General features: G+C 37.3%; 1 protein-coding gene and 2 long non-coding RNA genes across 8 annotated transcripts; all 3 read right to left on the bottom strand.

Annotated features, from left to right (window-relative positions):
* Positions 1-12,333: 12,333 nt before the first annotated feature.
* Positions 12,334-65,052, bottom strand: LOC137849249 (uncharacterized). Of its 2 annotated transcripts, none has more exons than XR_011091824.1 (7): positions 64,958-65,052; positions 35,770-35,973; positions 33,259-33,443; positions 19,589-19,686; positions 18,972-19,051; positions 16,007-16,166; positions 12,334-15,914 (listed from the first exon to the last, which is right to left on the bottom strand). It is a non-coding gene; the product is annotated as an uncharacterized lncRNA (long non-coding RNA). The 2 variants fall into 2 exon arrangements; XR_011091827.1 differs by having other exon boundaries at positions 33,259-33,427.
* A 57,908-nt stretch (positions 65,053-122,960) lies between these two features.
* On the bottom strand, positions 122,961-255,537 carry LOC137850280 (uncharacterized). Of its 2 annotated transcripts, none has more exons than XR_011092433.1 (4): positions 255,444-255,537; positions 183,326-183,413; positions 182,140-182,191; positions 122,961-123,887 (listed from the first exon to the last, which is right to left on the bottom strand). It is a non-coding gene; the product is annotated as an uncharacterized lncRNA (long non-coding RNA). The 2 variants fall into 2 exon arrangements; XR_011092432.1 differs by lacking the exon at positions 255,444-255,537 and adding an exon at positions 227,460-227,626.
* A 6,003-nt stretch (positions 255,538-261,540) lies between these two features.
* On the bottom strand, positions 261,541-287,847 carry NEDD1 (NEDD1 gamma-tubulin ring complex targeting factor). 4 transcript variants are annotated; one of them, XM_068668767.1, is made up of 15 exons: positions 287,525-287,847; positions 286,840-286,983; positions 284,972-285,066; positions 283,353-283,469; positions 282,015-282,155; positions 276,655-276,884; positions 275,481-275,682; positions 274,359-274,545; positions 271,369-271,500; positions 271,150-271,197; positions 270,447-270,670; positions 268,129-268,285; positions 267,689-267,845; positions 265,534-265,600; positions 261,541-264,830 (listed from the first exon to the last, which is right to left on the bottom strand). In XM_068668767.1, the coding sequence occupies exons 2-15, from the start codon at positions 286,973-286,975 to the stop codon at positions 264,726-264,728; spliced, it is 1,998 nt and encodes a 665-aa protein (XP_068524868.1). In that variant the 5' UTR covers positions 286,976-286,983; positions 287,525-287,847; the 3' UTR covers positions 261,541-264,725. The 4 variants fall into 4 exon arrangements, with proteins under 4 accessions (XP_068524868.1, XP_068524867.1, XP_068524870.1 ...); XM_068668766.1 differs by having other exon boundaries at positions 287,611-287,847; XM_068668769.1 differs by having other exon boundaries at positions 287,705-287,841.
* Between the last annotated feature and the right edge of the window lie 511 nt (positions 287,848-288,358).

Below are 288,358 nucleotides of genomic sequence, written 5' to 3'. Positions count from 1 at the left end.
AATCCTTATTTCAACACTCTATATACAGCTCCCTCCATCAGGTGCATCCTCATGAACTCTCAACAGCAGCAGAGGAAAAACAGCAAATTAGCCATAGGGACTCAATCAGGAAAGAAAGAGACTGGAAGCACGCTGTCCTCTGGACAACCCCTGTTGCTCATTACCATGTTGGCATATTCCCACAAGTAAGATTTCATGTCAAGAGAAACATGTTAGAAATGGTATTTTATTTCTTTCTTCATTCAGTTTTGGGCAGAACATTTCTCAATCTAAATAAAAGTAGATGGATGTTAATACAAGAATTAACTCTTCCAATTAACATCATGTGATCCATTTCTACCTTATTTTATCTGCTGTAGCCAATAGACCTGGGGAATCCCTTTAAACAGCAATTTGGAAAACTGTCACAGCTCCCATCTCTTTGGGGATTTCCTGATTTTTTTTCCTAGTTGTTCCCACCTAGCATCATTTTGAGAGATCAACATTGTTATTGCAAAGGTTATAACATCTCAAATTTTATGCTGGGCTAGAGAGGCTCCCTTGATTTATTACCTTAAAGATAATGTATCAGCTATTAAAACTGTTGTAGCTTAATCAGATATACTATCTCTTTAGTTTATTGGACACAGATGCAGGAATATCATGATAAATATCCACATGCCTGGAATAATCCCGAATGAACCATTACACACAAACGTACTAAGGTTATCTAATGGTGTAAGTACAGTATTCATTCTCAGTTTAGCACATTTTGAATGCCACTAGTGATCTATATATTTACTAAATGAATTACATATAATAGTCCTCATGCTGATGCTTCATGGGATGCCATTTTTCTTGCTGAATGTTTTGAAACTTTTCCTAATGTCACTATCAGCTCTGCATTATCTGGAATCTCCTCATTTTTGCCACAGTATTATAAATAGTTTTTCTAATTGCCTATAGAGAAAAATACATGTTGGACATTTTAGAAGTTATAAAATGCACATCACTTTTCAGACCTGCACATTTTTATCCAGAGAAGATGGAATTTCCACCAAAGTGAAACCTGAGACCAGAGGAGTCAATGCTATGATAAAATGACAAGGCAGAAAGCATATTTTCTCCAGTGGGATGAACACTTCTGGATGTCAGTGTCTTCTGGCCAGCTACATGATAAAGTCTAAATATTGTGAATGCAAAGAATTTGAAGGTAAAAGAAAGAAGATACCTACTTAAATTTATCTATCCTACTATCAAATTTAAGGTCAGGTGGGGACACAGGGTAGTCTAAACTATTAAAACAACTTGGTCTAAAGAGACTTCAGAAGGCTGTGCATATATGACAGGACTGATGTGGAAAACTCATCATTTGAAATTCTGGAGTGCATGTGTTGCTACTAATCATTGCACCTTTCCCTCACTCTGTTTCCATTCAGAATTATTTACACAATTCACATGTGGAATATGACGTGTCAGGACATAGCACTGTTGACAATAATTCCTCATGAGAACTGTCTGAAATGCAGGTTGTCCAGATGATGAGTCTGGGGTATTGGATTTCAGATTGACATGGAATAGAACCACAATGGAGTGTATTAGTACTTCACAACATACCTCCCTCTGTCCAAAACCTCTAGCAAGCCTCAAGCAGGCTCACAGAGGTGTCTACAACAGCAGTGCTTAAGGCAGCCCCAACTACCAACCACACAGAAAAGATCTGAGAGTCCTGAGTTGCAGTGGTGGCACTGGGCTCCCCACTGGTTGACATGGTACTGGTGCTCAATGACCACATCCAAACCACCAAAGTCCCAGTATACCCAAACTCCCCAAAGATGACACACCTACCACTAAATGTGGTGTCTCCACCAAGCCATCATGAGTGAGTGAGGTTTTCAGAATATTCTGCCTTTCATTAATCATGATTTATCAAAACAAACAAACAAACAAAAAGCCTCTTCGGTCCAACAGTTCAATTTTTTTATTTTTTATTTTTTGTCAGAAAAACTGTTAGACACCATTAGTCCCAGCGTCACAGGGGCTTTTGAACTTTGGTGTCAAATAGTGAACAGGTGATAATGTCCTCACACCAAACCCAGGATCAGATGCACATTGCTTGCAGTGAACAAGTGCTTGCAAGACTGATATATTCTGCACTTTCAGAAGACATCACTGGAGGTATCAATGGAAAAGATACTATCAGAGACTAAAGCAGCAGTGCATATTAACATTATTGACCTGCAAAATTGAGAGATCTGTTATCATTTGTAAGTAGCTATAGCCAGGAGGACCTGAAGAATAGCAGCTTATTGGAACTGTCACAGGGGAAGATAGGATCAAATGACATGGTGTACTTTCATACCAGGATTACTATGCCCTGACAAGTGCTCTAGGAAGACATTTAGCATCTACCTTGATTCAGGTACAGTCTCATTATCAAGAGAGATGAAGTGGCCTCAACACTTGAAGGGCAAACAAACAAACAAGCCCACAACTGTGAAATATATATTTTTTAACAAATATCTTAAAATGCCAATGTTGCATATTGTCTTGAATCTTTCATAATTTGAATCTTTCTGCAGGTGCTGTTTCAAAAAAAGTCCCTGGAGAATTAATAACATATAATCACTAAAATAACTTTTTGCAAGTCCCTTGAGTGTCTGTAATTAACATGTTAATCTGCACTTAAAGTGAATAAAGTATCATTATAAACATAATAAATCATTTCATGTTACTGAATTATTTGTCTGTAAAATTACCCAGGTAATTATCTAAACTTTACTAATAAAAGGTTTCATTAACTACCACTTATGCAGGGTAGAACCAATGCATTGAGCTTTCATGTTCAAATACAGCCATAATGCAAAACACATTACAAATGCTATTGTCATCTTAAAATAAAAACTGAAGTACATATGCTGAGCTTAGTTAATTCTGAGGCTGTATTTTTGTTACATAGGGGTGTTGTTGCTTAACCCAGCAGGAAGCTAAGAACCACACAGCCATTTGCTCACTGCCATCCCACTTGCAGTGGGATGGGGGAAAGAAACGGGGAAAAAAAAAAAAAGAGAGAGAGAGAAAAAACTTCTGGGTAAAATGTCTGATAGTTTAACAGGACAGAAAAAGAAAGTAGAATGAAATAAAATAAAAATAATGAAAAATTGACATAAGCGATGCACAATTTCTCACCACCCATTGACCAATGCCTAGACAAACCCTGAGCAATGGTAGTCCCCCACCTGTACACGCCTGTCCAACTGCCTCCAGTTTTACTGTTCAGCATGGCACCACACAGTATGGGACACCTCTCTGGTCAGCCTCGGCCAGCTGTCCTGGCTGTGTCCCCTTCCAGACCCTCACTGGCAGGGCAGCGCAAGGAGCAGGAATGGCCTTGGCTCTGTGCGAGCACTGCTCTGCAACGACTGAAACAATCCCTGTGTTATCACCACTATTCTCATCAAAAATCCCAAACACGGCACTGTGTGAGCCTCTATGAAGAAAGCTAACTCTATCCCAAGTGAAACCAGGACAAGGTTGCATTTCTATACTGACCTAACTAGAGGCAGGCACTACACTGTAAAATATAAGAAAGGAACTGAAATTTTCACAGAATTGTAACCAACCAAGGTGAATCTTAGGCCTAAGATAGAGTTGGAATAGAAGAAAAATGATCTGTGGCACATTCAGTCAAGATGTTCATACTGATGTGGCTGTATTGGTTTAAAATCACAACCTTTCTTCAGCATCTTTACAGCCTACTGCAAGCCATTTGCAGGGTAGTAGAAATTTTTATGCTAATACAAATGACAAAATAAAGTGGGAACTAAAACTGACAACAAGGTGGCATTGCCCAAAGGGCTAGGACCAATGCTTAAGCAAGGGCTTTCTAAGTAGCACAGGTGGCCAATCATATATATGTCACTGCTCTGACGGTAATGAAAGCTGAGGGTCTTGCTCGTTCTAGAGCTGAGTCAGATACGTGACCCAGAGGGGATGACTTTAGCTCCAGAGCTATGGATTAAATAGTCTTACACTAAATAAAACTGCTGTATGATCTCATTATAGGTAAGATGTAAAACCTTTGGGGGTTTGGGTTTCTTTCCTTTTAAATCACGCCAGTAATGACTTTGTCACAGCTAGATCCTGTTGCATATGCAGGATTCAGACATGCACTTGATACTGTGGCCCCAGGTTCAGCCTCGAAATCAAGTGTGCCACACATCAGCAGAACCACAGAAACTGCTGCTAGCCCACAGCAAATGCAAACTGTACTGATTGAGGTAGGTTGATGTGTTTCACTCTAAGTGCCAATTCACATTTTCTCCCATTTGCAGCAGACTAAAAGCATGCACATGGACAGCTAGGATGCTACAAACATCCCCTCTACGGCTACCTCAGACATAATTCAAGCACACCTCTAAAACCTGAATCATTAAAGCACATCAAGAGAGAGGCTATGTTTTATTCTCAGCTTGTCATTTACAAGCTGCAGAATCACATTGTTTTCCACAAATCTCACTTCCATTTAGATGACTCACTAGGAATTAAGCACTGAAATACCTTTGATTTTCTGGCTCTGGGAGCCTACCTATTCCTAAATTTCATGAACAGGCTGTTGACCTCTGAGATGTTCCAATCTTAGTTGCACAACTCATAAATGCACTGTCTCGCTCCCTTCTGACTCTTCAAGCTTTGACTTCTCAAAATACCACATCCCAAAGGCAATACTGGTGGCGTTGATATTTTCCTGTCCAGCTGATGAGTTATTAGGATGCTTAAGACTTTGCCTAAGACTTCTTGTACTCATTTCCCTCACAACAGATATTCGAGGTGGGATATCTGAAGTGGGAATTACTCAGTCTTTCTTTCTGAAGGTGTTCCATTTCAGGCAAAGCATTACCTGTCTTTATAGCAGGGGAGAAAGCTAGGATCTGAGTGCCAGCCTCCATTGGGTTTATTATGTAGACTAGGACACAAAACTAATGTCTAACAAAAGACTTAGACTAAGCACATTTAAAAGAATGCATCTCCCTGCTTATGAGATTCAGAGGCTTTTACATTATTTAAACACAGAATTGGGAATTTTTACTTTCTTTAATTTTGCATCTTCTGTGTTCTAAGTTTTTTAAGCAGCAGATTCCATCACATGAACCATGCTTAGTTCATTAACAGGATTAGAGAGTGCATAGATCCTTACCTCAAACTACCATTGTGATAGTAAAACTTTATTTTTTTCTCTTTAAGTGGATTACAGTTCTTTATTATTATTTTTTTTAATCAGCCTGAAGAGCACATAGGAAAATTCAGCCTGAACAAGGTATAAACAATTGAAAGCAACATCTTGTAACATAAAGCACTGCACAACCTTGATTTCAAGAATCACTACTTCAGATGATTAAAATTATAATTATATATAGATTTACACTTTTTTTGTTTGTTTGTTTGTTTGTTTTTCATCCTTTGGGTTTAAACCACTTTATAATAGGGGACTATCAGGAACATTGGCTTTACCTCAGCTAGAAAAATAGTTAAACTCAGGACAGGCTTAGTTACCTTACAACTTCCAATCGAGCTATAACCTCAGAAAATGCTAATTAGCAGTGATCCTGCTCCCACCCTCAGGAAGGGAAGTGTGACAGATAGGAGCATCATTTCTGAAACAGTGCTGAAAACTGGAAACAAACTGGGGTTCTTAGGCACATGAGCATAATTTAATTCCTTGGAGAAAAACTGTAAGTGCTTGGAGAGACTGAATAGGACCCTACTCCTTCTTCTTCCCTTGGAATACGGAACTGAAAGGAATCACAGCTTCACCTTTGTAAGGTTTGGACACCCAGTTTTCCCCACTCAAAGGTATTTTTCTGTCTTGAAAAGCGAGAGATGGAGGTGGAGCATAATAAGCGGTGGTTTGCAAGGAAGGTTACATTTTAAGAATAGCAAGTAGTTTGTATAGTCCCAGCTGCTTGCAAGTTCACCACGTCTCAGAAACCCTATCTGAGATCAGAGAAACCTATGCAAATATTTCACTGTATGCCAGAAGCATCCTGGAGAGCTGCGCTCCGTTACTGATGCAGACACATGGAAGGGATTTTTTTTTTGGAAGAGAAATCTTGCCATGGTGACAGGATTGTTGAAGCCATGTCCTTGTGCTTGTGTAGCCCCCAGACTGCTGTCCACATCTGTGAGAGAGGGGAAACAGCTCTCTCTGAGGGCAACTGCCAAAGCAATTTGCCTCAATTGTATTCATAGTATTAGAAAAGACACAGGCTTGAAATCAGACTCTCCTATCCAGCACTGCCAAGGATTTCTGTCATTAAAATGCATGAGTACAAGACACTGAAGGTCTCGCTCCCATCTATGTGCTTGCTACCTAGCTCCACCAAATTTGTGTTTGAGAAGTAGCATAGAGCAGAACAGCCACTAACACTCCAGGTACCCTCATGAGCTGTTTTTCAATAGAGAGGATTATGCAGTTACTTCAAAAGTGGGATTGTTTTATCCAGCTGCTGCTCATTAATGACATTCGGTGCAGTTAGGTAATGCATTTACTCACTGGTGTCAAGCTGATAAATGCCTCCAAACTACCTGTCTGTCTCTGAGCTGTGACCCAAAACTGGTGCATTATGTTGACTGCTTCCACCTGAGGCAGCAGAAAAATGAGCACTGGCACACACTGAACAAAGACGCCCGCCATTTAGTGCAGCTCCCTGCACTCCATGGCCTAGAAAATGCCAGGGGCATGAGGGTTAAGAGCCTCTCTGATAACAAACTGGCCGTACTGAATTCTTCAGTTGCACCGTTGTGAGCTATATAAAAGTGTTTTCTAGATTACAAATCTCCATAGGTTATGCTTTCATTATAAGGAACTGCATTTACACAGTAGGGGAATTTGAGTTGGAAATGTGACACTGCTAGTAAAAATGTGAACTGGAACAAAAATTACCCAGGAAAGAAGCACCTTAAACCTTTCATTTCAAAGAATCTGCACTAAGCCTGAAGAGAGCAAATAATGAGCAATGAAAGGAGTCTTTGTTATGCTGTGATTTCAAAGCTCTGCCAAAATGTCAAATAATCCATTTAATCAATCAGAAAATTAAAGAATGTGGTAAATTCCCAAGGTAGTTTGAGGTTTTAGCTGTGCCAAGTAATTCAGCTACTGCATAAAGCTTATGTCACAATAGCAATTACTTAATAAGTCATTTTTGTCTAACCATGTTGATGTAAAAATACAATTTAGTTTTCAAATTATTTGCAGCTGTGCTCTTATTTGGATACAGCATGCAATACCTCAGGAGATGTTTACATTTGTCACTTCAAGCACAGCCTTAATTTAATTTTTATCACACTATATCCTTCAAAAAGTTCCTATTATCTCAACACACTAAGAAATTGATTTCTTAAAATGGATCTTCATGAGATAATAAAAGGAAAGGAAGACACTATCTGTTGATTCATATACAAGTTTCATTACAAACTTGTAATACCAATACCAAGACTATCATTTGAAATTCAGATTTGTTATGAAGTTTGCATTTCAAATTTGATGATTTATTTCAGGACAGAGTTTATTGCTCTTGTGAATCCTAGATTATCACCAGTTAAATTCTAGAAATATGAAACAGGCTACACCGAACATTTCTTTATTTACATTATAAACTATGTATTTTTCTATTCTCCTCAAAGGACAAATTTGACAGAATGGTTACAAATGTAGACTTTTGCTTCTAACAACCCTAATATTAGAGATTCACTTTGTCAATGTGAAACTAAACACAAGTATTTTATTAAAGAAAAAGTTTCAGTGAGAAATTAGATTCAATGTATTAGTTTAGAAACTTGAGAATATTTTTACTGTCAGCAAAATAATTCATTATTACTGCATAAAAATTAGAAAGTTCAGCCTAAGGTTAATAAACCTTAATTTTAAATCAGACTGGTTTAGATTTAATTCTCTTATCTACAAATTTCCATACAGATTTCTAGGAATTTCTTTCTGAACACTACCTTGTTTTAGTGGCAAAAGATGTATTTTACGCTTACCTGTAACAATAAAGACAAAATCTGTTTTTCATCCTCATCTTTTAAAAATTGAAATGCTGACACAAAAGAGTCACAAACTCCATCAAATATATACCTACACTTCAGTTTTTAAAGAGAAAAAAAAAAAAAAAAAGCATTCAGCACAGCAGACAAAGCCTGACCTGCGTTCATGACAGCAGGTGGTGAGTGCTTTGTGATCCTGCAGCCTATTAGCATGATCTCCTTCAGTGGCCGAATGAATAGGGACCTTCCTTTCAGAAGCCACAGTGAGTTTCACAAAAGCGTCTGTACAGAGGACGGCTGGAATGAATCCAGAGTCATGCAGCTTTCACTAACCCACTGATCCTTTCTTTGGCACTCTATCTCCCTTGCTTATCTACCTCTCCCTGTCCCCCTGCCTCATGTTTCCCAGGACAAAGACTGGACAAAGATTAGCATGAGGATAGCAGAAATATCCCACAGAAATGTAGTGGGTCCTAAGATAATAAGTTCTTGGGGTATATAGGACTTCCACTCACAGCTTCTTCAAAATTTCAAGAACTTTGACCAAAGAGAAAGCACTAAATTTGTATTTGTACTCTGACTACTGTTAGTCTCCAGATTTTATCAAGCCAGGGCATCTCCTCATACCTCCCCTTCCAATGCCCTGGAGCATAAGTGCTTCCAGAGCCAAAGAACCAAGAAAACACCCTCCTCATAGGACTTCCTTGTTGGGGCAGGAAAAAATAGCATACAGAGTAGGAAACATACATGAAATAAGAACAAAAATCCTTTTTGTCCAAATTGTTTTGAGAGATAACTGTTTTTTTTCTATGATTCTTCTAGTTTCCCTACTTGTTAAAGTTCCAAAGGTATCCCAGTTAATTCCCTCAAAATGCCATTCCTAGCTGAGCAAATCAACCAAAAACTCAGATCAAACCAAATAATTTTTATTTTGAATCTGGAAAAAAAAAATATCTCAAAGCATTCAGCTGTCCAAGCAAGTAATGTAAAGACGTGCAACATCTTTTAGCAATGGCTGTTGCAAACCAGAAACAAATACCACCTATGTTGACAAGGGAGAGAGAAATATGACAACTCATGTAATGTTGGCCAGATGGTGAAGTTACAGACAATAGTTTGTAATTAAAAAGACTGTGTGAGAGAGAGATTTAAAGTAATTCACTGTGTACAATATTTCTTAAGAAATCAAGAAAAAATAAGATAATTAAAATAAATATTAAACTTGGTAAAAAACACTTGGGTAGTAAAACACCAGGTTGACAAGGTGCCTTTCAATCTAATTAAAATGATACTGAAAAAGTTGACCAGGAAAACTTACTTTCCTCTATGTACATAGGTCCTTTCACCCCCGCAAACCTGCCTACTTTTCCAAAGTCCAGCACAAGGTTGTGGATAAAGTCAACTGATGCTGACACCAGCAAGACAAAGGTAGTGCTAGGAGAATAGGTAAGCTCCACTATCCAGAAATACTACCTCCAATTTTTAGGCAGCTATTGTAAACCTCTCTTCTTTCCCCAGTGGCATGGTCTTCCCAACAGTTAACAAAGTCTTTTGTACATCCAGATTGAATTGCTGTAATTTATTCTCCATGTTGCTACACTTGAAGACTGCTTTAAAGCACTAGCTCCAACGGAAGAAAACTGCCCTTCATTTTATATTTCTGGCCTTAGAAAACATGTTACACTTGTTTTCAAAGGCTTACATCCTTTCACAGGTGACACTCAAGCTGTGTTCATTGTCCTAGAAAGACCTAAAATCCTGCTTGGGATTTGAGATTGCCAGAGGTTGCCTCTCCTGAAAGCTGGTATGTTACCTAAGACAGTATTTTGAGTAGTGCCAGGTGTAAGTATCATGTTGTCTTGCTCTTGACGCAGGCTGTTAATAAATAAAGAAGTTACACAATATGGACATTTACAAAATATTAAACAAAGTAGTAACTTTAACATTTCATCTCTGTGACAAGACCTTGCTTTTCTTCTGACAAGTGACTACATTTTAAACATATATACACACACTTTTTACTCAAATTGACACTGACAAGAAAAATACTCTCTTTGCCATCAAGGCAAGGTGTCACTTAAGGCTTGATTGTCAAGCTCTTATAAAGATAACACATAATTCAAAGAGAGATTTCTGGTATCACGTTGCAGGATTTGAAAAAAAAAAAAGGGGGGGGAGAGGAGAGGAGAGGAGAGGGAAGGGGAGAGGGAGAGGGGGAAGGGAAAGACGGAGGGGAAGAGGGAAGAGAAATCAGCTCCACCCTGGTAGAAGGGGGAAGGGAAAAACAATTAGGGTATAAATAATGAAATTTTATGGAAATAGTGTAAAGGTATCTACAGTTTATCTGGATGAAACACTACAAAGAAAAGAAATTCCAAACCAACTCCTTCACCCCTGATAACAAAAGAAAAACACATCAGAAACCCAAAAACATAAGTTGTGACTGCTCCAGGACAGGCCATTGCTCACTAATTCATGGATCAATAAATGGTTGTAAAAATGGTTATAAAATGAGGTCAGTGGAGTTGCATCAGGAGACACATCAAGAAAAGGTACCAAACTGAAATAGCTCTGTTAGGCCATTCTGGTGCCTAGTTTACAGGGATATAATAACCTTAGCATTATTTCAGGGAATTGCAACCTTCCTGTCATTCTCTCCATATATTTCAGTCCACTACTCTGTGACTTTTATTTGCAAAACCAGGGCACCGACTTATTAAGGCAGTTTCAAAAAGCCATGCTTAAATTTTTAAATTTATCCTATGTTTCATTAAGCAAACAGGACAAAAACTGTTGGCAAGATGAAACCTCCTACAGCTTTGCTGACTGGCCTTGTTACTGCAGGCATGAACTAGTCTCGCTAATGCTTCAATGAAGGTTTGCTCTCAGCAGACAGAAAGTGCTATAGTTACATTAGCGCAATACAAAGCCAAGTCTTGCATTTTAACCACTTCACCCCAGAAACACCAGCACAAGCAGAGTAAACCCTCTTCAGTGACCAGAAGGTCAGGTGGGCACCCTGCATAGTTACCAGAGGTGTGAGAAAATAAGTACATTTTTCTTTACTGTACAAACCTTCAGACCATGAAAACTGTGTACGTTTTTAACATATCTCGTTACTTTGCACTATCAAATGTCCTCCACAAAAAGTATGGGTATGACAGTGGCCCTGGTGATAAAACCTGCCTTTTGAAATTCAGTTTTGTGTTTCCTCATTGCATTTTCAGATTAATTTCTGATAGAATGCACAATACTTGATAGCTTCTGCAGGCCACTGCAGAACCAAAATTACTATGGGAGAATGAGCTGGTTTCTCTTCAACAGTTAACAATTAATAAATTATTTACCAAGTAAAACCAGTATAAATTCACTAAAAGAAATGGCATTGCAAAGAAAGCAATTTAGAAAGATTAATGGCACTGATGAAACTAAGGACTTTATTTTTGGTCAGTAGAGCCCTTCCAATCTAGTGCTGGCATGCAGGAAAAGAACTCAGCTTTCCTTTATGATCCCACCTTCAACCATTTGGCTCGACATTTAACAGAAGTACTTCAATTTAGAGAGCATTTGACTCTGGAAATAATTTGGAAACAATATACAGTACTGAAAAAATGCTCTTCAGGTGGAACTGTAGAGTACTTTTCAAAGCATAGTCTGCAGTAAAGATGAATTTCATATTATTTTGGAGTGATAGATTGCAGTTAATCTGTATTGTTATCATTAAACTGGGATAAATGGAGAAAAAGAGTAAAGTAAAACATTTGAAACTGTCTTAAAGAATTTTCTTCCAGGTTTCTGGAAAGTAATTGCCATATCCAAAGCAAATATTGAAAACATTTGGGGGCAAACGATGAAGACAATTTTTATCTTAACCAAATACAAAGTTGAAAGACAAGACCAGTTTATTCTCTTGGCAGTACATCCTGGATAGTCTTGGAAGCAATTCTGCTAAAACATAAGAAGGCAAATACTTTGCCTTTTCATAGAAGTTTGAAGTTATCTTATTTTACAAGGTTTTAGACATTTTAGTTCCATTGCATCAGCACAAGCAGGTATTTACCATTTGTGGAAGCCAAAGTAAAACTGAAATAATCGCCACACTATGTCTGTGAATTTGATCAAGGTTAAACTATTCTGTGTACTATTTGATTTAAACTACAAATTTAAACTTATAAAAAATGGCAAATATAATTCTTGCCTAATTATTGTGGGGGTTTTCAATAGATGATGTCCTGAGCTACACTAATGAGAAAGCACATTTTAACAGACAAAAAAAAATCACACAGGAGAGAAATAATAAAGGAGTCCAAGTACCAAAAAATCAATGAAGCTTTATTAGTATACATTTCAGAAAAAAATACAGAATGAAAATTGTAAATAGTTGTATCAGAACAAATAAACTTCCCAAAAATATTCCCAAAGGAAAAGAGCCAAACAGCTGCAGCAGTAAGGCAATATATGGAATGGCAGCACTGCAAGGACATTGTTAGAGATTGTTTTCTGCCCTCAACACTGTCAGCCTTTATCTCAGTTACAGAGAGAGAAAAGATTGTGCACTTTCACCAATAAAAGTAAGCAGGGAAAAGATCCCCAAAGATCTGTCAATCCCCAGACCATCTCTCAGATTTGCTCTTGAACATGGAAATAAACAACCTGGCCCGTGTGCTAACAGTTTAGACCTTGTGTTTTTTTTTTTTTTCATTCTTAATTTTCAAACAAGTACAAATTCATTGGTTTTTACTTGTATTCGTTGTGGCCTTTTTTATTAGCTGTATTAAATTCTTAGCTTAGTGTTTCATATACAGTGTTATCTTTAGCAGAAAATGAAAGATGTATGAACAGTTTAAACACTGAACACTGATGTAAAGATGGTTCAGCTCATTAGAAGCTGATTTCTTCTCATCAAACTACATGGGTGATGGATGAAGAAACAAAATGCAAAACATGGTAGTCAACATGGTGACATACTAAATCATCTTCCAATCATTCTCAAGAACTCTACAACTACAGCATGCTATCCTGATGGCCCCATCTGAGTTGATGATTTTTCACAATGTATTTCATGGCTTCCATCCCTACATGAGACTTTATTACTATCACATAGGAATAAAAAGCCATAAAACACTAGAGTGAATTTATCTTGATCAGATGCAATACTTATTTTCTTCACATGATTTCACCACCATTCCAAAACTAACCAATAATTTCATGCTACATTACTGAACATTTTAAACTACATTTCAATGACAAGAAACACACTGAAATGGTTACATCACAAATTAACAGAGCTGTAGCCTTTAAACACATTCCTACCTACGAGAATCAGGAAACGATCACAACACACAGCCATTTAATCCACTGATAAAAGACAGGACACCACAGAAAAATATCACTTCCACATACATCTTTCAACACATAGGAAAGACGAGACAAAAAAGAAACTGGTATAGGTTAAAGCTTTGAAAGCACCACTACCAGCATCTTATTAAAACTCCTTGCCATAGTAGCTTCCTGGCATGCATTATAAAAAATGCAGAGACCATCACTAAGAAATCTTTAAGACATCTGATCTTAAACAAAGCAAAATTCCCTACCAATGGCACTGAAACAGCTACTACCACAGAGCTGCTAGCTAATATGGCTCACTAGTCCCTAGGACTGCTACATTCTTGGCTGTAAGAGATTTACTATAGTTCCAAAGTCCTTTTTCTCCTGATCAAAGACCAAATGAAACAAGTTATAAAATGCCCTTATTTTCTTAGCCAGACTATGATACTGAATCCTGGTCTAAAAACAGTTATTTATTAATGTAATTACTATTCATCTTCTTATTACTACTAATTGGCCAAGTTGAAACACAAGTCTCTACGGTCATTGAAAAGTCAATACAATAATTTAACTGCCATTTGAAAATAATTTTGCTTATACACTTGCAAGCAATCTAAACTGCATCAGAAATGTCTCCTTAATCTAAAAGCCTCTATTTTACCAAAAATATTTTAAATTTTCCTGGCCACGTACCCCACTGGCATGATACCAATATTAATTCTGATATACTGTTGACACTAGAACTAAGAATTAAATCGGGTTTGATTTATATACTGCTATCCTTTCTTGCCTACCATAATCCTGTGTCTTGCATAATATAATGTTGATAGCATAGAAAAGAGCAAGAAATCACTAAATGAAAGGAAGTGCATAAATAAATTCAATTATCATGCATAAAACATGCAAATGATTTAAAGACTGCATATGAAACTCTAGTTTATATTCATTAATCTCAGGTTGCACTTTTGAGAGAGAAAGAGACACTAATTGGGTCCAGATTAATGCACTCCCAAACCTTCCAATTTGTTTTTAGGTGAAGGTTAAATGAGATGTGTTAAAATAAACACAGCTGCTCAACTCTCCAAACATCTTTCATTTGTGGGAGAAGGTAAAAACTAAAAAGCATATTGCAGGCTTAGTGTAATAGAATTTAGGCTTTTCCTGGGCTCCTCAGAACTGCCAGTTACCCATTGTAGTTTCCCCCCCCCTACTCTCCAAGGAAGAAAATTTTGTGCTGAAAACTAGTCCAAAAAAATCAAGCTAGTTATTTGACACAGAGAACAGGGTAGGGAGCATTTGTGTTTGTCTAAATCCTTACATGCTTTCCTCCCTACCTCACCCCACAGAATGCTGTTGCGGGACCACCTCAAATGCGATGTAGTTGCTGTAAAAAAAAAAAGGGGGGGGGGGGGCTTGGCCCAACCTAGCATGTTGTTGTGACTCTCAACACAGTGGGCAACAGAGACACACGAGAGGGCTTGTGGGCTCAGCTTTGCTCACCCAGTCAGCAAAAGTGTGACACACAATGGGGCCAAACCCCTCCAACCCACTACCCACATGGGGCTTTGCTGCCACCTCTGCACACAGGGTGTCAGCCAAATTATCTGGGAATAGAAATAACACTCCCCTGGCTGCTCTGTCCTGCTGGCTGGCAGCCCCCATGTACCCAGGGTTGATCCTGCCCCATAAGAAAGCAAACACGGGGGAAGGGGAAGTTTTTTTTGGTCCAGAAATGAAAAACAAGAAAAGGGCCAGTTCCTATCCTCTGGCAGAGGAAGGTTAAATAAAGTGAACAACAACAACAACAAAAAAGGTCACCAAACTAATTTCTTGCTAAAACCAATGAATTTGGATTAGTGGCCTGAAGGGGAAAGGTTAGGATGTTATCAGTTCTCTTCCCTTTTGTTAAAATGTATTGGAAATTAAACCCCTCCAACACAATGGGATACATTTCTACAGGATGGAAGCATTTGAAATCTTACATTTCTGCGATTGTTTAAAAAATGTTTTCATCAGCTACAGACATTACACCATGAAAGCACAAAAACACATACATGTAGACTCGGACATATATTCACATACATGGTTTCAGACACAGACCCACTTCTGCTGACAGCCTGACTCTGAGAGCTTTTCATTAAAATTAATTTTTGCACATTTGCAGTTGCTAAATTAGCTGCAATAAATAACAACAATAAGGCTGAAATCTGTCAACATCTTGACAAATATTCAGAGAGCTGTTTAGTTAGGAAATATGCTTATGATATTCATTGCTCCTAAAAGAGAAAATGATTATACAGTAACTAAACCCTAAGTAAGAGCTAAAGATATTCACCTCATGAAGCCATTGCTCAACTAGCCCCTTGGCACTTGCTGGAATTATTCGCAGCACGAGCTCTACTTTTTCATTTTCTGCTGACTCCATGTGGGTAATTTCTTTCTCATGATTAAAAGTGAGCTTGGCAATTCCTTCAAAGCATTTCTTTAGGTGTGGTTGGATATGGAGTGGATCCTTTGTCTCAAAAAGGATTCCTAAGAGATCATTGCTGCATTGAGAGAAAAACCTGAAAAATGATAAAAAATGAACTTTATAGGTATTTATACAAACATATTTTACACCTCCGACAACAACAGACAGATGCAATGGACTGTTTACCTTGAAAAGAATAGTCTTTTCTTCACCAAATAATCATTCAAGGCCTTCCTGAATGTCATCCAAAAGCGATTCTGCCTCCTCCAACTTATCCAGCATCTGGGGCTGCGAGATAACCCTTGTGGCATTGGTCTCCTTCACTGACTCCTTCGTTATTAGCCTCCTGGTGGGTGAGATAGAATACAGCGAATGTAATAACCATACTTCACACAACAGGCTCTCTCTCTCTTTTAAATTGAAAATCCCCTTATTACAAAACAAGGGGTGTTCTTTTTCTTCTACCTTTAAGTAGGACTGCCACATTCATTGCTTTTTACAAAAACGCAGCTGCTTTTTAAGCTACAGATAAATAGAATCTGCTAGGCGGTAATTCTGCTCAGTCTGAATGCATTATTTTCTAAGTCACTTTGGCAAGGGACTTCTTATTATAAACTGGAATGAACAAGGAAAGTCCTTTTCTCGACTAATTATGACCATGCTTTGTTCTATACTGTTAACCTACAATGCCAGATTGATCAGCTATTTTTTGCTTCAGCCAGTTCAATAAATTAACATGCTCTTTCTGAAAAATTAGAGAGCTAATTATTAAGACTTTATAGACTAACGATGAAAATATAAATAACACAGAACAATGAAGAATGGTGTATCAATAACATTCACACAATTCCTTTGATGCGCACAATGCAAACTTCCATTTCAACACTACTGATATATGTATGGGAGTTACTTTGACTTGATCTACAGAATTTTCTTCTCATAAAGCTTTGTTATATTGATATATAATAGTATTTGATTTTTTTCTAAGAACTGAGGAAAAGAAGGCAAAGCTGAAACACAATTTTTCATATACCTATCCCTGGTGCCCATTTTGTTTTCCTATTGTTTGACTTCCAATTTATAAAAAATCAGGAAGCACAGAATAGAAAGCAAAGCTACAAAGACGTTTAAACAGACAAAAATCAGGACTTGAATTACTACTGTTTCCGCTATATGACAATCTAGTGTGTTTGATTTGAAAGTAGTTTAGTTTGTAGAGAAGAGTTTGATATTCCCTAGTAATAACATAAAGTAGAACGTTGCTTTGAGGTTATGGATCACTGAGGACCTTCAGTGATCCAGAATGCTTGGCTCTGACAAAGAAAAAGATATTCAACTACATTCTGAATACACAAGACATTTTGTTCAATATGTATTTTGTCAATAGCTCATAGCTACTGATACAAAACCACTCCAACAAATGAAATGTAAATATTTAGATATCGCACATGGTTTCCTTTATGCAACATAAACTGTGAACTCCAATAAGAAAGAAAAGAAGAGGGGGAGAGAGAGAAGAAGATAACAAGAGAATGAGAATATATTCAATACTTATGAGTTGAAACCCATCAGAGTGGTAGATAGACATGAAGAATAAACTGAAAAGATTCAGTCCAGTATGCAGAATTTTAAATAAGAAGCAATTTTGGAAAGAAGAACACGTCCAGTGATAGAAAGCTCACACTGCTGCCATCTTAATATCCTACTTGCACTCAAAATAATCCCATCCCTATGTATTTTACATATTTCTGGTAGAAATATGAGACGGGTTATTTATTATACTTTCTTCAAAACAGCTACTGTAAGATGTACATACAGCCAACATCAGCGACTTTGCTTTGAGATGCTACAGCTTGCTACATGAGGCATTTTGTGGTCCTTTGATAGTCTTGGCAAACTATGAATAGTCTGAGGTTGCTGGCCTCCATTGTCTGGAGTCCAGACTGGATTTTGGAATGCCAGGAGAAGCCTAATTCATGTAGGATTAAGAAAAGCAAAATTATTTTATTAAGAAATAACTCTACATGTATCAGTGGAGCTTCCAAGATGTGAGAGTAAATTAGCATTCAGACAAAGATTAATTTAACAGACTATACTCTACAGACACCATTTTAAAGGAGAGAGACCTCACCAGCTACTGTACTGTTTAGGACAGGGTTATATGTGTACAGTTGTATGTTTTTATACAGTCAAAATATGTCCTTTAATATTAGTTTTGAAACAAGGGCACTATCTAGCATACTGACAATTATCTTTTGTAAAGGAGTTTTGAACTGTTTATTCCTGCTTGCTTAAAAATATACCTGGGTCCATCCATTTAGAAACTCTTCTTTTCATGACGTGACCATAAGGACAGTCAAAAAAAAATAATAGCGGACAGAAGGCTTGGCAATGTGTGGAACTGTTTTCCCTAAAGTAATTTCAGAATAAAAGATATTCTCAAACATTTAAGTGGTTGATTTCTAGGCGTATTACTGGCCTTCAGATTAGTAAGTACTCTATCTTTAACATTGCTACAAACAATCGTACACAATGCACTTTTGATTAAAAATGAACCTATTTTATTTCAGCTGCACCAGTTGAAGACAAGGAAATAGTCATGTGACACCAGCACTCATCCTATGCCAAGTACTGACTGACAGCTCTTCACAAAAGCAATGGTTTTGATGAAAAATGATTAAGTGACTCAACAAATATAGTATTTTTAAAGACCTAGTTACATACAGGGACAAGATCTAAAAGCTCCCTGTTCTGTACTTCGACCAGCTATGTTTTCCTTCGCATCAGAAAGGAGAATCAAAATATGATTAAAATTACTTCACGAAAAACATCACCACATATCTTTACCAAGCCTCCTTATAGCTACTGCTTTGCCTTGAATCTAAAGCAAGTTGCGTATGTCTTCCAAATATTTCTCATATGATTAAAAGCAAATGTTTTATAGGTGCTTTTTGATATGCATGCACTTGGAATATTTTGTAGCCCTTTCAATAGCACATCAGATATAACTAAGCACAGACTTAATACTCCCGGGAAGCTACAGCAGTAAAGCCCAATTTTTATGATTTTCCTTTGCCTGAAGTAAAAGGAAACTCTAAGTCCTAACCATGTGGAGGATAAAATTTTACACAGTTAACATCCAAGAGCTTACCATTTCTCATCGACAGCTCTCCTTATACTGACATGGATTTACTTGTGAACCAGAACTTGAAGTCACTACTCCGTAACACCCTGCATAAATCACAAAAAAGAAACTTCAGACATCTAAAACTGTAAGTCCCTTTACCCTATTATAATATTTTTATACTGAGTTGAAAAGAAAACTTTTTTTTTTCCTAGATATGAAAGCATTTGACATCAAAATACTCTCTAATAAATATTCTGCAAAAGATTTTCGTTACCTGCTTCCAGTTCTACTTCATGAAGTGCAATGAGGAACAAGCCATGCACAAATGCTTGTTTGCTTTTCTCACTTGATTGATTCACTAACTTACTGGAAGGCTATGTCTCTATTGTTTCTGAGTTCACATCATAAAAACAACAGAAATCAATTTAAGACAATGAACTTTAAGTTTTTTTTCCCTGCCTCCTCCCCCCCTCCTTTTAGTATTCTATAGGGCGTAAGTGGCAAAGCTAAGTCAGAAAAGTTTTAAATAATGAAAATCACTGAAGCCTAAATCACATACAATAGTGAAAGCTGAGATGTGAGATGGAGATGAAATCTAAAAGCTAATTAAATTCAACAAGAGCCTCTCAAAGGCAACATACCAGCTTAGCCTCCCATGCTAATATTTCGTTTTGAAGGGTGCAATAAATGGAGGGCCTTTCATGGCTGCAGATTTTACAACGTGATCCACCAGCTAAACCTGAGAGGGGAGAAAAAAAAAAAGATTAGATGCATGGATTACTGTACTGAATAGATGCCAAGGCCAAGATAAAAAGAATAGATAAGTTAGGGCTTCTGAGGAGCTAAATTTGAAGCCAACCAGCAAAACGGATTGAACCTTATTACCTCTAGTCACTGAGAAATTCCCTAGACAGTTGGATGTAATTTGAAAAGGTCAGAAAAAAATTTCCTTCACAGTATTATTGCTTCATGGTTTAAGGGTGTACATTTGTGAGATGCCAGCTCTAATCATTTTTATTGACTTGCTCTAGAGAGACAGACAGATGCACAGGGAGGCAAGACAGATGGATAAGACATATCATACCTTTGTTTCCAGTTCTAAAACATATCACCAGTATTATGTATGTTTTAATGTTAATCATTTCAGTTTGTCCTTTGTCATCACTGAGAGGAACGTGCCTTGTTTCTCTAAGTCAGCCACAAAAGGGGGAAAAATTGTGCATATTATTGAAAATTTGCTACAATTTTTCATATTTGACCTGAGAGTTCACTGAATTCCATGTAAATCTGAAACATATAATTGAAATTTAGTAAATGTAATAGGATTTTTTTTTTTCTGACAATTTTAGGTATGCTCAGTTGATTTTTCTTTTCATTTAAAGGGGAGCAGTTCTCACTGAACAGGTTATAAGAGTGACCTTCAACATACTGACAGTACAAGCTTTGTTATCAATATGGATATCCTATGGAAAGAAAAAAAAATAATAATAAAAACACAAACAAAAAACACACACACACATACAAAACCACCCCAATTAAAAGCATTTAATTCTTTGACTTAGCATACACAGGGGCTTGTAATCAATATGAGCATTTGCCCACATTACATTTGCAGTCAATTCTTTTTGTCATGCAATTAAAATCAAAGGAGATTTAACAACACAAAAGCAGAATTATCCATCCCAACCCCTAGAAAAAGTTTAATTAACATTAGATTTTCTTTCACTCACAAGACATTTGTCTTCCATTCATAATACAAACATGGGTATTCACCGTATCCTGGCACTGAATGCACTGCAGATGCAATTTTAATGGCCATTAAAGTATGGCTCTGCGAGCTCCTCCACTGCATTATGTTTATGGAGCCTGCCTGAAAGATGACTAAAACTGTTTCCACTTGGATAAGAAAGCCATTTCCATATAGTCATGTTCCCTCCCCTCAAGCCTCATACATTCAGAGTAACAAGAAATTGCAGCAGAATAGTTGCGTATCTATTCACTCCTGCAGAACTTTATAGCCCTAAAAGCAGATCAGGAAGGGTTAGCCATAGTGAGGAAAAAGAAGCACACAGAATTGTTCCCCTAAAAGAAGCTGATGCTTTCACAGAATCATAGAACATCCCGAGTTGGAAGAGACCCATAAGGATCATCAAGTCCAACTCCTGGCACTGCACAGGTCTGCCCAGAAGTTTAGACCATGCGATTAAGTGCACAGTCCAATCACTTTTCAAATTCAGACAGCCTTGGTGCAGTGATTACATCCCTGGGGAGCCTGTTCCAGTGTGCAACCACCCTCTTGGTGAAGAACCTCTTCATGATGCCCAGCCTAAACTTCCCCTGCCTCAGCTTAACACCATTCCCGCGGGTCCTATCACTGGTGTTTACAGAGAATAGGTCACCTGCCTCTCCACTCCCTCTTGCAAGGAAGTTGTAGACCGCGATGAGGTCCCCCCTCAGCCTCCTCGTCTCCAGGCTGAACAGGCCCATTGCCCTCAGCTGCTCCTCATATGACTTCCCCTCTAGGCCCTTCACCATCTTCACCGCCCTCTTCTGGACACTCTCTAGCAGTTTAATGTCCTTCTTGTACTGTGGTGCCCAGAACTGCACACTGTATTCGAGGTGAGACCGCACCAGCGCAGAGTGGAGCGGGATAATCACCTCCCTCGTTCGACTAGCGATGCTTGATGCGCCCCAGGATACGGGTGGCCCTCCTGGCTGCCAGGGCACACTGCCGGCTCATATTCAACTTGCTGTCAACCACAACCCCCAGATCCCTCTCTGCGGGGCTGCTCTCCAGCTTCTCGTCACCCAGTCTGTATGTATAGCCAGGATTGCACCGTCCCAGGTGCAAGCCCCAGCACTTGCCTTTGTTAAACTTCATGTGGTTGGTGATCACCCAGCTCTCCAATCTGTCCAGATCTCCTTGCAAGGCCTTTCCACCATCATCAGAGTCCACAACTCCCAAGTTTGGTGTCATTGGCAATGTGCTCAAAACACCTTCTAGTTGTACATCCAAATCATTTATGTAGACATTGAAGAGGACTGGCCCTCAAATGGAGCCTTGAGGGACCCTATTAGTGACCATCTGCCAGCCAGATGTGGCCCCATTAACCACAACACTTTGAGCCCTGCCTGTCAGCCAATTGCTCACCCATCGTATGATGTTTTTGTTAAGTTGTATGCTGGACATTTTGTCCAGTAGGATCCTATGGGAAACCATGTCAAAAGCCTTGCTGAAGTCTAAAAATATCACATCAGCTGGTTTCCCTTGGCCACGTAGATTGGTGATCTTAGGAAAGGAAATCAAATTTGTTAGGCAGGACCTCATGAACCCATGTTGGTCGGGACCAATGACTGCATTGTCCCCCAGGTGCACCTCAATAACTTCAAGAATCATCTTCTCCATAATTTTACCAGGCACTGATGTGAGACTGACAGTCCTGTAATTGCTAGGGTCTTCTTTCTCACCCTTCTTGAAAATTGGCACAACATTTGCCAGCTTCCAGTCTACTGGGACCTCTCCAGATTCCCAAGATCATTGAAAAATAATTGAGAAAGGTCTCGTGATAACATTAGCCAGCTATTTAAGCACCCTGGGATAGATCCCATCTGGACCCATGGACTTGTATGGATCCAGGTGGAGCAGAAAATCCCGCACACATTCAGGGTTGGTTGGGAGTTTGTCATTCCCACCGTCATGGTCCTCCCACTCAGGGCGCCCAGGGTCCTGAAGCCCATCATCAGCATTGAAGACAGAGGTGAAGAAGGCATTAAACATCTCTGCATTGCCTATGTCATTGTCTGTGAGGAGACCTTCCCTGTCAAGTAGCGGACCTATGTTTTCTTTGGTTCTCCTTTTTCTGTTAACGTATCTAAAAAAATCTTTTTTATTGTCTCTCATAGACATGGCCAGCTTCAACTCTAGTTGGGCTTTGGCTTCACAAATTTTCTCCCTACAAACACGAACAGCATCCTTATATTCCTTCCTCATCGCGTGACCCTCCTTCCAGCAGCCGTACACTTTCCGTCTAAGCTCCAGTAGAAGATCCCTGGTCAGCCAGGCTGGCCTTCTGCCCTGCCTGCCTGCCTTCTGATGTTTTGGAATCACCTGATCTTGTGCTTTTAGGAGGCAGGAAACAGCAGTTGGAAATGAAAGAGTTTTGAATGAGTTTCGGGCAATGACTTGCCCCAAAACTTCTTTTTATCCCTCCATCCACACAGTTCTGTAAAAGAGGTGGACATGAACTTGCAGAGAAATGGGATGGTGTAAGTAAGGAATCAAATTTTGCATTATAACAATGAAATGGGGAAAGAAGATAGGGCCCAATATTCTACAACACACTGATGTTGTGTAAGGGAAACTCAAGTTGTGTAGATCTAAAATTCAAAGTACAATCATGGCAAAAGGATTTTAAAATAATTATAAAATATAACTGAAAGAAAAGGCAGGTAATGACAATATCAATATTTTATTTTACACATCTGAGAGCTCATGTACCTGGAAGGAAATATTTTCTTCTACTGGGAATCTGGCTAAGCCTTCTTTCCAAGAAAAAGTCTTTACCCAGAGAGAAAATTAACATAAAAATATTCTTTGATTTAAATATGGTCTGATATTACTCCAGAGACTAATAAGCATACAGAAAATTTGCATCTAAGAGAAAAAGAACTTTTGCAAGATATTTGCAAAAAGACACTAATTCTGTCTTTTTGTGTTGAATGATGCTCCCAGTTTAACAATGGTCACCCAAAGTAGAATTGGAAAGAAAAATAAAAGAGAGACAATGAGGGTTTATATAAATTTCCTAGGTAATCTTTAGTCATTTTGGTGGGCTATGCATTTGTGTATGCATACGCATATGAGTATTCTAAATGGAAATGGAAGCACACTTTTTATACTATGCAAAACACAACTTTTCAGACAGTTTCACTAATTTAAATGCACTTAAGCATATTTTTATCTAGTCATGAAATTTTCATTTTGAGTTTGTAGGCTTGGAAAAGCACTATCCAAAACTATGTATCTTTTAGTAGATGCTCACACAAATGGAATGCCCTAAGTTTATCAACATAAAAATGCCACACACAGATTGCTTCAGTTAGCACATATATACACACATTGGAAAGAATCCAAACTAAATGCAAATATGTATACTGCTTATTCTACTTCTCACAGCTGATAATTGACACACAAAATAGTTCATTAATACTATAACATAACAAGACTCAACATACATGAAAAGTTGAATAGCTGTAATCTGATGGAAAATATGGTACTATTTTATTTCTGGTTTATATAGTTGTAAATAATTTTAGATTAAAGGTGCATTTTATTGTACTTCATGTAGAGAATCATAACAGGAATGATGTAGCCTGGATTAAAGAAAAGAGAAAATTTTAGGAAATGTATTTTCTCAGTGGATATAACTAAGATCAGTGACAACAACAACAACAAAAAAAAAAAAAAAAAAAAAAAAACATTTTTCATAACCAGTCTTGATTTGATGGAATTTTGCAGATAACATGCAGTTATTGTACTTTCCTTTTTTGTCATGCATACTGTTGCAGTGGCTTGTAATTTAGACAAGTACCAAATTAATGCATGAAAAACACCAGATTGAAGCTAAATCTGAGCAGAATAGAGATGACTGTCTATCAGAGAAAAGCATTTGGAAAACTTCACATACAAAGCGAGTGAAAACATTACTCAGAAATAGTTCATTAAGTGGTAGCTTGCAAGTCTTTGAAATCCGTGCTGACACAAGACTCTTAGAAAACATCATTCATCACTGAGTATAGTACTTCTAGATTACTACAGTAGCCTACTAGATTAACACAAAGGTTAAAGATCTTTTTTTCAGGTGCAGAGCATCATTCACATATTATTACAAATGAACGGCAACAGTAATAAAGCAAGAGCAGCCAAAGCTCATAGCCAGTAAAAAGACCCTAAAGTAGAAGGGAAATATGATAATGGGAGAAATCAAAATTACCCAGAGTATGTAACAAGAATAAGGAGAAAGAGATGGAGAGGAATGACGTTCAGGATGAGGTAATATATCAGGTAAGATATAGTGATGGTAAAGAAACAGAAATCAGTGTGAAAGTAAAAATAGCAACAGGACAAATAAGTGAAAAGGAGCCTGGACAAGGGGGATGCAAGGGTCATGGAAGTGACTGGAGGACTTCTGCTCTGACAGAGTCTTGAAGGAAGATTTTTTTTTTTTTTTTTAAATGAAGACCCTACACAGCAATGGACACTTAGGGATCAAACATGAACATAAAGAGAAAGAACATTTTTTAAATGATCTTCCTATTTTTTAGTGTTAATTTTACAACGTTACGCAATTAACTTTGAAAATAGGAAACAATTGATTTAAGTTGTGTAGACTTCTTGGGGAATAAACATATTCACTTAGTTTAGGAACAAGAAAGTGTGCAATTGACCTAAACTAATACTGACTTAAAATACAGTTCAAGCAAGTAACTGAACTTTGCTTTCCTGTAAGTGAATTGAGAGCTATTCCTCTAAACTTACAAACTATTTCAGAATAAAAGCAGACTGTATCCAGAAAATACAACATTTTAAATTTAGAAAGCTGTGAAAATGCCAAATACTATTTATAAAAGCAAAAATAAGATGTTTTTGACTTGCAGTCTATGAAGAGATTTCCCAATACAGAAATAACATCCTACTTGTTTTGAGAATCACACTGGAAAGTCAGAGGTAGCCAACAGAGCCAATGCTGACACATGAATTGCTTTGAAGATGAGAAACACATCACTGAGTTGGCAACAGCAGAAACTTTGAATACAACGGAAATATCACAACAGAGTGGAGTGAATATGTATGGTGTCCCAGCATTTTCATAGGGCAGTATCCAACACCATACAGCGCATCAACTTTCCTTATAGGTCATCTCTGTATTACAAGATTCACAATAACACAGACTGCATGTGGTGAAACAGAAGATCATAAACATTTAAGGAGGACAGGAAGAGACACTTTCTACATTAGCTGCAGATTGGTCTGCTGCTGTAGAAAAGTAAAACGGAATTCAATATAAACTGTTGAGTAGGGAGCAAGACAGATGTTCAAGACCAGGTTGGATGAGGCCCTGGGCAACTTGATCTAGTGGGTGGCATCCCTGCCAATGGCAGAGGGGTTGGAACCAAATGATCTTTAAGGTCCCTTCCAAACCAAACCATTCTATGATTCTGTGAACTAAGGAGTGGAGCTAGAAATCATTTATATTCTTCTAAATGCTTCTCCCTAACCACTGCTCTAATGTCACTACATGATGTGGCAATGTAAACCTTGTGAAGATGGTGCTGAGTGAGGAGGAGCTAGAATCTTGTTTTATTCCTTTCTCCCTTTAGTTCATTTGTGCAGTTTGTTAGGTATATTTCATCAGAACCAAATATGTATACTTGAAGATGTTTTTATTATGGTATTGTACTGGTTTTGTTCATGTTCATCATGGTAGCTCATTCAGTGCCATATTTCAGACTTGTGATGAAAAGAGTGTTGAAAACACACAGATGTTTTAGTTGTCATTCAGTATTGCTTGACGAGGGTCAGAGACTTTGCTTCTCACACAGCCAAATATTACGATCAGAGGAACTTCTTTCTCAACAGTTTTGTTCATAAATTATGGCTGAATATAGGTCAAAGTATAGCCATCAAGTGCTGGCTTTCTCAATACCTTTATGTGGAAGTTGCTCCATTATTTTATTTGGGGAGTTAAAAAAAAAATAAAGATGTGTTTTTAGCTACTTTTAAACAATTAATTAATTTGTTCTTCCTTTCATCTACCAGTCTACCTGAAGACTATCACCAGCCCCAAAGAGCTAATCTCTGGGTCATTTATTCCATTCTGGACCATTTACTTCACTAGTGAAAGCAAACACTGGATGCAGTTTTTCATGATATTTTCAAGCTCCATCTTAAAACTAGTTTGGATTTTGGTGTCTGCCTCTTTTCCTCTTCTGTTCTCCAGAAGATGATGCTTCTGTTTCTCATTTACTCTTTCAGCTACACCTTGCATAAGGAAGTCAAGCCCTATTGAGGGTGGTGGAGTACGTGTCGTAACATGGTCTACTATAACATTTTCTGACTCAGAACTCCTGTTAAGTATGATTTATTTTGGATAAAAGCTCTTTACCAGGTCAGATGTCTGGACTGAAGAGATGGTTCATTGTACTGGATCACTCTTTATTTTGCAACTGTAATGGGAATGAAGTGATTCTTTTACCAAAGTGGTCAAAACCTAATGTGCATCACTACTGTTCTCCTCTCTAGCCTGAGTTAATTGCCAGCTGAACAATGCAGGTATATGTGGCTGATTTATTTAGGAATACGCTCTATAAAAGCCTACATAATTGAAGCATAAGAGGACATGACTAAAAGATTCAGGTATAAAGCTTAGGAGCTTAGATAATTACTTGTAGAAAATATGATCAGCTCTACATGTCAACTGACTAAAAAACAGAACTACTGAACCTTTAGAAAAGGAGCATTGTGCTACCAAAACTAAGTAACCAGGCTGAATTCTATTCACTATATTCTCTATAATTCTGGAATAATAGATTCAAAAGAATTCTCCCATTGCAAACATACATACACATGAAAATAGATTTTGACCAATGTAGTTGAAAAGATTAAACATTTTTTATAAATATAACCATAGTAACCTATATGGAAATAGGACCTTCACAGACGTCTGGAGAACATTTATCCAAGAACTGTCCAAATATGAAAACTGAAACATTATAACTATTATTTTGGTACATATAGTAATGCACAGCACTTATAATCCTCACTTTACATTTTGACAAGATATTGTTGGAAAAGATTTTGATGAATTACTGACTTTCACATGGGAGCTGACCTCAGAATATTTAAGCTCTATAGCAAAAGTAAGAATAAATGGACTGAAGAATAGGCATATGCAGTATGACAGCTGATCTTCATTGAGAACACTTAAGTCAATGTATCTGCTCTAAATATTCTTTTATACTACTCTGCAATGCATTTAGTTTTGCAACCAACAATACTATTGAGTGATTAAATGCATTATCTGAATACCTGAAATCCATACTGTTCTAAACAAAATTGAGAAAACCGTTGCATTTTGCAGCACAGCTTAATGTAATTAAAGCTTTTCTGCAATATTTTGAAATACACAATCCAATCATCCTCTTATATCAAAAACAGACACATTTGTTATTGTTGTAGAAGGAAATAATCTCTATTGTTGCCAAAGATCTCTCTATTATTGAGATCTGTTTAAACTTTCTGTTATTTGGTTTTATTGCACTTACTATCTGGCTTTATTAAATTTGCAAAACAGTTTGTTTATCGTCACTCAGGGAAAATAGGTGGCTATAATTTGCAAATATATCAGTCAAAAATAGACTAGTTAGCTGTTCTTGGCTGGCACATTGTCAGTGCACACAATGAGTTCCTCCCTCCTCTCTCACACTTCTTTCTCTCTCACAAACATACGCACATACACACTCAAAAATGTCTCCAGTGGAGTAAAATATTCACATTAATACTGGAAGCGATGGAGAAGAACCCCGGCCGACATCCCATCTGTTCCCATGAATTAAATTTAGAAATCATATGTAATATAGACATTTCTGTCTGAATATCATAAAACCTTGACACATTCAGGCTTTCATTAAAAAGCTCTGAGATGTGACTTGAATAACAATCTGTCTTAGCTAATTAGTATTTTCAGTTTAGCATATTCACTTTCAGACGTATTGCTGTTTGCACATGGTAATTTAGGTAAACAGAGCCCATCCACAGCTGCATCAATTAACACTGCTAATCAAAACTGAATTCAGGTAATTAGGCACATTTATGCAAAAAGTGTGTAATTTGTGGGGAAAGCTAGATTCTTCAGTAATATTTCAATAAGTAGGAGTCTCCTTTTGCAAATAAGACAAGGAAATAATGGTAAATCAGCTCTAACATATAGATGATGTATACTCAGCGACAAATATCTAAATTAATCTCAGTAATTGGTCTGTATTTTCAGCAATTGGACTATATTTTTTCATATAAATGTTTGCCTCAACATTTCTGCATGGAAAAGTGGATTCAATTCCGACTAAAGGTTTAGTGATTGTTAAGAGAGGACTTTAAAAGTTAATGGTTCCTCAAGTAATTTTTGAACTGTTGAACATAAGGGTCCAGCTTGCTCTCATATCCAGTTAGGCAACTTTTAATAAAAATGCCCTCACTTCATTTTCAATTTAATTTCTTCAAAGAAGAAATATTTAGTTTATTTTAAAGAAAAGTTTCTAGAAATTTCTCTTGCCACAGATTTTAAGATTGTAAAATAGTAAATACTTCAAAAACATTCTGCTTTGACCTACAAAGTTTTATCACAATATAACTACAATTTCATATCTCTTCAATTTCCTTCCTTTTCCCTTCCTCTCACCACAAAATAAAATAATTAAAAACCTCTAAAACCTCCAAAAATGTCAAAGCTATATAAAAAGCTGTATATTTATAATCAGAATTTTAATTTGTATAGAAATTCAAAGAAGGAACGTTCATTGTAACATTGTGCTTCAAAAGTTTTCGTATGGAGCTATTCAAGTTATTCAAAATCAGTTCTCTGTTATGCACACTTCAAGAAAGTTACACAAGTTCGATGGACAAAAATTCCATTATCAGCTTATAGCTAATATTCCATAAACCGTATAACCGACAAAAATACTGCCTATGTAATTAAACAGAAGCAGGAATTTAACATGAATTTACCATTTTTGCCTACTTCCAGCTAATTTATTCTTTCCATTACAAATAAGACAAAGTAATTTTACTTCCAAAGTAGTATGATAAATTTAGTCAGATTAGTCAGCTTGCATCTTCTGTCCTGGTTTCATGGTGACTTTTGAGGTGAGGTATATAATACATTTTCATCATGTGTAAACATACAACATGGATTACATTTTTTTTAATAAAAACTTCAGTGCTAATTCTTTACAACATTAAAGTTTAACAGCATATAACTACTGAAATTGCACAGCATATTTTGTGGTCACACTACAGTGCATATATCACAATTTATAAAGTTTCCTCTATGTAGAAAAGTATAATTTGTTCTGTTATGAAAAATGCTTAGTATATACTGTAGATAAAACTCCCATTTAAATTAGCTATTGGCAGAGCAGGATGTTGACAGAATATTAACAGAGTTCAGAAGAAAAACAAAACTCGTGGAAGAAATATGATTTTGAAGTATTTTCTATTCAAATAGAAAATGACTGATGTAGTTACATGTTAGAATGCTGAAAAATGTGATTTCTAAAAAAAACCATCAGGTCATCCTAAAACTATATGCAATTCCCTATGTCATTCTGTCTGGGGCAATGGGAAATGATGTTATAACTTCACCTTTTTTTCCATTTCTCTATTTCAAGACAGATTCATGTGCACTTATGTGTCATAGCACAGTCTAAACAGCTGTTCAATCTCCCATATAGCTTATTTACATTGACATATAGTGAATATTGCCAAGCAAATATCACAGTGAATGTGACCTGTTTCTGAAAGAACTTCCTCTGCTTGATAAATGGGCTTTTGAAAGAGCAAAACAGAAGGTGTAATGACTAACAGTGTTTATTTAGATATTATACTCTGTAGGAAGTGAGTACTGTGACAACACACTAGCCCCACCCCCCATTCCATTAATATATTTTTTAACATAAAGTAATCAGATTTAGTAAATATTCTAATATTTTTTCTAGAAATATTTTATTATGTTGTCCTGTTTCTTCTGCCTAACAATATCAGTTAACATAAACATCTCTTCACTTATCACATATATAGTCTACATTATTACTTTATCATGAATTGTCCTGATGTACCACCATTTGAAAACTCTGTGTTATTATAGTATCATTGTTCCTTGTAATTTTTCTTTCGTGTTGATATTTCGTAAACATGTGGCAGTATTAGCTAATAATGTTGCATAAGGAGTATCTCAAAAAACACAGCATCATATGAAATTTGCCTGGTACAACAGTAATTTCTCAGACATGCAGCCCCACTCTTTATCCTCTCCTGTGCTGCTCAACTATAAAATATGGAAAGGAATGGAGATATATAACCACCCCAATTAAAAAATAAATAAATAGTTGGTTGCTAAATATCGTTAACTGAAATATGATGGATATATATGATTAGAAAGATCCCGTGAAATACTGGTTTCCTCGATTTCTAGAAAAAGTATACTCGAAGCACTCAAAAGTATTCCAGGATTATAAACAAAACTATATATATATATATGTATGTATGTATATGTATAGTATATGTATATAAAGTTCATGTTTATTTTGTATATAGAGAATGCATCTTGTTATTCATAATAAAAACTATTGAAATGTTTCATATCCATAGAATTTATAGCATTAATCACGAATGTACAAAAATTGTGCTTTAAAGAAAGCAGAAGAGCCAGAAGTGAACAGTTAGTACTCTACACCTTACCAGAGGAAAAAAAAAAAAAAAAAAAAAAAAGCTCAATAAATTACAAATGTTGAAGTGCTGAAGTTCCATAATTAAAAATCAGGCAGAGATCCTTTTGGCAAATGGATCTCTTTGTTAAACATCCTACTAATCCAAGCCTGAAGGTATAATTCAGTACCCTGGAGGATCCCCTCTATAATTCTGCCAGCTGTTCCATTTAGGTCACTCCACCACAAGTTTAACTTTTATCTATTCCTCACTTTCTTCACTGGGTCCCAGAAGCAGCAGTCCATCTCTCTGAAGGCTGTTTAAAGTGTAAATGAAAAGACTAGATAGAAGTGAGCCACTACCTCAGGGTCCTTATTTCTGAACTACAATTCCTTGGACTTCCCTACCTTGACAGATGCAATATGAAGTCTTCCTTGATGAAAATTGAGGAGGAAGACTGAATATGGAACGCAAATAGCACATTCGTTATAATTTTAACACTTTGCAGCTGTTTTAAAGAATAGGAAATTTTACTAGACAGACTTGACTTTACCAGTCAAGGCCAAACAGTTGCAGCATTCCTTCTGCAAATCCCACCATTACTATTCTCAGAATTCCAGAAAAAGGCTTCAAAGAGCCATTTTATCTTTTCTCAGATGATCAGAGAGAAGTGGACTTGGGGCAGGGAGGGGAGGGGGGTTGTAGTCTGATCCAGTACACTTTGTGACAAGGACCACAAAACCCCCTGGGTGCAGATCTGATCCACTTGCCTCCCTCCCTATACTGGCAGGCAAAGGAAGGAGGCAGCTATGCTTCAAGGCTTCTTTATGCAACTCAACCTCAGGTAATTAATCTGCTTCAAATTTACTGCTATTTTGGTGCAAGGCTTTTAACCAGATGCATCATTGCTCACCAAAAGCAACAGAAAGATGTGAATTTAAAACAGATCCAATTATAAGGGTTCTAGTTAGTGTAAATTTAAGTACTCCGAGTTACCACAATCCTCGAGAACTGCTTTTAGACAGTATGCTGTTTTATAATAACACACTGATATCTTACTCTGGGAAAATAAATGGGATTCATTACAAAACAAACCACGGTCCTAATATTATTTTTTTTGTCAAAAACAAACAAACAAAAAAAGTAGATATTCTGGGAGGAATTTTGAAAACTCAACTTTTACGAAAGACCCATTAGAAGAATACAGTGAATGTATCACTCAGGTCTTTAAAATATATCGTTATTTAATAAAGTGCGCACTTTCAGTTACCAAATGTACTGTGAAACAAAGTTACACAATCTATTAGAAATTAACTCAAAGACATTTTCAAGGACTGCTTAGCAGTGTAGCCACAGCGACTCTCATGATCATCTGCATGAATTGACACCTAGAAGTAACCCCCAGAGGCTTTAGTCATCTACTAAGATCATGGCCTAATCCTACCTGCACTGGCTCTGACCTAAGAAAGTGTGCACATGTGGTCTGAAGGATTGGGACCAACGTGTTCAAGTGGTGCAACCATTCCTATAACTGCACTTGAGCTGCTCTCTAGTAACTGCTATTAGTCAAAAAGTGTGCTTCCATAAGCTTCTAAAGCTGACTTTTAAGGGCCAGGGGGAAAAAAATAAAAATAAAAAAAATCAACACGTGCATCTCTGCATCTAATTCCAGCATGGCTCTCACAGGTAAGCACCCAACTCCTGCAAGCTGCCTTGTGAGTCGCAGCAGGACCCCTCACCTGTGTTACACTGTCCGCTCATGTGTGCTACAGCCAGCTCAAGTTCAAAACCAGAAGATAAAGCATCCTGGTATTGCTTTCTACCACTTACCTTGCTGATGCAGTTCCATGTGCTTCTGCTGACATGCCTGCATGCGAGGGCTTGTCTCAGGCAGCTGCTCCCAGGTTTGGCATTCCCGCAGCATGGCTGCTCCAACAGTGATGAGAAGAGCGGAGGCAGTATGTCACTGGCCAGCTCCAGCAGAGCCCAGTCACGCCGTCTGCAAGCACAGCTCACTGAGTGCAAAAGGAAAATTAAAACATTTTTTTCCCCTTACACTTGAATGACACAGCATACTGTTCTGTGTTTGCATTTAAATTGGACAGAATAATTTACCACCAGCTTTTAATTTCAAAAGGGTTAATCACCTCAGCAAAGGTCAATCAAACTTTAATCTCCAATAAAATTGCAGCAGCTTCAGTCACCTGCAGGACATTTATTATATTCTTATTTCCATGCAAAAGAATGCACCGCTAATCTTCTAACTCTTTACATTAGCACATTTGCCATTAACATTTTACTAAAATTATTAATTCCTCTGAAACTATTACAAGAGCTCATTTCTACACATCTTAGAAGATAATCCTGTTAAAAAGCAGCCACATCTACTGTGACATTGCTTTAGTTGTCTGCTCTAATCCTCACAACCATTTGATACTCCAACTGAGTTCCAACAATGCACAAAGTCTCAATTACACAAAATATTACAGGGTTTACTTTAGAACAACAATACACTGTTTTAGTAACTTAATCTTCCCTATTGTCTGCAATTACAATACTAATCTATTTTGCCACTGTTCACAGCATTTTCCATTCAAAATAAAATATTGATTTTTAATTTTGTTTAGTAGATCTTGAAAAGCAGTAGATTTACAAGGCTAAGATAGAACCTGGATTCTATTACTGACAATAGGAATAATCGCAATGATAGAAATATTTTCATGGCCTGCAAAAACAGTATTTTTCTCTCAAAACAGAAGTATCTTTTGAGATACAGCCCATTATGAAAGAAAGAAAGAAAGAAAGAAAGAAAGAAAGAAAGAAAGAAAGAAAGAAAGAAAGAAAGAAAGAAAGAAAGAAAGAAAGAAAGAAAGATAGATTTCTGGTCTACTAGTTGAAAATAATTTATCTGAAATTAAATTAAATGAGAATTGAAAAACCTTTCTCAAAAATAAAAGCCAGGATTAGTTTGAAATTACTGTGGCATTAACTGTGGCTCAAAGGTATATAATTGTTTAACTCTAAACAGAAAATTGTGAAATAGAAAAGAGTACATCCCCCAAATAAGTTGTTTTTAAATACAGCTACGTTAGCTATACAGCAAAGCATTCCTTCAAGCGTCTACCGTAACAATTTCATCTGAATTCTCAAAACTATTTTACCTGTAAAGACACAAAGAACAAGAGAAAACTCAGGGAGATCTCATTACAGAACTGAACCATAATACAAAGAATTCATCTCCCAAATTTTAGAATCTAGTACCAAAAAGTCATCGTTAGTAAGGGAAAACAAAAAAACAAACAAAAACGAACAACCTGATAATACCAAAAAAAAATGGTTCTTGCTTATTTCCTCACTATGGCCATATTAATTCCTTTGAGAAAGAGAACGAACCGTCATATGTTATCTCATTTCTATTTAAAATGGATTTTTTAGCCATAATAACATTTTGACATACCGTAATGTAAATAAACTGTTCTTTCCCATCCCAATATTTCCTTCTCTGTCTCTCTGTCTCTCTCAGTCTCCGTCTCTCTCCTCTTTTTGTTTTAATATATGGCACACAGACAGACACACGCCCCCGTCACTGTCAATATGCACACTCATTAGCAATATGTCAGGCTGGCATTTTCAACACATACTCCAGAGCATAACTGAACTACCACGCAGAGCACACACACACATACACGTAAAAATACAACCGCAGAGAAGAGCTCATTTTTAACTTGGAAAACTACATAAACGTGCAAAAGGAATAAGAGGCATTCTCAGGCAATATTTTATGAAAGTGCTGTGAAGTGGCCCTCCAGCTGACGGAACTGATGCTGTTCTCATTTCAAACACACAGAAATATGTATATACAAATGCACGTTTTAACAGGACATTTTAACACCGAATTACAAATGCAAGAATACATAGTTTTTCTGGTTTTCTTCTCTTTGAAAATGCATTCTAACTTAAAAAAATTAATAAAATGAAATATTACGAAATATAAACCTGAACTGAACTAAGAGTTCCTAGAATATAGACTGTCAACAGCATTTTTTATTCCTATAACGAAGAAAATTAACTACGAAAACAATCACATCGATATTTTTTGCAATAAGCATCTGGCAATATAGTGAAGAACACCTAGAAATGGTGAGTAGTATTTAACTACAGTTTTGATTATGTACCTTTTGATTCACTGATAAAACATTCTAAATTGCCATTGCCACTGCTTTAAAATACAACTGAATAGCTTCACGTGGCACCCTGAAATGAAAGGTATCATCAAAGGACCATTTACTTCATTTTTCAAAAGACTAGACACAGGAGAAATGTATGGGGAAAGGAACATACCTTTAGTTATCCCAGCGAACGACTTCTCTGCACATCTACATAGTCCTGCGGCTCCACCAGTACAAAAGTCAACACTGCAGTGCTTGTGATCTCTGTGACAATGGCATCATACTGCCGGCAATTTTTTCGATTAAACTTCTCAGACATGGTAGCAACTTTGTTAATTATGATATTAGCCAGCTGGCGGGTACAATCAATCATCCACTGTAAGAAAGCCAGACAAAGAGACATCTAATCATTGCAACCAGAGCAGATAAATTTTGTTCCTTTCTTATACGTGTCACAGATTCTATCCCTCCTGACCCTCTACACAGCCATCGACTGTCAAATTTAGATTCAGCAAGCTCCCAGCTTTTCTTTATCCCTGCCTTAGATCTGAAACTCCTGGTTATCAGGAAGACAAGCGTCACCAGCTGTCTCAGAGCAGGAAGGCAATCAGGTGAATAGTACTTATTATCTCTCATTGCCTTCTGAGGAGCGACAAGATTGATTTTGGACCAACAACACATCCAGATCTCAGGCGCAGCTACTGCAGCTACCAGTCCAGAATGTGGTGCATATGTAAAGCTGACCCCAATCTTTATTAATACTGCATACTAAAAGTTTGAGGGTTGGTTGCTTTTTTGTTTCTTTGAGATTTGATTTTTATCCCTACTCTTTTTTTTTTTTTTTAAAGCTGCACTATTCCCTTATTCCAGGCCTCCTTTCCCTCCAACTCCAAAAAATAAAAATTAAAATTAAAAAAAATATTTAAAAAGGCAAGCTGACTATACCAGTACTCAGGGGACTGTGTTTCACAGTTGGATAGTCTTAATTGGGCCCACAGAAGCAGTTAGCTACCATTAAAGGCTTCTCTGTATACATCTTCCTCTCAACTAGTCTGATAGTCTATAAATCGCAACTAGCAAAGCCTATGCTTTGAGAAGTTTAAAAATGCAAATGCATTATAAGCCCCAAATATAAAAGAATTCTAACAAAATATGAACTGATAGCAACGTTTCAGCAGTGCTCTAGAAAACAATGCTTGGCTTTTTCCTTTACTGCAGCATTGGACAATCTGGCGTTCCTGCTGTAAGAATTTTTTTTCATAAACCAAATGCGCTGCAAAGTACTGGAAGGTAATTCGTATGAAGCAGAAACAAAGGTTGCAGTAGGATAAATGCCATCACAATAACAAATTCCAGTACAAAACAAAACCACCAATTTGGTACATTTTGAAATGCCTGCTAACAATTGCATTTAACTAATTAGAGCTAAGTGCATTAGTCAACTAATACTAATTTATAAGGACTTACAAACAGTTTTATGCCAGCTTCTGGATTCATGGTACACTGGCTGCTGTGGTACTTGGACCAAAGATCATTTTCCCAAAACTATATATATTTTCATACAATGTGATCTTATGTTTACTTCACTTTAATTTAAGGCTGGTTTTATATTAACAGTGGTACCTAGTAATACTGTGCATACTCGTATGTACTGTCTTAATGTCAAACAAGACGACACTCTGGATTTTGCAGCATAAAAATATCACTGTCCTTAACAAATCATTTGAAAACAATACTTTTTTTTTTTTTTTGAAAGTTGTCCCATGCTATTCAGATACATTTTTCACACTTTCTTGGAAACCAAACAGAAAATAGCAACAGTTAGAAAACAGCAGCTTGTGGGAGTATCAATTATTCCCTGACTGCACTCCTTGAAATTACAGTGTTGCCAGAATCTGCTTTACCTTTCAGAAGTCAGATTTTTCTTTTATAACTGCTGTCTCATTTAGAAAGCATATGACATCAGATATGGGAATCATAAAGATATTCTTCATTGGTCAAAACACAACTAATTGCTTTCTGCTATGTGTTGAAAATGATGAGGACAGGAAAATAAATTATATCTTCAAATGTAATGTCATCACTCCGGTCATTTTGGGTGACTGATTCACCAGTATCTCAGGCAAATATTGAAGACTGCACCAGTTCTGTGCCACTACCTATACCTGAATTGTTAACAAGTTGGGATCTGGCTAAGTATATCCCCACCATAGTGTTACCAATGCAATGGTAGACAGGTTGTTAGAAAGCTCAGCCCTAGCCCAAATAAAATGACTCATTCACTTTGTTAAAATATTTACAACTGAGAGGGTTTTACTCAGAAGTTAAGGAAGCCCTTTGTACATTATTCCTTCTCATTTCTATTGCTATACTCAATATCTTGCTTTTATAGACAGCTTTTAAATATGAAATAGTTGTCTTGATCCTGACATAGAGCATTAGGCAAGAGGAAATAATTGGATGTAGCAAAAGGAGGAGCGACTTGCCAAAGACACAAGAATGGAAGGCTGCAGTAACTGATTCATTTTTCCAAAAGGTGAACCAAATCATCAGACACATAAGCCTCAGACACAGTAGTATCTCCAGTCAGCCACCCGCACAGACATGACCAGGTTTCTAAGCTGCCAGAGCAGATCTGAGCTGGTGGAACTGGGAAACGAATAGGATGGTCTCTGACAGGTCCAAATTGAAAGTTATTTAAGAGCATCATGAAAGAATGATAAAGTCTGGTGCCCTAGCAGCACTTACGTTTGTCCATTTTCAATAAATATGTCAGGCTTTTCTCATACTTTTTTTTTTTTCCCCCTTCCTTACTGAAAAGTTCACTGTGAAAAAATACAGAATAAGTCTATTAGTCTCACCTACTCCCAGTCTGTTAGAAACAAGGCAACTAGGCTGGACATCTGTGCTCTTCTCTGTTACCACTAGGATCAGGGAGAGCCTGACAGCGATCTGTTGAGTATGAGACACAATACAATCTCCATACCTACGCTTCAGTGGAATGCATCATCACTGGATTTACCACTCACTCTGTTGGCTACAATGGAGGCTACAAAACTGGTCTGAACCCCATTCATATTAGCCCTACTTTGAGCAGGAGCTTGGACTAGCTGACTTCCTAAGGTCTATTCCAACCTGAATTATTCTATTCGCCTATGAACTGGCTAAGACAAAAGCAACTTAGTTGACAAAAGTTACGAGAGATGCACCCAGTTACATGAATTACATGTCTAATTCTTTCACGAGGTCAGGCTTTTTTTTTTCATTCTCTCAATTGAAACAGATAAAAATTACCACATCATCCAACAACGAGAGGTTCAGAGAAAACAAAACATCTAAAAGGGAAAACACAAAGAAGAAAGTACAGAAAGACCTTAGTGGAGGTAACTGGACAACATAGTTGATATAGGAGGAGAAAAGGAAGGCAAGAAGTAAAGCAAAAGTAAACTTAGCTTCAAGTAAAAGAAAATTTTCCTTAGCAGAGAGGGAGATACAGGAAAGGATAGGTCTGTTAGCCTTAAATGTGTACGAGTTAAAAAATAAATAAATAAAAATATCAAACCTATTCCCACAATAATGTTGGTCCAGGTTCAGAGAAGTTTATTTTGGTAAATACAAAATTATCCCTGGGTTCCCACACCATTTGCTGCACTCACATAACAGAGAAGATTTCCACAGATAATAATAATAAAAAAATAATAAAATAAATAAAAACATAGATAAGGATATATGATCAAAAGAAAAAAAAAAAAAGAATATTCTAAAAAGAATATTCCAAAATATTTTGATCAATAGTCATAATTGAAGTGCACAATCCCAGATGGACATAAATCCATTTACTGTTATGTTTACCTTAAAAATGCCAGCCTAATAAACTTTTCATTTGTACTCTAAATCCTCTAAATACTGAATCTTCTATTCAGCACTTCATTATATAAATAAATAAATAAATAAAAATAAGCAATAATACATGTAAATTATAGCTTTAAAAATGGGGACAGTGTAATGAAGGGGATACACTTTGTAATCAAGTAGGCTTTTAAATTAACTTTTAATGTTCAGTGGCTACCAATTAGTGAGGAACCTACCCCTATGCCTACTACAACACACAAACTAGGATCAAGCACAAGGACACAAAGCCAATACAGGTCAATGCACAGAATGCTGATCAACAGGTTTAGGGGAACACATGGCAGAGCAAGGGTCTGAGAAGCAATGTCCCCTTGCAATGAACCTCTTCCTTAAATCAGGAGCTCTAGATGCTCGATGATGCACCAGCCCACTAACACACTGAATGATTCCTCCTTATTCTAGGAAAGAACATACGTAGCTACAGACAGAGAGCTTATGGTATAGTTTCTCATTTTGGCATGTCATAAGCGTCAAAAATAGTCACGGATTTATTTTACTTTATTTTTAGCAGTACAAATCAAGAGTCACCCTGCATCATAAACTGCACATATATTTCATTGAACGGAATGAAACCATGAAGTTTCACAGTGCTGAACAATGTCTGCAAAGGTCATATATAGCTTCTCCTGGGGGAAGCTCCATGAGGCAGATGCAAAGAGGCCACATGTTGTGTCAATTCTGAGAACAGAATGAATAGAAGTGAAATATTAACATGTTGTAAGAAAAATGACCTTGCTTACATTTTAGGAACGAACCAAGGAAGAAGAATTTTTCCACCTCCGTCGTTAGATCAACAGGTTCAGCCTTCTCCTGTTATAACATTGTCAGTACATGTGAACTAACTTTTGTTCTATTCCTCTATGACTAGCTCCTAGGAAGCCTGAAACTATGATCCTTTTTATTGCTGGACACTCCCTTTTTCTTGCACCAATATTCTGTTACACAAGCTTGTAATCACATGTACATATATTTAAAATGCCTGGTAAGAATATTTATATATATACACTGGCTCAGATATCAGCATCCTGCCTTTGACAACATTCAGTAGTAAGGGTCCAGGAAAAAAATATAAGGGAAAACACAGGGCAATTTTTCCCCAAAACCTCTGGCCATCTGTGGTGAGGAAGTTTACTTTGTACTCAGAACGTCAGGATGTCTTAATGCAGCACATTAGGCAAAATTTCAGTAAAGTTCTCCTGTCACATAGAACGACAAAAAAGTCAGCATGAGGAATGCAGTTAAATAACTGTCAACATAGGTGTAAAACAGAAAAGCTCGTTGTGAATAAGAAACCAAGAGTGAAAGGAAGTCTACAAAAACAATTCTAACTTAGTGAACAACAACAAAATAAAAAGAGAGCAAGTCACTCATTCACATGCAGAATGCCAATGCTGCACAATTCTGAGTGAGAGCTTTCTTCGTATCACTCCGTAAAATGAGACAATAAAATCTTGCATTGTCTTAGTGGAAAGATTTTTTCATATATAAAGCGTCTTCTCAAAGAGCCCCTCACTTGGTCAAGTGAGACATCTTAGCTCCAGGGCTTCAGATTCTGGCAATAGCTTATCCCTGAAGGCAGGGTTTGCACCATTATGCAAGAAACTAGTGTGCAGAAATTCAACCTCAATTTTGTTGTTAAAAAGTCTTTTCTAAAGCCTGGAGGCTTCTAAGCAAAAGTTCCTATCTGCAGTAAACTGGAACAAATTACTTTATAATTATGTGATGGCAGACAGACAAACACACAAACATACAAAAATAGTGAAATGACAACTGAATTAAACAAATGCTTATTCTGGAGTCAATGAAAACAAAGTACATTGGTGAAAACATACAGCCATGTTACAGCAACACAATCTTTTTAGATAACACGGTATTTATTTTGTAACATGTTGTTTTATATTTTTACAGGAAAAAAAAAAAACACTTAAAACTGAACTGTCCTCCCAAAACAATCCATTTTGTCTGTACAAAAATGAATATAGAACACTAATAATTGCATATAAAACACTAATAATGTGGCTGAAACAAACTGCCATGTGACTCCTCAGAAAAGGTGTATCTGCAGTGTTCCAACCAAAGCAACATAACCTAAAACACACAACAGTCACATAAATAAACAAATTAATTAATTGTCCAATGATAATTCATTCTTTAAATAAAAATTAATGGAGTTCATTCTTTAAATAAAAAGTAATGGAGTTAATATATATACACTTTGGGTCTGGATTCTCCAAGGGTAGGTCTCAGATCGTGAAAGTGCCCACCATGGACATTCAAGATTTTAGTAATTTTCCAGATTGACTTAATAAGCTCCTTTCAATACAATTAGTTAATTTCCTGACAGAAAATGCTTTTCACCTGATTAATTGCATAGCAGTTAAAAGGCAATAGCTCCAGAGGCAATTAAAAAAAAAAAAAAAAAAAAGACAAAGTGGTCAAACTCAGTTTTTTCTTCAAAATCTCCATTTCAATCTCCATTTCTTTGTTATAGACCCTAAACACCAGACTCTACATCAATGGCCATAGCTCTTATTTTCAGTGTCAGAGGACAGTAATCTCTTATGAAGACTTACATCAAGCAGCACCTAAAAGATGATGGTACAACAGCAAAAGAAATGTAGTTGGGAGGAAAAGAGATATTTATTATAGCACGAAAAAAATACCCTTTATTGCAGCAGATGTAGTTGGATTGTATCATATCAAGATCCTTTTATGCTTTCATTACAGAAATCATTGTTATGAACATTGTTATGAACAGTACCTGTGCCACAGTGGAACCAAGCCTAACATTTATAAATTTTTGAGGCAAATTTCAAAAACAGACATGTTGCAAAGACTTGTGATAAAGAATACATGTCACTGAAGCTTTCAAATCTGTCAGAACAGCAGATACCCAAGTCTTCTGGATGTTTAAGTTCAGTTTGCACCATGCTGTTATTTTTAAATGAATCCTAGCAAGTTCAAAAGGAACAATGGTCCTGTTTCTCAAAAACTGCTGGTTCCTGCTTTTATTTTCTCCTTATGAAGGATGAAACACCCTTACGCTCTTTGAAGAAAGATATTTTAATACTGCTGTGGAATGTGACCAAATAGGTCATATATACTTGTCCACAGAAGCATCATTCAAGGATCCCTTTCCAGTTGCACATAGAAGTTTCTCCATTATGCAACAATCAACTGCCCTAGATTTCACCACATAGGGGCATGGAAGCTGAGCTCTCTCCTGAGGAAGAGGAAGGGGGGAAAACAAACAAACAAGCCAGGTATTGCCTATTCCCAAAGCATTTCTAGGTCAAAACGTGACCTGTATGTGGAGCAAAATAGGAAACAGCCCTGTACAATGCCATATATTTAAGATGCTGCACTGCAGTGAAATATATCAAATCTCTTATGAGCAAGGACTCCTTAAGATCTTAGCTGTTGGAGTCCAAAAGCTCCTTGCTCCCCTGAAAACGCTCTTGCTACTCTAGCATCACTAGAAAAAATAACTTGCTACTGTCACTCAAAAAGTAAACACCAATTTAAATATTTTTGAAAAGGGAATTTAAACTCCATTGTGTAAGTGCAGGAATCAAATATACCACTACAAAATGCTTTGTTGATAGGGCTACTTTCAGCTAAAAAAATATTACCTAAATTGTTCCTTCGTGGGTTTCATTTGAAAGAGAATTCTTTGCTAGTTGCCATACTAAAACTTAGGGAAAAACAAGCAAACAAACAAAGAAACAGAAAGCCTAAAACCAAACAGTAACTTACCATTTAACAGAGTTAGAACATGGACCTTTGAATATTTTAATCAAAACTGCTTGGAGCAAAATAAACCCACAGCTGAGAATACGTATCCCTGCTTAACAGTACCTAAGGAGCCATTTAATTTTGAACAGAAATTTAGGCATTCCCTCTAGCACGAATGAACTTAAATATGTGCTCTATCAAGATGCTAAATTTCAAGAAACCACTGCATTATTATGGTTCTGCAGAACACTGCCCAGTGTTGCTGCAGTTCAGGTTTCCATACCCACTAGCAGGCTACTCCAACGAGTGTCTTGCTACATTCTCTGATTCTTTGGTACTTCCCCAATTTAGCAGATATACCAGGTGCAATACTCTGCAAGTTTGTAAAGAAATGCATGAATCTCATTTAAGAATTCTGATCGAGTGTCTAAGATGTTAAGTGACAATCCCAAATAAGCATGGCTGGCCTGTGTTTTTAAACACCCATACCAACTTAATTATCATTGTGTTAAAGTTTGGCAATTGAGTTCATAGCACATAAAAAGGCATGCCAAAAAGAACAAAGTAAAATTAATGGATTCAAGTGAAATAAATAAGTAAATAAATAAATAAATAAAATGCTAGCAAGGAGTTAGGAAGATCATGCATTAAGATGAAAGATGAAACAGATGCAATACACAGCAAAGATCAAAGAGCTCCATCAATTCATTCTGAGAGTCAAAATCCAGCTGAGCATGGAAGCCCTGTCCGCATAATAAAAAAGGTTGACTAAAACATAAGGATTAAACAGATGAGCTGTCTCCAGTGAATGTACGGCACAGGAAGCCCTGCTGAGCCACTTGTAAAGACACTTTGGAATTGTACACCTGCTACTCCACAGTGGAACCTACAGGAAGCCAGCCTGGAAGGGCAAAGAAATCCACTAATGGACTAAATAGCTATCTTTTAAGAGAAAAAAAAAAAAAAAAAAAGAGTCGATACAAGAAAATGACAGGTAACAGATTTGCTCTTCCTCCTCCAGTTAGTTTACCAAACATTTCTGTCAAAACTGAATATGAAGAAATTGTTACCACTATCCTCTCATCCCCTTGAAATAAAAGAAAAAAAGCTTACCACATACCTAACATATGAACACTACCATGCCTATATAACAGGGTTGGCCTAGAATTCTCAATGAAAATACCTATCAAAAAATAACTGGCTTGGAATCTCTTTCACTCATATTAAATAGCCAAAGCTCTAATAACTTCAGTGCTGCAGGATTAAATATGTCTAAAGGTCACTAAATATGATATTATTCTTAGTACTAATATAGTTAAATAGAGTTATATGGAAATCTTCATTTTTATTGTCCTACTCACTAAATAGATTGAAATGGAGATATTTCAACAACTGAAAACAATTTGTAACTAGTTTCTTTTCTTTTGTTATCTTTGTTATCAAGAAAGAAAAATTGAAAAAAAAAAAGTTCATAACAAGTAAGAAACACTATTTACCTGAACTAATTTGATTAATTCTGGTATTAAATTAAAATCCATGTAGTGTGTGTTTAGCCATAAACACAACCTTTATGTAATAAAAATAAATAAATAAATAAATAAAAATAAAAGATAGTACTACCAGTGAATTCAGTTGTTTTATTACTCAAAGGAGTAGAACTGCAGTTTTCTACCACCTGTAAAAGGAAGAGTGCTGTATGCTATACCTCACTGCAATGAACATATGAAAGATACTCTTTTGCATCAGAAGTCAGCAAACCAAAACTTAAAACGATCGGGAACAAAAACGATTGAACATAGACAGGCTTGGAAATTTCTTCAGGCTCTGCTTTCTGCTGGATGTTCAATTAATGTCAGCTGCTTGCTACAGGTGGCTCTTTATTTATTTTTTAAATGAATGTTACTAACCTGTTTGTCCCACAAATGTTATTTACAATCACATCTTTTATTCTTGTTTTAGTTGACAGGACAATCTCTTCAAGGATCTGGGCAGAGCTGATATATTTGATTTGCAGGTTATCTACTGCCTGCAGATACAAGCACTTTGATTGTTTACAATGCAGGAGTAATTGGTAACAGTTAAATAACTCCAGAGACTGATTTAAGAGTCCTTCACCTATTGAATGAAAGTAGAGCTTCATCCCACCATTCCTCATCTGACTAAATTCTTAACTTCATTACAAAAATAGAATATTTAAAAGTATTAAATGCAAAATTAAAATCATCAATCACACACCAGCATTATATATAAGATTAATGATTTAAAATTAATTTATGTTTCACGTAGAATTCAAAATGAGGGAAAAAAAAAAAAGAGGTCAAATCTCACTATGTTTCCAAAATTATTTACAAAAATGAATTTGCATATCACAATTTTAAGCCAAATTTCTACAGTGTTGCTTTCAGCACACTAACCCAAAATGAGAACATTAAAACCAAATTCAGCAAGTATTCCTGTGAGAAATTTTATGTGTTGTTTCATCAGTAATATATTACTTCCTGATTGCATATGTTCAAGCTGTGGATAATATTTAAAATAACTTTTCAACACATTTGCCTAGCCCTGAGCAGTCAAAGAGAATTGCTTTTCTATAAACAAATCAAGCTAATTTTCTGTTTTGTAAAAAAAAAAAGTCACTGAGCACATTTTATCTGCTGATGCCATTTTATGGCCGCTGAACTTTACTGCTTCACAAAATGGTGTAGGAGCACAACACTGTTAAGAACACACTGATTGCTAATGCAACAACTCTGAAGTTATGTTGCAGAATTTTGTACTGTACTAACCAGAAGCAGTAATGAAATATATAAAGTAAAAATATTAAACATTTCCTGATACTTCCATAAGGGGCACAGCCTAACTCATATGCCAAGGCACACTGTGGAAAGCCACTCAGTATTGCATGGAGTTCACCACAGTTTAAGGAGCAATGTTGAGGTATGCAGGAGGACAATGAGGTATGGCCACCACTGCAGCTCCTTTGGGGAGTGCGGCATCAAGACTTCACAGCTGCTTCTGTACAAAACTAATCTGGGTCCTAGCAGGCCAAATGGCCAAAGCATCATGGGAATATGGTTCCACCTGCACATGGACCAAAGTTGATGCTAGTGGCAGAGCAGATAAGCTCATGCAGTACTATGGCTGCTCTAAGGTCTCACTGGATTCTCTTCAGCTCCACGCAAGGTTGACTGCAGCTTTTCTCAATGCAGCTTTTCTCTACCTTGGGCAGAGCTCTCTTTTCAAGAAGAGGAAAACATAGGGAAAACTAAGACAGTGCCTAAATCTTTAACAATACCAACTGCCTGACTTCTCAGTGCACAAACTTGCTTGCTAGCACACCGTAAATCGGGAAAGAGGAAGCCCATCATTTTACAGTTTACAACCAACAGTGAATGACACCAGGACTCCTGCAGATCCCAGGTGAACATCCTGCAAAAATCACTTAAGATAAGCAAGCAGAGATGCAGACAACTTTCTCTTCCAAATAACTTGGTAGAAATACCATTACTAAAATTTTACCACATTTGTGAAAATCACATTATCTTAAGACCAAATTGCAACCATTCCCATAGAGACATTCCAAAGCCATTTCTCCCAAGAGAGGGCTGCCACCTCGAAAAATTTTGAACTGTTTCTTCAGCTGTTTTGGTACTACAGCTGTCATTTAAAAGGCCGCAGCCATCCCTTTTTATAATGAAGGCATTATTTTGCTTTCTCTACCTTTACATATTGCTGGACAGCTCTAGATATACTCATGAAGTAACTTTGCACCGGAAGTATGCAGTAGATGATTTTACAGCAGTAAAAGTTTGAAAGATGCTGATAAATGAAATAGGCTCTATTGGTATTTTACTCATTAAGCTCTATGCAAGAGCACAGAGCTTAATGATTAAAATATTTGTTGAGCTTATTTGTTTCATTTTTAATTTGAGTACTAATCTGTCAGCTCTTGTTATCTATTGTTCTAAAATAACCAGATTTTCCGACAAGAATGTGTATAGATTTGGCAGAAGGGAAACAATGTATTATCTGATTCTTTCGAGTGAAAGAAGCAACAAAAATTCCTTTTAAGCTGCATAGTTAAAAATAGAATTTTAAGGAGAAAAAAAAAAAAAAAAAAAAAAAACAACAAAAAAAGCTCATTTGAACTTACTTTTATGCACGCCTAACCAAAATAAATAAATAAATAAATAAAGCCTGAATTGCACGTAACTCCAAAACTTTCCTTCTTTGCCAAGTCGTGTATGTGTGCAAGACATATGCAACTGATCAGTTTTGCATATCCCTCAGGCTTGTCTTTGTAAACTTATTTCACTGGATTCAATTTCCTAGACTTAAAATATTGTTCTTCATATTTCTTGAAGCAGCAGATCAGAAAATAAACTATATGCAGACTCTAGTGCCATTTCAGAAACTATAGCTATCAGTGTAATCTTTTTTCTTCCATCCTACCTTCCAGTTTGTCTGAAAGTCTCACATCCATCGTACTCTAACCATAGTTTTTCAATTTTATATCAATCAGGCAAGTATATTTTCTGAAGTTAAAAAAAAAATGTATTAAAATTGATACAAAGCAGTCACATTGAATAAGAGAGGTGAGTTTTACAATCGCATCACATACTCAAAACCCTGTCTATGTGGAAAAATCTTCATACACAGGTTTTGTTTTAAGATAAGATAACATATAAGAACACATACAAATTGTAAATGCTATTATACTCAGCATGAATTCTGCTTTTACAACTTGCTTTGATGCAATGTCATGAATAATCTAACTCTGTGTCAAATTCAAATACTCAGTCTCATCATGAAACCTTACTTTGTCTATCTGTTCAGCTTCATTTAAATAGCGGATAAGGTGGTACACAAAGAGAATAAGCTTTGCCCTTGTTCTTCTGAACAAGGTTTGTTCAAACTTGACCTACAGTTTGTACCTTTAGCATAGGAGATAACGACATGAGATGCAAATGCAAATGAACAAAAAAGCCCTAAAGAAATGTATTATCTTTTAGGTTTAAAATAAATACCACAAAACCTGACAATATTTCCTCAGCTTTTCATATTCAGCATCCACTAATCAAGATAGCACTGCAGTATTCAATAGTACATAATCATGTATACTTAAATCCATAGGAAAATAGATCTGAAAGTTCTTTTTAGTCTGTACTCTTCAAAATGGATTTCTCCAAACCCACAAGCATTTCTCCAAATTATTTCAGACACCAGATGCTATAAATACATTTAAGCTTGCCTCACTTCAGCAATGATCATGCATTTACTGTAGTTTTTGTTATATCAAAAATGCTTCAGCTTCATCAGCAACAGATGAATTCATTAATTTCTTTATTAATTCAAACGATTTTTTTTCAAATTTTTTATAAGCCCTATGGTTCTCTAAGCAATATCGGCTCCTTCTCTGTTCCATAAAATTGTAATCAATCTCTATTATTGTCATGAAAATGGTATTTGTCACTTCGCTGAGAAAAAAATAATCAATACGTCTTGCAGGGCAGAACAGGCATTTAATGCACTGAATTGATGCCTGTTAGAGAAATTTAGCTTGCCAGCAGTTTGGGACAAGCTAATAGAAAACCAGAAAATTCACTGAAGGTTGACAGATGAATATACAGACATGCCACCAAAATTAATATTTGGGCATTTTGTATAGCCTGTCATTTCATATGCTAGAAAGAAAATAGATTTAGACAAGCAAATCCCTAAGGAAATCCTTTTGTTTTTTTAAAGGCAAAAGCCAAAAGCATGTACAAAGAGAAATTCTTCACTGTATTCTTTCTGTATTTATATATGTTTCTGAAAAAATAAGTTTTCTGAAATAATCTTCCATTTAAATATATTGCTCCAGAGATGATGCTATATGATGATGATAATATGAAAATACTTCTGAGTGCTAAGTGACAAAATAGTGCAAAGTCTCTGAGGTAATACTGAACTCCAGATCATTCTGGAGAACACATCATTATAAAAACAAATCAGAGATTTGCTTCAAAAATTAGTACATAATCCGCACAGTGGCATTGTTAAGAATGTGTTCTGGATAATGAAAAAAATGGTTAAACTGTCATAACCAATATCTACAAAAAATAAACAAATCCAGTCATACTTTTCATGACAAATACAATATCCTCGAAAGAACTGGTAGTATTATTTGAACCTTGTTAATAAAAAGTTACATGTTAGGAATGCCATCCTCCCTTCTGTCTACTGCCATCTGCAGAAGCTGTCAAAACACTCCTCCTTCCAATTACGTGATTTCTGTCTTTCACTTGCTCTACAATAAACCTATAATCTGTTTAATTCCCTAGTTTGGTTGGTTTAATAAACAATGCTTTAAAGTTGCAGGGCTCAACAACCCAGCACCCAACATGCGAATTGCAGTTATCCATCCTCCAGGAGAACATGGGCACCACTGACCCCAGACACATTTCACTGACCACAGCAGCAAGAAATGCAGTGTAACAGTTGTGGACTTTTGCTGCAAGGCTACCAGTTTGCTAGGCACACCTGAAAATGTCTTGGCAATAAGTCACCAAAGTCAGGTAATCCACTCCTTGTAACTTGTGTTTTAGGATGGACTACTTTTGGATTTCCTCACTGTGGAGAGACCCTCAGTTCTACTTCATGAAATTCTTTCAGAGATCTAAAGAGAACAACAGTTAATCCCAGCCCTACCATTATCACCATTGCTCTTCCATCATGCAAGGGTTAATGAGGCTTGAAGAAAAGGCTGTCTGCCTCCTTTCTTAACTCCATTATTCCTAAGAAAGTCCCCTGATTCTGGGTTGGACGTAAATGGGGCACCCTCTTCGGTGACCTGCCCGAGGCTCCTAGCAAGCTGAAACAGCATGAATTTTAAAACCTAAGGTATCCACCAGATCACAGAGCACCAAAGAAAACACATCTCTAAATGCCTCAAAAGGCAACCAGTCAATTGCTCATGGTGAAACACATTCATGCTCTAATTCCACAGACTGAGTAAATGAGCCTGGCATATAGGTGTTAGGAAAAGAGGAACGTTTTTTTCATCATGTGCAAAAGAACATTATCAGGAAAAATTTAGGACTGCTAAAGATGCCAATAATTTTATATAGCTTCTAAATAGTCCAACACCCATGTTCAGACACAGGAGAACAGAAGAGACACAATTTGACACCTCCTTGTCTCTAGCCACTTACAAAACAAATAAGACTAAGCAACAGAAGTCTATAACAAGGTGGACATTGAAGAAAATCTGCATCTCCTACTGCCTTCATCATTCTATCATGGATTTAAAAATATCTGTGTAAACTAGAACTCTATACTGCCACTACTGTGTTCATTCATGATGGCAATGGTGCTAACACTGAACCACTTGACCATCAGAAATTCCTTGTAAAGAGTAGAGGATTTCTGACATTACTGAGGTTCTTCAGAAACAGGGAATTTAATCTAATTTTGTCCTTGTTTGTAAGAGAATTTGAACTCCAGCCTGAAAAAATTCGGCTGAGTTTCTTACACTAAGTAAAAGGAAAATAAACTTCTATCAAAACATCATCACTGACAATTTAATTTTGCAAGCTTAGTAGGAGGGAAACAGCAATACTATGCAAAAGTTTTGCATTCTCAAAAGAAAAAATAAAAGGAAATAGAGAAAAAAAAAAAAAGGATGTCAAACTCTATAGGAATTTGGCAACACTAACAGAGGGGTCCCCACAAAGATGACTATATTTCTTTTTTTTCCCACCACCAAGTTCCAGCTGCTATTGTACGCTATAGGAACATGCAGCTGTTGGGAATGACACTGTCACCATCTATATTTATGCCTTGTATGAGTGAAAACATTTGTAATTAACCCTAAGAAAGTTAAAGAGTTACTAGAAAAGATGACAGAATGTTAGCAGGGCTAGTTCAAAACAGAAAAGTCTGATCTACACGGTCCGGTCTGATGTGTCAAATTTGCACATGTGGTGCAAATATACACATGCTACATCTTGGAAATTGCACGTGTATTTAGGCCAAAAGTGCAAAGCACAATTTGGTGGAAATGTGACTCTGCAAATTTATCAGCACTGGAAATACTTGCAAACACTGTCTCCATATGAATGTACACACTGGATCTGTTTCATGATCAGTTAGGAAGATATAAGAATAAACTCAGTATTAAGTATGGATATTTTTGTAATCAGTATGGTGGACCCTAAGGGAAATATTCCATTGATTTTTCCTTGGGCTTTCAGAGATAATTTGTAGAAGACTGATGAGGAAATTGAATAGGTTTGAAAGCACAGTCCCACTGAGGGTAGGGGTAAAAGGTATTTCCCAATTAAACTCTTTTGTATTAGCTTACTGACAAAGGGAAATAAATTTAAACCCTCAGCATATATTAAAATGAGATGAGCTTTTACTGAATGCCGTAAATTTTCAGATGATTGTTCTCAATTTCATAGATACTCATTTCCATATGACCAGCCAGAAATACTGTTATACTCACAGAACAGACCAATGAGTAACAGCAGTGGCAAAGGAAAGCATTCTTTCTTTACTCTTCTCCCCAGTCATCAAGTGACAACTAAAGCACGGAAATGTTTCCAGCAAATACTGAAAATGTTTCTATGCAAATACCATCTGTAGAAATTTTGATCTAGTTTAAAGTTTTCTTCCTCAGTTTCTAAACACAACCCTAACACAGTCTGTTTTTTTGGAAATATTAAAGACTTTAAGGGTCTACATGAACATTTTTTTCCAATAAGACTCAATGAAATTATGACGCAAGGGCATGATTCTACACCCATTTAAGTTAATAAGAAGTGTACATTGGCATAAACAGTACAGAAAGAAAGGTTAAAGAACTAAAATACAGCCATAATAGAGGATTTTCCATTAAATATCTGGCCTCATTTACCATAAATGACCATTAAATAAAGGATGACCACCAGCTTCATTCTCTTTTCAACTACAACAACCTTAAGCATCACTAATATGTTTTGCTTGACTTCAGATGAAAAATAGTTATTCAAAATATGAAGTAGATACCATCGCGATTTATTATTTTGCTATTGACCAGATATTAACTGTTTATCAAGCAACTACTAGATAAGTTTGGATTTTGATATCTGTAATTTGATGAAAGGCTTTATACCATATAGATTTTACCCTGAAATATCTCTATTAAATAAATTTTAAACTATTAAATAAAATCCATAACCAATACAAGCTATCTTCTAATTCCTTCTTAAAAATCTCATCTTCAATTCCAAAAGTAACTATGACAGATAATTTGCATAACATGCCCTTTAAATACTTAGATACTCACATTTTGAGAAAAATCTTTAAATTCTTTACCTCAGTGCCCATTTCTACCCCCATTTTTTGCAAGGGGCATTACCTTGAAGCTGAATGCAGAGTAACAGCAAAGGTGGTCACACATACCCACAGCTATGAACAATAGCTGTGAAAGTGACAAACTCTAGTGAAGAATAAATTGTCCTAGGTCTGCTTTGCTTCCACTCACAAAGTGTGCTAACACCTCTTCTCATTTCAAGTTAAGCCTACTCAGTTATGGGATTTGAAGTCAAGGGGTCCTGAAAGTTGTCTCTGCTGCACGTTGCACACCAGATTTGACTCAGTTAGATTCTTGAGGAAAACACCCTCACTGAAAATGCAGAAAGTTAAAATAGGCTGTGCAACACTCCCATCTCCTCCCTAAGCTTCTCTTCTTGTTTTTAGCTGTAGACTTAAAAACATGTTTTCTGTGAACTCAGACCTCCTTTTTTTCTCCTAATCTGTGCCTCTGCTCAAAGGAAATGAATTTCCATGTCAAGGAAAGGGCCAACCTCTATGGACCAGCAGAAAGAGACCACCACCACCACCATCACCACCACCACTAAGCAGAAGGGACAAATTTCAGTAAGTCCATCTGCTACCTCCCCTTTTGCCTACCCACAGGGATCTGCTGGTATCAGTTCCTCTCAGAGCACAGACTGTGAAAGGGTAAAAGAGATGGCCACTGGTCCTCTTGGAGCTCCCCACTTTGTCTCCAGTTCCCATAGGTAGCTGCCACAATTTCCAGTGTGATGGGTAGCACATAAATTCTTCATTCTTAATAGAGAAAGAAGGAATGGGGCAGCCTTTTTATATCCAACATTATAGCCTGATCTGTACAGCTACAAGACTAAGGCTTGATCCACCTGTTTCAAATGTCACAGCAGAGGTACCAAGCTTGAAAATAAGAGCCAAAGAAAAAATTGCTAAATCTAAAAAAATATATATAATTTAATGTCTTTGTAGAGAATGCAACATAACAAATACTGACATGATGTATGGTGCAGCAGAAAAAAATGATGTTGAATGCATCAAGAAGTAGCAAACTAGCAGTCATGAAAGTATAACATGAACAGTTTACTCATTTCCAGCTGGGACAACAATGAGGTTATCAATTTCTTGATGCCTGGCCTGGAAACACCAAATGGTGATTTGTTCCTTACTGTAGCAGTGACAAAGTGAACACACAGATCTTATTTTTGCAGTTTCCTTTGCATTTCTAAGAATGTTTTGCCTCTCCTAGGTCTCCTCTAAGCCTCTAGCATTCCTTACTAATAACATTTCTAATAGTAATTACTAATAACATAACAGAACCTATCTTTAGCTTCAAAAGTAAACAAAACAATACGAGAAGAAAACAGCGTCACATTGTTATCTGGATAGTTATGGATGGTGAGCAAGCACAAGCACTGCATAGGCCATAAAAGATAGTCTCTTGCACTTTGTCACATTGTTTCTTAGGAAAAGCATTTCAGATCTTAACTCTCTTCTAATACATCAGGATACCAGATAATGCCACAACTTAGTGAACTTCTTTGAAAAAATTTTGCTTTATGTATTTGCAAATGTTGAAGTTAGTTTTGGTGCTGTACTTCAATACAAGTTACTATAAGCTATTTAGTCTACTGAGAAGTATGAAAAATATACTGTATCCTTGAATTTCAGATTTGTGTTCTTTACACAACTAGTTTTATACAGGTGTAGACTAGTATATATATATATGTATTTAATGGTTAACGAATTTAACACTTCGTATTTTTAATCCTGACTGATCATAAGTAAAACTCAATTGTTTAAACTTTTCATATTGTTTATCCTAAATCTCCTGCAAATTTACATTTGAAAATATTAAGTTGCAATTCAACCATGTTATCAAAGAACTTTATATCCCTTGGCAGTACAAGTTATATACATACATATAAATATGTGCGTATATACACATGCACACACCCCTAAAGTAAGGTCAAAAAAAAAAGTAAATGAAACAATTATTACACTATCTCTACTGATGACTTCCACGGAAGCAATTATGTTGATTTTCATGAGTACATAGGATAAAGAAGAATGAACTTGAGAGTCAAAAATTACAGCTAGATTTGTACTTAGCTTGAAGGCCAATGACTTTGGTAGTCATCTGCCATGGTAACTGGTGGTGTTTGACACATTGTGCAGCTGCATTGATTTGACTACATACTGCGGACACTGAAGAAGTTGATGTACAAGGGAAATCCTTAACATCCAGAAACATCAATACTGATTTTACAAAGCAAATCCTCCAAGAAATCAACTGCAGAATATCTTGTAGCAGCCCACAGATAGTTTGAACAATAGTTGGACGACCATGCTACTCTAACAGCACAAAGCAACATCAAATCCAGCTTAATTCAAAGTTGCTCTAGATGTGAATGTTACACTTGTGTAACTCTGCGTTAACATAAGATTGAAAGCTATAGCTCATTAAGAATTAACGTTAGTACATTATCAACAGAATCATCCTGAATATTGCAAAGATCATCAGCAATACAGTAGAACAACCTAATTTTAAGCCCACTCACTGTTAAAATACTTTGAAGTGGAATCAAGGCTAAGAATTTATATCAGAAATATGAATACATACACATTTTAAATAGACCAGCAGTTACTCAAGAGCCATTGCCTTAGTGACGTTTAGAATAAAAGCAGGGCAAATGAAGAACCTCAAGCAGGATAATCAAGGAAATACATATAAGATGCCCCAAAAGCTTTAACTTTGGACAACATGTCTGTCATAAGAAAAAAAAAGAAAACACAGGAAGAGTCAAATTGGTATTTGTTTCTTTATAATCAGGAATGTCAAAACATTTTAAACACAATCATATTATTCTTACAGGACCTTTCTAAGTGGCAGCATCAAGACAGCTTAGCTGCTCTGTAAATTCCTGCTTTTTGCTCAGTGTTCCTTTTAAAAGTGAAAATTTAAGTCTGGAGGCATCAAATCTGTGCCTCTGCATCTGTTGAAAATTCCTGACTTGAATTACACATTAAAAAGTTGGTTCTTTTGCTCTACGATGCCATACAATTCACTTTTTAAAATAATGTCACAAAACACCATGAATAGAAAGTTTCTCTATAATTTTCAAACTGAATTAAAATTCTAGTGAAGCAAGTAAATACAGGATTAACTCGTGGCATTAATTTCCTTCTGTTTCCTAAACTTCAGTAATACTATCCATTTTTGTATGGGCTCATTTTGAGGACTAGAAGGATGCTAAAAGTTACATATTGTGTGTGAGAATGCAGTATTGTAATTATATTATACCTACCTTGAGAGTCATTTCTTAACAGTATTACCCTACTAAATGTGAAATTAAACTGTTCTACAATATATTTTTTTTATTTTTAAAGAAACCTAAATGTAACATCCACAATTGAATAGTCCCCTCTTTTTTCTTAGAAACCACCTCGGAAACATCACTCAGATGTTTCTTTCTCAGCTGCGATGTAGGCAAGAGACATTTACTTCACAGTTTGGGTCCTCACTACCTGCAAGAAGCCCACATAAGGACTTTTTGCTATTTTGTTAATAATAGAACTGAGCAAGAGATGAAGTGGTCGTTGGAAGCTCAAGGAGAGCACCTTCCTGTGTGCTGTTGTCAGTAAGGCTTTGCTCAAAATTGGAAAGAATAGAAGGAGATAAAGATCAAGAAAATGGCAGAGATCAATTAGTCAAGGCGGCCTGTCAGAGCAACCCAGCATCAGGAACCAAGGAGCTATCTCTCCAAACACCGAGCCACAGAAACAGCAGGTGTAAAAATGTCTATTTGGGCAAAGCAAATCCTGAACAGATTTCTTACATAAAGAAAATAAAGGGAAGGATACCTTTTGTATAACTTTGTTGAAAAAAATCTTACCAAAAGAGAGGCTCTCGTCATCAAATTGGGATCTGATTAAGAGCCTGAAACTGTGATACTGGACTGCAAGGACTATAAGAAAGAGAACCAAGAAAACAGGGTATTTGGAAAAAGACAAATGTTGATGCCAAGAAGAGCACTGATGTATTTGTCCAACTTTCTTATACAGTGATCCTATCACTTCACACAATCTGCAAAAATAAGATGGAAAAGCAGTACTCAGTTAATGTGAAAAGTGTCTATAGCACAAACCCCTTCTCACAGAAAACTTGCTCTAAGTAGGGGAGAAAGTTAGAGAATGAAAAATACAACTAGGGAAATTAAGGCAAGAAATGGTGGTCAGGAAACAATTGAAACAAATTTTGTTTGTTTGTTTGTTAAATAATCACGTAACTGTCTACAAAAGCAGAGTATGGAAAAGGAAGTAAAAACAAACAAAAAAAATCTGAACCTATGCTCCAGGGAGAGCATCCCAGAGAAGGTAAGCTAAAGACATACTCAGACATATAAGATGTCTCACAGAGGAGACCACGTCTGTGTGTAGCATTTGCTGGGCAGATAAGATAATTAAACCAGTACAGCTAATTATTTTTTTTCTATTTAGCTTAGAGAAAGCAGAAAAGACAAAGCAGTTTTGAGTTCACCAACAGTAAATACTTTCACTTAAATTATATGAAAAAATATATGAAAAATATATGAAAAATTATATGTAAAAATTATATGAAAAATTATATGAAACAGTTCTGCAATATCATGTAAGAGAAAGCAATTAATAGTCAGTTTTAAAGAGAACAATAATACAAGAACAAGAACTTTATAAAATTGACAGAAAAAAAAATGGAGTCAAGAACTGCTAGAACAGTTCACAGTTGGTGATTTCTCCTTGTGATCGTATCTTGAAGATACTCCTTCTTTCTCTATGCCAAGTCAGATCAAAAATTGCCTTTTTTCAAAAGTTACTAAAATGTACTGGGCTTTGACCGGCCTTCCTTGATCTCTTTGCAAACCACTTTTAATCTTGCTTTAACTGCATGCAGTAACAGCTTACTGCTGTTACAGTGCATGTATCTGCAGCACACAACTGAGAAGGCACAACACTGTTTTGCCCCTGTTTGCCTAGTGCTGGTCTGCAAAGCAACAAATAAAGTGATCCTGAAGCTGGAGGACAAACACTGAAACTAAGCTGATTTTATGAAGTTACTGAAATAGAATTTAAATGTAGAACACACAAACATCTATTTTAAATAAAACTACTTAAAATGCTCCCTCTGTGCATTCCCTTAGATATATATTCCCTATTCCCCACAGGGGCATTCTCCATTTTTAAATTCAACTCAAGGGAGATCATTCCAGTAGGGACTTACTTTGAGGTCTTTCAGATTTAGCATAAGATAGGAAAATATATTCTGAGTGTTTTGACTCATTCAAGTGCCAGAAACAGTTGCAGGTGGTGGTGGAGGGGAAATTATGTCTAAGCTGGAAGAAAATCAATTTCAAAAGCTGTTGTTCAATTCATGGATTCTAAATACATCAGATGATAGTAACCATTTTTATACAGTTTCAAAGGCTTGGCTTTATTTGGCACTTTAGTAATTTAAAAAGTTGGCCTGTTATGGCCCCAAAATGACTTGAAAAACATGCTATACTTCTTCACAGGAGTATGGACTGAGGCAGTTAAAAGAGAAAGAGCATCTTACATCCCTTACATCCATGTCTGTGTCTAAAATTAATTTAAACATCAAATAGATGCAAAAAAAATACATATACATATTTAAACCACTCTTTCAAAAATATCGGGACATCTGTCCTGTAGGAGTTATTGCTCTTGGTGAAAATGCTCGCAGAAGAACAGGGACTTTTGATATTTAATTGAGTCAAAATAGGAGTACGTATTACAAACAGAACAGAAAATAAACCCTTTCATACTTCTGCCTTCCACATTTTGGGTTTTTGTTGTCAAACAACAAAGCATTCCCATGGTGTTACCCAGTAAAGCTGAAATCTCTCCTGTGAGTTTCAATCCTATTATCACAAGCATGATAAAAATATTATTTCTGACTCAAAAATTTACCTAAATTGTCTACAGAAATGTAAGAATAGCATCTCTCATGATTAATATAAAACTAAAACACACAAGCAGGTTACAAGCATGCAACGGAAGTGCTACTGCCCATGATTAACGGAGTAGAAATTAGTATTCTCACGTGGTGTTTCATTGCACACTTGCAAGAAATAATACCAAATAATTCAATAAAGCAGTAATTAAAAACCTGCCTCAAATCTCCTGGTACTGTGGCAATTGTGCTCCCACAACCTCACAGCTGAGCACAGAGAACTCAGCTGCCTGCACTGCACTGCACATACACAATCCACCCACCACTGACTCCTGCTGCTTCATAGGGGATCCAATTACTGATATCATTCTGACACTGGAGATTAGCTGATTGCCAGTTCAGTGTGCTTACAAAATCTTATGTGTCACAGGAGGCCCTTTACTTGTTTCTGTAAGACAAACAGTGTTTTTTCTAAATCTATTAAAAACCCACTAGAATATATTCTCTCTCATGTGTAGCACTTCAGCCCCATCCTGTTGGACTCAGAGCAAATTCCCCCTCCAAAATTGCCATAGAACAAATGTGTTTTAACAGCAGCAGCAAAAATATACTTTTAATTGTGCTTTTTAAATAAGAAACTTAAGAGAAGCAGGAGCCACATATGCCACTGTTTTAATACTCAGAAAGACCACTGCTCTATTTGAAGTCCAAGTTCACAATTAAAATTTTTCCCAATTAGAAGACTAGATAGATTAGATAGACTTTGCATTGATCTTTCCAAATCTAAGAGCATGCTGGAATAAGCATTTGTGAAAGACAATGGTTTGATTTCTACTTTTTTTTTTTTTTTAAAAAAAAAAAAGGCTTTTCTCTTCTCCAGTGTTGTCAATAAAATGAATTAAGATTGAAAAATATCAGCCAGTTTAATTCTGCTAGCAGTCAATGAAAAAACATCAATATGACTCCAATACTATTTTTCTGTTTCAGCTGTTGGATCAAAATAGAAAGAAGAAATGGAAAAACAAACTATAAGTAGGACAAATTAAAATCTAAACAAGAAAAGTCAGATGCAAAAAATATTTCTGTTTTCTCATACCAATACTAGTATTCTTACAGGCAGACATTCTAATGGCTCTGCTGATTATTCAAGTGTCTAGACTGTAGATACAAGATAACAAGAATACCCTCCTTAATGCTCTGATGAACTTTGCTATCTGTTCTAGAAAACGTCTTAATCAACTGTGACCGGGCACTTTATATTACTTTGAATACCATAGGATTTTACTGTAAATAACACCTTCCCTAAAGAACAAATTTTTAATTGATGTGGGACATGATGTAATGCCACAAAGACTCAGAATAAAAAGGACTGACTTTATGTTCCTACATCCAGAAAAACAGAAGGGCATTTGCAACCCCCATTTTAATTAATCTCATCAAATCCTGTTTAAATAAAACTGGAACTGAAGCCATGAATTTCTGAGGCTCCATGACAGTATCCCCAATGACAATATGCAAATTTTGTTTCAAATGATAAGAAAAAGATTTCATATGCACATAGAATACTGCCCAATGATAAAAATACTGGGGTTTAAATAGGATTACATACATAGGCTGCATTTTCACAAGTGAAACCCAAATTTTGTTTGACTGTCCTCTTAACACCCTTTTTGCGGAAGAAGTCTTATGGAAACTTACTGGTGAAAAGTATATTAAAGCTTTATTATCTTATGCCCTAAGCAGAGTAAATTTAGATGTACTGTCATAAAAAGTTTAGGGTAAAGAAGCTGTTTCAGGTCAGTTTCTAACCTCACTGCGTTCCAACACAGCATGAAAACAGACCTGGGCAAGGTAGGGTGGGAAGTGATGTCAGTAGGCCATCTCATCCATCCTTCTCCTCCCAGCGAGGAGCACCAACCCACCTCTGATGGATGTTTCCTCATTCACAAACCCTCCAGCAGAGAATCCACAGCATCTCCAATCAATCAGCTGCCATCCTTCACTAACCTTACCTACAGAATGTTTCCCTAATGTCTAACTAAATATCCCTCATTACAATTTAAGTGCATTATTATTATTGTTCTATTCCCCACAAAGAGGAAAGCTTATTCTTCTCCTCTTTGCAGCAACCTTTCATGTATTTGAATTATTTGAACCTAAATCTTTTTTTATTGTTATTCAGTAGATGGAAAAAAAACTAATTCTTTCAAAATAATTGTTTGGGTTTTTTTTTGTGTGTGTGTGCGCGCAAGTTTTTTAGTCTGCTGGTCCTCCTGACTGATTTCCTTTGGCCTTTCATGAAAGTCATGGACCACCTAAAGGAGTATGATATGCAACTGTAAACACACTGTTAACTTCCACAGCACTACTATCTTTACTGCCAACATACAGACATTGTGCTTGCCTACTGCACTTAACACTTACTGAGTGGTGCTGTTTTTAAACTAAAACTGTCCTTTGGCAGTTTTTAATAATAAAATCACTGACTGGGCAATAAAAACTATTAGCCACCTAACCTAAAGAAAAAACTAACTTGAAAAAAAAACAAACAAAAAACTCATTAATTTATAATCTGCACTCTGTTTTGTGGTGTGAACACTGCATCATTACATTACCTATTGAATGCATATTGGTTTTGAAGTGTATTGTATTGTTTCTTTAGCTAAGTACTTACTGGGTTAATAGACGTTTCACATAGTCTGAGTTGCTATTCAAAAATAAGGTCACAAAAATAAACCTGCTGTGTTCATATACCTGAACAAAGTTACTTCCATTAAGCAAGAATCATAGTGTACTATATTATGAAAATAAGAAGTCACTTTTGAAAGAGCAACAGTGAATTGTAAGTTTTAAGGCTGTACTAGACCAGAGGGATTCCCTCGCTCCTCGTACTTTACATGGGTTAGGTGTCATCAGTCTCATTATACATTACCAGCCTGGCTCTCATTATACATTACCAGCCAAATTTGATAGTCATTGTTCCCAGGGCAGAGCTACTAGAGCACAGATTCCAAATTGTCAAAATACAAATGGTGATACTACACATTAAACATAGATGATTCCAAATTGTTCATTTTTAATGATGTCACTAAATGATACCATCCGTTGTTAAAGAAATAATCAGCCTCTGACATATATCTCCTTCATAAATTCAAAGTTCATTGTTACTGATCAGCAACAGTGATTTTTTTCACCAAAGCAGTATTATATTCTTTAGATGCTCACCCTAAGTACTGTATTTACCATACCGTATTGCCAGCGCTGTGACATTAGCAGAGTATGAGCATCACTGCACATTGTTCCTTACTTGTCAAAGCTACCCAGGAAGTCTAAGCAGATGTATTACAAAGTAGAAATATATGTACGAGATACATTCCAAGCAGGTTTGCCATTCTGTGGCACTGAACATTTCCAACCACTTATCAACTGTAGAGTTGCTATTTGCATTTTGTACTCCATACTTGAAAGCATTACAGCTGCCTCTGGCAACAAAGGAAATGCAAAACCTGTTGGAAGAAAATAAATAAAATAAAGCTGTTTCCTATGGGACAATTCAAAGTCTCACCTCATCATCCTGAGACATCAGGGATTCTGTGTTACCTCTGTTTTTATTAATAATGCAGCAACAGTCTTTCAACCACTTTTTCTGAAGAGGTGCTTTTTCTTTGGAGGTGATATGAGTCATGTGATTAGCTCACTCATCTCAAGTCAAAGGCTAAAATCTGATAGAGGTTCTCACTATCAACTAGTCTATAATTTGGCACCTAGAGAAGCAGTAATAAATGGGTATTTATCTACTCAATGGGGAATTTCATTTTACTCTCCACCTCCAAAGTCATTACCTGCACAATAGGAACAAGCAACAGAAATTCACAACATAATAAACTATTGCAGGCTTACTGCCTAAACCGTACCTTAAAATAATTTTCTGTACTGGAAACTGTAAGCAAACTATAATCCACAACGTGAAAAAAGGACTTCGCTGACACACTGTAACAAATGGTACTTGCATCTCCTATGAACAGAGAAGCTTTTTATGCACCAAATAAACAGTTTCTGCTATTCTCACTATTGTTTTCCTTGTTGGGAAAAAAAAAATAAATATTTCTCATATTTTTCTTAGAAATATCTTGAATAAGAGAATGTGTTAAAATAAAAATTGGGTGAGAGTCTTTCTATGTAACTGAAACTTGACATATATTTTCTAGCTTGTTGAAAAATACCTTATGTGCTTGACGACATAAGTAATATAAAAATATTGTTCAATTAGATTGCTATAACATTTACATTTATGCCTGGAAAACATCTTGCCAGTAAGGAAAGAAATAATAATCTTAGTATAATACCCTGTTAAAAACATATGCGGTAACTTACTCTGAATTTAAAATAAAAATTTTTCTAGACTTGGCAGATTACTAGTGAAGAAATAAAAGTATTTGTGAATTAAAGAACACTGAAAATGGTATACAGTCAAAAGTAATTTTAATTCCTTTTTTTTTTTAATTGTGTCATAGTACCGTTTTCCAATATAGTACAATATGAAAAGCTAGCACAGTTTCAAGCAATAGCTCTCTCCAATCTTAATCTTAATAACCTAGTTTCTAATCAGTGTTATATTTCTTCAAGGGTGAAAGAATAATTCTTCCCCGCCCCCCTTTTTTTTTCACACTGTGGAGACATTCCAGTAATTCCAGTATAAAAATCTAACATTTCTAGTCCAGTACTGATATCACTTAAGTGGCTGGCTAGTGAACCCATGATCCTATGCAAGAAAACAAAGCAAGAAAAGCAGGTAATCATTAAACTAGCAGCAGCAGTCACATAAATCATTGTACAGTAACTGAAAAGAATTTAATGAGAAGAGAGATTTCACAAGCTTTGATGTTAAGCCTGGAATGTATTACCTGTCCAAAACTTGGGAAAGACACCAGGAAGTAATTCTTATTTAAGTTTAAGCAAACAAGTCACTCTTTCTGTAATGTCTCGGAAGAGTTTATCTATTTTAAGCAGCTACTTTGGTACCTCTAATGTTTCTTAGTTACTTTAGACCAACTGGACTAAGTAATGTTTAATGTTAAAACAGGTAACACACCATCGTAGCCATACATTTTTATGTTTCCTTAACTCACAGAGAAAGCTGAAAGTGAGAAGTACATAATCATTTGTCCAGCCAAAGGTATTTCTTCTAAAAATGTTTGTTTTTATGAAAATAATGCGGTACCTTTCCTAAAACCTGGATCATTTATATTAGTTTTTTGTTTTGTTTTGTTGTTTGTTTTTATCTGTAAGATAAGTTTGCTTTTCATCTATAAGAAGTTAAAGGCCACTGACAGCTCCAGAGAAGTTCCAGTGAGAATTAAGCTCTGATCTCTGAAGGTGCCAGCTATGAGCACAGAGCGCACAGCTCCCATAATTCTGGGTGATCTCAGTCACCGTGGAAAGCTCATGCCCTGGACTCTTCCAGTCCAGTCTTAAGGTTCAGAATAGCAACAATCAAATAATTTCACATTATCAAATTATTTCTCTGGCATTAAAATATATTAATAAGATGTTTCTCTCCACATATCAGTGGACAGTGTTCTCCACAGCGAAGCAGTTGTTATTCTCAGCAGCAGGCTAAAACAAAACAAACATAGCTTTTCTCTGCATATCTCAGAGTGCTCCCACAGCAGTGAACTTTATACTCTGACATAGTACGGTGGGCATGTCTTTTTTTTTTTTTTTTCCCTTTATTGTGCATCGGTATTTGACTAAAAGAATAGCAGATTTCAGTTGTAGTTATGAGGCACGCACTTTTCACTAGCAATAAAATTACAAATAAAAGCTTCATCTTGCACCTGAGTGCTCTTCTAATAGCTTAGAAACCAAAACTCAAGAAAAATATTAGAATTTTTATATATGTGTGTGTACATCATCAAACAGGAAACCTGACGCATATTTTTTCAGAACTTGACTGATTTCCATCAATCGCTGTCTCATAGTTTATCAGAACTGGTTAATGTATACTAAACATTAGTGTTCTCTCTCCTGTAATTACTATCTGGCCTTCATGAAAAAAGTCAACAGAGAGGCTGAGGGAGTTAAAGAAGGTGCTGCACAGTGGAGAGACCAGGCAAACATTCACCCTTGCTGGTTAACATGACCATTTATTCTTGCCCTAAGACTTTAAAGAACAGCAACAAGGAGCATAAAAATAACCTTTACATTATGTTTTTAATAATTATTTTAGGACATACAGCCAGGAGAGAAGTGGAGATGGCTTAAAATTTCATAATCTTCAACTGTGTGCATCAGCAGAGTGCCGGCTCTACAGAGGGTAAGCACTGACATTTATTTCACACAATGGTGCATGTCTTGAGGGTAATTGCCACCAGAATATGACCCCCACTCTAAGTGTCAAACATTAATGTAAAATCAATAGGGAGTCGCATTCCCTGTGCTTCTCACGCACCTGCGTCACACCCGGAGGTCTGTGGCTCTCAGTGCGGGGCTCCCTGGGGGCATCGGCTCAGGCCACAGGGAGGATCTCCGGCAACTTCACGGCTCGTCAGCAAATCCTGAGGAAGAGAAAGTATAAAAGTTGTTTTCCACACTGTGGGTGACATCCTAGTTTGAAATGACACCGTTGGAGCTGCTTTGTGACAAGCCCGGTGTTAAGATGACAGAAATAAACCCACAAGAACAGCCACGCTGCCAAATACACTTAGACTCAACTCAAAGCTTTCACTTGATAGTCCACTGATTATTTTTCTTTTTCCAGAGAGAATGTACTTTCCTCTCAAGCTTATTATTAATTAAGCTTTTCTTCATGTTATAGCCAAATTATTTCTTTAATGAGCTCCACATTTCAGAATGCAAATAGTTTACCTTATCATGAGACACCGCAGAAAACTTCAGAGTTAATCAAATGTCACGATTATTGGGGAAAGGGGAGAGGAGGGAGGGGGGGGAACCCAAGCACTAAATGAACCACTATTGTTCTATGAAAACAATCTGCAGGAGATCTCTTTGCCTTGTGTCTGTTCTCCTGAAACACTGCTTGGGCAGCAGTTTCTCAGCTCAGCATTGCAAAATTGCCATTCTCAGAGGTGCTCTGTTTTTCCAAATGATGTGCATCCCTGTTAGCACCTTCCAAAATGTGACATATCTCCCATAAACATTTTATTTGAGCATAAAAGGGTGCAGTTCTAATACATTTCTTCTAGATCAGGCAGTTTTGTATGGACCTATTGTAATATGCTCTAGTAATTTGCTGACTAGATACATTATCTTCAATTGAAATTAGCATAGCTAAGGCCACTGAAACTATGGGTTTCTGATGTGCCAAATCATCAATCCTAAATATACTGATTGTAGTGTTCAGAAATACATTTGAGTTCCTGTCTAGATCTTGTTGGATATTTTGATTTATGGAATGAGGCTCAATTATTTCTCTCCTTTTCTTCCACCCAGGGCTTTCCTCCACCCAAAACCCAAAGCCAACAATTTACAGAGGAGAAAAAAAAAAAGGTCATAACTGCAGTTGCTCATGTTCATTGACTGCAGAAGATACTATGCTCAGTTATCACTGCCAGGATATTAAACATAGTTCAGTCAGCTAAAATCAGTGAGGGCACTTTTCAGGGAAGTTGCTCCTGCATGCCTCCTAACTGAAGATGTTGACGCACTCATGACCCCAGTATCATATGAAACCATATCTGCGGCAACTTCAACTGCTTCCTCAAGCTACCCTCTCCACTATCCTGCTAAAACTTGAGGCTGAGAAAACACATTTTCCCAAGCTAACACACTTCTCTATCAAAAAGAAAAAAAAAAGTCAGAAGGATTGCTATAGAGAGATGACAGCATGCCTCATCTTTAAGTACATACTGGCAGCAGATCCCAAATGGGGACAGCTATATGAACTCACAAACTTGCAGGTGCCCACATCGTTTGCTTCGTCCACATTTGTAAAACAACAGCTTTTGCCACAACGGACCTCACAGACTGGAACTGCGCAAACCCAAGGGAAGTTTTGAACCTACTGAATTTGTGGTGTTGGGTTTTAGCAAGTGATGTGAAATCATCTAATGTGATGATACGCATCCATTTCTTTGCCTTATGTTAATCGATGCTTGCAATGTTTCTGAAATGAGATTGCAACTTTTCAGGGATTTGAGAGGGCTTTAAGAATACCTGCACAGACAAGTCCTTTCACTAGCCACTGAAATGCAACTTTGTTACATGGCTAACACAAGAAGGTAGGTGTAAGTTTTGTGCCTAAGACTAAACCTGAGTTTGGCCAAAAGTCACCATTACAACAAAGAAACAGCCAAAAATAAAAAACAAACAAACAAAAAAACAGTGATGTGTTTTCACAGCAGAAAGAATCCCGGATTATCATGTGTTTATGAGAATGACCTCCACAGAAAAACACCAACAGAGTTCATGCTATTCTGTACGATGGTGGCTTTATAAAGAACCAATTATCCTTTCTTGGAATCAAACCTATAGTTGCAGACAATTTAAGTATTTCAAAAATCAATGTTTAGAGAATACAGTTCTGCCTCAAAAGGTTAACCAGTGAATGTAGGGCACCCTGGTGAAATGCAAGCTTCCCCCCTATGCGTTTAAAAATCACGGTCAGATAAATGGAATATCTCGAGTGAAAAGTACTATACAGTGAAAACAGGGAATATATATACAATATTCAGGCAGGATAAAACAATCAGGACATCTTTATATTAACCTATAGCTTCAAAATGCTAACCCAAATCTCCCCACCTCATCCCCACAGGACCATGAGTGGAGGACTTAGCCCCTATCTTCCCATAACTATGAGGCATGGGAATTCCTCTGCAGTGTACATGTATTATTGCAAATGTCATTGCTCTATGTAATGGTACTTACACTGTATAAAAGAGAGCTACCAAGAGAAACAATTCTGTTAGTGTTAACTGGCTACTGCATTAAATATTTCTGGCATACATGAACAACAAATTATTCCTATAGCAGAATATAGCAGTAATACAAACTGCAGGAAATAATTTCTCTAGTCCTCATGGGATATGCATTAAAAGGTTCAACAAAAGATATTATGTCAGATTGTACATTTACTCTTAAATTATTGATGAGCTATTTCTATTGTCATTTGTGCTTGGAATACCAGAAACTAAAGCAAATACTAAACACAGTGTGCCTGGAAAAACATATGTTCATAGGCTCCAGGATTCCCCATGATCTCAAAGGGATTCTCATAACCTCACAGGTATCTTCAAGCCCTAGAATTTGCATTCTGCTTCCCAGCTCAGCTTGCAGATGTTTAAAAATACATGCAACAAGACAGCTCGCTTTTGGCTACACATCTAAGAGGTTCAAACATCTGAATTATTCTGTCTGAGGTCAACTACAATATGTGTGCCAAATTAGGTAGAAACCCAGCTGGGAAGAGCTGTGAAATACTAAGATCTTTGCTGCTTGGGAACTTCTGCCTGTTTCTGACCAATGCACATCCTTTCAGATCTTCTTCCAAGGAGAGGACGTATTTTCAGGAACCAAATCTGTAATCTGACCAATCACATAATGCATCTGTAGACTTCAGTCACTTGAATTTTGCCATACAGATAAAAAATGCAGATTTTGATAGCAAAATTTCATAACTGCATTCATTGGCTGCTGGAATTTTAGACAAAGGATACACATCATATGCACCCATGTGCCAAAAAGATTTGGAGAAAAAAAAAAAAAAAAAAAAAAAGAAAGCAGCTTTCCTAGGCTTTTTAATATAAGCAGAAAATATTTTCCAGTAGTTTCAGATCAAGTCATATATCTTGCTAAGGCAGGATACACCCATGGTAATTCCACAAAAAATATATTATTTTGTATAGATATAACTTCAATGATATATGTATTTCAGCATAATTCAGCTAGTTCACTAGAGAACTAATGTTCATCCAACAATTCATGAAAATTTTTTTGCATGACTCTAAATTGTGAACTAGTAATTCAAGGAACTCTTATGACTGATATTCTAAGATAATTTCACATACCTTTTTAAGTGACAGATGATATTTCAAATAATAACTATCTGCTGAAACATTTCAATACAATTAAGGTAGAGCTAAACAGAACAAGTGGTTCTACTCTTCAGGGATTCATGTGTAAGTAAAGTCCCAACCCCCAGTCTAAAAGCAATCTTTGCTTTCTCTTCTGGAATAACTAGCACCAATTTTAAAACTACTCTTGGGAAAGGACAACTTAAAAGAGAATTATCCATAAATGAAAATGCTAATGACATTAGCATTTTTTTTTCTCTTTTACTAAATACATTAGATCTCAAAACCCAAATATTTTAGGAATTTCAAACCTCTGAAGAAAAGCCAAATAGCTATTTGTCTTCAGCACTGTTAATCTCTCTCCCACACACCTCCCCACCCCCACGCCTATCTCCTCAGTCTTATCTTACTTCTTCTTCCAGGAAAGGAGAATAAAAGAATCTAAAAACAGTGGAGAATGGACTGAAGTGCACTTGCAAATATTCATTTCAATTCTGAAGACCTTAATGGTAAAAATCACTAGCTGCAGGCCACATTTTTTTTTTTTTCAGAAATAATCGGTACACTACCATAACCCTGAAATGTAAGCCAAAAATGTGCTATTATGGACTGATTCCTAAAAGTGTCTGAGATTGTCACCTACCAAGAAGCTGAAGAAAAAACATTTGTGTAACAAGTAGCGAATTCTGGTATTAATTTCTTCCCTAATTTTCTGAAATCAAAATCGACGTAGGCAATTCAACCAAAGTATCTATACCAATAAGGAAACAACTATCATCCTTATCAAGGGCAGAAAGAGAGACAGAGTCTATTAAATCTATGTTTCTTGACAAAATATTGTATAAAAAAATTCCATGCTGAAGCTGGTTAGAATATAATTTTAAAGGACATAAACCATCACTAAAGAAGTACAGAACACTGCAGCACATTTTTCTAAACATATGAAGTGAAATTTGGATCTGTTCTGAGTGTGTAAGGACAAATACATGATTCAATTTCTATCCAAGACCTGCAAAGCTTGTCAAAGAGTAGAAGACTCTGTAAGACCTGACCTCCCTGATCACTACAGAGTCTTACTGAACATCTCTGCATTACCTCCTTACACATGTCAGAGCAGAGTGAAAACCACTTGAAAATCTTTTTTTCAGGGCATCCTTTAAAAACAAACAAACAAAAAGAAATATCCACTGAAGTGAGTATCTCCTATATCTGCAGAAAGAAATCCAAGGCCCCTAACTCGCAACAGTCGTAGTAGTACCTTGAATGTTGTCCTTGACCACGGCACAGAACAAGCAGTCTGTGAAGAATATAAAAACAGGACATATTCTTCCTACTTTTTGTTAAATTGATGATTTAAAGAGAATAAGCAGACAACATCTAGACAGTTGCGTTTTACAGCTCCATGAACCCCCCTAATTCCATTTTTAGCTCATTTAAACTTTCGTCCTCCTTAACGTCCTCTGGCACTGAGTTCTGCAACTCAGGCTCATGCTGCCAGGAAGGGTTTCAAAACTTCCTTTTATTGGGCTGCCAGAAGAAACATTTACTAACTATTCTCTTGTCACCTTCTCCTCGCGTGTCCTGATGGAAGGAGAGCCAACTCTGAACTAATTGTGCCATAAGAGACACACCTTTCTCTCGCTCTCTCTCTCACTCTCTCCTCTCCTCTCTCTAAATTCTTATTTAAATTTTTTCCCCACTTCTGCTGCTGTTCACAAAACAGTGATTTCCTTTAAAGAGAAACTTCTCCTCTCCCAAAGCACTCCTGCCAGGAGATTCACAACTGCTCCAGCACTTAACTTCGATGTATCATTTCTAGTCCATGAGGCTTTCAGTGCCCTTCTTCCTAAGCTGACAGTTACATATAGTTATGGCTGTATCTAAATTAGCCTTAATATTTGTGCTCATTAAAACAACCATTTGGGAAAGCTTTCTGACCTTCTAACTGATTCTTATTTTAATGTAAGTGTAACCTGCCAAAAACTTCCATGTAGTTCAAAGAAAGCTGGTGGCTTAGGGTCTTAGTCAGAAGTATTATAACAAAAAAATAAAATTAAATTAAAAAAAAAATAACACATGCGCGAACAAACCAAAAACCTCCTCAGACATGAAGTACATTTACTCTGAGCCCTACCAAAATGAATAAAATAAAAAGGAAACTGTAACTGTTGAGGGAGGATAAAAGAGAGATGATGCTAACCAAGCAGTTATTGCCTGAACCAGTGACCAAAGGAACACAATTGTCTGAATTTAGAAACAGTTCTCTTCATCATGGCAACAAGTTCAGTTTCGAAGAACATCTAACACTAAAAACAAACAAAGAAACAAACAAACAAAACAGAAAAATAAGTTAAAGATATAATTTCACACGGGGAAGAAAACAAACAAACAAACAAACAAAATAAGAGACCTTCTGTCAGGTGGTTCTCCACCTCCAGCATCAGTGATTCTTTAATAAAAGCTGTCTAAATCTGACCTCAGCCTGAAACAACCTCCACAGAGCTGCAAATGCTGATGAATGGATATCATATACTCACAGATAGAAGGCCCCTGCAGAACAGGGATAATTTGAGGGCTGAATGGGATTAGCTCAAGGTACTAAAAGCCCCTCCCCTTTTCTCTCTCTCCATGGGCACTATCTCATGTGACAGCAACATGCCAGAAGAACAATGAAATTGGTGAAGCAATAGAAGGAACCTCGTAAGCATAGACTTAAAAAAAATAAATAAAATAAAATAAAATAAAATAAAATAAAATAAAATAAAATAAAATAAAATAAAATAAAATAAAATAAAATAAAATAAAATAAAATAAAATAAAATAATAACTTGCATGGAAACAGAGCCGAGGCTGTAGAATCATTTCCTAACTCTTCCTTCCAAAAGAAGCATTCAGAGAAAATGCTAATATTTGCTCCACCCACCCTGAAAGCGCCCTGAAATAGTGCTATCATAAGTCAGCACTGTTCCATTTCTACAGACGTGTTAGGACCTATCTCACTACTATTTAAGCAAATTATATCAAAACTGTTAATTTTTTTTCTTAGTGTGACTCATGCCAGCTGGACTAGTCTAAATATTATTAAACATCCTTAAATATATTCTAGTCAACCTTACCTTGTGCCAGAAAGGCTAGTTAAGAAGAAAAAAATATATATTCCAATAAATCCTGCTCAGATGCTGTGGTGAGTAGTGTTACAGTAAGAAAACCAAGACTTCAAGAAATTCTAAGGTTTTCTCAATAAATTTATTAGTATGTTTACCAATCCTTCAGGAAGTATTTCCACTGCTGTCACTTGATAGAAGATTTAAAAAGACAATCCAGGAAAGACTACAATTTTCTATTAAAAATAAGAAGTGCTTAAGTGTCTTGATCACATTTGAGGGAGATGTTTCACACTTACAAGACTAGATTTTGAGTGTGCCTGGAAAAGGACCTACTTTCTGAACTGCCAGCAGGATAATAATACTTTTATCCTGGCATCTCTAGGAGATACTTGAAACAAATCTTTGGGAGCACAATGCTAAAAAAGGCAGTTATTATGAACATAGTGATTATTTTACATCAAAACCTAATGAAATGTGCTTTTTCATATTATGGTATCTACACCATCACAGAACTCAATATTTTTATGAATATTCTGAACTCATACCTGCATATATGTACAAACACAGCATGCTATATAAATTGATATTATTATTATTATTATTTTTTTTAATAAAATAATGATGTTTATAGTCTTAGGAGCTTTTCAACAGCGACAAACACAGTATTTCAAAAATTGCATGTCAAGTCTACCATGCCTCTGGGAAGACAAATCAGCATGTGTTACATCTGTAAGTCTGCAAGCACAACTGTTAAGTGTATTATAATCAACAGGAGGAATGCAGAGTACCTCAAAGGGAAAAATAAAAGTTATAGTAGATAGTAACCACTTTCTTATTTTCTGGAAAAAATACTAAGATGCTGAAAATTGCTCATACTTAAATTGCTATTAATTAAAATAAGCCATAGCTACTTTCTCTCCTCCCTACTCCCTTTTTGTCCTCCTCCCCCTGCACTCCACAAAGAATCACAAAATATCTGTATAATGGAAACTTAAAATTCACTGAGTTTTTCATTTAGAGGTAAATTAAAGTTCCTTTGGTTAACATTACTGTGAATAAATTGGAGCTTCAGTTTTGGTAACTTTTTTCTAAAGGTAATTGCATTTTCCATACGAAAGTTTAGAAAAAAATGTTTACTAAATGGACAGAGAAAATAGTTTAAAAGCCCTTTTAAACATGGCTTTTTCCAGCAAATTTACTCTTTCTTCTCTACTTAAGTGGCCACTGTGTCCTCTGCCCCCACTTATGCATAGAACCAGTTGTTATTTATTTATTTATTTTTGAAAGTGCTTATCTGTGGCACAAAGTGCAGGAGTGTTTTCCCTTTCCTCAGAACTGAATTTTATCTACATCCCTTGACAGACCTCCCAGTTTCCCCAAACTGCTGATTTCTGATCTTTCCCACTGCTTGCTTTCTCGAGTGCATTCTCAGCACCAATATCCATATCACACAGCCATGCAGTTGCAGCCATGCCTTTTGGAAGGAAGACTGGCCCTGGGGAATAAATCGGACTCCCTGGGGAGGAAATCCTGTGCACATGAGACAGGACAGAGAAAGCAGCATCCCACTACCTCCATTCAAGAATTCCCAGAATCCCCAAGGCATTAGCCACAGGGACAGGACAGGTTGGGACAGGACAGGACAATATTGCTGAGCCTCAGGAGAGTTACGCAGATGCACAAGGACATCATCTAGCTGATTTCCTCATTCTGGCTCACCATCTGCAGGGATGGGAACTGCCATGTAACACGGACTGTGGAGCTCCCGTCTCTCTTGGGCATTGCTATTTCTTTTGTTTAAAATTCTCAGGTTTTAAAAAATTGATTAAGAAGCTGAGTCACAATCTGATCTAGTTCCTGTATTAAAAAGGTTAACGCAAGCAGCCAAGAGTCACATTAACATAACAACAGCAAAATCAGTCCAGCATGAGATTGAATGCACTAAATTCAGCCTTAACCCCAACTATGACCTGTTGTATCAGTCTTCAATTTTATCTAAGAAATTCCCACTTCCTAAATCATTTGAGAAAAGAAAAAATAAATCTAAGCAATTTAAATAGAGCATAGGACTAATAAATAATTCATCTTTTCACCAATACATAATAATCCACTTCTAAGATACTTCTTGGTAAAAATCTTCACAAAATATTTCTTAAAACATTGTGTGTCTACAAATCAGAACTTCCCTGAGTAGGGACAATGCTGGAAAGAATGAAGAGGAGTGAGACAGATTAAAACGAGTAACAGACCTAGATTCTGTTTGCAATATGGGTAAAATATACAAAACAGTATTTTGCATGCAGTAAGATACACACACGTTCTGACAGAGTAGGCATCTAGAGTAACTTTAGAAAGTGCCTTTGTGCTATCCTTGAAGTCATTGCATTCAAAAGGATGAAAACAGGAGTGGAAGAACACCTTTAAAATGCCTTTCATGTTTTCTTCCAGTCCAAAATTACAATTACCACACACTTTATAAGCCTGCAGCCAGCTTTAGTAAACTGCTACTTACAGCTCTTGCATGACAGCCAACAGATGAAAGCGATGAGTGAGAGCTCTCATTCATTGCTGCTAGCAACCCACTGCCTTTCTGATCCCTTTCTTCAGAAACAAAGATTAGGTGGGGGGAAATAAGGTATTTATTACCTTATAATATAAATAAAGGGTTATTTTTAAAAGTCCGTATTTTTAAATCACCATCCAGGAGCTGGCTGAGTTGAGCTCTTATTAGTTGCCTCTCATCTCCCACTTGTTTCCATAGAAACCATCACAGCATCATTGCCTGCTTCACTATTCCAAAGTCTTCAAATTCAGTCGATTCCAAACCTGGCTGGGCACACAGGTGGAAGATAATGGCAGCAGTGCTTACGTGCTAAGGTCTGTGTGGCTAACCTCCCACCATATGGAGACCATATACATAAAAGAGAGAAGTCACTTCTACCATATTGTATGGACTGGGGCAGTAGCCTGGTCCAAATCCCAGCTGGTTCTGCAGAAGCTCTTCACCTTTTCTCCATCACTCCTACATGAATGCATAGGTGGACAGGGATGAAGGACATGTCTCAGTCCTCAAATTAAAACCCACAAAAGTTGGAAAAACAGTTAAATGGGGGGACATTGATGTACATAATCTGCACAGCAAAAAGGCAGTTGGTACGAAGTAGCAGATTTCTCCATTCGGCCCCTTTCCCCTGCTTCTAGGAAAGTATGGTGGATAGTCTCAGGAAATAAATTTGGGGACAGGGGAAGGTGGTAAGAAAAAAAAATCTGAATATTTAAAGGTACACAGGTGCCATGGACACTTCAAAAGCCTTTTGTCCATCGTATTTGTCTACTTCAATGAGTTCATCTAGGAAGAAGAAAGCTCCTTCCAGTGCCATTCACTCATTTTATAAAGAGAAGACACTTAATATTCATTATTTTTACTTAAATGGTCTGAAAATGAATAATCGGGTGGATTTTTTTAATTTTTTTTTTTTTTTTTTTTTTTTTTTTTACCTTCTGCATCACCTTTATCCCTATCAGAATATACCCAAAAAGTGACATTTTGAGATGACAGTTTGAGTCACCAGGTAACCAAAACTGACTAGTCGAATGCAAAAGAAAGTATTACTCACTACAGACTGCCCAAGGGGATTACTAAAAAACCCAAGATGGTGAATTCCTCTTAACAAAAGGAGCAGAGATGTTCAGTGAGACAGTCACTCAGTATGGCTTACCCTGTCAACCACAGTTAATTTTATTTCAGTTTGAGCAAATTGTTCTTAAAATAAATCTCATCTTCTCTCAGGCACACCCTGATAGGGAGAAGTTGGTTATGGATATAGAAAACACAATAAAGGCTGCTACCAACTTGCTTACAACAAGGAAGCCCACAGAAACACTCACTCAATACTGAATAAGTAGCAGCAAAATCTAACCTGTGGAAATCCAAAGAAAACAGGAAGTATCCTTACATGTCTGGGAACTACTGCAATAATATCTGAACATGATTCCTCCTCTTTGTACCTACTAGGCCCTGCAGACAGTTTCTGTTTGAGAGATGTTTCCAAAGCATGCCAGATCACCTGACAATCTAGAAGAAATAGAATTCTTTTTTTTTTTATTTTTCCAATGTATGAACGCCTCAAGCTCTATATGAAACTTGTACGTATAAAATATCAAACCATACATTCCAGAACAGTTTGTGAGCTTGGTGAGTGTGAGTAGGTCTAGGCACCGCATAATAAACATGATTAACATGTAAGTGAATACACATGTACACCCACAATACATAAATTATAGATGCTCCATATCTATAGTTTTTAATGGAATGCTAGAACAAACCGACAATCAAAATGTGTATCATGCTGCAAGAATGAATTATGCATAACAGGCTTTTGTTATATCTAGAGTTGTGAAGAGCGTGAAGAATCTGGCCCTTGTGTAGTTTTGTAAATTTTGATCCAAATTTTCCTTATATTCCCCAGTCCAGGTTTCTTACCATTACCTTGATCTTAGAGTAGGGCTCATTTTGGCTGAAACAACTGGCATGCTCTTAATTATACCCAGTACAAGACAGATGGAGCTAGTGGAGGGTCCTCAGCAACGAGGGGCCATGAAGATGATTAAGGGACTGAAGCACTTCTCATATGAGGAAAGGATGTAACAGTTTATTCTGGAGAAGAGAAAGCTCAGAATATCTTATCAATATCAATGCATATAAGTACCTGAAGGAAGGGTATGAAGAGGAGGGATCCAGGTTCTTTACAGTGGTGTCCAGTGGCAGGAAAAGAGGCAATGGGCATAAACTGAACGGGAGGTTTTTCCCTTTGTTTTAAATACAGTTAGGGTGCCCCAAGCACTGGATTAGTTTGCCCAGAGAGGTTGTGGAGGCGTATTTCTTGGAGATACCCAAAAGCCATCATGGTCCTGAGCAACCTGTTCTGGGTGGCTCTGCTTGAGCAGGGGGCATTGGACAAGACAACCTCTAGAGGTCCCTTCCAATCTCAGCCATTCTGTGATTCTGTAAATATTTTATAGTTACAAAAAACACGTAAAAAGAAATAACTAAGTGAATTTCACGGATATGGAAGGTGATGAACTGAAAGAAAAAATGTCATCTTTGTTTAGTAACAGTTTTGAATCAATAGGCTGAGTGCAGATAGCAGTGATCTCAAGTTACTTCTCAGGAAGACTGTTATTTTCAACAATATCAGTATACACATATTTATGTTGGCAAAATTTTGTGTCCAAAGCACTTAACCATTCCTTCTTTCAGAGAGCAATTTTCTAAAACTGTGTTTTTCAGCCTAGCAGTAAATAATTTATTTTCCAATAAAACATTTCAAAGGTATAATTTATGGAGCAATAATACCCAGTATCATGGATTTTTATTTTTTAATGTCTATTACTATCTCATTGAATGGTAAGTGTAAATTTGGGTTCTCATCATAGAAGAACAAATTCCATTTGTATCAGTGTTGCTGGTATAGGATAGTGCAGCTACTGTCTGTGACAATGCAACAACCCTACTAAGATATGCTGAGCTAGGAATTGGTTTCTTTGCTGGAGAAACTTACAGCGCCCCAACCATACTCACCCTGTGTCAATCTGCCATATTTCCTCAGTTATGGAAAGACAGGTTAGTGCAGTAGTTAAAATGCAAACTGAAGGCTAGTTCAGTTTCCAACAAGGCGTTCAGTTTCCAAATCAACATCTTCCAGTTGATGGCCAAGTCAAGGCCTTGGGGACCTCAGCTCTCTGCTCTCAGGGCCCTGGCAGAGTAACAGGAATTTAGATTTTAAGATGATCAAATTAAGCAGTAATGAAAATAAGATTGCTATACAAGTTATTGGTACAGATCACATTGCTGCTTAGATAGCATGGTTTATGCAGCAAAATTTAAAAATGTAATGCCAGAAGCTGAGAATAACACTGCAAAAATGAATCAAGTCCATGCCATCAGCAATGAATACACTGCCACCATTTTCTCATGCCGCAGGCCCAGACTAAGATGACAGCTGCTATTGAAGATAAAGATGATTTTGTGGAAGTGCTTGAGGAATTACCAGCTAGACATGAAAGTACAAACTTCTCTTGCCTCTCTAAAGGAGAGGGCTGGCACCCATGTAATCAATAACAGCAGACTGAATAAAAGAAAAAGGAGCTAAAGGAAATACCTTAATAATCTAGCAAAAAGCCCACAAAGGTAAGAGACACCTCTGGAAGACATAACCTACCTATTTTAGTAGTGTGCTTGCAATTTACTCACAGAACGGCACAGAGAGCATCAAGAACTGAATTTGGAATCAAGAGGCCTTAGTGCTCATTCAGATTCAAGGGGTATAACACCTTCGTCTAGGAGACAGATCTAGGGACTAATCTAAGTGTTTCAGCAAGAAATCACGTTACCAGACTCAAGCAAGAAAGACTGTATCCGATCCCTTTCAAGATGCAAGCACGGGGCGGGGGGGGGGGGAGGAAGCAGGGGGGAAGGAAATTGAAAAGAAAAGAAAAAGCACCCTAATCACACGAGTACTTGACACTGGAAACCACTGAGGCAGGCAGCTTTTCCCCCAGGAGGTACAGAAGCGAGGCGGGCGGTGCAGCGAGCCAGACCCACGTTTCCACCAACGCCAGCCCAGCTCATGCTGATGCCTTGTGCCTGCACCTGCCAAAGGGGCCGGCCAGCCCTCCCCAAATTTGTGCTTTGACACAGCTGCCTCTCTCACACTGACACCGGGGCTTGAGCAGCCATGCAGCCAGCTGGATCAGGCGATTGATCTGCCTGAAACTAACCCTACCAGGGAAAGAAAAGACAGATTAGTTTTCAGTTGGTCAGAGAGCTTCAGAAGTCATTTCTGCAACAAAGAGGAGGGAGGACCGGAGCTTTTAGTGGTATTGCTGGCCTGGGTCAGCTGAGCTGATTCAAAAACTTTTGCTCCTCCAGGCACACAGCCACCAGGCAGCCGAGCAAGCAGCCCAACGCCAGGTGATCCCAGCAGCCATCTGCATGTGCATCCTTCAGAAAGGCACTGGGCTTAGTGGAGGGTGGCTCAGCCTGCAATTCAAGTGGAGTTAAATTATCCAGCAGCTGCCCCAGGAGGTCTCCAGCAGAAAAGATCACAACAGCTTCGTCCTTGGGTATTGCAGAGAGACCTACGTGTCACACAGTGTTTGGGGCTTGCAAACATTTGACATCATTGGTCAGTAGCATCATCAGGATGATTGAAGATGATGAAATTGATGCACAGAGACAAAGAACACTGCTCTCACTCAGCTGGGCTCAGGCAGAATCTATTGATTTAATGCAAACAAAACAATACGGGTAAAAATATTCAAGACAACCTTGAGAGCTTATTCTGACTGCCACATTAGTTCAACAAAATGGATGTTATACAAAACTGTAATTCTCACAAAATGTACACTGACCACACACTTTACACACATATATAAATACAGATACTAATCTTGAAGATTATGATAGAGGGTGCAAAGTTAAATAACAAACGGGAAAGGTACCAAAATTAAGGCTGATCATGAATTCAGAAACAGACCTTATGATAATGGTAAATTATAAATGTATAAATTATAAGGTATAAATGGTAATTATAAAAAATATTTTTTATTTTGGGGGGGCAGATCTTATGATAATGGGTTTAGTTACAAACTATTTTTTTTTTGGGGGGGGGAATGGGGGGAATATCTTATTAAGTGTAAAGGAAGACTGTAACTGAGTAATGGATTATTTCATCCAAATGACTCTGTTCTCAGGCATCTTCTGCCTGTGAAGTTATATGCAGACAAAATCAAAGACAAGGAAGTTGTCCAGTGGGGAGGAGGGATGGCATGCTGATGATACCAGGGCCAAGAACCATCAGATGTTAAAACGATTCAAGCTTTTGCCATTCAGCATCCAACTCAAAAGCCCTCTTCTGCAGGTGAAATAAAAAACACGCAAGTCACCCAGACCATGTTTCCAGCTTCCATGAGACTTTAGTCAATGAAACGTCTCAAGAGAGACAAGGACACGAACACCAGTGGACAGTCAGACACTGAGGTATGGAAAATCCCATCAGGAAATTAATAAATTATTAGCCTTATACCAGCTATGTAAAAGCAAAGTCATATCTGATCAAAACAGTTACAGTGATAGAGACAAACATAAGGTCTTCATGAGGGAGAGAGGACTGTCCACAGCCTATGCAGATGGGTGACTCAGTTGTCCCAGGAAAAGAAAATAGGAGCAGAGGACTTGCTCCCCTTGAGTCACTGTCTCTCTGGCCACTTGTGGCCAGGGGCAACAGCAGGCTGGGTAAACCAGACCTCACCTGGGAGCTCACTCAGTTGGTTTCCCAATGCACGCACTGTACCAAAGCTGCCAGAAAATTCAAAGGTGGGGGAAAAAAAAATTAAAAAATCCTTAATTTATAATTCCTCTGCACTGTTTGAGCTACATATGACCTACTGTAATCATCTATGGTGTAAAAACAAACAAAAATTATTAAAAACTATATATCTTCTTCAAGAAATTATTTCATACACAGTTTTGGCTACATCCAAAATTCAAACAGAGGGGAACAGTGTTACATGTCAAGGTGTTTTACTCCAGGAACATGCATATATTTCATGAAAAACATCAAGGAGAGAAAAACAACAACAAAATTACAGTTTATGAGTATGCATCAATTTATAGTTATATTATGATTTATTCTTCTGTATTCTATTCTTCCGAAGTATAAGAATTATTACTTAATATTGTTAAAGGATACCACACAGAATATATCCAAACTATCTACATGTTATCTGCAAAATTACATGCAAAATCATGCATTTTAAAGGCAAAAATGCAAGTTTCTCCAATGTTATACCTTTATTTCAAAAGCTGGACTATCTGATAGCTGTTGACAAGAAAGAATAATTATTAACTTTATTAGGAGAGGATAACTGAGTAGAAGAAGCCTAAAATTGTTTCCGCTTTCCTGCAGCAATTTGCAATTTGATGCATCTTTCTTACATAATGTTTCATAAATGGGAAGTCTGCTACAAAAAATTAAATTGTAATACCAGTAAAGGAAACTTGTTTCATAATCTGAAGGATATCCCAAAAAATGCAGTGATGAACTTCTCTCTCATTTTTGTACTCCAGTGAGTACAGTGATATTTTTGCTGGCTAATCAACACTGTTTATTATGTGTGACTGAAATAAGAAGATATAATTTCTATATTCTCCTTTCTTAAGTTGAATTCTGGAGCTCTGAAGCAACTATTTCAGTTATCATACTTGTATTTAGACAACCAAAATATAAGAAAAACAGGGACACAGACTGTGTCCTGATTGTACAATCCCTTATTCCAAAAGCAATTTCTGCTTGTGTATGCTGAAACCAGTTAACTTAAATATAGGTGTGAAAAAGACAAAAGATATACATCACTCAGCACAACTTCTGTAACTATTGTGCTATCAAATTAAGAATTTTCATAAGATTAAAGAATTAACTTTTTTTTGTACTTTGAAAAAACAAGTACTGCGCATTGAAGTATTGTCATGGACAAAATAAGTAATGCCAGATCAGTGATTTTAAGTGTTTTTCTAAGACATTTCTCTTTCAAAAACCTTTTTAAAAACATCCAGTAGTCTTTAGGTCTTTTTGTGTGGTAACATCTCCTTCAAAGTGAGAAGTACTGGCTTAACAGATTTTTATTATACAAAACAATCAGTATATGAACATCAGACGATTCTAAAGAACATCTTCAAGAGGAACATGCAGGCTAGTTTTGTCACCTGTATCCTAAAACCTTTTTAGTAATAGCTACTAATAACTGCTACTCCTTGAGGACCTGAAGCAACAGAGCTACAGTGAACATACACCAAGGAAATGCCTCTGCAAACTCAGTTATCAATCTAAATCTGAAAGGCATCTCAGTAGTCCCAAATTCCATTTGCAAATTCCATTTCTTGGAGAATTTATTCCAGTAGCAATTATTATCTACAGATAAATCTGTCACCACTGTAGATTCAAATTTTCAAAATCACCTCAGGAAGACTAAAAATTGGCACAGTGGGCTCAATTAAAATCCTAAGACTCACTCTAGCCTATTATTGAAAATGAGCTATGAAAAAAATAGGTTTCAGAAATAATACTTTTACTTCAACTACACTAGTTTAAATGTGAGCACAATTGAATTATTTTAGCTCCACATCTGCCTACCTGTACTTAACAGCAAGCTATTCTTCACATTTTTAAGGAGCAAAGAGGTTTTTTTTCTTTTTTTACTCACTTTTCTTTTTTCAAGGCAATACATTTATAACACTGTGCTAAGATAAACAATTGATATGACTTTCCCCTCTACAAAGTAGTGATAGCCAATTTAGTAGAAACTATATTAACATACAGCTTAATGTAACCTTATTTATTTATTAATACTCCACCTAAAAAAGATTTTGCTTCTGTTACTGGGCATTCATTATCACAAGTGTTTGGTGTATCTACACCCTGAATGGTTATGAGAAATTTTGATGCAACAAAATTATTACTGCTCAGAGCATCAAAAAAGCACTCTACATTCTTAATGATCTGTTAGAACAGCTCATACAGAAAGAAATTCTAATGTATGTGAAAGATTAAGTGCCATTAAGAACCACACAAGTAGCACATATCTGATAGTAGCAAATATCTGATACTACTTGAATACAAGGAACGTGTCTAAGAAACTGGGAATTTCCTACAGCCAAGCCACAGTTTATTTGACTGCAAATACTTTTACAGTTAGTAATAATGAAGCAGCAGACAAACAGCATGAGAAATCATATTCCTGACTTTTTAATATCTGTACAGAATAAATAAATTCCTAATTGATCAATTATATATTCAAGCGGGGAAACAGAATGCTGGCCTTTCATTGTCAATTGACATCCAGTCTCATCACCAGAGAGCACAAATGAAATGCTAATGGAAGAGAAGATGAATGCCAATTTCCTTCACTTTGCTCCAAGTTTCAGAGGCTCTCTACAATAAAAGATAGCTGTTTGTGGAGACTGGCTTGTTCCATACCATTAACTCAGAACAAAACATATTTTTAGTGGGACAGCAGTGTTTACTTGTAAGAACTGATGAATTGTACACCGCCATTTATCACTTGTAGACAAAGACATTCAGGCACAATTTTGGACATAAATCAAGGTACATGCTCCTAAATAAAAAAGGGATTGCTTAAGTCCCTAAAACTGCATAGATTGAGGTCAGATTGGCCATAGCAACCAAGAATGGTACTTAGGCCTCCAGTAAGACTTAGCAACCAATAAATGAGCTCAGATCTCTTTTCATCTCCACTGGTGTGAAAGCCAAAATTAAAAAGATTAGATCACGCTGCACCCACCACAATAGACTTCACAGTGAAAAAGTCATTTCTAGCCTTTGATTCACATCAAATAAATAACATTCATCCCTTCCATAATGAACAACTTTCAAAGTAAATTGAATCTCCATAGTGCTGCTTTCCCTTGCTGCACCGTATTTACATAACAATATATCACAGGAAGCTCAGAGTGGGTCTTACAAATGGAAGACCGAGTGCAAGGCAGCTTTAGTGCTGATTACAGTATATTCAGCTTTAAAATGCTTCTCTTTTAAACATAATGCAATGTAGATTATGATAAACATAAACAATGCTTTAAATCTTGCAGGATGAAACTTTGTCATTATTTCAATATGGAAATCACATAGTAAACAGCTCCCTCCCCCTTTCCTTTCCAGTCCTTCCATTTGAGGATATTCAGCAAATTCTACTTTCTAGGAGCGCCGATGATACTATCTGTCTAGCGTTTCCAGGAAAAGGCATGGTACATTATTTCGTTTTGACTGCCTCTTTTCACACTATTGCTTTTCACGTTTATTTATATTTTGAAGTACTCCAACAACACGTTTGGACATAGCAAACACATAGGTAATCTACTATGTCCTTCTCAGACAAAGCAGCAGGTATTATTGTTCTACCTCTCCCTAGAGCGGTAGCTACTTTTGAATAGGTAAAAGCTGAGCACAGCTGCAGGAATCTAACACGGGTTTGACATGAGATCAGAAAACATATTGCAAATGTTTGCGTTGTATTTTCACTGTATGCTCTGTTTTCCCCTGCACAAAATTTATCATTACTAAAACTGGATCATCATTCCCCTCTTATTGCAGGTTGCATAAACTAACATTTAAAGGAAAGCATTCAGAAGCAATACATTAAAATAAGAATTCTAAATCTACAATAAAAATATGCAGAAATAATTTCAGTCCTCTGCAGCAACAACTAATGTAGATCATACTATTTGAACTCAGCAGGGAACCTCATTAATTTTTAAAACTCTCTGACCCCAGTGCAGTTAAGGGTGTAAAAATAATTACAAATTAGGGTTGAGGGAGCACTGTTTTAATATTGCATGTGTACTATCAGCTACACGGCATTTTACTGTGGATGTATATGAATTATAGCTAAGCATAATTTTAACTCAGTCACAATGCAGCTTCACAGTTAATTTTAAAAATGCAAATGTTAGAAATGTTATATTTTTAAGAACGTAACTATAGTAGCCACCACTTCTATGCAAAAGCCCTGCCTGCTTTCTGCAAACAGTCTCGTAACACAAAGCACTGCAACCACAGTTTTAAAAGCTAGTAACAGCCTGGATACCACAGTAAACAGAAAAATTTCTATAACAAGACACGTTTGAAAGCTAACAATTTCTAACTTATTTAGAAGGCTATAAAATACTTGGCTGCGGGTATAAATAGTCTCTCTTACCTAAAACTTGTCAGCAGAAAGATCCTTCTCCATTGTTGTCACCTCCAGTGCCCCCTCTTGCCACCATGGAGATTGGTTCTGCTATGTTTATTGCTCTGTGCCTCAGTTACAGCCGTGACACGAATCTGCCGGCAAAGGGGTGTGTGCGAGTGTGTGCGTGTGTGTGCGAGGAGAGAGCCCACTGACTTCGGGACTGGGAACCTAAACCTCAGGCCAAGCCAAGGCTGGATGAAAATGATCAAAGCTCTGTCCCTCATCAGCAGAGCAGACAAGGTTTTGTCCCCCCCCCAGCCCCCCAGAGCGAAGCAGGGCTGTCAGTAGGGATTCCCACTAGCAAGCCTCTAGCAGAGGCAGACTGTCTCCTGATTGCTAGTGCCTGCCCAGCAGCCTGTGCAGAATACAGGTAGCTATTGTTCCTCAGACAGATATGTAGCCAGCCACTCAGACTCTGACAGATCTCAACAAACCAGTGAGCCTGCCTTCATTTTAACTCTTTATTTACTAGTGCTTTACTTTTTACTAAGGTCTCCTTTTGCTCTGGAGAAGGAGGGGCAGAAAAAGCAAAAAATACGTAAGACCATCGGTACATTGTTCTGGTTTTGTTATGGAAAGTGTTTCTGAATTTCATGTACATGGGAAGAAATCCTACGTAAATTTAGAAGCATCGATTTTAATTTTGAAATCTGATCTAGCCTACTGTTGGGCAACACAGCAATAGTACACTTCAGCAGTCAAACAGGATTCCAGCTCTGTAAGGTAAATAACTCCTGCTCTGCCGCCTTTTGAATTCTCACAATTCATGAGGAAATAAAACAGTTTGAATAGACACTGTGCATCTCTGCACAAATATTCTAGTTATTAAAAAATAGTGTAATTTAATGCAAGTGCTTCGTCATGGGCAGGGTGTTTTTCCACCAGAAATCAGTTTGCAGCACTGAATGGAAATGAAGTTAGGGTCCCCAACACAAAACTGTTACAGCAAGGACGTAGCTAGCCAATTAGTTGCAATAAGAGGAAGCAGATACTCATGTCAGTCTTGCAGTGATCTTATTTTTTTGTAAGCAGATTTTACTTAATAGAAAGGATTTTTATTTTGTATGACATGAAGCTTAAGAATGTCTTCACAATGACATGATCAATGAATCTGTTAGATAAGTAATTTATATTCTGTGCTTGACTATTAGCAAACAATTTGTTGTCATATGAAAAACTAAAGATCCTGCATTCTGTTTAAATATTGTATAAGTTCAGCCCAGGTATACACTCCAGTTTTAAACATAATTTTTTTCCCTTCTTCAGTTTAAGCCAGTCTTAACTTTATTTCAAGCAGGTTGCAGTAGGATATACATACTTTCTTTTGAGTGGGTTGGTTGAATTGTTTAAGGCAATTTTAAGGTGTGAAGGTTGAAGATTACAATACTTTCCCCACAACAATAAAATCTGATTTATAAAATACAGTTTTATGGTTTTGTTTTGGTTTGAATATTAAGACTGCTAACACAAGTGCAAATTAGTGACACGATGTCAAAAACAATATTTAGACCTGGCAGAACCTATCAATTCAGACAAGACTCAACACAAATTACACAAATAATCATTTTATCTGCAACTTCATAAAAATCTGGATGCAATTTATTTGAAAAGTTGCCATTGGTCATTTTATTGTGTTTCAAAGTAATCTTTTCTTAATGTTTGAGAATTTTCTTACACTTCTACAAAAATGCCAAGTGTCCAGTGACTTTCAGGATTCTTGCAGTACAGCAAAGAAACAAGCAGAGAAGCAAGAAAGCAAATCAGTGTTACACAGGGCACTGCACCCTGTGTGGCAGAATACCCCTAGAATACCAGATGTGTTTTGAAGCAGGATTCAGCATTCACAAACCCTACTTCTATTTTATCAGTCAGTATCTGACTTAAGGGGAGTATCAGTCCTTAAGGACAGAGACATCTATTGAACTGTACTTATTTTTTTCTCAGCAACTTATAGAAGTGCCCAGCAACATGTAGAAAGCTTTCACTTAAAAATATATTTACAAATTAATAGTGTTCTTCGATAAAATGTGATTTTATTACAAATTCTGAAGCATTCTGCACCCGTTTCCCTTCGCTTTTGAGCAAACCAGTAACACTGGCCACTAAAACCTTAAAGCGTAACTAAAAATTGTTGGGGGAGTATTTGCCAGGCAGCCTCTGTGCTCCTAGGTGCTGGTGTAACTCCCCAGAAGCTCAAGGAGCTGTGCCAGCTGACAAGCTGGCCACAAAGCTGCAACACTGGTGGATAGTAGAGAACAACCCGGTCCTTTATACCCTACACAGCACTGCAAAATGGGGGCCACCAATACCACCCTGTGAAAAGAGCAGTCTTAAGCACAGGTATTGATCATGTGAGAAGTTTCTGAGCATGGCCGTATCTGATGGCTAGCCAAAGACAACACATGTCTTTGCCTAGGCCTTGCTCAGTATATGCTGGTCATATCTGCTGCCTAGTCTTTGGCTAGGCCTTGCTCCTGGGGTATTTCACATTGAATGGAGTCTCTCACAGATCTTCCAGCGCTGTTGTGATTGACTCCTGGCTGGGTAGCTATACAAATGCACATGCTGTTCAAAAACAACATAGTATTAAAAAGCATAAGGTTGTGGGAGAAAGAAAAGGAAAACTTTCCACAGTGAGATAATGACAGAGCTGGGCACCTCACAGGAGGATGGAGAAATCTGCGCTTACTGTGAACACATGACTTCCTCCCCAGAAACCTTTTGCTGTTTTTACTGGAACAATCTCCGGGCTGTGTTCGTGAGGAAAACAGCTTTCTTTGGGTTTTCAGACAATACTGAAGAAAAAATACTTTCCAAAAGACCTTCTGCACCTCTGATGGTTGCCTTTGAGCAGGAAGATGGCCCTTCTAGTCAACTCTACCACAAGAAACTGACAGCAACCACCTTGCTATAAAGTACAAATGGTGTGATTTCTGTAAAGGACAATATTTGTTTATACTGATAAGTGCTTAAAAAAATAATCTTTTAACAACAAAAACAAGCACAGACTGCTGCTTGAGAAACAGGCATTGTGTGCACAATGTTGATATTTCATCTCATGTAAAATAGAATATTTTAACAGTTTGAAATGATTTCCCAGAAGGAGAGCATAAAGAAAACCATGTCTGCCCTGCATAATAACCTTCTGCCTGAGAATGTTGCTTGTGACCACACGGCTGTGGTGATTTCTTTCAGCTAACCCACAGTCATACTTGCATGAACAAAGCCACATGCCAGCACCACGTATCCATCTTCCTTTAGAGATCCCATTTTAATGATTCTTTAGTAAATAGTTTTGTATTAAGAGATTATTCATACCAGATATAAAAAAGCCCAGTGTTTCAGTAACTGTTATAGAGGTGAAATAAACATCACATATCCCAGCACGTAACCTCAATTAACCTTTTGCCTCAGTTTGTAGGCAAATTATCTATAAAAAGTGAGCTCTCCCTCTGATCAAAAATCAGGTTTAATACTTCATGTGGTTTGTGGCTAGTTCTCTATACAAAAGAATATAACTCAAGGAGATCTTTATGAGCTGCAATTTAAATTTAACTGACTTTGTCAGTTCTTCTTTTACTTAACATAAAAGGTATTGTAAAACATGATATGAGAAAGCACTGATACTTAAAAACAAATTACTTAAAATGTGGTAACTAAACTTTATTTATTACAGAAAATACTTTAAAAGATAAGATTGGAAATAGCAAGATATAGAAATGTTTAGACTGGAGCAAGTGCCCTGTTTGCTTAGGATGTAGGCAAGTGCAGCACATAGTTTAGAAAAGAACTTATGGTTAATATATGCTCAACTATAGTTGTACACTGTGATATAAAACAACCAGGTATTACAGTTGATAGTGTTCTTAGGTTTCCCAAAATTTTATGTATATATAACTAATGAAATAGCTTTTCTTTAAAATGCAGTGCTGAAGAGCACAACTTTTTTTCCCCTCCATTCTTTCTCAGAAATATAATTAGGGTATTGCATTCTCTACTAGATGCTTTGTGAAAGCAAATGTCAGGGATTAGGACTCAGCAAGATAATTACGAACATTCTACATAATAACATAGGAAACCAGCATCAGAGAATCATTTCACCAGTTCATGTGCCTCTTAGAGATTACACTTTTGATACATGATCTGTTGGGAAAAATGGGTAGAAGTTGACAGTACATGTATCTTCCCCCTCTCCTGCCGACCCCACTCTCCCCTCAGCATTCTATTACTTTAGAGTTAGTTTCAGGATATTGAACCACGGTTCAAAATAAAGCTTTTCATTTGTAAAGCTTCAGATTCCAAATCCCAAATGCATACTTCACAAAACCTCCCTCCATTCAACACTAAGCCCCAACCAAAAGGGCAGGTTTGTATATTACAGGGTACATTTTCTATTTATAAAAAGTTTATTTTTAAAATCAATGCTGGACCCTGTTCCATATTGACACAAGAAATAAACAGAATGAGATGTTTCCTAAAAACAAAGCACAACAAAACACAATATAAATGTGATGAACATGAAGAGAGTTCCTCTGGTTTAAGTAGCCAGAGTACATTACAGATGCTCCAGTTTGACAATTCACTTGTTATCAGGAATTTGTATTTAGCAATTGTTCTCATCAACTCAGAACCAATGTGGACCTACCGCTTTAAGTGCTGATCCATGGGAATTGCTGGTTTCAAAGGGCCTGAAGTAAAGTAGCTGGTTGGAGGAAAAACAGGCAGGACTGCCCCTGTAGCTTCAAACTGCCGTGTATAGTTTTCTTCCTTGGAATCTTTTGATAAAAGTCAGAATACAACATGATTTATTGATGTAGCAAAGTCATTACAATTCAGAGCAAAAAATGTTATTGGACTTCCCTCCAGCTAGTGCTGTTTAAGGAAGCCTTTAAAAAGCAATTTAATTCCATTCCACAAAGTCAAATTTTCTCCACAGATAATTGGTTTTCATTATATGTATAAAAAGCTACAATGAAGCCAATGTGTCAAACTATATCTTTTTTAAGATTTATATTTATTACTGAAAGACAGGCCTGTTTTTGCAAGAATCGTATTGTCTCTGTTTTTCTACTGTTAACCTGAAAAGTCTTACTGTTAACATAAGCACACATTATAGTAGCATCCACCATAAAGTCTGAATGTAATCAAGAATTCCTTTGCCTCTCACATTTATAGCCAAATAATTCCATGCTGTCATCTGTCATAGATTAAATCTTCATATATAAACTTTCTCAATATGAGTTAAAACATTCACACAGTTTTCAGAGCTTGAGACACTTAGTTGGAAAGTACCTGGCTTTGGTCATTATAAATATATTTCAAAACTGCTATACTAAAACAATATTAATGCCTGTTATTCTGTTTATATATGTAACATACAATAGTGCCTATTGCCACTGGAAATGTTTATATTCAAAAAGACTAGGAACAGCCGTGCTGTTTCGAGCATCTTGAAACATCATACTTCCAAAGCTAATACACTAATTACAGCAGAACAACAAAACAAAGAAATTCAAAAGCTATCAAAGTCTGAAAAACAAAAACGGGCATTACATTTTTCCATAATTACAAAACTTTATCAAAAAATAAACTCATTCAAAGCCCTAATCCTACTTATGAGTTACATATGACTAAAAATAATCTCCAAGCTAAAGCAACCAAATGCAATAAAAATACTCACCGAGTCCCTCATGCTCCTTATATTTCATCTTTTTTCTTTTCCTTTTCTTTCTTTCTCTTCTTTTTTTCTTTCTTTCTTTCTTCCTTTCTTATTTCTTTTTTTTTTTTTTTTTAATTATTATTTTTTTTCCTAATAAGACCAGGAGATTGAAATTTAAAAGCTTTAGTTACTGTCCTTCTGTTCCTGCAGCTCTTCAGTTGTACAGAGGAAACTTGGCTGGTATTGTTTAGAGAGAAAGACAGTGGCCTGTGTAAGCCAAGAGACTCTGCACTGTCTGAGGATCTCTGCAGTGCTCTTAAACTCCTCCACTGAGACAGGTATTTGTGCTGTCTGTTGTCCAAACAGGCTCACCAGAGCTCTCACAGTCACCTTCATTTTTCAGTCTTGCAGGCCCTATCTGCTGAGAGGAGAGAGGTTTCTTCCTTTCAGTATTTATTTGCTTTTGGATTGGAGGAAGAGGCTCAGAGATTTTCAATTTGAGATCAAAGACACGCACGTAATGGGACGCAACAGAGTTTTCTGAATTGTGCTCAGAATAGTAGTCCCTGAGTTCCCACATTCAGTGCTCCCAACTCCAGAAGCTTCATGAGTAAAGAAAGAAAGATAGATAGACAGATAGATAGATAGATGCACACAGACACACACACACATTTTAAATATATTAGTTTTCCCCCCTGCAGCACTGCAGTCTCTCTATTGTCAAATAATAACTGTATCTGAAAAGAAAGCACTTAATAAGGCTAAGGTCAGACTGCTTAGACTTGGCATTTGCTGCGATAACAAATCAGAAATGATAGCATCGTACAGATTTATGAATTTTTTGCCCCCGCAGTCACAAACATCAGACGTTTACTTTATAAAGAAAGCTTTTAGATTCTTCCTGCAGTTTCCATAGTGATTTCATTTTTCCCCTTTTATCACAGATTGGCTGAAGTACTGCTACCCTTTGTGCTTTAAAAGGCTTGTGCTACCAACTGTCGATAGAAAGGCACTGTAGCAAAAGCACACATGCAACACATACTGTCAAAAATAATTGAAATAGATAAATGCTAGCTAAAAAAGGTTTCCGTATTTTCTCTGCTTGGTCTGAACACTACCAGAGAATAGTATTTCATCTAAGTAAATGTAATTAACTTGAGCCAACCATACTCCTGTTCTGTTTCCCTTAACCTATGAAACTTCTATTAGAGCACTTGTCTCACACAAAATAATCTCTTCACAAAAAGCTTTAATAGAGCTTACATGGTATAAAATGTCTGCTTGTTAGATATAAATTAAAGTAATTTCATTTATTCTTTTTGAATCTTTCAAAGACAATGTTTATGCCAATGATATTTTTCCTCTTTCTCATAAGTTTACTCTTTTAGAGAATTGGTTTAAGAAACAATTACACTGTTTCTGGCAAAGCAAACAATGCTCTCTGTTGCTGGAAAGATAACCACCTTTCAAAGTAAGCCTAGAGGATTAGTTTCTATTTAACCCCTTGCTAAACAAATGAGACAGTCATCTCCTCAACAAAACAGAACTCAGCTATATAAACATTATTTTTTAATTCAGTTATCATGCCTTTAAAAATGGAGTCTTTAGATTACAGAATGCATCCACAGTATTTCCCTACCACTTTTTCAACCAGCTTAATAGAAAATGGGTATACTGCTAATCCTAGCCAGTTGCTTCAGCCTCATGAGAGTTTCTATTCTTATAAGTCAGAAACGGCCTATTAAAAATACTGAAATCATATCATGTAGTGATAAACATATTACAAAAACTCTTTGAACTGGAAATTTTCCAGGTGACTATAAAAATACTGAGAATGAAATATTTGTCCCTGTGAATTTTGCATTAACTTCCTTGTTTTTTTACAAAACTGGAAAAAAAAATCCACAGGATACAGTACAGTTAAACAGATATAGTAATTTAGGATAAAAAAGAAAATACCAGGCAATGTTCTTTTGGATATACTTATGAAAGTGATTTATTTCCAAATAGATTATCTATGCCAAACCATCAAATTCCCTATTTTCATGTCATCTTTTTATGAGGGGAGTTATGCAACTGACTTTTGTTGTTGGGAAATTAAAATCTAACGTTAGGCATTCACATCCATTAAATAAGCAGTAACTGCAAACATGAAGTATGTTAATACTTACTGTCGATAAAGTTTACTGGACGAAAGAGTTTGCAGCATGATGTAAGTGAAGAACTAAATGTAAATCGATTATCAATAGAGATTTGAAATAAAAAACAGACAGTTATTAAGACTGTGTTGATTACTGACATGCTCCACAAGTGGTCCTGGCAAAAATCAATACAGACAGATGTAGCAGTTTTGGGATCTGATCTGAGCTGATCTGCCCTGGGATATGAGGGTGGGCTAGTGGAGCTCCTGTAGTTTCTCTTGCCCCTCTGTAAGCAACCAGTGAACAGTCACTTTTAGCAAACTTGACAGAATCTAAACCTGTTCTTCATACCTATTTTTCCACCATCTCAAGGGTAATTTAATGAGCCAATTAAACAATGTATTCAAGTAATAACTCAATCTGGCTTACAATAATTAATATAGTCTTTTTGAAGATTTTTTGTTCACAAAACAAAAACATAAAGCAAACAAAAAAACATGCTAAACAGTAATTTCTGTCCAAAATTTCTGAGAGGATGATAATTTTTCACAATCCCTTGTTTGTTAGTTTGTTTGTTTGTTTTAACATTATGTGTAACACAAAGCTGAATCATTCTAGGAGAATTTCTGTTCAAGGAGGAAAAATTGCTGTAGTTTAAAAATAACTCATCAATAAATAAATAAAAAATATGTAAAGGTTTTGTCCCAGAAGAGCAAGGATGAGAAATCTGAATTATACAATATAAGAAACATTGAAATCAGTTTCATTGTACCTTGAAACACTAAATTATGTTCTTGCAGAACCTTCTTTCCAGACTTTACATAAGTCAGATATTCAAACAGTTCCTGCACCTTTCACAAGACAACTGACTTCCTGGGACTTGTATAAGATTTCTGAGTTTATCCACTGATTTTCTCTAAGCCAGGGAACCCTCAGGAAATTATTTTCACAGAAGGAAAATACAGACCAAGTATTTTTTAAGCATCAGGGACTAAACAAGGCATTTGCAGTGAAGAGTCAACAGTTTAAGTGTTGAAAAAACAAACAAACAAACAAAAAAACCTTATGTTCCTTCACACATGTACACATGGATCTGCATTTTTTCCGTGGAGAAAACTTTATATACAGCTGAAATAACTAAAGGAAGTAAGGATTTATTTTTATATACTTTTAGTAAGATCTCTTTTAGCATAAATAATTCTTCAGCTGTGCAGCTGATGGGTGTCCAGAACATTCATTCATTTTCTTCATCAAATAAGAAAAATAGGTAAAGTTCAGAGTATGATATCCTTCCCCCCTCCACATGTAGACCTCACAAAGATGCTATTTACCTTGTAGCTTAGGCAGAAGAAGCAAATAGTTTTAGATCAAGGACATTCATTAAAATATTCGGCAATAAATTTAAATAAAATTAAGAGAATTCTCCTTCTTCACCAGTTCCCTAGTGATGAAGAACCTTCTTCACATCCTCCAAATTGGAAGAGTGATGGGAGGAGGGGGAGAGGACAGACTACATAACCAAAGAAACAGATTACATAATGATTGGTTTCCCCTTATCAACCAGCAAGCCACCCCACAACTTGTGCTATCATTCCTGGACATGTAGTGAGGGACAATAATTTCCTTAAAAAGAGAAAAACATCCTTTTTTTCACTCATCTAGTACCTCCCTAATTTTTCAGTTTTGGAACGAAAAAAAATGCTCCTACGGAGCAGATTTCTTAAAATCCTCTTTCCCTCGTGAAAAAGGAATATGTGGAATTCTAAACTTCAAATAGTGACTGCATTTATTCAAAGACAAAAAATCCGCAACCTACCATAAGACATGAAATACAAGACAAAATATTTTAATATTTACAGCCTCGGTACAATCAACCCCAAAGTGTAGTGTTAAATGAAATACTGCCTAATTTACCCACCAATGCTTAAGTAAAGTGCTATCCAAAAAGAAAATGGACTACCAAGTGGTAGTCCATTTTCTACCAGCTAGCATCAAAGCCAGTGACTTACGTAGCACCAAGAATTCCCTACCTAGCACTGTCAGTCTTTTCCTGAGATAGAACAACCAAAGCTCTCCACTGAGATCTTGAAAAATATGTTTGGGAAAAAAAAAAAAAAAAGACAAATTTTTGCAATGATGTTTCTCTTGTGCAGTAAGTGGAATCTAAGAAATCATTTGCTTCCTAACAAGAAAATAAATTACTGAAGTACAGAAAAAGCAGCCTGAAGTGTCAGACTAGTCTTTGTGAGCTAACCAAAGCTCTTAAAGGGTGGTTAAACATGCACTTTATTTGGGCCAGTGTTAAAGCATACAAAAGTTCTTTGCTGCTTTGTTTTCAGTGACTTCTCAACTTGCTAAAATATGTAGATATAAAACTGTTGATGTTTGCTGGAAATCTTCCTTAATGAGCAAAAGCATCAGATGCATCTAGAAGAGTGCCAGCTCTGAATCAAGGACATAACTTACAGCCTATGCCAGTTCAATTTGAAAATCTGCACACATTTTTTCCTTTCAAATAGATGGAGACCCATAACTGTGCTATACAGAAAATCATCATACATTTTTTATCTATTCGTTGTAAAACAAATGCTCTCAGACATTGCAAATTTTTGCTAGAAGAGAACTAACCTGAATTCCATTACTGGAGCACCTAACAACCACACCAGAAAGTGCAGAAAGGCATCCTCTCCTCTTTGGAAATCAACAGCTCAACACCAAGAGAAATCCTTTTTAAGCTATGTCTCTTTGCACATTACATGGGGGTGTTCTTGTGCATGACTCCTTTTGCACATGCATCTAGCACACCTGTGAATGCAACTATCTATAGTTTCCACAGTGCACAGATTAAAAATGAGAACTACTGATTCTGGCACATTGGCAAGTACACACACATTAAAACCTTAACTTAATATCTGAGCATCTTCTAAAAGGGCATCCAGCAACATGATTCATACCAACCATGTTACCTGCACAGGTAAGGTCAGCAATGTTCCTACCAATGAAAGTACAGATTAAAATGAAATTTATGATGATTCTTAGCTCCTGGGGGAATTGCAAAGTCTTGAAGTGATCCCCAATAATATTCTGTGTCATGCAGAGACTATGTTTTAACTCAACCAAAGAAACATAGCAGGATAATGACACTTTCAGCCAAATTTTCATCTTGGAGCTTTAGACGACGTTTAGATTGGAAGAATCCATAAGAGGAATTCTCTGGGAATCTCTGATTAACATAAGGTTAATTTTCATCACATAGCAAAATAGCATGAAATAGCCTCAAGAAGGAAACAGAATATAAAGGAAAAGGAAAAATCACATTCAACACACAGAAGGAGATGTGGCTAACTTTACAACAGGCACAATAGTTTTACAATAAGGCACTTGCAATTTCTGGTGCCAAGAAAGCTCCTCCTAAAATTACCTAAACTCTTAAACTCCATGGACCACACATTTTTTCTTGTTTTTATGCTCCATGTTTTAATTCTACTGATTTCTACTGATGGAACTTTCCAGTAATAACTTTGATTTAAAAAAATAAAATAAAATAAAATAAAATAAAATAAAATAAAATAAAATAAAATAAAATAAAATAAAATAAAATAAAATAAAATAAAATAAAATAAAATAAAATAAAATAAAATAAAATAAAATAAAAATCTGTCTTTATAGAGCAAGCCTAAAACAAGAGAAAACAAACAACAGTACTGGTCTTCCAAGGATTGGTGAGAGAGGGATCTCAGACCTACAGCCATGCATTATTGATACGAATCTGATTAAACATGATGAGGTATAAAAACGAAATCAAACACCCCTCCCCCCAAACAAACAAACAAACAAACAACACTTTCCTCTTTGTCTTCCGACCCCAGTACAATGGAATCCAGTCTTATTCTATAATTTGGTTTTACTTATGATATGTTGAAAGAAGTCCAAACGAGTACGATTTTAAATTATGCTATTCCTTTACACTGGAGCATGAAGAAAACCAGTTAAGAAAATATCATAAGAAAAACATGTTAATACAATAATAAGCATATGTTCTTCAGAAAGGGAAGACCTGTGCAACATTTACATTTCAAAGCCTATGTCATTCAAGAAAACTCAGAATATGAACAGAGCTCCACTAGTTTAATGCAAGTACAAATTAGCTCTCTATTAACAAGAATCACATGTGTTTTCAAGAGTTATTTTTGTTAAATCCCTTATTAAATTCAGTTCAGGCTTTGTAAAAACCCAAGGTAATCAATAGTGAACCATATCCCATAAAGCTGTGAATTAAGATCCAACCCTGATCATTTTGGAATGCAATAGATATTAAAAAAAAAAAAAAAAAAAAGAAAAAAAAAAACACAAAAGCTTAGCATTTATTACCTACACTAATTAAGCTTCAACATGCCTGTAAGGCAGGCAAGTAAAACCTCATTTTACAGACAGGAACATTTAGAGTAGACAGAGAGGTTATATACATTGTCACCGATTAGGAAGAAAAATCTCTGACCCATAGTTGGAATTCTTAGAGCAAATTGTCAGCACACATTCACACTGTCAAGTTCTTCCTTCAGCAATTTACAGTTTGCATTAAATATAGAACAAAGAAAAGTTAGGCAAATATGTAAATGTGAACATATTCTCAAGCCAAAACACATTCCAGGCAAATAATAGATGAAGTGGTCAGCAGCATGCCCTGGCTCACTTCCACTTTCTCAGATTTCAAGGAAATACAAAGGTGGCAGGAAAATGAGGAGAGAGACACAGATAAGTCTAGATAATCATGAAAATGCTGAATCCTGCCTAGCTCTATCATAGGACAACTTTCTTATTAGAGATCTGTTACCCGTCGGTCAGGCACTACAGAGAAGTGCCTGTAGAGGTGATGCTGAATTCTACTGAGTAGAAAAATATCCCTCAGCTAGCTTGTTCTTTTCTGAAGCAAAGCTGAAAGCACTTGGTGTTCTCTTGGATAGAAAGCGAAATCTATTTGTGGTGTTTGCTCCTCTCTGAAGGAGTGACTTGATCGCTAAGCCTTTCCAAACCAAGCTGCTCCGGTTGCTAACTTCACCTGGATGTGCCCTGTCCAGAACACACAGTGCTACAGAAATGAGCAGGAGAATGTGCCACTTTCAATGACAGATGGCCTCTGAGCTAAAGAATCTGATATACATGTACATGCCATTGTAGCAATTTATGTAACACACCCACAGTGACACTGTTGGAAAGAAAAGATTTAAATGTTAGTATGACAACTCTGTTTAGGTTCTTTTACATATAACCTGATCTCCACTTGCGTGCAAAGATGAAAATATTAATCCTGTCTTGAAGGCATCAGTACTAAAAAAATTGCAAGAACTGGTGTGTAAGAAAATATGAACAATCATCTCTGACCAACTTCAGCCACTCCCATCTCCTCAATGAAGACTTTTGTCAGAGCTTTGATAAAAGCAATGACTTACTGTAACAATCAATTACACACTCTTCTGTGGCATACACATTATTCCCCCAAGACCTGAAGTAGTCTTATGCTCAGCTGGGCAAAACAGGGCTACAAGAATTGAAAACACACCAACCAACCTACAAACCCCTAAGTATCTCAGGTCTTACATATCCAGGTTATGCAGTGTGTATTTAAGTATCTCAAAACAATACTTGGAAATTTTAGATTACATAACCTGAGAAGTGCAATGACCAGACAAAGTGTTGGGGTCTTCTTGAAATGAAAGACCTGCAAAGAATCTATAGACTTTATATTGGTCTTCTGAGCTATATAAGGTGAAATTTCTTCTAATTTACTCACATGCATTTAGGATTTGAATAAAGTATTAGCAGTGTAGGGTGTTTTTAGTTTTGTTTTCCTTGACAAAACTGAACCTTTTGGTAATCTACTCTTGTTGCATCTAAAGATATGCAACTACTCGTTAATTATGCCTTCTCCATTGAACTCCTATTACATTTATTAAATACATCAGAGGGAGTAAAAAATTAAATTGCAAAATTTTGCATAGGCTAATCAAATTCAAAGCAGAAACATAAGAACTTCCATACTGATTTTGACTACGCCAAATCACCAAAAGCGATCATCATTCTAAAATTTTCTTTGCCACCTCCTTAAGGCTGCTGTCACTGTCTCTTTTACCTCTCTCTTGTAGTTGTCAAGAGAGCAAAATAACCACAGATGATCTTGTTTATAGGCCATGCTGAACTAGAGAACTTGAAAGTTTACAATTCTGCTACGCTAAAAGGCAAATTAACATAATTTAAAACAAAGATAAATCTACTTTTCCAATATACTTTCTTTTTTTTTTTTTTTTGGGGGGGGGGTGGGGGAGTAGGGGGATGACACCTGCTCTGTTTCCTCATTTGGTGAAGACCTATCAAAGATGAAAGAAGTGTACAGAGAAAATAATCAAAACCTTGAAAGCTTCCTTGAGGAAATCTGGAGTAAATGGCCTGCTCAGGGAAAGCCCATGAACTTTGTAAAATAAATGAGTGATTTCTTGATATCAGGAGGTAGAGAGTTCCACAAATTTCAATTCCTAATTTCAATCAAAGCTAGTACAGAATAAGAAAGCAAAACTGATGCTCTAGAAGGTGTGAAGGAATAGCATGATGCAGGGTCCAGTATCTGTCTGGGTCACGCTAAGACAATATTGCCTTGAAACAAGGAAGATTCCCATAGATTCCCTTTTATCTAGACCTTACAGTATTTCCAGGTTGGGAGTTGAAATGTGGTTGAAGGGTAGTTTGGATCTGATAGAACCTAACTCTTCAAACTGTTGCACATACTTCTAAACCAGTAATGATTCAAAATCTCTCAGCATTATTCAAAGAAAGCCTAAATGAGGTTACTGCATTTCTATGTTGATACTTGTGTATTCTGAAGAAGATTAATGCTTCAGCTTTATATTACATTTGCATTCTATGTATTCATTCCATTGAAATATACATTAAATAGCATATCATTTGGGTGCATATCACCAAAGCGTGCATCCTACCCTCAACATCAGCTTCCCACATTAACATTGTTGCTAGACACTGAAAAGATTAACTACGTAAGTGAAATATACTCATTAGCCTTAAAATGATCATAACAGACCTATACTGTATCTTCAAATTGCTTTTCAAAGCCTGGTTTCTATTTTTATAATCAATTTCCTAACTAAACTACATTTGTCATTATGAAAACAAATCATGTAAGTCATATGCACATTTTTGTCTCCTTGTGACAGACATTGATTGAGAAAGGAACAACTAGTTTCAACCACCAGTAAACAGCTGGTATCCTTAGATAAGAAAATCTCTGCACATGGCCAAGCTTCCAATATTGTGAAAAAATGATGCAGTAGGAAGAAAAAGAAAACAGAAGCCCCAAGTGCTTACATGAGACAACATAATTTATAGCCAATATTCATAACATAACTTAATTATCACATTCTTCTTTGTATTCTGTCATTAAAGTGCAACAACAGCTTCCTTTGGCATCATTGGATTTGTTCCTGGCAAAATAAACCACATCACAACAGGAAATATTTTAGTTTTGGTATGAGATGATCAGAGGAGAATGGCTGAAAGATAAATCTATGTAATAATTAAGCTTTGATATATGACGGTCCACCTTCATGACTCATTCATAAGATCTGTATGTTCTGAAAAGTCAGAGCCACAACCATATTAGAAAGTATCTCAGGGTACAACTGGAGTGTCTGAGTGTCATTTTAGCATGAATACTATAAAAGCAGTTCAAATACATTTTGCCTCTTAGAAATATTATTATTGTATTTAACAACTTTAAAGATATTCCTTTTATAAAACAGTAACTGACTCAGATGTCAAATTGGGCAAACACGTTAGACAAGGGCAAACACAGACTAGAATTTGAATGGAGGTATTTATTGTCTAAAGTCATTCTGACTGATTCATAAGGACAGCATGTAACCAGCTTGCAGTGACTATACATACGTCTCTACTAAAATAAATTAATGAAAAAAATGTTAATTAGTGATGAAAAGGTAAGCATGGGGAGGGGCAGGGGCCAGTGAACAAAAACACTTTTGTTTTTTATAAGGAAAAGAGACACAGGGGATGTTAAATGCCCAGTTTAAAAAAAAAAAAAAAAAAACTTTCCATAGCTTTTGCCGATGTAAAAGCAAAACTGAAAATTGTTCCACATATACTAAATTAACTTTGTGCCATCATAGCCCTTCTAAACCAGGGAAAAAGTATTATAATCTCCTTATTGGCTTCCTTGGATGCCTTATTGGCATCCCTTGCTCCAGGATACCAATTAAAATGAAATCACCACAAAAGCTGTTGTCCTGCCTATGCAGAGCACCATACTCTTGGCAAGCTAGACAGGAACAAAAAAGCAAGCATGGTTCTCCTTCAATTAAGCACTCGGCTCAAACTACATGGCCTTCAACTTCCATAATTAAAAAAAAAAAAAAAAAAAAAAGACAGTTGGTTTTCAGGCCATAAACTCTTGCTGAAAGAGCAGCTAAGATATAAAACAAATGGGAAGAACTAAAGATCCAGGTAACAAAGCTTCTAAACAGAAAGAACAAAATAAATAAATAAATAAATAAATAAAAAGAGGAACAAAGGAAAATCATGCATGCAGAGATAACCATCAGGAAGGGCATTTTTAAACTCTTCTTTTGTTTTTCTTTACCTTCTTGTTCCTTTCCATCAAATGCAATTTTTTATTTTTAAAGTAGGCAAAATCAGTTTTCAGAGTCCGTAGACTATTTGTTGCTTTAAAACAAAAAATTAAGATATTGACTACGCACATCTGGAATAATAAATCACACCTCTAATATTTTCAATCAACAACACTCATCCCTCATTCCAGACATGTTTTTGGTTATATCGTGGAAGCTCTTGGAAGTCTGTTTACTGGTATTATTGGTATTACTGAAGCAAGATAGGTGCCAGGTTCAGAACATCTGGTTGAAAGGTATGTTTTCCATAATCGTCAGGAAAAAATCATTTGAGTCAGGTTCTGCTTGTGGGATTGGAACAGGGATCTCAGCCTTTAATGAGTTAGCTATTGATGAACAGCTACTAGAACTGGACAGGAACACCCACACATATAAGGCAGCAAGTGGAAAAAGTAAGTTATTATTTCTTCTTGTACTGAAGAAAAAATATAAATGCAACTTTACTTTGGTTTACTTATTTAATAAGGTGTTGATTTCACATACTGTACATCCAAAAGAAACAGGTGTTGTATTGTCTGGGTGAAAAAAAAAAAAAAGGCAAGAATTTTCTAAACTTTTTTTTTATGCAGTGAAGAGAAGATGGAAAGAAGGAAAAAGATTAAATTCATATGGAGTCGTAACTGTTCTTTACATGCGCAGTAGACAGAGATCTTTAAACAGATGCTGCCTTTACAGATTCCCTGGGGTGATCCACCAGTAGACTCATGTGGTCCAATACCTCATCTGGAAAACACCTAAAGTTTGCTGCTGCTGTTGTCCTGCACAAAGATTCAAAGGATGATTTCAGACTGAAAAGCCAGCACAAAGAACTTTACCCTTCATTTTCTATCACTGATCCAACTAGAAGCATCTGCTCATACTGTCTGCCAGTCTGTTCTGCAGACCTAGTAAAAATGTACAGCTGAAGAGACAGACTTAATTTCAAATACCTTAAATCATAGCCAGACTGCTAGCTGGCATAGTACAAAAGAGTTTGCCCACTCCCTTGTTGTTTACATATAAAAAAGCAATTGTATTGCCTGTCATTAATTGGATAGACCGACCTTGAGTGTTTGTGATTTTGTTTCTGTTCCCTTTTAATGTGTGTACTGGATAAAACAATGGTGCACATTATGGTGCAGGGTAAGCCTTAGCCGGGATGAGTTTTCTAGATTGTTAAAATACTGCATCACAGTTGCATAGTCCATGATAGGCTGAATCACTCTTTTACCCTGAACCTTTCCAGCATGTGTAAAAAGAACTGTTTAACTGCTATCAGCAAATGGAATTTATGCCATTCCTACAGGCATTTTAACACATCTTCCAGTCCTTGGAATTATTGTATGAGTGCTGTAGCACTGCAGCTGGAAGGCTGAGCAAGGCTCCTTCCAGAATATTAGCTTTCTGAGGAATAGCAGCACATCACTAGAGAAGGTCAGGTACCTATCTAATAACCTGACACCAGCCACTGGAACAGAGTCCTTTTCCAGATATGAACACAAGTATGAAACCACAGTGCTCTTAAATGCCTATAAGGACATTGGCCTCTGTGTCCCTTAACTTTTAATGAACTTTATGAATGACCATGGTTTCAGAATTCTCTTGTGTGGGAGAAAATTGCATCTTATGAACTAAGAAGGTCCCCGCAAAGATAATGATTGTATGTGTAAGCCATAAACAGTACTATACGCATATATCTACATTATACTGAAATATCGATATACATACACATACACATACAGCCCTAGTGTTACAGCTTCTCAGAGAGCATTCACAACTAACAAAATAGTTATGCAGAGTCTATTTAAGATGTCTTCTCTGTGCTTTCACTGAGACCTTCTCTTCTCGAATGGAAACGCACTTCACAAATTCTAAAACACACCAGCCAAACCAAAGGAAAGTTGCAGCTGAAGTGTTTACCACAAAACCAAACCTGCTATGAGCAACTTGATGTGAGAGAGAGATGGAAAAAGTTGCCAAAGATGTGCCAGTTGATGTAAGGTGGAAAAGAAGGATTAATGCAAGGCATTACAAGAAACTAACTTTTTGTCTGGAGTACTGAGATGTCTGCTTTCTCCTTCTCCTCCCTCCCTCTTCCCCCCCTGCACTCCTTCCCTCTTTTTCCTCTTCCCCTTCCCGCTTCCTTCTCCCCATACATGAGTGTGTGTGTGTGTGTGTGTGTGTGCATTTGTGCACAAATGTGTGTAAGAGAGATTGGGCAAGGTTAACTGTGAATTTCCGAATTATATTGTAGAATTTGTTGGGTAAAAAGGAGAAGAATTTGAGTTTATAATCTCTGAAGACATGCGTTTAAATTCAAGTCAAAGGTTATTTCTTGGCTTTAAAATTTTCCATTGCTGCATCTGAAAGGAGAAAGTTTTGACAACTGATATTTAGAGCTTTGAGCAAAGAATAAAAAGACAGTGAATAAATGTCTCTGAATATAACACTGCAGGGGTTCTCCTCACAGACAGAAAGATACCCAAATAACAGCTCTAGGCCACAAGTTCTTTTCTAATATTTTGTCTGTTTTGTTGGTGTTTATTATTATTATTATTATTATTATTATTATTATTATTATTATTATTATTATTATTATTATTATTATTATTATTTTCTGAAATGTGTTCTCTCTAAAAAAGAAAGTTCACCATCTTCAACGTAGTTTTAGGAAATACAATGAAACACATTAATAATATGGAAAAGCACCAAAAGCAACCATCCCATTTGATGAATCTGAAAGACCAAAAGAAATCCTGAGGGCAAAGTTTGGAACTGTTTGACCTTCAATTAGCCAATCTTTAATCTTCTGAATCAAAAAAATAAATAAATCTTCTGGAATTATTTTGTTGAAATACTTCTTCCATGAAGAATATTAGTAATGTCACATCAAAATCTACTTTTTTTTGTAGTGTAGCTCTCCTCATTGATCAGCTACTGTTGACATTCACACTGATGAGGGAAGGAAGCAAGGTCTCTCAATTCAGTCATCATGTTAAACAACATAACTTCCCACTCCTACATAAAACAGATGACAAATGAAAGGCAAACTAGTTAGGCTGTTTATTCCAGTTCATGAAAATTAAGACAGGAAGAGAAAATGTGCTATTTTGGGTAACAGCAAAAGTGTCAAATACTGGATGGGAGGTTTTCTTCTGAGATCCCAACAGAAGTTTTAGAGTTATTATAAGTCTATTACAAGACTTCTCAATTTTAAGGCATTCTCAGAAGCTGATTTTTTTTTCAGCTTCTGCATTCGCTTCTAGTTGCAAGTATGCTACATAAGACATCAGCTCTTCCCTTTCCTCTGGCAGTGTTAGTCACTAAGACCAGAATTGCCATCAGATCTGCAATGTTCAGATCCAAGCTTGCTTTGCTGATGATAGGATTTTCCATTGTACTGTTTTCAAAGGTGCCTGGGTAGTGCCAAATACTACTGGGGAGAATTTCCCACTTGTGCCAATTCCACATACCCTGTTCCCACTCTCATACCATTTCACAGCAGGGAAGGCAGAGGGAGCCATTAACTCTATCTATAAAATCTAATTCTATAGAGACAGAGTACGTAAGAGACCTGAGTGGCACCCCACAGCCTTTTCCCCCACCCCTCCCAGGATTTAACTGCCTGTGCTCAAGGCTAGCCTTGGCAATGGTACTACGGTGCAACCATGGATCTGCTGCTGGAAAAAGAGCTGTGAGAAAGGGCTGAGAAAAACCTGTCTCTGCCCATCACCTTGGGAGCTATACTTAAGTCCCAGCCTATGGTCCTTGCCTGAACCGGGCTATGTGTATGCCTGTGCCGTGCTGATTCTCACCCACCTGTCCTGGTGTGACCTCACTGACACCAGCCCAGGTTTTGCAAAGTCCCTCACCCGAGTGAGGGACGTTCACTGTGAGCAGTGGCTAGAAGAAGATGGAGCAGCAGAGGGCAGCACACTCAATGTTGAGGATACCTCTTCAGTCCTCAAAAACGCGGAAAAAGACAGGGAAGCACTTTTAAAAACCCTGCTGCAAGACTTTGCTGTCTCGCTTGCTCTAACCAGCATGAGCAGAAATATGCAGAACGTACTCGAAGTATGTGACAGTTTTAATTTAGAAACTTCAGGTCTATAATTTCTATCAAGTATGTTGTTGAATCATAATTGTGGATGATAAAGACTGTTGCACAAGGGGCTAAGCATAGGTCAGCTGTGTGTGGTGGAAGGGAGGAATAATGGCTGAGATGCAGACCCGAGTGAAGCACAGGGTAACAAATGGCTTACCTGCTGATTTCCTTGCTTTTTGTGCTTTGCGTTGGTGGGATATACAGTCCAGTGCATTTTAATCACAGTTGATGACATTTTTGGATGAGCTGTTTTATATTTACATTTCCAAGCTTATAGACAGTTAAAATTAAGGTTGTATCAATACCATCAACAGTCAAGACTCAGGAAATGAAAACCTACTTCTACTAATTGAACTTAGCCAAGCTATACATCCCATCCTTTAATCATTGTTATTAGTATTATTTAACTATTGACAGTGTACAGAAGACAATGTACCTTACAAGAAAGTCAATTTCTTCCAAGCAGAGCAAAACAAGTGGTAATACAATAAGTGTTAGCATCATACAAGGAAAAAAAAAAAATGTGTTTGTGTGAAGTAGCTTAGCAAGTGTTTCCATGAGAACCTTCACTTTTTCATTTCCTGACTTTAGCATCAAAAAAATTACTTTTATTAGGTAAACTAATCCAAAAGTTATGAGCTCTCCCAATTTTATTTGTTACACTTCCATGATGCAGACAAACATCACCACAGGCAAGACTGCTAACCCCCAGCTTTTGGCTCAAACATTGTACAAACCCACAACTTCCCCCAGTTCCTTCAAATAATGAAGAGGGGGCTTGGAACCACACAAAAACATCTACCACATCATACCTTCATAAAAGGAGCGTCAAATCTTGTATTCTTTCCAAACGAACTTGAAGGAGAAAGGGAGGAGGCTTCTACACTTACTTTAGTTCCTGCTTGTAGTGCATCTCTAAAAGAGGAGTGATTTAACAAGTTATAATGTCCAATTTTAAGTACCACCAGAATTTTGCTGATTCAATACAATAAATCATCTGTGAATGATTACAGCACAGGCAACCTAGGTCTGTATTTAGTCATAGGGAGCTGTGAAAGCCAGCCTACCTAACAATATTTATATCACCCTTATTATAATGGTATATGGTTGCCTTAGAACTATAACTTACTATGAGCAATTCCCACTTCTTATACCGCATGATAAGGTAACATTAAAAGTTACTTTTTTTTTATTATTTAAAAAAGGTATTTTAACCCAATTTCCCAGCTGAACAGATTTATGCAGTCAATACTATCTGCTCTGTCATCCTGCTTGCTGCTCTCATTAATCACTTCCAAATTGTTGGTTTTGGTGAAAATTAACTTAGAGGTTAAGGGGTTAAACGCAATATTCCCACAGGTATTGTCAAAAGAGATTTCTGGCAAAGGGGAGAGCCTTCCAATAAACTAACTTGGAGAGAGACATGCTATAGCATGAACATAAAACCAGAGAAGCCGACATGGGAAACAGCTCAGGCACAAAACCTATCGCTGTTTCAATCAGAGTTTGCATCTTTCTAAGGCTCCAAAGTAAAATTAAGCCCAAGATCAAATCAGCAGAAGAGATTTCATTAGTACAAGTGCTGAAGGAACTACTTGCTTTTATTATTTCTGTGGGATGTATGAAGAGGAGAAATAGTCTTCTTATGTGTAAAATATTGTGTTTATCAAGTAGTTTAAAAAGGATTTAAGTAGTAAAAATGGTGGTGTTCTAAACAATTCGGTATTTCTTTTATATGTGCTGAAAGGATATAAATTTTGCCATACCGTTGACTTTGTAATGGCATTTCATTAAACAGCAAGGAAGGATATTGCTAGTCTGTTTCCTCTTTCTTGCCAGTTCCTGTGTGCCAAAAAAAAAAAAAAAGCAGAATGAAATATGTGAAGGCACTATTCATATTCATACAAATTAATATGCACTGAATATAGACTGATGTTTGCATTAGTAAAGACCATTAAGGAAAATCCAAATCTTAATAAATAAATAAATAAATAAATAAAATAAAGTATACAGCTGAAACTACTTAAAAAGCATAAGAACCACATGTTCTACAAAATATTTTCTTTTTTGTTATTTTAGTCACTTATCTTTCTTAACAGTTTTGTTAATTGTTATGCAAAATGATATTGCCCTGGCCTCCATGTGGTAGCATAAGGATCACAGCTTTTTAAGGTTATCACAGAGGTAATTAAACATTCAAAGACATTAACATTTCTATATCTGAATTTTGCAGACATTGAAAAATGGTACATTGCAAGGAAGATTTTAATGAACCCATCTAATTTGAAGCTTCTTTCTTACTTTTTTTCACCAAAATGCTAGTGAAAAGCTAGAAAAAAACAGTATATATAGGAATATTCTCATGATTTATAGTATCTTCACTTACATCTACTTGGAGGGTGGGATTTTTTAAGCTTAAGTTATAGCTGCAGTTGTAGTATATATCAAGAAAACTCATAGGAAGCAAATCAAACTTCCAAATGAAGAACAATATTGCCTGTCAACAAAACCAGACTTGACAGATTTTATAGATGCACAGAAATTTGCAGAAAACAGAGGATAGATCTGAACTAGAAAACAACTTTCATAAAAATAATATATATATTGTTAATTCCATTTAGTTAAACAGTTTTAAATGGTGCTATGAAAAACTATTTTTCTCTCTTTAGCAATTAACATTATTTCATTTTCAGTTATTGAAAGAAATTAGCTTAACATATTATCATAACAGAATATATACACAGCATTGTTTTATCTTCAGAAAGGAAGAGCATAAATGAAATAGGCAGGCTGCAGTGCAGACACTATGCCTCCTTCAGGCTTATTAAACTTCCACAGTGAAGAACAACCCTAAAGCACAGAGCAGACTAATTGTACCAAGCATAATTTCCAAGGCTGTGATGTTTTTTACAAGGCTGTGGCGTTTCTTTACAAGGCTGTGGCCGTGCTCAAGTAAGCTCCACACCAGGCTGCTTCTGCTCACGTCTGACTCTTGTGCATGTTTCACATCAGCAGCTCCTCAATTAGGGTCCATGTGCTGTAAGACAGGATGCATTTAGAAACAGGGTCACAAACCCACTGGATATTTGACAAGCACAGGTGAATCACAACCCGGATGTGTGTCATGAGCCCCTGAGAGGGAAACTTTGGATATTGTTGTTCTGGTCTTAAAAAAAGAGTAGTAGTCAGTGGGCCTAATGGAACAGCAGCAGGTGGTACACAATTCCTTCATTACAAAAGGCAAAAAAGATGTAGGGAAAAAACAACTGTAGAATTTGGTTCATTTTCTCAGAAACTTCCCTTTTTTTTTGTTTAACTGAGTGCCCAAAAGTACAATATTTCTTTTTGTAGCATTCCTACTGTAACACACCATAAGACATTAAATTCAGTTTCTTCTGTCTGCTTTTCCTTCATTGGCTTGATTTGGACAGACTGAACTGCCTTACTCAGATGGCACTACCGTGGTACAAACTTTGTCTTCCCTGTGAAGGGAGAACCAAATCCATCAACAGTGATACATTTCAAAAGATGATTCAAGGTACTAAGTAAAACCACCTCTAGCCCCTAGAAGTCCCAGATCATCATTTAGACATCAAAGCATTTCAGCTTTTAATTACAGAAGGAACCAACAAGGCATGTATATCTGGAGGGGGTGCAGTGGTCTCCAGGTTGCTGCCCATTATCAACAAAGAGGCTGCACGATCTGTCCCTCTCAGTACCAAGCACAATCCATGTCATGAATGATGGAGGACATTGGCAGAACAGCCATAACTTTACCACAAAGGCTGCTGTCATCCAAGGAAAAGCGGTTTAGAAGAGAGTGGAAGGGACTGAGATTTACCTATCTGACTTTGGAAACAAAACTAAAAGAGACTTCAGAGTGTTTTGAGACTGACTCACCCAAAACAGAAGGATGTGGTAGGAGTAAAATATGCTAATGGAACATCCCTTTTATTTGTATGTAGATGCACAAAATTAAAGGCATAAAGGCATTGGAAAGCACCTGAAATATTTATCCCTATAAAATATTTATGACTAATCTAATCTTACATTAAATGTTTCTTAATAATGGCAAACATTTGAGGCATTACACTCTGAATTGCTAGGGAGTGCTATGAAACTAAATGCTTAAAATGTAGAAATTACCTTTAAGTCATCTCATTTGAAGAAATAATGAAATAGAAGATGTTCTATTCATTATTTTATGTAGGTTTTATTATATTAAACAATGTGGTTTGGTTTATATAACAAAAGCATCCTAATTAGACTCCTTCTTAAATAGATACAAGTTTATTAGTTAATGTATCCTGGGTAAACCATTCCAGCTAATGCAGCTATCACAGATAATGCCATGTTTTAATTCTTGCTAGTTGCTAGAGGAGTTATTTATACGCACAGCATGGAAGCTTATACTCACGCTTCTTTGACTGCACATGAAAATAAAGGACATTCAAGTAAAGGGAGAGAGGAGAAAATTAACAATTTTAAATCTCAAACCAACCTACATTTTCAATGAGAGAGAAGACAAATAGATGGACATGGCATGATAAATAAAAGATGTACTTTAGCATTTCCCAGTTTTAGTTGACAATTTTATTTCTCTCTCTCAAGGAGATAACAAGGAATGCTTTGTTTTCAAGACTGGCACAATACTTAGAAGCCAGAATTTATTATTTAATTGTGATAATTGGCTATTAATATTCTAATGCATGCTAAAACATTAGAAGCTCTTCCCTGCCTTTTCTCATTCCCAAGTGTGACTTTCTTTATGACAGAGATAAATTGTCCAAACAGAGATAAATTTGTCCAAACTCCCTTCCTTCAAACTCCTTTGTGTCAACACAGTTTAAGTTAAACAAAATCAGTGAGAAAAAGAAGAGAAGAATCATTTTGTTTCCAACTGTCATTGCCTATACTGCAAACTCACAGGTATCAAAATAAAAGATGAAGACTAAGGAAGTATATAAGAGATCAGTCAGTAAACAGTCTCCACTCTTATCCCAGGGAAAAGTCTTAGTTCTCTGTGGGAAAAAAAAAAATAGAAAAAAAAAAATCTAAATTCTCAACATATTTCTACATTTCCTCATACAAGCATTCTGATTTTTGTGATCTTTTAACACTGCTTTGGCCTGATTTCTGAAGAAATTATGCTTAATGAGATTGTGCTTTTTCTATGTACAGTGATTTTTCAATTTGTTGGCCAAATTCCACCAAATCTGAGAGTGGGAGAATGATCTCATGATCAAACAACATATATTGCAAGTACCTAATGTTTTTGGTAGCTTACCAAAAACCTCAGTATTCTGAGGTATGCTTACTAGTAAGCACAGTAAGCATACCTCAGAATACAAGCCAACCTCTGAAAAGCAATATCTGCTGAAATTCAACAGTAAGCCTGCCAAAACACTCCAAAGAGTGTTTTGTGTTGAGTTACTTTCATTTCCCTTTTTTCTTCCTTTTAATGAAAAATAACATTAGTGAAATTGCAACAATTAAGAAAATAGTAAGATGCTATCTTTTCAGCTAGAAGTTTAAAGACAAAAACTTTCCTGGGCATTCTGAAATAACTGTTCAAGTTTCAGCATGTATGTGTTATTACTTATTCATTAAATATGTATTACATAACATATTAATGTTTTTATATGTTGCAATACATATTATATTATAATAATATTTAGATGATATTTTATATATTAGATTATATAATAATATGATATATTATATTATACATAATCAAATATGTACCTTTTAATATGTATATGTCTATAGATGGATAGCTACACACACACACACACAAATAAATATATATGCCAGTTGAAACATTTAATCCTTTCTTGACCAAAGGACATATCTTCTCCCAAGCACTCCCCAGTGATAAGAGAAGAGGAAATGGCCTGAAGTTGCACCAGGGGAGGTTTAGGTTGGATATTAGAAAAAAAAATCATCACTGAAAGGGTTGTGAAGTATTGTAACAGGCTCCCCAGAGAAGCAGTTGAGTCACTATCCCTGGAGGTCTTCAAAAAAATGTGTAGATGTAGAGCTTAGGGACATGGTTTAATGGCAGACTTGTCAGTGCCAGGTTATAGGTTGGAACAGATGATCTTAGAGGTCTTTTCCAACCTAAATGACTCTTTTTTGTACTATATGTACTGTATGTTTGTACTATAATGTATAAATGTTCAGCATTTGTAGAAACAATCACATTTTTGAAAACACTGCAAAAGGAAGCTTAAATTCAACAACAGCAAAATAGAGAACTGTCATGGGTTCCTGACAAAAATAAAAATAAAAACCCATACCCCTCAGCAATGAATTCTCCTCATGAAATTAAACACGCATAGCTCTGATACATACAAAAATCCAGGAATTTGAATAGTTTACAATGTAAAATGTTCTCAGGGAAATGTAATACACAAGTGCATACAAGCCACAGAACCAAGTGAATAAGGAAAGCAAAATCAGTCCTATTCCACACCAACAGGATGCCTTTGAATCTCACCAGTTTCAGAAGCAAGCATTTTATTGTCAGTTCAAGGATCAATTACTTTTCTACATTGCCCTTAGATATAACATAATACTGGCCAGCTCTCTGAAGCTATTCAGTGGCCTCAGGTAGGCAACTCCCTTCTTTGCCCTCTTGACATACTGTAATCACACTCTGTGTCCTCTCTATTTAATTGTAGTCTATATAAAAGATAGACTTCCCTAGTTATTACAGCACAGGAAGATGTTCTTACATTTTACACCAGTTTGAAGGAAAAAAAATAATAATGTGCACATATTTTATTTAGATATAAAATATTGGTGAATACAATGATATAAAGACTTCAAAAATCCAGGCTACAATATCTGAAGCAGGTATACAACGACAGTTACCTAACAAAATTTCTCTACTCCCCCAACCCCATCTTTTTTAAAAAAAAATATTGTCCCCCAAAGGCTTTAAATTCCTACTCAAGGAAGTTGCAACTTCATATGTGCAGAATATATAGATTTAATTCGTTAAAATTTAGTATACACCTAATATATCTCTTTATCACAAAAAGACATATTTTACAAAATTTCTTGAGAATATTTAATGACTTCTTGAAAGACTTGATGTAGGCATGCATAAGAAGATTTTGTTTGTTTGTTAGAGTTTATTCAAATATTCCAGCTCTGAATTTTACTGACAGGCTAGGACAAAAATATGTTTCAGGTGAGGAAAAGAAAGAAATAAAAATGAAATCTGCCCTGTTTAAGTTTGGTTTATGGAGCTCTGAAAACATAAAGTAAAATATGTTTTTAAATAGTAAAACATCTCTGCGTATAACCTGTTTTTAAAATAAATAAATAAATACATAAATAAGAAAGAAACAACAATAATAACAACAAAAATACCATAAAAGTACCGCAACCAACCAAAATACTGTGGAATAGATCTCCCAATCTATTCCTCCTTAGCATTACAACCACTTTTCCAGCTCTAACCTGAAAGGTTATTAGAATCTTTTAATGAAGTAGCTCTTGAAGCAGGATTCCTTGACAATATGACATACAAGGGCTTCAAAAGTTAAATTTTGAGACTGCCTATGGTAACAACTAAAGATAAGACAAATGGTATAGAACAAATAAGCTAACTTTAGTCCAGTTCCTGAACCATACCTGCATGCTCATCATTGTTTAAAACTGCTGAATCGCTGCTTTCCACCTGTTTGCATTCCCATTTTTTCATGCTAAGTAATGTCTTTTCACACTTTCATACTTGGTAGCTTCTGACTGGACCTAGATAAAAGCTCCTCTAAAAGCTATTACATTTTTGGCATATATGAAACCATAAAAAATTAATGGCCTCACAATCAGAACCAAATGTTGTTATTCCAGCTTAATTTCTAGAGTAGGGACATCCATCAGAATGTGTATGAGAGAGTTTACTGAAGAAAACACTATGGGGGAGAATTGTCCCTATTTATTTTCCTGACAGATCACTGCAAGCTATGTCAAACCATAGTGTTTATGTCCACCAGTTCATACTTTTTAAAAAATATTTCAGAATATTTCCATTGCAAATTGTAATTCAAATCTATGGAAAAAGTATATCCTAGTTAGTATATCCTTTCTGCCACTTAGTTCGTATGATAACTTGCTAAACACCAAGATTTTGTTATTCCAAGCAGCGTGTTAATTTTAAAGACTGAGATCATGAAAACTTTACATGAGTAATATAAAACATGTGCATTTCTTTAGAATTAGACAAACAACATGACTAACTCTTTCGATTCAAAGCCCACTTATAAGGAAATATGGTTTGCTGTAAAACGGGTAAGTAATAATAAAGAACAAAAAATGCTAAAACTGAAACATTTGCTCAGTGTATCATCTCCTCTTCAGTTTCCTCCTCCTCCTTATAATTGCATAGTACAACAGACTTAAATAATGATAAGAGGTATTATCACTTTTAGTATACGAGGTTATAATTTAGCAACCATACCACTCTGTTGAAATTCGAGATATTTAGTCAATAAATAAATTCAGCTAAATGAAACATCTTCTCTTATGAAAATAATATTAGCAGGCATATTAGCCAATTATGAATCATGGGTTACCAGTTTTAAATAGATTTCCAAGGGTAGCAATGTTGGTAGAGAAAGAGTGTCACCATGATCTTTTATCCATCGCTAAAAAAAATAAAATCAGGAACGTATAATAAAAAGTTTCTAATAAAGGAAAATAAATATACATTATGAGCACCCTTACCCTTCCTTGGCCAATGCATTTCTTCTTGTTTTACTTGTATGGACAAGTCTAAAGCAATGCTCTCCCTTGATCCCTCTGTCTCTTTTGATCACTTTTTCCTAGACAGAAAAATAGAAAAAGTAATGAACCAAAAATGAAATAAAAAGCATAAATTAAACATCAAAGACTTATTTAAAATAAATCTATTCATTTATCACTACAAGTTTGGCATTACTGTTTCAATATGGACTAGAATTTTAAACCTTGAAATTTTAGAATTTTAAACCTAAATCACAAAATAGGTTGTCAGAAATACTGCCTGAAATATGAATTCACTAAAAAAAAAAAAAAAAAAAAAAAAAACTGCTTGAAAATACCTGACATAATTTAAGACAATCAAGATTGGCTGGATATACCTCTGAAAAGTCTCTGCTTCTCTTTCTCAATTCATAACTGGCTTTCTCCTATATGACCATTTCATAGAAATAGCTTCATACTTCTACATTTGAAAATACTGTACATTTTCAGGTAAGCCAAATGACTTATATATGTAAATGTTTTACCCTGTAATATGAACTAATTATAAAACAGTAAGCTTTCCCTCACAGTGAAGCCATCTCTACTGAAAATTCAGGATGCCCATTGGCATGAAGTCCATGATGTGGTAAACATGATGCTATATGAAGGAAGACATTACTGTTGAAGACACAATTTCTTGCCATGAAGACCCACGCTAAAATTATTTTTTTTGTGGTTGCAGTTCAAAATAGAACCAATAAAGGACTTAAAAATCAAATTCTGCATGCACTCCAGTTGAAAATAATCATTTCTAGACACACACCTGAACTTTGATCAACATGAATTCTTTTGTTCCACAGATATGCTCATTAAAGCTAAAGCTGGATACATCAATTTGCAATGATTCTCCTACCAGCTTGGCTGACTTCTCTAGACCATTTCCTTAGACCTACTTCTAGGACTGGACAATGACAGGTTAATAGAGTGCTGTGTATCCCTCTTTGATGGCATTTTTGACCAATGTCGTTTTTGCTCTGCCAACACTGGTCCATGGCTGGGCTGTTCTTTTATTTACATCTTCTTTTTGTTATGAAATGATGATGTTACAGAACCAAAAATAATCTAACCCCAAAATCAGAGCATTTACATCAAGACTTAAAAGGGTAAAAACTATCCATCTAGCATATATTTCCTACCAACAATGATTAAAACCAGAATATTTAGCAACTTTTGAGTTCCTTCTTATTCTTATAGTTCATTAAAATTTATCACAGGCTAACTTGCTTGTTATATCTAATATACTAAATGAGAAAAAAAAATAATCTGTGTAGATTGTTTTCCCCTCTAAGAATAAGAAAAATAGATCAAAACATGTCCAGAATTCTTTTTTATTAGGCCAAAATTCAGAAAGAATGAAACAGCAGCTACAGTTATATTGAAAAATAACAGAGTCCAGACTCAAAGCATCCAACTGTGGCTTCTTAAAAAAAAAAAAAAAAAAAAAAAGACAGTCTCCAACACAGAATTCATGAGTTTCATAAACAATCTCTCACCTCTATTTCAGCCAGTGAAGAAGAGAAGCTTCTAAGGGGAGAGTATGAACTGACTGCAAAATAAAATAAAAATAAAAATAAAAATAAAAATAAAAATAAAGTAAAGTAAAGTAAAGTAAAGTAAAGTAAAGTAAAGTAAAGTAAAGTAAAATAAAATAAAATAAAATGCAGTCACTGTACCAGAAAGATGGCAATACTCCAGGATTGAACCAACTTTGACTCTAGATGCCAACACGTGGAGGGATGTGTTACTTGCAACTTGAAATGGGTGATGTGCGAGTACTGTCAGAAAAAGAACTGATGGCAAGGTAGAAAGAAAGGGAAATAAACAATTGCACAGCTTGTACAAGGGACACCAAGCTTCAAGCTTGCTTTACCACATTTCTTCCTTTCTCTCCCACTCTATTCAGACACTGTATTCATATAAAAACCCAGCATACAGTGGTCCAAAACATTTGCCAGACAGGGAATCAGGAAAGGTTGGGATGGGCTTTGTTTCCTCAGTGAACCCAACAGGCAGTGATCTGGTAGCTTTTTGCATTATTTCCAGTAATTCAGACATAGGGTTGAAGGAAATAAGATTAATGTTGATTTGAAAGTCTGAGAGGCAAGCTAGGAATGAGTATCCCACTGCAGCTTTCAGCCCATTTTCAGAGGTAAAGACATCCAATAAGTCTCTACAGTGAGCCCTGGGACTGTAAATATCACAGCAATTTGAAATCGTCATGGGTTTCCATTTAGTATTCCTACACTATAAGTAGAACATGATATTTACTAGTGATTGATATCTGAGGAACGTAATCTGTCTTAGACCAGATTATTTATTTATACATGAGGAGTCCTGCAGCTCTGCCTGGAGACAGTGAGTATGCCCTGTGAAATGGAACGGATGCATATGCCCTGTACTCAGTGTCAAACTGTGACCTCATATCTAAAATTCATTAGACAGTTAATCTTCACTCAAACTTACAGCCAAAACAATGGCTTACTGATGTTAGGAAAAGAATGTTGCCAGGAACTCCCATCTCCTTCTCCTAGTAGTGCAGGTTCCTTCATGGCTCAGATTCTTCCAATTCCTTCTTCAGCTGTCTTGCTCATAAAAAGAACTGGAAGTATTTTTAACAAATCTTCTCAATGCCCACTGCCATATTTGCAAACAAACCAGATGGTGAAGCCAGAAAAAACAGAAATGTATAAGTATGCTGAAAATCAATCCTTACTCTTTTGCTTGAACAAAAGACTAAAGCGTATTTGCAGCTTAGTGTGACATTCATTATTTAGAAGGGAAAGTGAGAAAATGGAATTTTTTGGTATCTACAGCCAATAGTATTTCAAAATTATTAGCTGTTTAGAGGGCATCTGTATCCATTCTGAATATTAAAAGTTTTTTCTTCAAAATACTATGACTTTCAGATTAAGGGACGATTCCTCAGTATTAAGGAAAAAGTAAATTGTACTAGTAAAAAGGATTCGCCCTCAATTTTCCATTCCTATAGTGAAAGTCTCTAACAAGGAATTCCTATACATCCCTTCTCAGCATATAAAAGAGCAATATCCACACAGATTTTGTCAAAGATTATGTTCTTTATGTTTATAGAAATTCTTCAACAATTAAAATTATTTTATACATTAATATTCATATATCCCACATTATTCTTCCATTCAGAGTTCAGCAGCTTGCAGATCCGAAAGGCAGGCAAGTATTTTGTTTTTGCATCATAGTTACTGTGATACACTAGGGGAATCTCACTGGAATAAATAAATAAGTTAACTAATTAATAAAAGTTTTTATCTTAAATACCTCAGACTTCAGAAACACAACAGTCTACCTGAGCTCACATTAATATATTTAGCACCTATGAAATTACCATCAAGCTCCTTCAGGGCATGCTGCTGTATGGGGTATCTTTATATGCACATCTTCAGGCAAGGACATGATCTCCCTGTGATTGATAGAGGCACTTACCACAACGGAATCATAATCAAGACCAGGGTCCTCTGGAGAAATAAGAACAAATAATAAAGACAGTAATGCTTTAATATCCTACTAAGAAAGAATTATCTCTGCTTTCTTGTAACTTAACGTTTTTTCCCCTGTTATTTATATCCATAAGATGCTAAGGCTAACTAGTATCTAGACCACACTGGTTTGCTGCAGAACACCAGCCATAATTAAACAGCAGCGTAATGGAACAGCATTCAACAAGTTTGGGTTTTGTGTGGTATTTGTTGTGGGTGTTTCATTTTTCGTCTTTCTTTTTTTTTGGTTGTTTGGTTGATTGATTTTTGTTTTGGTTTTGTTTTTCAAATATATGAATCTTTTTGAAGTTGAAGAGCTTACCAATGAAACAGAAAGCAGAAGCTTGAAAGAGCAAAGGAAGATTTTGTCATTCCAAGAAAGCAACAATCCCAGCATTTCAGGCCACTGCTTCCTGAAAATTGATGCATTTGTGAATTCTGGGGGCAAAGAAAGACTATAAAAACCTGCAGAAGATTTTTGTGTTTGGAGGCGTATGAAATGTCTTGTTGTGGGTCAGTGGGGAATGTCAGATGAAAAGACAGTGGGGAAAGGCTGGGCAAGAGAGATGGATTTAGAACAACAGGAGGTGAATTGCTGGGGGAGGGGGAGAAGCAGTTAATACTGATGCAAAGGGATTTGCACTTCTCTCAGCCCTGTGTTCATTCTGCAGTTTATGGACATGAGAGGCTGGAAAAAATGAAGCTTATTACACCTTCTGGTGCTAAACACGCAGAACAGAAGGGAAAAGGGGAGGAAAAAAAAAAAAAAAAGGCAATATAAATGGACAGTGTAGTCTCTTACATGCATTAGTAAATAGACGGAATGCAAGAACAGTGTATCCTACCAGATACATAATAAGACATTATTTGCTGCCCTCTCCTATTCTGAGGAACATAAGACACACACCATTCCCCTAACCCCTGCAAAATGCAAATAGGATATAATGTTGCAAGAAGATGAGCTCTCCTGATCTTCCAAAATAAAAGCATACCAACAAAACAGATAAATATTATATTTCAAGGAATATAACTATGGTAAACAATTATGTTGATGTAATGCAATTTGTAATCTTATTTGTTGCTTTCCAAACATGTTTGTTCAGAACCTGTAATAAACAACCTAATGTTCTTTCATCAGAAAGTGCAAATCAACCAAGTTAGTTAAGAACTATTCTAAGAACGCTTAATAGCATCCGGGTTCAGTAACTGATTTTCTATTTTAGGCAGGAAGAGAGGTACAGCACAGTCTGCATGATAAAAGCCTGACAGCAAAAACTCCACGCACACCAAAGAAAACAACGTGTCTATGACAGCTACAACAGGAGCAATTTTCAGCTTCTTACACTACTCATGCAAAGCACTTTGCAGTCATCCCTCTTGCATAAATCTGTAAGTTGTAATTTTGCGTTCCAATGGATCAGTTTGTATGCTCTGTATCTGCAAATGAGCCAGATAATACAGAATGTGAGAAGTGATTTGTGCTATCAGTGACATCAGGAGTTTTGCAGCTGTAGTTATTAACAGATATTTTTTCATCCAGCAGCATCGACTAAAATCAATCATTCTGATAACTAGGCATGGCATGAGCTGTCCGCCCTGTCATTTCAATCTGATTAATCACACATACACAGACCTTTACCTTAAAGGAGCAATTGTTCACATTTAATCACAAAGATACATTCAAGCATACCATCACAGATTACTAAATTTAAGTGCAATTTATGTCTTATATTTTGGCAAATGCAGTTATGATAATATGGCTTTGGCATATAGATATATTGTTTCATTCATTTTACAAACATTAAAATCCAAGCTAATGTATTGTACTTTGAATCATTTATCACATGAGATTTGCAGCTTTTGAAGCTTCCATTATACACATATCTTTATCTGCAGATTTATCCTAATAATCCAGGTACAGATAAATTATTAGTTATTATGTCTTCTTCAGACTGCTTGCCAGGCAGTATCATCTTCATCATAGTTGAAACTCGACTTCATTTTACCTGAACATTCTACATTCTATTCTATTATGCTATTAACTGGTCCTTCTTTTGTTTCAATTTTCCTTTTTAACCTTGGAACAAAGTACAGCTCTTCCCTTTAGATTTATGACAGAGTTTTTCTCTTTTAAGAAAAAATAAAAAATCATACAACCAAGCCCTTATAAAAGCATAAAACTCTGCAAGTCAAAGCAGACTGCTCTAGTGAAAACAGTGCTGTGTGAAAAACCAGTTGAATCTGAGAACTATCAAATTGGTAACAATTTAACTCTGCTACATCCTACAGATACTTCTTGATCAGACCTGAGTGCACAAAAGCATTCAAGTGTCCTAAAGTCCATCACTGTTCAGCAAACCACACATGCATATGCTTCACTTTCCCTGCAGAAGCCAATGAATATAAGACTGTGCTAAAAATTGAGTATAACCTAAACGTTTTTCAGATACGAGTGGACAAAACCATAACCTTTTGCTCTGCTGCTAAAGTGAAGTATTAAGTAGTAGATAACTGCATTTGTGTTTTGTGTAAACAGCAGGTGACTCCTTACGCTTTTAGATTGTTTAAAGGTATAAATTCAGCAATATTTTCCAGTTGGATCTGTTTAGATAAAGGTCACACCCATATGCTAGAAATTCTTTATTTGGTGTTTCTGTGCTATATAATACTTATGCTTTATAATATGTAGTTTATCAAAGACTGTTGTACCCGAACCTACATATGAATTGCCTCATTGACAGGTTTGTAGATTGAAATAAATACATTTTAAAATGCTTTTAAATATTCCATTCAAATAAAACAGATAATTTTAAGTTAAAAATAAAATGAAATGGATTTAAACTGGATCTTTTTTTCAAGTGTAGACCAATGAGCATGAAGAGCTCAGAAGACAGGCTTCAGTTCTGACTGCTGCCCAACTGGGATCTCAGAAAATGGTGGGTTGTGTAGGCTGATGAGCAACTAAACACTTGCAGGAGAGGAGAAAACATTCTTCTGCCAAAGAATTCAGAAAAGAAAAGGCAAAGTGTTGGAGGCAACCAGAGTTGTTTATGTATAAACAAATTGCAGAGACAGATTCCTGAACAGAGTGCAAGTAATTACTCAGAACTGCACAGTGCATTTATTTCCTGGGTCCTAAAGTGGGATATTGAAAGATATCGCTTTCTTCCACACACAACTACATTATAATACTTCCAAATGATTCAATCACCACTCAGTAATGTAAGTGTTCCTCAAAATACTGACTTTCCAAAACAAAGCTGACTTTCCAAAACATGCCTCTTTGGCACACCCTGAAGTATTTTTTAGAGCAAGAAGAACTGTTAATATTATGGACCCACCCAATTTAACAGCAGAACATCATCACCTTTGGTCATGATGTTGCAAAGCATCTTTAGTGAGTAGAAAACAGCTATAGTAAACTACACAGCAGACTATGTTTTATATAGAGTATCTTACGGTGATACACTACAGCAAAGATTGAAGTGAGGATTTTTGTACATACAACCATATATGAATTAGGAATCTAGAAAATACAACCACAGATCAGAATATTAGTCTATCTAGTACATAGCTGATCTCTGTAGCTGCTAACATCTGGGGAAAGTGCACAGTACCTGTCATTAAGTGAATGAGGATAATACCTTCCAAATCACAGGTTTCATCCACACCATTGTCTTCAATAGCTATACATTAGCCAGTTCTCTGTTGATTTTCAGAGCACTTTTTAAATCATATTGTATTTTTGACCTTTTCCAAGCAGTAGAGATGAGTTTCACAGTTTAAATTCTGTAGTTTGGAAAAGCCAAACCAAAAACAATGTCTTTTTTATTTTTTTTTTCTCTTCTCTAAGCCTACTAGCTAAAGATAACATTGGATTCGTCTGGATCTTACAGAGGATGATGAACAAGTAGTCCCTACTTATAACCCCTGAGGCAACCATCTTTGTATTCATCTCAGCCACAATACTTCCCAGGTACATACTTCTTCTACAATTAAAAATTCTAATCTGACTAGCATGCCCTCATCTAGAAAGTCATCTAGGTATACTTTGTATTTGTGTGTTTTTTTCCCTTCAAGAGAATTTGATAAATAAATTGTTTTTTTAAAAAGAAGTCTGAAAGTCCAAATAAATTAGAATTATGTTTCTCTCTTAAAAAGTTGTGTTAACTATTCTGCAATGTATCATATTTATTTGTTAGCTTATTTTCAGTACTATACCACAACAGATCTCTGAAAGAATGACTAACCACAAGCTCGCTGTCAAAATCACCTTTTTGAAAACAAGAAATTTCACCCCTCGTAATTTATCCTTTTAAATATGAGAGCTTTTGAGCTCTGACTTTTTCTGTACTCCAACATTTTTGTGTGAAATAGGCTGATACAATATTTCAGTGAGCATTTCAAATGTGATCCCTATCTCTGATTTAGAAAGGCTTGCTAACAGGCCTTCTTTATTCTCATCCCTTGTGTCTTATGTATCTATGACTTTTCACCCTGTAACTAGAAAACTGCCCTGCCCTGAGTGATGGCTAAATGCAAACAGTACAGAATACAGACTATGTCACCTTTACCTTTCCCTACTTGAGACCACACTGCTGTCCAGGAGCCTCCTGAATTAGTTTTTCCTCATATAAAAATTTATAAACAGTGAAATGGCTAATTCTTCTCAACACATGAGAGGGTGAGGGACACGAACGACACAGGACACCAAAGACAGAGCAGTGGCTTGATGGATTATGAAATATGTTACTTAAACTGCAAAGGCTCAAGGGGGATTGAGGCAATTTAGATGGTAATGATTACTTTGCTGATTAATTGAATTATACTATGAGAGGTATTGTTCATTTGTTTTAATATGCTTTAACTGGCCACTATATGCACAAGATCAGTTTCTATTTTGTTTGTCTGTTTAAAACTTAATAATAAAAACAAACACTGCATTACATCTTCTCAGCTGTGCTAACCCTTGTGCAACTTCTAACATATGAGTAGTACTTTCCTGTAGAAAGTACTTTTTTTTTTCTCCTCAGAGAAAATAAATTTACCAATGAGGCAACAATATTTTCATCAACTACAATTTGATATGATTCAGTTTGTGTAAGGAAGATATAAATTTGGAAAGGATTTCTGTGTATGGGAAACGTATCAAAAGAATTTTTCAGAATCTCCTAAAGTTCTTTAAAGTTCTCTCTGAGAAACTGTGAATGTTACCAACATTGTGTTCAAAATATTCAAAATGTTAAAAATTTATGAGACCTTGCGAGACTATAATGTGTGTTTGTTTTTTTTTCCAACATACTTTTCTGAATGTGTTCTATGTCAGAATTTGCCATATCCTTGTAAAAATTATATTTATTTTTAACTTATTTCAGAAATGGTAGTACATTCAGGAAACCAGAACTGAATCTGATACACTATATTCTAAATAATTAACTGCAGAACATTAGCTGTAATCTATTGCTACTGTCCTACTCCAATCTAGTGCAGATCACATAGATACTGTGCAGTTCTTAGAACTTACACATTTTTTTCCTATTTAGTGTATTTCAGGAAGTCAACACAGTAATCATTTTGGAAAAAGAAAGGGGAAGGGGAAGGGGAAAAACCTTCAGGAGAAAAAAATAGTCTCTTCTACTCTTCTCCCTCCACAATATTCTGAATTTGTCTAGATTTGGTGTAAGATTTGCCACAAGAAAAGCAACAACAAAAGATGAACTCTGAATTCTGTCATCACGGTCTCTTATGCCAAGCCCCTACATGCAAAGATTTCAGAAGGAAAGAAGGTACTCTCATTACTCTAACTATCATTTAATTTAACTACTAGGTAGAGACCATATTAAAAACAGAACAGAGAAATATTCACAGACTCTATAATTAATATTGTCAAATAAAGGAGCAAATCCAAAACTACATTTTAAAATAAGGTAATTAATTTTGTGCTTATTGTATCATTACCTGTATGTATATACACAAAGAAACCCTACTAAGAATGGAGTATTAAAAAAAAAACTCTTAAAAATGTGTGGCATGTTCTAACTGACTTCCACCATTAAATGAGATGTGCATAGCCTGATAGGTCTGAAAGCATATAGAAACTTTATTTTTCTTTCTTCCTTTCTAATACGTTTGCAATTATGACATTGCCTAAATTCAGCCTGGAGAACTCAAAGGATTCAAAATACTCGAAATCAAAATACTATATTTGAAATCAAAATACTATACATGCAATATATTGCAATATATCAAGAAACATCAATCTGAGTAGGCCTTTCCTTTTAGGTAAGTAGCAGTGATATGGTCATAATTGACATTGTTGTCACGTTGCTGCATAAGTCCCAGTTTGTACTGCATAAATGCACATAAATTCAGCTGCATTACACTGCTCTCTTCCTCCATCTGACATTTTATTTCTGCTGTTTTTCTCTCTCTTTCTTCCTTCTGCTGTTTCATCACATGTGAGAATCCAATGTCTCTTTTCTTCTGCTTGTTGACAGGAAAAAGAGGTTATGGTGTTTGCAGACTACATGGTCCTAAACAAATATATAAATAAACACATAAATAATCAACAAAACTGCAATCAACATCCATATAAGGTCCTTTAATTTTATTCTGAATATAAAGTATAACTTAAAATACATCATTGCTAATGTTGAAGTTAAAGAAAGAAAAAAAGAAAAATCACAACACGTTATGAATCAACAGAATCAGATATGATTTATGCTGTACCTGTGGTTTTAATTTTTATAGAGAAGGTGTAACATAGGCCCCATCGACCATATTAAAATTCAAGTCTATCCCTTTAAACATCACACAGTCACTAATCACAGCTGAAGGGGACTGAGTTTTTTCTCACAGTATTCATTCTCAATTTAAAATGACTTAATTTTAAACTATTTTATATTCAAAACATTTTACTGTATCTGTCACGTAACCCATACAGTTCAAGTAGTTAAACAAACAACATCTAATCTAATATTCTCTAAAATTAATTTCAGTAGAGTGGCTGATGAAAAATGGAAAAAATTCAGTATTTTATAGGTATATCTAAACTTTTTCCTTCTAGAATTAAATCTGCACAACAGCCACTTTGTTTACAAGATTTGTTTAATGAGGTGTTACTTATGTATGCAGTAGAACACATTTCAAAATATACCTGGTTGTGCTGTTAATATATCAGCACATCTTAAAAAAAAAAAAAAAAAAAAAAAAAAGGCAAAGATTTCATCAAAGAATTAGAGAAATCTCGGTACCCTTAACCAAATGGTGCTCCTGGCACCACAGCACTCAAATACAGCCACAAGTTCTGTTTAACAGCAACACTTCCTTCACAGAATTATCATCTCTCACCCATCTGAAACTCTCAGCTAAGCTTTTCCTTTTATAACAGATTCACTGAAGCTGTATCAACTGGATTTTCACCATTTACTGAATCCCTTGTATTTTAGTGTGTTGTTTTTTTTTTTTTTCTTTTCTTTTCCATTTTTTTTTTCATCTCCTGGTAATAAGATTCAGCTCATCTTGTCACAGTTGAATTGCCCAAGATAATCCGTGCTTTCCCAGGCCTACTGTGGTTACAAAATGGAATTATCCAAATGCCAGGAGAGATTTTTTCAAAGCCTTATTCAAACATCTGGACTAATGAGATATTTCATTTTGAACGTCATATAGAAATTTAAAGTATCTAAGAAGAGAGACAAAACTTATTAGGGCAACATGGAAAAAGACAATACAAATATTTTAGCTATTTTTAGCATTCCAAAAGCAATCATTTCATCATTCATGTATACAGGGCCAAGCCTGAAGAGTCATTTTCCCATCGACTTCAGGAGGCTTTGCACAGAGCCCATAGAAATGTTATGAGGCCTTTCTTCTGCTTGAACCACAGTAGCACTCTGAAAACATGGCTGCACATGACATGCAGAAGAGAGCTTATTCACCAGTGTTTGTTCTGTTTCTGTTTCATTCTGGTTAATTAGAATGGCCATTTGTTCAGCAATGTTACGTTGTATTTAAAATGGTACCAGGGCACAGAACAAGAGACTCAGCTGATGCTACCAGAGAACAGAACTTCTGAGGACAGAGACAGCCATGAAAAGAGTTAGGTCCAAACCTCATCCTGCTCCATGAACCCCTAAGCAAAATCCATCTGTTCATAAAAAGGAGAAGAAACTCACAATGCTGAGCTAGAAGGAAACTAAAGGGACACGTTTACAGGCAATGAATGCATACACCACTTACACTAAGAGCACTAATGCACGTTCAGAGCAGGTACCAATGCACACAGTAGAAGAGCCAGCTTGTCTCTGAATTACCCTTTCAGATGCATTAAAATCTAATTGAATACATCACTCTTCCACTTTTCCCCATATTTATTTCTGGTTCCACTTATACAAAAAGCCAAGGTCCTGAGACAGAGTCTCTCTCTCCTTACTTTTCAACATTACTTATCAAATAATGCACCTATGACAGGAAGGGAACGGACAGTAAGATCCTTCTCATTCTGAACTGGGGGCTTCTATGACTTTCTAATTTCTCACTGTATCCTATAGCATTACCATTTTTGACATGAGTCTCTGAAGTCTTTTCTCTTGAAATTCACATATTTTATCCACCTTCCTTCCTTTATGCTAAGTCTGCTTGGCCACAAAGTACAGTGCTTCCTGAAGCCTGCTACACTGTAGGAGGACAGCAGCAACCACAGAACATATTGCATAAGTTAAATGAAACTTGAAGAAAATAAATCTTTTTTTCTATGAGCTTTTAAGGGGAAAAAAAGTAAGAATTCAAAAGGAGGGAAAACAGTGACGTGAATAACAGCACTTGTTTCTTTTTGAACATGCCTTTTTTCATGTTTCCACCTTTGAGCAATCCAGTCATTATGCTTCTACTGTTCACTGCAGCTACAAAAGCCTCACATTCCTATTGCCCAGCCAAAGGCACAGGCTTGCACGTACACATTGGCTATACTCACTTTGTCCCATGAATTTGGACACTGGCAATTCTCCCTTCAAAAGCCTACAATCAGTGCTATGCAGAGCCTTTCTCACACCAATGGAAATAAATGATCTTAGAGGGTACAAAGCATTTGCAGGAAAGAGTCTTTCATAACAGCCCACGCTGCTGCCATCTTATGTATGTTCCTTTAATTCCACCCACAAAAACAGTATGTAGAGGCCAAGTTTTCAGCAACATCACATTTCTTCCATACTGAAGGCACTTTGTTGAGGAAACCTTGCTTTGTTGAGAAACAGCTTCTTTAACCTTCAGTTTCTCACACCTTTGCTACACTGACATTGTCTCTTAACAAGTGAGAAATATCTCACTTTGCGTCACTCTTCCCTTGTTATTTTGTCTTATAGGATGTCTATTAAATTACCAGCTCAGTCATGGAAAAGCAACTTTGTGAACAGTTGTAATAACAAAAATAGCTTGCATGCTAGTGTTCCCTCAATATGCATACCAGTGGGGTTTATGTTAGGCTCATAAAAATTGTTGGACTTTTCTCATATATTTTCCACAGAACCTGGGAAAAGATACACATCATCTAGTCCAACAAGAGGAGAAAAAAACAACACACAAACCTCCACAAGCTGCCTGTTAACCAATCACACTGTTGATGGCCTTGTTATTTATGCTGCTTTATACTTATCATCAAGGTAGTCTAACCCTGCCGGTGCCATGGGTCTGGTGCCAAATACCTCTACCAGCCACACAGGGAGGCACATCAAAGCAACCTCCCCTAAACTGCATGCGGCACTGATTAACAGAGACCTGAGCCCAAACATGCAGAAGAGTATCAAGAGGCATCTGACAGCTGTTAGATTTCATGACATTTAGGTAACAACGCTTCTCATTCACCGTCCTTACCTGTGCAAGACCACAGCAGAGAAGTGATGCAGGCTTGTTAAGCCACATTGACAAGATATATGCATGCCCTTGAAAAAAGCCACAGTGCTATTGACGTCAAAAAGCAATGGATTGGGTCCCCTGTCAGAGACAGAAAGCAGACATCTGCTTCACTGCAAATGTGAAGAGGAATTCATTATGTCAAGAATAGTCTTATTTCAAAACAAATAACATTTGAAGTGCTTTAAATTTTAACTAATGTATATTTTCTTCAATGTCTCTTGCTTTCTGTGTTAAATAACAACGAATGTTCAAATAATGAATTTTATGATTTCTTATTATTTTATTGTTTGATTTTATTAAGGTTGCTTGATACTTTCCCTGTGCTTCTCTCCCCTTCTATGCATTTCTCTCCCCTGCTGTGTGCATCTGTTGTGTCTCTCTCTCACTTGCTCTCTCCCTGCTGTGTACATCCACTATTTCTCCCCGCTACTCCTATATACGTTTGCCATCTATCTCTCTCCCCCTCCTGCTGTGTGTATTCACTGCTGCTCCCCTCCCCCAGTACAGGCATCCATCGTGCATCTTTCTCTGCTTCTGCTGTGCACGAGTCTTTTCTCAGCAACTCCTACACACATTCATGAACACCATCCTCTGTCTGCCTCTTTCCGCATGCCCTCTTCTCCTTTTACAGTTCCCCTTTGTGCATCCCTTAGCCTTGCTTATCTTTATCCTTTTCTTCTTTCCATCTTTTGATATTCTAGTTTCTTCTCTCTCCTTATCTGCACCACCCTTCTCTCAGTCTCCTTTGTACTGTTTCTCCTCCAATTCTCTCTGATCTGTTCTCATAAATTGATTCTGCAGGAAAAATGTTCTGCTCTCATTTGCAGAGGTGTGCAAGTCCGTGTTGCAAACCATTCAGCACTGTGTCAAAGCTAATGGCAGTCAGTTTAATTTGCAGAAGAATCCTTGGTCCTACAACAGACACACAAGCTAAAGTCTCCCAAACACTTTCCCTGTCCTTTTTTTTTTTTTTTTTTCCTCCTCGTATTACTGCATTATTAGGCTCATTTCCATGTAAAGTACAGTAGTTAAGGTATCCCTGTGTATCCCCTCTGTCGGTTTCTTATCTGCAAAAGAAAAAGATCTGTTGCAATTCTGAGCTTGATTACTGTTGTGGTTTGGGTCAGGACAAACTTAACATATGCATTAATTACTATAAAATAACTGGATACATATTTTTGGTTGTTTATTGCCTCTGTGAAGGAGTGTTCACTAATGCATAGGACAATACAAAACCATAGAAACATGGTTCTCTCTGTTTCCCTCGTCCTTGCTGGGAGGAAGAAACCTTGTCACAAGTCAGGAGGAACACAATATTGTTAGCATTGCCTTTAGCCAAGCAAACTTAATCCCAGGCACCCCTGGAGACCCTGAGTGGTCAGATGTCCCCAGGACGGCCAGTCTGAGGTAGGTGAGTTTGATGAGGCGGTAAGCATTTCCCAGGTTGGTTGTCCTACTCTGGCTGGTGACTACCCTGTACTGCTGCTCATGGTTCATGGTTGGTGAAGTGAGTCACCAGACATTCTTGGGTAATTTTAGTTCTGCTATTTCTGCTAGTAACAGGGTTGTTTGGTTTTGGTTGATTTTTTTTTTTTTTCATAACTGTCTAATTGTGCTTCATCTAACAGAAGTTACACCCCTAACAACTGCATAGCAACAAACAGAAAGCCAAATTGTAGGCCTCTAACATCAGTCCCACTACTCTAGTTACATCAGCTCAGGAGGCCAAAGCTACAGCTGCAGAGATTTACATTTTCAGCTCTCAGTATAACCAGGGTCAACATGGGTGTCAGTTGTTGTATGTACGTGAGTTATTGGCCATTTAACAGACCACCTCTTCCAGATAATTCCCAAATTAGTTACCACAACTGCCCTGACCAAAAAAAAGGATGAAAGTAGTCTTCCCTTTCTTTTCCTCCTCCCTTTCAAATAACCCTGGTAGAATAGGGAAGCAGAAACTACCAGCTTTCCTGAAAGACAAGAGTTCAACTCATGTAACCACATACATGCAACCATTCTTAAACAGGATGATGAACACCGGTGGCGCAGCACCTCTCAGGCTTACCTGGTCCAGTTCTCTACTACCTTATAACATCTTGCATTTTTTTTCTATAAAGTTTTCTTGCAACGCTGTCTTCAAACTATTTCACTTTTTTCTATTCATATTCATGAGCCTGATCAAAACTTCCTTGCTCTGTTTTTAGAAAGCTTCTAACTTCTGGCTTTATTACAAATTTGTCATGTCCACTTTATAACAACTTGTTTGTATGCTAGTCTTGTCTTTTAAAATAAATGAGTCATCATTTCCCCTTGAATGAAATGAGCATTCCATCTCAGAGTTTGCTAAAACAGTTATAACTTCTCTTTCCTGACAAGTAAACAAAATTGTCAATTAGCACTTCCAAAAGACACCTCTCCATTGTGTTGAAAAAAGACAAATACTTACTTCTCTCCACACAGAATTAACTTCAAATTCATCCTATCATTTGCTTTCCACCTGACGTACATAGTAGTGTCTTAATTATTTAATGATCAACTAATTGACCTAATTTCTTCTTCCTCCATGCTCGTATAGCAGAAATTATTTTCATTGGCCCATAAACACAGAGTCTTTCATTTTATACTATGGAATTTCCCCTCATTACATTATTCCCACCTTCAGGACTATCCAGACCTTTCTATATGCAATTCTAATTGCTCTTATATTTATGTTGTTAATTCATTTTGTGTCACCAGAAAATTTCAACAGCTTGCTCTCACTCTTGGTGCCAAAGTCACCTGGGAAAAAAATTGAGATCAATCATAAGACTCATCCTTCAGCAATTTCACTGGTGACACCTGTACAACCCAGTCCTTTGTCATTCAACTGATAGTTATCCCCACTTTCCTAGTTTTGGCTATTAACATTCAGATATTAATTTCCAGATTCCTGGTACAGATAGATTACATCAACCACAATTCCTTGGTCTACAAATTCATTAATTTCAGCAAAGACAGATATCAAAAATGCCTGACATAATCCATCTTTAGTAAAGCCCTGCAGTATTTATCCCACTTCCCATTATATATTCAAGCCTTAAGTAAGTATTTCATGTAAAGTTTGTTCTTTTGTCTTGTTGATGTTTTGTTTAGATTTTCCATTTTAGAACACATATAGATTTGCTCTATGCCTACATCTACTGGACAAGGCTCCCCAGGGGTGTAGTAATGGCACCAAGCCTGTCGGAGTTCAAGAAGTGTTTGGACTGTGCACTTAGTCATATAGTCTGAATTTTTGGGTAGATCTGTGTGGTGCCAGGAGTTGGACTTGATGATCCTTATGGGTCTTTCCTGGGGGAAAAAAAATAAAATAAAAATTCACTGCGGCTTTTCTGACTTCCACTTATTTGCCTAATCCAAACACATCTCCTTTGTGACTTTTACTGACCATGGTCACCTCCACAGTTACCCATTTTGCATGGGATTAAGAAGCCCTGAGCAGCTTCCTAGCTCTGCTAGACCTTCTCTAGTCCATCTTTCTATTCCATTTCCTTGCAGATGGATACATCTGGCTGGGAATCTGAGTTGCACCATGGCAAAAGCAGGACTAGTGAAGCTCCTGAATGTTCTGCTCTTCCAAACCCCTGGAATAGGAAAGATTATTTCACAGGCAAGGCAGGTGTTTTTGGTTGCTACTCCTACGTGCGCAGTATGTCAAATCTAGAAGCACTAATAAAACACTATCAGAGACTGCAATTTAAGAAGACATATATTCAATGACAGACATACAGATGCGTACCCTCATCTGAGCCTTGCTCAGTTTCTCTAGATCATCATCTCCTTAAAAATGGATCAGAGCTACAAGGCTCCCATCTGTTAATTCTGACTCTAAACTTGGCTAAATAGTTCCTTCTCTGAAGCCTATAGCTAGATCTATATTTTTTTTAATCAGTCTCCCATTATTGTAGTGCTTTACTGGACAGATTGGAAATACTTTTGCAGCTCCTGAGAAATTTTATTGAACCATATGTGAGTTGGTAATACAGTCAGTAAAATATTCACTGACATTAAATTCAATTTACTTTTTCTCCAACACAGAGAGTGCTAATTTTGGTTTTTAATGAGGCAGAAATTTATATTAAAATGCATAATCACACCTGCTTTACATTTTGTATTAAATAAGTAAATTTTGTTTTAAGAGTGCATGATCAATGTCATTGAAACAGGAGGAAAATTTGTCAGCTGCACAGAAAAGAGGGATGAAGGATTTAGTGCTTCAAAAAATGACCTAAGATTGAGAAACAGGCTCAGTCCCTGAATACCTCTGTGAAAGTGATCAACACAAAAATGGATAACATTGCCACTGACATTTCTATCACACAGTTTGAGTGTTGACACTCCAAAGAGATAATAAGAATAGTTCAAAAGATCAAAGTTCCTGTCTCAGGCTTTCTGCACTCTCAAGGAGATGTTGGTACATCAATTTATACTTGGTTCAATATTTGGAAATGTTCTTTTCTTTCTTTATTCAAAGAACTCTAAGACTCATCTACATGACTTTGTGCTAATGAATGGATTCTACAAAGAATCACAAAACAGACAGGTCCATATCTATATGTAAACTCTTAAAAAGTGAATTGGGAGATTTCTAATGAAAACCACTTTATAAACATGAGAGAACAGTGTGAAATTAAGAGAGATATTCTTTTCATTAAAAAAGCAATATTTTTGTTACTTTCCCAAAGTTTAAAACTCCATTTGCATTTCAAATAAGTCACCACAATTTCCCAACAAGACTAAAAGTAATTTTATCTTGGTCATCTAGAAACAGGTCAAAACAGTTCTGAATTTCCTGTCTCCTTCGCCAAACAAACGTTCTTCATCTGAGAATAAATTTCTATGCCCTGATGGAATAGGCTGCTCACAGGAGGGTGATCTAACAAAAATGACGGAGACTCAGGAAATGAATGTAAAACTGATTGCTTGACCTGCTCTGTAACACAGCTCATATCATGCATATGCACCTGAGAAGCTATTACGATTTGCACATCTTCTGTCTGAATGACTGCCATCCTATCTATAATAACTTTACCAGTTAAATCACCATCTGTTTCACAGGCTTTCTAATGTTTATATCTCCCTTTTCTGTCCTAGGAAAAGAACAAAATTGTTTTCCTGTATTGTATGAGAAGTAGTATCCCTGCACTCAGCTGGAGAGCTAAGCTAAAGTACCTTAACTGCCTCTATCAAACCAAACTACATAGGCACAGCTTTTAGCATATGGATGTAAAATGAAATCCATGATACTGCTTCCCCTATATAAACCAAGATAGACCAAGAAACACATTATATATTTCCCTTCCTCCTTCCACCCTATTTGGAAAAGTTTCTTAAATACTAATGTAACAGGTGATGATGACTGCATGAGAAATTGATCCCTGGCATGTGCCAGTGGAAATGACACCACATTTACAAGGCCCATGTAGGTCCTAGTTCAATATCAGCAAAGGAATCCTGGCTAAATTATACAATTCAGAAACTATAGGCTCTGTCATCCATAAAGTCATCAAGACAGATGACTTAATTGGAGATTAAGTAGCTTCCATAGTGCAATTCAATTACTCATTATTAAATAATAAATAAATACAATGATAATTAATATAAAGCCACATTGACCTAACCTTGTCTACAAAACTCAAGGATACAGGACACATTTCCTCCACCATCACGGGGGAGGTCCATAATCTCACTCCTTACTTTTGAGTTTACAATTATAAACACAGACAATGGAGATATTGCAAGGGTCAGAGGTTTACAGAGGTCTGGCAGGAGGGGACTCAAAGGGAACCTTTTCAAAAGATGTCTCAATCTGGATTTGCAGAAGCATTCTGGCACAGTCAGGGTTGCTATTCAACTCCCAGGACCCTGGATTAAAAAGTCAGAGCAGAGATCATAGTGACTATATATAAAAACTTTCACACTGCACAAGATTAAGATTAATCAGTTTGTCTCTCTTTATGGCTTTCCTGGACTTAGTTAGAATTCTGTTTTTGTTTAATGCTGAAAAATGCCTTACTCAATTAAAATGACAAATACGCATTAGAAACTGACCGCTTACAAAAGGAGCTTCTGCTATGCTTCTGTATGCTGCTCTATTATTCAATTTTACTGACATGAAGAAAAATTACTTTCCACTAGTTGTTTGTCATAGTCTGCTCTCCTCCCTCTCCATGACAAGCAGTTCACAGAGTTGGCAATTTGGTGCCATCTATCAGAAAGCACAGAGGCAAAACAGTTGTGAAATCATTTTCCTAATGTGCAAACAGCCACAATGTGCATGTCTCTCTTTCTCTCATGTACACACCCCTCTTTTGTCAGAGAGATTCAAAATCTGCTGGGAACTGGGCACACACCTGGGCTGGATGCAACTGTTGAACAAAACAACATTAACGCTGAGCGACAAGCCCTTCCTGGCCACACCACAGTTCAACTCTCTGCAAATTGATAAGAAGTCTTCAGAGCGTGCAGTTGAGGCAATTGAAAGAAGGGGTCCCAGGAGCACAGCCAGTCCTTCCCTTGCCTCATTGCAGCGTTATTCATAATGCTCCAACTCCCAGCCGAAGGCTGTCTAGCCTTTTACTAACGGACCCCCGGTAGCAACATCTACACCGCTTCTTTTTTGCACAGGCATCTAGGAATAGTAACCTCTAATTTGAGTCAACTATGCTCTAGCCATTAATCAAAAATGTTTTCTGTGCAGCCAAGCAGGAGTTAAAGCTTTCAAAAGAACTCTTATTGACAGCAGTTGCAAAAGTTACTGGCACAGAAGGGAGATAATAAGATGAGCAGTAGTTTAGGTCTAATATTGGGCAAAACCTGTTCAATAAATTTAAGAGGAAAAAAAGGAAAAGAAAAATTATGTAAGAAAAAAATAAAATTCCTACGGCACTGAAGTTCCTTAATCTGTTGCTAGACAAAAATGAAAGCTGTTATGCTACTTAAAGAAGTTGCAAAGCATTCCCGATGGAGCCTTCCATGGGAATTTGAAACCAAAGCAACGCTCCCACACTGGCATCTTGGGATGAAAAGCAGGGTCCTGCAAGCCTTGAGATGTTAACCTCTTTTTTTTATTATTATTATTTTCTAATTCTTTTTTAATTACAAGACTACTAGCAGGGAGAATACCTCAGGCTTACTGGCTTTTATCAGCTCCTAATAAAAGTAGCTCCAAATGTTCAAGAGGAAACTAGAGGCTGACAATGCTACACTGTCTTCTCACCTGCAAAACGAAAGAATTCATGTACACAGTGTCTTCTTGCTATTAAAGCAAGCAACAGCTGAAAAACTCGGCTGCATAAAGCATCTCTGCTCATCTTCCTTGTAGTCACCTTCAAAAGTCACCCAGGATTTTGAAGTACAGGGCACTGAAACAAATGTTCAGTGTCTTTTAAAGTGTCCAGAAATGAATGAGCTGCCAGACTCATCAATTTCTAGAAACCAAGGTGACAGAACTATCAAAGACCCAGAGAAGTAACCACTGCGTTGTCTTGCCTGACCTTCTGTGATGATGTGCAGAGGAATGCAGGAGCCACAGGCCTTATTACAGAGAAAGAGAGCTTTGTTCTTGTAGCTTTCGAAACGAAGTAGAATGATCTTTTCCAATGCAGCTGAAGCAATACCATCACTGGTGTCATTTTTTTCTGATGTTGAACTGCCTCCTTCAGAACCAGTTCTCTCTCTAAACACAAAGAGCTGCAGAAAAGACACAACATGGGTAGCTGGGCTTTCATCCACAAACCCAGTAGCACTCCTTGTTAAAGGAAAGATGTACACTAAAAATAATAGTGATGGTCTGCATATGGTCATTACTGTGTATTTGCTGCCAGATCAAAGTCCGGATAGGGAGACAGCTAAGCCCAGAGTCCCGGTCTCCTGCAGGGATAAGAAGCATTGTGAATGGAAGGGAACACCATGATGAACAGACACTTGGAAAACCAGACTCCCTGAAATCTGGATAACACCTTTCTTTTGGCAGTCAAATCCCTCTCACGGATTATTATCCCTCATCTTCATACGTGTATGGGACAAACTCTGTCAGAAACCCACTCTGCCATTTCCACTGCCATTCCATGGGCTCCCTCACTTTTTACTTCCCTTTTGTTCATTCCCCCCACACAAACACACACCCAACACCTTTCTTTTGTGTCTCAGACAGAAAAAGAGGAAGAAAGATGATAGGTGGCTTGAGGACAGGATCAATCTAGACACAGATAAAAGAGGCCTGACACAGCCATCACAAGCAGGATGATCTATTGCTCTAAATGCCCCAGCCACCTGTTCCCTGACAAAAGAACAAGTCAAAAAAAATAAAATAGAAATTATTCTTAGAGGCAGAAACCCCAAAAAAACTTCTACTTTATATGACATTTTTAATAATCTGGTAAATTCTTGCATCATTCATGTCCAGTTCTGTTATCAAAATAATCTAATGCTTAATCTCTAATCAAAGTGTCTGGTAATAGACTTTTGCTTTAAACCTATGCTAATTTAAGCTAGTTTAAATTTCAAACAAGAAACAGGTAGTCAGGGAATTAGTGTTGCCATATTTTTCTTCTGGAGATCAGTAAACTAAATATAACCTCCAGAAGGAAGTGTTTAAAAGAAATATTTTTAATGGGAAAAAAATAGCTTCCTAAAATAGATACCTAATATAAAGATATGAATACATAAATAGTTAAGACAGAAACCTAACCTAATAAAAAATCTGATAAAGCAAGTATAACTGGAGCTAAGATTTCAGCTATCTTCTTTAATTAAAAGTATTTTACCTCAAAAAATTTCAGTGCTACAGAAGAAATAAAACCGTATTCCTTTCTCAACTGCCTGACATAACTTGCCAATTCACAGTGAGATAAGATTAAACGGTATATGTAACACTAAAACCCTGGACCATTTCTAAATCAGTCAGCTTTCAGAACTGAAATCCCTATTTATGTTATGAAATCTAGATTTGTTTTACATAGAGAAGCATATATAAAGTCTATAACAAATACACTGTAATTATAAAAGCACTAACAGTGTTTTTGCTAACAGTCTAAACTACGGTAGAAATTAAATCAGCAGATGTACAAAGTAAGAGCAGTGAAACAGCCTAACACACTAAGAATTCTAAGGGGAAAAAAAATAAATAAATTTCTAGATACACAAGACCCCAAATACCAAACACAAATCTTATCCCTTTTATATACCTGAACATCATTGACCCTTTAACAAAAATCATAACTTCCCATATACTTCACTGACCCTGTGCTCACTTCTTTGCCTCCACCCAGATTTGATTGACAATTATAGCTGATAATTCATTTTTCTACTCTTTTTGCATGCTTATATGAATTCCACAAAAATGGTTCATTTTACTTTATTTACAAAGGCTCAAAAACTTTAAAGAAGCATTGAAAGTGCAATCACTATTGTGCTGAATAAAATGGCACTTCACCATGCGCATGCTGTCCCCGTCTCCTATTTCTGACCCCACTTTCTTCTCCCTTACAAGGCAATTTCTTCAAGAGGCAATTCCGATTCTGTGTACAACACCTGGTAAAATGCAAAACAATCCATTTTACATGCTTCCTTGCTTAGTTTCTTAAAGATCAGTAGCCTTTTAAGGGTGTTGGGCTATTTTTTGCTTTCCAAATGAGAAGCTAAGCATGACAGTAGACAATGCTGAAGCCAAGGATCTTACTGAATTTAGAGCTAGCCTGGAGCCTCCACAAATCTCTTTCCTGAAATATCTTGGCTCCCAGGTCTTGGCTCTGAACTGACCCTACTGTCAAAACTTCCCCATATGCCACCTTTAACCAGAGTGCTGCAGGCTGTTTCTTCCAGCCCAAAGCACCGTACTTGTAAGGTATCCAGGCAGCCACTTCAATTAATTTTAATTTCAGCAGAAAAGACCTCTCAAGGGTAACAGAGGAGATATTACAATACCTACACTTAATCCTTTTTACCAGACTGCCCTACATCACTTTGTGCCTATGACTTGGAGCAAAAAGTAACTGCATGCTGTTTACAGAGGATGCAAAATGACTGACAACAGCACATAAAACATTAAGTGAAAAGTGATGGACACAGTCCACCATCACACTGAGACAAACAGCAATACTCTTTCTTTAAAAGGAAAGGAATCCCTTTGCTAAACAACCTTCTCTCTTCACTATGCCCCCACCCCAGTGAGGATCTTTATTCCCCCCCTTTCCCTCTGGGACAACATATTCCTCAAGAGCAAGCACCTCCTCCTACCGCCTTCCCACCAAACACAGGGAGATGGGGGCTTTTTTCAGATGATCCGCAGCAGATGGCACCCTGAGAGCTGAGATGCCCCAGGATCCTCTCTTCTTGGTTGCCATGGCTCATTAAAACAGACAACAGCAATGCCAGTGTGCGAGGACTGCATGCCTCCCCGTCTTTCTTCCTGCAGCAGCAGCAGCAGCAGCAGAGGCATTTCAAAGGAACAGACAATAATCACGGGTTTCTTGATTTACCCTGACTGGCTATTAGGAGCTCTGAAGAACTGATACCACAGCCATGGAGACAGATCCACTGAGCATCACATGTCTCCAGCAACTGACAGTCCAGGACTTTGCCAGAGATGTCAGTGTTCACAAAATCTGAGAAGCAGGAAAGAAAATGTAGAAGAAAGGGAAGGATATTTTCTTTCCTCTCTTTACACTAGACAAATACCTAAGCTTATAACATGGGGATCAGGTAGAAAATTACATAGTTATACTATACATAGCAAACTTACTTGATGCTTTAAATAAATAAATAAGGAAACAAACCATATATATTTTTTTTTAATATAGGAATAAATACTCAAATTCAAGCGTATGTATATATCTATAAAAAAAAAAAAAAAAAAAAAAAAAAAACAGAAACAAAATATAAAACGTTCAAAAAGTGCTTTTCTTCATATTCTCAAAAATATAAATAACCCTTGCCATAGTACTGCTCTTAGGCTTGGATGGTCAATACTGATTCAGAGTTTTATATTCTCTCATTGTATCACAGATAAACATGCAATCTCCCACTCCTTCCTCTGTACTTCCTATAATTAGATCTAACAGATCACAAAATCACAGACTTTAAACCCCTCAACACCACATAATTTTGCTCTGCCTCTTAAGACAGCCTTTGGTTATGTGGCTTTTTTCACATTTTTTTTTTTTTTTAATCAAGGGACAAGAAACCAAAATAATTGTGTTGACCTCAGAGATCAATTTGGGGATTAGATGCATTTCGGGATTCTGGATGAAGGCTGGGGTGAGGGAGAGAGGGGCTACAAGGAGATCCCCAGGTCTCCACACTGCAATATCACATTAGAAAGCATTGTAAGCAGGAATTTACTTTTATTTATTTATTTATTTATTTATTTATTGCACATGTACAAGGAATGTGCTTTAAATAAAAGAAAAGCTGAATGGCAAAAATGCCTACAGGGTCAGACAGACTCTTTGTGAGCATCCAGACAGAACCAAGACATGGGAAAAACAGTCCAGTGCCACTGTGGATCTTGCTGTCAGTTTTTGGGCAAAGAAATAATGCGACCTGTACAGCAGAAAAGGCCTTGCTTCAAAATGGATATAGTAACGCTGAGTATATATTGGTAGCCTTAGACAAACCATCTCTCAGCTTGTTAACGGAGGGTTATATGTCCTGGCAGGTCTCTGGAGACCGTGTTGCACAGACCGAAAACATCTTTGTAGCAGTTTCAGCTGATAGGCCTTTCTGCTTTCTAATGGCTCTAAATATATCTTTCGTGATACAAGCCTCTTGCATTGAGCTCGCTGAAGTTTGGTGAGAGACTTATCCCCAAAACATCAGCATATGTTATTTGTACGTGCTCAGTTCAGGAATGCAGTCAATATGGAATTTCTTAAATCAGAATAGATCTGGGAAGAAGTTACATCAAACTACAGAAGGTCAATAACAAGCTTCAGAACAGATCCAGCAATTCTTTTCAATGCCCCAGCTCCCAGTGGCATTTACAGAGGCTGTTGCAGAGTACTTAACATACTTCATATCCCTTCCACAAATGACGAAAGAAGTTAGCATTACTCTAAGCAACATTATTTCACAGACTTTCTGTGAGCAAAAGGAGAAGGCTCAATTTAGCCATAATTTATAAATTAAATAAATAAATAAGCAAGCTGCTTACTTTTATATATGTACATATACATACATACATACATATATACATATGGTAAAGGACTGAAAATAATCAGCATTTTAACTAACTTATTTTGTAATAAATAATGTAAGCATAGGTATGTGTCTTTGTCCCCAGTTAAAAAGCCCCAAGAAATTCATCTCTGCTGGCATTTTGGATAAAATTTTAGCAGAGTCTCCAGTCTGTCTAATTGCTATGATACTGTTCACAGCCTGCCTCAAAGCACAGAACATATGGCATCCTCAAAGGATTTGATATCATTTTTTCTTTAAAACATGCAAGTCAGTTGGTCATTGTTACCTCTCTGTGGAATTACTCAAACAGCTGCTACCTCCCAACTAAGGGGTAAGAAAATCTTTGTCTTTTTTGTTGCTGTTAATTTCACTGACACACTTCTGTCACATAATGAGAGTCAGTAATATGCCTATAATGCATTTTAAATGTTGTACATTTGATCCGTGGTGTAAACAACACTTTGTTGAAGACTGACATGTACAAAGGAATGCTTTTCATGTTGTTTGCAAAGTCGGCTGCATCATGAGGCACATGTGTTAAATTGCAAAAAGTTCATTTAATATCTAAGCCTATATGAATAACGATATATTGTTGGTGTTCACTTCTACAGAATTGCAAATGTGACCTTTTAGCCCATTCATAGCACATAAAATGTATCATATTTAGAAATATTTTAAATTCTTTATCAACAAATAGATTATTTCTTTTTAAATTGTCTTTTACTTCCCAAATAATAATTTACCAAAATATATTTTTAGTATTTGGCTGGGAAGTAGATGTGTCTAACGATACTTTATTCATTGTACATACAGCAAGGTTATGAATCTCATAGTTTTCTGAGTTCTTATTTTCCACGGTTCACAGACCCCATCTCTCCTTGATCATCTGGGTATCTACCCAAATTGAACCTTTTTTCCCCCTTTTCTATTCTTTCAAACTGACAAATTTTTCATTCTCTACCAGAAGATTAATGAAATAATAACTAAAGTGAGAAAAGAATTCACCACCAAAAATACAATGATGAATGGCTGAAAAAAATAAACAAATAAATAAATAAAAATCTAACAAAGTAGGAAAATGAGAAAGAGGGATTATCAAATCACTTTTTAAATGAACTGGTAGGGACATTATTATAGGGATCATCCTAGAACTGGCAAGACAGTTGCCCAAACTGTTTTCCCTATTTTTTCTTTCCTTTTAGTTGTAGTTCACATTGTTCATGATATATACAATCTTCTCTCACTGTGGAAGAAAACTAGCAAGAATAGTTAACATTTAAAGTTTCCAGAACTAACAGATGACAAAGATTATTTTTATAGCCTACAGACCACGATTTTATTGCAGCTTACTAATATATAATTTATATTATTATAGAAAAATTGCAGTAAGTCCCTCCTGATAATTCAAAGGTTCATATTAAACCAGATTTTCAAAATCTTTATCAAATCCAAAACACCTATTGAAGAACAACCTGTTCTGGAAGGGAAAGAAAAAAACAAAAACAAAACAAAAAAAAAAAAAAAACAAAAAAAAACAACAACACCAACAAAAAAAACTATAATTTTGCTACATGCTAAGTGTCAACAGCACATCCTTGGCCCTATAACAGATGTCAGTAAGCAGGTAATAAATTACTGAAGAATACTAAATATGTAAAAGATACAGAATGACAAAATAAAGGAAAAATTCACAAAGTATATTATCCACAGTACACTATAGCCAGTAGGAATCTTTCCATTAGCTTCAAAATCTTTTAGATACCTCTTAACAGGCATAGATCAGCAAAGGTTTTGGTTTAATACAAATCCACCCCCACATATACCCCACTTCAGTTGTAATGGAAGAGGCAGAGAATACACAAGCTAAATGTGAAACATATTAGAATCCCAGCAAGCATAGCTTTCAACAATTTCAGAAGTACCAATGATTCAAAGAATTTATTAGAATTTATAATACCCTGAGATATGCCCTTTCATCTTTAGGTCCTGCCCAAAACTCAAAAATATGAAACAACCCAAAAAAAAAAAAAAAATCATTGTGCTGTATTGTGCCATTCTTCCTAGATTTTTCAGTTTCTCCCATTCCCATGCTCTCACAGAAAGACATCCATCATCTTTTTTTCATCAAAACTATCTTCTTTGTGTCATGGCTCACTCCCACAAAAATATTTCTATTAAGTTTTTCTTTTACATCTATGAAACTAGGTGATTGTTAAGAATATCAAAATCTTTTCATTGGAATCTGAGACAGACAAGCATTTTGCCAAGACATGAAGCAGACATTTCTCAATTATTTCAAATTTCAGGAGTTATAAAAGATAGTTGGATACGCGCACATGCACATTTACATTAAATGCATTGGATGGTAAGGATATACTCTTGTCTATAAAGACCATCATCAGCTTGAAAATAAAATTACTAGTGAGGTGACACTATCATTCTCTTATGGTACAGCCAAAAAGTTCCAGATAATTATAATCATTTTACAATTTTCACTGATGGAAGTTAAGAGTTTCCATGGTGCAGAGAGAGAGATTTCCTTGTCAAATTTGTAAGATCTATTTGAAAGAAGCTTTACTACACACTTTTTCAAGCATTATTTGCACTGAAGACTGGTAGCGCAGGGAAACCAAAGACATTTAAACAGTAATACAAGAGACAGTTTGCCTGCTTATTAGATTGTGCATGTTTAGCGAACATCTTTAAAAAAAAAAAAAAAAAAAAAAAGAAAGAAAGAAAGAAAGAAAAAGTAACCACAATGAGTGCATCTATGCAGCACCTGGAGTTAAGAGCAGTATAACAAACAAAGATTATCAATCATTGACTTTAATGCCTTGGCAAGTTGTGAGAGCTCTAAAGGAAGAAACGTCTGATGTACATTTTGTTATACCTCAAAGCTGCTTGTAGGAAAAAAAAAAAAAAAAAAAGAAAGAAAGAAATTAGAAAAAGAAAGAAAGAAATCTCATTAAGATAATGTCTTATTTTTTATTTTTATTTATTTATATATACATATATTCTAAAATCTGAAGTATTTTCTCCAATAGTCAACTAAAATGTCAAAAACAAAAAGCCTCAGTCTCATCCAAGTGTGGCATCAGGCTGGGATGGGGCGAAAACAATTTCAAGACTTCAAAAGCCAGCCAAATCTCTGTTCCCACAGTAAGTGATAGCTTTTCATTGCCGGTGACACTGCAATGGCCCTTTCACACCTTTGTGAACTTTGTTCATTAAGTGCCAGCAACCTGCTAAGCAAATGGATGATCTGCTCCAGTGATTCTTAGAGCAGGGGACACAGGAGACAGACAGTTCTTTCAGCCATTCCAGATGAAGTGGCTTCATCCCCTCCACCATCCTTCTCCCACTCCAGTCCCCAGAACTCACTGTCTCTTCTGCACTGCTGTCCCAGTTACATATAAATGTCCTATATGACCCAAGAGGATATTTTATAAGAAAGGGAACACTGAAGGATGTCACTTTCGAACCGCTACAGATTGATTTCTCAATATCATGCAGTTAACATAAGACTGTAGTTAAAACTCAGTCCATTTAATGAAATTTAAAAATAATAATAATAAAAATCCTGAATGTGACTGATTTTAAAATACAACATTCAGCAAGGAAGAATATGGCAGGATAGGAATCTGATACAGTCTGAACTGGCCATCTATACATCTACGAGACTGCAACACAGAACTTCAGCCTGCTGTGATCACACATGAATTACAGTCAGTACTCCTTACGCATATGTAAGGCATAACCCACAGCTTCCCGGGTTACACAGAGAGAAGGGAAAAGCTAACACCTCCCTTTCTCACATATGGTGCTAGCATATGCTGAACAGACACCAGAATTGTAGATCTGCAGGCAGGGAAGTAAAACCTCTGCTTCAGTCTGTGGAGTAAAGAGGGTCAATTCCAGCAGCTTAATACTAGCAGTACATTAAAATACAGTAGACTGAGCTCCTACGATAAAATGACATACAGATTTAAGTGATGATCATGTGATAAGCTAGCAGCTCACACTGTTAGAGCTGGTTAGAACTGGTAGGATTATAGAGGTGACAAAATAACTGGGTTTTGGCCTCTTTCTTGAGCAGAAAAAAAATAAAATAAATTGATAGGGGAATGATGATGCCGATAAGATAGAATGCTTATGTGCTTATGCCCAGATCATTACCTTGTAATATTAGAAAATAAAGTGTTTCTAATCTGTATTTCTGAGATGCTAGATAACAAAGCAGAGAGTTTTCTAGACTAGACCATGGCATGGGTATTGCCTAAAGATTTCAAAATTTGGCTTTTTTTTTTTTTTTTTTTTTTTTTTTCCAGTAGGAAAAAGTATTTGCACTGCTCTTCTCTGGCAAGGTTTTGATAGCAGGGGTTGTCCTGTGCCAGCAGATGCCCCATGTCAGACCAGAAACAGCTCCAAAAGGGATCTGCTGCAGCCCATGGAGCAGATCTCTATGCTGCAGACCGTGGAGGAGCCCCCGGTGGAGCAGGTAGATGTGGCCTGGAGGAGGCTGCGGCCCATTGAGCGCCCCCACAGGAGAAGGCCCCATGCCAGAGCTGCAGCCTGTGGAGAGGAGCCCACGCAGGAGTAGGAGTCTGGGGGGGAGCTGCCTCATGTGGGAGACCTGTGCTGGAGCAGTTTGCTCCTGGGGGACGGACCCTGTGGTACGGAGCCATGTGGAAGCAGTTCTTGAAGAGCTGCTGCCTGTGGGCAGCCCCCACAGGATCAGTCAGGAAGGACGGCATCCCGTGGGAGGGATCCCACATGGAGCAGGGACAGAGAGTGACTGTTAAGGAGCAGCGGAGATGCCCCCATTCCCCTTTCCCCTGCACTGCTGTGTTGGTCGGAGATGCCCCCATTCCCCTTCACTGCTGTGTTGGTTTTACAGCTCTTCAGGAACTGCTCCAAATACGGGTCCATACCATGGGGTCCATCATGGGCTGCAGCATGGAGATCTGCTCCATGTGGGACCCATGGGCTGTAGGGAGACAGCCTGCTCCACCAGGGGCCTCTTCACAAGCCACAGGGGAGCTGCTGCTCCATGCCTGGAGCAGCACCTCCTGCCCTCCTGCACTGATTGTGGTATCTGCAAGGCTGTTCCTCACTCCTCTCTTTTCCAGCTGCTCTTCTGCAGCAGTTTTTTTTTTGTTGTTTGTTTTGTTTTTGTTTGTTTGTTTTTGTTTGTCTGTTTGTTTTTGTTTTTCATTTCTTAAATATGCTTTCATATAGGCACAAACAACATCACTTATTGGCTCAGCTCTGGCCGGCAGCAGGCCACTTTTCTAACATGGGGCAGCTTCTCACAGAAGCCACCCTTATGGTCCCCCTACCAAAACCTTGCCACATAAACCCACTACAGCTGCTCAGGGACAGGAGGTAGAAGAGGGTGGAAGGGAGGAAGGTGTTTTCAGTTTGCCTGACAATAAATTACATTAAACTCCTGGATGCTGAGTTTTGCACATGACAGGGCAAAGGAAGTAACAGGGAGTGATCTATCTCCCTGTCCTTGCCTCACAACCTTTTTTTCCAGTGTATTTTCTCCCGCATCATGTTGAGCACAGTGTTGTGGTGCCAAGCAGCTCATCGTTGTTAAACCACCCAAGTATCCCACAATTCATTTAGTGAAATGGCAAAAGATATTTTCCTGTTGTTACTGAACTCCAGATTTTTACTGTGGGGGGGTGAAAACTACTGAAAAGTTCCCTGATGGAGTTTAGACTACAGCCTGTTCTTATTGGTTATTCAAAAGAGATAGCATGCTTGCACCCAAAAATATATAGTCTCATTGTATAGGCATAATACTGAGTTCTGGGCTCCGACCCACTGTGTTAGGAGATACTGATTTTATGTGCCAAAATCACGTTTGTAATTACAGAAAATCAGGCAGGAAGAAAAGCTACTATAAATGCTGTGGCAAACCTAAGTACCTGATAAATGTAGTTAGCATCACTTCAGCCCATCTTGATGTATCAGCCACATTCAGCATCTGCTGAGTAAGAGTGAAGCTTTATTAATGTTGATCAAATAGCTTATAGTCAGCTTCACAGAAGCATCACAGGGGTGATGCTTCCTTGGTGTTCTCATGTCCCAGAAATGCAAGTAGAATCAACCCTTATCCCAGCCTTCTAAAGTAAGTGATTCTAGACTGTTAAATCAAGAAAAAGCAATTCACTGTTTTTAATTGTTTCCATAGGTTAATTTTCTAAGAGTGCAGTGAACTGAATTGATTCATCAAGGAACAGATGAGAACCAGTGCCAGCAAGGACAAAATTCCTGGTAAGAAACCCAGGATGCCTGATAGCTACTTTCTGCAGCAGCGAACCATTAGATCACTCCAGTCACTTGGTGTAATCTCAGCCCATGTTGCTAGCTATGGCCAGAGAAGAGAAGAAACGGCAAGGAAGACAAGTAATAGAATCTTTTTATCCAGCCTTTCACAGCAATTGGTGAACTATTAATTCAGCCCATCTTTTGCATAGGCAGGCACAGAAGTGCTTTTTTATAGCTACAGACTAACACTTAAATTTAAAAGCACTACAGAGACACTTTAGAACAGAGCACTAATTTGACAACTTTAGAAGCAGCAAGTGAGTTCAGATATGGAAAATTTTTCTGGCTATATTATTAACTTGGCTGGAAAGCTTAAAAAAAATGAAAGCAAAAGCAGCCTGCAATATGCCAGGAAAGCAATTGATCTAAGCTAAGCTTGGAAGCCCATTCTAGTTGAACAGAAATCTAAGAACAGCTTTATCCCAATCTACTGACAGCCTGCTCACTCAGAAGAAAATTTTGAAGCCCTATGTCAGGGAAACCAGGCATCCAACCACAAAGCAGCTTAAAAAAAAAAAAAAAAAAATAAACAAATTGGCTGTACACTTTGCTCCAAAAATATTTCACAGAGTTTAATAATTCTGCCAAATATTAACTTTTTGTTTTCAAACAATAGTTCAGGGAACATATGCCTCTACAGATCTCTACAGCATACACAGTTGTTGGTGATATCATGTCTTGATGTCTTGAAGTGAACTTCCCATAGGACTTCAAAAAAGAAAAAGAAAAAAAGGTATCAAGGAGAGGACTTGGCAATTAAATTATTGCCTCCATAGGATCCATCATTTTATATGTGTTTGTTAAAAATTAAGTACCAAACATTATAACTTATTTCAGAATCTTAGGCAGAATGTCAGTCCCCTCCTTAGCATTAGCAACAAAAGGAAACATCTCCAAAGCTGGTTCACTGGTGCCGCTGTCTAGTACATTCATCGTCTTCAAATTGTATTCTCTTTTTCACCAGCACAGTGAAAGAGCCTGAAAAGATTTTGTAAAGGGATACATTGCAATTATGCATATAATGTCAATAAATGATGTACCAAAAATTAACAACACCCAGCTTGCTTTCTTTCAGTTACTCATCTTAGCTTTAAACATCCAAAGATGGGACTAATCTTGTTTTGTTAGAATATTTTTGAGGTATTTTGAGGTATTTGTTGTTGTTCTTTGTATGTTTTAACTAAAACATATGGACACCATCATGATTTCGCAAAATTAACAGGTTTAGTGAAGAATAAAGTACTTTCGTGGATCACATATTAGAGTAGAATTGCTTTTTAGATTAGACTTATGTAATGATCATTCTCTGTAGCTATATGTGACCATGGGGATGCCATGCTTCTATTCAGTAGAAATGCAAAGCAACTCTCTTTGCTGTACTCAAGTGATGCCAGACAGTAGAGATTTAATTTATTATTATTATTATTATTATTTTAATTGCTTAAATGAAATACTGGGAACACTCTGGCAGAAAAGGTAGAGACAGCTAATGGGGTCAGGGAGAAAAGGAAAATGTACCAACTTAATTTTCCCCTTCAAGCCAAAATCTATAGTAGTTATAATAATTGAAAACAGACACAACTGTGTCAGATACCTTAAATAATAACACACTACCACTAAAATGATTAAACAAATTTCTGATGTCAGAGAGATTCTGCCTGCATTTCTGGGAGATGAGAAACACCAAGGAGGCATCATCCCTGTTGATGACTATAAGCTATTTGGTCAGCATAAATAAAGCCATATACTGAACTGGAACTGTGATAAACTGGAATTGGAAAAGTGATAAATTCAGCATAAGCAGTTCACAGGAAAGCATGTTGTATACATTGTGCATACACCCCTTCTCTAAACAAATTCTTGCCCAGTTATAGGTAGCAACTAGTCCCAATTGCTGCTGAAAATCCACACATCGTCAATCAAGCTCAACCAGCCACATAGAATGTATCATTGGAAGATCAGTTTAATACTGGACATCCAAGGTGATGTTGATGAGAGTAAGATTATCGAGTTTGACATTTTTACACTAACTCAGTTGTGAGTTATGTCGGGATTAAAAAAATATCCACACCATTTTTTCCCAAGTGATAAACTATTGCAGCTTCAGTCTTTCAACAAAACAGCTGCCTCAGCTGTCCTCAGACTTTCCACAAAGAATCTGGAGCCTTCCACAGGCTGTAGCCAATTTTACACAGAAAGGAATGTCCCAGACCCCAAAGTGGAACAACCTCATGTTTAAACTGATAACAATTACATCTATTAAGCATTCATCACCACGTCAATTACAGTCATTACTACCATCTCATAGCACAAAAAAAAAAAAAAAAAAAAAAAAAAAAAAAAAAAAAAACAGTAAAAAGATTATTTTTAAATATAAAGCCACTAAAATCTACATAAATATTAGCTATTTATTAGTCAAACTAAAAAGCTACAAAAAACACACGAAAATCTCTCTGTAGAACTACACAGATAGGTACTTTACCTCAGCCTTCTTCATGGCAAGCTGCTATTGCAATATGATGTTCACACTTGACCTGCTATTGTGTACTATAGGTCCATATCACCTCTCAGCCAGAAAGCCAGGAAACAGCTGAGAAATGATAAAAAGCAGTTCTTTGAACCATCTCCTAGCACAAACGAACTACCATTTTCAGACTGCTTCTTTACATTGACAAATATTCTAACAGCTTGACTTCACTTTCTTGTGGACAGACCACATAAAATTTGCAATCGGATGCTACGTCACAGCTAGGATGCCACAGCTAACTAACGAGCACTGGGCATTATGGCTCCATGATGTTCAGCCATGACATCAGGGCACTGGTCCATTACCTCCATCCTATTATTCAGATCCAGAATAAGCATGTTCTGGGTGACCTCCAGTTCACTACATGGCATGACAAGGTCTGAGATTTCCATATATGCACAGCCAAAGATTATTCATTCATATCCTTCTTTCTACATGTGGTTTCCAAGATCAATATGAATATGCACTAAAATAGAGAGAGAAGGATGGAAGGAAGGATGGAAGGAAGGAATCATGTTGAGCTAACACACTTTTTTAATGTACCATATGCAAAAGATTTTCTCTGTCAAAATGCAGTCTGTCAAATCTGGTTGCAGTTATTTATTTACAATTTTTTGAGCCTACTAACATATCCATAAATGAAACAATCCCCAGATAAAATATGTTAGCTAGAGGAATATTATAGAAACCTATAACTGATCTTCCAAGAGGAAAAAATAATAATCTACAAAGAGTATATAGTGTATTGAGACATGTCAATATATTTTTAAGAAAAGGAAGGATTCCAGCGATGCCTGAAAGGACTATAATTTACAGGAAGAAGAAAGCAGATTTCTCAGATATACTCTTAAAGAACTGATCTTCATATGACATCATCAAGAAAGAGTGCTAAAACCAACCAAACATACAACACGTCTAAACCAGATAGACGCCTCAAACAAAAACATTAAAAAAGAGGAGATCTAAACATAGTTTCTGTTACCAAAAGTCAAATATTTTGGAAAACAAGTGCCCTCTATAGTGAATTGAATTCTTTAAACCTCCAATTTAAGGATACATTTACCCTGACTGCCAGTAGAACTATACTGTCTCAACTCCCACGGATATAACTAGTTCTCCCTAATGGAAATGTGGAATGGCACTGAATTTCTGAAAGAATCTTGGTAAAACTGGGATTCCCAGAGTTCTCCAGCTGCTTGCTACATGGCAGGCAGATGCAAAAGTTTAGAAAAACTGTATTTAAGACCAAATGCTGATGACTTTCGGGGCACTGGGAAAAATCAAGGAAGACCACAGTCTTCATGCAGCCCACCAGACACTGCAGCAAAGCATACACTCTGGGCAGCAGTCTGTTAAAACATTTGCATTTCTCTGAGCTAGCATCTTCCAATGAAAAAATTATTTATTCCAAATTTCAACAGATTTTCAAAAGAATTACAAACAGCAAGAAAATGATAAATTCAAAGTCACTCAAGCATTCAGTGGAAGACTGGGAATAAAACTCTGCAGACCCTCCATCTGTAGTTGTGGTCTGTTACCACAAAATTGTCCTCCTAAATTCTCCACCTGCTGCAACATCCTGACTCATAATTTCTCAATTTCCTGTGAGGACACACAAGATTGGGGATCTGGTCATGTTGAGTGTGAGAAATGGTAAAAGATGAGGAACATTTTGATTTCACTGGGTTATTTTTCAGCTCAATCAGCCCATTAATTCAGTCACTGTACATGACCACAAAAGCACTTGCACCAATAAAACTGAACGTGTGACAGTGGAAATGTGCATCAGGGAGCAGCAACATCAATCTGAAACTGCCAGAACATTTTACAATATCAAACCACAGTCTTTTCATTAAATTAATTAACATTCATTTAATTAACAAGTGAATTAAATAACTCTGCTTTTAGAGATGTAAATCCATGATGTCAGTACAATCCTAGACTCAAAACAAGCTCAGATCCTAATGTGCTACATCTGCTCTTGAGCAGATACTGCATGCAAACGCTAGAAATACTTAACAAGGTCAGAATCTCTCAGTGTCACGTGGGCTTAAAAACACGTTACATCCCTTCATCAGAAGCCTTCAGAAAGTCTGATCTGGAAAAATAAGTCACGTGCTACATCTTCCTGCTGTAGTGTAGCAACACTGCTTTTCAGGTCCGGAGCTAAGTGGTTACCATTACCTCCAGAGTGATCCACATTGTGTTCTCTTGTGCAGCATAAACATGCAACTGCAGTCCCAAACAGCTTCAAGTCTGCTTTCCATTGTTAGCCAAGAGGTGGAAATATGTTTTTGAAATTTAGGATAATAATGGATATAAGCGCTTCTGGGAATACAAATGATACAGTTTCTTGGTGTTACATTTCGTAGATTGCCTCAGGTGTAATGTATATCCATGCATCAATTCTGTGGATTATCTTTACCATCTTTTAGATTTATCTTTTACGTTATGATTCTCTTTTACTTCCTAGTAATGCTTTGCTTGGGGAACATTATAACACGTCAAGTATCTTTTACCCTCATGCAAGTATTTGTATCATCAGTCTTAATTTTTCTTTAACTAAAACTGTCTGCTGGTGTTAGAATTTTTAATCCAGGAAAAAAAAAAAAAAAGATGCATCAAGATTATGTCACGTTTAGTGTGGGTAATCAGTTCAGTATTCTGCATTCAAACCTACACAAAATCAATAGTTAGAAATTTCACTAGACAAAAGGATACAATGCTGATAGATTATATGTTGATTTACATGAACTTCAACATATTGAGAAGCATTACAAACCATTTAATCTACCATCAGAGTAGAAAACATTTAGGAATGAAAAAAAGACCAATAGCGCTTCATACACAATTTGGCTTTAGGGACCAGATGTATTATAGCTTCCATATGTCTCAGACTACTAAATGCATTTTTAATGGCAAGCTCTTGCAGAGAAGAATCTGCACAATAGCTTTAGTACTTTGTCAAAAGGCAAAAATCATTTCTTCAAGATTTGCCCTGAACTTTATCTCAATGATGTTTCTGCATATTCTGGAAACCCCACAGGAGTCGTAGCAGGGACTGAAGTGTCAAAGTGCTCTTGTGGACTTTTCTGTTTCCTTACAAATCATAATAAGCCTTTCTGAATATTTTACCAATGTCAGGGGCATTGAGTATAAATCACTGTTCTTAATACTCAGCATCTCAGGCCATACTGACTGATAAGGCCCTGTATATTATTGAGTCTTTCCACAGATACTGATAGATCATTAGCACTGGAACACTACCAGATCAATTACCCATTTGCATATCAGAACAAAACTGTTCCAACAAAAACAATTGCTCATCAAACAATGTTCTGGGTGCTGCAGTTCCTCAGCCTTTCAAATTAAGTATATTTTTTTCTTGTTCAGTATTGACACTAACAGTCTCAGAGATCCTTAGTGGAATCAAAACCAGCAGAGTCCTAAATTTCATTGTGCAAGCACAAACTCCAAGTAAAAAATGAACAGAATATTCATACCTGAAAATTATTTTTGTCAAGAGGAACGGAGGGCTAAGGAACTGTTCAACCCAACTTGCCATATAGTACTCTTGCATTGTACATCGCTTGTTTTAATTTTTTTTTTTATTATTATTATTATTCCTTCCTTTTCTGACCTATTAAACTGTCTTTATCTCAAACCATGAATTTTACTTTTTTTTTTTTTTCCTGATTCTCTTCCCCATCCCACTGTGGTGGGGGGTGTGAATTAACAGCTGTGTGGTGCTCAGCTGTCTGCTAAGTTAAACTACAACATGTAGGATTAATAGCATTCGTTTAATAAAAAATTCAATTCTCCCATGATTTAACAGAAAAAAAAATCTATTTTTTTATAAAAGTGACTTAGATACATAGGATCTCCACTCTTATTGAGTGTTTCTTAACTCAGCTTCCTAATTAGTAGATTACCTGAATGGGTTATCACTGGAGCCAGTACAAGCTTCTACATGCACTTAGCCATGTTTCTAATGCAAAAGAAACATACTCAGACAAATTACCCCAGATTTGCTGCATGGTAGCAGTACATGCACAGACTGTTCACTGCAGTGATTTTGAAGCAACTATAACCTGATAGCATACTTGATACCATAGAGTAAGTATTTACACATCTAAAAGCATGGGCTCAAGATACAAGTTAATGCTAAGTAATAAAAGAGTATTTTATAAAATAAGACAAGTGTCAGTGAGTTACTTTTGTTAGCAGAAAAAAAAAAAAAAGAAATTAGCATACAGGAAGGGGAATTTCTGTTACAACCCATGAGAACAAAGAGATCCTTAAACTTTTATACTCATAGCTCCTAATGGTTTAATTGCATGAAGTTCCAGAATTTCTGAGGCAAGCTGGAGATTCCCAAAGTGAAGATCTGGAAATGTAGCTTCAGGAAGGGAACAGATTTTCACCTTAATTGTCATGGCTTATCAAAAAAGATCAAATTCAACTGCAAGCCAAAGAGATATTTCCTTACTTTTTGAATACCAAATATGTTTTATTTCTACCTTCCATCTGCAATAAAACTCCATCTGAACTACCTTAAAAAACATTCTGCCTCTAATCATTATTTTTCTGTTCTTAGAATCCTGTAGAGAGCAATCATTGTATTATTGTCAGCAATGGTAGGAGTTAACAAACAAATATCCTCTTAAAAAATCTGTATGCATATTTTATACTTAGGAAAAACAAGCTTCTTCAAACTCATTAACAGAAAAAATATGATGTTTAAATCAACTACTAGATTTACAAGACAATTCACAGAGATTTGCACTGTTAACTATCAGATTTATTGCAAATGATTTAGTGTTAATAGGATGGCTGTTGATTCTGTAATTTGCTCTTTGCTAAAGAAGATTCCACCTTTTTGGACATGCAAAGTTTTGTGTTCGTGCAAGTATGTGCTTGCATGGATTGGACTGAGTCATGAGAATGTCAGTTAACTAACAATAGGTGTGTGTATATATATATATATACACATACACACATATATATATACATACACACACATATATATACACGTATATATGTATATATACATATATACGTATATATATATGTATATATGTGTGTATATATATATGTGTATGTGTATATATATACACATGTATATATATACATACATACTTTATATATATATATATATATACACACTTTAGTTACCAGTCAGTTATTCTGAAATCAAAATGCAATATCCAAACACTCTTAATATGAGCAAAGGAACAAGGAAAGAGAGATGGGGGTTTATTCATTTATTTTAGTTGTGCTTGTTTTCTTAAGTATGATCAACTTAGCTATGATCCTCTTTTTGTATTAGCTTGAAAATATAAAACCATTTGATACTTGAGAAAAAGAATATGAAAAACTCCCATCACACTTGATTCAGAACAAATAGGTGAAGGTGATTTCTAAACCAAATAACACAAGCTCAGAATTTTATGGTAAAGTCTAGTTGTTCTTCATGGCTTCAAATGGCAAATAGGGGAGGTATAGTTTATGAGGAAATTCTTCACTCAGAGCATGAAGAAGCACTGGAATAGGTTGCCAAGAGAAGTTGTGAATGCCCCATCCCTGGAGCAGGCTGGACAAGGCCCTGGGCAACCTGATCTAGTGGGTGGCATCCCTGCCCACAGCAGGGGGGTTGGAATTAGATGATCTTTAAGGTCCCTTCCAACCTGAGCCATTCTATGATTATTTCTCCTCACAGTAAACCTGACTTTCTTTTTCCTCTGATTCATAGAATATCCCAAATTGGAAGGGACCTACAAGGATTATCAAGCCCAACTCCTGAGTCTGCACAGGACCACACAAAAATCAGACCAGATATATCTGAGAGCACTGCCCAAATGCTTCTTGAACTCTGGTAGGCTCAGTGCTGTGACAACTTCCCTGCGGTGCCTGTCCCAGGGCCCAACCACCCTCTTGGTGAAGAACCTTTTCTTAATATCCAGCCTGAACCTCCTCTGTCCCCCTCCATACCATTCCCTTGGGTTCCGTCACTGTCACCAGAGAGCAGAGTTCAGCACCTGCCCCTACACTCCCCTTATGAGTAAACTGCAGGCCACCATGAGGCCTCCCCTCAGTCTCCTCTTCCTTAAACTGAAAAATCCAAGTGACTTCAGCCACTCTCATACATCTTGCCCTCTAGACTCTTCACCATCCTTGTAGCCCTCCTTTAGATGCTATCTGCTTTATATCCTCCGTATATTGTGGTGTCTAAAACTGCTCACACTACTCAGGGTAAGGCAGCACCAGAGCAGAGCAGGACAGTCACTTCCCTTGACCAGCTAGCGACGTTATGCTTGATGCACCCCAGGGTACGGTTGGTCCTCTTGGCTTCCAGGGCACACTGTTGACTTGTATTCAACTTGCTGTCAACCAAAACCACCAGATCCCTTTCTGTGGGGTCTGCTCTCTAGACTCTCATCCCCCCAGTCTGTACATATATCCAGGGCTGCCCCTTCCCAGGTGCATAATCCAGCACTTGCTCGTTAAACTTCATACTGTTGGTGGTTGCCCAGCTCTCTAATTTGCCTGGATCTCTCTTCAAGGCCTCTCCACCCTCAACAGAGTCAACAGGTCCTTCCATAGTATCATCTGCAAACACTCAAAACACCTTCTAGTCCAAGTTATTTATGAAAACATTGAAGAGATATATACCCTATATCCACCTATATCCAAGTTACTTATGAGAACATTGAAGAGAACAGGCCCTAAAATGGAGCCCTGGGGAACCCCACTTGTGACTGGTTGCCAGCCTTATGTAACCCCATTTACTATAACCCTTTGAGTCTAACCCATTAGCCAATTATTCACCCATCACATTATGTTTTTATCTAGCTGTATGCTGGACATTTTGTCCAGAAAGATACTGAGAAACAACATTGAAATCTTTACTGAAATCCAGAAAGATGACATCACCTGGCTTCCCTTGGTCAATTATATAGGTGGCCTTGTCACAAAAGGAAATAAAGTTTGTTAAGCAGAACCTTCCCCTCACGAACTCATGCTGCCTATGACTGATGAATACATTAGTCTTCAGGTGTTTTTCAATAACTCCTGGAATAATTTTATCCATAATTTTACCAGGGTCTGAGTGAGACTGACAGGTCTGTAATTACCCGGGTCTTCTTTGAAAACTGGAATGATGTTTGCCAGCTTCCAGTCAACCAGGATCTCTCCAGATTCCTATGACCATTGAAAAATAATTGAAAGAGGTCTCGTGATGACATCAGTCAGCTCTCTGAGTAACCTGGGATGAATCCCATTGGGCCCTATATACATCTAGCTGGAGCACCAAATCCAGCACAAGTTCAGGGTAGGCTGGAAATTTGTCAATACCGTAGTCACAATCCTCCAACTCAGTGTGCCTGGAATCACAAAGCCCATCATTTCTGTTGAAGACAGAGGTGAAGAAGGCATTAAATGTCTCTGCTTTGCCTATGCCCCTGTTTGTGAGGTGACCATCTTCATCAAGGAACAGACCAACATTTTCTCTGGTCCTCCTTTTCCTATTAACATATTAAAAAAAAAAAAAATAGATAAAACAACCAAACAGTTTTTGTTCTCCCCCCACAGGACTGGTTAGCTTCAATTCTGAGCTTTGGCCACATTAATTTTCTCCTTTCAGGTGTACCTGTAGTCCTTCCATGTCACCCAAACTTGCTTCCAGTGACCATACACTTTCTTTTTTCACCTAAGCTCTAGAAAATTGTCCCTGCTCAACCAAGCCAACCTTCTGCCCCACCTACTTGATGTCCAACATTTTGGAATTGCCTGTTCCTGTGCTCTTAGGAGGTGGTACTTAAAAATTGACAAACACTGATCCCAATGTTTTCAAAAGCAGTATCCCAATGGACCTTATTAACTTGTTCCCTATGCAGTCTCAATTCTGCTCTCCTCATGTCCAGGGTTGAAGTTTTGGTGGCAGTTTTCCTGGTATCACCAAAGTTTTTAAATTCAGCTACTTACTTCATGGTCACTATGGCCAAGACAGCCACCAGTTGCCAAGTCACAGATCTGGGAGGACACCTTTGCTAGCTAGCTCCCTCAGTACCTGTACCAAGAAGTTATCATCAAGGTGTATCAGGTATGTGATATTCACCAGTTAATGTCTGTGAAATTGAAGTCCCCCATACTGACAAGGGCAGCTGATCTAGAGGTCTCTCTTAGTTCCTTAAAAAATAATTCATCCTGGCCCACTGGTCCATGGTAGACTCTCACAATGATATCGCCTTTACTTGATTGTCCCAGATGCTCTCAGCCATGTCACTGCCAACTGCAAGCTCCATACAGTCCAGCCCCTCCATCACCACCACCCCGCCTACCCATTTTGAAGAGCCTATAACTGTCCATTGGAACACAACAGTCACAGGATTCTTTCCACCAGGTTTTGCTTATGCCAATTATGTCATAGCTCTGGGACTGGGTCAAGGCTTCTAGCTCCTCTTGCTCCCTCGTCATGCTGTGTGCATTGGCGTAGAAACATTTCAAATATGCTTCATTGTACCCATCACCTTGTAGAGCAGACTGAAGGACCTCACTAGCATACAGTCCCTCAGATTTTGTCATTCAGTTTCAGAGCATATCACCCTTGGGAATTGCTTATTGGAAATTATAAAAAGTAAAACTCTTATGAAAGAAAGAATTTGCTCATGGTGCACCCTCTTAAAGCATCTCAGCTGTCAGAAACAGTTTACTTATAATAGCATTACATCAAAGCTCTTATCTGAATAACTGTTTATTACCTTTCTCCCTTCCTCTGTCAACCCTAGCAGATCAGTTCATTCATTATTAAAACCTTCACAAACATAAGATCTTAAACATTTAAATACGTCAAAGACTACTCTTCAGAATGCCTTTGTTCCTTAAGGAAACTACAAACTGAATAATTTTGCAGTAGCTTGGGCTTGCTACAAGCATGGAAACAGATCTTAGTTGCTCTTGTGTAATCACAAAGCAAAGATTCTGTAACAGTCCTTTTAATACTGGATGTAAGAGATTATTTTCATTTAAGTAGCATGACAGCCACAGCACCTTAAAGGCCAAGGTCATATGCAAATACATGGCATCTGTATAATACTTTACTCTTTGAAACCAAGTATATGAGTTTGTACCATTTACAGAAAAACTTCTAGAATTAGATAAGGCTTCTATATAAATAATTAATACTCTCAATTGGCAAGATTTCTGTAGAGATATTGAACATTTTTTGTGTAGTTGCAAATTACTGAATTTCCAGTGAAATAGGTACATTCAACATCATGTATCAAATAGCTCAAGTCACCTTAGAAGACAAGAGGCAAAATACAAGAGAAAGATTAAGATAATCAGAAGTTTTCTACCCTTATGCGGGTTTACATAAAATGTTTTGCATTCAGAGTCCTACAGTGCTAAAATCATCATTTGGTGTTTCCAGGCTTCTTGACCATGCAGAAGCAAGAAAGCTGAAAGGACTACATGTAGTCCGGGTTTGGAGAAATTTAGAACTTTAGAATTCCCTCCTTTGCAACTCGTAACAAGGAAAGATTCAGGAATTTGGTGTTCCTCCACCATGGCAGCAAAGGCACAGTCAGAATGTGTTAAGTCATAAACTAAATAGAACCTAGTATTTCTAGTATTTTAAAGCTGCAGTTGTAATGTTATCACTGTATCATAATAATATTCCAATAATCTTTTTGGAAGAACTTTAACTTTCCAGACTTTGATACATCCAAGGAACATTACACAGAATCACAGAATTTCTAGGTTGGAAGAGACCTCAAGATCATCAAGTCCAACCACTGACCTAACACTAACAGTCCCCACTAAACCATATCCCTAAGCTCTACATCTAAACGTCTTTTGAAGACTTCCAGGGATGGTGACTCCACCACTTCCCTGGGCAGCCTGTTCTAATGTCTAACAACCCTTTTGGTAAAGAAGTTCTTCCTAAGATCCAACCTAAAACTCCCCTGGCGCAACTTTAGCCCATTCCCCCTTGTCCTGTCACCAGGCACGTGGGAGAAGAGACCAACCCCCACCTCGCTACAGCCTCCTTTGAGGTACCTGTAGAGAGCAATAAGGTCGCCCCTGAGCCTCCTTTTCTCCAGGCTGAACAAGCCCAGCTCCCTCATTATTTAGTAGTTTAAGATATATATAATATATGTGTGTGTGTGTGTGTGTGTATTCAATTTTCCTTTGTAAGCCAGCAACAGAAGCAGCATTTAAAACTACATAATATATATATATATATATATATATCTTTATTTCAACTAGCTTGTTAACTGAATCCTCATCTTAAAAATTCATACCACGTATATCTTGTATCCTAACCAAACTATATTACTAATAGAATACTATCATAGAATCACAGGGTGGCTTGGGCTGGAAGGGACCTCATAGATCATCTAATTTCAAACACCCTGCCATAGATCAGGTTGATGTTTGGAAAATGTCTTTTACTTTAACAAGGTTTCTGCTAGTGAACTGCTGTTACCAGGTTAGAATGGAAAACAAACAAACAAACACTGCCGCAACCACCAACAACAGAAATAGAAAAAATACCTAACTTCTATTTCAGAGTTCAAAGGGCTTAGGCACAATTAGTTATTGATGGCCCACGACGCTCTGACATAAGGTCAATCAATTTTAAAACCAAGGTAACTCTACATCATGTCATTTAGTGGATATTTGATGAAGTAGGAGTAATGTTCATATTTCATCAGTGTAACAACATACAGTGTACTACATATGAGGAAAATATATACCATGCAGAACACTCAGCCTATTAGACTGCCAATAGGAAAAAGATAGTAGGCAATGGGACACTGACTTTTACCTCAGTTCAATAATTTCCAAAAGTATTACACAAGATTCTCAAGGACAACCAAATTAGATCTCCTTCATCCTAAATAAAATGTTCATAACACAGTTACTTCCCATTTAGAATTTGTACAATGTATCAACTCCCCTGACTTTATAGCAAAAGAATATGTTTTTTTCTATATTCTATATTTTTTCTATATTCAGAATGGAAATCTTTATATATACTAAAGGATTCCAACTCAAACATCAGGCAAGTTATTATACCTAAGAGAGTTTCTTTCATCCCTCCCACCCAGTAACAGAAGAATATTTGAGGTTAAAAAACAAGATGCAGGAGAATAAAGGGCAGCTAATAAGTGGACTATTTACAACATCAGATAGATAGACTATTTCTCTATTTACTTAAGTTAATCTATAATAATCAAAGCAGAACACCTTTTGTATAGGAAAATCCTATCATTGTTCCTATCCTTCATGGTTCCTGAAAAGTTCACCAAAACACCAGAGAAAGAAAAATTAGATTGATTTTAATCCGAGTTTCCAAACAATCTGTGACAAAGTTCCCCGTAGAAGAGTTAAAGAAACTAAATCACTGCTCAGTGTAAAAATAAGATCACACTCTATCAGAGAAAAGAAACTAGACAAGAACTGAAACCCTTAAGCTGTTAATTTTCTTTTTACTTCTTTTTCTTCTTTAAGATATCATTGAAAACCAGCACCTGAGATAAAACTTATGAAACAAAAATACTGACAGTGACATATTCATGAAAATTGTTTTAAAGCATTTTGCATAAAGAGTTTTAAAGAAATAACAACTTAAAGACACTTTGATATTAAAAACTGAACAAAATATATTTTGTCATAAAAAGAGAAGACTTTGCCTATAACCTATGTTTATCAGAAAGCAGAAAAAACAAGTATATATTACAATGTATAAATAGCAATACAGAAAAAAATTGCTCCTAATTTTCAAAGCAACTTTTTGCAAAGTGGCAACTTTTCAGGTCTGGACAGCTCAGGACAACATCTGTATAAGCTATTTGTTAAATTTTCAAGTGGATGCTTCATGCTCTCTCTTCCACTGCCCTCAAAGGTGCAAGGACTTCCCAAAATATCTACAGAACCAGGTAGATATCTCCCTCTTTTACGTTCTCTCTCAAAACTCACCCATGTCTTGTTCCCTATGGTAGAACCTTGCAACCCAAGATCTGCATGTGCCAACAGCACAAATCCTTGTGCTACAGGATTACTCAACAATACAAATTTGATCTAGATTAAGTATCAACACACAATCTCATTTTTCTCCATGTTAGCCAGATCACACAATACCAAGTTTCTGCTGGCTATATATTTGCTCTGGCAGGAAAGATGAAACCTAATCTGGTACAAGGCTTGAAAATATAAAGCTAATCTATTAATTATTTTTGTAAGTCATTTCATCATCACTGCCTATGACCATCAGCAGTATCATATCATTGCCTCCATAATTTCTACTGTTTTATGAAATGATCATTTAACCCTTTAAGAGGAAGGTCTTTCTTTTTCCTCTAGCATTGTAAGAGGCTACCCAAATAAAGTCTTAGTCTAAAAGTTGGGATATTAGTGTTTTATTAATAAAAGAATCCCAAGGCAAAGCAGTGTGTATGTGTATATATACATACATATCTACATAAATAATGTACATATATACATAAATAAAAATAACAAAAAAAAAACTTATATTGAAAAAGTAAACAACATATAATTTAAAAAGAAAACATTTTGTCCTTCTTAGAATAATACTAAGTAATGTATTAAGTAGTCTAATCATATTGACCATCTTTGTACCATAAATCATAGATCTGAAAATTGATCACCAAAAACAATCAGGAAATTATCCCCTAGGTTCTAACCACACAGCCTCCATGAAAAGAAACTTCCTTTTCAAAGCCTTTCAAAGCTTTGAAACTTCCTTGGTTAAAGGTCAAGACAATCTGCACTATTCATCTTCCACTGCCGTAAGGTGTATAAGTTTTGACTTCCATAAAGCCACATCTGATAATCAGGCAGTTTTCTTTTTCCTCACTGCCCATAGAGTCTTTGGAAGAAGAGAGAAACTTCCTTACTGAATTTAAAGTATATGACATGTCTTCATATCTGAGGATAAATATCCAGCGTCCATTTTTTTTCTCTTGAATTTTTTCCCCTTCCCTCATCAAAGTAAGTGGGAAATTTTCAAAACAATTGAATGCAATACACAGGAGCGTAGAAGTAAGTAGTAACAATGTGACAAAATCTCTTGATAGTTATCTATGTCAGCAAAAGTAGAAGATGCAGAAGTAGGAGAGCTGAGAAACTCTGCAAGGCATTTAAGAAAAAAATGCTAGTTGACAACAGCTGCAGAAAAGAACATCTCAATCATTGCTGCATGTTGATGGGCTCTTAAACTGCAACACTGTTAAAGGAAAAAAATGTGACTATGAGTGAAAAATGGGTTTGACAGCAATATTCAATAAAAATATTGCCCAGCTTCATTACGACTATGTTGTAAAATTAAGGTATATCATTAGGACTATATTCACAGCACAGTACATGTGCTGTATGGGTCCTCATTTCAACTTTTTCTGAGAAGTGTAATTGTTATTAAATATTAAAACCACAAAAGTCCAAAAAAAAATAATCTGAAGACATTAAAAAAAAAAGACTTATAAGTGGAAAAGCAATGTAATACAAATAAACTAATACAAATGAGAATATTGTCAATGTTGTTAGGCTTTATAAACATTTACAGGGTGCAAAGACCCCCAGAGCCCCAGTACATTGCAACAGAAGCAAATAGAAGGATATGGTCCTCTATGGTGTATCATTAGTACTCTTCTGTTATGAAAGTCTTATACTTCCCTCTGAAGATAAAAAACAAGACACAGAATGAAGACTACTGGTCTAATCCACTCAAGAAATTTCCATTTCAGTTAATTTTTCACCAAATTTATCATAAGACATGTTATGACATAATACACTACACCATCTTACAATGTCAATATGTTCAGTTTAGTGTGCTGAAAATATGGAGAGTGAAGATACAAATGAACTGATGACAGGGAAGAATTTGGTAACAAATTGAATAGATATTATACAGATAGTAGGTGATATTTGTAACCATGCTGTGAAAACATATAGATGTATATAAAAGCCTGTATTCTTCTACCAAGAATTCTACCTGCTTCTACCAAGGTTTCGTAACCTAACATTTCTTTGATATCAAACAAAAAGCAAAGAAAAACTAGTTCATAAAAGTTGACACAACCTAAATTGTAGAAGAAAATGAATTAAAATAACCGCTCATATTTCTACTGATGTGCATCATGCAAAATAGAAGAATGTGTTGGGTCTTGCTCTGGAGTAGGCATTTCTTGTTTATCAAAGAATGCGCAAACAACCTCATTTAAAATAAAGATTTATTTAAAGAATAAAGATTCATATGGGTCAGAGTCAATTCAAATATGTCCTCTTATTCAAGAGGCTCTGCAAATTTAAGAGATTGCCAGCAGTTAGTCTGAAGATTTTGAAAACTGTCTATGCATTCCATCTTTTCTATTTCAGTCTGGGTAAGGGACACAAGACTTAGCGACCCAGCTTGTCAAATCCCTTACTGATTGAAGATGATATATGTGATGTTAGCTTCGGAACTCCAGATTCCTACAAGAATCAGTGTTTTTTTTTCCTCTCTCTAAATGGAAGTGATAAGATTTACTTGCTTACTCAGAAGGTAAGTTCCCTATGAAGAAATTTACTGGAGTGCAGGAGAATTGCTTTCCTGTTGACTTCCACAGGGAACTCTTACAAATTTTATTGAATATAACACTTTCTGGATTTATATAAATAATTCCATTAAATTGCTTTTCTATAATTTATTTTATAGAGCAGTTTGCACAATTTTACTTACACAAACTGTAAGTGGACTAGTCTTGCCCTCAGCATTTACCTACAAACCATTTCTGTGAATCTAAAAAGGAAATGCACAGAGAGAAGAAACAATATAAAATAGCTTTTTTCATGACAGGAAATCCTACTTTCTTCTACCATTTTAAAAATTCTATCTATAAAGGTAAGTTCTTCAAAGTGTGCATCAAAACAGGGACATTTAGCAGAACTTCCCCAATAAACTCATAATGTCTCTGCTGTTAAAGCAGCCAAATGGGTTTATAGTTTCTGAAAATGCTTAAGCAAGAGGGATTAATTACTACTCAAGTGACTCCCAAACCATTAAATTTTATCAAATGCAATTTCTTAGATCAGATCAGTTCTTGACAGCTGACAAAATGTTAAGCTTTAAAAATATCACCAAGCCTAGAAGTACCTCCAGAGGATTTTGAGTTTCTTACTAACATCCCTGTAAGAGGCCTCTCCATACCGATCATTTTCTCATTTTCAGAAAAAAAAATAAAAAATTAGTGAATAAAGGCACAGGTTATAATGTTATAATGAAATAAAACTTGAATTACAGTTTCAGAGTTAGCAAAATGATCTGGCAAACATTAAAATGCAATTTATCAGATTATCACAACTCTCACACAGTCCCCACAGTTTGCTCCTGCTGAGTAATGACAACTGTCTGAAAGGTAACAGGAGTACAACAGCTTGATAATATTACAGAATGATCGCTGTGACAATGCTCCTACAATTGCATTTTGCTTAGCTATTCATTCATTCAGGTAGGGTGCTTATGTAGACTGCTGACATGTAAAAACACTGCTTCTTTGAATATTTTAAGTGAAGCATTCATCTTGCAAATGTTGTTGTTATTTTGATCGTAGTGTTCATAAAAATGGTGAAGGGCTAATGGAAGCTCCAGCTGAACACTGTGCAATCCAAAACAAACAAAAATAAAGTCTCTGAAAGATTATCAGCCTTCTCCTGCACTATATTACAGAGCTACAGCACAGTACAATATCCTGTGCCTTACCCAAAGCATCACTTATTGAATGAATACCACTGCTAAAATAACAAATTATTCTTTATTTCAGTTTTACTCAGCACACAATATATTTTCCCTAATATACAGAACACTGCTTCCTTACAGAATATTTATTTATTTTTAAATATTTATTATTTATATATATATTCATATATATTTATTTATTTAAAATATTTATTTATTTTTAAACCAAGAGTCTGCTCCCATTCAAAGGCAAAATCAGTTTTAAAGCACATTCCACAAGGGAGAAATTTAGAAGTAACATTTACCATGAAAACTGTTACAGACTTATGTCTAACACTTTAAGGTTTTATTCTGCATAACAGTATTTTTTGCTGATGAATATACACAGTGGTAAAGATGGTTCATCCTTAACTGACTCATCCGAAACTTCATTTTCTACTTCATTGTTTTGAGGGCTTACAGTGAAGATTCTCCTGCCCTAAAGCCTGCCAAAGACAGATTTATTTGTATTACCTAATCTTTACAAAATCTCTATGGCCTGAGATGCTGGACAAGTAGTAGGTAGATTTAATATACCAAAGCCACTATGTAATAGAAAGGAAAGCTACATACCACTGGAAAAACAATTATTCGTCACTAAAAAGGTAGGAGTTAAAGCCCACTGCTGAACTTGCTGACTGCAGCACAAAGAATATTTGAAAATTATGTTCTTCAACTATGAATAAAATGTGATTTTTTTATTATTATTTACAATGAGAACTATGAATGTCTCACTGGGCCCCAGTAGTAAAATCAGTATATCAAGCTGAAAGAGGGATCATTTTTAGAAAGACATTCTCAGGGACTAGGCAAAAATTCAGAATTACTCAGCTGAAAACTAAGACATTGCAACAATCACTTGCAAGAACTGTACTATGCTTGTCTTGTGATCACATGCTGCAGGATGCTAACCCAGGATCAATGTGTGCCCCACAGAGATACCAGGCAGACCACATTGCCCCATACCCACACAGCCCTGCAGGCACAGGTTGGTCAGATCCCCAAGCACTGCCTTCCCCAGGGACCCATTTCACAACAAGCAGTTTATTGTTCCCCTTACTTGTTGGGAGAGAGCAAAACCACACACAGGAAGGGTTGAAAACAACAAATCATCAGCCAGTGTTCCTCACTAATCTAGGAGGCTCAAACCTCCGGTGATGGAGATTTCACTGATGGCTGACTATCTACTAAAATAAAACACAACTTAATTCAGTGAAGTGACAAAAATAAGTGTTACAGATCTTTTTACTTGGTTTGCCTGAAAGACTTCTATGGAATGTCTGTACAAAGTTATTTGTCAGGCAGCACCCGTGCCCTTCACTGCCCTGAAGCTGCCCCGCAAGAGATGGTTACTGACAGAAACCACCACTTAAAGGGACTGGATTACTAGAACTTGCCATAAATGCCCATTAGGTAACTGATTCTGAATAAGGAGGATAATACTCTTTACAACAAAATCTGACTCAATTTCCAATTTCTTTGATAGTGCAATATATAAATATATAGGGCAAAATATAAAGCATTCATTTTAATGCCTTTTTTTTTTTTTTTCCAAAATCTGGCTTGAGTTGAATTCCCAAAATCCATAACCAAACAAATAACTCAAGTGATTAACCCCTCTCTGATTTAAGTGGACTGGAAGTAGTCCTTGGATATTTACCACCAGAAGCCCTGCATGACATACCAACATACTTGTTTCCCTCTGGAAAAGACATCTTTCTGTCCTCTGAAGAGTTAATAAAGCTTTCTTTTTTTTTTTTTTCTTTTTTTTTTCAGGGGGGGGTGAGGTGTGGGGAGAGAGGGAAGGGATAAAAATACAGTGCCAAGACAAAATTGGTGTTTGGGAATCAGAAATCTGTTGCAGTCCTGAGTGGAGTAAAAAAGAAAAAAAAATGCATAGTACACTTCAGCCAGAGATTCAAAAAGAATGAAATGACCAGTTATGAATTCTGGTTGTAAAATAGGAGAAGTGTGTCAGTAAAAGCAGGGCAGTGGAGACTAAAACACAGATTAAGACACTACTGGATATGAAAGTAAGCAGAAGTGAAAGTAGAAGGAGCAATATAGGAACTGATTATAAAAAGGCAATTAGTATCCTAAAGATAGGAAGCCAAGTAGTGCAGCAACAGAGTGATAATTATAAACCATTAAGAAAAACATTAGGATAGAAAGAACATAATGTTGGATAATGAAAAAGAAAACTATTAAAAAAAAATGGAAATTTAACAACAAAAGATAGAGAAAAACAACAAAATACCTGCAACATATGACAGATTTCTGCCTCTAAATGATTTAACATTCCAAGCTGTCTTCATTCTTTTATAGTTTTGCTCTTTTGCAAGTTCATAGTATCACACATATATAATCCTTTGCTCTAAGATGATTTCACCTTGTATAATAACCTTTACAGATTAACGTTGCAGGGCAGGGCAGGGCAAGGAAGGGAAGGTGAAAAGAACAAGGAAAGGGAAGGGAAGGGGGAAAGGAAAGAAAGGGGAAAAAGGGGGAAGGGGAAAGGGGGAAAGGGGAAAGGAAAAAGCCAACCACATACCTAACTGCCTTCTCTGGCAAAAAAAAAAAAAAAAAAAAAAAAAGTAGCTATGCATGAATTTTTACTATTGAGCTAAGCTGGTCTAATGACTGCATGCTGCCGTTGCTAACTGCATTAAGCACTGACATCCATCTATTCATGGTATGGTGAATTAAGAAGGTTAAAAAAAAATCTAAAAAACTAACTCTACTATCATTGCTGCAGTCTCTCAGAAGATTTGTTCCATCTAACCGTAAATGACAAGGAAAAATGTTCACCTAGATTGAGAGACCAGGTAACAGGATAGGAACAGGACTAGCATTCTGCCTCAGCAGTAGATGAGGTAGCTGTTGGATAAACTTAGCAGTGTCATGAAAAAATATTTGAAAAGCCTGAGAATTTTCCTTGACAGCCGAAGAGCTGTCAATGAAACAGTCACAAATGGGAAAACAATTAGTAGTAAAGCATCTTCCTTATTGAAGTTAACATGTTATTTGATATTAACAGTTGAGTAGGTCTCTGTATGCAAGAAATCTTTGTCAAAATACTCTTCTGGCAGACTCTGAAACAGAATCGATTTATATGTAATGAAATGAAAGCCACTGGACTAAGCCCTACCTGTACTCCTGATCAGTTTGTCACAAATGAAGTTAAAATGGGCTTTGTCTCATCTTCAACACTAACCACTCTTCCCACACCAAACCTGACCGTTGCCCTGCTCACCATGCCCAAGGCCACCAACACTCACCTGGAGCTCTCAGCGGCTGTCAGCTCTGGAAGCATTGGACCCTCAAAGGTGCTGAAGTCAGTAGGTCTGCTTTTTAAACAGTCATCCAAGAAGTTTATATCAGTATACAGGAGGTCACACTTGAAATCTGGCCAACCTTGCAGCCTCCACAGGAAGAGGACGAAGCAATTACATTTAAAGTGGCCAACAGACTTCCCCTTAGTTGCTTTCTCCCCCAGCCAGGGAGCCACTCTCAACAAATTCTCTTCCAAGCTTTGAAAGCAAGTTGATCCTCAGGCTTCTTTAACATTATCACATACAGTCATTGAGGTACTGAGTTTTTGACGGACTCTTGCAACAAGCGGTCACTGTTTGCTTCCTTCACAGCTGCGAGCTTTGGGATTTAAATATTCACTGAGAACCCAAATAATTCCATGAGTGTTGCCTGCAGTGGGCGATGAGTGTCCACTTGGGTAACAAACAGGATGTGAAGATTCGTACTCTCTAATTGTAGCCCATTTAGCACTAAAACTCTCCTGCACTTTGTATCTGCATTGGGCTGAGCAGACAGTGAACATGAAAGAATCCAGGGTCCTAAAGAGGCTTTTGATAACGCATTTCTGGCAAATTAATATCTGAAGAACAGTACAAACATTTTGATACTGCCCAAGATAGCTTAAAGCCTGTCTTCAGAAGTATCAAAAGCTAAGAGGAAAACACTCTGGAACATAAAAGCTGCTGACAGAACTGTCAGTGCAGTGCAGGCTTTGATGAGAAGCACATCGCCAGCTCAGGGGGCAGAGAATGAAATCTAGTACCCATCTTCCTGTCACCCAGTGCTCACCTCCTCACCTGTAACCAAGCCTGCTCCTCCCATCTAGCCTGCTCCATGCACATGCACAGACAGTGGAAAACAGAAGACACCTACACAGCCAAAATTGTCATCAGTGCTACAGTTCGATATAAAATCTTCATAAGAGATTCACCATTCACTTTATACTGACATTAATAGATGGGAAAACAAAAAATTAGTTTCCTTTAAGGACAAAGAATGTTTTCTTCTCAGATTTGAGACTGAAAGCCATGTAGAAAAGAACATTGTTGCACAAATGTTACATTTCAAAAACCATTCCTGGTTTGAATACACATTCATTTCAAAAAACACTAAAGGAAAAGTTCATTTCATCTTTCTGGTCAATAAGAAAACAGACAATAGTCTCATTGAAAATTTACTTGTGTTACAAATGTTAAAAATAGAAGATATTTTTACCCCCCAGTGTTAATAATGAAGTAGTGCCAATTCTTTCTTTGTAGGTCTTCTTTAGAAATTTGGGTACAAAACAAAAATAGGAAGAATAATAAAAGCAAAATGGGAATTTTCTGCTATTATAACGATAGTAAAAAATAGTTTCAAGCAAATCTTTGCTGTTAAAGACCACTAGGAAATAAAATATTGCAACCAATTGTATAATATCAACTAATCTCTTAAGATTCATAAATTAATTCAATATGTTCATCCTCTCAGTATGAATCTATTCTGTTGCTGCTTCTTAGTAACTGCTATAATAAACATAATAAATTTAAGTTTCAGCTACAAAACATGCTCTACTATATCTCACTTTTAATTTTAATGTTTCTAGAATATCCAAGATATTTCTTAACATTTCTATAGAACCCATTTATTTCCCATACAAGTTCAGCAAAAATAAAGGAAGGTGAGGAGGAGGCCTTTACATTTGCCTCACAGAAAGTAAAATTCAGAAACTCAGTTGCTACTTTTGTGGCTGTGGGTGTGTGTGTTTTGGGTTGGGTTGTTTTTTTCTGTTTGTTTGCTTTTATTTTTATTTTTTTTAACATCTAGAGATCTACTAAAGATAAAGCTCATATTTGCTCTGTATAGGGATGAAATATATTGAAAAGCAATTTGGAAATCATTTCAGTGCTGTGGAATGTGCTAATATTTTAGACTTAATGGTTCATTAACATTTTTGCTTACATTTATGAAGTTATGTTTTATTTTGGTTTGTCATTAAAATGAAGCACAGATCTTGCTTCTGTAGCCTAATAATATACAGTTGTGTTACAAGATGAGCTTGTGTTAAACATACTAGCTGTAAGAATATTCAGGAATTAAACATTTCCTTGTTTTGAGGGAGGAGAGAAAGAGGAAGAAAAGAGATTACTTTTTGTTCATCATCATTCTTACAATAGACCTACACCTTCAAAACATTTCACCTGTGTGTGTGCCTCCAATATAAATTTGAAGTATTATAGTGCACAATTTTATTGTGGTCATTCTCACTACACTAAATAACCAGAAATTAAGAGAAATACAACTTTTCTGAAAACAGAATCTTTGATCTATCAGTATTCATCAAGGCTTAAATATAAAGGGCCAAAAGGTCTTTATCCAAACAATAATAGCATCCTCTCTTTAAAAAAAAAAAAAAAAAATCAAACAAGAAATTAAATTTAAGCCAAGTCTCTCCTGCCACAATTCTGAGAAACTGAGAAGAAAGCACCACATGAATAATTTCAACAAATCTTGGAACAGGAATTAAAGTCTCTAAATTACAGGTAGGGAAATCATGCACAGATGTTATACCCAAACAGGAACATGTACTTAACTGAGAATAAACATCTAGAATTAGCATGCTCACCTATGAATAGATATATTGCAGAGCTGCACTCAACCCACATCTGTGTAATTGCATCAAACTGATATCTCAGGTAACTGGGTTGTTGCTAGGATTCCTAGGGATCGCTCTCTGAATTATCTCCTCACTAATTCAAGCCAACGATTTGATTTACAATGTTTTCAAAGAGGACTTGTTTGTCCTGTTTGAGCAGAAGTGTTTTTAGCTCACAAACATGTTTCAAGTGGGCATTTCTGGCTACATATATTTCTTACTTCTGTCTGTTTGTGCTGGTCCCATATTAAGACTCCAGTGGATAAATACCCGCCTGTTTGAGTTATTGTAGCTGGGGAGGATGCTGATGGAAGGCAGCAGAGATGTCTCACAGCATTTAATCCAGGCAGATTATGATTCTCTAACACTAGCAGTAGTGACATTACAAATGTTGACAAGGCAAAGCAAGCACCTACTGCATGATTCAGTCACTCAAGGCTCTTTGTTTTCAAAAACTTCCAAGCCAAGTGCAAGACAACAGATAGTGTGCTGGAATCATATCATTGCCCAGAAACAACAGCATCTCCTAAGAAAGATTCCCATTCATGGAGATGCCTGAAAAGCCTGCCTTGACTCATGTCAGCAGAGGCATATAGCACAGGTCACTGTTAATTCGTCAGGTGAAGAGATCTGTAATTTATTCTACAGCTACCCCAAAGATACTGCTTATGCAAATGAAATAATATTGGCTGCCAAATGGCCTTCTGCATCTCTCTGAAGCCATCAATTGCACATCAAAGCCTACTGTTTGCCAAAGACAAAAAATAACAACACCCAAACATTATGCATGCTTTGGCAGATCAGAAAGGAAGGGACACAATGTGAGCTGCAGAAAGTTGGCAATACCAACTTACTGGGGAATGTAGTGTTTACCTGCTTTGATATTTTTGTTGATTAAAGTGGCAGTGTTTTCCCACACATTACAGGGGACCCTGCCTTGACATATAAACTTGTATTCCAACATTCAAGCACAAGTGCTATTTTCCTTTTTTTTTTTTCTGCGTTAACAATAGAGCATCTACCATTCTGCACAGTGCCTGAGGTCTGTGAGAGCTACTCCACACACTAAATCCCTATTTATTACTTTCCCAGTAATTCCAAGAGGTAAAGAGATATCTCTATCTTTACATGTTCCTTCTTATTGCATGTGAGTTCTTTGAGATTACAGATCATCTAACATTTTGAGATTTAAGCAAGGATTTTCATAATCTCCATGCTCTCACCTTCCTTGATATTAAACAAAGCCTGCTGTCTTATATACACTTTTCTTTCAACATTAGTAATATCCAGAGACCTTCACATGCCATGTTAACAATAATTTTTCATATTTCCAGAAATAGAGTTAACTCTATTATTATTTGGCAGAAGTACCCTTTCATACATACTCAGAGAACTTCTGCTAAGACAAATGCATCTGCAAAGCATTTAAGAGTGATGATGTTTGAATTTATTGTACGCTATTTGATTTTGAATGTCTTAATCTTTAATTAATAACTATGTAAAAGATAAGAGCTAGGTAACAAATTTATTACTGTATGTTTCCAACTTGCCCTGGATTAACAAGAGACTTTCCAGATTCTTCCATTTTCTCCTTTTCTTCTACCTGATTTTCTTCCTTTCCATTCTATCTGATGTTAGTTCTTCCTTTTTCAAGCTGGATCTAGTTTCTATTTTAATATGCTTTTTATCCACAGTAAGTATAATGCCATAATTTCTGATCACATTTTCTCCTTCTGATCTCTCTCTGATTTCCTGACCTGCAATACCCTTTAAGAACAGGATTTTACAAGTGCGAGTCCTTTTTTCCTCCATTAGCTAGGTACTCTGGGTGAATTCTGTAATTCATCTGTTGTTTATGAATGGTGTAAATAATAAATAATAAAAAATTGTGTTAACTATTTTAAAATCCAAACTACATGTGGAAATTACATCATAAGGACAGTATATACTAACTGAACTTTTTCTGCTTAGCACTATATTCTGTCACCTGGAAACTAATTACAACAACATAATCACGTATGTCCTGTCTAGTAAACACAAGTTTACTAGAAGAAAATAATTTATATTATAAATTGCTAGCCCCTGCTTATTTGTAATTTTTATATAGATGAAGTGCTTTAGGTTGACCTCTGATTCCCTATTCTTGTCTGAGGCAGTAAAATCACACAAGTTGTGCAAAACCTCAAGGCAATTTTAATTACTCATCTAGGTCCTGGGATTTATTTTTTTGTTTGTTTCTTTGTTTGTTGGTATACATTTTTAAGTATAACACTGCAAACGATAATTTCAAAGAACTTTTTTTTTTGCAGAAATATATCCAAACAGTTATAAAAACAAACTCATGGGTATTGATTAGTTACTACATTCCAAATTCAATGCATAACACCAACTTAATACTTAAGCAAAAAGTACTTCAGACAAATCAACACACCTGTTTTTCGTGCTGACACATTGCTTATATATTTATGAAAACACGATGTTTACAAGCAACATTAATTTAGGTAGGCCCTGAAATATGGTACCTCGACTCCAAAACTAGTTTTTAAACAGAGATTAATTAATTGGTTATCACCGAATGCTGAAATTCTGTGCCAAAAAGAAATAAAAATAGAAAAAACACTGCAAAAGTTGACAACAAAGCTTACAGTAAGGTAGCCTGGGAATACAAACTGCTATTCCTCTTCACAGTTCCCTGCTAATAAAAGCATTAACTTTAGAGCACATATGAAAGGCAGTGAGGACCTCCTGCTGCCTCTCTGATATAGTATTGGTGGCAAATGGGCAATTTCCATATATGTGGCAATTTGCTAGTGTTACAACCCATATCCAAATGCCTTGAGGCACTGAAGTGCCAGTCAGGAGAGCAGGACCAACATTAACATATGATTATGAAAGAAACAGCAAAAGGAAAAACACTGAAGGAATACTTCGGTGAAGGATTCTTTATATAAATGTTTTGAGAGGTATGATCTGAAACTTCATGTTCTCAGAGGCATAATGCAATTCACTCTTCTATGAAATATTAAGCCAAGGCAGTAACCCTTCAATTTCCCATGACCATTCCTCTCAGTTCATAAATAGCTAGTTCCATCCAGAATTAAAAGCAAGCTGTAGCAAAACTAAATAATCTCATTATCAAAGGAAAATAATGTGGTAACAGAAACCAAAAAATTTTGCAAGACTGGGAGTTGGGCTCAGCCACTAATGTGTAAGAGTTCATGAATAATTCAAAATATCCTGTGCTTGCCTTACTGAGGAAAATACCACAGAAGAGAGAGATCAGTTGTCCTCCTCTGTTCATTATTTATCATACTCTTATGTCTGGAAAGTGTTTACCTTTCTCTTTAAATGCACATCTGCAAGACACCACATGATCTATTCCACTTAAATACACACACAGAATTTCAAGAAACACTGCCAAGTTCAATATTCCTTTGTTTAGGAGGCTAGACTTTCTACATTGCTAACCAACAGTATTAAAAACATCATCTAATATTACCAAAGCTGAGAGGAGGAGCACTGCTAAGCTTTTCAGCTGAGTATCTAGACTCATCTATACTTCATATACAGTTTCTATACTTCATATAATTCTTTTAATATAAATAAGTTGATTCCTTAATGGAAAAACAAGCAAACAAACAAACAAACAAACAAACATTCTTCGTATTCCAAAGCTCAGAATTTTCAATTACTCAAAGTAATTAGGGGAAAAAAATAAAAAATTGAAAAATGCAATAAACATTAAAAGGGTTGATAAAAATAGATGCAGTAATAACAACTACTTTGAAATTGTTGTCAGGTCTTGGGTTTGGTTTTCTTCTTTTTTTGTTTTTTGCCTTTAAGATTATAGATTTCAAATTCATGAAACATTTCTTCTATTCAGTAGCCAAACATATCACAACTGACTACATACTACTTTAAGAAATGCAGGTTTATTGGCTTAAATATATTAATTTTAGTCTGTTGGGATGAGAGGGGAGGAGAGGAGAGGAAGAGAACTGTTATGTAATTCCCACCAGATATCATGCACGTACGTTTTAGAGGCATGCCTAATTCATTGCTTAAGGAGTAGACAGAGGCATCTCTAGAGCTAGTCATGTGGTCTTTTTTAACTGGAAGTCTTGAGAGCTTACTGCCTCTACACCATCAGGCAGGATTTTGCAAACATATAAGGAAACAGAACTCAAAAGGGTCTTCCAGCAAAATCCCCTTCAATTTAAATGAATAAAATGGTCTGCTACACAATCAGTAGCACTGTACCTGCCATCCTTATAGAGAGCCAGCCAGCCTGGAGGTCCACAAGACAAAGCAAGCTAGCAAAAGTGCATCACTCAGTACAGGACTAAGTTTCATGCCTGCTCACGTCTCGGTAATGACTTCTGAACTGCTCAAGTAGTCAGCACTGGTCTCTTACCAGATGTAAAAGGATATATTGAACAGTTTTAAGGCATACTGCTCTTTAAAAATCAACTACGTTATCTTCTATGAGCAGGTGACATGTCTGGTGGATGAAGGAAAGGCTGTAGACACTAACTAGACTTCAGCAAAGCCTTTGACACGGTCTCCCACAGTATACTCCTGGAGAAGCTGGCAGGCCATGGCTTGGGCAAGTACACTCTGCTGTGTTAAAAATTGGCTGGATGGCCAGGCCCAGAGAGTGGTGGTGAATGGAGTGGAATCCAGCTGACAACCAGTCACCAGTGGTGTTCCCGGGGATCAGTGTTGAGGCCCAACCTCTTTAATATCTTAATTGATGAATTGGATGAGGGAATTGAGTGCACCCTCAGTAAGTTTACAGATGACACCAAGCTGAGGGGAAGTGTTGCTGAAGGGTAGGAATGTCCTGCAGAGGGACCTGGACAGGCTGGGTCGATGGGCAGAGGCCAGTGGGATGAGGTTCAACATAACCACGTGCCGGGTCCTGCACTTTGGTCACAACAACCCCACGCAACATTACAGGCCTAGGGGAGAGTGGCTGGAAAGCTGTACAGAGGAAAAGGATCTCGGGGTGTTGGTGAACACTCACCTGAACATGAGCACATGAGCTGGCAGTGTACCCAGGTGGCCAAGAAGGCCAACGCCATCCTGGCTTGTATCAGTAATAGTGCAGCCAGCAGGACCAGGGAGGTAATCATTCCCCTGTACTCTGCTCTGGTGAGGCCACACCTCAGTACTGTGTTCAGCTTTGGGCCCCTCAGTAAAAGGACACTGAGACATTGGAGCACGTCCAGAGAAGAGCCCTGGCGAAGGCCCTGGAACGCAAGTCCTGTGGGAAGCAGCTGAGGGAGCTGGGCTTGTTTAGGCTGGAGAAGAGGAGGCTCAGGGGAGACCTTATTGCTCTCTACAACTACTCAAAGAAAGGTGTGGGGAGCTGAGGGTTGGCCTCTTCTCACAGATAACTAGTGATAGGGCTAGAGGGAATGGCCTCAAGTTGTGCCAGGGGAGGTTCAGGTTGGAAATACATCCACATACCCAATGATTGATGTGTGATTCAAAAAGTAAATGTCGTTCCTCTGTACTTCCTAAAGCAAATGTCAGGTGGCTTTAACTGTAGTCTGAAGCCTACTGCTTCAGTACACAAATCCAACTTGCACATTGCTTCTAATATTCCTATTAATTCTTAACCACAAAGCCATTTTGATGAAGCCGTGCTAAACAAAGCTATAAGAAACAGGGGCACAGGTATACTCCACCAAGAACACCAATAATAGCAGCCTGTTAGCTCAAGTCTTGGTGTATTTGCAAGGCAGAAGTGTTTAATGATCAACATACACAGCTCCTAGCTCTTGAATGTTCCCAACATTTCTGCATACATTTTTCATCTGCAAAATGAGTACATAAAATGTCTTGGCTACCTCCATCCCCTCTACTTCCTAAAGCGGGATTTTTGAGGCATCATTTCTCCATTAAATATTAGCTCACAGGAAAAAAAAAAAGCAAAAATTTGTGCTCTGAGGAGTTTGGCAAATGAGCAGTAAATATTTACCAGCTGCTAAGATCAGCTGGCTGTTTTGAATTTAATCTAAGTATAATTAAACAAACAAACAGACAAGATATCAGAATTTCATTTCACAGTGTGGAGTAATACCATTCAAGCATTCTTTTATTTTAAATTTATATGCACATTAATGACCATCAATGCAAATTTTTTTCTTTCACTGCTACAGAAGTATTATGTTTTGGTTAGCTAACAACTACCATGAAAATAACTTAATAAGTCATTGTGAGATGTTTTAAGAGTACTGTTTGAGAAACATTTCGTTTTTAAGAAATTCACTGTCATAACAGAAAAACAGTTTGCCAAAGCAAACTTGCCTCCAAAGAAATCATGGTTTTCTTTAAATGAATATCAATTCATCATCTAGCAAACATTTTCTGAATTAAAACTGTAGCTTTCTGGCTTGCTTTATTTAATCAGAAGTTTGCTCAACATGATTTCTTTAAGAAAGAAATTGTTAAAGTCTTTCTTGTGTTTTGAGGGATTTTTTAAACATTTGAAATAACAATGTCATTTCTCAGTTTCAAGGGTTTCATAATCTAAGTCATACATTAATGAAAGCAGTGAGTGGGTTTGAGCTTTTGACAAAGCACAATCTTTTCCTAATTTGTTCAGGCACTGGACTTAAATAGATGCTAGTGAAATTAAAGTAAAGCAAGGTACACTAATCCTTCCTTCTCACGGTTCCTAGGCTTTTGTATCTTGTCATGTCACTATTCCCTGTCTTGAAAGGGAAAAACAATTATACCAGGCTTCATCTGAACATCAACAGCTGGTGAAACCAACCAAAATATCAGTACTCATCCACCCCAGGTTAGCTTTATAAAAGATATAATTCATATTTTTACTGAAAACTGAGACCACTAAAATGGTAAAAATTAAAAGACCTTTTCACAGATGTGGAGGATCTGGACTTAACTAGAATATTTATAATGTAGAACTGGTACATATGTTTCTTGTAACTGCAGTACAGAATGAGGAAAGCCACTTAAATTCCATGACAGCTAAATTCCCAGCCCAATCGCCCTTACGATCTTACAGCACAAAATTATTAATGCTTCTCCTCCACAACGTTCAGGAAAATCATTTATGTTTTGACATTAAATATAAATATATATATTAAAAAAATAATAATAATAAAAAATTTGAACCAGATTTATTTTCTAGCACTTTTTTCAAGTTTGTTTGTTGTGGATTTCTTTTGGTGACTTGTTGACTTTATTCATTAACAGACTTCCTGATTAAAAAATAACAAGATGCAAAGAAAAACTAAGTATATTTAAAAATTGCTTCTAAAAACATATGCACACAGTCAGACAAACATGATGAAGATCAAACAGGATCATTTCTAGCAGACAAGTGATGAAATATTTCTTTTCAGCTTCCAGAGAACAAAACTGAAAACACCAGAAACATGCAGCTGAATATGTGATAACACTAGTCTCCTAAGAAATAAGAAAACTCTTATTCAACACACAAGGTTAGTGGCATACTATGAAGTTGACTTTTGATATTTTTCTTGATGACATGGGCTTCTAGCTCAACTAAGAAGAAATGATAAGCTCAGATACCTCATCATTGCACATAAAACCATACATTAGTGTTGCGTAAGAGAGGATGGGAGATGGAAGTCACTCAGATACTACCTGCTTGAACCTCAATGCGAAGAGTGAGTAAGGAAAACAAATAAAGAATTAGGTCAAGAGAGAAAGAAAATAATGTTGTCCACTGCTTTTCTTTTTTTCTCAGCATTTCCAGCTGTGTCTAGGAGAGGCTGGGGCTATTGGCCTACACTGAATGTAGATAACTACCAGTAATCTGGAAGTGGCTAATTAGCTCTTGGGTGCCAAAGCTTCAGGATCCAATCCAACTTTTAATTTTATCTCATCTCCATCCTTGGAAATATTCAGAAGCCATCTGGACAGTCCTGGGCAGCCTGCTCTTGATGACCTTGCTCAAGCAGAGGTCAGGGCTAGATGATCTCCAGAGGTCTCCTCCAATATCAACCATTCTGAGACACTGTGATTTGATAACTAGGAAGTCTCACTATTGAGAAGGAATTAAACACATGAGATCAGGGCTCTGATCACACCTTGATGGTGGAGTTTAAGCTGGCTAAATTTGGTTTAGTTGTCTGAGCCCACATCCAGTTGTTGCTGTTAAGAGCTGTGAAGAAAGTGAGAAAGGAGGGGCTACCCCAGATTTCTGGCTGTGGCTGCTCTGCTGGGTCCCCTCTCTGCCACACTGCTGATGGGCTCTCTCCCACCACCCTCATTCTCACCTGGGCCCAGACCCCCCTGGCTTGGCTTCAGAGCTGCCCCGACTCACTGTGGTCATTCTGGGCAATCACTGGGCAGTCTCTGATCCCAGACCTAATCCCAGGAATATAAAAAGGATTCTAACCTATGATATAATTCTAACAATTCCAACCTATGATATAATAAAAACTAAATGCATAAAGGACAAAAGCATATTAGATTTATCTGGTAATAACATAGGGAATGGGAATGCAAAATATTAGTGAATGTTATATTTTTAAGATTTTTTTTTTTTTTGTCTTTGAAGAGGTTAAAATACTCTAAAGACTATAAACATATTACAGCAAAAGTATAAAACGGACATCTTGTAGCTAGAGGGGCATAGTTAAGGCACAGTCACCCAACGACACAGTAAGTAGCAAGTGAGAAGAAAAATCTGGTTAAAAACATCAGGACAACCTCCCATTTTAACAAAAGACTGCCTTAGATTAAAAAAAAAAAAAAAAAAAAAAAAAGTATTTTTTCATTAGAGAAAGAAAATGGAGGGGAAATGTTCTAATGTTCTGAAGTTCTTCCAGAGTAAACTCCACAGTTCGCAGTGTATTTAATTTCTTGGGAATATATATCAGGTTCATTCTGCTGGAACTGGTAGAGAAAGAAGGAAAAGGAGATATTCCCACAAGCTTCAAAAAAAAAAAAAAAAAGTATTTCTTTTTACCTATGAAGCAACCATGAGAAAAATGAAGAAAAATGAAGGTACTATTGAGCTTCAGAATGGCCTTTTTTTTTTTTTTTTTTTTAAATGTAATGTAAATTTAACTGAAAAGCCAATTATTAAGAATGATTGGCTCTTCCTTTTATTAGAGATAGATTTTTTTCTATTTTTGTAAATGTCTAGAAAAGGGGTGGGGGGAAGGGGTTGTTCTAAGAGCAGCCTGCAGTGCCCTGTCTGAGTTTTCTACCCTCATAACCTGCTCCAGGCATGCACACTTCATGTCTTCCAGAATTAACTAGGAAAAGATTACTGTGGTTCTCTCGCAAACATCACTCATGGTTCTCATGTGAATTTATTTTAAATGCAGTATTTTAAAGGTAGATGTTTAAGATCAGGTATTTAAAAACACAGTCAAGCACCTGAGCCAACAGAGAAGCAGTTTTCAGAGCTACTTACCTATCACCAATGCAGAGCCAAGCTGGGGAAGACAGGGCTCTTAAGAACTGACATTTCAGGCGAGAACAAAGAGAAAAGTGGAAGGTGACTCAGCCTGTCGCTATAACCACAAGTTTGCCTGATGACCCGATCTCTGGGTTGACCCAACCTGCTCACAAGTAACTGCCTTCAAATTCTTGTTGCATTAGGAGCATATTTTGGTGAAGGGGGTACAAATACTTCTCACAGCTTGTATGCCATTTCTGTTTCTTGACAGAATTTCTCCAAAATCCCTGAAGATCCAAATAAGATTTCTGTGAGTCAAAAAAAAAAAAAAAAAAAAAAAAAAAAAAAAAGCAATGAGAAAGACAAAACTGCTTTTTCTCCCCTGCAGCTCCTCCAAGTATTTTTTAATAGACCTTCAGTAAAAGATCTCCCTACACATTTTCACTATGAAATGCCACCTCTCCTGGCATTTGACTAGAGGCACCATGAAATCCTTTTCTGGTGAAAGAAGGAGGAATGCACGATGGGGGCACAGGACAAATTAGGGTGCCAAGGAAAACAGAAACACTTAGACATTCAAAAATATCTTCAAATTTAAAAGCTATTTTCAGAATTCAAACATTTTCCAAAACCCAAAATATTCCATTGCTGGAGTGTAGGAGACACACATAATGCATACACAATGTGTTCAACACATACATTCCTATTTATTAAACAGACTTGTTTCTCCCTTTGTGGAGAAGCTTCATTTCTAACTCCATTCAACCAAGACTGAAATGTGGAAAACAGCATGGCGGTGCTTCATGTAGTTGCTCTCAAGCTAAATACAATCTGTAAGACAAAGTAAGGAGCCTCACAAAATTTGAGGTTCTCACCTGACATGGAATTTCCATCAAGAATCAAACCATTAAAAAAAAAAACACCGTCATCACTAGCACACAGTTAAAGTACCTCTCTCAGGCTGTGATGTCTGAATGTCAGCTGAGCTGAGCTGTTAAGGAAGTCTGAAAATAGGAACTCTTGCTACAGTTCCATCTTTGCATCTGCAGACAGCCTTACAATTTATTTATTTTTCCATACTAGTGGTGAACAGTACTGCCAGAGAGGAAGTGGGACTGTGCTTCCAGCCCTTTGGAGTTGGAAAAGCTTGGGTATTATTTTCATTCTATTTTATTTTATTTTTAATCACTAAGGCATTATCCTGTGTGCTCCTGAAAGGTAGTGAGTAAGGATTTAGGTGTGTATCTTTGCTTTTCCTACTCATGGATCCAACGTGTATTGTCTTATTTGTATTCACAGAAGGTTCTGATCTGCAAATATCCCAGACAGAAATAGCCTCACTGGGACAAACAGCAGGTTCAGTCAATGCAGTGCAGGCAATGTGCAATAGTGCTGCAATAAAAAAAATTTGCTATTCTCAACTTTTCTACAAGCTACTAACTCTCGTGTCTTCTGATCTCTGGCTGCAGATGTTATCTTTATATCAATTTAAAAAAAAAAAAAAGAGAGAGAGAGAGAGAGAGATTTTAATTTCCCAGCTGAATTTTTAAAAGGCCAAACTATTGCACTTCTTATGACCCATTTAAATTCATTACAAAAGTAACTAACATACATATAAGATCCCATTGCATCACTTGGAATAACATTTATAATTCCCACACAGCACCTTTAAACAATGCAATTCCCCTAAATTCAAGACGATAGAAAATTTTCAAGTCACAGATAAACTTGTATGTTCCATGTCATATACATTATTTGAGATTCAATTATTTAAGGTCTGATCACACTAGGTCTGATCTCAATAGAGGCAAAATATGGTCCTTAGTTTCTAAAATAATTATGGCCAGAAATTGTATTGAAGAAAAAAAAAAAAAAAAAAAAAAAAAAAAAAAAAAAAAAAAAAAACTTGAGCAGGAATTTTCCTGCAAAGACATCTGCCTGAAAAAGTTAACATAAAAGTACAAAGCAAGCACTATTGCATACTGCAAAACTTCAAATACATACAAGTGCTATCTCTAAACCCAAATCAGAAATGGACAGTTAAAAATAATCCTGACAAACTGGTGAAGAAGTTTTATTCTGAACTAATCCTAAGCATTTTTCTTTTGTTGCTTGTATGGATATGTCCTTGTTTTTCTACAGATATGGATGCCCATTAAAGAAAAGCTTACATGGTTTATTTGATAAAGGAGCAGCAAGCTAGTGATCGCCTGACTCAGCTATGACACTCAACTAAGTGTCAAACATATTTCTTCATGTACATCTATGGTGATAACAGGAGTAGACTGTACATACTCTACAACAGTGAAAACTGTGCTTATCCACCACTTTTCATTGCCATCCATGAATTACAGCATATGAAAATAAGTATTGTTGTTAATTTTCTCCTCCACAGTTTGTTCTCTCCATCTCACCCATGGGAAAGAAAACAAATCAAAACAAAACAAAGCGAAACAAAACAACAAAGAGCAATGTAGCCAAGAGAAATGGGCTGTTTGGGAAGAAATATTTTTACTACATACCGATTTCTTAAGAGAGAAAAATCAGGAGGTCACTATAAAGTGATCTCCCAAAACATTACCTGTTCAAGAATTTTTTCTGCACCTCCTTTGGTTATACTCCTAAAGAGAAATGACCTCCCGTAGACTTACTGTTTCAATTTATACAGTCATCTCAGCTTCCCCAAGGTAATGCTGCTAGATTCTGGAAAAGAAAAGCTGTGCTGAATTAAAAAATTTAGTAGTTGAGATTTCTCAGGCTTCTTAGCAAAATGATACTTCAGAGTTTAATAATAAAGAACGTCTCTTCTGAAGTCTCATAACGCTTATGATTTATAAATTAGATGTAGAACATACGCTGCCTCTAAATAATACTCAACATGTTTGCATTTACATTAACTATTAAGCTGTTGAAGATTAAGACAGCATTATTCTTTAACGTAGCAGCTCTAAGAGAAAGCATTTATTCAAGGATAAGCAGTAATAATAAACAATAATTGTTGCTATTTTCTAAGAAAAAGTGCCACCAACTGTCACCTGGATGGTGTAAATACACACATGCAACTTACAGATATGAAGACAGAAAAGGAAAGGAATGCTTTTTAAAAAATAAAATAAAATAAATAAACAAACCACAAATAAATACTGTTACTGTTCTTTGCCTTCTACTTCACATTTGTTAAAAAACTATTAAGGAACAGCCCAGAGAACATATTTCACAATGACAACGAAAAAACTATGAGTTTTGACAAAAAACACTCAGTTGAAGAATGAATTCTCACCACTGCTTTCTCAGTTCATAGACCTTTCTGTCTGAAACAATTTTCCCTTTGTATAATTGCACAAAAACAAAAAAAATAAATAAAAGGTAAATAAAAATTCCTTTTTTGAATAATTAGACTTCAAAAATATAAAGCTGATATATTATTACTCCACATATACAAAGATATCAGTGGTGACCTCCAGGGTTGAATGCAGGGGAAATGCGCAAACTCAGAGAAGAAAAAAAACAAACAAACAAACAAAAAAACCAGAGTATCTTACAAATATATGTATAATGAATGCACAGAATGCTACTAGAAGGAAAAATCTACTATCAAGATTCCATAGTGAAAAAATTGAAGGTACTTTATATTGCCTGATCCTCCAACATACAAGTTGTCTGTAGAAGAACACGTCAAATAATTCCTATTAGATATACAAAGCAATGAGCCACCAAATGCTTGTTTATCAAAGCTGTTTCATCAGAACTAAAAAGAGAGAAATCTTACATGATCACTTGATAAACCTACACCTTTGTATCAGCTTTCCTGGTCTGTGATCATAACAATACACTTACCTGCAGAAGGTATAAAAATACTGTAAAACTATCTGATGTCCCACAGTATAATCCAGTGCTTAAGTGTTTTTTCTTCCAAAAGCATTTCCTGTGCATAAAATAAAAATGCATTTAGTCTACATTTTTAATACAGAATGTACAGAATATGATCATATTTTTTCTACAATTATGTGAAAAAAATATTCAGAAAAAATATTCAGAATATTTTTACCACTTCTAGCAAAAACATGTAACAACATTAAAATAAAGCAGTTAAGAACTAAACTGAGCATCAACGATGCTGCTGTGGTTTCCAAATAATTACTCATTTTTTAACAATGTGATCTGTAGAAGCATTTTAAACTCCATTTGACAACGTAAATTAATGCACATTACTGTATTAATAATTATTATACTAAAAAAATAAAGATAACATATGAAAGGCCTCTTTGCCAAGAAACTGACCTGTTCAGGCTTATTCCAGTGCTTTATTTGCTCCTAATTACCGTTCAATATTCCTTTCCCAAGAGCACATTAATAATAATAAAAGGAGGCTAACAGCTATGATGGCTGATTTAGAGGTTCAAATTCTTTACTGTAGCAATGGGATGGTTTTTAAAAAGGCAAAATGCCAGTCATGAGATCCTACCAGACTATTGGTAAAATACTGACAGCAGCACTACAGTAAATCAATCAACAATGCAAAAAGCTGACAAAGAAAGAAAGGAAAAATAAAGGCTTGCACAACTTAGCAGTTTACGTGCTTTTGTGAATAAATTGTGCTGCCTAACAACATTTTATCTTTCATTACAGGAGAATTCCAGATTTGGGTGTTAGGACAAGTTAATAAAATAAAAATAAATTTCAAATTCAGGAATACATACAAAAAATAATATTCTCTTCAGTCACTCAGGAAGAAGGAATAAAGACAGTCACATTTCAAAACAGTAACAGCTATTAAAAATGGCTGTCCAAACCAGAACTCCTTTTTTTTTTTTTTTTGGGGGGGGGGGGGTCAGCATTTACAGGTTGCTATTTTTAACTAAATTATTTGTATTAAACTTGAAATCTAGTTGGGAATTAGAACTCTCTCAGTTAGGGCTAATTGCCTTTGCCTCACATGCATAAAAACTCACTAGATTAAATTACAAGCAATCAGTGGTATTTTTCATTTGAAACAGCCCTTGGTGAGCCTCATTTATAAACAAACAAGACACAACATTATTAATTTATTAATGGACTCAGTGTAGTATATAATAGCATCATTAATACCAAAGTCACTTCTGTTCATGTAACTAATCAGAGTTCTGGGAGGAGAAATATTTCCATGACAAATGTTTGAGAAAAAAATATGGAAACAGTAAGTAGTCAAAACAAGTTTTTAAAAGGCCTAGTGGGACCAGTGGCTGACAAACTTCAGTAGAGAAAAAAGCTAGGCACAGCGGCCAAAATGGGAAAACATAGCATCGACATGTTCATCTGAGGTACCCCTACAGCACATGAGTACAACCTGACTGTTGAAAACAGTGACACTAACAAGCTTTAGAAAGCAAAGACCAGGACTGAGAATTTTTGCTTATTTTTTTCAGGCACTGTGAGCACTACTAAACAGTCCTTGCCACCCCTGACCAGACTGCCCTTCACACTGCCAATGGCCCAGAACCCCTTTTCAGGGCCACTGGTCCCCTGTTACACCACAGAAGCACCAGCCTCCAGCCCTGCCTCTGGTTCTGCCTCCTGAATGTCCCTTGGACCTATCTCCTGAATAGGCCACCTCAGTCTGTTCCTGTCTCCATTCATGTCCCTGATCCTGTCTCCTTTTGCTCCATGCTGGGTCCTTTGGATGTACCCCAGACCTTGGTCATCAATCACCTTGTTTGGAACTGTGGATGGAGCCTGCTTTGCCCACCAAGTGCAGACCCCATAGGACTGTTCCTTAGGTGAGGGCACAGACTGTGTTGGGGTCACCCAGCTCCTTGTCCTCTAGGGACCTTGCTGCTCCCTGACAATTTTAACACAAACAGAAGCAGACAAGCATGTCAAAGGCAGTTGGTGTGGTACTGGAACAAAAGCTTTATGTTCACATAATAAACAGAATTTCCATCGCATCTGCCTATGCACAGATTTCAATTGTTTAGCTTATGATGCAGTTTTTTGCTTTGTTTTGACTATATTGCTAAATTTTGCTGCATATTTAAAATACAGCCATTTTAGAAGATTCTACAGAAACTGCGTACACTTTCTAAGCCCACAGTAAACACTGACCTTAGTGGCTCCATTTCAATTCTTTTTTTTTTTTTTTTTTTTAATAATTATTTTTCATGTCAACTATATTAAAGATGTAACAAACTCCATTACATGTTGCTTTTTTTTGTTTTGTTTTGCTTCTTTTTGTTCTCAGCCTGAATATTCCTCTCATCCTGTCTACCATCTCCCTGAAGCTGCCTGCAGGGGCAGCAGAAAACACCACAGCTATGCACATCATGCAGGTGACTCTCGCTCTCCACATGGCTCCTCAGTAAGACTCAGAATTACCCAAATTCCTCTTGGATGATTGCTTGTTTGGAACCAGCCATCCTGCAAGAGCCTCGCTTGGCTTTTTATGAGACTGGCTGATGGTAATGTATGCACCCAGAAAGTACTCAATGCTTGATAATGAGCCCTGTGTGGCAGGGGTGGAGAACAGCCTGCCCCAGACCTCTTTGATGTGCTGCTCCTGATTCACCACCAGCATGAGGAGAGCACTTGGCAGCCCAAGCCATATCTCTCTTGGGTAGACATAAAACAGAAACACAGAGTTTGTTTTAAGACCTTGCAGCCTTTTTCTGGCACCAAAAGGAACAGGTGAAAGAAAGAAAGTTGGGCAAAGGAAAGCAATAGTTTATAAAATTAAACCCTGTTCAGTGAACAGCTTTCCAAGTCACATCTTGTCATTTTGTCTCCTGGCTCCATGTGGCCCAACTGGCAGGTCTTCACAGGCGTCGTGTCAGAGATGACCGGCAGAGGGATGCAGATCAGGGGGAGGGAGGATATCAGAGGAGTTAGAAGGCTTCCTCACAAATTAGACAGTGAGAGAAAATGTAAAAGACACAAAGGGGAGAAACGGAGCACTGAAGGGCTAACAGCACAAGCAAAGCAGAAGAAGCTGTCAATATTGCAACAGCTTGATAAATTAGGCTTTTTCAGCTGTTAAAAGTCAATTGACAGCTCAGCTACATCCTCTGTCTCTGGTGAGTTTACAAACGAAAATTCTTCCTCCTCCTCTTTCCAGGTACACTCCCATTTTACAGGCAATTTCAGACTCCAGAAGCAGTTAATCTTTCCATCATAGAAACCCTGGCCCCACCAGGCCCCAGCTCAGCACCAGCTGACCCCTCCCCTCACACTCAATGTTCTCAACAGCCATCAGCTCAAACATCCACAGACCTTTGCACTGCCAACAAGGGAATGGTATAGGTAACAGCCTAACTCCTGTTAGACATGGCAGGCAAGGGCACCAGGCAGCTTTGCTTCACAGAAATACTGTTCATTTAATCATTTACAAAGCTCACCTGATGTGAAGGGAATAGCTTTACGAGTCACTTCCGTGCAAGCTCTGGCACATCCCTGACAGGGCTCATTTGCTGGGTACATTCATGCCACAGGACTCGCACCTGATTGTTGGAGGAACCAGCTGCTTGTACTAGATGCTTCACAGGTTGGGGCTTCACTTCAGGCTAATTCTCCTTTACCCCACAAACACAAAAATCTCTGCCTTTAAGAGCACCAACTTTAGGGTAACAAAGATCAAACCCACAGACTACCTTCACAACCAGGTTAGACAGGTTATAACACAAGCACTCTTCTCTAGGACAAGCATCAACTCCTTCTTCTCCCTTCCCTTTCACCCAATACTGGCAGGAAAAATGGCTTAGGTTATTGTGCAAGCATATTCCCACTTCTCCACGCTACAGCTTGGGTGCCCACTCATAAATTTCCAGCAAAAATGAAAGAAGATACCAAAGTTTCTGAATGGTGGAGACAATCAGATGCTCCTTTTCTGAGAAAAGGCAGCTGGAGTTCAACATTATGCACAACACAGTCTGTAAAGAACAAGGCTTCATCAGTTCTGCTCCTCAAAGGCATAAAGAAAAATATTTTTAGTGTGTCAAAAGCTACACACATTGGGACAGAGATAAAAAAAAAAAACAGTCTGAAATCCCTAAATGAATATAGAATGCAGAATTCAAGCTCTTCAAAAACAAATTCTTCATATTTATAGCCAATATTTCAAACTCCTCATGATTCTCTGTCAAGAGCATGGATAAGGCAGAAAAAAAGTAGGACTTGCATAAATACAGCAAATGTCAGATGCCACATTTTGGATTCTTAATTTTCCCTAGGACTGTGAAGAGTTCTGCGCACATTACTGATGAGATGCATTAGGTTTTTCCTGATAAGGATAGATTGTTTCCCTCCATTATACCAGTTTTGCAAATTCTGTATCAATCTATAGACATTCTCAATCATTGCTCTCAGCTTTTCCGGGGGGGGGGGGGGGGGGGGAGGGAAGCCGAACAAGGAAAAATAACGAAGACAGTATGATATATACTTTTTTTTTCCCCCATATCCTCCTCTGAAAGGACAGGAGCTGGGGAAAGGAAGGAGAAATACCACATCAGGAACTTTGTTTATTTTTAAAAAGTCATCCTAAATTGATTTAGCCTAGAAAGTTCAAACATACTTTGGTGTGCTGGGTTTTAGTGAGGGCTTATTTCTCTGATTAGCTTTGGGATACTAAAAGAATTGATTAACATTTATTCCTGCATAAATTATGATGGTAATTGATTCTTCATTCCCACCTGCAATTGATCTGAAAGCACGTGACAGATGCAGTCCAGAAAAGAAAGATATAGTGTCCTCACAAAGAAAGGGAGTAAGCTAGGAGGTAACTATCAATCAACTAACCAAGAAATGTTTTCTGTGCATATCCATATACCCTTCTCTTATCATATTTTAAAAAAAGACAGAAAAAGAAACAGAAAAAGTAACATAATTTATGCTTGATGAACAAAAACAAGGGTTTCACATGGTGAGAAAGAAGCTCTGTTCACTCCTATGGCATTGAAAATGGAACAGCACTTAGCATACAACATTCTATACATAAAATTGAATAGTAATTATTCCTTTTACAAATTTATCTGCCTATGATTAAATATCATAAAGCCGTTAGATATGAATAAGTCTGAAAATTGTATACATTTAATAAGCAAGAAAGACCGTTGAATCATGACAAGAATTGTCTTCTTTGGTCATTCATGTAGTAAGAATATGCAGGAAGAGAAACTCAAACTATTTTGTGCCTATGAAGAGAAAAAGGACACACAGTTCCATGAGCACAGAAAAATATAAGCTGTTTGGATGTGGGTAGTGTTACTTGGTAATAGCAGGAGGTTGCAGCAGAATGCTTTTTCCTCCATTTAATTCCCAAATTTTTTTTTTGCTCCACAAATTATCAAAGGCTCTGCTCTTTCTTACTCTACAAGTCCTCTTCATGTACTCTGACTCAGCCTTCCACTAGAATATATCTTTGCGTGCCACTGTGTCACACAACTTGGAAGAATACGTGCTGTAAAGAATAACTAGAAAAATAGAGTGATTGTTTTTTGGTGGTTGATACCACCAAAAAAAAAAAAAAAAAATTACAGAAAAAACTTTAGATATATTCAGGATGTGCAACACTGTCTGGGATAGGGCAATGTTTGCTGGGTAGTTCCAAAAGAGCAGGCCCTGCTTTTGTTGGCCACACCATTGATAGAATAGCAGAATAATTTAGGTTGGAAGCTAGTTTCTAAAAGTCATTTACCCCAAAGTCTTCTTCAAACCTGTTGCTGAATTCAACCTCAAAGTTAGGTCACATTGCTTATGGATTAGCAATACTGAGCTAAATTTTGAGCATCCACAGTGGCTGGTCTTCATGCCACAGAGGTCTACTACCAACTTGTGTTTAGCTTGTCAAGGACAACACTCAAACCCTTTCTGCAGAACTGTTTTCCATACATTTCAGTACACAGCCTGAGGTAACTGTCAGGAATAGTAAAACCACCACAGCCTCTCCAATTGCTTCACCTATGAAAGAGAAGGCAATCTACTGCAAGATAAACTCCTGTATGAAGGTTGAGAGCCCTGTCATGGCAAGATGGATGGATGTTCTACCTCAGCAGATGGAGTCTTTCTTTCTACCTCTCTATCCCTGTCCCCTAACAAAACACATTAAATCCAATCCAAGTTTATCCAATCTTCTTGTTACAAGAAGAATACCTGCAGCAAGGTATTCCATTTCAAAGCAAAACTGAACTGCCAACAGAACAAGATTTATCAGCTTTTGTCATGAGACAATATTTTGTTCTGTTGTTTGAGAGAAAGTCAGAAGGTATTCAGCATTTCAGATTTTAATACTCATAAAAGGACTAAACACGGACTTTTACCTAACATACAAAGCGTGAAAGACTCAAAGCAAAATCTTTATAATACGTATGTGACATGGAACAAGTTATCAGGATGGGACTTTGGGGATGCGATAACAGCCATACCATTTTCCAGCTGTAAAAATGAAATGGATGTCTTGATTAGGCTAAAGACAGAAACTTCACAGGCCTCATCCAAACCTTCCTTCAAAGTGCCTCTCTCTCTTTTATATATATATATGTATTGCAAAAGAAATACAAAGCAGAAAGAGTGCAAACACAGGGTGCAGGCAGCACCTGTGGTGCTCATGTATATTCAGTAAATTTTATTTCTCTCCCTCAAATAACAGATAATACAATTGTTAGTTAAGTTCTGATTCTGTGATGTATTTTACCTAGCAAGCTATTATCATTTTGAAGTCTTCCCAACTTCTTGAGGTTTCACTAAGATCATAATACATTCTATTTCAAATCTTTCCAGATGACACAGCATTGTCCAGGGGAATACACCAAGCCTTTGCAATAGATACAAATGGATCCTACTGTTTAAACAGCTCTTTCTATCTGCACAATATTTAACATCAATTGCATCCATTTGGTACAGCATATTATTCTAGCAGTAATGAGCCTCTCATTCCCCATGTTAAAAATTAAACAGACATTCAAACATGCGTTGCCTTCCTTTTTTTTGATAATGGATTAAACAGTAAAGTTGCACTTTCCTTAAGGATGGCTAAAATAGAGACCATCTAGAAAGAAGTGTAGATTGTCAACATGGATCTATTCTTTAGCTGAATGAATAGAACTGACTTTCTAAAATTCTTCTGCTGGCTCATAGATCAAAAACAATCCAGCAAACCCTTAAAAGAGAGAAAAAAAATGATCTGCACAAAATATTAACAGGAAAGTTTAACCATGCTTGTAGCATAAAATACAAAATGGACAGCTAAATGGTTAGTTATGACTCCCAAGCTTCCAAAAATTATAGTTAATTCCCAGTGCTGCTATACTATATTACTCAATGAATAACAACATTTAACTATTCTGTATCAAAGCAGCAATGGTAGTTCTCTTAACAGTGCAGCTTCTCAGAGATTTCTGTTGAGTCTATCTGAAAAGACAGTGTTGAAATATGTGAATCAGAGAAGAAATACAGCTAACATCTTTTTCAAGGTAAAATAACAGGAGAATCACACAAAGAATAGCTGACAGGGATGCCTGAAGGTCACCAAGTCCAATCCCCCTGCTCAAAGCAAGGCCAGCTACAGCAGGCTGCTCAGGGCTTGTCCAGCTGGGCTTTAAATGTCTCCAAGGATGGAGAAGCTATAAGGTACCTGGGCACCCTGGTATAATCTAGACTGTTCTCTAGGTCATAGCATTTCTTCTGATGTTTGACTGGAATTTCCTGTATTTGACTTTGTACCCATTACTTCTTGTCCTGTCACTGAGAACAACTGGGAAGATCCTGGCTTTACTTCTTTACTCCCCCCAGTCTGGTATTTATACACTTTTTGGGGGTGGAGCAAAGCATGGGGAATAAATGGATCTGGAAATAAAAGTCTCTCTTTGTGAACTATAACTTACCTACCTACTTCATTGTATGAAGTACAGACAATATGCAGGCAACACTTTTCTCCACATATTTCAGTTTAGATACTACTTCTGAATTTCCAGGAAACAGCATATATATTTATACACAAATATTTTTAAAGACTATGAGCTAGAAACACTTCAAAAACACAGAATTCATAGTAGATTTTTTCCTATTTCATATTATACCTGAAATCTTCTCCATAAGAGACAGAACTCTGTTCACCTTTTTCTACTAAAGAGAAGTGGCACTGAACTTCAGTGAGGGTACTTGAAGGCTTCCTAGGTAAAGTAAAATGTACTGTATGAGGTACCTACAAAGCACTCTTTTACAGAGTTTCGGTCTTTTCAGGAACTAAAAAGGAGGTTTCAATAATTTAAAAGATAGCTTAACTAAAACTAATGTTCATATTTTATTGAAAGTTTCTTTTGATTCTACTCCAAAAACAATCTTATTCCTTTCCACTCTTATTGTATGTCTTTCCAGTAACTTTTAGTATTTATATTTTTCAGTTAAAAAAATAATTCTCTTGAGTATATATAACTACTGATTGCTGCATAACACACGCTGTTTGTCAACCATACAAAAAGCCAAATATAATATTGAAATGAGGATATACTTATCTTTTTTAAATGTTTCAGATTTTAGTGCTGGGGGGGTTGTTTCTTTGTTTTAAAGATAAAAACCTTATTCCCATCTTAATGCTATCTGCATCCCGTCACAGAAATATATACTGACAAAAAAGCTTGGCAAAAGTACCATATTGTATTTTAATTATTTCCTGTATTTTAAAATACATTAGGATATTTCAGGGAAAATTAAAAAAAAAAAAAAAAGATTTTATACAAAATGTAGAAAACCAAAGCATCTTTTTTCTCAAAACAAGTTCTGTACTCCCTACAGGTGCCTCTTTCCTTGTGCCAGGTCATGACATTAGTTTCCCAACCTGTAAAGACACAACAAACTGTACACTATAACAGAGAAGTCCTAGGTAGCACTACGTAAGCAAGAAAACTGTATTCATAAGCCAAAAGAGAAAAAGTTGTATTATAATTTACACTGCATTCAGTACAAAGGCAACAGTATTCAGTACTCCCAAATAACATTGCACAGAAACCTAAATGACAGTGGTTTCTTGTAGAAGTTCCTGAACTTTTGCAGAAAAGTGGTTAACAGCACAATAAGTTGGCTCTCTCTCATGAGAATTTTTTTTTTCAGTTCAGCTCTAAAAAAAAAAAAAAAAAAAAAAAAAAAAAAAAAAGATAAAATTCCTCTAATAAAATCCTCCAGAGGCCAGCTTTGCTAACAGTAAAACTATCAGCCTTACCATTCTGCCTGTGTAAATGTGCACTTGCAGCAATACATACATTTTACAATTGCTTCAAGCTGTTCTTTTCAGTGAAGTAAAAGAGAAAATTTTCCAACTTCTTGCAAGTTATAGATCATTAAAAATGATCCCATACACACAGCCACCAGCAGCACCTAGAGTTAGTGCTTTCCTGATTCCTTTCTGCAAGCTTCAATTGCCCCTTTTAACTTATAGAACAAAGACATTCTACAGATAAATTTTAGATTACATTATACTGATTTGGAAGAGCCTGCACACATTTCTTTAAAGTTGGCTGATCCTTCAAAATGACACTAACACAACGTTAATCCAAAAACTATCAAGAAATATTTGTGTGTTCATTTCCTTGTAAACTCTGACATCACACATGAATTTTTCCATAAAGTTACTGCATCTTCTACAGGCTAAAGCACTTTCCAAAAGGTTAAAAAAATAATAAAAAATAAATAAATAAATCTGTGAGACCCACTTGATGTTGTAAAAGATGTAGGTAATCAATAAAAAGTAAGGGCTTCAGACAGTTTTCAGATGGCAGAAAATGCAAACCCTAAACTGAAGTACAGTCCTATGCTTCATAATAAAATACAACTACAAAGCTCTAACGTACAATTGAAAGTAGAAATATCTGTTTGCTGTCAGACAAATCCTGTGCTCACAAACATCACAGGCACCAAATATCAGTCAGACCTACAAGACTTCTGTAAGAGCAGAAACAGGTAAAATAGCCTAGCTTCTAAAAGGGCTAAAAAATATTTTGGAGTTGAGCAATGTCATCAGATCCTAAGGGAATGGAGAATAGTCACAATAAGCCAAGTGAGGTTCTAGTTAGATAAAAATCTTCTGGATAATCTTCCAAACTTCTTGCCAGATCTTGGGGGGTAGGAGATAATGTGGGAAGTTTTTCCCACATTATGTCATTATGTCCTACTCCTTGCTCAAAATAAAACTAGATAATGACAGTTCATGTGCCCAAGAATTTCTCTGTTTCCTTGTGCTCTGCAGCATATATGCTCTCCTTGTTACCTGAAGACCACTCAGAAACCTTCTTCCTCCCAGCCACACATACCACTGCTTTTCTCTCGCTGTACTGGGAAGGCCCCAAATCCTACCTCCTCCCCCGTTTACTCCTCCACCTCATCCATACATCCATTACCCACCAGAAGCCTGGCCCCCTTTTTTCTCCTGTATGAGGAGGAATGTACACCTGAATCATCTCCTTACAGTGCCAAATCATTCTTTACTCTCAGACTGAGAAGTAAATCTTTACATGAATTAACATTTTAAAAATTGAAAGGAGATGGTGATGCTTTTACTCCAAAAGGTAACCATTCTTTCAAGGTAAACACTGACCAGTTTAGGTTCTACAGATGTGAAAAGAGGGTGAAGCTGATGGTGCAGCTGGTTCAGTCATCACCAAAATGAACAAAATTCTACCCAGAAATGCCTGAAATGGTCCTTAAAGATTTCAGATTGATCGGTGCTTTCAGAGTTACCATACCAGAGACTCACACAAAAATGCCGCTCAAAGTAAAATAACTTTCCAATCATCCAAAGGAAAAAAAAATTAATATATATATATATATATTTTTTTTTATTATTTTTTTTCCAGGTTTACATTGATGTTAATTCAAGCTGAAATGTAAAATAATGATAAAATGCAAGGCTTCCACACTCCTATCATTGTTCTGTAATTCTCCATAATTTTAAATTACATGTTTAATAATTGTATGTGAAAATTGATAGTATTATACAAAAGACATCAAATAAATGTGAGTTAAAATTACACAACTGAACAATCAGTAATAACGTCTTATTTAAATCTAATCAGGCAGTTCAAAAAAATGAAAGGGGAAAAATAATAACGGAATGGGAAATTTAACCGATGAAACATATGCATTCAAAGTTTCTTATTGTCTCCTTTATTAGTAGTAGTAGATTGATCAAACTACAACTACAAATGAGCTTAATGTATGAAAACCTCTGCCCCAAAGTACTGATGACATAAAAGACTGCCAGAAGACTCGTGCATCAGGGCAGCATTTAAGGGAGCTACATAAATTAAAAATACTTTAATCTCTCTCTTCTTTTTCTTTTTACGGAGGCACATATATGAAGGTATCCAGCTATCTGATTGCTGGAAGGAAGGTAGGTAAAGAAACGGAAATCACTGTAAATTTGTTTGCTAACTTATTCCATCTAAACATCTACTTTGGCCTCTCCTGGAGATGGAGATGTCTAACTCAAGTGGAGAATTAGCTTTATCTGAGAAATTTCTATTTTGAAAAAAAATAAAAATAAAAAAATAAAATAAAAGAAGAGAAGGCAAAGGTAACAAACAAGCAGTAGAACAGGGCACAGAAAGCAAGCTTATTTGTAGCTCTTTTGCTGCAGAGATCACAGCCCACACAAGGTCGCTTTCAGAAGCATCTAGCAGAAGCTGCCACCTGCATTGTCAGGGCTCTCTTTCTCTCTGGTCACAACTCAACTTACCAAAAAATAGACAGTCGCTGCATGGAGACATGAGACCTTGGTCAATGCATTGTCCTATAGCAACTTGTGCACCTGCATCACCCCTGAGGTTGTGCAGAGCTCCACACCATGCTGACTCCCCATGCACGGTGGGTACAACTTTGGCATGACCCTCCCTCCATCTTCCTCCTCCTTCCCTGAGACCCCGACATTGACATGAATAATAAACTTTACCTTCATCAGCACCATGGGACATGCTAGCGTGAGTCACCCCATCCTTCTAGCCTTCCCAAAACAAAGTGTGTCCTGCTCTCCTGAAAGTCTATACATTAATGAGTCTTTTTTTTTTTTCCTAATTTCTCCTTTGATTATACATTAATTTCATGATGGCTTTTTTAAAAATAATAATAATAATAATATATTTTTCATGGATATTACTTAAAAATAAATAAATAAATCCTGAGAATGTCAGAAAAACACTTAAGATTGCAAATTTGTATCTGCATGTATTTGTGAGAGAAAAAAAAAAAAGCAATTGTCATAGCAATGTTTTAATGCTGCCTGTTTAATTAATGAGGCAAATCTATCAACATCAATATAAAAATCAGGCACTGATTTATAGTATACTCCCACTTCCCTGTATTTCTAAACATAGAAATAGCACAATTTTTTCATTTTTAAAGTTGGTAGACTAAGAGATGCAGACCAGAAATCCATCATAAGCTCAGAACAAAATACTAGCCTGGATTTGACAACAGGTGGGAGTAAAAGTGTATTCATGTTTGTGTAGCTGTCCATACTCAGCAGCACTATAAAACCCAAAAAGTAACAGAAAATCATCACTGGTTATATATTTAAAAAAAAAAAAAAAAAAAAAAAAAAAGAAAAAAAAAAAGGAAGAATTATTTCTATCAAAGATCACTTTGATAGATAAAATGTTAGTTGTTTAGGTTGTTTGGAAATACACGTTTGAAGTGTTAACATCCAAAACAGATTAATGAGCAACATACAGGTATGACAGATGTGATTTTACAGTAAATGGAGTATGTAACACATCTGACAATTTTTCTGTTGCATGTAGCTCATGTATACATATGTATACATTTACAAACCTCTAGAGGTTGAATTAAATTAAACCATTTCTAACTCCTAAATTGGCCAATTGTAAGAAGCTAGGCTGTCTGATCTATTTTAAAGAAAGACTCATTAAGCAGTAGCCTCCACTTCTTTCTTATCAAGACACTGTGAGACGCAGTTAATGATTTGAAAAAGAATCTGTAGGCTGCAACTAATGATCCGTTTGGGTCAAAGCTTCTACTGAACTTGTTTACTTCCATTTACAAGAGACTTCAATGTCTTGTATGAAAGATGGTTACATTTGCTGGTCAGTGTCCTTTCACTGACAGGAAATTGGATCTGCTGAGACCTCATATAATAAGAAATTTGTAAACATTAGGGTGTTCTAATCAAAGTCTACTATAGTAAAATTGATTTAACTTGATATATTTCGGTATTTTTGATGTTGCCATCAGATGTCAGTATATATACATACACACACACAAAAAAATGTTAAAATAAGCTGTTAAAATAAGAGAAGTAAGTCCTGAAGCCATTTCTCAAAAGGCAGCATTTGTTTTGATAACCTACCAAAAGATTGTCAGATTCGTATAAAAACTTTTTGCAAAGAGATTTTTCATAGGACAGGGCTCTGTTATTCTCATTTACTTTCTTTTACTAAAATCTATCCTTCAAATTTTTAAATGGTTGGTAACTCTTTTGCCTCAAACAGCAACTTGTGTAGCTCTAGAAAAAACATTCTGTGATTTTGTGAAGAGTAGTTATCTACCATATCAGATGCACATATGCTTATTAAGGAGTCTGTCCTGAATAGATGGTTTTCTTTCTTGAAGATGAATTAACTGATACAGGCGAAACAGTGGCACTGATGAAACCTCATTTACTGTGTAGACAGAGTTGGGTTAAAGGATGACAACTGTATTATACCACAAGAGGATTTCCTAATTAGGAGGAAAAAGAAGATGGAGCTTAAATGTTTACTCTGCATTTTTCTTAATTTTGTTATATGCCATGTGGAAAAGAAATTCTGGCTGGAACACATTGCTTCATTACCAGTTAGAATTATTATCTTTTCTCCAGTTCTTTTTCTATATTACCTCTCTTTCACTTTCTGATAACTAGCAAATATACAGTTCTTCTAGAAAATAGCCAGATCACACCTCTATCTTCCAAGAAATTGAAGGATTATGGACTGAGCTCCTGACAAAATTGTTGATTGCCCCTCCTATTAAGATTCTCATCTGATATAAATGATCCTGAACTTTATATCTTGCCTTTCATTGGATTTCGGCATGCTTACTGTCTGCTTCCTCTTGTGGGATGCTATTAACCATCATTACAAACAACTTTTCAAAAGGAACATAACATATCCTAATACTCAGGAGCATTGTATCTGCATGTTGCAGGTACCTCTATTCTAAATTATCCTCCCACTCCACTATTACCTTGCCTCCCACTCTCTGCAATAAAAACAAGATTTTCTTGATTTATAAAGGAAGTAAACACAGTGTTTCAGTAGTTTATAATAGCATAAAACGGACTGAGCACAGTTCAAGGATACATCTGCACAACTGCTTGATCTATAATTTAACCACATTGTATTATTTCAGCTTTACACTTTAATTGGCTTCTAAAGAATCCTAAAGAAACTGCATTTTTATATAGTTTATCCAAGGTGGAGTCTTGATGTTTTCTAACACATAAAATAACATTTGACATAGTGAACAAAAGTAAGTCTCAGAGGACACTGAATGACTGAAGACTGCCATTATTCAGGCTCAACATGAAAGCCATTTTCTTCTTTAGATTTGTATGAATAAATAGAAATCTCCCATTCTACTATCTCTTCATATTATTTGTTTTACTGTAAAATCAAAATATTACAATTTTCCCAGTTCAGTTTTTTCCCAAGACATACATGCCGTCATACATTTTGCAGTTCAGATAAGTTTTGTCTCAGAAGTTCAGAAAAAAAAAATCCAACTGAAAAACTCAGCCCATTAAAAATACATTTTTCAGCTGGATAAATCTCCTGATCTGTTCACAGTGAGGCTACAGAATAACTGGTGCCTTAACCTGAAAAAGATATGGAAAGTCTGCAGAGAAAAGCAGAAGAAAAGAGAAAGAGAGAGAGAAGAGGAGAAGGAATAGCATACTGACGTAGGATAGCACAATTAGGATTGGAAGGGGCCTGTGGAGGTACCAAGTCCTTACTCAACAACAGTGCTGCATCAGGTCACTCAGGGCCATGTTTTGAATACCTCTAAGGAAACACCGCAGTGAGATTCAGACTGTGCATCTGGAAAATTGTAATTTAAAGGAATACTTGGTGTGTGCTAACTGCAGGCTAACCATTTGCACCAATCCTCAATTTTAATGTTTTTATTTATTCTCACTTATTTAAAGAGTTGGTGGAAGGACTAGATTCTACTTCATATCACATTACAAAAGAGCCAAAAATAGAGGAAAATGATGAAATCACCACCTCAGCTCTCAATAATCTAAGGATTTGGGGCTTCAGGGAAAAGAACACTACATTTGAGGAAATGAAATACAGTTTTAAGGGAAATAGAGCATTCTCACAGCCTTTTGCATCACTTAATTTTTTGTTTGTTTGTTTAACTAAAATGAAGTTAAAGATAGCATGTGTTCTGACTATGGAAAATGCCACAGCTTTACTGAAAAAGCAAGCTACAAAAGAAACAAATGATTATGGCTGCTAAACACCACTTTTGAAGCTAGCTAGGCAGATACAACTTCTCTGAAAAATGACTCAGCTAGTTAAGCTGTATGCAGGCACATTTCACCAGTCTAAATAAATCTTAAGACAGGGAATTTGAGGAAGCTGATGGGATCATTCCAGTGACAGCAGAGGAAAGATGAAGTACCGGTGGAATGAGGTTGTCTCTGTCTCATTTACTCTTATTTCCTTCCAGCCCCTGCCTACAGAGGAAAAAAAAAAAAAAAAAAATATATATATATATATATATATGTGGAACAGTAGCAACAGTGCCAGCACTAGCAGCAAGAAAGAAGAATTTGGCACCTGAGACCAGAAAAGTCTCAGATGCCACACTGATACTGATTACCTTTCTCCTACTGCTGCCCCTAAGAGACATAAGAAAAGATTTGGTTTATTTATAATGCTGTGTATGTTGAAAACACCTTTGTTGACTTGAGCTCAACATATTTATAGGTTATTAAGCAAACGGGATCATTCTAACAAAGAACAAGCCACTGGGGCATATTCCAAGGGAGAAAAATATATAAAAGCAGGTGCTTACAATCAGTGTAGTTTGCTTTCAGAACTATACAGTAACTGCACAGTTATGGCAACCTCCTTCTATTGATTTATTTCACCTTTAAGAAATGTTTCACAGGGACTAAAATGTTTCACATATACTTAATGGGCTAAACAGCCTTTTCACCTGTACTTCAAGACGTCCAATCCCTAGCCTACATTAATAGGGACTAAGAGAAATTACCGTCTGACAGCTCTTCATTGACTTATGTGGGAGAGTACAATGGAGGGTCCTGTATGGACTAAAAACTCTTCCAGATACCTCTGTATTCCAAAAGGTACATTTCATTACCACACTCTTAGTCTGGGAAAAAAAAAAATAATGATAATGTGAATACACAAGTTTGAGAGACTGATTTGGAAAAAAATGGAAATAGGTGATGGAGCCTCTCTACATGTAAGCCTGCATTCCTTCCAAATTGGATACCTAATTAAGACTATTTAATTAAGATATATTTATCATGATTTTCATGAAGGCTCACATTACTTTGATCGAAATGTGCTTAGACAATATGGCACAGCTCACGCATGCGATAAGCTTTCACATTAGCCTCCCTCCACACCTCCCTGCTGGGGTGTTTGGCAATATCACTTGACCAGCTCTACACAAATATGCTGAGAATATTTGTATCTTCATGATACATGCATGCATATGTCTTCCTCTCCCAACTAACTACTCTGCCCCATAGTTTCACAAAAGCTAAAAATTCACACACTCATCCTGCTTAACATCACATAACTCCTCCTATCCTCACCACTCTTGCCTCACACCTCTGTTTGTTTTATGTAAGGCATGTCCCAATTTGTGAAAAACTACAATAAAGCAATTCTAGTAGTTAGAGTATCTGATCTCAGTTTTGTTGACTTTTTTTTTTTATGTTGATCATGTCCAGTAAAGCATTACAAAGAATATTATAATTTCAGATTTAGTTCTTTTCTTCCAATAGGGAAGACTCAAAAACAGTAGTTAAAAAAAATATGAGAAATCAAGAACCCCGTCTTTCACCTAACTTTTCTCCTATATTTCCTACATTATGACATGCCAAATTATTTACATAACACTCTGTAGCAAGTTTGCACAATTTCTCTTTTTGATTATTCATTTTATGGTGTGTTGGCAGTTATTTTTGAATGTGGACTAACAAAAATATAGTCTCTACTTCCTCATCAGTAAATATTTGCAGACAATCTAGATGTTTTCAGCATTTCTATTTCACTTTTCTTTATACGACACGTTATGGGAAAGTAGTAAAATTTGGCTTACCAAATAAATTTATAAAGCAACATCATAAAATACTAATCTTGAATCTGCACTGCTGTCTCAAAACAAAAGATAAATTAAGGACAGTTTTTGTTTTGTTTTCTGTTGTTTTTGTTGTTTTTTTTTTTAAACTGTCCTCTTCCTGTCTTCATGTTTCAGAGAAGCAGAAACAGTCTCTTGAGATACACATGGAAGATACATCCATACCTGTTTTAAAATTATTGGTAAGATTTTCCTACACATCCTTGAACCAATATCCTTAACTTACAAATACAATCCTAGGAAAGTACTACTCCATTTTTTTTCATTTGTATTGAACCATGAAAGATATTAACATTCATATGAAAGAAAATATATTTTAACATATCACAAACAAACACATTTCTCAAGTACCCATTGGATAAACATGGGCATCAGAACCGAAAACACTAGTCAATGCTTTGTTGTCCAATGAAGGAAAGTGACCTACCATGGAGCACAGAAATGTAGTTATATTAATAATAAATAACCACCAAATCAAGTGGCATATTTCTTCATGAAACAGTCTCTGTGAATACTCTTTAAAACAAATTTTTACCTAGATTAAGAAAAAGCCTGCACACTAGGGCAGCTGATATACTTGTAGAATTTATTAAGTTCAGCATAAATGCTAAGACTAAATGAGCTTCTTTAATTTCCATAATGAAATTGTTTTTGTAAAGTTAAAAATACTGTAATGAGGCCAAAACGGTGTGCTTTCAGAGACTCCCATGGTGAAACAAATGAGATTTTAGCTTCTCTAATTGGGCATACTGCAAGCTGGGCTTGATGCTGTCCTCAGCACAGGATGTTTTTTATCCCCAACAAAAAGAGGTCTACAGCTGTCAGCATAATGCTGTATAGCTTTTCTGAAGCCAAGCCATCAGGAGGAAGGCTGCTGCTCCCTGACAGGGACCACCCAAAGGGAGAGATCAAGTAGAGAACAGCCCTACTCTTCCCTGATTAAGAAGTTATTCGAAAGGTAATTTGTTTACAGCTATCACAGAGAAGCTTTTGAAGCAAGGATTGAGAATTCCCAGAATCCTCCAAGAGAATTTTATTTGATTAAATAATGAATATGGATATTCCCTTATTCTTTTATTCCCACCCACCCCTTCCCCCCACACTTATTAGGTCTCATTACCTGTCAGCACAGGCCTTTGGAACCTTACTGTTCCAGCAGGAGAAAGACAAAAAATATTAGAGGTGCCATGTTTTGTCTGTATTGCTAAGACCTGCTGGTTTGCTGCCATGGACATCACCACAGTACCAAGCTCCAAACTTTCCTGAGATTAGGGGTCATTTTGAATAAACATTTTTTTTCATTTTTCCCCTTACACTTGTTTTCAGCTATAAGCAACAGAAAAAAAAAAAAATAAAAATCCTCCTGCAACAGTAAAAATCAGCCAGCTCTTTCTTTCACAATTACAACATGATTTAATATTTGAAGCAAGAACAGCAATTCTACAGGGGCAAAGAGCAGACTTCCTTTAGGGCTCAACAAGTAAATGTGCCTGCACATATTTTAAGAAGCTAAACATGGGGATACTTAATTCTAACTAGTTGCATAGTTCCTATAAATGCAGACTGATGGGGATTATTAATCCTTTGCTTTAGACCTATGCAGTTATTGCAAAATCAAACTGTTTAACCCATGCCAGGATATTTTACTGTATTAAAAGTGATAAGGTATAGTTTTCAAGCAACTTCATTATTATTTTAATTTTACTATAATGATATTATTCATTACTTCATTGTCATACTCAAAATGTCTGTACATTTTTACATCTAGTTTCTAATTCCTTCCCCAATTTTCTGCTTTGTTTTCACTCATCAAACATTCAATTGTCTCTCTGCTATGAAAAAAATTGCTTTCTACAGAAAAGTTTTCAGCAGCCTAAGAGTTCCTACATTCTAAAATTCTACCATTTATCTCATAAACATATAATGAATATAGTCTTCATGAATGACAAAGCACAAAGTTATGAACAACAATAAATAAAAATAAATAAAAAGTTCAATGAAGGTTAAAAAAAAAAAGTAACACTGAGGATAAAGACACAGGAAAAATATAAATATGGTAGGAAATATTTAAGCCATAAATTTTTTATTTATTTATTTATTTATTTTGCAAATGAATTTTGACTTCTGCTTAGGTTTTGGAGAGTGCTACAGAGTGCAACAAAACTGGACAAAAGAATGAGAAAAGGTTCTCTATGAGCAGTCAGAATGTTGCCAAAATTGCATAAAGTATCTCTTCAGAAATATTTAAAACTTTTATTTTTAACACTCAAATGTTTAAAAACTTTAGTTAAATTATGCTCTTCAACCTATTTCCAAGACCCTTGTGTACTATGCTAAATATTTTGTAAGGGAACAGAGGGAAATATTACCAGGAGATAAATGAATCATTAATTATTTTTCTTTTCAATTCCATCTTTATTCCTTAAAGACTCCCAAACAACCTCTATAGTACATGAATTAGATTTAAATAATGAGATATTTTAATTAATTTGAACTCAGAACTTCACTTTGGATCACAGAAACCTTCTTAGAGGATGCTCAGAACAGCAGCATGGGGTAGAAGAAAAATATCAGATTACCAGAAGTTCAAAGAAAATATATCTTGAGCGCCTCCTACAAAGACAAGGATGACTCCAAGAAAAAATAAAGCACTGAAAGTTTATGACAAGCTTTTCTGCAACTGATTTGAAGAGTATCCAGGAGTACATATGTTTGTATCGGCCTTGATATAGTAGGCTAGACAAAAATTATATACTTATTACATACAGTTTATTAGTATGTGTAATGAATTATTCAAAGTATATCCTGTAACATTTTTAGATTTTATAAGATCATAGAAAGACTGAGAAACTCACCCTTGTATACCTCCATAACATTGTAAATGATATTGTTATGCTGTGTAGCTGAAGCAAACGTCTGGATTATACAGCCTGAGGGACAAATGTATACATTAAAAAAACTTACTGTCTCCTGAAATAGGCAAAAGATGAATTGCAACTGGCTGTTCATTTTCTAAAACAATAATACCAAGTGATGATGTATTGAAAAAGAAAAAAACAAAACAAAACAAAAATTAATATATAGAAACTTGGACCAAATAGACCTACTCCAAATATACATCATCTCAGGGTTAACAAATATTCTAATACTCTAAAGCTGTTTGCTACAAGCCCATTTCTAACTGATCTACTAATTTATTTCAGTTTGCCCTTAAAAACAATAGGATATCTTCTAAAATCTTTCAATTATGCTTGCATTATGGAAGTGGCAAATATTCAAGCGCAAAATATCTTTGTCCCACTGTTTTCCTTTCACTTATTGTTACCACCATGAGCAATTACATTGTTCCATCAGTGGGCACATCTGAACAAGACCTATTCTGACATGACACAAATAATAAATCTCTCCCTATAATGAGTTCTGCTTTCTAATAAATTTATCCATTATTTTAGTCTAGTAGATTAAATGCTATAAAATCTATAATATGAAGTGCACACAGAGTGTGCATGCACTTATACAAACAAACTTTGGTGTTAAAACACATTTTGGTATTCACATTATTCACAAGTAGCATGTCACCTTTATTTAAGCTGATCAGACCAGCATTTCTTTTCTGTCAACTGAAGCAATTAATTTACTTTCATTGACCATCCAGGAGTATAATGTACCACCTGCTTATTGTCACTCTCTCTGGCTATGCATTAAAAATAATATTTTAAAAAAAGAAACCTTTTTTTTCACTTATTCTGTGGATTTAACTTTGTTTACTTACAAATGTAATCTTAAATGCTGCACCACATTTTTATAGCACCACATCTGTGTATGCACATTGTGATTAATATAACACAAATCCTTGAGGCATATTGCAACTGATGCAGTAAAGCCGAACTTATCTGAAGCACAGCAAAATTATCTGTTTTTCAGCTGCTGGCTAATTTATTTGTTCACAGCCAGACAGGTATACAAGATTAAGCACTTTTTTTCCCCATTGCTTTATGGACGTAGAAGATGCACGTGTGGTGGTAAAAGGGCAGAAAACTATGTTATAATAGATTCTACGTTTTAGGAAATAATTTGCTCTTTTAGTCTAGTTCAGTATTTTAAACAACTTGGTATTCCAGCAAGACTAAGCCATAACGTGATGAGGAAACCTAACTAGTGAAGTTTGATTTTTTTTGCTATTTTTGTCCCCGTGTAAGAATATTTCTGTTGCTCTGTAAACATTCATAACCCCACCAAATGCTAGCTCACACTTACTGCTGAAAAGCAGAAAAAGGAGCCAGAAACATGTTATGTTCAGTCTGCTACTTCATTTTGGGTTAAGAGACTACAGTTTTGACAGTAGGGCCATCTGCTGTTAACTTTCCTTCCCATCATAACACCAGTCCAGTCAAAAGCAATTAAGTGTGTTTTGCCATTATAATATGTAGATAATTATGATAAATTACAGTTTTTAAATCAGCCTCAAATTATGCATATGGTGGGTATTTTCTTTGCAGTTACTGATGTAAAAAATATTCCTGCATTTGCAAAATATTTCAGCTATTTTATTAATGATGTTAGTTCTGTAATGAGATATCTACAAGGAAATTTCTTAGGCACAGAGCCTGACAGTCATTAGAAATCTATTTATATCTCAGCAAGACATTTTGCCAAGCAGACAGAGTTGTAACATTCTGCACTGCCATTGTGCAACATGCTCAGAAAACGGCCTATTTTATTGTGTTACAACAACATACAAAAACATACAGATAAATTACCGGAAGAATATTCTAGCTTTCAATACAACATGGAATTATTCAAAAGAGCCAAACATAAGCTGGAACACCTGATAAAACGTTGCTATAAGAACTATACACTAATGCTGTATTCTGTCAAGTTCCCTTGAACATTGCTCAAGTGATCCCCAGGATTAGCCAGGCATAAATGAGCAAGAATTCAAACTCAAATATTCAGAGGCAATACATTTTTTTCTACTGTTACAGTAGATTTATTTTTAGGGTATTTTTTGGATGTGGGTAGGTCATACTTCCATTCTCTGAAGTTTGACTGAAAAATCACCATTGTTAGTATTTTTCTTTTTTTCTAGTATTTCCTCAGTATTTCCTTCCCAGTTAATGGACTTTTTTTTTTAAGAAATAATCAGTCCCTACAAATGCAACCACATGCTTTTCATGACCACACCAGCACTGAGTGATAATCCAGGACCCTTTGTACATCTAATTCTTGCCAAGAACATTCTACCCACTAAGCAAGCTGGCTCATAAATCCTGCGTGTTAACAGCACCTGAGTCATGTCAGGCCACAGATGAACAATGAGGAAAAGAGGAAGGCAAAAAATAAATAAATAATAATAAATAATAATAACAGAAAAAAAAAAACACTCAATAATACCACCACCAGCAGCAAATTTTATCTCTGTTAAAATTCGCAGAGACGGCAATGGCCTTATCACCTTCTCCTCATTATGACCACACAGTGTTCAAACACAAGTCAGAGAGATAAAAGTTAGCAAGAGATAACTATCAATTCAATTGACTTCAAAAACTTGCAGTCAAAGACATGAATGATATGAACCGATATTTAATTTTTTTCCCTCAGACAATGCAGCAGAGCAATATTTCAGTGGAGCAGCAAAAGAGAAGAAAAACCGGTGGTCAATATACATGTATGCTCTGCTTAAATGTCAGCTAGCTTGCTATTCGACTGTGCTTGCAATACCTACTTTAGATTCAGAAATGGGAGACACTAGCAGAACAGCAGAATATCCATATCTGCGTTTTCTGATTCTGAGCACTTCAACACAAGAGAGAATAAGATCTCTAAGTAAAAGGAACAGAGCTTTTATTTAATTCTGAAAGTAGAATAGATGTGTTTTCTCTCCATATTTCTTCGCAAGCTGAGTCACTGCTGTTAACAGCTGCCAGTGCGTTACCATACTTTTTTCTCCTTGGCAGGACAGGCAAATTGCTCCCCACAGAGCAGATGCCAGTCAACATGGCAAAAGGAACTGTGCTGAGCATAATTTCTCTTCCCATAACATTAAGTTGTTTTCAAAATGTTTGGTTTACATCAGACCGTTGCTTGGGGTTAGCTGTTGCTCTCAGATTGGTTTCCTTTCAAGCATTACATCACATTGTACTCAATTTCCATAACTAATTAAGAAAATGCAGTGGATATTTTATTTCAGAACTGCTACAAAATGTAACAAACCAGTCATCTGAAAAAAGCTCTTAGCATAAAAACTATTGAAAAACTAATGTTTAGCTAATTTATGTTGACAATATTAGTTCTGCAAGACACCACATAAACTAAGTTTTATGACTCAACATAGTTCTGTAACAAGGACTTCAGAAGAGCATATTTGGTTTCACGTCTAATGCAAAATGGAATTACATTTTTGAGTGAGAAAAGCTGCAGGTAGGCTATATATTGCAGTGCATAAATATATACACAACAAAAAGTCTATCCACACCTTGGCTGCTGCTTTAAAACATTTTCTTTTCTCTTTGTCAAAAAGAGATGTTTTCTGAATAAAAGCAAAGAACTGCATTCATTGCTCAACTAATTAACTTGCATTCATGCAGTAGCCAGCTCACCCTCAATCGCTAATGCAGTGTCTGTTCAGAAATGTAGAATGACAAAAAAAAATAAAAAATCACTGAAACACTGAAACTTTTTGGAATCAGCAATGACATATGCTAAGGAGGTAGAAGTTAGCGAGATCATGAACAGCTAAACAGAATTGTAAATAAATTCCAGTAAGAAAAGCATCCCTTATAACGCCAAGCACTTCTGTGCCTATTTTTGCTATATATCTGCTCTTGAAAAATAAATCTTAACTCAAAATATAATTAGCACTATAGTTGGAACTACTAATAAAATGGAAGTTAATTTATTTAATCAACCCAAACTCTTCAAACAGAAGTGGGATGACCATCTCAATAGGGATCAAAGAATCATGGAAAGGTTTGAATTGGAAGAGACCTTTAGCATCATCTAGTTCCAACACCCTCTGCCATGGGCAGGGACACCTCCCACATCACGCCAGGTTGCCCAAAGCCCCACCCAGCCTGGCTTTGAACACCTCCAGGGATGGGGCATCCACGGCTTCTCTGGGATATTCCAAACCAGGATACAGTTATGCTAATTATTATTTATGCAATGCTAAAAATGCACATAATACTTGTAACCAACTAAGAAACATTCCAAACTACAACTCTGGTACCTCCAACGTGTAGGTAAATTTTTCATTTTTAAACATCCAGTATTTCAGTCATGGGCCAAAAGGATTTCAAGGTAGGAAGTACATATACAATCACTTACAAAAAAGAATACTACTTGAGCAGACCATGTCACTTGAGTAGTTCCCACTACAGTTACAGGCACAAGCATGTACAAAAAAAAAAAAAAATCTATTTTTTACTACTGTCCTCTAAAGTATTTGTATTTAAGAAGCGAACATGTTTAATAAACCAGAAAAGAGACATAGGACAACAACTGCAAAATGTTATCCACCATTAGCTGCCACAACTGATCACTTGGGCATTAAGGCAGAGCAATGTCTTAGTGGTCTGTGTCAAAGGAACGTGAGCCAAAATCTTTGTGAAAACACCAAGCTTATATCTGATCTTCAGCTAACAATTTGGGAAGTGATTTTTTCGGTAAGAAGGAAAGCAAATAGATTGCCTGAGTGGAGCCCTGTTTGGCAATAATATTTTTTTAAATAAAAATAGTGAGATGCAAACAAAGTGGGGAACCTGAAACCTTTGAGACTGAACTTAAAAGACCTCACTGCCTTCGTTTATATCAACTGTATTCTCAAATTTTGCCACAGTGCCTATCAGTCTCACTTTCATGGCATTTCAAACATCTTCCATAAAGATCTACTGCAAGTTGTAGTGTTTAGCAATGACTGAAACACCTTGATATTTTTTATTTTAATTCACAATTTTATTCAACATTGAGGTCTGCAGTATTAAATAAGGTCTCAACAAGCACTCAAGTAGTTGCTGAATGCTATTAGTTCTAGATTTAACACTTTTATGTAACTTCTGCCTCACTTTGTGTCTATCATCCCTCAACCATTGGCTTCATCTGCCTGAAAGCACTCATCCTGTGATCAGCCCGGTAGCCCAAACCCCTGCAGCACCACAACATGAAGTGGACTGGAAAAACCACTGGTACACCCTTTCAAAAATATCACAGAATCACAGAATTTCTAGGTTGGAAGAGACCTCAAGATCATCGAGTCCAACCTCTGACCTAACGCTAACAGTCCCCACTAAACCATATCCCTAAGCTCTACATCTAAACGTCTTTTGAAGACTTCCAGGGATGGTGACTCCACCACCTCCCTGGGCAGCCCATTCCAGTGCCTAACAACCCTTTCGGTAAAGAAGTTCTTCCTAACATCCAACCTAAAACTCCCCTGGTGCAACTTAAGCCCATTCCCCCTTGTCCTGTCACCAGGCACGTGGGAGAACAGGCCAACCCTCACCTCACTACAGCCTCCTTTAAGGTACCTGTAGAGAGCGATAAGGTCGCCCCTGAGCCTCCTCTTCTCCAGGCTGAACAAGCCCAGCTCCCTCAGCCGCTCCTCGTAGGACTTGTTCTCCAGGCCCCTCACCAGCTTCGTCGAACTTCTCTGGACCCGCTCAAGCACCTCGATGTCCTTCTTGTAGCGAGGGGCCCAAAACTGAACACAGTACTCGAGGTGCGGCCTCACCAGAGCCGAGTACAGGGGGACAATCACTTCCCTAGCCCTGCTGGTCACACTGTTTCTGATACAAGCCAGGATGCCGTTGGCCTTCTTGGCCACCTGAGCACACTGCTGGCTCATATTCAGCCGACTGTCCACCATCACTCCCAGGTCCTTCTCTGCCTGGCAGCTCTCCAACCACTCATCTCCCAGCCTGTAGCTCTGCTTGGGGTTATTGCGCCCCAGGTGCAGGACCCGGCACTTGGCCTTGTTAAACTTCATGCAGTTGACCGCAGCCCATCGTTGCAGCCTATCCAGATCCTCCTGCAGAGCCTTCCTACCCTCGAGCAGATCGACACACGCACCTAACTTGGTGTCATCTGCAAACTTACTGAGGGTGCACTCAATGCCCTCGTCCAGATCATTGATGAAGATATTAAAGAGGACCGGCCCCAGCACCGAGCCCTGGGGGACACCACTAGTGACTGGCCTCCAACTGGACTTGACTCCATTTACCACAACTCTTTGGGCCCGGCTATCCAGCCAGTTTCTAACCCAACGAAGCGTGCGCCAGTCCAAGCCAAGAGCAGCCAGTTTCTTGAGGAGAATGCTGTGGGAGACGGTGTCAAAAGCCTTGCTGAAGTCAAGGTAGACCACATCCACAGCCTTTCCCTCATCCACCCAGTGCGTCACTTTGTCATAGAAGGAGATCAGGTTCGTCAAGCAGGATCTGCCTTCCATAAACCCATGCTGACTGGGCCAATATATTGCATCAATTTTCCAGCACTGTCAAAGACACCAGTTAACATGGGAGAGCGATGCCCAAGCACACAGAACAGTGGTAAAAAAAAAAAAAAAAAAAATCACTATTTGGTGTACATAAAAATTAAATAAACTCAGCTCATAAACTCACCCTCATCTCAACCAGTCACCTGCATTCCCAGCCAAGCACAAAGACCTTGAAGCCCCCAGGAATGTTAACACTGTAACTCATAGTCAGCAGTCTCCCCCTTTTACAGATGTGCATCTGTGATCATTGGCGTTTAAATATACAAAGCATGCTCACTGAGTTGCATGTTTTGGCATGAGACCTGTCATTTTTGCCTCTGAGCACAATGTATGACTGAAGTGCTGTGAGATGGAGCAGGGATCACTACACCCCTAGGAAAAATATAAGCCTGTGTTATTGTCCCCACTGTATCAACTAATGGGATTTACAAAAAATCTATCTAAAAGCACAACTCATTCAATAAGTCTTAGCACGCGTACAGTGAAAGTAAAAACTCTACCTTTATTCTCTTTTAAAACTAACCCAAGAAACACAAGAAGGTACAAGATAACAGCACATTAACAGTTTTGAGGAGTGCAGAATTATTTTACTCATACCAGCAATGTTATTTAGATTAAAAGAAGAGAACAAAAAGACAAGTGGGTTTCCCTGCAGAACCCCACTTGCAGTGTGCTGCTTATTTAATGATTGTCTTTGGACATACAGGTATACAATCCAGCAGCAAAAATACCTTCAAAATGAAGTCTGCCTGCAAACCCTTCTTCTGAAGCAGAAAGGTTTTTGGAAGAGAATGTCATCAGTGCTTTTAGATGCCTTTTATTCAATGTCAGAAAAACAAGTCTTTAAGCAATGCAGGAATGAGCAAGAAACTGATAGACAATGCTGTCCTTTTAACTCTGATTCTACACTAGCCCTGATGGTGCCCACTTCCAATACACGTCAGTATGCCAGCAAAAGAGAAATGGAAATCCTCTGTTCCTTTTCCAATGTTATAACCTTGATTCAGATCCTTGGCAAAAGAAGCAGAAACAGTAAGAGCAGATATATTCACCCAGAATATCTGAAAAGTAAAGATAAATTTCAAAAAGACTTATTCGTGGTTTAAAATAAAAATCTGAAGACATCTGGTATGGATCAGCTGGTTGAATTGCTTTGATTACTCATCCACAGCCAAGTTCTCTTTTATTTATTCATTTACTCATTTATTTCATGGTTATAAAAATGTGTTTCATAATAAATATGGAGAGTGACAACACAATGCTGATTAACAAATATGATGTTCTCAATTTCTATAACAGATTTCAATTTTTAAAATGAACTGTGTGTCTGCAAAAATGTCAGTCCTAAATTTTTATCCATGCCTTTGCTGTCACAACTTGTTTTTGCCTTTCTTTGGATATGCTAAATTTATAGGTGTTGACAAAGTACTAAGAACAACAAGAAAAAGTCTGCATAGAGCATTTCTGTGAAGCTGCATTACAAAGGCTCATTCTCCTCATACCCATTCTCATAACAACCCTAAGCCACAAATTACAGAAGGCTAAGAGACTGACCTGGGGAAATATAAAACAGGGCATTCGTCTAGTCAGTCTGCTCCGGACACCTACAATAGGCCACCGATAATACTGAGCTTAAAAGAACTCCTGTTTGACCTAATGTAGTCTGTCTACATGAAACAATTTCCCAAAAGAAGCAGGGAGAATCAAAACAAAACAAAACCAGCCCCAAGACAAAATCCCAAATAACTAGTTCTTAGAGAAGACCAAGTAAAAGAGCTGAAAAAAAAACAATGGTCAGAAGTATACAATTCTAATATTTGGGTTGAAAGGGACTTCAAGAAGTTATAACTCTTCATTCAATACAGGTCCAACTCTGATACTCGATCAACTTGATGATAGCCTTGGTATCTTTTTAGCATCTCCAATGTGGAGGTACCATAACCTAACAGCCTCTTCCAGTATTGATCACCTTTCTTTTTTCCTGATCAAAATTCCCTTGTGGCAGCTTGTGGCCTCATCTTTTAAGGAATGCTTCCAAGAAGAGTCTTGTTTCATCTTCTCTATAACCATCCATTAGACAGCTGAAAGCAGCAACTAGAGTTGCCCCTCAGATTTCCCCTTCGGTCTTTTCTTCTTTAGACTGAGCAAAATAGAGCTCTCAGCTTCTTGTGCTTCCACTCTCTTTTCAACTTGTTGGACTTCCACAGGATTTAGTTCAGTTTCTCAGTATCTTTCTTGAAACTGGGAATTCCAAACTTGACACACTACTCCAGGTATGGTTTCAAGTGCCAATAAGAGGCACATTTTCCTCAAACTATTAAGGGAATGTCCTTGTTAACGCAATCCTGTATATAGTTAGCTGTCCCCCTCTAAGCAACATTCCAGAAGAGTATACTGCCCACTTGTATTCAACTTGTCTACAGGACTCTCCACAGGTTCTGTTTTCTAAAGTTGCTCTCTGTCTAGAAAGTCCTCTGTAGTTTTTGCATGGGGTTATTCCGTCCTAAATGCAGGAACTTACTTTTGCCTATCCTGAACTTCAGAAAGTTCTACTGAGCCAATGTATACAGCCTGTTAAGAGCACTCTGAATGGAAAACCTGTGCTTCAGAAAAAAAAAATAATAATAATAATGTTTTCCCTCCAAATGAGTAACATTGGGCAAAATTACTGATATTACATGCCTGCTTATCATACAGCATATTATGAAGATGTTAAGCATCTATTATGGAGCACTAAAGAACTACCAGTAATTGGTGACCAGACAGACTACAAACCACTGACCCCAAGCCTCTGAGTCCAGTGGTCAAGCCAGTTTTCCACCTATCTTATAGTTTACCTAACCAATTATTACCTCAGCAGTTTAGCTACCAGGATATTAAGGAATGCCATGTCTCCTCTCCTGATGTCCAGGGTTCTAATTTTGCTATTCACTTTCCTCACTTCCCTCATGAACTCAAACTCTATCATCTCACGGTTGTGTAACCAGGGCTACCACAGACCATCATATTCTTTACTAGGTTCTCTTTACTCATGAGCAGACCACATCCTTTGATTTGCAGGGTCAGTACACAAATCAAAAAAAAGCATCCTCAAAATATTTCAAGATCTTTTTGATTGCTTGTGCCACATCACATTAATCTTCAAGAAGATGCTAGCAGGTGAAAGTAACTCACAAGAAACTGTGTTTTCAGTCATGAAGCTTCTTTCAGTTGTGTGAAGAGGGTTTCATATAATTCATTTTCTTGATCAAGCAGTCTGCAGTAATGCTCACTGAGATGCATTCATATTGGCCCCTCCTTTGATCTTGACCAGTTTGTTACTCCTTCCAAAGCAAATTTGGCTTTTTGAATTCAAGTCACTATTTGGTGTGGAGTATAAGTTTTTCTTCCATCTTACTTCAGAAAGTGCCTCTATTCATCCACAATTGTACACCAGCTGTGTGAACCATCTCACCACATCTCCCTAACACCAACAAGGTAACAGAAACATGACTATACATGGACTTATTCCCCTTTTGGCTTCCCACTGTTTGCTTCTGCACAGGCACTTGAGATGGCCAGCAGGGACACAGCTGAAAGTCTCACTTATAAAGCTGCCACTCGAGTACTATCACTCTGCCCCTTGTCTCTCTACTTCTCTTTGGTCTTCGGTCTCCATTTCCTGGTGAACCAAGGTTAAAGCCCTTCTTCACTATATTAGGAAAAACAGTGGTAATCTGCTGGAGAGCAACAACCCTCATGACAGGCAGTGCTTACTTCCCCTCACTCTTACAGTCATAAAGGGTACCCTGGAAAATATGAGTCTTTCATTTCAGTAGATGACCTGAAAGGACAACTCTAAAAGATACTGACACCCCTGCAGCTTAATCAAAGCTTTTCAAACAGTTGTTCAAATATTGTTTGCAAAGAACTCTTTCCTGAGGATGATGCTCACATTAGGAGGAGATTAGTTTTATATTTATACTGTACAAAATTAATGGCTCTTTTTATGATGAATTGTTGAAAACACAGTAGGGCAACAACTATAGGTGATTTGACTATGAAATGAGATAAGGATGTACATCACACTTTTTTCATGTGTTCTAGCAATATTTTTTTTGCCTAACTCTTCATAACAAAATGAAGCAGAATTTTCAGGAAAAACTGTCATTAAAAACAAGTACAGTAACCTGCTGAGTCTTGAGAATGAGCTACTTTTATGTCTGAAACTTCCCACTGCTCCTAAACAGATTTGTGACTCCAAGCAGACTCATCTATCTCATTAACAAGAAGTACAATTAGAGGAAAGACAGAAATCTTTGACTTTAATTAAAATTCAAGTACATTTTGTTTGAATATACATTTTTATATATGCAGTTATGAACAAGATGAATAATATTATAAATTCTTATCTACCAAATTGTTTGCATAGAAAGAATAATCATAATCAGCTAATAAATACTTTAAAAGAGTGCCTTGAAAACATTCAAAGTCAAAAAAAAAAGTACAAACTCTGGAAAAATTGCCAAGTCCAGTTCATAGCTTCTCTCTGTGTGCCATGACCTCTCCAAAACTTACTCAGTGAAAAAGTTGCATCTTGATACCATAACTTTAAATTAGTCTTTAAATATGTTAGGCTAGAAATACTCATAGCTGAGGTACCATGGAAATCCATCGATCAATTCTGATTCCTGTTTCTATTATCATTTGTGACTAAGAGGCTGCACTGATTTGAAATTCTCAATCATACAAGCATTTTTAAGTAAACTTTTAATCTCTTTGAGGAATACTTCACAGCTACTTTAGCTAGCTGGTGATTTTTGTAGACTGTATGGATGATGTTAACCACAAAGCCTAGCCACCGTAGGCTTTTTAATTATGTGCTCAGTCAATTTTCCCAAACCTGTGATCCCATTTCAAAAGTAAAACTAAAATACACGTTACTGAAAAAACACCCAGAGGCAGAGACGGGGGGGGATCATCAAGGTGTTGGGAAAAAGGGGTGAGGGTATACAGGACTTAAAGATTTGTTTTGATACAGAAGACAAAGCAGAAAACCAAATTTCTGGAAGAAATTGGCCCAGAATAAGTTTCAATTGCTCTTCATCTAAACTCTTAATTATTTCTATCGACTGCTGAAAGAACACATTTTATTTTTCTTCCTCACAAAATTGGGAAGAAGAAGGATTATCTGGGGAGGCTCAATGGATATTTAATGAAAAGGTCTTCCCTCATGCTCAGCTCCTTACATTCTGTTTTGCACAGTAACTGACAAGCACAACAAGATTCAAATAAATAATCACTGAGCTATGGATTCTCTACTTGCAGCTTGTTGTACCCCTATTAAAAACAAGCTGAAAGCTAGTATTAAAGTGTGCTTTTATAGCAAAAATAAAACAAAAAATAAAATAAAAATAAAACAGTCAAACCAAACCCAGCAACAGCTTTAATGTTGTAAGTGACCCCCTCCTTCAGAAGGAAAATTTGCTCAGGGTAACATAAGCTATCACCCATGCAGGTGGTGGGTCTCTCCTAGAGTCTAAGTATTACATACTACATTTGAAAATGGAAGTTTTGAACCATTTTCCCAAGGTAAAGTCCCACTGATGTTCACTAAGCCTGCTCCTTAGGTGAGACACTATTAAAGGGATGCCTGCCTTGCTCACATTTGAATTTAGTTTCTTCAAATTATTTTTCTGCTGTCCAGTCTCCAATACGAGATGTTACTGAGTTATTGTTGCACATCTGGTGTACAGGAGTTGCAAATCTCAAGAGGCACAGCTACCAGGTATGCCCCAGGTATGCACAGCTTCTGCAGCCTGAGCAAAACCACTGGTCTGCAGCAAACAAAACTCTACCTGAGCTAGGTAGAACAGCTCTGACTCAGAGCTTCACCCTTAGTAAGTGGAGTGGTAACACTAGTTTCATTTAACGTTTGAACAGGTAGCTACTGTGGCAGAACAAGAAAGAGTGAATAATGACCAGCCCCATACAACAGTGCTACTGGAATGCATGAGGAAGCACACTGAAGCCACATAATAGACCAATCTGGCCTAATCCTGGAAGCGTGCACTTCCCAGGTGGGATGGTTTTACCCAGCTGGGCACCTGAACTCCACCACAACCACCCTCTCAATCCCCATCTTCAAAAGGAAAGGGAGAGAAAATACAATGGAAAGGGCTCAAGGGTTGAGATGAGGACAGGGAGATCACTCACCAAGTACCAACATGGGCAAAAGAGGCTCAGCACAGGGAAATTAAAATAATGTATTATTACTAATTACTATTACTAATGTATGTAATTACTAATTACTATTACTAATAGACTAAAGCAATGAGAAACTAAAACCAAACTAAAAGCGCCTTCTTCCCGTCCACCCTCTTCCACCTCCTCACCCTGAGCAGTATAGGCGAGTGCGGGCTATGATCAGTCCCTAACACTTTGCTTCATCTCCACTGCTTCTTCACAGTCACTCTCTGCCCCTGCTCCACATGGGGTCCCTCCCATGGGATGCCATCCTTCCTTAACTGAGCCTGCGGGGGCTGCCCACAGGCAGCAGCTCTTCAACAGCTACTTGACTTCTGTTTGCAAACTTCAGAATTCTGAAAACTTGGAAGTTTTTTGCTGGGGCAAGACTTTAATTGAACATTAAGTAAGATATTTTTTCAGGCCCATTCTCCTAAGATACGTTCAAAGGGACCTTGATTTCACACACTTGAAAGCATAAACCTTTGTAAACAGCAATCTGGGTAAAAACACAGAAAAAGGCATTAACTTTCAAGACTTCGCTTCTGCAGTCTGAAACAATCAGGAAAGCTGGAGAATACCACCAGCCTATCCTTAAAATACACCACAACATTTTAATTAAAACAGTTTTGTGCTTGTATCTAGGATCAAAATGATCACCCCATATAAAGCTGAGTCAAGTATTCAAGTATTTGAGATGCTGAACAACAGGTCAATTGAGCCCTAAAGGTTAGGCCAATATCCTGAAATGTAGTTAAGTGCTCTTCAGCATTGTCTGTTTTAGATTTTCACAAAACACAGATAGCCCTCAGGCTTGCTGTAAGTTTAATCAAAGTGAGACATCATTATCTATTTAAGGTGCACTCCAGGCTGGATGCCTAACGACAGGGTTGTGCTCATGGCTCTGGTATCAATTTGACACAATCTATTCTTTCAGATTCACCTATATTTCCCTACTGATAGGGTATACCTATTCTGTAACTTTTTCTGCAGTTTTACACGAGTATCGTAGGTCCAGTTCCTTATAAGATGTATATCATTTTACTTTGCATTTCCTGTTGTCTGTCCAAAATGCTTTTGCCTGCTAGCTTTTCATATAGCTGGAAATCAGAAGCTGAGGTCTCCTTAACAATCACGGTTCCTCAGGGACTATATATGAAATTGTTATTGCTCACATAATAAACTACAAGTACAGCATATCGATGAAGCCAAGGATGCTCTTTCCAGTGATTTATTTAGTTGTTGACTTTAAGTTTCCCTTCCATGTAAGTGCTTTCTGTTTGCTTGTTTTTAAATCAGTGAGTCTCTGAGAAGTTCTTCTAGTTTAACACAGGCCTTCAACTAGTCAAATAGTTCATTAAGGACCACTCATGATCTTAAATACCAGGTTTTGATTGAAATTGCCACCACCACCACAGCATTCATCATAGATCTGTTGGAGCAACTTAAACATGAACCTCTCTTCTACCAAAGCTTTTTGCATTATCTCTTAGCTGAAATTGTCTGTCTGCACTAATCTCCATGAGTTACGTATAATTATACCTATTTCTCAATATGGTATCACAATAAATATTTAACAATAATTCTACTCCTTGCATCAAGCTGATACTACAGTACTTAAAAATCTGAGGATATTAACAACTACACTACAAAACAAACAAAAAAACCTTAAGATTCAAATGAATTGCAGAGCATGTAAAAAATCATAATCATGGCTATAGCAGTTGGTATCTCTATATCTGTTCCTCCATCTGGTAAATGGGTAGAACCATACTGATCTTGGAGAAAAGTGAGGAAACTTTACTATGGTAACTGTTAAGTTATATATGAAATGCAGTTTAAACACTTCACCTACAAATGTATAAAATAATTTGGGTTCTCATTCAAATGTGGATCACTTGTTACTACTTTTAGGATATCTCAGCTAATATTTAAGACATAGAATGGAAACCATATACAAATGAGGTATATCTTAGATCTCCTCTTTCACCCAAGACCTCTTCCCTCCTCCAAGTAATTTTTGTAAAAATAGTTTTCACCTAGAATATTCTTAGGAATATAAATTCACATAATATAAGGGTTGCTGGCCAGTGAGATCAGATATGCAATCTGCGTAATACCACATACTGGATGTGGATAATAATGTGTTACGTCTTATTTCTAGCCTTAATTTCGTCTGTGGGTTTGTAAGGCTGGGCAATTATGAGTGATGTGATCGCCAACATATGTTTTTTGTTGTTGTTGTTGTTGTTCTCCCCCCCCCCCCAAGGTATTCTTCAATGTTTGTTATGGAAGACTGAATGAGTGATTATTAGCATTTCACAGAAGAAACAGGAATTCCAACTGCAGAATTGCCATAGCATCCTAGAATAATTTCAGAAGTGAAGTGGAATGTAGCGGTCAAAATTATCCATACTGTATTATGGAAATCTCCTTAATACAATGAAAGCATAATCAGAGAGGCTCCTAAATATTATCTTAGGCTTTTCTGGATTGATTTCTAGCTGATGTCTGGTCATCCATGACTGAATCATGGTCATCTGCCAAGAGAAGGAACAAATTCAGAAAAAGAAAAAAAAAAAGTGAAAATTATTAAACTCTCAGTCCTTTTAGCAGCTGGACTGATAAGCCTGCTGCTGCATGTGCCTTGCAATCTTCAGTTTCTCTTCATATTCCTAACAGTTGCATATATCATCTCAACATCTCTAGAGCCATACCACTATTTATCCAAGGTTATTCCTAGACTTGCCACCACAGTACTCTTATCTCTTTCCCTTTTCTCCTCAACAATGATAAATAGCTACTTCTAACAATACATACAAAGCCAAAGGTGGTAAGATCTGAGCTCTCCCTCCCTTCTTTGCAACGGGGGCATTAACATGGGTCTCTGCTCCATGCCATCAGTTTGCGTACATCTAAGATCTCAATAACTTAAAGATCTTGCTTGGAATTGGCCAACAGATCCATAAGCTATTAGAGTCCAGATATAGATGAAGTAATTGCATATGCCTCATTTCCTTAAGCAGGCAGGCAAAAAATTAGATAAAAGGATGCATTTTGCAGAAAAAATGCTCCTGTCACTGCTGTGTGTCATCTAACGTTGTAAAATTTACCACCTTCTTCCCCTAATGCACTTCCTTTTGAAAAAAAAATATGGACAAAGGAAAAATGTAATAAAAAAAAAGAAAAGCTTTTTTAAGCACAGTGATACACACCCCAAGTGTATGATGCTATTAATATATATATATATATTTAACTAGATAAAGTTTCCATCACGTACCTGAATCAAAATGCTGATTCCTTTAAAAAAAAAAAAAAAAATGCACCACTAACATCGTATACACTTTCTTATTTTATACAGTTTTCTGCAAGACTAGAGTGAAACGCTGCATGACATACTGCAGGGAAAGGCCAAGAAAAGGACTCAGCAATTAAATTTCACAAATGAATGACATTTTTGACATTTCCTTACCATTAAGAAATCTTCTTGATTTAGGGTGTTTTTCTGTTCTGTTTTTCCCTGTTGGGGGGGTGGGGGGGAGGAAGAAGACATCAAGATATTGATAGTACTGATAGAACTTGGTAAAAAGATGAGTGAGAAATCCCAGCAATGATCTCTCATTAAAAGGCAGCACTGGGTATTACTAAGGAATACTACTCTATAACATTTTCGGTGACTCATTTTTATTTTGCCTTTTAAAACAACAGTAACAACAAAAAAGATTCTATAAAACCAGCACATCAAGGTGATCCGAAAAGGTCATTTAATATACCCTTGTCCAAAGATAGGATCCATCTCTCCGGCTACACACAGAGTAACTTCTGCTACTAAGATTTCCAGCAGCAGAGGTCCTAGAGATGTCTCAGACTTTGGATGATGTTTCTTCACTTGTTTACTATCAGAAGAGTCCTTTCAAAACATCTGACCTCAATCTCTCTTACTGCAGTTTAACCCACTACTTCTCTCAGTCTCCTAGATGGAGCAATTTTAACATCAATTACATTTTGCCTCTGCAATACCTTCTTACAGATTTAGCAGGTTCCCTGTCACATCCCTTTTTATCTCAGCTGAAAAAAAAAAAAAAAAAAAAAACAAGAGCTGTCTCCTATTTGAATCTCTTCCATTATGTCATGTTTTCATGTTTTCTAGCACTAATATTCTTAACTTCCTGATTCTGCTGTTTATGCTATCTTTCTTGAATTCCAGTGCCCCAAACTTGATACATCAAGTCAGCCAACATCCTTTTACGCATAACCTAATGCTGTTGATACAATTCTCTCATATTCTATTTTTTACAGCAGCATAGCATTGATTCCAATTTAGTGTGTTATCCAATACAGCTATGAAGCTTTTCTTCCATTCTGTCTAAGCAGGTGTTCCTCCATCTTGTATTTTTGCAGTTAATTATTCCAAAGCGTATTGCACACTGCAATAGTTCTTACTAAATTTAATCCAACTTTTTACAGACTATTTCTCCAGCATGTTCATCCTAATCCTGTCCTCCAAACACCTTCTTCTGCTTATGTCTTGTTATCACCTGCAAAGGAAGCAAGTACTCTAAGCAGACCCAAACTAAACCCTCCAGAAATATCCTTATTCAACTGCAGATGCTTCACACAATTACCTTTCAAAGTCTCCTAACTACCAGTTGATTCACCTTGCAGCTGTTTCATCTGCCATGTATTTCTTCCGCTTGTTAATTAATGCAATATCATCTACGCTTCTCTGCCATCTACAAGGCCTTCAACTTCCAAAAAAAAAAAAAAAATAGAAAGCTTTGAGTTTCTCTAACAAGATGCTCAGATGCCCTAGACGTTATTTCTCACTTTTTTTTTTTTTTATGGAATTACTTGTGAAAAATTGCCAGATCCAGAACTTTTCTTTAACTTGTCTATAATTCACCAATTCTCCTTTCACACCCATACTTTTATCTTTTTCCGTCTTCCTGAAAATTTACTCTCCCTCAATGTTTTCTCAAAAACAACTGTTTCACCCATTTCCTTATATGCTAAAGGGTGACATTCATCAGTATCATCCAATACAACAACATTTGTTCTTTTTCTCTTTCTACCTGTCATTTACAGTAATTGTGCTCACAAAGTGCACCATTTGAAGGAAAATAACCATTAAATCCATTTTTTCCTCCTTTTAATCATTACTCATGGGACTCCATGATTGTCTTCTACTGCAATCTAGACCTCAAAGCAAGATTGTACAACTTTGATAAACCAGTGTCATTCCTATCAATAAGGCAATAAAAATATTCAAGCCTCTGAATCATCTCACCACATTTGTTATAGCATACAATTTTGACTATCTATTAAGGAATTCAGTTCTTCCTCTTTATTTCTTACACATCTTGTATAGTACTTTGGAACTTTAGATGAGCTGCAGACTGGTGCATTTTCCTTCTCTCTCTCCTACAAGCCTATCCTATCAATCATGAACTACACCTCCACGATATCCTGAGGTTACCAATGATATATACTTCTCTAACATCATTATGCCTTTTTTTACAACACTTCATTGCCTCTCAGATCAAGTTTTCCAGATGAGATAAAAGATAAATTTACAACCTAACAACCACTAATTCAAGGCTATCCATAATCAGTGTCATTCTTGCTCACCTATCAAACTAAATTTTAATGACAGCAACCCCAGAAACAAAAGGCAGCTGGACAATGCAAGTACGAACCTAGCTATTAGGAGACTAAGGAGAGTCCATCCACAGCATGACCTACCTCTAATAACTAAAGGAGGTTATCATCTCCAAGAATGGTCACAGGCACACCATAGTTAGTGACACTTTTACTCGGCTTCAGCTCACCCACATAGAAGAACCCCTCTTTTTCTTTAAGGCTCCCAGTCAAACAAACTACATTTAGTGCACTCTCTCAAACATAAATGGACAGAAATATTTTTCACGTAAAGTATATATTGCCAATAGTCATTTTTCAAAGCATTCAGAGGTCTCCTAAACTCCAAATAGAATTCTAAAGTAAATCTCTCTCAAATCAAGAAAGAAAAAAATATAGATTTGATTATATAAGTCCTACAATTTTATGTTACCTTGGAAAACCTAAAATATCTGTCTTCTATTCTTGCTGTTAGAAGAGATACAAGGAAAGTAGAGCTTTGGGTTTTTAACCTTGATACTTCAAAGAGTTAGATTCCAAGGAACCTTGCTCAAATTGCTTTAAATCTGACTGGAGAAAAAAAAAAAATTGCCAGCTCTAGACTTTACTACTGACTTCTAGAGACATCTAGACCTTATTAGAGCTGTAGTTAATTCTGGCATTATTTCCCTACAATACTTCGCAAACTATATTTGCAGAATAAACTGCTAGCACTAGTAGCAGCCAATTCTAATATCTAAAACCGATGTATACACAGTGACAACGGCTATTTCTAATAAAAAAAATCATATATACGTTCTAGAATTATCCACAAAAACTACTGTTTTATGTTAACTCCACCAAATACGTAAAATGCCATCAGAACTAAGAATGGAAAAAAAAAGGTGCAATTCACAGCAAGCAGCGTAACTTCACTGTTGATACACTTTTCCATTCCCCAAATCCCACAGCAAGGTAAAAGGTGACCTTGTTCTGGATTTCTTTCTTTCTTTTTTTTTTTTTTTTTTTTTTTTTTGTCACAGCCTTAGTATTACCTCAGCATAGTTATTGTGCTGGGTCGACTGGAGAGAGATCTATTTATTTTTTTATAAAAGATATTTGGCAAAGTCAAATATACAAAAAAAAAAATACAAATAAAAAGCTAAATTATACAAAATATTCCGTACTATTAGCAAGCCTCTTCCTTCTTGCTGTGTAGACTTTTATTAAAATCTAATAGTAGTACTGGTTAATGTGACAGTCAGGAGATACAAACGAAGTTATAAAAGAAATATTTTTTTTTTTATTTTTCCAAAGATACAACTAGCTTAAAAGTAACAGAGGAATGATGAAAATTGCTGGGGGAAGCAGGGAGGGGGGGGGGGATATTACAAGTATTTCTGGGAAAAAAAAAATATTCAAATTGTTGAATAGTTAATTGGATTGTCAGTGTTACAGTTAATAAAACAATCCTTACAGAGGAAGTCTTTACATCAGCTGTATATTTTGTGTATTTCCCCCTATTTAGACCAAGTTCATGAGCATGTAAATAAAACTTTTCTTTAGCATTCAATATGTTTCTGTTCTCATGCTGGAGCTATGCACTAGCACACAGCACTAACACAGACACACACCAGTAATAAGAAATTGAACTGGATTAGTCAGAAGCCAAAAATATGCATAACAAACTGCCCCAAAATAGGTTTTGTCCTGCTGGAATTCTCCCGGAGTGTTATGACTTCAAATGCAACAGTTGCAGAGCTCCAGCTGGAGGATAACTTCTTAAAAAGTCGTTAGACATCAGAGAGTGAGTCATTCTTTAGTGAACATTAATGATAAAAAGTTTCAGTGCCATTAGTGAAGTCGAACGTTAAACTTCTTCTAAACCATTAAACAGATGTTCCAGCCTTTATGTTAGCATGACTTTTTTCCTAATTGCCTCAATTATGTCCTACCAGGAGCTTGTCGTTCCTGCAACTCTGCACAGGACTCAACCTTTAGCCAAACTTCAGCCTAAACTTTTCTCAGCTCCTTCCACCTCAGCAGTTCCTTTTGTCAATTCCCTACCTCTGTTGCCCTCTAACAGCTACACTGTTAATGAAGGAACATCGCTGGAGGCAGCAGGGTCTTGCAAGAAGATGAGGAGGCAAGGCTACAGAAGCCGCGGCCACAGGGGAAGGAGGAATGGGTTGCTCTGGAGGGTCTGAGCACCAGAGCACAAAGTGGTGGGATGGGAAGAAACGCATTGTAGAAGGGACCTGATAGAACTCCACTTACCTTGCTTATACACCTAGCCAACAAATATAGATATATATATATATATATAATATTATATATATAATGTATGTAATATAATACAATATTTAATATTGTATAATATATAGTATATATAATATTATTATATTGTATACATATATATATACACATATAATGCTCTGGGAAGGAATTATTCATCAGCACAGGTTAATGACTTGTCAGTTACTGAACAGTCTTAGGAATGAACTGCAATTAAGTCTTTTCTTCCCTTTACCCTTAAAGACCATTTGCTGCGCATCTTCCTGCCCCTTAAGAGGCCCACAAGGCCGCAGGTGAAACTAGCAGAGCTCTTTATTTTTAGCAGACATGACTGCAAATGGCTTCCAGCTGAAATGTTAGAAATGTTTCCAAGTAAAGTGACTTGATATGACTCATTTGCTAATGTCATAAGCCTGTGGCACAGAACATTTTAAAAAAGATAGTTTTGTCTAACTGCTTATTAAACAGAGTCAATTTTTATATTACAATGTTTTTGTTTTTCTTCTACATCTCAAATTATCTAATTTCTCAACAATTAAGCAGTTTGTTTTAATATGCTCCTGCTGATTTAAACAGGAAACAATACAAGTAAAAGGGTATAATCTTTATTAGGTCAATGATAGTTTCAGTAGGTTGCAGTAAATTAAAAATTTCATTATACACAATTAAGCAACTTCATTAATATAATTGCAATTTTCCTCACTCTTCTGGCTTAGTATATTTAGCATATGCAAATAATTACATTGAGATATACGAGCATGCATGCACATACATAGACTTTCCACTTACTATCCCTACATTTCTTGTAGGTAGAAATCAGTAAATGGCTTCTGAAAGCCGACTAAGAAACGAGAAATAAAAAACAGCTTTCCACAAATAAAAGCTGCCCATCATGAGCAATAGCTAAGAACTACCCTTACAGCTGTGTTAAGTACAACATAAGGGCACATATAAGCACCATACTGGTTCATTACCTGTTCACTCACTTAAGGCAGAGCATATTTGTTTTCTAGCTACAGAGCCTGGACAAGGGTCATAACCTGGAACAAAAGCTTCAACACCACACAACAGTACAACATTGCTCAAGTAGTTGATAGAATGTTCCTCTCTTCTTTGAACCATGGAGTTTTACTTTGCCAAACATGGAGTGATGTTAGGAAACTGGCAAAATAAATAAATAATGTCCCAAAATGTTATGATTGTCTATCTTGCAGAAGGGAAGCAATTTTCAGCCAAGTAATTGGTACATTTTCTTAGTGCGTTATGTTTCTCAAAACATGTTACCGTAGGTGGAGATTAGCATCCCTTTTCTTCAAGAGGAAAATTACTTGTCTTCCATAGTGACTGGAGCTGTCATTCCAAGAGCTGACAAATGTTAACAGTCTCTGAAGATGTTCTTTACAAACATCTCAAAAATAAATAATATATTCAAATCAAGGATTCAGTGACCAAATGAAGGTTATAAATAGAAGGAAAATACCACAGTTCAAATATTAATATGCATCATATATCAATCCATTCCAGCATACTAAAAACTATTATCACATTAACAACTGACACTGAACTTTGGCAGAGGAAGGACATAGAAATATTCCTTATCAACAAGAAGTTTTCTGTACTTCCCATTTTACAGATAAAATCAAAGTAGAAATGAAACTAGACAATTCCTTTCCAACCATTAAATCTATTAGCCTCCGCAGGCAGATTAACAAACTCTTACATCTGCATTTAGAAAACTGTACAGATCTTTTTCTGTACATCATATTTTTGCTGTTCTTTGTCACATTCTCACAGTTCCTTGAAAGTGTTTCCAATTCTTGCAAAGAACAAAGAATACAGCTGAAGTGCATTATCCCACAGGCTGACAGCAGATCCAAAAAGGCCAAACAAATCAGTTTGTTCAAATTAATTTTGTAAACCACGGTAACTGCAGTAACCTGTTTGAACTACAATGACAACAGCCCAAGACACCATCAATGTGTGTAACACAACATTTAGAACTTCAACAATAAAATTATCCTTATTCAAAAAAGTTACAGCACTACAACAATGCACAGAATATGAACACATACACAAACACTTTCCATTCTTCCTTTGGAAAAAAAAAAAAAATATATATATATATATATATATATATATATATTAATTCACAAAACAAGGTGCTTTACTGCAATTTTGACAGAGAAATTCTTTCTTTTATCCTTTCCATAGTATTTCAGAATATCTGCAATCATAATAATCATTTTTCAGAAAATCATAACTAATGCAAATGGTAAAGGGTCTCTCCTCCAGATGAGACTTTTGCTAAAACACAACTACCAACGTGTCACAAAACCTGTGTTAAAATTACAGTTATGCATTACATAGGATCATCTTCAGAAAACAATAGTCAGCACCACCAAATAATATTAAAAAATAAAAATAAAAATCAGTCAATATAACTGTAATGTAAAACCCAAGAAAAAGCAGGAAAGAAGGGAACAGACTGGGAGAGTCTCACTACATTTCTAAGAATTTTAATTTCTCACTCTCTCTTGAAAGTAAATGCTGACATAAACAAAGAACAACATTTTAATATTAAATAGACAAATAACAGAAACATGAATAAATCAGCCTTTCAACCATTTTAACCAAAGGACTATAATTAGCTCTTTCAAATGAACTAAGAAGCATATCACAGACTCGTCAATGCAATTAAAAAATCTCCTTCTTGGAAGAGATGAACCTTCTTTGTCCTGCTCAGAGTTTGAACCATACATTATGTTCATCGTTTGATGGGCTCTGCCTGACATGTAGCTCCACGTCTATAAACTCTAAACAAGCGGATTTAGGAACAATTGGCAGAAAAACAGACTGTGAGAAAGAGGGGATGGAGGACTTAAAATATAGTGACTTCAGTCTTGTTACCAAGTTAGTATCTCAACAAAAAAAGAGGACAAAGTAAGAGTACTGAGGGTGAACAGACAAGCAATGCTTTCCAGGGTCTAAGTATACCTGTTCTGTGTAGTTAAGGAACAAGATAATAGCTTCAAATCAAGAGCTGCAGAATACCCCCATTGGACATAAAACACGAATTCGGGTTTCCTTTGCACTTGCTTATCTTCTCCATTAGGAAACTTGAATTTCCCCCACCCTATTCAGTGCCTTATTTCAGAATTTTCTTTCAGTTACTGTGGAGACAGATGCAAATCAGAGCCCCTCATGCCACAGGTGGAAGAGACTTAAGGCAAGCTTTCATGAGTGAGCTGCACCTGCACCACCTTGGAAGCACATCTCATGTTTTACTTAGCCACAGAATAATTCAATGGGATCAGACTCCTAGCAAAAAAAGTAAGACATCAAAATTTTCTTCAGTTGATTGGATGAAACTAGGAGAACAACCTAGGCCATTTAAGACTGAAAGGTTTAAATGAAAGACTAATTATCATTTACTTCAGTTCATTACATAAAAGTTCATGGAATGGAGAAAGGAAGGAAGCATAGATACCTTCTCAATCAATGAAAGGTCATTATTTTCAGAGGGAAAAGTAATTCATGAAAAGATTAATACATATTGTAGAGAGTAATTACTTAACATAATATTCAATATTATATATAGAACATATTCTGACATTATACAGGTACTGAAACCAGGAAAAATTCTGGCTGACTCTCTTAGAGACAAAATGTCACCTCCATACAGCCAAAAGTATTTGATAATTTATTTATTTATGAATTATTTCTTTAACCAGGACTGGGATTATTTGTTAGCTGAATGTGGTAGCGTTACCCTGCTGGGCAGCTGACTTTCCCCCACAGCTATGCTCTCACTCCCCCTCCTGAAAGGAAAGGGGGAGAAAATACAATGGAAAGGGCTCAAGGGTTGAGATAAGGACAGGGATATCACTCAACAACATCATGGGCAAAACTGACACAGCATAGGCAGATTAATATATTTTTTTTGCCTATGACTAGCAGACTAGAACAGTGAGAAACTAAAATCAAACTAAAAACACCTTCCCTTCCATCCACCCTTGCCCCCTCTTCTAACCTCCCCCCCCTCCCCCAGCATTGCAGGGGAATGGGTGCTTCTACTTAGCCCCCCCACTACCAAGCCCTTACCACATAATACGCTGACTGAAGCCTGCATGATCGCATGCACTGATTTGGTGCAATGCTTGTTATTAATGACTCTTTTTTTGAGCATGCAACTTGTTTGCAAATTGGAACAGCTTTTTGCCGTTACTAGTGGTGAGGTGCCAATTTAATTTATATTGGAACAAGGAAGATGTGGGAGTAAGCCAAAGTTAAAACTTTCTGATACTAAACAGCAGGTTGCCTGATGTCTTTAGCATTAGCATTTAAGTTCACTGCAGCTTAACTCATTTTGTATCAGCTGGGATTTATGTCAAGCAGTAGGAAGGCAGGTCATCGTCTGGTTCTGTCTTAAAGAATTACCATCAAAAACACAGATTATTATAAGCAACTAATAAAAGCATAGTTAGGGGAATATTTCCAGAGCTATCAAAACCCATAATGGTCACTGTGATGTTAGAAATATTTTCTAAATGCTTCTATCATCAAGGTATACATTTTTGAAAATATTTTCTTTTTCTCTCTTCTAATTGAACTGAACTATGCATCACGATTTTATATACATACAAACAGTATCAAGCCATGTGATTTGTTTTCTGTTAATACCATTCTGAAGTAAAATTTACAGTCCATTTATCTTTTTGTTCCCACCTTAGGCCAAGATGCTAAGAGTTATAAGAGGGCACCAACTGAAAATATTCACAAGGCCATTTTGTTAATTTAAGCAGAAGCTTTGTATGTACCATGTCTTCACATGGTGGTATTCAGAAGAAGGCACCATTTTTCATTCACAGTTTACCTCCCTGAAAACAGGCAATTCTGCTTTACGGAAACTGTAATTTATGTTTGAAAGACCAAGCTTGCTTCTTTCTTTGATATTATAAGAAACACAAAATACTATCTTACAACAAATTTTCACCACCATTTGATCAACTTGAGCAGTTCCTAGGATTTCTGGCCAGATCTCCCTTTCCATTTCATCTTCATTTTAGGGAGACTGGAAAGTTTCTTAAATGCTTAGTACAGGCAATAAATCTGAGCTCAATTTCACAATAACTAGTCTATGCCTTTATCCAAAGAACTTATGCCACGTTTTAGATGTCTCTACCTCACACAGGGTCCTAGAAACTAAAACCACATTCCTACTTCCTATCAAGGAATACAGGTTGGAACAAAGGTGGCAGAAAACATGCAGCCATTTCCTTGATAACCATTTTATGTCTGGCTTCATGTGTGAGAAAGTCTGAGCACTAAGAATGTTCTCTGACATTTTAGACCAGACAGTCTAGCTTGATGACAAATAAAACCTTTGTACTAAGGTATATTAAAAGTTTTTCAAACAACATCTTAAGTGTTTAAATGACAGAAGCATGAGATGAAAGATGACAACTCCCCAGACAACAACAACAAATATTTTTCTTTCTAACAGAATTAGGTTAAAAAAAAAATCCCTCAGCACGACAGAAGCAAGGATTTCATTCTTTACAAAATGGCAAAGTCCTATATGGAATTTCAATATATATAATCAGTATATCTACAGTGTATGCTCTGACAGCTTACATTACTGTAGCAACTCAGGAAATAATTAGGGTTCCTTCACTTAACCAATTAAAAAACAATGCAGGATTTAAAGGACTAGCTAGCAAGTCAGGGGAGAAAGGCTGGAAACTTGTTGCATATAAGACTTATACAAGCTTTCTTTAGAAACTACCATAGGTCCTAGTCTTGCTTAGCAATTTTTGTATTATAGTATTTACATCCCTTACCTTTATTCAAAATGATCCCTGTTATGAGCTTTTCCTGGTTTTGAAAATGATAGCATTAGACTATTTCAAATGAGAAAAAAACACCTTGAGACTGAAACCTGGGTAATTTAAATCCTGAAAAAGAATATAGCATTTTCTGACTGGGAAACAACAAAGAAAAATAAAGCTATTTCCTTTCAGAATACATACTTATTTAATAGGAACTCTTATGAAACACTGATTCATGTTTCACTGATTCATATGCAAAATAAATCAAGAAATAAATTTTAAAGTTAAAAATTTAACAGCTTTGAAATATTTGAATATGTGATAAAAAAAAAAAAAAAGGACAATATCTCCAAATTTCTTCTTTGTTCAAATATATAGCAGTGAGCATACAAAAAGTATGCAAAGCACAATTACTTAAAGCAAGGAATTTTCACTGTGTTTAGAGAACTTCTTTATTGGTAAATGTTTGGCATCACCAAGTCAAACATAGCCTACGTCCAAAAAAAATCCCTCCCTATTGTTCTTCTGCATTCTATTCCTGTTACATCGACCTAATATTTGTGACAAATTAACTCTGCCCTGCAGGCCAGTGAATTTCTATTAACGACTTCCTATGGAAGAAAGCAAAAAATTGCACAGTCAAGAACTCTACCCATCAGACAAAGCAAGCTGTCATTCTGCTTAACTTCTACAACAGATGTCCTCAGACCCACATGAGAGAAAAGAAACACCATTTGGCATTTAAACTCTAGGTGCCAGTGTGCATTAAAGCAGCGAACAAGCCTGGATTGATTACCCCGATTTTAAAAGGTCAAGAATCGCTAAGGTTTTTTTGTTTGTTTTAATGCATATTTAGTTGATTTACAAGGCAATTGTTTTAAATTGTAAATTATAACCCTGTATAATGGGTACTGCTTAATTAGATTTTAACTATATGCTAATCTGAAAGTGGGTTATTTTTTTTTCATGCTTTCTCAAAGTCTGCTAATAAAGACTGCATATCCCATGAAGTACTAAATTATATCAATATAACTAACATTTATAATTGAGTATATCTTTTTACTCTTAAATGCAGAGCTTCAACAAACTATGAACATTTTGAAACATTTAAATTTAATTTGAAAATGCCATTCCTGTTTCCTTCATATGACCTTATACCAACTATTTTCCAAATGGACATAGAGAAGGGAGAAATAGACACAGAGAAAAGCATAACTACAGTAAAATAAGCAGACAAACACAGAAAGACTTTGTGCTCTCTGTTTTCAATATGATTTTTTTTTAATCTAAAATCTAAGTCTAGCTTTGTCTTAAAATCAGCCTGAAGATCTTCTAGAATTAACCATAAAGTCTGATTCACCTTCATTTTACTCACGTTTTGTTCAAAGATTCGCAACAACCTATGTTGTCTTTACTTCTTTAACAGCCTATTTCATTTTTAATCCTAATACATTTACCACAGTGATGACCAAGGAGGAACAGATAGCTTATCGGTATAATCATTGGAAAAATAACTGCAGCGTATTTTGTTTTATCAGTTACGATCTCAACTTTGAAAAATAAAACTATGTTTTCAAAAGCACTTCTCAAAGAAAATAAGCACTCTTCAGGCAGCAATGTCAAATTTAAGTCACTAGAGCCTTAAGTCACTAGAGCCTTATGCATAGATCCTTATGCAATAATCCTTTAACTAGGACATTTCTAGCATCATCAGCTGGTCAAGAGAAGTGATTCTGCCTTCCTCTCTACCCAGCACTGTTGAGGCTGCACCTGGAGCACTGTGTCCGGTTCTAGGTCCACCATTACAAGAGTCATGAACATACTGGAAAGAGTCCAAGACAGGACCACCAAGGGACTGGAGCACCTCTCCTGTGATGAGAGGCTGGGAGATGGGGCTGTTCAGCCTCAGAGGAGGCTCAGGGAGATCTCATTAATGTCTATAAATATCTGAAGGGAGGGTGAAAAGAAGATGGAGCCAGGCGCTTGTCAGTGGTGCCCACTGCGAGGACAAGAGGCAATGGGCACAAACTGGAATACAAGAGTTTCTGTCTGAACATCACGAAAAACTTCTTTACAGTCATGGAGCACTGAAAAAGGTTGCCCAGAGAGGCTGTCGAGTCTCCCTCCTTGAAGATCTTCAAAAGCCACCTGACGTGGTCCTTGGCAACCTGATCTAGGGGACCCGGCTTGAAGCAGAGAGGTTGAATCAGATGACTGCTAGAGGTTCCTTCCAACTGCAGCCATTCTGTGGTTCTATGATTTGGTGATCCAAACCACCTTCACCCTCACTTACCTGGATCTGGGGTGGGAGTTCCCAAGGCCAGAAGACCATTCAGTCACAAGGGAGAAGGCCATGGCTGCACCCCTAGGGAACATGTTGTTCCAGCACCCAAACCCAGTACAGGAATCCATTGATGTGCAGGCACCACAGAGAAGCTGTTTTGATTTCCTAGTTACCACCAACCTTTCCAATATTTTGGTAATGGAAAGAAAAATAAATGTGTGTTTCTATCTGTTCCTCCCCTTCCTGTATCTCAGTTTTCCATGCACAACCATCAAATTTCATCTTCAGAGTTTTAATAGAAATATTATCACATAGATTAAGATAAATTTAAGGCAGTTTAGCCTTACTTAACTGATTCAAGAGGTCTTTATGTTAGAGCATGATTAGAAATTTCTTTACAGGTAAAGCTTTCAGTACAAAGATACATGAAACCTACCAGAAATTTCCAACACATCTAACACACTAAGTCAGGTACAACCACAGAACAAAGATGTAATCAGAAGCAGAAGTAATGCTGATACATTTACATCATACATCACCTCAGAAGTTCTCTTCTGGGGCAACATGCATCTGCAGTTACTTCTAGATCAAAAGTCCAGAAATGGATCAAGTAAAATGCTCAAATAATCACAACACATTCTATAATCCGAGCAAAACCATACAGGATATCATCGTCAGCAATGCAATGAGATGTGTGAAACAAGTTAATCTTGATTTGCCAAAAGTGACATCTTGGAGCTCTTAGTCATCTCTACATTTAACCTAGTACTTCAAAAACTACTTTAGTGAATATAATATTTCCTCTTAACGTTGGACATCTGACTTCCATCTTACTACACAACTACTTAATTTTTGTCATAAGCAGCATTCTAGACAGTGTAATTCTGATTTGACTTAGGTTTTGTTGTTTTGTTTTTTTTTGTGCGTTTGCCTTTCTTTTTTTTTTTTAATTTGAAGGCACTTTATTCTACCATTACACTAGCAAATTGCTCCTTTTCATAGTGCACTGTCAACAATAATCCTGCATAATAAACTGGTGCTAACATTTCACAATGAGATTTTCTGCTTGTGCCCAGAAACACATCTGCAAGAAAGTGTTTATTCAGAACTAAGTTTGTACATTAAAATAATAATGTTCATATCCCCTCTTCCTCACAGCTGATGATGATTACTGGTTCAAGATGAAACACAGAGGCTGGTTCTGAAAATACAGCTCTTAAATACTTCCTTTTATCTTTTCATCTGACTTTTGGCATCATCAAATTATAACTGATGAACACTTTTACAAGCTTTCACAATTGAATTAAAGGTACTGGGGGGGGGAGGGGGGAAGGGAGAGGGGTGAAGAAAGAAAGAAAGAGAAAAAAAAGAGAGAAGAACATGATAAAAAAAAAAAAAAAAAGCTTCAGACCATCTCCTCCCATCCTCTGGCTGGCTGGCTGGCTGAAACACTGCCTACCTACTTCATGCATCAGACAGGCAGAGTGCTGGTGGGAGGGAATTTATAATGTCTTCTAATGTCCTTTTTAATGTCCTCTAATGAAAACAACTAGACTTTTCCAAGTCTGAGGGAGTTAGACACACCTGTTCCCAAAGTAGCCACATGCTAAAAGCTGGGCTTTTTGTGTGCCGTAGATGTGCACGTGGAGGAATTCATTTCAGCATGCCAAAAAACTTGTTTTTGAGGCCCATACTTTGCAGCGAAGCAAGTATATGTTCATCTTTTAAGAATGAAACAATCTTGGAAATTAGGAGCATCATCCAGATACATTTTGGAAACAGTCATTTGCTAAATGTACATGCATGTCTTTAAACATAACCTTTGACACCACTGTTATATTAACAGTGACTGCCATCAGTTCATTAACTGCTTGTTAACTTAACAAGCAATAAACTGTTTACACTTTGACAAGATGAAGGAGTAAACAGAATTCCTACAAACATTTACCAGTGCCTCTCTGGCTAATTTCACAGAACCACTGATGCTGGAAGGGACTATGGAGGTCACACAGTCCAATAAACCTGCTCAAAGCAGGGTCAACTACATCATTTTGCTCAGGGCTGCCTCCAGTTGTGTTTTGAGCATCTCCAAGGATAGAGGTATCACAAGCTCTCTCAGCAGGCCCGACTGATGTTCAATTACCCTTGCAAAACAAATTTGTCTTGCATTCCAACAGAATTTCCCGTATTTTAGTTAGTGCCCATTGCTTCTCATGCTGCCATTGGGCCCCGCTGAGAAGAGCCTGGCTCCATCTTCTTTAACCCCCCCCATCAGATATTTACACATATTTACACAAGAGCCCCCAAGCTTCTCTTCTCCAGGCTGAACAGTCCCAGCCTTTCTGTGCGTGTCAGATGTTGCAAGCCCTTCACCATCTTTGTAGCCCTTTCCAGGACTCAGTCCTGTATGTCCATGCCTCTGGTGCACTGGGGAGCCCCAGCCCTTTGGCTGCACCTCAGCAGGGCTGAGCAGAGGGGAACCTGCCTCTAGGCCCTGCTCTCACCTTGGCAGTGCCCCCATCAGCCCTGCCCGCTGCTCCTCCTGGTTTATACTTTAAACAATCCAAAATAATTCTTATTTTAGAATCCACAGCTTTAATCATTTTGAAGTCATAAGAAACAGAATTAAATTTCTCAAGACTCACAGAGATTTTATTTAGCATTTGACACACTAACTCCATTATTCCAGCATCCCCAACGGAATAAGAGGTAAGATGACAGAGCACAATGAGTAAGCATGTCGCATTAACTAGATTCACTGTTGCACGTACCTTCCCCACATGGCTGAGATGGTATAGCCAATCTAAAAGCAAGAGCAATACTTTCTCATACTTCTGAACTACAGGGTTTGAGTTTATATGTCAAAATATTGTCATTTTATTAAGTTCACATTCCTGCGAAAGCAAGAAGCACTTCAATCCGATTATCCTGAGGTATAAAACCTAATATTTAACAGAATCCTTGTGCTTGTTACCACAAAACCCATAAAGCACAACACAATCAAAACTGTCCTTTCAATTGTCTGAACCTATCAAACTAATGCCAAAAGCAGTGCATCTTAACAAGTACATTTCTACAGTGTAAAAGAATTACAAAAGGAAAGAAAATCACAATTCACATACAACTATTATAACCCCCAGCCTTCAGACATGCCAGTACAATAACATTAGATTCACCCTTTGAGACTTGTGGTAATAGCAAGTCTTTGTAATGTCAAATCTACAGGACTCAGCTTTTGTATTTGTTTATAAATTACAATCCTAAAAAAAGATCGTGCTCATCTTAGATCACAGATCCTGTAAAAACTTCTGAGCGGGCACAGGAGTAAATATAAAGTTTGAAACTCTTTTTTGGTGATTCATTTGCACAAGATACATGGCAAAAACAATGGGACCTATACATTAGCGCAATGGAACTGTCTTCCTCTGCGTGGGCAGTATCTAGCATGCTGTCAAGGCTACTGAAATATGAACAGAAACAATAATACCAAAACAAGCTTTGAATGCAAGATGTTTGCACATAATTTAGAAAATAAATATCCTGCCTTTTTTTGGAAGCTGAATTCCAGTTTACGGATCACACAGTTCAATTCTTTGTACCAGAAACTTACGCAAGACCCTGCATTACAAAAGCAAATGACGTAAAGGGCATTTTTCAAGCCACCTGCAGACCTGCACCTTAACATAAATACAGGTTTAGTCTGCCTTTTTAAAAAAGCCAGTCTTCTAACTGCATGTAATTTTTCATTTCATAATGATTAATATTTTAGACCAAAACTGAAACAATAAACACAGGCATGAATGCATCCCATTTTTGTACCATGAGGCAAAATCATTCTAAAGTAATGCGGTGCTGTGCATCAAAATCTTTCCCAGGTGTCCTCTCTAGCTTCAGAACTACATATAACAAATACCATAGCAATGGATATCTAGAGTATCCTCAGCTTAGGAAATACTGGAGTGCTATGCATTGCCATAGCCAGTTGATGGTACATAATCTAAATAAACATTCTCATTAACTTCAAGTAGTTGCCCTTTTAAGCATCTTGATAACGCTGAATTTGTCATCTGTAGCTACAGACGTGTATGTATATAGGTTTACAGCCACAGCAGTCAGTAAGTGGAAGTTCACTCTGTCCATGTACTAGGAAGAAATTTCTTATAATGGTAGAGTCAGTTTGCAGATAGCATCATACATACCACAGTCCCATCATTTCTCTGGCTTACTTCTGTCTGCTATTGTGCACCAGGTCCTTCTGTGCTGAAAGACTGTAATATCTAAAAAACACCTATTCTCACCTGTTTAGGTATCCTACTCACCTTTTTGTTTTGTTTAGATTTTCCTAGATCTAATTATGAAATACTGGTCAGTCAAAAATCACATTTTTCTAGTAATTATTCATAAAGTTGAGATTTAAAGAACAAGCCACCTCCTTTACCACCTCTTGAAGTCCCAGGATTCTTGGAATTCAGGAAAGCATAGTATTTGCACCAGGAGAAATTATTTCAAATTAAGGGAAAGATCTGTCAGTGAAGTTCAGCCAAAGCAGAAAGCATTTCTTGGGTCAGACCTACCAGAGCTTTTCCTTCTTCCCCCAAACCCAGTCCTCCCATTTCCAATTCTCAGGTCAATACCTTCATGGAACTGACCTATAACTCAGTTTAGCAACAAGCAGGAATTGTTTTGAAAAGGGACCAATTCCACAACAGTTATTAATTGATCCAAAATATTCATTCAGCAGCCTGCCACTAGCATAGCACACTACTACTTTAGTACACACACTGCTGCTATTCTTCCTTTGTGTTATAGGATCTTTAGATGGGAATTTGACTTCTCCCCACTTTGCAGAAAGAAGTAACACGAATGATGTCAAATCTCTTTTTGTTCAAATATAAAACTTGCTGCTAGAGACTAAACACTAAAGTTAGAAGGCACAGCCTTATTAAATATTAATACTGCGCTAGATTTTTATATTCCATTTCAATATATTTGTGGCCAATAACCATCCATTTTCTCTTACTTGCAGAAGCTGAGCAGGTGTGCAGGTAACTGGTTACCAAGACAACATGCTGGCAAGGGATTAGAGCAGACACTTGTATGTGTATAACTCTGAATAATGCAAACACTGTTAAGTGATACATTTTTCATTATCTGAGCATCACATGATGTTTTATGCCATTTAATATTTTTTGCCTGTTGAACATGCTTCTGTTAAGAACCCAATTCAAACCTCACAAGCAAATGTAATGATAGTTTCATTATAACAATGAAAATACCACTTTATGCATTTCTTCCCTGAGATAGGTAAGTAGTTCTCCAAACATCTGTTCAATTTCCTACATCTTACATTTAGAAAACCTAACCAGCAAGGAACAGACATTTATAAAAACAAAAGTAAGGTGAAGGAATGTATAATTTTATCAAATATATCCTCACTTCAGTAAGTCTGGGTATCTGGAAGAGATACATCTATGCAGCAATTCTCACCTACTTGCTCTAGAGTCAGATACCAGTCCTTTAGCAATATCTTTTCTTCTGTTAAACCATGCAAAGCACTGCAGAACATTTGACGGTGTTGTATAAATGAAGTATGAATTATGGTGTTAAGCAACAACCTGTTAATAAAATCAACACAGGTGAATAGAAACCACATATTAAAAGCTTTTCTATTCTTAGAGATTATTTGAACTGCACCTATTCAAAACAAAACCTTTACATCAACTAGAATATATACCACCACAGGCTAATTTTAATGGTTTGTTTTTATTAACACATACTGCAAGAGGAAAGAAAACCCATGGTTTTCCTCATACTTTTCTGAGCAATGCCACACAACCTACATCACAATATCTTTTCTACAAAAGCACACAACAATGAAAAATGGCCCTATTTTGATCCACTACAAATGAGACCAACAAACTCATGCAAGCTATGTTTTATAATTCAGCAAACTTCAACCTCCACTTCATTCATTACAATCATCCATGATACAAGGGACAGAAATACTGGTCTCCTCATATAGATGGAAAATGTTAAGTGTTACTGTCATTCTGTCCTTCTCAGAAACATGAAGGAGAAAGAGGTACAAGTACGTGGTCCTTCAAACAAGTATTTCTAGAACTGAAACTAGGAGCAAAAGGTTTAAGTGCCACTACTTTAACTTCATAGGTTTCAAAACGAGGAAGATAAAACCTGAGGTATTTTAATAGCTACACCTACACTTTTCAAAGGCAAAGGAGAACAGTAAACACAAGTTCATGTCATTTAATTCTTCTATACCGTAACTGCTTCCTTCTATGAACAAAACACCTTCTCCCGCCCAAAACTGAAGCAACATATCTGACTCAACAAACAATCTCAGGGTTGTTTCAAAATCTTTGTCAAACATCCTAAAATGCTGAAAGTTACCTAGGCTTTTTTCTCATTTCAAATTTTCAGCTGAACTCACAAGATGCAGAGGCACCTTGTGGATATTATGAGCATTTTTAGTCATTGAAATGCCTATCCTCTTATCAAACACCTAGTGGTAAAATAACTGACGTGCCCTGGTGCCTGGAAGTCCTGCTAAAAGCAGAAATATCTTTGAAAAACCTGTATATGCAACTAGTCAGGACAGAACCACAGGAGCTGCCTATTGACCACCCTCTGTGGTGCACAGATACTAGCATCAAAGTGGGCTTGAACTGACAAAGCTTGGGGAGGGAAGGGGGTTAAGTAAGCGTCAATATCTCTCTGAGGACTAGTTTTGACATGCCTGAGCTTCAAACACCTTACACAAGATCTTTACAGATTACAGATGCAAAACCTGGAAACACTTCAGCACAAGTGAATGCTTACTGGAGAAATCCCATTTGGTTCAACGAGGCAACCTGCATGGCCAAAATGATGCTTATAATTAACTATTTCCAGGATTAAGGTTTTAAATTTTGCTGCAGACTGCTCAGAAAAGATGAGAGACTCAACCTGTCAACTGCTTAATTAGACTGAGTTGCAGTTCTCTGACTAGCTTCCTCCAAAGCAACAGCCATCTGTTTCGTGTTGCAAACATCCCTAATGTCTCATCCTGCTTTATACTGAAACTATGAGAAACAGCACTTAAAATCAAAGTCCAAATCATGCAAACAGACACTTGTACATTTAATGCCATCCATAAGCTCACTGAAGGCAGTGCAATGTTAGAAAAGACATTTTTAACTACTAGAGGTCCTTTGTCACAAACCAACAAAATCTACCAATTACAAGCAAGACAGGCTCAACTCAGAGAAAATTCATTCAATTTATTGCCAAGAGAAACAAACGTTAAACTAACACCTTCCCTGCCTCCTTCTCCAGTCCCCACTTCACTTCAGGCTTCTCTGCCCCACCAGGCCCGAGCACTGCAGGGGGAGCAGCAGAGCACTGCAGGCAGTACAGTGCAGTTCCTCCCCATGGCTCCTTCCCTCTCGCACTTTCTCTGCTCTGCCGTGGGCTCTCCCCATGGGCTGCAGGCCTTCAGAAACCATTTTGGCTCCAGCATGGAGTATCAGCTGCAGGGAGTATCAGCTAGGTACCATGAAGCAGCTCCTCCTTCCCCAACCTCAGTTTTCCATGCTGTTTCTCACTCTTTCTCCTTCCTCCAGTCCGTCTGGCATTTTTTGATCTTTTTTAATATGCTTTTACAGGAGCACTATACCTGTAGCTGAGGGCCCAGCCATGCCCTGCAGTGGGACCACTGGAGCTGGCTGGATCCAGCTGTGCCCAACAAGACCCAGCCTCTCCTCAAAGGCCACCGCTGCAGCCCCCCACAACCAAACCCTTGCTGTGGACACTCATTGCAATGCTGAGCAGCATGCAAGTGCAAAAACACAGACTTTTGAAAAGAAAAGGAAAAAAAAATAAATAAATAACAGGCTGAAAAGTATCCAGACTCTCAAATCTTGGGCAGAAGTTAAATGGTATGGGCATCACCCATGAGGAATTAGAGCAGGAAAAGAAAGAAAAATGGCTCAAACAATAGCAACACAGAGCTTTGGGCATGTTAAGGAGCAGCAGAACAGAATCAGCTCTCTTAAATTAGTGCCAGAAATAAAACCCATGTTTTTAGCTCATAGGGATGGGCAGAGGGTGAACTTGTACTTGATGAACTTATAACCTGGTCACCTTTGCAATGTAACCGTAAATTTCTCAAGTGTTTGCAGCACTGAGACTGTAAAAGGCTAAGCAATGTTAACCTCAGTGGCAGCACAAACCAAAGTTTGTGCTGGAGAGATCACAAATGTCTGAATAATGATTCACTCTGCTCCACACAATATCCCTTTTCCCTCCAACCATTTCAGAACATTTGTTTGACAAGATTTTGCAATTCTTCACCTTTATTTTATTGTGCTTATGCCATGAACAATTGTACAGTTTTTAGGTTAGTGCACTTGCCTAGAAATTGTAATTTCAGTTCTCTCTGCTGTTGTCAAACTTTGGTCTATAAGCTTTCTTCATTAAAAAACATGTTCTTGTATCATTATATGCTACATCTGCCTACAGCATATCCCTCGCTGAAGGGGGCTCTCTTGCATGCTTTCAAAAGACAATCTTTCAAAGACGTAACATAAACATGTCCCTATTCAATTTTAATTACAACAGAAAAAGATATTCCCCATGGTCTCTGGCAATCTAAACATTACAGAGCAGAGACTTAACTAAGAGCAAAGCAGATTAAAAAAAAAAAAAAAAAGTTTGCAAGTTTTGGTCTAAGCATACAAAAGATACCACCACATTGTAAAAAAAGTTATTTCCTTGAGGTTATGTTTATCTATTTAAGCAAAAATGTAATTCTACATTTTTAATAATAAACCCAAATCATTGAAATTAAGAGATTCCATACACATATACCAATAACAGCAACCCTATTAGTCATTATCTCACACACACGGAACTGCTAATACAAACTGCGATGGCCTCCAGTAAACATAACTGGAAGCAAAATGAAATTCTCACACTAACATAAATACAACTTGGCAACTTTTCATTCATAAATTATACCATTTATATATCAAAGTGATATTTTCAAACAAACAACATTATAATATCCTACATTACCATATTTTCTTATTTGGTTTGTGGTGTTTGTTTGTTGTTGTTGTTTTTTAATCAAAGTACTCCTGTAATTTAATCTTCTAATTTGTTAACATAGCCTAAAACTTCTAAATTGCAAAACACTAAGTTCTGCATCCTGCTGTTGATTCTTTTTTAATGAAAGAGAACAAACATTGCTGCCCATCCTTTCCAGCCTGTTAAATATCTTTTACACAACCAGCTTCTGAGTACTCTTGAATCCTGCAGATAACTGTGGGATTTCTCAAGGGTTTTATCAAATCCAGGGCCACTCCAGAAACTGAGCCATAGTAGTGATCACAAAACTGCTCCACCATTTCCACCAACCAACAAGGAGAAAAAAAAAAAAACGCACCTATACAGACTTCAAAATCAAGTAGTTGTCATACATTTCCATATTTTAAGTCTCTAGAATTGACAGCATTGCAGATGCCTCATATCCCTTTCTTCACAGCAAGTGATAGTTACAGGCACCTGTAAAAGAACCATTTCAGCTGAGAGCTCCTACAGGGAGATTTCTTCCTGGACATCCATTTCTGTCAATGCATACATGAAGAAGATGTGTGCTACAACACTCTCAGTGGCAATTTCTCATCATGTTCTCCCTTACACGTCTGACTGAATCATCCAGGAGAACAGCTAATTGCTAAACTGGGTGGCTGAGATTCAGTCCACATGACACTGAGTAAACATTGATAGAATAAAAGAAAACAAACACAAAAATTTAGCAATGACTTCAATTCGTGTTTCGAGGGGTATGCTTCAAGTGTGTATTACATGCTGAGATCATGTTTTAATGATCAAATAGAAAACAAGTAGCTGTATTCTTTTTGCAATCACAAATCACCCATTCTTCATGCTCACATTTACCACAGATGCAAACCTGCCTGCCATCCCACAACAATCTTCAGATGTAGAGCAGAACAATGTAAGATATAAACCTAGTGTGAAACAGGAAGAGTCAGAGATCAAGGATACTGTCAATGAGTACGGGGTACCTGCAACAGCAGGGAGCTGGCTAGATTTGCTTTCTCAGACAACCCTGAAAATAAGAAGAAAGTAGATTGCATCTTACAGTGAAAAAATGAGAAATTCCAGTAAGTTCTGCTGGCTCCCCATAAGTATGCAGCAGAATGCTTGAAGATTACCTTGCATTTGTATAACATGATCATGGTACAGACACACATAATCAAACTATTCCTTTCCTGAATCCTAAGAAAACAGAAAGCTAAAAACATGCATCTTTAAGTTCTTGCTGTCAGAAACTTCTTCCATAAAAAATACTGAATGTCATCTCAAAAAAATAAAATAAAATGAAACCCCACATACACTGAATCTTGGTAAGACAAAACAGCCATCTACTACAGATGCAGCTCCAGCTAATTCAACTTGCCTTTATGATACAGCATGTGTTGTTTGGTCTGGGAACACTGCTTTTTCCAGCCAGTTACTTTTGGAACTAAACTCCATTTTCTACAATAAAACTGAGGTTAAGATACATGAACCTTCATAAGTTATTACGGAAAATGATGTAACTTCCTATGCAAAACTGCAATACATGTGGAGGCAGTTCAGTTCACATGGACTAGCCTCCTGCCCTGATTTCATGCTGTCAGACCTGTACCAATGCTTGCAAAGACATGGGTGGATCTTCACGAAATTCTCCAGCACTCCACTGCAGGAAGAGCATGAAAATCTGGACTTGTTTCAGGTGTTCCAACCAAAGAAGCTCCCCACAATCTCAAGCAGCACTTCATAGACGCAACTTGGCACCTCCAGGGCTCACAAGATCAGGCCACATCTGGAAACAGCAGCACCGCTGAGGTGACTTGGGAACAGCACAGCTGAGTCTGAAGCACAGAGCCGAGGAGCTACCCCACCAGAACCCCACCAGAATGGAGCAGTTCACAAAGCCAGCCCTCCCATCCTGCCTTGTAGTCTGGACAAATCACACACCGATAGTTGAAACCAAATTGTATTTCCATGCCAGGACATGAGACCGTCACCTTCCTCCCGTGGCTCAGTGCTGCCTCCTCTTTTCCCAGCCTCCTCTCACAACAAGCAGTAGCTGCTCACATCTAGTTATTACCTTCTTCTGTCCCTCTCTGGAGGAGAAGAAAGACCAACTGGTATACCCTGCAGGATGCTGGCAACACCAAACCAGGCTGGAGAGCTGACTCATGACCAGGCAGGTACCCTAAAGCCCTCTTCCTCAAGGCACAAGGTTTTTTTGTGTGTATGGCTCACAGCGAACGCATCCTACAGACAGCGGCAGACACAGACCTACAGTAAAGCTACCAACTGCAGCATCCCACTTGCAATTGTTTCTGTGTCCTTTTAAGCAAGGCACCCTTTCTTAATTTCTGTGTTTCCACAGAAACACCACATGGAAACTAAAAACTGCTGCTTTGTTGCTTTAATTTGCTCACAGAAGGTAACAAAAGGTCCGTGAGTTGTCCACAAAGAATTAGACAGCTGCAGTTAGGAGTAATTCAGCTCTCACTGTACAACTAGGGCCTTGGCATAGAGCAATTAGAGCCAGCTAACATTTTTGAAAAGGCATGCTTCTTCTGCACCCACTCCAAGATCAGATCATTCTTTGCATATGAAGTTTCCTCAGAAAGAAAAACTGACATTAAAAGTCTGCAAAGCCTCTAATTGCTGGTCTTATTAAAAAAGTCTGGAAAGGTAGATCAATGCATTCACATTCTTCCACAGAAACACTCTAAAATTCTGCTTTTACTTTGTGATCTGCTCCAAAAAAAAGCTGCTTTGGAATATTTCTGAAATATTGGGCCTCTACCTCCATAGGTAACAAAAGGGCAATGCTTACAGAAGTACATAGCTTCAGGATAATGAAAAGCTCTGTCCATGGTCCACAGTACTTGTACAGAGGTGCATGCACTTTCTTTTTTATTTGCAAGACAGTCCACATCATCAGTCTGCTATCCCACAATCACTTCCTATACTGCCACAAACTCATTAAAAAAGTGGAGAGACTCCATGAAGTATGTGAAGTCAAGTTGAATTTCTTGAAGAAAGCAGCGCTAAAGCTGCTGAATACAAGGGAAGAAGGCTCCAGAAGAGAACTTTTTCATGGAAAAAGGTAACTGCTGATTTCATCCTGATGTCAAGATGAAACCTCACAAGCACCTATGTCCTCAGAGTTCAAGAGACATAGAGATGAAGGTAGTATTTCTGAAAATGAACCAGAAAGACTGAAGAAAGAATTTAGAGTATGAGACAGTCCTTTACCCCATGTTTAAAAAATAAAATAAATAAAATAAAATAAAATAAAATAAAATAAAATAAAATAAAATAAAATAAAATAAAATAAAATAAAATAAAATAAAATAAAATAAAATAAAATAAAATAAAATAAAATAAAATAAAATAAAATAAAATAAAAAGCATGAAGTTTTTAACCACAGTAGGGTAGAATTCACATGAAATGTAGCTACAGCTCCCAGAATAACTCAGTATTTACATTAATTAAAAAAAAAAAAAAAATGATACTGAACAGTGGACCAGACATGTGACAGTTAATAAGAATGAGTTCTGAGACAAAAATTACTGAGATGGAAGTAAAATCCAAAAAGCTTATTGCTGTCAAGTCTAGGTAGCAGAATAATCTTAATCGCAGAACACCGAAAGAACTGGTACATGAAATTGCAAGTCTGATAGCATGGATATTAAATAAATCCATCAAATGAGGGAGTACCACATGACTGAAGAAAACCAAATATGGTGCCTACACTTGAGAAGAAAGACGGAGAGAAGAAACTCATTTTGGTAGTATTGACCCATCAGTCATCTACAGATAACACACAAAACTTTCACACAAATCTTGAAGAAAACTGAAAAACAAAAGGAGATCAAATGAATTACAAAAGACAGATTATGTCTAAGAGTCCAAAATATTTCTTATCTATTTTATTCCCATGAAAAATGCTTTAAGTATAATCCATCTCAATTTTAATAAACCATTTGCCAAAAAACTACGTATGCTACTCTGGAAAAAGTGGAAAAAGTCAGCAAAAGTACAGAAAGTATAAATCAGATAAACTAGCTAAAGGGGAAACAAGAGTAAGTGGAAATTAACAGGCAGAAAGCCACCTACTGAAGACGTTTCTTCAGACTGGGCTTCAAGAACATGGAGTTGAGAATCATAAAGGACAAAGAGCATGACAATGTACATGAGACAAGGTTTAACAGCAGGAGATGCAGTGTCTCTAACAACTGCTACAGTGCAGGGTGTTTCCAAACTATCCGCACGGTACAGTCACAAGACCAGGAAAGTGCAGTCATGGGAATAAGCGAGATTCAGAGTAGGGAAGACGATCGAAAGGGCCCATACCCTAGGCTCCCCTTGCCCACTGAACCACTCTCTCCAAGGGAAAGTATCTTCTTCTGGACTTGATTCTTCAGTGACTTTCTGGACTGCAACAAACCCTAGAGTCCCTCTCAGGGACAGTCTCCATGCCTCCTGTAGGGTGTCCTCCTGCTTCAGCTCCTGACTGCCCGCTCACAGAGCAGCTTCTCTGCCAGGCCACGACCACAGCTCCCAGTGAAGGCACATCCTGTCCCCTCTCTTCAACAGGCTGGGATCCCTGCCCCTGCTTCTCAAAGCCACTGATGGAGGCAAGCAGATGAAAACCAAACACTACACATCACAGGCAGCGACAGGATGGCATCGGCAACATCATCCAGGCACGTGGCGTGCTTTAATTATGGACAGTGTGAATCATGATGGTCAACCCACTCAGACAACTGCAGGGAAACACTAAGATGCTCACATGACCGTGGGGGCTGTTTGGAAGGAAAAAGCTAAAATAGGGATTCTTCAGCCTCCTCTACACCCTGGGTGCAGCTGGCAGTGCAACTAGGCAAGCACAGCAAAACAGTAAATTCCCAAAAAATACTTGGGTATTACACTGGTTGCCTTGCACTGATCTTTACACTGTGGTTACTGTGCTGCTAAAATCCTGCCAGCTAGCAAGCTCAGCGGTATGTCAGGTATGTCTACAGAGGCACGCTTGCAACAACTTCACCGTAAAACACGCTCAAGAGGTAAATGCTTTGTTTATTCATGTAAGAACACCAGGAGCTGTCTAAACCAAAATGAGGGGAAAAAAGAGTCCTTTAAACTGGAGAACAAAGAGGAATATGTGAGCGTTTGTTAATCATTGAATCACTGAGTGGTTTGGGTTGGAAGGGACCTTAAAGAGCACCCAGTTCCAACCCCCTGCTATGGGCAGGGACACCTCCCACCAGACCAGGCTGCCCAAAGCCCCATCCAGCCTGGCCTTGAGCACCTCCAGGGATGGGGCATCCACAGCTTCTCTGGGCAGCCTGTGCCAGGGCCTCACCACCCTCTGAGGAAAGAATTTCTTCCTTATACATTATTTAAATCCACCTTCCTTCCATGTAAAACCATTGGCCCTTGTCCTGTCACTAAAAAGGGCATGAATAAATATAAAATCAAAATTACAGGGGTTTAAGTGCTAAAGAGTTTGGTTCTTGAGCAGCTTTCCAGTGAACGTTACCAGAACAAATCATCTGACTGATGCTGGGGTGAAGCTAGGTTTGTTTTTGCAAGAAGCTTTACCTGCAGGGGAATATGTGGCACCCCTGTTGGTGTTAGCAGGAGACTGAACTCAGTGACAAGGCAGCCCTGCCCCAAAAATTCAAGACTAAACCACCACACCCTGTTCTCTTCTTATCCCCCTCACTCACCTGTGTTAAGTTACTTGCTGTGCCTGCTTCAGTTCTGACGGCAAACCTCCAGGACCATGAATTTTTAGGTGTATGTATAGTTCCTAAGAAAAGCCCCGACAAAACCTTGAGGCTTTACCAAAGTTAGTCTGAAATGATGCTGCAGTAAATAAAGCAGTGGAGTTTAAGAGGTCGGCAGGATCCACATGTGAGATCAATGAAACTGTTGTCTCGTGGTAGTTCAACTGGAATTTCAACTGGCTGAGCTTTTGCATCACATAATTTGTATTTGTTGCCTTCTGTATGGAACAAGGAAAACTCACGCTATAAAATCCATAAAATAAAATTTTAATCAAAACCCTTTGAAGAAATACAAGAAAAAAACCCTCAAGACTAATCTGTACCTTAAACATTCTTGTTTTGGATTACTTTGATCCCAATTAAATCGTGTCTGAGGTGCACGTCTGCTAATAATAATGTTTTCCCAAAACTACAAGAACAGAGCAAGAAAATACATATAATCACAGCTCAAATAAGGTACACACGAGCATTTTACCAGACAAAAAATATAAACACTCTCTCCACTTCAGTGCCAACAGACACTTATCTCTGCGTGAAGGAACTCAGAAGTGCAAATGCAGTAGCAGCACTCCTGTTATGCAGACAAGTAGAAATCAAAGTGCAAAACCTGGTATTCAGCCCCTGCTCCCATGACAGAATTTAGGGTCTCCCAGGGATTCCTCTGTCACACTTGTGTAGCTCCTTGTGGAAACCAGAGAGGAATGAGGGTTGTGCATCTAAAAACCAGGAAATGCAGAAACCTCCCACAGCCAAAGCAAGCGCTAAGAAGCAGGGGCACTCAACCTCAAACGTTAGACTGCAATAACAGAAAGGCATCTGCTCAGGGGTCTTGGCTCTGGCCTCTCACCAGGGAATCACAGAACCACATAATTTCTAGGTTGGAAGAGACCTCAAGATCATCGAGTCCAACCTCTGACCTAACGCTAACAGTCCCCACTAAACCATATCCCTAAGCTCTACATCTAAACATCTTTTAAAGACTTCCAGGGATGGTGACTCCACCACTCCCCTGGGCAGCCTGTTCCAATGTCTAACAACCCTTTTGGTAAAGAAGTTCTTCCTAACATCCAACCTATAACTCCCCTGGCGCAACTTAAGCCCATTCCCCCTCGTCCTGTCACCAGGCACATGGGAGAACAGGCCAACCCCCACCTCTCTACAGCCTCCTTTAAGGTACCTGTAGAGAGCAATAAGGTCGCCCCTGAGCCTCCTCTTCTCCAGGCTGAACAAGCCCAGCTCCCTCAGCCGCTCCTCGTAGGACTTGCTCTCCAGGCCCCTCACCAGCTTCGTCGCCCTTCTTTGGACCCGCTCAAGCACCTCGATGTCCTTCTTGTAGCGAGGGGCCCAAAACTGAACACAGTACTTGAGGTGCGGCCTCACCAGAGCCGAGTACAGGGGGACGATCACCTCCCTAGCCCTGCTGGTCACGCTGTTTCTGATACAAGCCAGGACGCCGTTGGCCTTCTTGGCCACCTGAGCACACTGCTGGCTCATAGTCAGCCGACTATCAACCATCACTCCCAGGTCCTTCTCCGCCAGGAAGCTTTCCAACCACTCATCTCCCAGCCTGTAGCTCTGCTTGGGGTTATTGTACCCCAGGTGGAGGACCGGCACTTGGCCTTGTTGAACTTCATGCAGGAGAGGGAGACGAGCACCCACAAAACACTACCCCACTCCCTGCCACCTCATCCCTCTCTCTCCCACCTTCTGAGGCAGCCTGGCTGCATTTCACCAGCATTTAATCAATGCTCCCTCAGCCATGCTGCAGGAGCAGCAGTAGTCACTTCGGAAGGAGAAGCTCCTGTTTGTGTTTCAGGGTGCAACTCAAAAGCAGCCTGCAGCAGGAAGGAACTGCTCCAGAAAGTCTGTCTGAGGTCTCAATAGCCCTGGGATGCAACTTTCTTGCTTGTTCAGCAAGGTTGGGACATGAGCTGTCTAATTGCACAGAGATGACAGATAAGCTTTCAGAATTTCATTACTGGCGCATACTTTTCAAAGACTTCCAAACTTGGCAAGAATTAAATAGATACAGAAAAAAAAAAAAAAAAAATCCTTTAAAAATGTGGACTCCTGCCAAATCTGCTCTGCAAAGCCCATGATGCTGTAGTTGAAGGGGTTTATGCAAGTAACAAAACAATACATTTTTTCCACATTTTTTTTTCTTAAAAAGAACCCTAAACATTTTGATGAGACAACAAACAACAAAAAAAGGCAGATAGCACAAAAAAAATCAATCCCAATGCTTACAGGTTTACTGGAGTTTAACGGGAAGAAGCTTACAGGCCTGATAGAAAACAAGCATTCTCATCTTACAGTTCAATAAGCCAAATGTTTTCGAAGCTTTGAGTCCCATATTGAACACTCAGTCCAAAAACTAGAGCAAAAACTATTTACTGTAGCAGTAATATCAGAGAGCGTTTAGAATTCAGAAAACTTCTCAGATAGGGCTTCCTTTTTAATTTTGGAAACAGCTAGGTAAAATCAAGAAGGGTTGTCTGGTACAGATTATGTTGAGATGAAATTTTAGGCTAGAAAAAAAAAAATATGATCAGCACCAAAAGCTACTTGCAACTTTACAGAAACCAGAAACAGGAGGCTTACAGAACAAAAATGCTAGCTCAATCAGCTCCAATGGGAGCTGCGGTCAGCAGAACCACTAAATCTTTTGTATTAAAAAGGAAGAAGAAAAAGGCACATAGACTAAGATGTAAACATACGGCTTAACATAAAATTGTGTTCAGAAAACTTACAGTATGGCCCAGGTTTGGTTCTCTCTGTGTGCTGCAGGCCACAGGAACAGGCTGAACATACTGCCCTAACCAAACCATGCCACTGCAAAGCCAGCACATATTGGACGGACCAAGGCAAGATGATTCCTGCTTCTACTAAAGTTCAGTTTATGAGGAGACACGTTTCTCCTGTTTGACCAGGGCTGGGCAGTGTAACAGTAAAAGTGATGGCAAGCCAGCCTATGCTGGTGCTTCCACTTTTGAGAGCAAGGCTGGAGGTGAGGCAGCACTAGAGAGAACATCTTAAGGAGCCCTAATGATGATTGCAACATCTGCAGCTCACAGAAGAGGGAATCCAGGAAGTCTGTAGTGCACATGGTGCCTGTGCAGCATGAAGAGCCTACACATGACCTACCAAGTTAGCCAAAAACCTGGCATCCCCCCGTACTAACATCAGATGATGGTAACCAGGCTGCACAGCCTGGCAGTTCATGATTCTCTAAGAAATTCCTAGTCTGGCAAGAGTTTCAACCATCCATGGCACTGGGCTCAAAGTGCATGTGGGGGAAGAGCCAGGCATACTGCACAGCGGTCTCAGGGCTGTGTGGGGAAACTGCAAATAATGCTGGGGAACTTGAGGAAAATGGGAGGTACTGAAGCACAAGGACACAGACAGCTGGGCAGTGGGGATGATGGATATCAGCTGGGGTTGACAGCTAAAAAGAGAGCAATACTATAGGAAACCAGGCTTTGCTGGCTCAGGTATTCACAATTTATGTGTTTTGGTTTGGGTTTGGTTTTTGTTTTGTTTATTGTGGCTATGTCCCATCCAATCCTAAATCACTGAGATGAGGGGCACAGAAAGAGGGAAGGAAGAGGCATAACACATCACGGCATCCCACTCTGAAATCCTCCGCTTCCAGCCCCTGCTGCTTATGCACACAGCCTTCCCACCTTTACTCGTCTCCAGGATGCAGTTTTATATGGCTGTGAGAAAAACAAAGCTTCTGGAGCACACAGGTGGGACTCTCACATCCAATAACTTCTCCAATATTACTGTAAATCCCTTGCTATTCTCTCTAGAGGCACCTTACCCTACTTATTATTTCATTTCATGTTTGTTCCATTGTAATAGTTTCCTTTTATTTAATTTCATGCGGTTTGGAAGAACAGCATCAAGCAATTAATATGAAGCACATATAACACTCAGAAAAATGCTACAGAAGGCCCCCATGTTCTCTACATTGCTGGAATTAATTCATGTTTCATAGATACAGGCCTACAACACCTCTTTCCCTCTGCACTTCACTCCCATTTGCAGATATTATAGCTAAGTTATATAATTGAATCAATATTCATCAGTAAAACATCCAATTACCCACCAGTTTTACACTCCTAATGCCTCTTATGATAGAGTCAGCCCAGTGATGACTTGAGTCCCGAGGCAGAAGGCTTTGAGCAACAGGAATGCAACAACTGATCCTGGCAGGTTTCAGAGCACATGCAACCGTGCGCTACATTTTTGTTCACCGTGGAAATTGCTAGAGAAATCGCTCCTGGAGTGCACAACCTCACCAAAACAAGCTCTAATTTGAAAACAGAACACATTTCCTGGTCTCACAGTTGAGAAATCACTGATACGAACCAAATGAAATCCAGGGCAATATCATCCTCCTTACTCTGGAGACAGTCTGAACAAATCTGAAAAGTGAAGAACTGAGCAGTTCATCTAATCAAGTTGATTCAGAGACCTAAACAAGGAGGTGGGGAGGTCTTAATCAATTTTGTGTCCCTGATGATGTTCTTAGGAACATCCAGTTTAAATTTTCAATTTAAATTCCAACATGCTGAAGTGCTGACTGTCCTTTACTAAGCTATAAAGAGTCCAGATTCTTTCCAGCTCCTCTTACAAAATTCAGCTACGTCGTTAAGCAGTGTCAATATAAAAGCACAGCATCTTGGATACAGAATATGCAGAAAGACTATATGAAATGCAGCACAGTTCATAAAATAAGTTTCAGGCATCTGTTTACAGCCTGCACTCCTCTAATTATATATCTCGTCTTTCAATTAGAAGCTGCTACATGGCTTCTAGTTTGTTGCAAAATGAGACCGGGATATATCTTGTACTTTCTATTGCATCTTTGCAACCCAATCTTACTTGCTCCAAAAACCTTACTATGAGAGTCTGCACAGAAAGCTCTACTGCAAGTCTAAGATGTCCAGCAACCTTACTGCAGAGTAAAATCTCAACTCCGTGCTCTGAAGTCTGATGTGTTAATTCACTCGGTCCTTACAGAAGTACAGACAGAACATACATGAGAGGTTTAATTTCTGAAGCCTCTAATAAATACAGTCATCCATAACTCCAAATCACAAGGGGCACCACACGCACCACACTATTTCAGTACCAATTAGCACACTGTTTAAGAATGAACTCCCCAAACCACCAGCGCGCTCTATGATGGATGTAAGTTTTCCGATTGTTCTAATGCATACAGAACAGGAAATCTAGAGAACAAATCCTGCACTAGTATAGCTCCATCTACTTCAGGTGGGCTCTCAGCCTTGGTGGTTTTCATTGTTTCCACTGTTGTTGCAGCATGCGAGTCTTTACTTCTTTGTAAAAGCACTGTCTAGAAATCAAATCAGTTTCCTGAATATTTTTGTTATCACACTCATTCTCAGAGTATGAAGCCCTTATGCTTTGTACCGGTTAGTTACCTCTCTTCCCTAATTTCAGCGTAACCAGCTCGTCACATTATGCAGCCTTAAAACTTTCAAATTTATTTACTAGTTGCTTATTTTGTGCAGCTAAAGGAAGCTGGAAGTTCATTATTCTGCCCTTCCTCAGCCACATTTATTTTCAGTTATAATCACAGATTCATCTCTGCTTGCTTTCATAATACATTTCAAACCAAATAACCACCAACCTTCACATATGGTCTTAAGCATACATTTGACTTTGTTTTTGTTTTCCTCTACTTCAACACCTCCTCAGATTACTCAGCTTAATTCTCTCATACTAAACACCCATTAGCATTCACTCTTGTTTTATTTACTACCTCCTCCTGGGTTTCACCCACTTCAGATCTCCCTTATGGTTCTTCAGACCTGAAGCTTTATAGCAACCAAGCACATGCTGCTTATTTTCTTGTATTACAAATGCATGCTACAAGCATCAGAGTGACTCACAAATCCAAAGAAGCATTAAAATGGTACCTGCATTAATTGTAAGTTATTTCTGACAGCCCTGGAGAGCCTTAGCATTAAGAAATGGTCTCTTGAAACCATTTTAAGCTTGTTCCCCCACTGCATGGCAACAAAAAGCCAAAATGAGAGTAAATAAGTAAAAGGGCACCCACTAGAAATGCATGTTAATAAAAGCTGCACAGAAGTTAAAGAAGATGGCATTCTTTATTCTGTTTTAACAAACATGGATAGTCAGTGAAACTACCATAAACTGAGAAGACGCTGTTTTGTTTAAAAAATAAAATAAAATCACTGAACTCCAAATTCAGTCACAAACACTGTATTCCTACAGATCACTGTTGAGTAAAAACAAACTCATTTACACTGAATGTGAAACATTCCCCATGACAGTGTTGTTAAGTAGAAGATATATTAAATATATATATAAAAAGCACGTATTTGTCCAACAGAGACAAGGAAAACCTTCCTTTGGGGCTGGTTATCCAGTAATTACTCACAACAGCATGTCTCATGCCTTCCTGAGGCACCAGCATCTAGCTAACATCAGAAATTGCGTATTAATCCAAACCACAGTGCTGAAGCCAGGCATCAACCCTAACAATTCGGAAACACTGTGTAAAGCAGCAGTACCTCTTTCCCCAGCTGAAAAACCTTGCTTTTATGAACATTTGTGACACTGGTTCGTTACTGCTTTATTTCAGTCTATTAGTCAGAAATGTACAGCTTTCCTCCAAGTAAACAGAAGAGCACTCTGCTAGATTTTCTAGGAATAAACGTGGAAGCTCAACATCAGTGCAGTGAGAGAGGAAGAATAAATAAAGGCCATCACAAAGTAGCTAGGATGAAGACAATGGTTTAAAAATATTCACAATACCTTATCAACAAATATCTGCATTTACTGCTTTAAACAATATTAGAAATATATTAACACTGAAACATTGCTTTTGCTTCGTATCATATCAAATGTGAGCATTTCTTTCTGTTTGAAGTGGCAATGGCCATCACCACTAATAAACAAATGAAAGATTAAAGTATTCCATACCACGTAGGGAAGAATCCTAAAAAGAGAGAACAAGGTCCGTCAGCCACATGACAGTGACCCCCTCATGACTTCACAGGAACCCTGCTCCTTCCTCGTCCTCACCCCTTTAAGTATTTTGTTAAACAGCAGTGCCAGGGACAGGCTGCAAACCTGCAACCACCCACAACATGACTGCAAGGAGAGGATGAATACATACTACCCCACTTCGAGCACCTGAATTATCTACCTGAACTTCCAGCAATGCTCCCAGTGGAAAGAAACATTCCTCCAGGGCATTACGGTCTCATATGCCCCCACAAAACAGATGGCTCTTCACTGGCTGGAGAGGGGGCCCAGCAAGGCTAGCCAGCCAAGAGCAGTATCCAGCACTAGATACAAGTTTCCCCAGGCGTCAAGGACAGTGCTCAAGCTAACTGCTCCAGGAAGGTAGCCAAATAGGCTCATATGCTACGCTCATTCGTCAGTGCTTGTGATCCTCCCTCGGCCAGGGCATGTTAGAAAATGTGCATTACTGTATCTCTGACCAGCAAACCCTTCTGTACACAGATGGAGGACATACACCCACACGTTTCTTCTGGACTCTTCCACAGCATGTTACAAGTACCAATAATTCTTACACTTTTCCTTGTCTCACACCTGTGATGCTAGCACAGTCACAACTTCTCAAAACTTCTCCTGCCCAGACAGCTGTTACAAGAAAACAACCCAAGACTCATCTGTGAAGACCATCTTGAATGTGTTACCCAGGTAGGCTGCTCCCTCCTGCACATCTTGGCTCTTCACCGAGCACAACATTTAGGTATCCATACCACCAACTTAGATATTTTTCCCTCTATGACCACAACTCCCGTCAGATTTGCATACTACCAAAACTAAGAGACTGCTTGGGGAGAAATCAGTCCTCCTGCAGCACCCACAAAGCAACGCAACACACTTCTGCTAGCGCTATAAATGACCACAGCACCCACTGCCTGCAGAACCCAACACCACCCTCCTCACCTTTCCTGTGCTAAACCTATCTCACACATAAACACAGCCTTGGAAGAAAACTCTTGCTGAGCTGAAACTGCTACAAAACAAGAAAAAGGTGAGGCAGCTCTGTGAATGTGCTCAGCTGTGCTCTAATAAGCACTGAAGCCTAACAGATTTGAAAACAGCAAGAGAGAGGATTTAAAAATCCACTGCTCCCTTCACTTGTTTCCTCTCCTAGTGACCACAGGCAAATAGGAAATTTTGTTATTGTTGAAAGATATAAACAAGGTAAAAATAGCTCAGAATCCAATAGATATTTCAAACTGTGGCCACACATAACAATTCAGATTGCAATTTCTCACCCTGAATAATTAGCTTCAAGGTCATCTGGACTTATTCTGGATATCACCTCCGTAGGAATCTTTTTCCTACCACGTTGGCAACTCCTTTAACCCTCAGAGAACAGCCCGACCTGAATTGCCAAATTCAACTGTATGAATCTATGCTAACGCTCCAAGCCTGTGAGGTACTCAAATACCCCACGGCACCTAACTGCTGAAGCTGCCACCCCGCCAGCCCCATAAGCACCCAAAGGGCCCCCGATCTCTGCCGCAAGGTGCATGAAGAACTACAGAAATCCTGTCGGCACAGACCAGCAATATTCCTGCCTTCTGCCCAAGCGCTGGGAGGCACAAAATAGACCCCGCGTCCGCACTCATGCACAGGACCAGGTCCAGCAGTGAGCAGCGTGCGTATTTGCCCCACAAGGGTGGCAACTGAGAGAGCACGGACACTGTGAGCCAGACGTCTTGTGGTGCTGGGAAATGCTGTTTCCAAACCCCGTCAAAACCCAAATCATAAGGAACAAGGAGATGAGATTCCTCATGTTGGGACTTTCCAGGCCTGTAAGGGACAGGACTAACCACCCAGAGACTTTCTTCCCCGAGAGCGGGCTCCTACATGCGCCAATGCCGCCCAGAGGCACGTCCAGTGCTCCCCCCAGTTAATTCACACAGCCACAGCACTCGCACGGGCAGCTGCAGGGAACGGCTCTCCCACCCTGTGACTGCTTTTTAGGGCAGAAGGGCAGGTTCTCTGCCCCAGATGTTAAAAGTACTCACTAAACCATTTAAGCTACTTCAGCTTTTCACTGCTCCTTTGCTCAGCTTTAGGAAGTATACTATTTTCACAAGGGAAAGAAAGGAGACAAGGCAAAAGAGATCATCCAGTGGCATCTTATTTATTCTTTCACTTGTTTTCCACCCCTACAAAATACCATACGTCCTGGTGAATATGTCACGTTAATTATCAAAAATACGCATCAATTATCAGTAACAACAACAACAAAAAAACACGTTAATGAAGCACTTGGAAACACGACTGGAAACACATTTAATGCCACGGGGATGCTTCCACATTGTCTTCAGGATGAATTATTTCGCATCTGAGCGTTAAGCGCTGGAACGCAGAAAGGCTTCGTGCAGCAGCACCGCACCACAACGCGCCGGGCCGCGGCGGGGCCCAGGCGGGGCAGCCCTGCCCCCTGCTGCCCACAGCCGGCATCGCCCGCCGCGGGCCTGAGGCGGCCGGGACACGGGGGGGGCTTTTACCCGCGTGGGGGGGCGACAGCGCGCAAAAGCCTGGCGCTGGGTACCCAGGGGGTGGCCTGGGCTGGCCGCACGCACCGTCCCCTTTTGGGGGGGGGGTCCCTTTGCAAGGCCGGCCGCAAAAGCCCTGCGGGCGGGGTCGCAGCCGGAGGCGGCCGCCGGGAGCCGCCATTTCGCGGCGCCCCCAGCGGCCCCGGCCCCGCATGGCGGAAGGGGCGAGGCCGGACCCTCCTGGCTCATCCCCCGCGTCCTGCTGAAGCTTTGTGACCCCGTTTGTGTTCACCATGCAGCCCCGCAGATACTCGTTTGTTTATTCTCGAAGCCCTTAGAGAAGCCCTCTGAAGTTTGATGACATAAAGTACCGCGCCCTCGGGGAATTAATTTGGTCCCTGATGCTGAAATAGTTGCAGGAGAAGCTGGCTGTGCTGCCTGCTCCTCCGGAGCTTACCATGGCATTATCAGGGAAACCCAATAGGTGGCTGAGATAAGTGTATGGATAGAAAAGTTTGTTGATGCTTAGCCTTGGTGTGATGGAGTGGATGCTCATTGAAAGAAGCATTTCAAGGACCTGGAGGGCTCCTGTTACCGATTCCTCGGTGCTGTGACTCAGTGTGTGGCAAGCGCTGTAAATCCTTTAAGAGTTGTTTTCGTTCCTAGATGCACTTAACACACAGCAACAGAGGCAAGAAATGTCCCTGTCTTTTCTTCTGCAGCTGGAGCAAGCTGCTATTAGCCAAGCCTTGTGGTCCCTAGCATAGGTTGCTACCCAGCAATTTACTAGGAAGAGAGAAGGCCAGAAAAGCAGCTTCAGTGTAGAAAAATATGAAACAGCTGATCTGCTGTGTAACAGAGACATTAGACACGTTTATTTTTAAGCATGTTGGTTGAAAAGAGCTGTTGCACTAGTAGTTAGGGTTTTCTGCTCAATTGCAGATCAACTTCAAGGTCCTCATCTTCAAAGCGGATTAGCAGGTGAACCAGGTCAATTGTTCAGTCGTTGCCAGGTCTCTCACTCCTTCTCTTCCCTTGCTAAGGATGCTACCTATGGTCAGCAAGGACAGTCAGGTTTCTGGAAGCTGGCTTTGGCTAGTGAAAACAACAAGGCACAAGGCAGTAATCTGGAAGGTGGGCTCTCCCCTGAAGTACGAAGCTTTCCATCCAGAGAGGATGCTGATAAACTGGCTGTCAATGTCATATCAACACTTAGGCATTCAGAAAGGCAAACTTCCATGGTCCCATTCAATACTCTGCCTAGTAACTCTGGTGCTATGAATGGAGAGACTAAACCGATGGGAACAGACAAAAGTCATGAGCAGAGCAAATCATCAGTGCAGTCTAACAACTAGACTTAAAATATTTTGTTTTCTTTATCTTGTACTGAGCGTGGGCTTTTGACATAGATAATTATTAGGTGGTGAAGAGATTTTTGTCATTTCTGCAAGTATAAAAGCCTTGGTCATTGGTGGGAATGAAATAACGAGGAGCTGCCAATTCCCTTGCTCAGTGTGAGGCAACTATTCCCATGAAGTTTGCTGCACAACTGACACTTTCTTAAATAAGGCAGGAACACAAGTCAACTGCCTTAAGCAGTGAAATAATGCATACACTACATGTGTGAACTTGGCATAAAACACCTGAGAGGTCAGCATCAGTTCTGTACTTTCTAGCTAACTACATGAACTGTAACTACATTTCAACTTCACAAAGATAAGGATGAAAATAAAAGGTAGAACAATGCTTATCTTGTTTGGACAAGATAAGCATTGCTCCTACTCACTTGTGGTTTTTATACTTAAATCCAATATTTCTGAAATGCATGGAGTAGCTTTCAAAACATCAGTACCACTACCCCCTGCATTGTATTTACAGGTGGAGATACCTGACAGCCACACCAACGCCATCAAAGCTGTTTGCCTAATAACACGGGTAGAAAGAAACCTTTAAAAAGACCAAAACTGAGCGAAATAAATAGCAAAATAAAAATGGCATTGGCAATTACAAAAATTGTAGTAGTTGTAGTATCACTGTAGGAGAACACTTGTCTATCACATTTGGATTTTCTGTCACTTCAGAATAACACAGGGCAATTCGAATACATGTCACTGAAGTGCTGATAGCTCCCTGCATCATCTCCTGTTGTTCTTGTCTTTTTTGTCTTTTCCTTTCTGAAGCATCAAAGTTACTATGGAAACAAGCAGAGTCGCTTCTGTGCGAGCCCCACCCGTGTGTGCCCTGCAAAGTGAGCTTGGATTGCTGGTGAGAGCTGAATTCACCCAAGGAGCATCTGCCACAGGAGGCAGGCAGCCAGCGGGGACAGGCGCCTCGAGGCTTGCCACGCACCACCCCGGAGTGTGGGGCCAGGAGTGGGGCCAAGCGGCCTTGAGGAGAAGGAGGCCTGTGGTTGTTCATCACAGCTGGGAGGCACAGGGCCAACCGCTTTCCTGCAGCCTGAGACACTGATAAGACCTTAGACTCGGGACAAACACTTTGGACTTGGCCCAGTGATGTTCCTTTTCCCATTTTATGGGTAAGAGGAGGAGAGTGAGTTCCAGCACCGTGTGTGACTCCTTTAAGGCCATGGGAATAATTTTGTATGGTTTGGTATGAGGTTGCAGGGTCTATTTAATTTATATTTGCCCTAAGTTTTAAAACTCACTGACTTTCCTTGTCAGGAGGATAGTCCTCAGTAATAAAATTGCTATAGGACAAACCCTGCAGACTTGTGCAATATCGGGAATTTAAACTTGAGTGGGTGTCAGTAAGTAGCAGACAAAGTACTCTGGCACGTAGGTCACACATTCAGGTAGACTTGGCTAAAAATTCTGGCCTGATTCTGACTGATAAAGTTCAGAGATGAGAACTGGAAAAGCATAAACCCAAAACTGCTGCTGAGTATAGAAGCTAGGGGGACAATTCAGTGTATGTTGGGTCTTGGTTTCTTTCTGCTCCTATGGTTTTGCTCCAGTAAAAGAGTAGTAGCATAGATAGGATCCACGAAGAACATCAATAGTGAGTTAATGTACTTAGCCCAAATTTTTCAAAGAATGCTTGTTTTTGCTTGCCTTATTTTTGACTGGCCAGTCTCAGACCTTATGAAAACCTGAAGAATTTCCCAGGAAACACAGCTCACCCTGTCTTCATACTTACAAAAAATATAAAAAAGTCTCTCCTGCTGGAAAGTCATTCCGTTAAACAGTGCCATGGTAATGCAGTTGTTGTCTATACAGAACACATTTATTTATAGTGCTAATTTTTAAAAAATGAATTCTGAAACATTTCTGCCCTGTATTAGCTAATATACATTTTTATTACCTGTAAAGGCACTCATATGTAAATAACTTGTATAGGAAATTGTGTTTTTTTCTAACATGTCCTTTTCTCTGAATAATTTCTTTCCTCATCCATTACTCAAGGGAGAAGTAGGGATGAAAAAAAAAAATCAGAATTATCATTCTTGCAAAATAATAGGCTTTTTAATTAAAAAAAAAAAAGTCTCCCAGTAATTTCTATACAGAAAATATTGTAGTCTAAGAAAAGGGATGGGAACCATCGTAACTTTCTATTAAACCCGCCTCAGTGTTTTTAAGTAGAATGAAAGGACAAACGAATGAATTCAAGAGACATAGAGCCCAAAGCCCAACCGTTCGTGCTGCAATTCCAACCTATTAGAAAGCAAAGAACAATATTCTGCTGATATGATTTGTCCACATGAAGGGATGACACTTTCTACGTTAATTTAAATGCAAGTATTTAAAGTACCAATGAGGCTAACCAAATAAATAGCATCAGTCCGTGCTGTTCCCTTTGCTTTAACCAGCAGTTAGCAAAATTCAGGTGAAGTGAGAATAACCTGGAATCTCCGCAGGTTGAGTGGAAGTTTGTAAGCTTACACTGAAGTGCCTTCTGGATCAAAAAATAAATAAATAAATGTGTATTGTTGTTCCCTCCCCTTCATCTCATACAAACGCTCTTGAAAATCAGTGCTTCCTTCAGCCCACTTTTTTATATGCATTGCCCCAGAAAAGCTCCTTGCAGTTTATTTTGAAAATGCTGTGTACAAATCCTAATCATAGGCTCGGTTTCCCCAAGAAGAAATAAAAACATCTCATACGAGCCTGAAACTTCAGTAAAAGTGACGACTTCACAGGAAGTGTTACTGGCAACTGATACAGGCACAATACTATAACTGATCAGTCTCCATCCTGATTGATTCTCATGGCTCCTAGTCCCACAGCTGTGGGCCTGCCAAAATGAACTAAACAGGATGTGTTTCCAGCGATTTCTGAAATCTTTACTGAGTACAGTTCCACTGTTACATTTCTTTACAACTGTGCTAACGTGAAGTGTCAGAATACAGTTGTTATCTCTACTTTCTTGTCTACAGAGAGACATTCAGACTGATAGCTAATTTTACAGTTTATCTTAAATAGCTCAGAATCTTATTTCTTGTCATTCCAGCCTGGTATCTGATCTTTGCCAATGCTTAGTACAGGATGCTTAAGAAAGAGTGGAAGAACTGTGGAAAGATTCTCAGATAATTTATTAATCAGCATTACCAGATATTTATTTTTTTTTACCAGATTACCAGATGCACTGCAACAGGTAATATGAAAACAGCCATACTGAGTCAGATCAGAGGTGCAGCAGCTCGATGCTCACCTGTAATGGTCACACAAGCACACGTACAGTGGCGGAACAAGCAAATAGTACCGCACCTTTCAGTCTTAAGCACCCCACAATATGAAAGCCATTGTCTTTATATCCAAATCACCCTTCACAGCTTTTCCTCTTTAAGTTTTAGTATCCATGGTATGGGTTTGGGGATACAGCCTGTAAAGCATTTTCTTCCTCTCCATACATCTTGGTCCTTGTATAAACGGGGTATTGAGCAACTTGCACAATTGTTACTGTGCTGGTAGTGGTGAAGAGCTGTTTGTCAGGCAATGTTTCTGGCGGTTGCCAGAAACTAAGTGATGCTCTGGCATTTTGATCCATTCTCATAAAACTGTCACAGTGGGTTTTCAGAGCCTAAATACCTTGAAACTACAAATGCAATTCACAGCAGCAACAAAAAACAACCGGTAAGCATGAGAGAGAAGGAAATTAAAAAAAAAAATAAAACATATGTTAAATGTTATGACGATGTAGGATCTAAGATCAGCAACTCACCAGTAGTTTAGGTGACGAGATTATTCCTCTACCCTAAACATCCGCTTGAACATTAGTTTTAGCTGTGAACATGATCCCTCTGTCACCACTGTAATAGCTTCCAAGTTGGAAGGAGGAATAGTACATCTGTTCTTTACTCCATGAGGTAATCTGAACACTTTTGTGAAAAGGATTTGATGGTCTAGGTGAAAACATAGAGGCAGCAGAGGTTACAGAAGAATTTTAGGTAGATCTTCACACATTCTTTGGGGCAGGTTTTTGCCTGCTATGAAGTAACATTATTACAGCATAAGTTTATTATCCTTAAAAAGTAGGTTGCAACACAATTTTGTTCAAAAAAGTTAAAACAAGCTTTATTTTAACATACAAATCCAAGTCATTTACAAGGCAAAACATTCCCCTACTGTGGTAGCATACTGCATCTCATCACAGCATGTGCAGCTAGTAATCCTGAGATATGAAGGGGAAAAAGAAAAAGCCCTAAAATATTTTAAAGGCCAAAATGTATCTTTTCAGCCACTGTTGCTGTAATTGCCTCTGTTTGAGAGCTAAGAAAAACATAATGCAATTCTGAATCAAGAAAACAAGTTATCTAAATGCCAAATACTCAAGATAATTTTCTAATTCCCTGCTGTCATCCAGGTATACAAGCAAGTGCACTTGGGGAACAAATGAAGAGATTCAACTGTGCGAGGTTAGTTTGTTAACACTGCAAAACATGTTGAAGAGCTGGAAGATTTTTGATCATTTCAGCTACTATTATCTTTATGAACTGTGGTTAATGTCAGTTAAAATTATGTCCTATAATTTTATTAATTTTCTACACTGTGTTAAATTACGAAATAAAACTGACTCTGCTTCCTTTCACCATGAAGTTATGATACAGAAATGCTGCTACTGCTTTTCATGAGCTTTTAAAACTGCAGACATTTAAAGGTCCTGTCCATAATATTGAACACAACTTGAGACAACTTGAACAGCCTCATTTTCATACAAGGTTATATTTGTCAATAACATTAAAATGTAACTTAAAATAAAAGGTAAAGACAGTGAAAGGGTATAGACAGTTTCTCGGTTTTACATTTAAAAATAAGTTACACTATATATTATGGCTTTCTTATTTCAAGGAAGAGTGCCATCTCAAGTTTAAGCACTTGATGTTTTAACTAGTTAACTCACCACATACTCAGACTTTCCTTGTTTGAGTTTTAGTGATTGCAGGAAAAGAAACCACCAAATATCAGTGAGAAAATTATGATGCCTCCAGAAAAATTTTAATATCAAGAAGCACTTGTAGAAGAGATCTTTCAGAGAAATTTCTAATTTAAATTAAAACTGAAAAATTTAATTTTAAAATGAAATTAAGTTGAAGTTTTAATTGAATTTAATCTCTCGGTATAAATAAAGAGCAAGACAAATCTCCATGAACTTCAGCAGTCAAGACTTCATACTGAGCTTCATTTCAAAACATTTAAACACAAATGCGATAGCATTATATTACTGAGGTAATGATTTCTCTTCGATACTATTTGTTTTGTTAATCATACAGCTAAGACACTAGTTACATTTGGTATGCAGCTTATCTCAAAAAGGCTGCAATAATGCTAAAAAAAGTATCAGGCCAAACAGCAACGCAATTGCTCAATATTAAGTTTGGGCCAGAATTAATAGAACAGAAGTGGGGGGGGGGGGGGGGGGGAAATGGTAGAAAGGTGCTTTAACCACAGACTGAAAGACTTCATTTACTCAATGCTATGTTGTTAATGGCTGAGCGTATGTCCTTTTTGAAATCTAAAGTTGCACTCAAACTGGACAAGCTATGACAATATTCAAATGTGTAAATAAAATAGAATTCTATCTACATAGCTGAAGTTTTAACCAAAAGTGTCATTATGCAGTTGAAGTAGTGTTTGCAACAAGTTCATGGCAGACGAGCACAGATTTCAGAGTTATAAATGTAATAAACGAGGTGATGGGCACCGAATTTTTAAATATTTTCAAACTTAGTTTTTACTCAGGATAGTAGAGTCACCAGTTGAATAAGATTAACTAAATACTGTAGGCTCCATGTCATGCAGAAGATGAGCTTTCTCTCCCCTTCTCTCCAAGAAAAGTGTCTGAAAGGCAAGCTGAAGTGATTGTTTTTGACAGTAGTAAAATAAAGAAGAAAATAGAAAAGTAGCTATTATCAAAAAATCTTATACAAAATGTATCTGTCCTGTTTTGGTTTTGATTATAAAAAGGCACTTCACATATTGCTAGAACTCTGATAATGTAGTTATCCTTTCAGCTTTTCTGTTAGAAGGATGTATTTCAAGATGGTTAGCATGACTATGCAAACATTTTTTATATGGTGTTTATCTGTTACAAGTTATAATTACTTAAAGTATTTTACACCATTTATTTAGAAAAGATTTATGTTCAAGATAATAGCAGGTCTTCATACAATACTTCAGTGATGATGGATGATCTGTCATAAGCAACACACCACATGTAGTGAGTTCACGCTAACAAAATTAGCGGTGTGAATCGTTCAGAAGTGAGTCCTCAGTCTTTTGTTTTCTTCGCGTAGTCTCTCAATTTCAGCTACTAAGCTTTCATTTACAGAATATCGTTCAAGTAAGGCATGCATTTCATTCTAGAGAAAAGAAAAAAAAGACCCAATAAGCAGCTATGAAGTTGTGCGTTTGTTTTTGTTGTTGTTTTTCCAGCTTAATCCTATTCATTTTCATATCCCTTTTGAAAATTAAACAACCGAGATAATATTGTTTTTAAATTTCTGGTAAGAAGAGTAGTATTTTTTTTGACATACACAGTATTTTGATCATTAATACATTAGTGAATATTTTATCAAAGGATATTTTGCACTCCTTCAGGATGAAATATCTACTAATGCAGGTTCCATTAAAATGTTCCGTACCAAGACAAGGTCTTTTTTTTAATGCAGATCAAAAGAACGGTTTCATAAAATGGTGAAGTTAAAGAAAACAGAACAGTGCAGCATGTATGTTGTACCCTTAAGTGAAGCCATCTTAACTTCCTCTACCCCATCCTTACCCCAGCTCTTGGTCCTTTCCAAAGGACAACTAAATTTGTTTCCCTTTTGTCATTTTGTAACTCCTGAAATATGTAATTCATGATACCCACCCAATATGTATGTTTACTTCTTAAGGACAAAACAGTTTAACAGATTCCAACTCGTGATGTTCTCCCCCTCCTTCACATCCCATCCTCCCATTCTTGTTCCTAATAAGTAAAATTGATGTCCAGTTTTGACAGAATAGTTTACATGTTTTGATGTTACTAAAAATGGAAACTGTTCATATGCTTTTGATACATACCAACTGCACATGGAACTGTTTGATCATCTCCACTTGCAAATTCACAATATCTCGGTGACATGCTTCTCTGGGGGAAGAATTGCAAAAGGGCAATGCTCAGTTTTACTCAGGAAGCATAAATTATCTCCAATCCCAAGTACCCAAAACTCTGTACTTCTACACCCTCATGACATCATGAAGTATCACACTAAAAACTGTTAAACCATGAAACACTGGTTAAAGTCCCAATGCAAGTCTTACAGAAAATGAGTTTTAAATGTGTGTTTTTTTTTCCTACATACAGAACAACTTAGGATTTTTTCTATTTAGAAACATCCCTTTTCGAGCCCAAGTATCCATTTCCTGATTCTCTTTCTGAAATACCATGAAAACCAGTGTTATTTTCTTCATAAAACTTAGAGTTCCTTATCTAGGTCTTCTGCCAGCTACAGCGTTACAAGTGCTGAGTGCTATGACAAGTATTCTTTGTTAACAGGATGCAGCAATTTTGTATATCACAAGGAAACTACTGTAAAATAACAAAAATGTTTTGAGTAATGAGAATTAGAAAGCTATTACAAAAATAGTGTGATAAAAGAGAAAAACGCTTACAGTGCAGCAGAAAGGAAGATTTACACAATATGCTGACCTGGATCAGCAGTGCTACCATGAATTACTTATTCTGTTTATTATGGCTGGTCTGTCATTTCCCCCCGAAAAAGGCAGTACTAAGAGCTGTATCACTCACCTGTTCACAACTAACATTCTACCATAACTGCTAATTTCTAACAGCTTTGAGAAAATGACAGATTGAGTCTAGATCTTCGCATTCCACCACCCCTAGAACTCTGAAGTATTCACAAACAACCACACACACAACTCAAAATGAATGAAAATAAAACAGAGAAGTAGGAATACTAGACAAGTTTGCCCAGATTTATAACAGATGACGGCCAACAAGCAGTGGTTCGTTAACAGCCCTCTTTATAAAAAGCTGGTGCAAACCCACCTAGTCCCAGAGACCAGTCTGACTGTTACCAGAAACACAAGAAGCTGTTTTTTGACAGAGGAATTAACGAAGCCTCATGTTCTAGGGATCTGTGCCCTTTGCAGACTAATCTGCGTTACATTTCCTATGATACTCTCATAGGCAAAAAGGCAGCCTACTGCACTAACTCTGAGCTACGTGATTATCCATTAGCCAGGCTTCTACTAGACTGAATTTGAGTTCTGCTGCCTTATCCCTCAGAGACTAGTTCAAATCTTTCTGCTCTGTCTAGTCCTCAATTTCAAGGAAAACACAGACCTCAAAAATAATAAAGCTTTTGCTCCTGACAGATTTGGTTGCATTTGGCTAGTAGGTTCAAAAACTGAGGGGAGACTGACAAAACATGGAATTCCCAGAACATCAACAGTAAGTCTGATCTCCAGGCATGCCTAAAACTGCAAATACCAGGAGACATTTTCAAAAGGAGGCAGTGAGAAAATAACAGGTTTACACTTTTGACAAAGTCCTACATTTTTTTAGCCCACTATACTCAGGGGAATCAGCAGAAGTCTTTAGGGTAACACTACTTCACACTAAATCCTTAACTTCTGTTGATTTGACTTCTCTTTATGAAGTGAATGGAATTTTGGTTAAGTAAGTATGCATAAATACCAGTTATCTGACACCAAGCATCACTTACAGAACAAATATTATTTTATGCAAAGCTTTGCCAACAGAAATACAAAGTGTTTTGCTTTATACATACAAAGCAAACAACTGTCAAGGCCAACACAAGTGAATTGTCCAGATCAAACTCTCCATAGTAGTAACTTTAAGAGAAGTTTCTCTGTGATAACAGGGGAGGGAAAGAAATCAGCACGAGTTTGCATGAAAGCAGTAAGGACTTCATTATGCACACAAATTTACTATCTGAAAAGTATTCAAACACTCACTCTGGAAGTATGTTAGCGAAGTCATGCACATAAAAAAAAAAAACCCTCAGAGACATCAATCTAATTAGCCACTAGAGCTGTTCAAAATAAAGCCTCGTACCTAGATTTCCAAGATTAAGGTTGCTAACGGTGTCATTTCCTAATGCGAGTAGGAAATAAGCTAAAGCAGATGTTAAAACATCTTATGAAGGAAACATGTCATTGAAAACAAAATGTGCTATATAAATATAAATACCTGAAGTCATCCATTGTTTCTTGTATCATATTCTGAATGAAGTTTATTTGGATTGATGTCAGAGGTGCATTTAGTCTGCTACTCCCAATTGTTTCTGCTATTTTTTCTGACAATGAGCTGGCAACTCCAGCAGTGACGGGTGATGTTATCTTTGGACCTTTAAAATTAACAATAAATAAAATTTTAGAAAGTCATTATAGTGGAGTACAAGAATGTTTCATCTTGAGGCTTGTTGATGCTTTGCCTCTAATACTACCAAGGGAGGGGGAAAAGGTTTAGAAAAAGTCTTTGTGGGCAAACAGAGATGTTCTAGAGGAGCTAACAATTTACAAGCAAATCCAGACTGATACATTCTGTTTTAACATGCGGTCCGTTTTACCTGGTTTTGCATCAGTTCACAGTCAACCACATCTAAAACTGGGCCAAAATGATCAACTTACTTGTTAAGGTAGTACCATTTACTGGTAGATCATAGGCAAGATGGGCCTGAGTATTCTTCACAAGTCGCTCACTTGTTTCAGGAGTCTTTGAAGCAGTGGATGGAGGCGGAGGACTTAAAGTTCCAGATTCTGCACTTGCTGAGTTCAACTTGGAAAGCTGACAATCAAAATCAAAACCACCACCTTACTTATTATAATTATTTAATTGCACTCAAAAACTAGATTTTCAGTATTTCTTTCAAATACTTTTGGTTTTAGGAACCTCCTCATAAATGTTTTCCTCCTCTAGCAAGGCTTCTTAAAAATTGATGGCTTAAATACCCCAAAATTGCCTCAAGTGCAGATACATAGGAAGGAGTAAAAAAAAAAAAAAAAAAAAAAGACTAGGCCTCTTAATTTTCACATCAAACATCTTGTGCTAAATTTATAACTACCATTCCTAGCAAACTCAAGACTTCTCAAAGGCAATACAGGAACCAGGGTCTCAACAGAAGCATATCAAAAGCATCTCAAAAAGCAAGAATTTTGACAGGGAATAACTAGGGAAAGAAGCAGCCGGAATTGACCTACTAAATGACAAAGAATCATACTGGTGTAACCAGGCTCTTCTTATAAGCACCAGGTGATAAGACGAGGGGAAATGGCCTCAAGTTTCATCAGGTGAGGTTTAGTTTTATATATTTGGAGAAATTTCTTTACTGAAAGGGTGATGTGGCACTGGAATAGGCTGCCCAGGGAAGTGATTGAGTCACTATCTCTGGAGGTCTTCAGAAACGTGTAGATGTAGAACTTAATAGCATGGTTTAGTGATGGACTTAGTACTAGGTTAAAGGTTGGACTAGATGATCTCAGAGGTCTTTTCCAGCCTGAATAATTCTATGATTCTCTGAAACCAACTGATGATCATTCCTGATTTTCTATAACAATCAACATATTCCTCAAGCTAGCTAGCCCAGCTTTGTTTCACATGAGCTTTTGTAATATGATCTTATTTAAGCATAGAATCACATAATGGTTTGGGTTGGAAGGGGCTTAAAAGACCATCTAAATGCAAATCCCTTGCCATGTGCAGGGACACGTCCCACCAGACCAGGTTGCCCAAAGCCCCATCCAGCCTAGCCTTGAACACTTCCAGGGATGGGGCATCCACAGCTTCTCTGAGCAGCCTGTGCCAGTGCCTCACCACCCTCTTGAGTGAAGAATTTCTACCTTATACCTCATCTTTTAGCTGAAAGCCATTACTCCTTGCCCTATCACTACACTCCCTGACAAAGAGTACCTCCCCAGCTTTCCTGTGGGCCCCCTTTAGGTACTGCAAGGCTGCAATGAGCACTCCCCAGAGCCTTCTCTTCTACAGGCTGAACAACCCCAACTCCCTCAGCGTGTCCCATAGGAGAGGTGCTCCAGCTCCTTGATCATCGTTGTGATCATCAGATTTGTTCTGGGCTTGTTCTAGTAATTCCATGTCCTTCTTGTGCTGGGGGCCCCAGAGCTGAACGCAGCACTTCAAGTGGGGTCTCACAAGAGCAGAGCAGAGGGGGACAGTCACCTCCCGCACCCTGCTGCCCATGCTTGTTTTGATGCAGCCCAGGATACAGTTGGCTTTCTGGGCTGCAAGCGCACATTGCCAGCTCATGCTGAGCTTCTCATCAACCAGCACCCCCCAGCTCCTTCTCAGGGCAGTTTTCAACCCATTCTCCATCAGCCTGTATTTGTGCTTGGGATTGCCCCTGTCCAGACGCAGAACCTTGCACTTGGCCTTGTTGAACCTCATGATGTTCGCACAGGCCCACCTCTCAAGCCTGTCCAGGTCGCTCTGTCCCTCTGGATGGCATCCCTCCCCTCCAGAGTGTCAACTGCACCACACAGCTTGATGTCATTGGCAAATTTCCTGAGGGTTCACTCAATCCCACTGTGCATGTTGCCAACAAAGGTGTTAAACAGTGCCAATCCCATGATCCCTGAGGAACACCGCTTGTTACTGATCTCTACTTGGACACTGAGCCATTGATCACAAATTTGAGTGTGACCATCCAGCCAATTCCTTACCCACCAAGTGGTCCATCCATCAAATCCATGTCTCTCCAATTTAGAGACAAGGATATCATGGGGAACAGTGTCAAGAAACACGTACCAGTTTTGCACTGCTAAAGACCAACATACTACAAACTGAATATTTTACAGATTGTGCCAACAGTATGAAGAGAGCTGCAAAGTAAGTTTAGCTGGGACACTTTTAAGAATTTTTTCCTTCACGTAGTTCTATTGTCAGATTCTAAAAAGAGTACTCATAACAAGTATTAATTAGTAAAGTATACCTGTTTTAAGGTTTCTTTAGATTCTTGTTTTCCAAGATTTGTTTTCTTGGGGTCAGCCTCTGGATGTTCTTCTTCTTCCTTAATTGGAGATCCCACAAGTGCATGTAGTGGGCTAGACCGTATCCCTTGTGCATTACTGCCTACAGGGTTTCTTTTGATTGGAAAGGCAGTGGTGAGCTGTGGGAGAAAATCCAAACCTGAAAGGTAGGACTGAAAATCCAGACCTAAAATTAAAAAGAAAGGATAAAGCATGTAGGTTAAACAATATATATAAATAAAAAAGACCAAATAAGCCACAACCACACAAAGAAATAACAAAAAAATCCCAAACATCTACACAAAACAAATAAAGTAGTCACCCAAAAACACATCGCACAAAAACTGAATCCCCAAATCCAACTTATGCTGTCACTGTCCTTATGAAAGTAATAAAATATGAAAAGCCTCTACACATCACTTTAAGTCTCCAAAAGGGAAAACAAAATCACTTTAAGACCATACTCTTGGATTTCCTGTTACCACATGTTGCCTTAGCTCCTCAGCAAATTAGACATTTTCCAGGTAAATTCATGAAGTTCATTTGTTCCAGCATCTGCTTGCATCATTTCTTTGCCCTCAACAGTATGACAAAATTAGCATGGAATAACTAGCATAGACTTCCAGTGACTACTGACAAAGAAAAATACACTAAAAGTATGTTTACCATCTCCTTTTCCTGGAGGATCTTCATTTGCTTTACCCGCGATAACATCTACAAAATAGCAGAATACAGACAAATTGTTTATTAAACGAATATTGATGATTATTGCATCCAGTTAATAATTAAAGACAAATTGAAAAACCAAATAGGCACACACAAACGACAAAACATAATGCTATGCAGATGAATTATACTTTACAAATGTCAGTATTAGCAACTTACCATCTCTGACGGGAGAAAACACATCTCCTAAACTATTTCGACCCAAGTCATCAAAATTATTTAAGTCTGCACTTTTCCCATGATCTGTTTCTTTAGATGGAATCACATCCAAGCTGCAGCTACGGGGAAAGCCTTCAAAAGGACAATAACATTGTTAACCATTTACACATTCCAAAAATAATGTATGTTATTTCTAAATAAACTCATAGCAAGCCTGATGCCTGGTAAGTCCAGCAAGTATGTTACAACTATTTCAGCTACCAACAGATTCTAATTAGAGGGTCAACTTGATCTTCTTATGAGGTGTTATCACAGGTGATCATAACTAAAAGTTGAGATACTTATTAACAAAAATACAGGTGGATTTTTTTCTCCTCTTTTTGAAAAGGAAGGAGAAGTTGTAAAACTCATGCACTCATTTTTAGATCAATTCGCTGCATTAATGATGTAGATTTATAAAGTAACAGATGAGATAACTAGCAAATACACCATTTGCTAAGAAGGTGACCACATTCAGATTAACATTTAAACTGATTCTGGAAGAAAATAAACCTGCTTCATTCCAGACATTAAGCGTTCTAAGAGAAATTCTATGAAACCCCTATCTTGAAGCTTACCTAGTGTTAGGATATTCTCTGCTTATTTCTAATATTGTACTTCTAACACTATGAAATCAGAGAGGAATTACAGTTACAGAAAAAAGAATTTGTCCCTATATCTTCCCTACTTCATGCCCAAGACTTATTCCTGTCCCAGTCCAGCAGGAACAAAACATCCATCTTTCAGATGAATGGTAGCATGCACAGTTGTCTGCAGAACAGAAGCAAATCTTCAAACACACACACGCAGTGATTATTCAAACTACAGTTTCTAGATTGGGAATACATGGAGAAGCGAACTGAACTACCAACAACCACCTACATAACTTTCAAAGTTTATGCTTTAAAAACTGGATCAGGAATACAAGCAAGGTGCTACTCTGCCCTCGCTAAACTCCTTCCTCTAGAAATACCCAGATTTTGCTCATCTAAGTTGAAATGTATGTGAAAAGCATTAGTGCCACTCAATACAGAAATAAGCTTCCTATAAATCACCTACTACATAAAGCTTCTGTAGTAAAGCTTTTGTAACCTTCTTTAGTTAAAAAAAAATCACTTAAAACCTATAACCACTTCTCTATGAGTTCAAGTGAAAATGATCTAAATATAACTTTGTGGATGACTACACTTAATCATGTCCAAGTATTTACATAAACTGGGACTTGAGTCAGGTTTAAAATATCACTTTAATATATTATTATAACACATTTTCCACTATGTGCCAGTTGTGAGGCATGCATAGGATTGTGCTTGCTAGTTAAGTAAATTACTCAGTTCTGAGTCAGACTACAAATGCAGTATCAACCTGTGTCAGAACCTTCAGAAGGCCTACACAGAAAAAGCACAATATAAAAACAGGACAAAACATCTTCTGCTTTTTTTTTTTTTTTTTTTAAATCACTAATCTAAATGCAGGAGTTATCTAACCCACAGGATGACTATTAAATAGAAGTTTATGGGAAGCCTGCTGGAAGTACATACAAACGGCTCATCACATTTTGAATTTATTTATAGTTTTAGACTCTAAAATATCTGTAACAAAAATCTCCAGTCCATTTACAAGATGTATGAACAGGTGTTTTTTTTGTCCTAAATATGCTATTAGATGACTTTACTGAATACTCCTCATTTCTCCAAGGTTAAAACCGATCTTCAGAGCTTAGAAAATTTTCCATAGAACAAATGCAGTTCGTGGCCTCTTATCTACTCCCATTTTTAAGTTTAAAGACTGTATCGTCTTTGGTATACCAGGCCCTTTACTTCCAAACCGAACTTTCAGCTTCACAGAAAATATTTATTTCATAAACCTTTATTTTCTTCAAACATTTACTTATTATGAATGGTCCTACTTAACGGTTAACAACCATTACATGTTCAAATAAATATAGTAAGTCATACATTTTTTTTAATTTTTTTTTTAAATTAAATACAATTTCCACACTACGCAGTAATGTTGATTAGCAACACTTGGAGCATATAGGAAGCATCCTACTTCACCTCACACTTCATTGCATTCCCAAGGGAGGTCATTAATACACGCCCCTATGGACTGCAGTGGCTTATTGCCTCATTAGTGTTGCTACATGTATTTCTCTTTATTTAAAAAGGGAGGGAAAAGTGCCCTTGCTTTAAAATGGCTTGGGGAGTTCAAGAATCAAACTGACAGAGTTACTGATTTGACTGTATTTTCAGAATTCTTGAATTCACAAAAATTTTTACAGCACATTTCATGCAGTGGCAGAATTTTAGAATCATACGTAGAATTCTTACCAAAAAAATGTTAATTTCAGAAGCATAAATACCAAGTACAGTTATACAATTCATCACACTTGCAACTATATTTAACATCTTTCCTACCATGTAACATAATGCCTCATACAAAAAAAAAATAATACAGTGCAGATATCAGGTTTTTGGTTTTGTTTTGTCTTTTCCTGTTTATGTGTCTAGGTTGTTGTCAGGTCTGTTACTCCTGGTTTACTGATAGAATTACAAACCATTAGCTCTGCATTCCATACAGACATTACGTCAGGAAGTACATTACGTATATAAGGATAATCTACAAGAAATTAAAGACAGAGAGCCCCACAATGTCACCACAAAGCTTTTTCCTTTAACATTTAAGTATGTATATGAAGTCTAAAATTCTGGACTTGAAGCAAGAGTTTCTAAAGCTTGCAGTAGGACCAAGTTCACTTCCCACAATCTCCTAGCCTGTCTCATGTTGTGGGGGAGGCAGAAGGTGCAGGTGTGCATACACACACATACTTTGAAACAAATGCCTTTCCCTCAGAGTAATTTTTATGTTGTAATGGTCAAGTCATTAAATTTTCCTTACATCTTCAGAATTATGCCAAGTAGTAATTTATAGGAGTAGGAAGAAGGCACTACCTGTTTTCTCCTGAAGAAACTCTCCTCCCTTATTATCATTTGGCGCTGTCAGAGGAGGTGAAACTGTTGCTGATGTCTGAGAAGCTAAATTTTTGATGCCAATATTTTGAATTGCTCCAAGATTTGCTCCAGCTTTGACTTCTATTCTTTTGGATACAGGCTTATTTGAAGAACCCTTAAGGTTAGACTAAAAAAAATAAAAATATATTTTTACTTTCAACTGAAAGAGTAAGTGAATATTCTTTTTGTTTTGAAACACTAAAGTTCAAATTGCAGTCTGCCTAGTCTGCCTTTACAAATCTAAAAAAAAAAAAAGAACTATATCTTAAGGCAATTTCAAAGAACATGGGAAAATTCTGTATTATCATATGAATATTGTATGACCTTGCAAGAGAACAGAACTAAAGGTAATGACAGAATGAACTGACACTGGCTAATTTTGAACCTAGGCCTACACAGAGGAAAAATAAGAGATTACATTATTAGGGAGTACAAGTTTTAATGGAATAACCAACCACCAGCAGCAAGTGTGCTGGAAGAACAACAAAGTCTTGGAACAGTAAAGAATCCACTTCAAAAGGTTCTTCCCATCTCCACTGGGTGAGGGTATGTGGGTTTTTTGGACCAAGTAGAGCCTAATTAGGTCTTGGAAGAACCTCTTAAGCCTTCTATTTAATCAAATCCTCCACAGATGAAATACCTCAAGATGGGCTGCTGCGTGTCTTCCCCATAAGCAAAAGGGCCATTACAAATCTCGCTGCTGCTGCCTGGAAATGAATTTAAGATGCCACAAACTGGTCTGCTGTGGCAACATTCACACCAGGAAGTTTAAGATTAAAGTTTCACTCATTTCTACATTGAAGCTAAGGAGGAAGAAGGAAAAAAAAAAAAAAAAAAAAAAAGGAAACCTTCACATAAACACCCCCTTATAAACACCCCCTTGCTCACTTGAGACTGAGCAGTTAATAAAGTTTATATCTCTGTGTTCATATGAGTCAGCTTTGCTGGCATCTATAATGCTTGGAAATTTATTAATATTTCTCAGATCTTAAACTTACATTTGCTTTTATTAATCTAAATATTGAGCAATAAAACGGAAAGGTTTTGTATACTTTGTTTTACCTTGGAAAAAGTGCTACTGAACTGAAGACGTATGCATTTCACACTGCCTTTGTGAGCAATAACTGTTTTCACTGGTGATGTCAATTTTCTTAAGTCATACTGGCAGATTTTTCCCCGGGAGCATCCTACAGCCAAAGTAGTACCATCAGGCATGAAGTCTACTGTTGTCAGAGGAAAATCTGCTGCTATAGTTGTCAGTAATCTTCAAACAGGAGAAAGAATAGGAGAAATAAACTTTTAGAAGCTCATCAAAATATTAATTTTTATGGTTAGACTTATCAAAACAAAGTAATTGTGAACTAGCTTTAATATTTCAGCTACAGGTCAACAGTTCTACTTCTCCAGTGCCAATTCCAGTAAAATACCTTAAGGAACAGTGGATTAGACATGCTAAGTATTGATGTTTAACAAATTAAAATTGCATCTGCTCCAGAAGATTTCATCAGGACAGGATCAAACTGCCTTCATAAACAGCTCTTCTGACACCTAGATTAGTTGCTGCTGGAAACAATGACTGCAGTGAACATATGGCTTATATCCTTTAGTTTCCCAAACCTATCGCTTCTAGCCCTCCCACAAATCTACGAAGAATTCAGGTCCTAGTTTGCATCCTTCTACTAAACCCTCCAAACTGGAGAAAGATTCCTGCTTTACTCAGCTAGAGTAAAAGCAGACTAAAGCACCCCAAGCTAAGATCAAAGTCCCACAAAAACACTTACCATCCCACCCTCTTACTACACAGCCCATCACCTGCTTTTTCATCCAGTACCCTGTCCATATTTAAGGCTCACCATCTCATCAACTTTGTGCCCTTCACCACAGCAATGTCTTGTATCTTGAACTAGAAAAGCAGGCAAGCTAAGCTTAGGTTGCTGCAGGCTCTCATAGGCCATACTGGCCATCAGAGAAGCTATCCCATCAACAAGAAAGCCAATAAGCAAGCACTTGTGAGCAATCACTTGTGCAGTACCTGAATTAGTTTCCATTTTAAGTTTTAAAAAAAGCAAACAGGACTTTCGGACAATTTCTCCAGCCAGCAGCAATATGCCAATCACTTAAACCTCTTTGAATATGGTCTGAATTAAATATTTCATGTCATAATTGGATGTGCTTTTTTCAGCTCGTAAAGCCAAGTGAAGCCCCTATAAAATCATAAGGTCTTTAACATACTCACTTTTTACTTGAAGTATCATAGAGAATAATTCTTTTATCCAAACCTACAGTTACAAGCAGCAACTCGTTGACTGGAGAAAAGCAGATTTCTGAAGCTGGTGCTTTATGAGTATTTTCAAAGTTATGATACGGGTTCTGACTATTTACATCCCACAGAGTTACATTTCCACTGTCAGAAACACTGCCCAACAAGGATTTCTTAAAGGATGAGTACTTCAAGTGTCGAATAGGCTGTAAATAAACAAATAGACAGACTCAAATAAGTTGTAACACCACTATAAGACATCACTAAATATTTTATACACACACTAGGAATACAGATGTTAAGTTAAACTATTTTACAAAGTTCACAAAGTTCACTTTGCATTTCAATGCAATTTTTACTGCCTGGGGGCAGCATGTGCCCTGATTAAAAAAAAAAAAAAAAAACACTCACATGCTGCATCTAAAAATGAAAGAAGCAAAAAGCTACATTATTTCACTTATTCATGTACTACCAAGAGTATTAAACTTAATTCTCCTCCACTGATTTTTGAAAATCCTTGGGTACAAGCCAATTTGGTAAGACACAGAGACTACAGCTACTCAGGTATGAAGGTCCTGCAGAAGAGAGACTTTACCCTGTGAGCTAGGACCACAGAACAGGGTAACATGCCTAACTTAATCACATGCAGATCCTACCACAGGACTACATCATACAGGAACTGAAACTGCATTTCAGGAGCAGGTAAATAGTTTGTTTTCCACTATATTCCTTCACAGGATGCCTCAGAACCTCATCGCTCTAGTACGAAATTACAATACTCAATCTCCAGATTAGTTTTATTTATTTGCACTAATTCACCTATTTGCAATAATTCACTCCTGTGACAGTAATACCCTTACACTTCAAATTGTTCCCTTAACTCCCCAGTCACCTTCACAGCCTCCTTAGCACTCTCCCTGTTTCAATCTCTCTTGAACATGGACAATCAAAATCTTGTATGACTGTCAAAATGTTTTGTTACTGCTTTTAAGAATGCGGTAACACTTTCTCTCTGTACTGTAAATACTCTTCCTGACATATCCTAGATGGCATTTTCTTTTTTGTGATACAATCTGTTTTCGTTGCTCATTGCCATTTTATGATCAAAAAGCCCAAGCCCTTCCTTCCTTTGGGAACTTTCAGATCATGGTGTAATGCCAAAAGCCTCTGTTGTGACCTCAGTCTAGCACCTTGATTTCTGTACTGGTGTATTGTTCTCGTGTCTATTATTGAATCCTTTTTGGAGTTTGTCACAATCCTCTCTTACAGGCAGTAACTTCCAACTTCATCTCATCATCCAACTTCATCTCACAGTTCTACATCTCATATTATAACCACTACTGAAAGCATTAAACAAGGTTAGCTACTGATAACCGAATCAAGTATTGTTCTTTCAATATTACTTACTATTTTCTTCCCAACAGAAAATGTCTTACTCATCCTTCATTCTTCTTTTAACCTCCCTCCTCTCTAATATTTTCACAAGGCACTGATTAAAGCACATCACTCGAGTCCAGACACATATTTTGTCTGAAAATGTTCTAAAAAAACCCTAGTATACTGTTCTGGCATAATCCACGCCACGATGTACAGTACTAGACTTTATCCTCTAACTTCATTTTACTGGAGTTATTTCTTGGATCATTTGCCTCAAACATAATTTCTAGCACTTGTATTGCATGTCTCACTGGAAGCCCAGTTGCTCCACAGAGAAGTGGTACCCTCAACCGCATATTCAAATAAAACAGAAGATGCCTGTATATAGTGAACACGGACCACCACCAGGCATGGTGGGGACATTTTTATCAGCATATTTCAGTTTATCTCCACAGAGTAAAAGAAATATAAATAGATTCAGGAATAACACCTCCAGTTACATACATTATCAATGTAGGAAACATTCCCATCCCTCACGGCTCTCCAATTTATTCACCATTCCTTACTGCCCTAGCATCTGCTCACATTCCATTTTCTCCTTCTTCTGCCCTCCTGCCCACCAGTATTGCTCTGAGCGCCCCTCATATCTGCCTCGTTATCCTTTCAAGTCTCCCATTTTCTTTTCTCATTTTTCCTTCTCATCTCATAGTCCCGAGGAGTATTCTCTTTTCTTTCATACACTGGCCTTCTCCGTATGAGCTCTGCTCCACACTTCTCACTGAAGTCACAGATTTCCTCAGAGCAGCTTCAGTTTAAGTTCAGTTTGTTGATGAAGGACGTGTGAGGTGTGGGGAGAACCACGTTTTGGAACTGATCTCTCAAAACCAGAAGAAAAGGAGCAGATATGAACAAAGTTTCACCACTTCTCTGTAAGCACAACTCCTGGTGATTCCTGGGAATTCTGCACACACAGAACTTGCAAAAACATTTTTAGCACAAGGTACTGAACTGGCAAAGAAAACATTAAACCTTTTTCAAAACATTTTACTGGTCAATGTAGCACAACAAACCACGTGCATCTTTGTGCCCTAGCTGTGACTGAAGTAGATTTTCTGTAGAAAATAAAAAGTACATTTGATCTCTAAGGTTCATAGTAAAGCAGACAAACCAGGAACAGTGCACTTCAGAAAACGGTTAGCCCATTGCTGAGGACTGATTGCACTCAGGGCTTTCCCCCGTTGGAAAACAAATTAATAGCCCAAAACTAAACCAGAAGTAGTCTAGTGTTATCAACTGTCATTTAAAGATAATACAGATTCTTTATCTCCTTTACCTTAGTGAGCCTTCTAAGAGAGAAAGCAGACGTAAACCCAACTGATAGCTTTAAAAGCTGAAGACTATTTCACTATATGGGGTGACCAGAGCTCATCACACATCTTTACAAATCAGCCAGCTGTTCAAACAGCTAAAATAAATCCTGTTGCTAGGAGAACAGCACCAGGCAGTGAAGACTTGGACAATCATTATGTTTCAAAACAAACTTCAATTCAACCTCACAACAGCAAGCAGATAAGAATCTGGTAGTCTTAATGAATACCAACAGCAAAGACAAATTATGGGATCGGCAAACAGCTCCCTGCAAGGACTCGACTCTAATAAAGCACAAAGATGTTTCTAAATCAAAATCAATTAATAGAATGTAGGCCAATACTGCTATGAAAGGAAAATTGTTTAAAGTCACAGAAAGCACTGCAACCTTGGGCTATTCGACTACTTGTAGAGTCTATACAATTACAGAAATTAACTGGCAAGGAAACTACATTCCATCATGTGGAATCAAACAGAGATGAGCTGGATTTTATAAGGTTAGCTTGACCTCACATTCCCTGATTGTAGAAAAGTTACTAAGGAGTGGTGACCCTCACTAAGCCAGACAGCCAGTGCCAAGATCAAGCAGAACAATACACCGTGTATCTATTCAAGCCTACTCTTAGAAAACTGGGCCCCTAAACCATAAATCAAGAAAAGGCTTGTTCAATCTCTTTAAGAGAATTACACAAGTCTTCATATATTTGCTTCGTTGCAATTAATCCAGCAATTCTCTACAAGTACCAATTAACCCTCCTCCACACACACACCCCCCCCCAACAAAAATAAAGCTATTTTTGCACAAAAGAACAAAGATCATTCTTAGAACATAAGCTAGGCTGATAAACTGGGGCATCCAAGTAGTCATCATGTTAAAATGGAATTGAGTTCTAATTTTGTAAATTAAGACTGCAATCAAATAACTGCACCCCTTTAGAAAGCGTTAGATGCCCCTTTAGAAAGTGAATAGTAGCTCTGCGCTTGCAATTACTTTGATTTAACACTTCAAAGATCTTTAGCCATCTTAAAGGTCACTCAGCTTTGCAGTAGGCCTCTTGATTTCATCTGCCAAAACAGCTATTCACTGCATCACTTATTCCTAATCACTTTTTGGTGGAAAGAGTTGAATCTATCAAACAGGTTGACGTTAATCATCTTCACAATAATTTTCTTCTTAATTTTCCAACTAACTAGCAGAAGAGCCCCCCCTCCGGATATTCTCCTCAACCTTTTAATCCATCCATGGATATTCCTGTAGCTCATCTCACATCCATGTTTTTTCGCATCATAACAATCAAACCAGAAAAATGAACTCACTATACAGACAGATTTTTAAGACCAAACCAAGCATGAAGTACAATTTTGCTTCAATATAAGTATGAGACTATGGTGATGGATCAAAGATACTGCAGCATCTGAAAGCAGAGACAGTTTGAATTTAATGGATTTTCTCCAACAGAAACACCACAATCCCTGTGATGCTGTAAAGTCATAAGACATTCTTCATCAAGCTATATTGGTCATGCTATACAGCAGAATAATTTAACTTCCCACTCCATCGTCCATCTAGGACTGAGAAGGCTGTAGCAGTAACAACAAACTATGGTGTAACTTCAGCATTCCCTGCAACACTAAAGGTCAGCTTCAGTACCAGGGCAATGATTCTCCATCCCCTAGGCAGCTCCTACTTCTATGAAAATGACCCCAAAAAAATTTAAAAAGTGCCCAAAGCACAAACTCTTCATTTTTCCTAAGACAACATTCACACTAAGAACTCACTTTGGGACTTCCAGTCAGACATCACATCTCCTTTGCAGAAGCCTTTTTATCAAGGGAATTCCCCTAACGATACCTACTAATTCTGCAATATTTTTTTTTTGAGTCTGCAAAAAAAGACTTGGATTTGAAACCCATACCAAGGCCCTTAAGTAGTACATATGTTTGTGTTTCTCTTTTGGGCATTTTCCTGCACACTAGTTATCCAAAACTCTTACCTTAATACCTCAGTAGGTAATATAAAAGTCTCATTGCTTGTACTCTTTGAGCAACTGTACAATTTTAATCTCTAAATTTAATAAATTATTTCTAAACATAGGCTGATATTCTCCCCTACTGTATAGATAGCTCTGCTCAGCTGTAAATCTGATTAACCTGGATAAATCAGAACCCAGGCTACACAGTCTTTGCTGTTTGCAACAACAAGCAAATGCACTGAAATCCTGCTTTGGTTTGTAAAGCTGACTATTTTTTGTTTAGGGTTCTGATGCACAGAAGTTTGTTCTTGAGGCAGCAGAGACCATAAAATAAAGTTTGCAGTAAACTGTATAGAAGTAAAGGTATATCATACATTTGTATTTCCATGTTACCTATTACTTAAGGCTAGAATACACACCAAGGTCTGCTCTTTAGACATTTCAGAGCACCCTAAAAAAAAGTTAAAAGGAAAAAGATAACTAAGCTTGAAAAAATACAAACACACATTCTGGCAAATTATTTCAAATGCAGAAGACTCTTGATACATACTTTCAATTTCCAAACACTAAATGTGAATTAAAGCTTCCCACTCAAAAGTAAGCTAATACAGAGCCTACCTGACGGTTGCCATAACCAAAGGGAGTACTTGATAAATTGGTGGTAACACTGTGCAGAATAATTTCACCACTCAAAGATCCAGAAGCGATGTAACAGTCATTCCAATTATATGTAACACATGTAACTTCATCTTTATGATCCTGTGGAGAAGGGATGGAGGGAGAGTGTTAAAGACATATAGGAAAACCATAATCCTGCTTATCTCATGCTTTTGGGATTGATGGCTTTTTACCTGGCCATCTGTAACATTGAAATATATATGTATATATATATATATATATGTGTGTGTGTGTGTGTGTATAGATATATAGATATTTAAGAGTTACAGTGGAATATCCCAGAAAACAGTAGCAGAACATACTAAAGATCAACCATGATATCTTAACCAGTTTGAAAGTTTCCAGAAGACTGTTTTAATAAATTAGTGAAGACAATATTGTAATTACGTACAGTATTTCAATGAGACAGCCAGAGATAACTACCACAGGTGTCAATGTTATTTTAAAAGTAAAATAAAACTGGTTTCAGAAACCAGTGATGATTTTAAGAGACTTTCTATTATTATGAGTTACTAGTGCCAACTTCCCCTCCTGTCACCTGTAGTATTAACACACACACACACACACACTTAACCAGGTAGCTTTTCATTATAGTCATTTGTAGCAAGGATACTGTGGTTACTGAAAATGCAGGGGAAGACAAAAAAGCATTTCTATCCCAAGAAGTATAAAAAAAATATATAAAGTATTATATTAGCTAGTCAGTACTTTTGTTTGAAACCATAACTTAAAGATTTAGGCCTATGCTGTAGCATCTTCAACAGATACCCTAACTAAGGGCAAATCATCTGTTTAAGGGATCATGGAAATATATTAGACCATTGTAAATTTTATGCATCATGACGAGATTTTAGAAAATTTGTCTAGATCAGCTAGAAAAAGATGACCACATCCCAAATTTGCATTTAAATTCTTCAGAAGTCCGGCATAACATTAGTTCTATTAAAAAAGCAAACAGCCATTATCTGAAATACAACCTTGGAAAAACACCAGAGAATATCAAAACAAATTCTCAAAATACAAAACCTGTTCTGAAAATTTAAACATTCATTATTATGACTTGTATCCCTGGAGTCATCAAGTTCAGAGTGCTTATTAAACTCAATTTGGTATTCACAGTCCATGAAGAACACAAAGTTAAGTGAAATACACACGTGTGCTAGCTCCTGTCTGTGAACTTGATCCTATGGATATGTGACTTAGAGAAAGCATGTTATTACAATTGGCAACAAAACCTGGAAGTCAAGAAAGTTACAGTTCTTCCCCAGCCATGCTTACCTTAAGGCAACGGTGAACCCTTCTGGATTTGAGATCCCAGATATTAACAGTGTTATCGAGGCCTCCACTTGCAATATACAGAGAACTAGAATTTAAGCTCACACACGTCTGTTTTGCCTGATAGGAAAAAAATAAAATCAAGAAGTATGTTAAAGACAATTAAGAGATTTATTCAAGTCTACTTAGAAGCACACTGATAGTGTTTTTGCAGATGTGGAAAGTGTTAATGCAGATAGTGCCACAGTCTGATCAAACTATGGGTACACTAGGCATTTCCCAAGAAGATACATTTAATACCCAGTTCAGTCTGGACATATGTTTAATATATTTTAAGGTTTAAATATACTAATTAATAAACTCTCAAATGCTCACATCTTCCTATCCTAATTTTACATTCTTTGAGCATGCTTTTCCTCAATATGCATTTTCCCTTTAAATTTTAGCACTCTCAAGTGCAATCATTGGCTTCTATTTGGGAACAGACTGAAAAAGAAAATGCCACGTTTAGGAAAAAAAATCCTTAGAATACTAAAAAGTTGTCTAAGTCACGTACTTCACATTCCCTAAACATTACAAAGAATATTAAAGTAGCAAACCTCATAATTCCACAAAGTGCTTCTTTTTAAAATAATCACTGAAGTACCAGCTTTTGAAAAAAAATGTCAATCTTAATGATAGACCTACATCGAGGACAAATTATTCAGTTCCATCATGTTGAAAATTCACTTTTAAGTTCCTGAGATTTGAAGTAAGAGAAAAAACAAGTCCATCTAATTATTGATACGGTAAAATTGGGAACGATTGAATTAGGTTTACATCAGATTTGGTAGAACCTCTGTGACAAACTCTCCACCTCTGGAAGTGTTTACTTCAAACCTCGAAGCCCAGCTTGAACACCTTTTCAGAACATTTCCAGGCAAAATTAGCATTAAAATAGCTATCCAGGGAGAATAATTAGAACTGTTTGGAACACTAACGAGTCATTCAAATAGCCATGTCAATAAACTCTTCTAAAACTATGTCCAGCTTTCTCAAAAGTTTGTAGTGCCACATTTACATTCAACAGGAAAAAAATAAATGCCTAGAACTGAAGCTTACCTATTTCACAGAACTATTTCAGAACCTACGGCACATTTACTCTTATAACAAACTTTATATATATATATATATACACTCGTGTTTTTCAATGTACAATTCACAGACATGCATAATGCTGACAAATGAAGTTTGAAAATGAAGATCAAACTTTCAGCTCTGTACTGCTGCCCATGTTTAATGGATCAAGGTTGAACCCCTGACTGCCTGGTGCTGTCACACGGGGGTTCAACAGGCAAATTCCCTTAGCAGAAATCCACCAGTATCAGATGCTGCTGTGTATATACACTGTATCTGTTAGTATTTTTTCACTGGTACAACTATTTTAGAAGCACTGTCTTCCTCCACTCCTTCCTCCACTCCATTGTAACTATATACAAGGACATGTTTTTCATATGTCAGAACCTTTAACTATATAGAAAAAAAATGATACCCAACATGCAGAAGTGATAAGATACAAACAGTACACAAGATGGAGTCTGTCAAAAAAATAATAAAAAAAGAACACAATTAGTCATACTTACTCCTTCAGCTATCTCAAAAATTGGAGCAGGTTTACTTTTACAGCTTGAAACAACTATTTTATCACCAACAGCAGAAGCAGTGACCAGGAAGCTATCTTAGTCACAAGTTATGGACCGTAACTGTATTGTACTCGTGATTAATACAAGCAACAGGAAGCTTCCCTTAATGAACTGAAAACATGTTGGTTAAACAGCACTGTACCTCGAAGGGACCTAGAAATAGAAATGTAAGCTATTTTACGAGATTTCCTTAAGAAGCTCTTGCAGCAACTGCAGCCCTTACTTTCCAGTACAAAGCCATGCAATTTCTTTCTGAGGAGAAATATCTCCAGTTTATCCAGTATACATTCTTGTTACCTGACCACCCCCTAAGAGCTTCATTTATCACTAGAGTTCAAAGGAACGCCTGTTGCTATTTACACAATGAATTTAAAGAAATGTCCTGTTCATAGCAAACATTAATTAAACTAGTTCACCATATTGTTCCTGGAGTACAATGAACGCATTTCCTAACTTGTCCCCCCCTCAGTACGGCGAGGAAAGGGTGAATGCAAGTTAGTATTTGCTGTTTCTTTCATCATTTCAAGATATTTTAGCTTAGGCAGATCCAAACCCAACACTTCACACCTAGCAAGTGGGTTAAATGCTCCAAAATATATCAAATAAGATACTTGTTGTGTTAGTTTGGAGGGCGGAAGTAATGAGGGGACTTGGAAGAAAAAAGCATGACAATGCAGGCTGTCCATAGCTCAAGTTTACTAATAACAGATATGTGACATATATATACACACATATATGCACATCTAGATATATACCCATACATGTGTATACATACACATACATTTAATTAAAAAAAAAAAAGACCCTGTCATTCTCCTCCTCACTATGCTTCAGTTTCTTTGCAAGTAAAAAAAAAAAAAAAAAAAAAAAAAAACAGCTAAAAAACATTGACTTGTCCTTTGATTGTTTGATCTGTTTTCCTCACATATCCACATATTCTCAGACTCAAAGGACTGATGAATTCAGAACTTTCAGGACATCACGTTTACATGCCAGCACACTGTCCTTCTTTCACATCAAGATCTGACACTGCTGCCCTTTCCTGTAACAGGCATACAGCTGTTTGCTCAACAGTGCACTACTTTCAATACATTTCTCACACACTCACATCCCAGCTGGCTCTTCACATCATCCTATTCTAGGCCTCCAAGACAGGTGTAAGGTCTGCATGGGACAGTTACAACTTCATGGGTACCATACTGATTCAACACATTCATGCTTTCTCTGTAAAAGCTACAAACAGCACACAGAAAACCACTGCCTACAGAGCAAGAGGTAAGAATACTTCAGCAAGGACTACTTCTACTATTAGAATCAATGGGAAGCTGTTCAAAGAGAAGAAAAAAAACAAAGCCAAACAAAACAAAAGCCCTCTCAACTCATTTCCATTACAACATTACATTTTTCCTCTCTACACTATGCATAGAATTTTACTAAATCAGCAACTGGGTGGGCTTTTTCATCCTTGTCAGTAAATTAAGCACTGCTTTGAAAGTAAAAACTGTAATCAACTGCTAAAGAAACAATAAGTTTTACAGTTGGTAGCCAATTCGAGCGTATCATAATCATTAAAAATGTGTTAACCCCCTAAAGGAAGAAAAACTTCTTCAGAAGCATTTACCAGCATGAGTTTATTTTGTAAATCACTTCAACACAGAGAACCACAAAATTTTCTTCACGGGATATACCAATCATTTTATACAACAGTTCACATCAGGGCTGTCATTTACAGCCACTTTAACCAAAACAAAGTGCAGTGCAATTTGGCAGAACACCCACTGAGCTGTGGCTGAAACTGTAAAGGATACTATTGCTGGCCCAACACAGCGAGCTGACTAGATGCGGGGACGTGTGCGGGTTGAACTGCTCCACCACGGTTAGAGAGGAGGAATCCCATATTTTAACGTCATCTCCAGCTGAAGCAAAACGTACACCTTCTGGCATGGCTGCACCTATTTTTGGAAAAATAAGTCAGTTAATGAAAACACGTGTAAGTAAAGACATAAAACAGGTCACTTTACAAGTCGGGAAGAATCTCGCATGTATCATTGAGCGCTGCTTTCTGGTAGCAAGGACATGTACTTGGAGAGTTACACTGTTAGCTAGTTACAGTTACACCGCTGAACTGAGTACAGGGCCAGAAGCAGCACACGCCCCACGTTTTATTACTGAAATCTCAGCAGGAAACACGTTTTCCTTTTCACCAAGGAACCGCCGGCTTCTCAGGGCTATCAACACAGCCAAATCCCTTGCAGATCAGCGCAGAGCCCGCCGGCCTGCACCCTGCGCCTCCCCTAGCGCACCTGGCGGCCCCGCGTCCCGCCGGCAGGTGGGGGCAGATCCGCTGCAAGCGGCCCGCGAGGCGCCCCTCGCCCTCCCAGGGGAGGCGGCCGAGAAGGCTCCGGCTCCAGCCCCGAGCCCGGGCAGCGGCGCAGCGGCTCCAGGGCCAGCCCCTCCTCAGCCCCGCCGCCCGCCCCGCCCCGCAGCCGTTACCGCGAGCCGGGGGGCGCCGCCCCGCAGCCGCCTCCTCACGGGCCCCGCTCCCGGCCCCAGCCCCGCAGAGCCCCGGCCCCGCGCACCTGGCCCCGGGCCCTCCCTGCCCAGCGCCCGCCCGGGGATCGGGCCCGGCCCGGCCCGCGATTGGCTGAGGCGCTCCTGCTGCCAGTTCCCTACGGGGTCCGGCGCTCGCTCCCGGCCAATCAGCGGCGCCCCCGCCGCGCCGCGCGCGCGATCTCCCCGGCGGGGCCCCGACTTTCCGCGCCGCGACCAACTTCGCGGCCCGTCCCAACGGCCCCCGCGGCGCCTACGGTGGCCCGGATGGGGCAAGGGGCTGAGGGGCGGGGCGGGCGCGTCCTGGTGCCACCGCCCCTGGGGCTGGGGGGGGCTGGATGAGAAGCAGAAGCTCTGAGTAAACTGTGCACTGTGGTGTATATATACACTATAGAGTAAACTGTGCTATAACAAGTTAAAGCTTTGAGTAAACTATACACTATAGGATATATATACACTATACTATCAACTGTATAAGCTTAAAAACGTTAAAAATGGCAGTCATGAAAACGTTGGTCATGAATAACCGTTAGTCATGAGAGCTGGCAGAACTGAGTGGTTCCGTGCAGATGGGGTTTCAGATGGATCCTTACCCTGTACGTGGTGCTCGGGGTTGGTGGAGCCGAAACGCCCCGTTCATTTTCCTCTGCTGGCAGGGCTGTGATTCACCAAGCTCTCCTCACTTCCAGTCTGCATAAATGAACTCGGAGTCAGTGGAGAAAACATGTCACTGTTAAACAAAATACCCCGATTACTCCTCTACAGCAATTATACCGT

The sequence above is a fragment of the Anas acuta genome, chromosome 1, assembly GCF_963932015.1.
Source record: "Anas acuta chromosome 1, bAnaAcu1.1, whole genome shotgun sequence".
Classification (NCBI taxonomy): Eukaryota; Metazoa; Chordata; class Aves; order Anseriformes; family Anatidae; genus Anas; species Anas acuta.
Note: the sequence above shows the minus strand (reverse complement) of the source record. Positions and strands in the feature narration are given on the sequence as shown.

What these genes read in the sequence shown, in the direction of transcription:
- NEDD1 (XM_068668767.1), bottom strand. Translation starts at nt 286,975, where the DNA reads ATGCCAGAAGGTGTACGTTTTGCTTCAGCTGGAGATGACGTTAAAATA. An exon ending in TCCTCCAGGAAAAGGAGATG is followed by an intron (nt 270,671 to 271,149) that starts GTAAACATACTT and finishes TTTTAATTTTAG; the next exon opens with GTCTGGATTTTCAGTCCTAC. An exon ending in GAAACAATGGATGACTTCAG is followed by an intron (nt 265,601 to 267,688) that starts GTATTTATATTT and finishes TTCTTCCCCCAG; the next exon opens with AGAAGCATGTCACCGAGATA.